Raw genomic sequence first — 288,358 nt, forward strand, 5'->3', positions numbered from 1 at the left:
TTTTACACCTGTTGAAGAATCTCACCAAAACAACTTAATAAATGTAGTCAATGGCGATGGATGTGAATGAAGGGAGGGACAATTTACTCTCTCCACTGCTGCTTAATCCATTCACAGTCCCATGTGATAGGGATTGTTTTAAAAGTTTCCAAATTCTGGGGAGGAGGGGAATGCCGGATTCTCATCAGGTGTAAATCAGCACAGCTCTGCTAAAGCCGACAGAGCTGCACCAATTCATACCACCTGAGAACCTGGCCAGTTATGTTAAGTAAGTTTGATAGTTTTAATATTCTTTGTCTTGAAGTGAGGTTCATGGCCACTTTGTGATATAAAGTATAGATTGAAGTTTGCTCAGCTGCACACTATAAATCTCATGCAATGACAGTGCTGTCGAGCTGCACTATTGTCTTTTACTGCACACATCAGGCGAGGGATTACTGTAAGTAATTTGTTTTGGAAGGCTGGCAACCCTAATGGGGCATGCCTGATAGTGTTCAAAGGTTCTGATTAGGCACAGTCCACAGAGATATTCTTTCAACTTGAATCTCCAAAGAAAAAGACTTAATTTTTAACAAATCGCTTTCTTCACAGCTTCATCAATTTGGTTTCTTTGAAACTCAGTAGTGAGATGTATCAAAGGAACAGATTGTTTGCCCAAAGCCTATCAAAAAATGCTTTTTGCCTGAACTGAATATACCTAATCTATTTTCACAACTCATTTAGAAATGATCCTGTAAGGACTATTATTCCTATAATGGTTTGTGAAGCTGGAGCCCTAAGAAGCCAGCAAGGTGCCTCTGTGCAGCTGAAATGATATGAGCGCATCCTGGTCGGCTCTTCCAGAAGGACTAAGTGGCAGGAGGGCTCCGGCTCTCCCCACCGCGCTGGCGAGGTGAGCCCAGGCTGCTCCCTGCTGGCAAGGAGAAAGTGGTGGCGAGCCTGCTGGAGAGGATAAGCTTTTCTGTGATGCCATTGACTTTCTGTCAGCTGCATAGTCATCTCCCCCCATAATAATCCGGAAAGTTGCAGCTACCCAGCTCTTCACCTGAACAAATAAAAGCATTGAGATTGCCTCTTGTCTGGTTTCACAGCATGGACAAAGCATTAGAGGACATTAACCGTACCAGATCGAAATAAGGTGGACCTTTCTGTTGTTAAATCTGTCATTAATCTCCCCAATACTTCCAACTCCCAGAGAGCCAAATCAGGAGAGACGACGGTTGGAAATAGCTTTGAAAGGATATTATCTCATTGATTTTCGAAAGAGAGAGCTCCTTTAACAAGAATATTGTTCTTTCAGTGTGCTTGGTCTCCATCTTTAATGTTTATTCATTTGGCTGCTTCACAGGGGAATGCAAATCACAGAAATGTAGGAACTGTACAGTAGAGTGCAAAATGAGTACCACGAGGGATTCAGGGCTTCATCTTTTCCTATCCAAGCTTCTGAGGCAGAGAGCTTTGTGTGCTGAGGATCTTGGGAACAAAAAGCAACATAAAGCAGGATTATAATATCCCCTTTTCATGGAGAAGTTGAAATTCATGTGATTACCTGGAATTTATGTTTGAACCACTGCTGTGCATATGTTGGTTTGTGAGAGAATCTGGCAAAATAATTTATTTATAGTCACTTTGTGGGCTTCTGTAAGGCAATACCTTTTACCTTTCTGTTGCTTGTTTTTGAGGCATAGGCACTTGTAAGGCAAGTCTCTAAACCTTGGACTTCAATTTAAACCTCTAGTCTTTTGTTAGAGGTGTCTTAAACATTCCTTGGTAAACATAGTGAAGAAGCAGTCTTAGGAAAGAGCCAAGATTAGGCATTTGCAAGCTGCGAAATCAGTGATCTAGAAGTTATTTGTAGAATTGTTCATCTAGAGACAACTACAAACTGCACCACAACTGGGGGATTTGTCCCTCTCAGCATCAGCTGCCTCAAAATGAGACTTCTGGTCCATGAAGAAGATTGGCACCATAGGAGGCATTTCCTTCCCTCTGAGGGCGGGTTATTGAGGCAGATTGAATATAACATCCTCTTGAGGTAGATCAACCTAGGTGAGGCAAGTCCCTCCCAAAATGCAGGCTCCAGTGCCAGTCCTTCAACACATGTATTTCACAAGCCTGTACACTTAACAGAGTGTAAAGAAGTTTCAGCGCGCTCTCAGTCTCCACCGCTATTAACTTCCATCTGCCAGTTCAGCTTATAGAATAACTGAACAAGTTCCAGAAAAGAGATTTTATCTGCAAAATGATGAAGCCCTTGGTTATTAAGCCAAGCACAATAAACTCATGGTAGTTGTATGGTCAAGTAGATAACTGAGTAAATAGGTAATTATTATGTATTAAAAATTTTTGTTATTTACTGTATTCTTAGCACAATAGTGCAAAAGGCTTAAACAAGTTAACCAGAGGCAATAGGAAAAGCAAGACATTTTCAAGAGAAGTTTGAAGGAGCAAGGAAATGACTCACTGTTTTGGCCAGATAGAGCTAACTGCAACATGTGGTTGATGCATTTATCCTTACTCTGTGCCAGCTGAGGAGATATAGGAGAGAGATCCACTAAGCATTATACATTCCTCTCCACTCTCCCTCCTTGGACCCACATACAGTAGAGGTGGCTGTGGTAGTGTCTGCTCCTGCTAGTTTTATGTCGGTTGGGGATTTCCTCATACCCAAGGGATCCTCTGCTCAGTGTTTGTGGATGGAGTTCATTCTAGTCCACATACTCGAGTGGCAGATCTGGGCTAAAACCCAAAGTCAAAGCCTACAGTGATTTTACCTGGGGGAAAAAAAAATTAACATAGATGCATATTTTGTTACTAGGTCAAAAGAATGTCTAAGGGATTTAAACGAAACACCACATGTATAACAGTCTATGAAGTCAAACCTGGTCAGTGGAAGGACCTGGGGTACCAAAGGACTCATATTGGCTCTGGGTTTATTCAGTATTTTCATTACTCATGTGAAATAAGAAGGTGGAGGATGTGTTAATTAAACTTGCAATTGACACTTCACTAGGAGGTGTCAGAAACACCGAAGAGGACAAAAAAAAAAATACAAAAGGACTTGAAGAAGCTAGAGAACATGAAACAGGATTTAGCTTAGAAAAAGTATGTGCTAATGGCTGAAGGAAAAAGTAATCAAATCTAAAAGGAATGATGCCAAAATAGGCCTATTATTATGGTGCTAGAGAGCGCTGTGGCTATAACCTCAGAGAGTAGCGTATTTCAAGTGGAAAATAGCCATTTGAGGGAGCTAATTGAGTTGGGCTCTACATACAAAGGGCTTTACAATAATTTCATAAATTAGAGAAGAATCTATTTCAAAATGAACAAAAGCATGTCTCAGATGCAGTCTTCATTTTTAAAGGCAAGCTGGTTTAAAAATGAGATTTATATTAGTAGAATTACTCTCAAAGATGCGCACGCGAGGGCTTTTTTTAAATTACCTGATGACTAAAATGCTGTCCTACATGGCTGGAGAGTTTATCTTTATTCCCCTGCCTGTCACTGAACTTGGATACGTATTTGTAAGAAGGGGACACCAGCAGACAGTAAGGCCGCAGCACGGCGGGGTTTCTCAGCCCTTCTAGGCGGGACCTGTGTGTTCAAGCATACTAACAGACACAGAGAGGAGACACATGGGTCTTGCTACTCTAATTTGTGAGGTGGTGGTGGATGAAAGACGTTCTAGGAAGCTTTCTGTGGTACCCATCTGTTGACTGTGTTTGTGGAGGACTGGACTTGATAAACCCAACAGCATTTATGTTGGTATTTGCCAGACACTACAGCAGCAGGGTGGTTTCTCTGTGCCTTCATTGCTGTAGCATCCTTAGCACAAAAACAAAAGCACCAAGAACACACAAGGCTGGTTAGCCTGCTTTCATAACTCAACATCCAGTAGCAGATGAATATCACTTAATTAGTATTTAATTACAGGAGTTAAATTGTCAAAGGCTTTACTTAATAGAGCTAATCCCTTTTACTTTGTATTCTCCTGCTTGGCCTCCCAAAGTTGGTGGCATTTACCACAGAGCAGGAAGGGACCACCACCAGGAGCTGAGTGAGGTGAGCTACAGAGACCTATGGGCCAAGGTGGGCAGCTAATAGCCACCATTTATATGCATATTTCTCCTGGTCCAAGTGAGATGGGTGATTACCACATGCTACAGGGAAATTAGTGCTGTGGATGGGACCCAGACAAGCTGGTGAGCATGGGAGGGTCAACAACACCTGACCTACCCCTCAGGAACTGCAGAGTTCAGGGATGTCTCAACTTTTTCCAGTTTTTAGCTGCCCCTGTCAGCTGTACTGGGAGGTGTTTTCTTTCTCCTGGAGATACCTAACTTAGACCTCCGCTGCAAGTGTGCACGTGAATGCCTCCATTCCAAGACAAACCAAGGTGACCCTCTTTCAGATGCCTTCATTTCAAACATTTCCTTTGGAGTTTCAGTCCCTCCATCTCCTAAATCCTCCAGTCACCAGGTAATACAGGAAGGCAGGCAGGGAGCTGGTCCATGCTATATAAGAGAATGAAAGAACCAGACAGGAAACAAAAGGAAATGGGGTTCAGTAGCCTCATGATTGCTAGGTCCAGTAGCCTCGTGATTACTGGGTCATTGCCTCACCTCCAAGGCCCCACTCCAACAGTGATTTACTCTCCCTATTAAATAGCTGCCTAACAAAACTCATAGCTTGAAAAAAGCAGAAACATGCTGGGCAAAAATGCATCTTCTGGCTTGTTCCTGGGTGGGAGCAGCTATTATCTGGTATTTGCTCAGGGCAGGGTGTAAAGCAACTCTCTAGTCTTTGACAACAAAATGCCTTATGCATATTCCTACCTGGTTTTAAGATTCTCTGTGGGCCAACTTTTAAGGTTTTTTCTCTTGCTTTGTACACCCAATAACACATTTGGCAGAAAAAAACGTGTTGAGATGAAGAGATTTGGGATTTTCTTCTAAACTGTATGGAAACTAATGTGAATTATAAAATTTCTTCAGTAAGGAATTATTGCATTATGATACTGCAAAATTACTGAAACACCTCATAGCAACTGAAAAAATTCTACCAAGCTCCCATGTACAGGGAAGACTGTGTTTATGAAGTATGCAAGCGTATGGGTAATTCTGTAGGAAACTCACAAATCTTGGCATGGTGTTACATCTTATTTTAAAAGCAAATAAAGAAAAATAACAAGGCTGTTATCTGTCTTTTAATTCAGGATTTGCTTATATTTGTGTATGAAAGACATTCTCTCTTCCTTTGAGAATGGTTTTCCCACTGCTTTGAAGGGGCAAGGAAAAATTTCACAAAGACTATTTTTCTTGAATTAATATTTTGCCTAAAAATAGTGAAATCCAAAGTCACATAGTTATTTCCTGATGATTTCACATTCAAATACTGAGCATTATGACAATGCTCAGCCAGACTCAAGATGATCAGTACTGAACAGTTCTTTCATTAATCAGAAAATCTCTTTAGGTCCAGTTGCTACCCAGCAAGTTTTATTTGAGTTTCATCAGGGCCCCTTTACATTATGCTGCTGATGTAACACAATATGAAAGTTAATATACATTACGGTTATGGCTTTTTACACTACAAAAGAGGCCTAAAGGGGAGCGTGCTATGATACAAAGAAGTCGTTCATATTTTGAACCGCGTCCCAGTTCCAGTCCTGCCATCTGCTATTAACTGGAGCGATGTATACCGAAGTAAATAAGTAGTTCCTTTGCCTTCAAAAGCCTGTTCACTTGCCCAGAAATTATGTAGAATAGTTGTCACCCAAGGCCACAGAAGTCAGGCATCTCCTTTTGCGAGGGCTATGGATTTCATTTATCCCCAAGTTCTGGAAACTGTGAGAGTGGCATCATTATTACATAATTTTTTTAAAGACGCTATATGTAAGCACTCCTCTTCAGTGCGAATACAAGTGTCTGCAGCACATGGGTCCTCTAAGTAGTCAATAGTTTAAAAAGGTGTCAGAGAGCGAACATGCAGACACTGCATTATCAAGACCTTCAACAAAAGGCATTTCCTTTCCTCTTCTGGTGTAATCTGTCCCTGCTGGGTGCTGCAATCTGTGGGGTTATCCTGTTTCCAACCTCAGACGGGCCACAATGGCAATGTCTCATATTCTGACATCCCCTTGGAGTTTAGGATTTAGCGTTCACAAATATCTGTATATATTTACATATGTTTGTATGGGTTTTTTTGCTTTCATCTTCATGATGAATGGCTTTTGCATTAAGGACCTTTCAGCAACGAGATGTTTCCTCCCATGAAATTTCTCCAAGAAACAAATGTCCTGCCCGGATCCTGCAATTTTAGGAATGTCCTGCCCATGCAATTTTAGGAATGGTGCATAGGAGTGTGGATACTCAGTGTGGGATCCACTTCTTTCTAGCTTTTTTTTTTTAAAAAAAAACCAAACAAACACAAGTGTCTGTGTTTCCAAGACAGTTTCAGTCATTTCTGGCTGCTCTCTTTTTAATAATTCTATACCAAATTGCAGTGCAGACTTGGAAACCTCTCATGTAAGGTGAATCTTTCTAACCTTGCATTCTCGGTAAAACTATGACCCCATGCCCTTCAGGAATTGAAGCCAAATCTATATGACTTCAGATCTGGAAGTAAATATCCAGAGAAACCATTTAGCAGCTTCATTGTTGCATTTATACAGTAAGTTGCTCTGGGGTAATGTTTTGTCGTTCGTTTTTACACTTGACAAATTTTAATGATTATATTGCCAGGATGGGTGTATTGTAAGATGTCATTAAACTCCTACCAGGTTTCCTGTTTGAAAACTGCCTTGTTAGGTCTATTTAACTTATAGCACATTTAACTATTAACAGGACACAATCAGCATTTTGATTTACAGTTGGGGGAGGAGAGGAAGAAAAAAAATGTCTTGCATCTTGGGATTTAAGGATGTTTTCCTCCTTTGTCTTGATGGTTACTGAGATTTTGTGCATGGTTAATGTAAAATGGATGTCAGTTGTACATACATGCATTCACACACATACACACACAAATGACTTAGACATAACCACAAGGGGCACTGAATAAAGCAAGTAATTCACATTCTGAGGCTGGTCTTGCTGGCTTTTATCACTGTTCTCATATCAGGACTACTAGTTTCAGCCCACTTGTAAGACTCTCATTAATCTTAATTCATCCTCCATCTACCTTAAAACATGCCTTGAAGTCATTTTTTTCCCAGCCCTTTTAAACCATGCTCAATCTCCCAGGCTAAAGACAAATTTATCAACCTCGTACAGCAACATCCAGTGTCTAGGAATATTTCAGCTTTTTGAGAAAATCTCTTTGGATCTTCACATTGCTCCTTCTTCAGTGTTGTGTTTCTAACATTCCCCCCAAAAGCCAAGACTGTTTCATTAATTACCAGTGTTGCCATCATTGCAATATAAATCTCCAGCCATGAGGGCTAAGTACAATTGTTTTAGAAAAGATGACTTGTCTCTGCACAGACTATGTCACTTCCTCATTCATCACCCTCAAGTGATCACAACTGAATTACTCCCTGCCACTGCCACTCATTTTTCAGGCCTCTTGCTAATTCATGGAGGCTTTTTTAAATGCTGCAAGCAAAGGTGCCCTTCTGATCTTTCCAAACATTCACTAAATGGTTTGAATTTATTCATTGGACTGAGCTCATCCTGGGTCATGTCTCTTTTTTGTGTGTGTCTCATTGACTTTTAAATTTTCATTAAAGCTGCAGCATCTTCTTTTGTTTGAAGCCAGATCTGCTGAAGAAAGTTACTGCTTAGAAGGGAAAGGGGTAGAAAAAATCTGCATGAAACAACCACAGCCACAGCAGAAACAAAACACAACAAACAAGCAATTAGCTTTGCACAGAGCCATCAGGAGCTTGGACTAGCAGGAGTTTGAATTTGGTCTTAGAAGCATTTAGGGAGCAGCTGGTTCCCCTTGAAAGCAAAGGGGATGTTGCTAGAGAAAGGGTTCCAATAGCAAGTCCTGCCTCTTTAACTTGACCTGCATTTTTAATTCAACCCAAATAGCATTTCCAGAAGAATGACAAAAATAAAACCATTGCTCATGATGTGTCGCAAAGCTCCCACCTGACAGCACCTGATTAACTTAGGCTTCCAAGCTTTCTTGCATTCCTGTTTCTCGTATATTGAATTTCAGAGCTGCGAGACTGAGGAGAGTCAGAGGAGGAAATGAAGAGGTCTCACAAGTCAATACAGGTTAGGGCAAATGCCAGCCTGAGTGAAGGACTGACAGTGCCTGCCTCCACCCTCGTAAAGATGGGACTTGCAAAACCAATGAAATAAAGCAAACACTGTAAGGAACAAGCTTCTCCTTTCCCTGACCTTGTCACGCACTCTGCCTGTCATGGCGATGTTGGGAGCTGTAATATTTAATCATCTGTCCCAGAAATCCATGCAGTGGGGAAAATTCATTTCTCAGATGAGAGAGAAAGCTTTCTCAGCCTCAGTGTTGCTCTGACAGGCTTTCCTCATCCTGCAGTGGCTGCTTGGAAATGATGAGTATCTGCGCGGCCATCAAGGGCCATAAGCAACGAGGGCAGCAGGCAGAAAACAGCATCCAAAGAGCTGTTCTCCTAGGTGTTCTCAGTACCTCAGGACTGAGCGAGATTTGTGGCTTCCTTTTGCGTGCAGCTGCTCCACTTCTATGGTGGCTTCCACGCAGGCACTGCCCATCCCCAGGCAGAGTCCAGGGGACCAGGGGGGAAGCGGGCTGTGCTCCCCCCCACCTCACCTGTCTCCAGCCAGCAGCACTTCAGGGAGCATAGGCACAGTATAGTTATTCCTCCCTTGTGTTTGGGCACCAAAATCCAGCTTAATACTGAAAGGCCTTCAGCCAGCTTTGGTATGATGTGTCCAACATGTCTGTCCCTCTGTCCCTATGGAGAGCACTAGGAGACAGGTTACTAGCCCTCATAAGGCGATTTATCTGTTTCTTCATGGACAAAATTCAGATTCCATTTCCACATACTCTGCAACAGAATGCCATTAAGGGGACTTTCATACAGCATGGTAATGCTGGTGTCTCTTCCTAGCACATCATTCCACACAGCTGAGCCTCAGAAAGTATCTGGCCATTGAGTCGCACTACAGCCATTGAACATAGTTTTTCCCTTCAGATACTAGCTCTTCCTTTACAATAAAAGCAACAAGAAGACATTTTAAATAATTGTAATAGCTATGTCTAAGATAATTACTCAGAATAGCTAAGCACCTCTTTCGGAAATGATATTGTGGGCTTTTTTGTTTTTTCACATAGATGTCTTCTGTTCAACTGATTTTTCCCCCTACAGGCCAATATCCTTGTTTTTCAAAATAGTTGATGTTTTGGGCATTTTGCTGATCTTTCAAAGTAAAACAAAATAAAACCCCATTCTCAACAATTTCTGTTAATGACTGAGCCTTTCTTGGTTAAGGGGAAAACATTTGTAGCAAGTATTCGCATGCCATAGTGCCAGGCAAAAGACTTATATGCCTGATGAACGCATTTCTAATTGAGTTGTTCAGATGCAATTGTTTTCTAAGGGTCGAATTTGTTATCTGAAGCCAAAATTGCCGGGGTATGAACATTGCAACTCCCCTTGAAGTCGCACCCCACCACATCAGTGGGGTAAGAAGACATGTCAGGGTGCGCGTGTTGTGGTACCCAGCTCCTCCCAGACAATCTCAGCGATGGACCGCAGAGCCATGCCTGGGGATCTCGTGGCATCTGCTCTTCAGAAAGCAGATCGATCTGGCTTTGAACATGGTCCCATCCTTCTCAGGCACAGTAAGCACTGTTAGAGATGAAAGGATTATGGCAATGTCCCTATGAACTATGGAGTAGCTTCTTTTCACCCCATGCTAAATCCAAGCCCCGACTGGGATATGAGGGAATAGAGGAGGAAATAATACCCCACAGTGTATTAGGCTCTGGGAAAGTTGTTGTTGTTGAGCACCTAGAAATCTGGTCCTAAATAAAGTGGGAAACTGGCATCTTCTGTAAGTCTGGTGTCAAAACTTCTCTTCAAACAAAAAGTTTCAAATCCTGTTGCCTGCTATAAATAACAATAAGGTCTGCTGCACCAACTCAAGTACTCTGAGCCTTGGCTAACCAGCAAACCCTTCTCAGGAATGGCACTGACTTGGAAGCACTCAAATAATTAAACCACTGACATTTCAAATGCACAAAGCCAGAGTGATTTTCCAATTTCCAGTGTGTCCCTCTCTAATTCAATATTTATTTAGGCGATACTCAACTGAGTTAAGCAAGATGACTCCTTTAGGATCCCTTCTCTTCCCCAGGGTAAAAAAAGTCAAGACCTGCTCTAACCTTTTTGAACATTCATGGAGTGTTTATAGTATGTAAACACACCTTTATTCCATTATTTGGCACTAGCAGTGTTTCCACAGCTCATTATTTCCTGCATGAAATAATGCTTAATTAGTGCTGAATTACAAGGGAATTGCTGTGGAACTGCATAAGCCATCCTTGCAAATCCCCTAATGAATTCAATGTGATTGCTGCTATTGCATTGAATTCTAAATGGATTCATAATGATTAGAAACCTAAGGCATACCTGCCTCTTATTGATCAGTGTGTGACAACAGGATTTCTTTATAAAGAGTCATGCAGACAATATGTTGATAGCAGTATCTGAAGATTTTTAGTGCCTCTTGGGAGAAAGCTGGTGACTGTGGCATTTAAATCCAAGGCTACAATGATAAATGAATCAAATCTTATTATTTTTTCCCAGGCCTATTGGGGTTGCAAAGTTACCAACCCTGCTGAGTGCACAGATAAATTGAATTTAGGTTTTTGTACTGAAAAGAGGGATGATCCTGAATTTAATCAGAGGTACACAACACTCAGGTTCTTAGCTCAGGTACAGTGCATATGTTCACCAGACTGTCTCTCCATGATTCTCTTTCATCTGCCATTGTAGTCACATAGAAAGTTTCTCTCTGGTTTTGCTGGATGATGGATTGGATCCCAAGTTCACAAAGTTGCTCTGTAGAGGTGACTCCATCCCTGAGATGGGAACAGCTCTGCACCTCCCCATTGCAACCCTAAACTAGAATGTGAGGAACAGGGATGTCTGTATCGACACACCATCCAGCCCCAGCTTTCACCTCTGCGCTGTGAAGTTCTACAAGCCTGGTGATGCGTGGAGAAACACCACTAATCCCACAGTTAGGGCATCTGCCTTTGGTGTAAACTGGGAAGAAACTTTGCCTGCTGTTTCAATACTCTCATTCATTATTTGTCCAGTCGTGCTTATGATCTTGGGGGAAGCATGTTGGGTCTCAGCTCAATACTTCTTTCACTGATGGGTTATCAACTTTCCCTTTTTAAAATTCCTGTTATCATAGTCTCCCATGCACTGAATCCTGCAACCCTTGAAGCCAATGCCAAAACTGCTACTGATTTCAACAGGAATACTTTCAGGCACATTGGGGTTTTTTTTCCCTCTCTTGCAACAGATCTTCCCAGTTTGTAGTATCCTTCAGGCTTTGACATTTGGAACAGGTTAGGCTGACACGAACGCTTCACTTTAATACCCACTATGTAAGATTTATTCCCACAGACTTATATTGGTCTGTGTTCAAATTAGCAGTGGTTCCAGGCAGTCTGCTTCCTTGGACTATGCTGGCATAAATCTACTGACTTTGGGGGAGTTACTTCTGATTTTTGCTGATAAATGCAAGAAAGGACTCAGCACTCTCCACCTAAAAGGCTTAGATTAGATTCCTCCTGGCCCCTTTAGTATTGCCACTGGTATTCTTTCTGCATTTCTTTTGCTGTGCATGTCAGTAAGCGCTTTCTCCCCGCCTTTTAAAATTCCTTTAACTTTTAAGATAACGGAAACTCCTTTCCTTAAAGATTTCCTAACTGATCTCTCAGTCTGAAATACAGTTGAATGCACTTTGGAAAAAACCCTCTCTCCCTGAACTACATAAAGGGCTACAGATTTAGAGAGGACAATCTGGGTCATTGAGTCTCATCCCTCGTAATCTCAGCAAAACATGTAATGGATGCTTAGTCCAGACTGGTCTACAGAACATCACCTCCCCACAGACCACAAACCACAAGGTGGTTCTCCTCTACTCAAAAATGAACTCAGGATCATTCATGAACCACTTATCTCCACAAAGTAAAAGCTACCTGAATTATAATAAACATCAGAGGAGACAGTGAGACACAGATTGTACTTACAAGATACTGTACTTTAGTGGGACAGCACTGAAGGGATTGGGCCCAGAGGAGGATGTTTAACACATCTGAAAGCAACCACCAGTGCATGCTAATGTGGTGCAACATCAGAGGCAGTGTAGTAATGGCATTGTCATCAGTCACAGGGACAGGTAAGAGAGAGGGGGGAAGAATGGATAGGAAGTTCCTACAACTCGGCTATCACCCTTACATGAGGTATTTGCTATGGGATCTCAAGCAAAGAAAACTTCCACACACCTCCTGGCTGTAAAGTTGGAACTGGGCCTTGAATTTCAATGCTGTAGGACTATCTCTGTTTATAATCACGCTCCCAATTACAGGCTGTGTTTGCACAGGTTGGCCCTGGCAAGATGCAGATAGCAATCTTTTCGGGTTCAAATGGGAACTTGCATCTGACTTGCAATTGTGAGAGCCAATAGTTGGGTAAAGAATCCTTTCCATGTGCTTAAACCAGGTCAAGACGTAGACATGCTGTGTGTTGCTACAGGCAAATGTTGAGGCAATTATACTCCCATATAACTTCTGGCAGAGTTGATCTATTCCTAAGTCTCATTAAAATGGTTTGCTTCTGACATGTTCTGGTTTGCACTAAGCGTTCAGTACTTTAAAAGTAATAACATGGTGGAATATCCTTCCCACAAGCTATTCTGCTCTCCTTCCAAGAGATGTAATCTGAGGCTGAGATCAGGAAGTATTCATGCCTTCTGAGCACCCTCCTGTTCAGTCCACATGCCCAGCAGCTATGTAGACAAGGCCTGGTAATCACACACATCTTAGAGATAAGTGTGTGAAGACATCAAAAAATGTGCACATCGCTAGTCTGATACGAGCATTTCCTACAGAGCGCTGTCACTCTCTTGCTGTCTGGCGTGGGTGCTGCTGGTCCCTCTCTGACAGCACTGCATGTTTGACCCTTCCCAAATGGCTGTGCACATTTGACCCTCCCATGAAAGGTGAAGAAGGTTGAATGCAAGTCTAATCCCTAATTGTGCAATATGGAAGATAAAGAGTCTCAGCAATGGCAGGCAGTGACTTTAAGTGGTATGCATGCAAAATATGCAGCTACATTAAGCAGTCAGGCAAGGAAGCAGAGACATTTCCTGAGGTGGGAAACATATTGAAATGCTAATAGACCCTGGCAGGTATTGTTGGTCCTTTGAGGAAAGATACCTAGGAGGAACTTCTTAATTGTATGTTCACCAGATCCTTTCAGCAGATCAAAAGAGAGTACTGATACGAGCAAATAAACTTTGATATGTGCCTTTCACTACTGGTACTAATTGGAAGGAAATTCCCTGGCCTGTGGACCAACGCACTTAATTTAAAAACATTGGAAATGTTAATTGAATAAGGGGGGAGGGTTGATTAGAAGCATGACCTCATGTCTAAAATGATAATGAGGGCTCTTGACACCCGAACAACAAAAGGTCATGAGAGTATAAACAATGAGATGAGAAAGAACCATCAGCTAAAGCCCAGACAGTGACATATGAGACTCATGTGGGAAAGGGTGTTGGGCAGAGAGGAAACTGCCAGCTTCAGAGTTGAGACAGTCAAGCACACTCTAAAATGGAAGACCCGTATTCTGTGGTCACGTATTCCTATTCACCTTCATTAGAGTTTCAGGGCTACAACTGATGCAGAGTTTTGCCTTAAATGCTTAGTTTTCTGCTCATCAAGAACCATTGGGTCCTTTCTTGTGCAATCTTGTACCTGAGTTACTCAACAATGTACAGGTCATAGAAGATTACCCCCATGATGAGGAGTTAGGGAGGCTGACAGATAACCCTCGATCCGGCTGGAAGGGGTATGCAGAGATATGCAATCTTCTACTTAGAAAAGGTCATTCCCTTGCCTTTAGCAAGGAGAGTCTCATAATTAGGTCAATAGCTGGATTTCTGCTGTTGGGAGAACAGGACTTGGGGGTATATCTCATCTCCTTGACAGAATGGAGTTTATATCTTGTACACAGACATGCAGCTGGAGCAAAGCAGAAGAGGAGGCACCATATGTATTTGTTCTGAACTTCATTTGGGGCAATAATTCCCTACATAAAAACTGTGTTTGCAAACTGCTGAACTTCTATATCAAGTGTATATTCTTTCTAGATTTCCTTTTATCTCTCCTCAGACATCTCTGTTACAATATTTACAGAGGATATTTGCAACATATAAAAAGAGATAATGAGGAAAGATGCTTTTTTTTGGCCCAGAAAACAGTTCCAAGACCAGGGAAGGGCTGTTTTTCCACATTGGTCTCATCATTGCTCATGCTGGGCTGCATCTTAAATTCCAAGATTTGAACTCAACTCACTTTGTTGGTCATATGAAAGCACACTGAGTGTCCTTTAGAGCTTTGGCTAGTGCAAAATCATTTGAGGATGGGTTTGGGCTTTGGGCTTTGCTTTTTTTTTTTTTCTTTGCCTGTTGGGACATGTATAAATAACAGTAGAAACCCAAACAGGGTCAAAGTAGAGAAAGGGGTATACCTCATAGCTCAAAATCTTTCCACCTGGAGAGTCTGTCTGTGAGATGACAAGTTTGTATGAACTGTTCAATATCCCTGGACTTCACAACCTCATTTTCAGTACTGAAGCAGCAGTACAGTGTGGTGGGAGAAGAGTTCACTGAGTGGAGACATGATGTGTGGACGTGCTTTGAGAATTTGTGTTTGGTTAGTAATTTCCCACACAGACATTATGTTTGCAAACTGCTGAACCTCTATTGAGTATATATTCCCTCTAGAGTTTCACTCTACCTCTCTTCTGAAGTCTCTGTTATTATATTCTCAATCTTGTTTGCAGTCTTCAGAATCCATTTACAAATTCTTCCAGCCTTCTTCCTCCTTTATTCCCAAACCCTATTAATATCTGACCTAAAGTGCGTTCAAATCTCACTTTTCCCTTCATACATACTTTACCATCACTGCCTTTCACTCTAATGGCAATGCAAGAAAGATTTATCTGCCTTGCTCTTCTTTATGCAGTTAATCAAACTTATCCTCCTGATAATTCCTATTTACTGTTATATTAAGTTAAAATGATTTGTAGGGGGTTTTTTGTCTCCATTTTGATGACCCATAGTCCTGCATTGCCAAAACCTCTCCTATTTCTTGCCAGGTTACTATGCATATTGAACTAATTTCATGAAATACACTGTATTCCCCTGATTTTTCGCAAAAAGCAAAAAGAGAGAGGAAGGAGTGAGGAAAAATAGTAGGAAATTGATTAAATGGGACAGCAGATACACTTACAGTAATCAGCCTATGAAGCTTAGTACAACTGTCCCTCTTTCCTTAGCTTAGAAGTCAGGTACACTTTAACAGTTCCCCAGGAATGAAGCTGTTCATGCGTAGATTCTATACTTTTAGGCTATGCCACGGGGGTATGTTATTTTAAGCTAAAAAAAAGGTATTTCACTTCTGCATCTCCTATGGAATCCCAGAGAACTTTACACTTTCACAATTCAGAACGTGCTGAAGAAAAGCATTACTCGGGGTGGCTCCATGACTCATTTTCAAGTTGAACCCATGCTGGTTTATACTTGGCCCCCAAAGCTACCGCAGCCAGCTAAAGCAGAGTCATATCTGAGCCCTTAAAGTGGGTATTGTCGGTAGGAAGCCTGTCACTCACATATCAGAGCTGAGGGGGCCAGGAAACGCACTCCAGACATTGGCAGCCAACTCACGCAGCTGCCCAGCAGTCCCCCATGTGAATCTGGATTCTCTGGGAAAATGAAGGGAATGAGCAAAATGGAGCAGAATAAGCAGTGACAGCAACAGAAGACAATTAGTATTGTCAATATATCTCCATGCCAGTGTGGTTCCTAATTGATTGCCCATGTCTTAAAAATGTAATTACTGAGTGTACTTGTACTATGAATGCATGTTTAAACTATTGTACTTGACAAAGATGTTAGCAATAAGCTGTTCATGTAGCCACTGGAAACAACCCTAATATGATGAGCTGGGACTGGGAACAATAATGCTGTGAAAGCAGACATCATGTCACTGAACCTCTCTTCTTGTGGGTCTGGATTCTTTTGTTATGGTATATTTCAAAAGATCCCAAATGCCAGAACGATGGGTTTATTTTGAAAACCTTGAGTGGCGGAGGGCTCCAGACCTTATTCTTTATAATAATAAATTCTAATAAAAGAAGCATTGCCAAATGGGGAAAAAGCTGTCTTAGAAGAGGGATGATTTGTTTGAACTAAAAGCTAGAAGTAGGCTGGGTTTCCTTGAGCTGTGGAATGGCATTTTGTTCTTCACCCACCCCTGCAATCTCATGCCATACTGCCCTGCTGCAAAAACTAGATACCAAATCTGATACTGGACAGGAAACAACTTCAAGTTTAACCGGTTGAGGTTGTGGATGCCCAGTTCAGAGCTCAGATGAAATGATGGAGAAACATGAGGCTGCAACACCCTTGAAAAGACGATCTCAGCTCCTACGTTTGTTTCAATGCATTTTGTGAAGTTCTTGGGGGGGGGGGGAGGGGAGGAGAGCAAAAAAAAAAAAAGCATGTTTAATTTAAAGACTGGCCTGGACAGTTCCAGCCAGTGTTTTTCTTCCAAACTCATGATGCCAGTAATTTCTCTATAAGATCTTGCTAATAATAATCATTGAATACTGCCAGTCTAAATTAACAGACTCTTCTTCTCATGACCCCTCAATGCATCTACAGTAGTCAGCCACAGTAGGAGGTGAGGTTGCCCTCCTTAACATGTCCCAAAACCAACAGCAGCGGCTACCTGATCCCCTACCAAGCTGCTTCTGCTCTCCTCTTCCCTTGCCACTGTAAATCTGAACTTTCATTGGAGAAATAACAGTGCTGGGTTCTCTTTTCAGCTGCTGAAATAGCTCAGTCACCACTCAACCCTTCAAACAGTGGAGACGACCCTCCTGATATACCCCAGAGCACTTTGCGAGGATCCCGAGAGGAGCCCCATTTGCACAGGCTGCTCCCCCTCCAGTGATGCTGCTGATGCTATCGTCCCCTTCCTCCCCTCAGCGTTTACCGCAAATCTGGTCTTTGTACTCCTTAGCCTGGCCCTGATAGTAGGCTGACATTTTTACAAGAAAAATTTTCTGATGATTGTTGTGGAAAAGTCCTGTTTTGTCTGAGGCACTGTCTCCGGGGAGAGTGGTAAGAACCCCATTGGTGGGATGTTTAAAATTAGACAATAAGCTGTTCAATGTACAAATAAGGAGTAATCTTGCCCCAACATGGAAATGGGTTAAATTATGGAAATTCTTCTGCCTGTAACTGCTCTGAATCTGCCTAGTGCTTTGTTCCCCTAGGCTGTGCATCCTCCCGGATGGTCATCTGAGACGAAGATGACAACAGCTGCAAAATGGATTAACTGAGGTCTTAAGTTATTTTTGTCTCTCAGATTACTCACTGCTTTGTAAAAGACTTTGTGGGGAATGACACTGAATGCTTGAGTAATCCAGCCTCTTCCAGAATGTTTTATGGGGTAAAAGCATTTGCAAATAACTGTGAACACCAAAAAAAAAAAAAGTTATGGTTTTGGGGAAGTCCCAAATATATTCCTTTTGCCCCCATGATCTACATCCTCTTCACATCACTTTGTTCTGGTTTTCCTTTCAGTGCTTTCCAGGATCTCTGCACTGACGTGCCCTGTGGCAGAGAAGGAAGGCACAGTGCAGTGAAAGGTAGCATTGCTAAAGAGCCTACGTAATCGTTATGGGCTTGCTCTTCAGCAGGACTGTGTCTTCAAAGGGTAATGACATTATTGCAGTTACGCTGCTTATATCCAAAAGTAGAAAAGTTCCTGAATGGCAAACAGCAGCTTTTTGCTTTGTTTAAATAAATTGCTTTGGCTTAATGACCTCTAAAAATGTCACTGAACTCTTTCAAGTATTTTCCTTCAAAGGAGAAATAAGTTCTGTTAGGAAATTAGCCCGGGTGCCAATCACACAATATTTCTTGTTTACATGGTTGTGTCTAGTTTCATCTTTATTTAACCAGTCTTTGGTGACTTATCATTGGTTAAATCCTATGAGATCACCTTAGGAATTCGTTGCAATTCAGCAGAGGAATCTAGCCCCATATACTGCAGGGCTATTTCTACCTTACCTGCATTTTAATGGCTCTTCCAGTCCATCATGCCTTAGACTCTGCAGCCCTTCCCACCAGACATTAGCACATTTTTACCTCAATTTGAGAGGAAACAAAGTGCTGCAAATGACTTTTCCATGACTAAAGCACCAGATAAGGTTTTACAAATGGAAAAGTGAGATGCAGAACACCATCTAAGTTACACCCTCTGTTTAAAAAAAAAAAAAAAGAAACAGCCAGCTACTGTAGGCTGTCCCACCCTTCTGACGTTGCTTTGCAGGATTCACTTTCTTCCAGAAGTAACCATTAAAAATTACCACTCAATCTTCTAAAATGAAGAGGTTAAAAAAAGCAGCTGGTATGTTGCAGAGGATATTCCCAGCAGAGCCGTCAGGCAGGTTTTCTGCATACTTGTGCACCTATTCCTTCATACATGACCACTAGATTGCAGCCCTCCAAAACTCACAGGTTGCCTATTACTAGACACAAAAAAAACATGATAAGCATCATTCCTCCTGCAGTTTTTGCCACTGACTCGGTGCAGAGGCTGAGCACAGAAGCAGCAGCATTTTGTTATTGGTGGCACAGTTTTGGAGGCTGTATTTATAACTGAAGAGACTTGACAATTTGTATGGACATTTACATTCACATCAAATCCCAAGATATTCCCAGGAGGAGCGATGGTTAACTCCAGTGTCCTTGACAAATACAAGCAACAGCATGTTTGTGCCAGGGTAAATTTCTCCCTGTGGCATTCTCTGCTTCCAGTCCTTAAGTGTTGTGCAGTCTGGCTTGTTTGCTATTAAAAGTGGAGCCAGGCAGGAAATTCAGAACTTCTTGAAATTTTTACTATTTTTCCTCTTTGTTAACTGAGATATTTGGAAATTTTCTGTGGAAAACAAAAGAGTGAAAATAGCCCCTGCCACAGTGCTTTGTTCTTATTCACATTTTGGTTTTAATCTAAGATCTCGTTTAGCATCTCACTTATTTTGACTGCAAGTCCATGTGCTCCTGAAAAACTTTCAAAAGGAAAATTTCATCAAATCTTGTATGTGCCTGTGAAAAGAAGCTTCAGTCAGTTTGTATTTTCAGCAGAGGCACCCTTCAACTAGAAGTAAAAAGGTATTCCATTGTGTTTTTTTAAACTTGTAGAGCGATTATACATATTTTGGATTTATGATATTTTCAAAAATCTAAAGTCCCATTCTGTTATGGTTTCTAGGTGATAAGCACAAGAGAACAAACTCAAGGGCTACTCTACTTGCTTGTCAGCTGTAGGAAGCCCTTCGCTATAAGCAAATCACATTTACTGTGTTCTTAGTATTAATATCCAATCAAATGTCAATGTAAGTTAAATTGCTGTTCTACAGAGATTTTTTTCTCTTAAATTTCAAGAATAAAAATCAAGTTCAGATGATGCAAAGGTCAGTTGGCTTAAGTTTTTGTTAAAAACCAAGACAAGACTGGATAAGGATCACTGGATTCAAGTGAATGTGGGCTGGCTTCTCTCACAGCTGACAATCTCTCCATAGTTTGGCTTTTGATTTGCAGTTCTCTGCTAAAGCAAGATTGAAGAAACCCCCAGGCCCACATTGCTCACTATTGTTCTCCCAAGCCAGCAAAGAAAGCAAAACTTCAAAGCCTTATAAATCTGTTATTAGTTATGAAGATAATGATAATTATGCATATTACAGAAGTGCCTGTGGGATAACTACGACGTGGCCTCTTACTGCTGCGAGGTAGCAGATGGCCATAGCCTTGGAAAGTCTGTAACCCAAGTGGGCAGCGGAAAACCACATTGTTATGCTAAGCTTTCTTCAGAGATGTGTCTCTGAGTTAAGAAGTAAATCAATCATTGCAGAAGCTCCTTCTGAACAAGGAGACTGGCACAGACAGCCACAAATGGATCCAGATTTTTACAGATAAAATCCGAGTTTTGTTGGAAAACTTTAGTTTCTTGAGACAACATGGATTAGCAAAACTTGCTGGGTTTGATGAACTTCGGTCAAGTCCCGTGCAAGGGACCTGGCAGCCTGTCGTTTTTGCATCCATTGCAGAACAGAGAACCAAATGCTCCAGATTACCTGCTCCATGTTGTCTGCTGGTGGATCAGCATGCAACGCTACAGGCTTGGGGAAGAGTGGCTGGAAAGCTGCCCAGAGGAAAAGGACCTGGGGGTGCTGGTTGACAGCCGGCTGAACATGAGCCAACAGTGTGCCCAGGTGGCCAAGAAGGCCAACAGCATCATGGCCTGTATCAGAAATAGTGTGGCCAGCAGGAGCAGGGAGGTGATCGTGCCCCTGTACTCGGCACTGGTGAGGCCGCACCTCGAATCCTGTGTTCAGTTTTGGGCCTCTCACTACAAGAAGGACATGGAGGTGCTGGAGCGTGTCCAGAGAAGGGCAACGAAGCTGGTGAAGGGTCTGGAGCACAAGTCTTGTGAGGAGCGGCTGAGGGAACTGGGACTGTTTAGCCTGGAGAAGAGGAGGCTGAGGGGAGACCTCATTGCACTCTACAACTACCTGAAAGGAGGTTGTAGCGAGGTGGGTGTTGGTCTCTTCTCCCAAGTAACAAGCTATAGGACGAGAGGACATGGCCTCAAGTTGCACCAAGGGAGGTTTAAATTGGACATTAGGAAAAACTTCTTTACTGAAAGAGTGGTCAGGCCTTGGAACAGGCTGCCCAGGGAAGTGGTTGAGTCACCATGCCTGGAAGTATTTAAAAGACGTGTAGATGAGGCGCTTAGGGACATGGTTTAGTGGGCATGGTGGTGTTGGGTTGATGGTTGGACTTGATGATCTTAGAGGTATTTTCCAACTTTAATGATTCTATGATTCTATCACAGTCACACTGGAGACATGGATGATCTCTCTGTATCGGATCAGTGAAGCTGCCCTTACCAATCTTGTTTTGGTGCTTCAGGGCTCATGAGTGATTTTTATTTGATTTTTTTAACTTCGGTCTGATTCAAAATGCAAAGAGGAAGCATTGGTTTTCCACCCATCCTAACTATGAACTTTGGTGAAGAGGTTGAGGGAGCAGTCACCTCTTGCTGGCCCCAATGCAAAAAAATGTTCCTGTAATGGCAACACTTCAGCCAATGTTTACTCACCATCGTGAATCAAAATGAACATGAGAATATGTTGTGATTCTTCGTGAACAAAGCCATTCTTATAAAAGAACCTAGAAATCAAAAAATCCACAGTATTGGTATTTGCAATTCACATCTAGAGCCAAATCCAGTGCTTGGTCTCTGGCTCACCTGTAATTTATCCATAATAGGCTAAAGCGGTTCTCTTCATTTGAAATACACGAGGATGTTTTTCTCTGGCTATAAGAGAGTTGAGGTACCTGGGTTAGAATAAAGATTATCTTGGCCAGGAAAAAGGAGGAGTTGTGACAACAGGGGACTGAAGATGAACAGGACTGTGCTGTCTCTCCTGGTTTGTTTACAAGTCTTGCTATCAGTCAGCAGTGCCTGAAGCTAGAGGAAGTGTGGGTTTCAACCAGCTCTTTAAAGTGTAGATTGAGTTACTCCCGTTGTTGATGTTCGATGTGGATCATTTAATTCATTCTGCAGAAAATGTGAAAATCATGTGGCTACAGCAAGTTAGCCCAGCAGCAAGTTGTCTTGAGAGCTTAGTTTTCTCTCTTTTATTAGGAAGCACTGGAACATATCCCAGTGGCTACATAAGTGGCTCCACTAATGTTTCTGGCAGAAAAGGAGTAACCAGTGCTTCATGCTGCAGGGGTTTCAGATGGTATATTCAGTAGTTCCAGATGACACACAGATGATACCAAGCCTGTCTGTGAAAATGCTTAGAGCCACTCAATGTCAAATAAAAATTAATGTTCATCACTGTTTTTCCCTGTAGATTAAGAAATTTAACCATTCAGACTAGAGATCAGGTTTACAGCTAGTATTGCCTGATATGGCTTGAATGACTTAAGTAAATGTGTCATAGATTAATTTGCAGATCTTCTGTTATAACAGTTCCATCTCCTCTCCCCCAAACCCAGTTAAAAACCCAGTGAAAACAATGAGTTTGAATTATAATAACAACAAGCATGCTTTTTATCAGAAGAAACAAAGAGATTTTACACTTCTTCCTCTCCTTCGTTTAGATGCCACAGTACTGGCATCATTTGTGTTCCCAATTCATCTGTCCAAAGAGTTTCAGCACAGTGATGGAGGTACAACCAGGGTCACCTCTGCAGCAAAGGAATGAGAGGAGATGGGGCTAAGCGGGAAGTTAAAGCCTCTTCTATGGCTATTGCAGGGAACACGACATGGGTCTAGTCACTGCAGGGGAACAAGGAGTCACATGGCAGGTCTTCTGTATGTGCCTGTACTAATGTTTTGGAGAAGGACAAGGAGATGAAAAAAGATATGTAACCCTGACCCCCAATGGGGAGTTCAATACTCTCAGCACAATCTTCTGATATGTCACATATGGTACACACTTTACCAAATTTCAGGTAGGTTCTCATTCAGATTTATTTTTCTGCCCCAGTGCAAAGGTCAGTCTGAGCTACAGAGGTCCTGGAGTTCTCACCTCCGCATGTTTGAGATCTGCTTGTCAATACTGGTTAGTCTAAGAAAATGTACTGTCCAGAACTAGGGGGAACAAATAAGAGGGTTCCAGCACTACTGTCTAATAAGTTCCCAGATGCTCAAAAATAGTAGAAAAATCCTTGTTTTGTACTGTGGTTTCCATTTTCTGGTGGAAAATCACATTAAATAATCATTTGCATGGAACATGGAAAATTCCACCTGCAGTACATGTGCTGTATTATTGCAGACGAGGGAAATCCCAGATATTGTTTACAGAGACAGACAGCTTGTTTATTCAGCATTGGCTAGAGCTGGCCAACCAGCCTTAAAATAAAACTGTATGTGAAATGCTTGCGGGAACCAAAATGATTTACTATCAGAAATATCCGTTCATTCAATAAATTCATCTAAACCTTCCAAATACAGCCTGCAGTTTGATTAATGGAAGAAGCTAGAGAGCTGTGCTTTGGCTGGGATTCAGGATATTGCTGATCACTTATTTTTGATGGATGGGAGGGATGGGATGCCTCTTTCACAGGAGGAGAAGGCAAAGCATCCTCTTTGGTAGTTCCATAAAAGAACATTCCAGGGCAAGAGAACAGACAGGGTCATTTCTGGTGTGACACTAAGTACTCTCTGAGAGTTGTAGCTTTCAACTAACTTTTTACCTGGTGGGAAGTAGGGGGTAACATTTATTTGATATTACAGCTATGCCAGAACTCTGCCATCAAGTTATAGAAACTGACAACCAGGGCGTATGAACTCTTATGGACTCTGCTGGAGTCACTCACTTAAGATTTCATCTCACAAGACATTTAGCTTTTTCTTTATGACTGTCCCATAAAACACTCCTAGGTAGGAGTTTTCCTCTCACCTTGATTATTCAAACCTCTTCTTCTTGTTGCTTGTTTTAATATCCTCTTCATTCTCCTTTCATCCATTCAAAACTTTTAGCTGTAAATGTCCTTCGGTGGCCCGCTTCACTTGGCCACATACCTTTAATTTTGTGTTTCAAGACCACATGAAAGGGAGGTTATCTCACCTTTTTATTTATTTACTTACCATTTTTTGAGAAAAAAAGAACACTAAAAGCTCAAGGTGTTAGAGCATTTTTCAGATTAAATCATAATGTAACCTAAATATGCTGCAGAGGTCAGGACCAGAGCAAGCTAGTCTTGAAATCCCCAGTACCCTGGTCCAGCATTCGTAATCTGGACTAAAAATGCCTTGAAAAAAGAAATCAAGGTTGACGGGGACCATTATTTGTGAGGTTTGGAAAGACAAAGTTCACAAAATTCAGCTTGCTCAACCCCTGCACTTAAGGACAATCCTGTTGGAAGCACATTTACTCCTCATGATCATCACCTTTGAGAGGGAGACCGAAGAGGTTATGAACCTGTGAAGTACTGCAGATTCACAGCAAGATGAGTTTTTTTTCTTTCTGCCTGACCTAGTGAAAATTACTCTAGTGAATTTTCCCCTTGATGCTTCCCTGTTGGAAGCAGCCAATTGAGGAGCTTTCCACAGAGTCCATTTACAAATGGCACAGTGTCTTGCAACACTCTTCATTAAAAAATGTTCTGCCATGTATTTGGCATGCAGAAGGGGGCACCTCAGCAATTGTATGTACGTTGGCTCTCTGTGACAAATCTTTCACGCAACCATGCAGGCTACACACAAACCACCCACCCAAAATACATGTCTCATGCCACAGGTTTGTGTTCTCCATTTTTGACAGCTCAGAAAGAATCAGCCCCCTGGCATGCCTGTCCATATACCACAGCTGGGTTCAAAGCGGCTGAAGTCTCATATTTTGGGGGCTAGAGACAATTTTTGGTCTTATTACGAGGTATTTGCAGCAGCTAGGATTTTCATCAGCAGCCAGTCAAGCGCAGAGCAGGTCCCCTGAGTGGCAGCCGAGACAGCATGAACTCAAAAACCTTGTCATTGCCATTTTTCCTACATTTCCCTCTGCGTGCCTGTGCTTTAAGTCTTGCTGAAGTTTCACCTTCCCCTTTCTAGGCTGTTGATGGGCTTCTAGCCTGATGCAAAGCCCAATCATTGCCAAGGACCAGCAGCTCAGGAAGGTAGAGCCAGCTCAGGTCACATGCAGATCATTCTGTGCCTCAAAACAGTCAGTTTGGTCTATGCCAGGCTGGTTGCTCCTTGTTGCTGAGGGCGAGGACCTGGGTTGTGCTGGAGTGGAGGATACTCTGGGAGGGAAAGCAGTGCCCAGCCACTTCATGTCCCACTCCTGCTCATAAAAGCAAGCTCTCCTCCCAGCTCCACCTCAGCCTTCCCTGTAGCCAAAGCACCTCTTGGAGCAGAAAAACTCAGCTTTGCCTCCACCCCTGAAAAGCTGAGGTCAAGTTTTGCCCTGAGGCTACCAAAGGGAGCAAGGCAGGCACCTACTGAAGTTGAATTGCAGGTCAAGGCACTATCTGGCAGTCATTCTCCCAGCACTGATTTCAGTCAACGTGATTAACTCTGGGCAATTCTGTTTGTACACACAAGTCAGTCAGTTGTAGCTGCAGAAGGAGGTTATCTTTGTGCAATTGCTTTCAAGGTCCAGCAACAGAATCAGCTGGTGCTGAGTCATTGATCACCCTAAATCAGCAGTGACCAGAATGGTCTGAGTCCTACACATGATCCATCCATGTTTAACTAATTACACGTTCCTTATTATCTGCTGGCAGCTGATAATTCATTCCTAACATGTCTGTCTCTGAAAGATCATTGTAATAGTTACAGTGCCAAGCTGCAGTCCAGATGCAGAAAGGACAAAGCAGCTGAGCTCCGAATATTTATCCTGTGAAAACTACCTTTTCAGGTTTGTGAAACAAACAGTATTTCCACCTGGAAGTCAAAATGCTGGATTTTTCTTTGTAAGTGAAGATGTTCGATATTTAGGAAGGTTAAAGAGATGAAGGACAGAGTATATGTCTCTATGAAATATCACACAAAGAACCTATGCCTGCAACTAGTTTACTGTAAGAGCCAAATGGCAAGGCTTTATACTGTGTGGTTTTTCTCCTTGACTGTGTTATAAGCAGCATGTGAGGGGTAAATACTTGGGGTATGACTCTGTGCTCCGTACTCAGCTGAAAGTCCATCAGAGGCAGCAGGAACGCTGCCTTAGCTAAGAATTTCAGATTGAATTTCAAAAAATTGAGCTTGCTGCTGCTAACTGATTGTGCAGTATCAACTCTGCAGTTCTCCCTGTGAAAAAAGAGAAGCACTGAGACCCTCATTTCACAGGCACGAAAGAATGACAGAAAGCAAGTTTCTCTGTGGTCTCCGTTGCTATAGAAAACACACTTTTATATTGTGCTGGGTGCTGGTGCAAGCCAGGTCTCAAAATCCAGTCTAAGCCCCGCCAGGCCCACCCTTGGAGGATCTGTCTGGAAAGGGACAAGCCAGTAACACTACAAACCCTCATGCAAGTCCCATTCTGGGAAGAATGGGCACTGGCAGGATCACACCATCTTCAACAACAGGGGTTAATATAAAAGCATACAGTAGAGCCGTCTTTTCAAATTAGTATTTCATTCCTAAGTGCCCTTTAGCACACTACATCACAGAACAGAGATGACATTTCTATCCTTGCAAATGTGCTGCACTCTTCTAATCAGGATGTGTTGTGTCGCAGTTGCTGGCTGGTAATACACCCGGCCTACTGCAGCGATCTCATTTATAATATCTTGCCATCCCAATGGTGAGCCGTAGCGCTTTTTAAACAGGGCGGTATTGATAAGGAAGGACTGTCTGGTAAATGTGTCATGTTTCAAGCACAGCTGAAATATGAAATGTAGCAGGAATTAGGAGCAGCTTGATACTAGGACAATATACTATTTACATGTACAGACAAAACTCCTTGTGTTGATTGATAGTCTCATTCATCCTATGCAGCACCAAGGGTGATGTAGCAGATTACTGCATTCCCCTACCATCCTGCACGCTTTAGTTTAGAATTTCCTTCACCATGCTGGGTTTTGGAGCAGTATGCTAAAGCACACAAGTGACGTTGGTTGACTTGGACCCTGCTCTGATGCTGATGCCAGAAGAAAATTGTTTTAGTGTCTCCAGTTATCCCAGCTGAGTGTAATAAGAAAGGAATCACCCACTATGTTTAGACCACAACCCAAGGAACATTTTAGTGGTTTGCATTAGGATCTGGAAACAGCCTGGGAACTGGGTTAGCACAGGGTGAGGCGAGGCCTGTGCGCTAGCTGGATTTGCATGAAGATTAGTGGACCCATATTGGACTGTTTGGGTTTTTGCTCATCAGTTGGAGTTACTCCCAGCTTCAGCACTGTATTGAACTCCAGGCAGAAGGTCAAGGATGACTGCAAACAAGAAGATACTTAGCATATGTGGTAAAATTGTTTTAAGGCATCATGTATCTGCTGCATCTAAGCATGTTTTCACGAGCTGGAGGTAGACAAGGAGGCTTAGAGCTTTCCGATATGTAAATACCTCAAATTTTGATGTTTCAGATGGATTATGAGTTTCTTGAATAACCTGCCTGAACACGTTCAGCTCTTTGAGACTGGATAGAAGGTGCTACATAACAGTGAATCATTGGTGGGAAAATCCATCAGGGGCTATTAAATGCAAATAAAGAGCTGACCCAGTCCTTCCCCTTTGCTAGTCCACAACTGTGAGTGCTGCAGACAGCAGACAGCCCCTCGCGCTCTCTCTAGGTAACATCTCTTACCACCATTGCCTGTATTATGAAGCTGACACTCGGCCCTATGGAAACCTCACAACCCTCTCCAGAAAAGAAAGACCTAGCAGGAGAAACAAAGAAGCCAAATGATGCCAGGAGGCAAAAAAAAAAAAAAGAAAAAAAAAAGGTATATGGGTCACATGTCTGAAAAATAAAAACAGGAAACCAGCAGGATACACAGATCAGAGTGACCCCAGTATTTCCCTCCATCCCTGCACATGTCCAGGGAGCTGGTGGACGCTGAGCTCGGTGGAGCTTTGGCCTGACCTTCTGTAGCCTTTCTTGTACTCTTTTTGGTAAGTAAGGGGATGTAAAAATCAGATAAACTGGTATGTTAAGAATGGCTGATTTCCTGCAAGCATCATTAATACCTAGGTCAAAAGGAAAGTCTGAGACTCGCTTCAGATCTTCAGGGAACTCTACCTACAGCAACTGGTCTTCAACACTGAGACCTTGTCCTCCCTCTCTCTTCTCCAGAGGATGATATATTATGCATGTGAGTGGGTGGGAGGGGTTACAAAGAAAACTATTAACCCTAAAATAGAAGTCAAAATGCAACATTAAAGGAAAAATATGCAGCATTCAAAATAATGGTTTTTATTATTGAAATGAAAGATAATTTTACAGAGCCAAAGATGGTAAAAAGAACAAGGCACGGTTTGGAGTCACCAATTTCTAGTTAGCGTTTCTATATCGTTCCCATATGTGTGCCATCTGCAACACTGCTGTTTGGCAGCAAATACACTAAACAGAACTAGGGACCACAGCATGCTTTTTGAAACATGACAGAGGTACCCAAGAGACCAGTGACTTTAGGTTACAAGTCATACCAGTGCAAACCCATCTCAGTACTGAAAGGTATACTTAGGCTTAAGTGAGGCTTCCTCTTGCAGCCATTTAGACTGTCTCAGACCCCCTGTGATTGCCTTGGAGATCTCCTCCAGCAGCCTACAGTGCTGACAGGGAATTTGAGCTTGTGCAACTGACACTTTTGAAGGCTGACAGGGAATATAATAGTAAATGATTGGCCATTCTCACATGAATTTACTTGCCAGAGAGCTAGTATTACATCAGCTCAGGCTCTCTGGAAAGTCTACTGGGGACAGACTCTCCTTCAGTCTAACGTAAATGTGCTACATGGGGGAATTCAAAACCTTGGTATACTCAGATTTTTATTGAAAATTGGCTCCATCTGTATTCAAAATTTTGGATTTGGAGCCTCCTACATGTTTTTAATGAAGTGGCCCTGAAATCAATGAGGCAGTATAGCAAGTTCTTGGGTTTTGAATTGAATCCCTCTTATGAAATACAAAAACCTAGTGTTTATTGCTATTCAGAAACAGATCTTGGTTAAGAGTTGACACCCATTCATGTGCATCCCAATCTTAAAATATCCAGATGGAAGTGCTCCTAGGGTGAGACCATAAGCTGGGTCACTAGAGCAATATTTTATAAACATTTTGGAACAGTACAAAGACCATTTCCTCATTGCAGAGAGGACAAGAGGGGTGGATGTCTGATCCAGTGGTGAGTGCATTTGAGTGAGACTCAAAAGATCTGGACTGCACTTAAGATCCCTTTGGTAAGTCATTACACTTCTTCATATTTTGTTTTTTTCACTTTATAGTATTACACAAATGTCCTTTTCATACGTACCTTAATAACCTCACTTGAAAACAGCAAAAAGAACATCTCCGTAACAAAAGGGAACTTCAGCAAGAAATCAGTAGCTCCAATCTTCCTGTAGGGCAACACACTGGGCTGCTGTTTAGCAGTAGCTTATAGTGTTATTTAGGAACTGACCCCAAAGCCTGTGTTTGCTCACTTTGTCAGAACAGAGATTTATAGTGCATATTCTTCCACTAGAGTGAAAGAGTCAAGACTTTCCTACAGAAACTGGATTTCCCTTGAGGGTTTTGAATCCAAGTACATCCTGACCTTACTCGCTGTCTGACAAAAATACTGCTTGTGGTGCTTTGTTTCTATGACATGTCTTGAGAAATGCTGTTATATACTCAACATTTCAGGCTGTGTGGATTGCTAAACCTGTTAATTTTTGGATTATAGCAATTGGAAGAGTTCTTTGTACTCCACTTGCCTTCTTCCATGAATAGCCAGAATCCTGAAAGCTGTTGTATTTTTCATGAACAAAGAAATTATTTTATTCAAACTCACACCTGATGTTTTGTCAACTGGTCTTTCTGGAGGGTTAGCCCACTCAACTGCAATAGTAGAGTGGATATGCGATACCTTGCCAGTCCAGAAGGTCTATACCTAGGTTACAGGAGCACACAAGAGGGTTCTTGCCTTGAGCAGACTGCCATGAATACATGGCAACAGATTTGTTCTAGTGTGAATTTTCTTGAGGGTAGTTTTTCATCCATCATTGTTGCAGTTTGCAGCCATTTTTTTTCTAAATTCCAAGTCTTCTGTTTAAAGCATAACACTTTGCCTGACCCTTCCTTATTGTAAACATATTTCTAAAAATGTTGAAGAAAATGGTGAGCTTACTCTGAAGCAACTGAATAAATGCCAGGTCTGAGGACAGTTTCCAGTCTGTGCGGAGCCCTGATCCGACCAGTCATGGCAATTCCAATGCATGCTGTAGGAGGACAGTAGACACCAAAGCTAAGTACTGTATTGTGCTGAAATAATATTCATTCATATCTTCTTTGCTTAGATGTGACATGTTGGCGTGGGTTCTTCATTCTGGACAGTATTAGTGAAATTCCACCGTCAGTGTCAAAACACCCTCTGATTTCAGCAGGGCCAAGATTTTGTGCATCGTCTTGTGTGGGACATGGACCATATATCTTTGATGGAAATGAAAATATCAGTAGAGTTGCAGGCACATTCTTCCACCTGGGGCAAAGGTACAAAGAATTTCCTTGCCATAGATTATTCCAGGAAGTTTTATAAGTAGTTCACAAGTCTCTGAAAGTGCTGATGGGCTTCCTGCTTTCAACAATCAAGCCTCAGGTCATTAGACTCAGGTTAGTCTTATACTGTAAAGGAAAAAAATCCTTAACCCCCAGCAGGGACTTACTAAATCAATGAGAAAGTTACTTCTTGGCAGTATACACATCACTTTTCCACCCTAGGAATGAGTGCTATGTCTTCCACAATCTGCTTCACTTTCAGGCTAAATTCTGTTTCCATCTCATCAGGATAAAGCTGGCGTAACTCCGGTGAAGACAATGAAGCAATTCCACATTTACCAGGATGCCACGGAGAGCAGATTCTGGTCCTCCGGTTTTATAGTTGAGACAAACGAGGCCACAGACAGTGTGTTCATCATTGAAGGGAAAACTGGAGTCTAATACTTATTGGTCGTTAAATGCTTGGCCTCCTCCTGAAACAGCAAATAGAGGGAAGCTGTATGAGAATTATGTAAAATGAATCAATGACTTGGTACTTGATAGCTCCCTCCTAAATCAAGAGTCATCTGTTCATCCCACTCAGGCTAGCTAAACCCCCTCCCACTTGTGACTTATTTCTTATTGACACTAAGAAGTGCTGAGAGACACCAACCACAATAAGAGACTGCTGAGGACATCAACAGGGGACACAGAACAAATTAGGAGTAGTTTAAAACTTTGGGTGGAGGGGAGGGAGAAAACAAGAAGCTTGTGCTTGCCCTAGGAAAAGCGTAAAAAAGGAAAATGGCACTGGAAAAATAGAGACAGTAGAAAAGGGAGAGAAAAAGCCCTCAAAAGCAAATAAAGAGACTGATGAAAGAAAATCAAAAGAAGGGAAAATCCTATTTGGGCCTATTTTGCCTGCTGAACATTTCTTTCAACAGCAAGTATATGAGGCAATCCATATTCTTAAGTAAAAAAGAAAATCATTCCACTGCAATCTAGATAATTTCCCACTCCATTTGATGATATAATGCACTAAGAGCAAAAAGCTCTAAATCATCTAGAATAACCTACCAGTCTCACTTTTCAGCAAAAAGGAATAAACTTTATTCTAAACTGTTTCACTCTCAGAGCTAATGCCTTTTACAGCCCCTATTAGGTATTCTGTACGTACTGCATTCCTCCCATGTGGAGGTGCTGAGTAAGTTCTTCACACAGGTGTAGCTGGTCTAACAGGGCCCTGCCCATACGTACCACAAAGCAGTTTCTGCTTTCCGGAGGCCTCCCCAAGACCGTTTCAATCATGATGGGCATAAGCAAATAAAAGGAAACAGAGATCATATTAAATGCCTCTCGCTGTGCTAAGCAATTGTTTTTAACATCATTCTGCCCTTCTCCTGCAGAAGCAAGCTGCTGTTGTGTTTTTTTCTCCCCCTTTGCAGAGTGCTAAATCCAGCCAGAAAGCTGTTATGAAAAAATACCCAGGGGAAGTGTGATGGAGAGTTTCTCTTCACTGATTTCTCTTCTAACATTGTTTCCTTCCTTCCTCCCCTCTCCACCCTGTGGACTCGATCCTCAGCCCATTGATGTCAAAGGAAAAACCCACACTGACCTCATGCGGCTTTGGATCACGCTTCCATTCCTGGGCCATTTGTTTTTATAACTGAGCCTAACACAAGCGCTAAAAAATCCTGTCAGTGGAGCTCTGAACATGTCATCCACTGCCCTAACGGCTGGTGTGAGTTTTCAATGGAACTGCGTCGTTTGAATCCAGGATAATATTTTACCTTCAATATACCACCATTATGAATTCATTTGACATTCAATGTACAGTAATAACAATGAATTTGCTGGATATTGAATGTCACATACTTTCACAAGTACAGCATTTCATTGTAATGCACAGTAGCATTAGTTTAACGATACCACGTTTTTTCCAGAATCCTCTCTTTATGTCCCCCCCTTTCTGCAGGAGAACAATAAATACTCCTTAACAATGCCTAAGAAAAATAAAATCATATTTTGCTTTTGGAAAGAAATATGATCTATATGCAGTCCTCTAGCAAGCTGAACAACGATGCTTCCTGGGACACTATGAGCATGAATTTGTGTGCAGAGGCTTTTTCTAACCATAAAATGGATGGCCTGGAATATTAATCAGGGGTTTGTTTTGGTTTGCTTTGCTTTGCTTTGTGTTTGGTTTTTTTTACCTTAATTGATTCCAGAATGCAAAAGGAAATAACCTTGCTTCAAACCATCCTGCAGTAACAAATAAAAAAGGTATAAAGATGTTAATCTGAAGGATGGTCAGAAGATCAGTTTGAAAACATTATAGAGTTGCGTGTTGAGTATTTCAAGCAGTGAGGAGCAACATGGAGTTGTTCTTTGCAAAGCAAGATGTGAAATTCAGGGCCAAATCCTATCTGTTTCTTACATGGGTTATCCATGGGAGATGAACAGGCCACACTGCAAAAGAATCCCACCGCTGGTGGAGTGAGGGGTTGGGAAGCGAGGGAGGAGTGGGTTCCCCCAGTGCCAGAACAAGGGGAGGCATGGGGTTTTCATCCAGTGTTAGGGAGAGGCAGTGACATGGAGGGGCTACAGCCTTCTTAGACCTCTGGCCAAACCTGCACCTTTGTGAGGAGGATGTCACCCTTGAAGTATCTGTGCCAGACTTCACCCCATTACTCAAACTCGAGTGATCAGTTGGATATCTCAGTCCAGAGAAATTCATAACTGTGCACCCAGCTGGTTTTTATAGTGAGGATGAACTCATGCAAGTGCTTCGCTGGATGGGTGAACCTGTGCTACATATCTGCTATTTTTGTGAGATGGTCTGCTGGCCATCAGCTGGTCCCATTTCTGCACAGTGGTGCTGAAACCTTGTCATCCACTGTCACAACATCTGTGAGGAAATACCCAGGGTGGCAGCCTGGTACCCCACCCTCCTCAGGAGACAAAAATGAGTTGTGTGCAGAATGGGTTTCCTGGCTGCCTGCTGGTTTTACCTTTTAAAAAAAAAAAGAAAAGAAAAAAAGAAAAAAAGAGAGACACACATGCAAGTCATCTTTTATTGTAGAAGGAATGGTCACCATGCAAATGGATTTTTTTTTTCTAACTTGTCTTTGTGCTAAACGCTTGGATACATAGCATCTGTAAACGTCCATGATGAAACCCAGATAAACCTTCTTTGATTAACGAATTTGTTTTCTGAAACATTATTTTTTGTAATTTTAAGGGGAAAATTAGTAATATTTCTGATGACAAAGCAAACACTGACATCAACTGTACTGCTAGTAGTGCAGAGTCCCTCAAGAATTTTGTTATACGAGGACTTTGATTAATTCCTAATGTTTTGCTGAACTCTACTGAATCACAGACAAATCTATTGTTTCTATAAATGGTCCTTCAGCAAGATGAAAATAAATATTGAGTGACCAAATATGACAAGGCTTGATTGAGAAAGACCCTTTGATGGACATGTGGAAGTCCAAGGCATAAGAGTAGTCTGCAATTAGCGTGTGATATGTGGTTTACTATAACATGGGTGTGCCAGTCCTTTCTTCAATTTAAAAGGTCTTGGAGCTGCAATTTTGAAGCTGTCTCTTCAGCTTTATGTTTGCTTGCATGTATTCTAGTTTTCATCTGAGAGCACAGAGGCTGTTTCCAAGGCAAGGTGCCCTTCAGTTTAAAATACAGAAGCATGGTGAATATATTAAACAGCAAAATTAATAAGACAGCAACTGCAACTATTGCAGCTAATGCTACATCACCCAGCCTTGCACAGAAAGAGTTGAATCTACACAATTTTTTGCAATGAATATGCTCCAGAAGACCAATCAGCGTTTTGAATGACAGAGAACCTGGGGGAAAAATTGCTCATCTCAGATAAAATAATGAAGGCAATAATCAGTGGGATAAGGCAAAACGGATGGCAAGACCCACTTGTTAAATATTAGCTCTTCAGACTTGTACAACAACAGAAAAGAACTGCATCCTAAATGAGATACTGTTATGTCACCTGTCATGGATGTTTAATCATGTCTGGACATCATTTTTTCCCACTTATCTCCTTAGTGCCAATATTTTATCCCCAGTACTGTATGTGGGCTTTCAGGCAGCTGTCTACTATGGTAGTTTTGGAGAAGGCTGGGTTAGGAATAAGAAAGTCTGAAATCTGGGTTCTAGTACTTAATAACCAATGTGACATTTCTATATCCAGCTCTCGCACCACAGAATGGCCAAGAAAAAATTTCACCATAATTAGATCCTGTTGATGAAATGCTGCAGACAAAAGTTCTCTGTGTGGAGATGAAATGGGCTTGCCTCAGATATTCATATGCCACTTATTTAATGAGACATTGGTTGATAACTTACCAATCTCTGCATTGCTTTTTGTAGTGCAAATACATCAGTATGTTCAGATATATAAACAGATAAAAGGCAAATAGAAGAGGCAATGAACAATCCAAACAGACGTGTGTTTTAATGAAGAATTACAAATAGGTAAGTTATTCCAGACAATACACAAAAGGCAAAGGTTTAGATCAAACTATCCGAATAAGCGGTGACTTGAAAGAGTTCAAAGCATAGGGATGTCCCAGGAGGGTGTATGTGTTTTACCTGTCGATTCATACAATTGCCTATTAGATCAAATCAAATATTTCACTCATAGAGTCCATGCAGTGATAGAGCACAGACAGTTTTTGATGTGTCAGCATGTCAGTGGTGACACACCAGACACATGATGTTGCATTCGTGATGAGCTTTGTTTCATGTGCTTTGCTTCTCGGGCAGCAGTGAAATAGTAGCAGAACCGCTCGGATACGCTACCCAGCTAATATAATTACCAGCTTTGAATCAACCGAGCCTATGAGCAAGATGAGCGCAAAACCAAAGATACAAATTGCAATGATACCTCAGTTGTGTGTAACACTTTTCCTCCCCAAAGTACTTAATAAAGCAAGAGCAGGGACTGTTTCATGCACCGCTTAAAGGAACATGATTGCTTAACAGCACATGGCAACTCTGCCCGAGAGCTTTGGATCAGAAAAGAAGACAACTAGCCCACCTAATTGAAAGTGTAAGGCAGTCAAATAGGCAGTAATCTTTCAATATGCAATGCGAAGAGGATTTCTATCCTTACTCTCTCATGAAAAGTGAAGTTTAATGCTTTGTGAAGACTGGTTACTGTGACTTGAGTTTTACATTTTGCTGATGGCAATCCAAGAAAGTCTAACCTGTTAACTCCATGATGGAGAGGATGCTTAATTTTATTTTAGAGGAAAAAAGAGTAATGCTTACTGAATTAGCTATATCACTTCTTCTAGCAATTTAGAAGTCTTATGGACTCTGAGTTTTTAGTTATGAGATGTGACATGATAACAGCTTCAACGGAGGCAGCTGTTCCTTATAATCAGATGCGATCTGATCATTAATCTAAAATGCCCAGCTATATTTACTGCTTCTTTTAATAAAAATATGGATTTCATACATATTCTATCTTGATATGTTCATGAGCTGCCTGAACATACAAAACCAGACATCTTTCATTTTCATCAAATGCTATGTTATGTTGTGACACTTTAACTCTACAGTTAAGCTCTTTTAGTTTCCTAGAAAGAAAATCCATCATAAGCTATGTGTCATCATTTCAACACTTTACTTCCTGTCCTTTAACATAACTCTTACTCTAGCAATCTGCATTTCAAAAAGGCATGTTTGGCCACATGGAGCCTCCAACTTCAGAAGCTGTCTAGAGAAAATGCTTGGGAAGGGAGGTATAACATTTGGGTTGCGCTTTTCTCTTACAGAAGCTGGAAGGAACCTAAAGACACAAGAAGCCAGATTGTTAGGAGATAAATGAAAACAGTTTTTGTTACTGAAATGTTTGAATATTTTCCTGGACTTTGTCCTGTACAATTAAACAAGGTATTTAAGCACATACCTAAATTAAAATCTCTCTAGCTTAGCCTCATTTCCTCCCACAGAGTTTATTTCTACAATCTTGCCTGTGCACACTTCCTTTCGTTCTCTTCCTCACCGTTCCTTTTCCTTTCAGGAGCCTTGTTTCAAAAAAACTCGCAGTGTGCTCACTCAACCTGTAATTCAGTTCCTGAAGCACACTGGAAACTTTTAAATTGCTTTCATAGAGACAGTCTGATTAAGTGCTGTGACATCACTCTAGCATTAATGTTAAATCCCAAATTAAATCTTTGGTGGTTTTGGTTTTGTGTGTGTATGTTTTCTTTCAGCAGCTAAAGACAAGGCTTGGAATTTCTGAAACATGCCTCCCTTTCTCCACCCCAGTCACATCCCAAATAAACAACCCACCCATAAGTGGGTTGCACTTATTCTGCATTGGATCCAGTTTTGCTACATCCATACCTGAATTTGGTACCTCTTATATGCTATTACTGATATGATTATCCAGGTACTGCTGGACTTACAAGATTTAACTCACTCCAAAATCTCCAGTACTCCTCCTCATTTTTTTTTGTGAAGTTCAGCTGTTTCTCACATAGCTTCTCCTTAATCACCTGTGCAATACAGCCATCCTCCATGGAGCTGTCTGTAACTTTTGTTGGCTTCTCACATTGCTATCTGTCACATCCAGCAATTTCTCATGTCATGTCCAGCAGTTTTCCACATCCTATTCAGTTAGCTAAACCTGAGCTCAGCCAGCACCCCATCATCTGCCTGCTGCCCTAACGCTTTCCTTGCAAGAACTGCAGCAGCCAAAGATCTGTCTTCTGAATTCCTGTTACCTCTGTCACTGTGCACGGGGCTCGGTGAAACGGTCTGTGTTTGCACACAGCTGCCTAGTTCTTTCTTCATGATCTTTTGTCACAGTGATGTTTTCTTTTAAAAAAAAAACCCTTGTTTTGATAGATCAACCATCCTAATCTGTTAGCAAAAAAACAAACTCATTTGCCATACTGATTTCCCTACTGTATGGACAACTTGATTTAAAACCTAATAAAACAGAATGCCTTTCAGTTCTTGTTCCCTGTTGCACACTGATTTTCAGTTATTCATTTTCACTTCAGGATGCTGTATTATTTTTGCCTTCAAGCCTCATTTTGGTAGGATGAGGAAAACGAAAGGGATTCAGTTTGGTTTCATCATCATTTCAGTTTTCTCTAATTCTGGGTTTACTCACAATGGAGCAGTCTACTGCACAAAGGCAACAGTTTTTTAACCACCAAACTCCTTCTGCTTATACCTAATGTCACATAAAATATGCAACATTTGCTGCAGAAAAATGCAGGCTATGCTATCAATGCTGGATATATTCTGCCTTGCATCGACTCGCTGCTGGCCCCAACGTGCACCGGGCACTGCCACCGGACTCCTTCACCCCAGCCTTGCTCCAAATGGCACTCTTACCCCAACTTTCTTGTCCTCACTGTTCTTGTTTTCTTCCTGTCCTTCCACCTACAAAACCTCCTCCCAAAATCCAGGCATAGCACAAATGGCTGAAGGCAAGTGGCAGGGCACAGCTCACAGAGTAAACACCCCCAAAAAAGGATGACATCATACAAAAGCTGGTGATGTCTATGGTCCATGCTCTATCCATGCCCAGGACTGGTATGTACAGACCAAATCCATGCCAGGCAGCACACTAATGACTAAATAAGGAAAAATACCATGTGCTCAGGTGTAGCTGTATAGATCAGGGACTCTGATCAGGGATCAGAATCATCTTTCATTTTTTCAGCTCTTTTCTTTGATCATATATCAGATCTGAATAGATCATATTCTTATAGTTTGGTACAGACTGGTTTGGTTCATTTCTCTGCAAAGCAGGTCCTTGGTAGTAAGAGGTGGCAATATTAACAGAAAACCTAGAGAAAAGCAAGTGGATTGCACCACATCACTAGTGAGGATATGGAAAAAATTGGCAAAGGAAAATGACGTAGCTTAGTAAACATGTTGTTTTACCAGTGGTGATCACAGCTAGAAAACCACTTAGTAAATGAGGGAAAAAAAAGGGGACAAATGGGGGTGGGGGAAAACCGGGGAAAATGAAATGGAAGTAAGCAGTAGCTTGTCAATTCTATGTACACATGCTGAGGTAGTGAACAGCTCCCATCACCTACCGTGAGCTATCATAGACTATTTGATATTCTGCTCTAAGTATTTTTTTGTCAGCAGCTGACCAGTCACCGTGAAAATTTCTCAATTTTATACCAAGTATTTTTATCAGTTCAATATTATAGTACATTTTTTCTGAGCTTAACAGCATCAGCAAAATAAAGAATGCAAATAATGTTCCTGATCTAGCAACAGCAGCAGCCAGATAGATCACTGTCTCTTTCCATTTAAACTGAATATTTATGTGTTGAATTTTAAATATCATTTTCCTATCACTTTTCAATAAATTCATTTCTTTTTCTCACTCAAAATGTCTTCAGCTGTGACCGCACAATGTTGGTGTTACAGGCACTGTCTTATTTCCAGCCACAGATTATTTAAGAATGGCCCAATCACGTCATGCAAACTTCAGCTGGCCAAAGAAGACATCATTTTGTCAAAAGATAATAACGTTGACACTAATCTGTTTGCCAACTGACCTCTGTTTATCATTGTGTACCCGTTAAGACCTAAGCTGAAGGAATATGTCTGGGGGCAAGCTTGAAAATCAGCTCAGAACCCCAGACCCTGCGGTACACTAAAATCAGCAGTAAGACTTAGGTGAAAACTTTAACATTGCCTTGGTGCAATTGGAGAGAGCAGGGTCTACAAATAATGTGATCCAGGTTCTTGCCAATATCCCATCCACTGGACTGATCTTACACCCACAGGGATTTTCTGGAGATTTAAATCCATGCCGTCATGAAACGTGAGCACTGAAGTGGTCTGTAAGCCACCAGCAAGTACGTGTCCAGTTCGTGTGCATGACGACTGGATGATCTACTTGAGACACTTCTTCTCTTTTCCTTTTATGTTCCTCCCTTGCCATTTGTATATTGCTTATTACAGTACTGGTATTAAGATCAGAATGACCATAGTTTCTCCTGTCACTGTTTTTTTTCCATTTAATTTCAAGTAATTAAAATAAAGCAGCAAGACTCAGGAAAAAAAAAACACCATTCAAAATTGTACCTACCCTGGAAGGCTCTTTTGTTGTTGTTTGTCCCTAGGAAACTGGAAGAAGGCAGCCAAGTTATCCAGAAGGGCATTGCCAATAGAGCCGGACACCACTGATGTGTTCATGGGAGCTGGGAGAAGACGAGGGAGTGTATCTTGGCAGGTGGTGTGGGCGCAGTCCTCGACGTCTGGCAGAAGATACAGAATTCACTGAATGATGACTGAGCCAGGCTGAAATGTAAAGGTTACAATGCGGTGACTCTTAGCACACGGAGGGCATGTTTCCTTTGCAGTCAAAGGTGTGATTAAGGCATTAATAGCAGTAATAGCCATTGTACTATTTCTGAGGGTTCCACAAAGGATGATGCAGGAAAAACTCACTCATTTTTGCTTCCTCTGCCAGAAAATTTTCAGGGCTCTGGGCATCAAAAGGGATGGGAAGTTATTGAATGAAGTCATCTCTGGCAAGAAAGCATGCTGGCACGTTGCAGACTTGTAGGAGACTCTGTGAACTTCCTTAGTCAATGCTCAAGCCACTGCCACCTAGTTTTCACTCCTGCGGTACCTGAGGTACCTGCAAGATGGAGCTAACTCCAAAAGGCCTACTGGTGCAATCACTTGTCTCCACTGGCAAACATAACCTTGTCTTCCTAAGGAAAGAGATGGGCATGTTCTCAGTTGATATAAATTGACATAAATACATGCTGTTACAGAAATTTATATCAGCCATGACGTTGCTCCAGGATTCCCATGTGTTTGATTGTACAATCATATTCTTTTATAGTGCAGGTTGCAAATGAATCTGTGGCTCCTTCAAATTAATCCGTAAAAAAAGGTTACTTGAGATGCATTTGGGGAGTGGTACTTAGGTGTGATCCTGGAATCTGAGGCAAAGCTGAGCACTGGCTTTGGTGGAAGTTCTTGCCAGAATGGAGGTCAAAGCAACTGTCTTTTTATGTTGATTTTAAACCAACATTTTGAAATGTTAAAGTCTTTGAATCCCAGGCACAATAATAAATATGTGGTTTGAATAACTTTAAAGAGATTATTTCCATGGAACCTAATAAAATCTTACATAGTTTACAAAACAAAACGCAGGTTAGTTGGAGGCAGGAAAATTCATTCTGGTTACATTTCCAAGAGATTAAGTTTAGCAGGATTAAAATTACTACACTGGAATCATTCAAAGGGAATTTTTTGGCTTTGCAACAAAGTTGCCTTATCTTTATTTAACTTCCCTGTTGTATCAGCTGTGTCCTGTTTTCTGCTTCATTGACAACTCTGTTCACACCTAATCAGATAACATTAAATTCTGGATTGGAGGTTCATCCAACAAAAGCTTACATGTGGGGGACTCTGCTTTGCACCATTAACATTTTTTCAGCATTCACATGCCATTTTATAGTTAGAAGAAATTTTACAATTTTACTTTTCTTTTTAAAAAATCCCCCTCCGTACTGTCAGCTATGTACAGCATCTGGCAAAGTGTTTTTTGAAACAGTGAAATTCAGGCTGCTGAGTTTATTATGTGTTCCACCAAAAAGATGCATGTCTAAAATGAGTAGAAGACGTTTCAAAAGGGCAGTAGGTCACATTTAGAAATCAAAGGTTTCATAGATGCCACAAAAGTGGAATGTAGGCTAATCTTGCACATTTAGAGACTTCTAAACTGGAAATAAATCTTTCCAGATATTTGTCCCATAAAATGCATCCCCATGGAATATCACCGAATTGCACGCACTTGAATAATTTCTTTAATTAGTCACATGGGAAGAAATTTATTTCTAAAAATGAGTGCTTTCTTTTCCAGTTATACAAAGGAAACCACAAATGTTTACATGTGGAAATTAGAAATCTACCTTTTCACTGAGGATATTCTGTAAATTTCACCACAGCTTTTACTACTGTAAACTTCTACAGCTGCTTGATTCTCTCATACACCTTACAGCATTTCCAAGCCCAGTGTCACCAGGAGTGCAGGACAGTGAAATATGGTTACAAAGCCCACGTTCCGTATCCAGCACACATGGTTTGAGGAAATTTAGAGCAAGTGAAACACATAATTGCTTGATCTAAAACCTAATGAAATCAATGGAAAAAAATTCATTAACTAGGGAGCTCCTAGGTAGATGCTAGGATCCCACTCTGTTTTCCCTGAGACAGCCCTGATAAGAATTTCTCTCCCTCTCCCTCTTCCACCCTCATATCTCATTGCCAGTAGTCTGCAAAGATTGTTCTCCATTAACTTTGACTGTCTTAACATAAACCAGGTACCCCAACTTGGCCACCTAGGAGTTTCTTCTGTATGGAAAGAGAGAAGGAGATCCTATTCAAAAAAGATGCCTGAGATCATTGGGAAAAAAATCTTTCTGGATGTATGTCCCTCTTTTGGTAAGTTCTTTAGACTAGACACTGAACTTTCCAATAGCTATTTAGATAAGAGGAGTTCACCTAGGTCAGACTATCCCCTACAGGAAGAAAAATTGGTTATTTTAGCTGTTCAGAGGACAGCAAAAAAAATAGAATCAAAATGTAACAAAACTTGGGTGGAAAAGGAAGAAAACATGGCCATCTCCCTGAGAAAGGAGAATCTCCCACAATAAGTCACCCTTGCATCTCTCAAGGAGGTTCCTTAACAGCAGCTTCAAAGCGTCATGCCGTCAGCAGGAGCTGTCAGGTGAGCTCTGCTGCTCAGCTCTGGATGGAAGCAGTGGATGCCTGCCTTCTCTTAAATGCAGAATTGTGGGTTTCCTTAAGTGAATATATTTGAAATAGGACTCATACAGTATATTTGGAAATGGTTTTCCTTCCCCTAGACTACTTCTAAGAGCCCATGGATTCAGGGTTGATATAATAAAGCATAAACCTGGTTGCTACATAATTAACTCAAAATTTAATGAGCAATAAAAGTACAATTATGCTCTTGTAATGCATTAAGCTTATACTCCTGCTTAATCCATTTAAAAGGGCTCTCTAGGTGTTCACTTGGCAAATAACAAAATAAGGCAAGTCAGAAATTATGCTTATTAAATGTAAATGTGTATCTTTAGCAATTGATATCTAACGTCATAGGACAAACTTGCCAAACTTAATTAAATTAATAAATGCGATTATGCACTTAATATCTCCTTAATTACAAGGCTGAATTATCTTTTACATACCGCGCTGTCAGCTCGATGGTTGCCTGTTTTACGTCACCAAAACAGCAGCAGTGAGCACCGAGCTCTTGGCGGTGCTGGGCTGCTGGTGCAGTTGGAATTCTCTGCACAAACTTAAACTTCACACGCAATTACTACTTTCTTAACCAGCTACCAGTCTTATTGCAGTAGCATGCAAAAGTTTTGTTGAAATTTGACTATGTAATGGAGGAGAAAATAAATGTTTCTTTTCAATACTGTAGACTATACCATGAGGTCAATCAGCTTTTGGAATTATTGTTCTTTGTACTGTATTTTCACATAGTGGAGGACTACAGGAATTTTTACCAATGGATGCTGAGCAATTCTGTCCAGCTCCACCTACCAGTATGTCTGGGTGGTGTTACAAGTGTCCTTTCAGCAGGAAGACATTTTTCAGCTCTAGATCCTTCTCTTTAAGACCACCATGACCTACATGTCCCTTGATAGTCCCAAGCTGCAGCTGCTTCACAGAAGGACTATAGGACAGGCAAGCTCTCTCTCCAAAATGCCAGAGATGTTACAGCCAGTAAGGCTCCAGGCAAACCTCATCCAGGGCCAAGGTGTGGGCTGGCATGAGAGACCGTGCTCTAGGGACCATGACTCATCATGTGAGACCCTACAGAAATGCACAGGGCTGAAGAAGAGTTTCTCCTCCTTTTCTGAATGGGGAAATGAAATATTGCAAGATTACATCTTTTGCCACAGTCACATCAGAAACCAACAGCAGATCCAAAACCCAAACTCAATTCACGTAAATTTTAGTTTACTACTTTACTTCTAAAACAAAGTAATACCGAAAGAAACATCTCACCTGTTGTAAGGATATCAGCTAGCTCAAAAGAAGACTTCACCTTAGATAAGTGTTTCATTTACAATTTTCAATGTTTTACTTTTGTCTTTATCACATCCCAGTCATAAGCTACAAATAACCCATAAGGTTCACAGGATTTTTATAAAATGCATTTCCAGATTGCTAGAACTGATTCCCCCCACCCCCCCTGCCCTGCCCTGCCCCAATAAAACACACTTGATGGGAATTTACCAGTGGTGTTCACTTTCTAAGTAACCAGGTCAGAGTCCTTTACTTTAATGATTATTGTGCTTCACTATTCCAGCCATATCAATCTCTTTTATCCAAATCAATTATTGAAGTCTAAATGAAGTGTTTCAACCTTCTCTAAACAAACTATCTCAATGAAGCATTTTGATAGCTCCAAACTGAAGTTTTTAAGAAATGTCATTTTTTGTGCAAAATTTTGCAATTTTCATTCCTTGACTTAGGACAAAAGAAATGTCAAAATATTGCAGTTTCTCCTGTAAAAGCAATTCCAAATTTTGACCAGCCCTATAAATTACACTAGCCCTCAACTCCATTTTGAATGCACAATAGGTAAATGGCACTGAGAATCTGAAGTGCACTTTTAAGGAAAACTCTGCAACATTTTGCTCTCGTCATCATCGTGACTCACAGTATAATGAGGACAGCTCTGAACTTTCAAAACCCATCCAGAAAAACTGTTGTGCTCTTTTTTAAAAAAAACACATTTTTCAGTATATTTTACAAGTGCCTGGGAACCACCAAAAGCCCTTCATGCCCATATTTTAATATGACTACTGCAAATGATATGTTATCATTTTCTCTATTTTTCCAGGAATCTTTAGAAATTCCCATCCTACCAAGCAGGCTGTTTTATCTTACATTAAAGGCAAAAGAATCAAAACACAAAACAGAGAAGGTTGCCCATTTATTGAACTGCAGTGCATCAGAGATTTGCAGAATAGTTAACAGAAGCCAAAAGGATTAGCAACAAATGCAAGCTCCTTTCAGGAGATTCTTTTTGAAATGCTTTATTCATTAAAGAAAAAGGAAAATTTGTGTGTGTGTCTTGTGAGTGATATTATGCAGCAGAATTCGGGGATTTTTTTAAAACCAGAAATTCATACAGTGTGCTTTCATACAGCTAAAGGTTGCATTTGGATTCTAAAAGATTTCTTCTTAAAGAAGAATCCTTGAAAAACTGCCACAAAACATCATTAAAACCTACCAAGTCTGATCATATTTTACACTGGGCATTTTATATTGCTTTAACAGTGTATAAGGGACCTACCAGCAGAGGTAAATTACCTTTGCACTTGTTTCAAGTGTTATAAATGTGAATGTTCCGTGTGGATTTTTAGAAATTTTGAAGTCAGGTTGAGTGTTAATACTAGTGGCATTATATTCAAAACACACTGCGGTGTCAGTGAGTTAGGTCAATGCATCTTCACAGTTATTTAGCTACTGCACCATTGAAACGAGAAAGATTTAGACAGGTTGTAATTCTGGATAGAATTTGGCTCTCAGAAGGAGAAGAGTAGTCAATTGAAACTAAATCCTGACCATTTAAATGACGTTCACCTCTGAAAACTCTGCTTAAGATGGTGAGAGCTTTGGCTTGGGGATCCCACTATGCGTGAAGGAAAATACATGGCACTCAGCTTCTCTGCTATGCTTCCTCAAATATTAAGTCCTCCGCATATTTAAACGCCTTTTCTGTTATTCTGTAGTGTGCCCTTCAGCTGAGGTTCTTGTCATACATTTTTGTTCTACCTTTGGGTGTTGGTATGCTGTGCTCTGCAAGCAAATATCCATATGCACTGAAAGAAACATTCCTATTGCCCTTACACTTCAGCTGAATTCAGTGAGGTTTTACTAGGAGGAAAAGCTGGCCAAGGATCAAAATCAGGCACAGCCTTTTGGATCTCCGACAGGTTCCTCCTAAACCCTGTGCTATGGAGAAGGGTGCCCAGCAGGGAAGGCTGAGGATGGCATCACGGGTGGTGCCCGGGACCCTTTCCCAAACTGCCTTCAGAGAGCTAATCAGACCCCAGGGAAATACAGTCATTGCTTCCCATCCCCATAGCTCTCACTGTCATTGCCTAGCCACTGCTCCACTTTAGCTTTCTCAGCCACGGGGTATTTGTTTTAGAGGTCCTGGCCATATAAAGGTTTTAATATGTGGCTTGGAATGGAGAGGATTCATAGGTCCTGATAAATCTGCCCCAGCATATACCCTCAGACATCCCTCACCCCAAGCGCTTAAGGACCCTCTGCTCCCCCTTGGCTCTCTCAAACACCTTAGAGTTATTCCTGTCACACACAAATACGCGCTCCCAAACCAGTGTATGAAAAAGAAATAAAATTTCATGTTGACAAGCACAGCATTTGCAAAGTGAGCTGACTTGTGAATTATAAAGAGGCTGTAGAGATATCTCTGTCCTATTCCCTACTTCCCTTCTCGGATTTATGCCTTATGCTTTCTCTCTATTTAAAGCTGCAGAAAGGTCTTTGTGAACCCCAGAAAGTGGCTTGTGCTGGATTAATTTTCCATAGCAGGGCCACAACATCTCAGGATCCATCAAATACTTTTAAGAGATTTATGGAAGGTAGCTAAGAACAATGGACTTAAGGGGGCTTAAATTTACTTTGCAGAAATCCGCGTATCTATTGAACAATTATTAAGACTTCCACAAATTGAAGCAAAGCTGATGTTCTCTAGTGTGATAGCTATGGATATTACCTATGGTTTGACAGTAGAAGGATGTTCAGGAGATGACTGGGGTCTCAAGATGCATGAGTTTAATTCTAACCTCATCTGCAAGTGAGGCATCCTAGTGCCTCAGTTTACCATTTAAAAAATGAAAATTGTACATCTTTTCCCCAAAATGACATTCGGAAGATAATTTCACTGATGTTATGAAATGCTTATGTATTAGTTTAATGAAAATCCTGGAATATAAACATATCCCCAAGCTATGGTCAAAACTAAACAAAAAGAAACATTATTAGGAAAAAATTACCCTACTTGGAAATGATCAGTGATTTCATTTTTTACACATGACCCATCTATGCAAGACAGAGGAATTCTCTATTGAAACAGAAATATATCAGGTGAAATTTTAATCAAGCTGTCAGGCTTCATTCTAATTCTCAGGCAGTCTGCATGGAGGAGAGAAAGGGAGAGGAAACATTAAAACTGATTCTCATAAATAGATGGAGAGACAGAGAGCAACAAACTGTGCTGATATATTAATTATCTATTTATAATATGTAATCTTTTCAACTTCTGTCATGTTAAAATCAACAAAGAATTTAGCTGAAGACAGCCATAAAATGAACTGATTACAGCTTGCGTACAACAGCGATGAAAGAGCAAATACACACAGCTATGCAAATGTGAAATATAACACGACAGAAAGCACAGCCACGGTGATAACAGCAGGTAATTGCTGGGCTCTGTAGCTCTCCCGCCAAACCCACTCTGTGATATATCCTTTGTTCTGTAACTGGCACATTTTGGCACATGGGAGGGAGGGGGAGGAAGCAAGCTGGGGCTGAACTCCTTGTGAAAGCTGCTGCAAATGTGCAGAGTGCCAGAGCAGTGGGAGGGCAGGGTTGCGCAGAGCTGCGCCTTCAAGGTACCACCGTGTCCAGCAACTGGGAGGAATCATGTCCAATAACCGTACACAGCCAAAGGTTAAAGGCTGACGTTTGTCCTTTTAATTCCTCCACAAAATCTCCATGAAGGCAACATGTTGAAGGCCTGATCCAGCCCACTGGAGTTAATGGCAAGATCCCTTACCCCCACGAAACGGCTCGGGGTCAGGACCGAGTCTGAAAGCTCACTGGGTAGCAAATAAGACAGAGCATTTCATGCATATATTTGCATGCATAGCAACTTAATGGTGCTTCTCCTGGAACTAGAAACAAGTCTGAGCTGTGAACTGAAAAGTCAGATTTTGTGGAGTCGGCATGTTGTATCTGGGAGCTGTACTTAATCACGGTCACGTCGTGAGGAGCACAGCTTGAAGCACGTGTCTAGCTGTCTTCCTCCTCTTCTGTTGATACATGCCAGAATTAAAAGTAGCCATTGCACTGGGGTAAGACCCAGTTTTAACAGTTTTCTAGTTCTGATTCCTACTATTTCGGGTTGCATTTTTGTAAGCATTCGGGTGGTTTTGTGCAGGCTTGTGTTTGGGGATCCACACAGACATAAGCCCGGACGGCATCAGATACACCCTGCCCAGACGCAGGCCATACTAGCGTGGACTCAGAACCAACCTGATGCAAGCAACAGATTTTCTGTGCTGGAGCTGTGTGAGGCAGATTGGGCTCATCTACTTCAGTATCCATCTGTGCAAAACTCCACATGAACCCTACTCCCATTTTCAGAAGTGACTTTGGCAGTTGCACGTCAGCAGTTTCATGAAAGTCCACAGTAGACTTAGGGTAGTGGTGCTAGTCACTTTGGAAAACAAGGTGCCTGAATCCACAAGGCAAGCTTCAAAGGTATTACCCCCCTCTCTGTTTTGTGCTTTTTCTCAAGCCCTACAACTACACCTGTAACAGCGCTTTGCTATTATTTCATTCAGGAGTAGCTAGAAACTGGCTTTCCTGTGCAAGACTGGGGTCTTGTCAGCGATGTATTGCCTTCCTTCACCAGCCCCTCTTACCCGCTTCATGCCATGGGATCTGGTCCCAGATCCACACTCCCCATTTGTCATGCTGTTCCCTTCCCAAGAGGTAGTCCTTTGGGGTGCCTTTGCAGGCATGAGTGACTATCAAACACGACAATATGGGCTGGAGCCCAGGGCAGAACCCAGAAGAGTCCATCTCCATCATTTCTAAAGGGAAAACATTTAAAGTTCTGCTCTACAAACTATGTGGAGTTGCAACACATCCCTGTTTGCACCAGACCTAACTTCTGCCTTTGATTAGTCACCAGATCCCCTCACCCTTCTGTGTTCAGTGTTAAGCAACTGCACATCATGGGAATTGATGGGAGTGTAACGAAATACTGGTTTGATACCACAACACAGTTGATCCCTAACTTAGCCCTGTTTAATTAAAATTTGTTACTGCGACAGTAACCTCATTGTGTAAAGCTAGACCCAGCATAAATTATCAGTGATTTGCCACTTTGATAAATAAACATTAAATGTGTGTCAGGGCCTCTTGCTATCAAGCATGAAGTAATTCCTGCAATAAAAAAGTAAAAATCTTTAATTATAAAATTCATTAGAATCTATCTAAAACAAAATGCTTTGCGTTTCTAATGTTAAAATGATAAAAGTACTCAATGAACCAATACTAAACAACCAGAATGAAATCTCTGAAAGAGCTGACACTTGAAAAAGAACAGTTTAATTTACAAAACAAATACTGCACTTAATAGAAAGAGGATCAGATTGCAAACCATAGGCTCATGACTGTGTTTCTAACTCCTCAAAGTTCACCATTCTTCAGTGCTTGAGTCTTGATTTATTTATGGTGAGGTGTCTATTATACAATGTAGGCATGAGACTGTTCCAAACTTTGTTCAGTATTCACATTTTGGTGTATATTTTTAAGATTTCAGGTTTAGGTCAGGGATTGCTTATCTTTTGCCTCTTCCATTTTCCAGTGGTTCCACTGTAGCCACGCATTTCTGCATATGCTAAGCTTTTAGAACATCAGCTAACCCACTGCAGTCAATGGGGATAGCCTCATGCTCAAAGCTGAGATTCACTCAACGCAATTAGTCACAGATTTCACTCTATGTAGCCAAAAGAAGCCGGTTTACTTTGGTAGAACTCAGTCCTCCTCCAGCACAAAGTTGAGCATGTACCTCGTGCTTTGGCAGATGGGAAATTTTAGAGGTTTGTTCAGTATGGGAAGGTTGTTCATTTGGGGGATGAATGGTACTCTTGCAGATTTGGGGAATAAAATTTCCAAAATGAAAGGGTATATTATTAATTTTTTGATATTCAGAAATCTCTGGGATTTTTTTGAAAAGTAGATTTGAGACAAAAAGTTCTGTAGGACAAGGGTAGAGGTTCTGTTTCTTTGGGACCATCCTGAATAAAAGTAGGAGTTGTGTGTTTCTGCTGCTATACCTTGTACCCCATCTGCCAAAGTCCATGTTATGTCTGTGCCTGATCTTTCACTTGATCAGACATTGTCACCCTGACATCAAGCATTTCCAAAAAGGCCAAACTCAGACTGTCTTTGATTTCAGTGGGAGATATATTCCTAAGATTACATCGCAAGGGAAGAAAATAGCCTTTAGCAGAGGAAGCAGATCTATAACTTAAATAGATGGTATTTCCCAGAAACATAAGGCACAGAATTTCAAGTCTGTTAGAGAAGGGATTTGAGCTGAGGTCTTGCATGACCGGGGTAGATGCAGTAATCTCTGCACTACAGACAAGTGATGGATGATGCATGGACTGGTTTTAGGTGATCCTTCTTCATGCCAAACTGCATTTCTGGATCTTAAAAATCTTTTTTATGTACACTTCACTTAAGCAGATATATTTTTAAGAAATTTTCTGGTGAATAAACACTCTTTGCCAGAAAAATTTTTTTGTCATAATGTTCCCAGGAAATTTCAGTGAGATCTAAGAGTTTTGGATCATATAGTTATCTTTTTGCAAGTGTTGAAAGCACCCCAATGTATTTTCTGGATTTGGTAGTATGTAAATATGTATGTAACACCTTGTTTGTTTCTTTGGTTTCTTTTTTCTAAATGAATTCAAACATCCATGTTCCTGAAAGTGGAAAGGCAGCCCAAGGAATTCTATGTTCCTTTGCCATAACCAGAAAGAAGAAAACAATTCCTAGTTTCCTTTATTTCAGGAAAAAAATCTCTTCCCTGAAAAGATTATTTCTTTCCCACCCAAAACCTATGTTTTCCCAGCATTTCTACTCTAAACAGATTAAAACAGGCCTCTCGCTGCTGACAGAGGCATCTGCTAGAGGGTTACACTTGGGGTCCAGAACTCGGCTGTTCTGAAATGAAACATCAACCCGGTGGACAACCTGTAATTGCCTTGCTTTATTTCAGCTGGAAACTTTTATGTCACAATGCCGTCTTCCTATTAGTCTACTACAAATAACCCTTCGTTACACAAACTACAAATTAAGCTAATGTGAAGGAAACTAATCAATATCTTTCTGCTTAGCTTGCTTTGGTTTAAAGGCTATTCTTCTAAACCTTTTCAGACATCACGAGTCACTCTAACCAGTATCTGTTGAGAACAGCATTTTACCAAACTTGGCTGATCTGACCATTTAATTTTAAAGCAGTCACCTGCAAGCTAGCTCCCACCATGCAGAGACGGACCAGTACAACATGAGAGTTAATCTTGCATTAACAGATGTCCACTGATGGTGCTACCCAGAGAAGGGAGACTGGAAGAGTGCACATCACTGCAGACTATCAGTGTGGTGGTGCAGGGCTCTAAATGTCTGGGGCCAAGGTTGCTAAGGCCTCTTATGTTCAGCCTACTTCCAAATTCACATACCTTCCCGCATGTTTCACATGCTGTTGTTTAACTTTCTTCCTTCAGGGAGGATTTTTCTAGTGCATAGTTTGCAGATGCTTTTCCCTTTCCAAACTCCTTACATGTGTAGGTTTTTGTTTTTTCTCAATACTGACATTTCCATGCTTTCAGAGCTGGTAATACAAGATTTGCAACGTGGGATCAGATGAATTACCAGTCTTATCAGCACCCTGTCTCCTGAAGGAATGAGGTGCACTGGGCAGAAACTCAATAATCTTCTCAAAGAAGAAGAGCTGGGTGTTTTGTTCTTTGGGGTGGAAAGGAGGGGAGCAGTAAATCCTAATCTCCTCCTGATAGTGATTGACAAACTAGATTCACATGGATTACATTGATTTTTATCTAATGTAACTTTTTGGTTTTATACAAACATATATCTTTTCTGACACTTTTTTTTTTCACTTTTAACAAAATGAAACACAGAGAAGGGGCACAAACAGATGTGTCCTTGTAGATCTGAAAGCTATTTAAACTAATCTGGCTGACTTTGCACTGTTAACAAGGCTCAGCTGTGAAGGCAATAGCAAGTAAACAGAAAGCAGTAACATCTTGAATCACTATCCAGTGTGAAAGTGTTTGTATCATGGTGAACCAAGCATCTACCACACGAACTCCTTACATTCATCCACTTCTTCATCCTGATGTGAGTACTCTAATGCCGAAGGCTTTTTCCAGTCTTTAGTGCTCCTCGATTTCCAGATTTGTTTAAAAGCTACTTCTATAAATAGACTTTCTGCTTCTCATTTTGTTATAAAAAATGAAAATAAGCATAGACTTTTGAGACATGAGTAAACTATTATTATATGTAAGTGGAAAACAAGTAGGTTGTTGTAATAACTGCTTACCGACAGCAGATTGCCTAAGTATGCAATGAGAAATGATATGAAAGATAACAAGATTGTTTGATTGCAAGTGACTTCCAAGATGACATCTGAAGAAGAGAGACAGTTCATCAACATACATGATAACCAAATCATGCCTTCATTCCTTCATTTTCAAGTGCCTATCAGCCTATTAAGTCACCATGGGAAGGATAGAGATTGCAAAGTTACCATGAAACTTCACAATATTTTTGACCATTTTTCCTAAATTAGGGAATTAGCATTTTATGGGATTCCAGTATATATGACTTCTTCTGTTAAAAGACTTAGGGTCATAGGTTGAAATCTAGAAAAGTGCCTGAAACAGTGCCTAGGAAAAGTAGACACATTTAGAAAAACAGAAACATATAGAAAAGTGCCTGAAACATAGAATTTGGCTTCTGACACCAAACTCAGATTCTAGGGAAAAAAATCTGCTTTAAGTAGTGAGAAAACTCACAGAGTTACCTGAATAGTACAGTCTTCAGAAAGAAGACTGCCTCATTTACCTTCATGTAGGTGTGTTGAGAGAGGGTATATAATCCCTTTTGTATACTAGGTTAATGGCTAAAGCACTCACCCAGGAAATGGGAGATGAGCATTTTAAACCCTCCCATTTCATCTTCTTCCCAGAAAGATGCCACGAGCACCAGACTCGTCATAGGCAGGGGTATGATTTCTCCAGTTCAAGCAGAGCAATAGGGTAAGTGTCAAGTCTGCAAGTTGTGGAAAAAGAAAAGAGACTGGCAAGAAATAGCCTTATTTTGTACTTTAGTGTTTAGGAAAAGACAAAAAAAACAGGTTTCTGGTTCACGTTTTGGTTTCCCTTTCCCAGCTGCGCATCTTAACCATGAGCAGATTCCTCCTTCTTTGTTCTCAAAGCCAGGAAAGGCTTTCCAAGATAAAAGCAAGCAATCAATGGGATTGGTGCCATGCTCCAAGTCACGAACACAGGAGGATGATCTGGAGCATACTGAAGTCAGCCCATACCCTGCAGGGTCGGCTCAGGTAGGTCTCCCCCAGCTCCCCAGGCTCGCCGAGTGCAAGTCCTGAGTGACTGTCACAAGCTGCCCTGGCTTCAGCTGGGAGAGACTAAGATAACCCAGATCTGAATGTACCCTGCAGGCACCATTCCTCTTCATTTTGTTATTCCTTATACTTTTAAGTGTATATCATTAAACAGCTAGTCTCCAGAGAGCTGTAGTTAGTCTTTTTATTTTTTTCTTTAAATCAAATTATCTCCTAACTGCTGTATCATGAAATTGCGCAGCACCACAAAATAGAGAGCGAGTTTGTGGGATGCACTTTTTTAAGAAAAAATACTAAGAAAGAAGTAGAGCTGTAACCGTTTCCAGTCTACCTAACTAATGATGGTGTTGTCCTTTCCCAAGGGCCCTTGTCACCTGTTCTAATCCGCTGACTCTGACACTTTGCGTGCAACCACAAACAACAAAAATCAATGGGAAATGGAAATGTCCTGACAAGGCCAAATTGAGCCCACCTAGGATGTCAATGACTTCTTCGCCCTTATTAATGCTGTGTGAATCTTCCTGGGTGTACAATGTTAAATGAAACAAAAGCAGGGCAATACAGAGGGATGCAATGCCTAGCTCGGATGTGCTTAGTCTCTGGAGCCGCACCCTGGAGTTAGACACCCACAGGGGAGCTATGGACCTGAGAGTGGGATCTAGACCAACCTACACATTGACTGCAGAGCTGTCTTGCTAGTCAATAGGTGAACACTGAAGACAAGGGTGTACCTTACACCCTACTTTGGAATAACCAGCTAACCTCCGTCTTTGCACCCTACTCCAAATGTTCATTTGAAGCTACTTTAACTTTTCATTGTAGTCCTTTGATGTACTGACACGCATGGAGGGTTTTTATGAGGATCCACAACAGAAACATCACTTTTCATTTTATTTAGGTAAGACTCAAGCCCTGTGATATACAGTCATTTAGGAAGGTAAACCTTGGGTCTTCTCTTTATTGTGCCACATGGCATCTCCATATTCATATTTTGGAAAATTTAAAACTTATTAATTTGCCTTTCAAATTTTTCCTTATTAAAAATTAATATGTTTTAAAAATCAGTTCTTTTACACTTCTCTAATTAAATTTCCACAGGATATTTTTTGGTGGGAGAATTCAATTAGGTTTTAATTCTAGTAATCAAAAAAGCACTGGTGCTTTGAGTATTTGATTTTTAATTTAAAAATTTGACATGGCATTCCAATTAAAATGTTCAACAGTTGCATTCTAGCATAAAAAGTCTATTACATCTGGTAATCAGGAGAATCCAATGACCATAAAAAATGCAAACAGTATTTCAAGAACCCTCAGGTAATAACCATATTTAGCAAACACTAAACACTTCAATTACAGCTGCCTATAGCAGCTCTGATCACTCAGAATCTATGGCAGCAAGTGGAAAAAACTCTTTACCTATCTCACCTTTAGATAAGGCTGTGCCTTGAAAATGTCATCTAAACTCAGGTTCCAGAAATATAACCAAGCCTGCCAGAGGCAATATCGAAAAGGAACTGTTGACTCTGCTTCCCTATTCATGCAAGCTCCTTTCTCTCGCCTTTTAAGCTAACTCAAATAGTATCTTCTTTATAAATGATAGTCTGTAGCTTAAAAATCTTTCTTATCTTCTTTTGCTGCTTGCCTACAGATTTGAGTCAGCAAAGAAGTAAATATCTCAGAAAGGTCCTGAGCACCCCTTTTGGAAGAAGAAGATACACTGCTTCCATTTTGCACAATTGAGCATCTGACTCCCTTCCCCCCCAAAAAAACCCTTCCCATTCTAATAAGAAAGCACTTTTTCAGAATTAAAACCCCTACATATAAATTTTTTAATCCCACTTATGATCTTGCATCAAGAGGTACACAACCTTTCACACAAATTGAAAAGCGGGACCTTGCATGTGCCAAATCCACAGAACGAAGAAAAATGAATCATGTATAGTCAAAGTAAATTAACAATACAAAAAAATTGTTTCAGTTTTCAGCTGGTAGATCATATATATAACATATACCAGTACCTTACCAGTGTCCAGCACAAGCTCGCCTCCTGGTACTTGTATACAAAGCAACCCAAAGACTATTTTGGTCCCTAAGGGCTTAGTCATTGTCATAATGGACCACAATTGGCTCCATCTAGTCTACTGACCTGCCTCTGACACTGACAAATGCTACTGAAAGATTCCAATATTGTCATTGCTTCCAACAAATTGTATGACATTTCAGAAGAATTGTATCTGCCTGTCTCGGCTTTCATATGTCCTCTATTGCTAAATAACGTAATATTCCTGTGTTAAATTTTTCCATTTTCCTGTAAATGTCAATTTCGCCATGTATTGCTCATCAATCACGTGATTATTACACATTATTTTTGGAGCTCCTTTGATACACATGACATTGCATGGTACAGACAGCAAGGCACAAGGTCAGGTGCACCTGCGTACTTAAATGTGTGCTATGTTGCAGTGGGGAAAAAACATAGGCGAAAAATTTGTCAGGATGGTCCATTTTTTGTATAAAGAGTGGTATCATGCGCTGAGAGACAAACTATGCTTCAAACCATGATGACAGGTGAATTCAGAATCCAACCCTGTACCAGACCAGGATGATGTTTGAGTGATGCCTGGTGTGGGTGTGTATGGCTTTGCTGAAGATGGAGCTGAGGAAGGGAGTTAGATTGGCTCATTGGTGGTTAATAGAGGGAATTCAAAAGATAAAAAATGAAATAGAGAGGAATTAAGATGAAAACAAGAGAAAAATGAACACAGGGCCCAGTGGAACATCTTCTTTGCAATTCTCTTCCAAAGAGCGAACACCACAGGGGCAGGCTTGGGGAAGCTGGAGAGAAGCAGTGCTGGCAAGAAGGCAAACATTACTTTTGTCAGATCTAAAAACTATTTTAAATGAAGAGGGGAAGGGGCTTCACAAAAGCCAATACGACCAAGGACTGCTAAGATATGAGACAAGTAAGACAACAAAACAGAATAAATGGAATTTTAATTAAAATAAGTATGTCATCAAACTAAACAGGCCCTGATGAAGTAGTCAGCCAAGGACAAGCAGGCTTAATGTTTGCCTGAGAGTGCTCTAAGATTGGGATAGTTTCTCTGCAGTCAGCACAGTTATACCAAGGTAAAGCCATTTATTGGGAATGAGAGTCCTTGCCCCTTCGCACTACACCGTACTGCTGCTCAGTAGGGATGGGAAGCCAAGACAAACATGCTGCAAAACCAACGTGTGATGAGAGCACAGGAGCCCCCCAGCCTTAGCTCAGGTATCTGCAGCCCAGATGACACAGAGCAAGCACTTCAGCACACACGATAGCAACCGTAACTACAGGTCACCAGCAAGTACCCCAAAGTGTAGATCCACTAGAGATGCCAATGGGGACGTGTGGAGGGAATGAGAGCTGAAAGAAAATGTCCAGGTTCAAAACCTGCCTTGAAATAGCTCCTGTAGGGTTGCTAGAGTGATGCACACCTTGGCGTAACCCCACCACTTACCTGAACAGAGGTTTCATACACTAGCGCCTGTTTCTGCTTATTATGATGACACATCGAATGGCAGCCGCTGCGGGGGGGTGAAAGGCTAAAGTCCACCCAGCCCCTGCTCTTGGCATCTGAGAAAGCTAGACCAAAATTAGCAATCTGCAGCATGCTGGAGGAGCAGCTCCATTTCTCTGTGCTCACACAGTCTCTGTAGAAGACAGAGAAAAAGAGCAGCTGGCATTTTAAGGAATGAATATGAAAAGGGATAAACTTAAAAGTCTAACTCAAAATTTAATAACAAACAAGAAAAAAGCCACCAAGAAGATTAAACAAAAGTTGAAAACAGGCTTAAAAATAAAGGAGCAAGCAAAGGAATCATTTACAAACCAAATGAAGGGGGGAATAGATAAGATAAACTCTGAATATTAATGAGCAATCAGAAGAAGGGAAAAAAAGAAGCTAAAATAGGTCTATTTTACCACAGGCAAAATAATGTACAATGTTTCAATCTCCCCAGTTAAATTACAGAATAAAAAAGAACCTTAATAAAATATCAGCGTGTAAATCTCTCTCCAAACCACCCACATGCTGACTGCTGCTGGAGACAAATAGGTACAATAACAGGTAGAAGGCAAAATGCCACTGCCACAAATGCAGTCAGGTTGATTTTTCTTCTGTGGACAGCAAAGAAGATATTTCAATAAGCACAAAACAGGAAAATTAGAGCAGCTGAACTGACCAGCAGGACAATTTTAAAGAAAGTGAGAATACATTGTGCACCAGCTGAACCCTGTCTGAGGGGTTGAATGTGTAGGAAAGATGCTAAATAATCTTGCCGAAGTGTTTTGATATTTCCAGTCAGGAAGCTCTGACTTTGCTGATGACACTGAAAGGTGGTTGCTGCATTCAGGGTTCAGCCTAAAAAGTCCCACTTTCCTGCACAAATGTGGCAGGGAATCTCTAAGATGGAATGTGACTTTGCGAGAAAAAAAAATCATTTTCACCCCTTTCATTATTTTGTTTGGGTTGGGTTACATTATTTAAGGGTATCCTGGGGGCTGTGGGGCTCCTGAGAGTTGCCCCTGTTTGAAACAATGGTCTCTCTCGTTTATTGTGGGGCTGGAGCAAACCTTCAGCTTCACATCTAAACTGCTCGTGAGGCATTCTGCAGTTCTGTTTGTTATGTCCTCAGGGCACCATATACACTAATAAGACAGAGCAAGAAAAGAACCTACGTGGAAAGCCTTTGATGTCTTGTGCTGAGACTCCATGTACAATCTGATATGGTAATCGTGGCATTGGAAAGGAGGAAAAAAAATCATTTTTACTATAATGAACATTTAGTTTCCTGGAAGTTATTGCACAATGCTGGCTCTTTTCCTGGCTCACTCAGTCCTATCGGTGCCACGCTGCTGTAATTTGTTTCACTGGGCAGTCTACTTATTCCTCACCGTGGGAAAGCAGATCTCTCCTTCTTCTGCTGGCAGAACAGCACTCTGAAATAGGGTGTTGTCAGAGACTGCTGGCATCTTCTATTCAAAGATCCTCCCAGTGCAAAAAACACACGCTTTCTCATTGCCAGCATATCCTTTTGTATTGCCCTGCAACCTGTCAGAGACCAGTGCAAAGCTCTGAAGTTCAGTCTTCCTCTCATGAACACAAGTGCTGCAGTCTGAACTGAATGAGAGATGACACTGGCTCTGCTTTTTTTTGTTGTTGTTGCTTTCCAGAGATAATTCTCATGAAGGGAGAACATCTAGGAAAAAATACTGGCTAGATCTGCAGTGGAATTTCCCCAGCTTTTGAGAGCCGAGGTCTGACCTTGGTGATCTCTGGTGTCCCCCCAATTCTGCACAGCCATGAGACTTACCAGTGATGCAAGGGTATCCCTGTACTCCCACCAAGAGGTTTAGTCATTTTTCTCTGGGATCCTTTTAGCTAGCATCAGAGACAGGATAATAAGAACTCATGCAGACATCATCCAGGGCCTGGAAGTTCACACACTCAGATGAGTTCCCCCTAAATATTGAGGAGCATCCTATATTAATTTCTTTTAGACTGAGAAATACAAGATAAGTAATGCAGAAGATAATCCTGCAGAGGATAAGGGAGCAATCACCATATATTGCATAGTGAAAAAGAAATACTTTCACTCTTTTTATCATCTTGAAATCATCTTATGAGGACTCTAGCTCCAATGAGAGACTGCCTTCTTGCTCAAGGGAATTTCAAATTAGCGAAGTCAGTTAAACTCTACGAGCTGTTTCTCCTGGGAATAAACATTTGTTTTGTTTATCTCCAGCCAACAGCTAATAGCACAATAATGATCCAATCCCCAGATCCCTTTGGCTGGAAACTGATATCTTAATCTCTGCAGTGCAAGTCTTATCAGTCTTCGCTCCTATGCAGTTTGAACATTTCCTTTATATCCTCAGTACCCCCTGCAATGAAAGACTGTCGCAGATTCTGGTTATCTTTGCCATGAATTACCTTTCCCTGACCCCATTCACTCCTTTTTCACAAATATCTCCTTTGAACTATTTTCTTCTGGCTCCTGTATGACTGTTACTGAAGCCCAATGTTATTGTCTTAATTTTGCTTAACTTTCTCCATTGTTCAGTATCCTGTGGAATGGCATTACGTTTGATTCAGTGATCAAGACAAAAAAGTCCTGCTGCTACCCTGCCTTTACCCAATGGTAATCAACAGAGATGTGTAAAGCAAGCACAAAGTGGACATTTCTTTTGAATCTCAAACTGCATCGAACTTCTCCATGCTATCAATTAGATCCAGTAGTACTTCCATGAAAGGGAAAATTAAAACTCCCAGGGGTGATCTTGGGGCATCCCCAGGTGGTACCATTTCTTTAGATTAGTAGTCCAGACATATTGGGTAAGGACCAGGTTCTAGTCACATTTAGGGTATCTTTAGCAGAACTGAATCAAAACTAAGCTTTCTGTCAAGGTTTACTCATCACATACATCAAAGCATAGAAATCATTTTGTGAAACAGTGAAAGCTCAGGCACAACACAAGGAAAGCCACTATTAAAAATGAATGCACTCAGAAATAAGAGTCAGGAGCACAGAGACTGCCAACCTGATGCAAAACTTATGCCAGATTTCCTTAAAATGCAAAACAAGCCTCAGCATACCTGACCAGGTAAATGCCATTTCTAATTGCATGTTTACCATTTTTATGGTAGTCAGAAGACCGTTAAGGTTAGGATTTTTGGACCAAATATTTTCTCTTGTTGGAGGAGAAAGAAAGTGCCGGGGGAGAACACGACAAGCTTTTTTTTGTACCATGGAAAAGTAAATCTACTACACTCTCTTTAGTATAATTGGTTGCACATCAGTTTGCCTGAGGAGAAGCAGCTCTGTCAGAGCGTATGGAGTTTACCAGTGCTGTTTGGCATTTTTAATTATTTTCCTCTGCCTTGTGGAGAAAAAAAATCATCAAAGTGTGCTGCTAGAAATCATTTTGGCCCAAAATCTGGCTCCAAACAACCCTTTGAAAAATAGAGATAAAACAGGAATAGTTTGGGAATTTTAACATTCCCCACTCTCCCTTTCTTCTCCTCCTTGTTTTTCCCTTCATCATTTATAGCCCAGTTATTGCTGATTCGAGCCCAGGAGCCTAGCAAAGTACCCTGACTAGAAACCAATGCTGAATCAAAGTGAACCTGACTGGTTTATTTCTACAGCCCAGCCTGAGAGAATTGCAAAGAATATAGAGCAACCCAGCTAATGGAAAATAAATCAGTCATTTAAAGTCCTTTCTGTTTTAGTAACTGCAAGTGTTACCGATCAGTGGCATGGATGAGGGCTTTCTTCCTAATTGTACTACGTCCTTGCAGCAATTTGGCAAACGCAGAGATGATGCTGGCCTGGCTCCTTTGCCACGCTCTGTGGCTTTCTGTCCTTCACTCCTGCTGCAACTGGTGTAAACTGGTGTAAAAATGCCACCAGCTTCAATTTCAAGTAGGGAGCAATCCAAACTCGCTCACACACAGGAGAAGAGGGTGTAATGAAGACTTGCCTTACATTTGTATTTTAGCCAGCTCAGGATGCTTGGCCTTGGTGGGCTTGCTCAAGCCTGTAATGGGATTAAGCTCCTATTTACTCTGCACACTGCAGTGAGCCTGTGGATATCTGAGCTGGCTTTAAACGAGCTGCCCGAGGAACCGGGATCAGGCTGAGAGGAAGGGGAGAGCAGCCACCGATGCATGGCCACCAGCTCAGCCCGGCTGTTCCCGAGACTTCTGCGCAGCTCTGCCCCGCAGTGTGGGTATGCACAGGGACCCCGCTCCCCGCAGAGAGCTGGCTTGTCATCCGCAGGGATCTGTCTGGGAGAGAACAGCTTAAATAGGGCTGGCCTTGAGTCAGACAGCGGGTCAGTGCAAAAGCCAAACAGCAGATTTCCTGCCGAGTGCCTTATCCACATGCCTTTCCTCTCGTAGAACCCGTACAGCTCCATGTTGAAGACATTTTTGCTGAAATGCTTTGCACCATCCAAATAAGCACAGCTTGACACATGTTTGATGGGGGTGTGGGCAGGGAGAGACTTTCGGAAGGGAAACAGTGGGTGGTGGAGGAAATGGAAAAACAAGGCAACGCCGGGAGGATTTGAGGGCATAAACATGACACCAGACAGGGTCTGCCGGGCAGGGTGCGAGGTGTGGTGGATCCCGAGGGGTCACAGGAGTCGCGCTGATTTGCTTGACATGCTTGTCCCGTGGCTCAGCGGCACCTGCCGGGACAACACAGCTTTGATCAGGAGGATGCTGCACCGGCAGAGGAACACGGAGACATGGGTTGGACCCTGCACTGCTGCCCTTCCATGGAGTACTGTGCTGCTCTGACGGTGCTTCTCACTTCTTGGTGACTGAGAAATTAAAATGTGGTCTACCACATGCACTGCAAAATGCTCACATAGGAAAATGAAGAGTCACAGGAGAGCGGTAGCCCTCAGTTCCCCTTGAACCACCTGGGCAAGGCCTGGATGGGACTTTATGTCAGTGAAAGCTGGTGTAGGAGTATGGAAGCAGAGGGGTTAAAATGCCTCACTCCAAAGTTAAAGTACTGAATTCAAGCCTTGCCTTGGACTAGTGCAGAGTTTCTTAGTGAACTCAGCTGTATACATGTCCCTGATCATTCAGCCAGGGGAAGCAGAGGTCTCTGAAAGTCCACTGTGACTTAATTATAGACATTGGTGTGCCTGAACCATGATAGTTCAATGGGCTATCTTGTCTCAGTGACTATGGGCTCCATAAGGGCTCCTCACAGCAGTACAGCCAGCCGGGAAGCAGCCAAGAGGCCAGTTTCTTTGCTGATAGACCTGAACAAGGTCCCAGCATGGAGAGAGGAGGTGGAGTGCAGGGGAATACCTTTGTTTTAAGGAAAGTGAATGAATTAAGAGTACTCTTCCCTAAAGCCGGGGGGATTTTCCCCTGAGCTCATTGGAGGTTGCATCTGCATTGCACAAAGGACAGCAGAAGGTTCTTGTGCTCTGCAGGCAGGAGCTGCCCTGTTTCTGCGGTGTGTCTATCTGCAGAATAAAACCCGCCTGAGATGATTTATCAGCAAGGTTTTTACATTTGTTGCTTGGGCATACAGGAAACCATGCCTCTGACTCCTTGAACAAGGGGGACACAGAGGGTCAGATGGCAACTGAAGTGTCTGGACCACATTCCTGCCCTGTTTCTGAGACAGCGCAGCCGCTCTGGCTGTCCGGCCCTGACATTGACGATATCTTGCAATTCCACCCCAGCTGTATGTTTCTATTCCTGGCAAATGTCATCATTTTTTTCTGTCAGAACTTAAAAACAAAAGTTATCTGTCCATCACTCTGCAGAATCAAACTCAAGACATGAGTTTCTGGAGCATCTTCCCCAAATGTGTAGTCCTCCCTCGTTGACACAGCCCCCACTAACTCAGTCAAGCAATTTAGTTGTAAATTAAAGATTTCTGCAAGCTTCCAAACTGCATCTGCTGGATCAATGTCCTGTGGGAGAAGAATGTCAATAACTAGCATTAAGGTTAGATTTGTAAACACAGTTTTAAAGCTGGTTGAAAAATGGGCTTTTGCTGGAATTCCTAAATCTTTCCCCCATAACTTGCTCCCCAACCTCAGACTTTAATTCAAGCACTGAACATTTTCAGGGAAGACTGTTCCGCTCTGGGAATGTGGTCCTCCTGCCTTCTTGTTTAAACATGACTTTCCCTATATTTCATACGCCATAATGTAATCCCTCCCCTCTAGAAGAAAGGTGGCAATAAAGTTGGACAGAAGCAGAAGTCATTTGGATGGGAACTCCAGCCTGAGGTGGCTATTTGATTTGGATATTTTCCTCCACTGTTCTGCTTTCCTGTTGGACAGCATGGTTTGTGATATACCCAAGTCTTTTCTCTCAGGGAAGAAAAGTGATGCATTATGGGGTGCATACTTTAATTAAGAAACATAGCTCAGAGACACAAACGGATCACCAAATAACTGATAAATTTAATGGTATAAGAAAGTAATAATTTCCAAGTAGCCAAATTATTTTGGGGCTTTGGATACTTAGCTTTTCAAGAACACTTCAAAAATTTTCATGGCAAATAGAAAACTTTTCATATTATTACATGGAAATGTAAGCCTAATTTCTGTCAGAGAAGAGTTTTAGAAAAAGAAAAGAAAAGAGAAGAGAAGAAAAGAGAAGAGAAGAAAAGAGAAGAAAAGAAAAGAGAAGAGAAGAAAAGAGAAAAGAAAAGAAAAGAAAAGAAAAGAAAGAAAAGAAAAGAAAAGAAAAGAAAAGAAAAGAAAAGAAAAGAAAAGAAAAGAAAAGAAAAGAAAAGAGAATAAAAGAAAAGAAAAGAAAAGAAAAGAAAAAAAAAGAAAAAAAAAGGAAAAAAAAAGAAAAGAAAAGATAAGATGCTGGCAGTCTTAATAGTTTCCATAGGTGGCACATCAAGAAATATCTAACTTCTACAGGGGTGAATTGGAAGCATTTTGTGAAAAGACTTTATTGAAATGATAATGTTAGTGATACAATGAAACTGTTGCCTACTTCAAAACAGAATCTGGCATGTGCAGTTGATAAAAGGGATTATACACTATAGTTATAAATACGGCCTGTATCACAGATATTTGCCCGTAGTAGAGGAATGAACTGATACATTGAAATATAGTAATACAGGTCCGAAATGAAATCAGCTTATCCCTCCTGATGGAGTAAGCAAAAATGTGGACTTTCTTTATAGAAGGGAAAAAGAACCAGAATTACTCACAGAGCATCTTCCATTTCTGCTCTGGGAATGGTGCCAGATCAGATTGGGGCCCTCTCGTGTATTCGCTCGTTCCTTTACAACCCGGCACAGGGAGCCTGCCCAGCAGCAGGGTGCTGATAGCGTGTCAGACACAGAGTGTATTGAGCAAAGTGTAATAGCTACAGATTTTATAAGCGGAGAGTGAATTGGAGGCAGGGTGAAAGTAATAGGTTTAGAGCCCTGATTAGCAAATCTTTCTAAAAGTTAGTACAAGGGGTTTTTAACCAATTGAAAGTCAGACATGACCGAAATTTTTTTTTATAACAATGAAAATTTTGGATTAAAATAAACAGTCTAGCAATTTCTTTAACTCTTAATGGAAGTGATCTTTGTTAATGTCTCTTTGTGGCAACTATAGCTGGAGATTTCAAGTATTGGGCTGACAGACAAGAACCTCCGAGTGAAATTTATTAGGATCAGGCTGTAAACAGAAGCGAGACAGACTAATTATTTTCATTTCCCAAACAGAGAAACACCAAACTGTGGTCATCTGGCAGAGCAAGTGGAAAGTAATGGAAATGGAAAGCACATTTGAGTTGTAATTGAATAACTCATTATCTATATCACTGGAAAATAAACTCGGTGTTTGGGGGCTGTTTTCATTTTTTAACATATGTTTAAAACTGACAACATCCCCTGAAAGATCAAAACTACCATTGTGTTCAATCCCAGGTGCAGTTCAGCAGCAGGGACTCTGCAAAACACAGATGTGTTTCACTGAAGCAAAGTCAATGACTTAAGTGCTTTGCTGAACTGAAGCGATAACTGGACCTGAGTCAGAGACCCATCAGCCTCACACCCTGGAGCACTTCCACAGCTCATAGAAATCCCCTTTCCCAGCTGTAACATTACCTGTCCTGGCAGAGGGGTATGCGAGTCCTGCAAGGACCTCAAATAAAGGTGTTTCCACAGAGGGGTTTTTTCCCCATTTGTGCTGATTGTGCATGAAGCTGATGTTACATTGCTTGCATGCTCTTGCTTCTTTGTGATCTTTATAACTTGTGAATAAATTATTTGTTTTATGGAGCTGTAGCATATGGCAGCAAAGAATCACTCTGTTATGAGGAACTCCCAGGTGACAAAAATCCCTTCAGCATTAATACTTTAATACATGGAACATGAGTAGGAAAACAGGATCTTCTACTTAAGAGCTGCTCATTCCCTCACCTGAACCTCTGATCACTGAAGTATGACTTGATAACGCTTTCCCCAGCAATCAACTGTGATGTCACAGGAAGAGGATTATAACCTCAAGTGAGAATCAGTAGCAAGAAAAGAAAAAAATCTTAAAGCAAAAAATGCTTCTTTATGCAAATAGCATCCAGTAATAAAAGTGAGGAGAAAATATGTTCCAGTTGGTAATCTGCACCTTTGATCTTACTCTATTCCCATGGTCTCTTAATATTTGTTAAGTCCTTTCCTCATTAACAGAATGGAAGTAATTGCCCTTGTTGGAATGGGATCATAAAAACATGAGAATCTTGAGAATTCACATTCATAAATCTAAGTATTGGTATGGAAATATTTAAAAGCAAATATTTACTTAATCGGCACTGTAAAGTCTCCTCTTCATATAAATATCAGTCATCTACAATGTTTGCTCAAAAGATGTACTGCAGAATCCACACCTAACAGTCCCTCACAGGAGGTAAGTTTATTAAACGGGCAAAGTGTGGTATTCACCTTAACACACCCCTTGAATATCCTCTTAGATGAGGCCCAAACCTAGTGTTGGAGACATGGGCTTCAGACCCTGCTCAGCCCGTGTTTTCCTTTAAATTTGTCTCTGAATTCCAGCTCAGTCTCACTTCCCTGTCTGTAAAAAGGTCGATTTTCCCATCTGCAAATTCTGTAATGAGTTTTATTCCATGACCACCTGTGGGAGGTGGAAAACTGTCTGCTCCGTTGGTACAGTCAGCCACGGAGCTGTGTGCCAGAGAAGCTAAGCTGAATCCGAGGGGAGGTGGTTCCTCCTCTGATGTGCCTTTTCTTGGAAAAATAAAGATTTAGAACTTCTGCTGAGAAGAGCACGAAAAAGGGGAAAACGCTTGCTTTGCCAATAGCTGTGAGAGTCCTTTCTGCTTCAGAAGGAGAAAACTCATTACTTAAGAGGACAGTGCGAATAGGGGACTACAGAGCAGACTCCCAGCCTGGAAAGAGTTTACCAGGTCAGGGCTTCAGTTTCTCAGGAAAAGTTTCTACAGAATATGAAGAAGCACCTTGAGACCTGCCTCATTTTTGGATGCCAGCATAGCTTTCATGTTCACCAAATCTTAGAAGGTTGGTGTTGACCAGGAATTTCTTCAGCTCTCAGATCAAAATCATGAGCTGAGTTTCCTTTCAGACTTTATAAACCTAACATCCATTCTAAAACTAAGCTGAAGCTTAGTCTGAAATAGCATACAAAAATAACAGGGTTTGGTTAAGAAATTTTCATAGAACTTTACACAAACTTCAGGGAAGGTCATTTTTCGTGGAGCTCCTGTTAGTGCTTTGTAATTTAAATTGACATACTCCTCAGGGGCTCTTAGCAGTGAAAAATAATTTAACTGACAGAATTGCAATGGTAGAAGTGTTGTAACCATGATGGTCCAAGCATGTACTATTCTCAACCTATGTTTCATTCTCTTCAGACATAAAATAAGGCTCAAGTGCCTGAAAAAGCTGTTGCGGTTTTTTTCCAGCAAGCTAATACCTGTGCTTACCAACCTTGGCCTGGCTATTTGACATTCTCACCATAGTGTGCAGGGACAGCAACAGCCGGCTGTCCCCAGTATAAAGCAGCCAGATTTAGTGACCACAAAGGTTGGACCTGTGCTCCCATGACCAACTTCACTACAGTTCCTGTACTGCAGCGGTTTCCCAGTTCTTTCTGCTCTCTTTCCCTTTGCATTAGCCATATAAGCCTCTGACCCTGGAGATCATAAGCACATCGCAAAGGTTTCCAGTGCTCAGACCTAATCGCTGCTGTCACAAACATTCAGGACAAGCCTCAGGCTATTGCTATCCAATACACTGATCAGCAGAAGATAACTCAAAGTGTGGTTTTAGTCAACCTACAAATTGAGGGGGGATTTTTTTTTAGCCTCAGTGCTATGCATTCCTCTCTAAAAATGATTTTTAAAATGGCATTTGCAGTAGCCTAGGTTTAAGAAGTGACAGGACAAATCCATGGAAGAAAAGAACCTGGTTTGTGTTATTAGCTACATCCCTTCTGCCTTGGGGAGGCCCTTGGCCACAGACCGCTGGGAGGATATTCTGGAGGAGTGTCACTAGGTACTTGCTTCAGACTTACATTACTCATTAGGCATCTGCTTGCTTTTGGACACTGTGTAATACAGGATACAGAGCCGGGCTGTCCACAGTGCCTGGTCCTGTGCTTCTGTATAAGGGGGAAAAAACAACTCGCAACATCAGTAGGGTAGAAGTATTCCTGGTAGAGAAAAAAAAAACCAAACCAACAACAAGAAAAGGAATAGGATTATATCTTTTGTAAAGAGAGTAAAATCTGCAAAGGCTTTATGAATGTAGTTTGAACACAAACTCTTGAAGAAATATTAAAACAAAAAGAAGAATCAGCAAAGTAGAAAAATGCAGGCCTATGAAAGATTGCCATGATCATTCCTAGTGAAAACTATTAGAATATGGTTTGTGCAGATACTGAATAACCCCATGCTGGTTGTTCTGAGATATCTGAAGATTGAATTCTGTCAGATCAATATAAGAAATGTGCTTTCAATACAATGTCAACACTTACTGTAATAGGCAGCAAAATGCTGCATCCGTGTCTAACTCTGTATTGCCATTTCGGATTTGAGTTCAAATATGTAAGACATTTTATGACATGCCACAGGAGAGGGATATAGTTTCTGCAGCAGAGAGTATTTTCTCCCTTAGACATAATGCAACCTACTACCCCGCATTTGCATTTTATGTGCATTTAAGTTTGAAAACCAAAGAAAACAGAAAAATTTAAGGCCTTATTCTTCCTGTCTTCCATGTAGGGGTTTTCAAAAACCAGAACCTGAACTCCTGTAACCCAGTGATGCCAGAAGCAGGCACAGCAAGCCTGGGAAAAAAGGAGTCCCTGCCTGCACGGTGAGTTTGTTCTGACAGAAATGAATGTCTCCTCTCTTCAAACTCAGAATGATAGAAATACTGCCGAAAGAAAGCAAAGATGAACCAAATGAATTTTAAGCTCTGACATTTACAAAGCTATTTTCAAGACAAAAAATGAATAGGCTTCATGTGTTGAAAGACTTGCCATCACCTGTGTCAAGTTTAAAAGTCCATGTCACATCCCTCTCAGGTGCCTTTCTTCTTAACAAAGATGCCTGATTCTAAGACCTAGCTTGATCTCACCAGTCCACAAATACAGAGAAGCCCTTATAAGACAGGTTCTTCTTACTCTGAAAAATAAAAACAGAATGTCAGCAGTTTTTATTATTATAGCTCTAGGGAACTAAATTGGAATTTTTTAAGGTAAAGGCATCAGACCATTAAAGCGTATCTGTTTATGGTTATAGAAAATGGAATAGAAGATCTTTAACGTATACTGTATTCATAGTGTCATCAAAATGTTCATTTCAGGTCTGGAAGGTTTATTAAGTTGCCTTTATGGGTTGAGGGTGCAGGCACAGGTTTCAGAAACAAGGTCATTTCAGAAACCAAACTGCCCTGTAACAGAATGGACATACTCCAAAGTCAGTTTTTAACATGATATTTAATTGCCCTTAATGTTTCTCTTGCCACATATCAGTGACTCAGAGAGATGTCTTTTTTCATGGATATAAATTCACACTGTACTCCCAAATACAGTTAGCACTTTTCAGCAAATCTCTGCTTTATTCAATAGGGAGCTCATTTATCTTCCTATTCAAAAGGATGAAGTAAGGGGATCTCATTTTCCCTTTTTTTCTTTTGTTTGAGCCTTCATATTCTGCATTGGAGAGCAGGGAATTATTAGGTCAGGAAATGGAGTCAGAGCTACAGATTAATCAATCATGCCTCATGTCCTGATATTGCAACACACAGACTGATGTCATTGGGAATTGATGAATGCCACATCTGCATGTAAAACTCACAGGCAATGTCGGGAACTCATTCCACAGCTATTTTGTGGTTACCTTCAACTCTGATTGATACCATCTCCTCACTGCTTCCTTCTGTAGTCCCTTGTGCTCTGTGAAAGAAGGGAACTTATTTCTGACACTCCACTCTCACTAAGAGATGGGGATTCCAGCTTTTTCTTGCACGGTCCTTCGAAGCTGGGTCCAAGAGATAAAAAAGTTGACATTTAAGATCTAAATTTTGCTCAAACTCAGCAGTGTCTGCTCGTACACTTTTGTTCTGACACATTTCTCCTTTGCTCAGGGTACCTAAGAGCTTGTCAGGGTCCACATACCACAGGAGGTGATTAATGCTCTGCTTGCTTTGTCTGAATATTGAATGCTTGCTCATCCAATATGAGCAAATCAAGAACAAAGGACCACACGCATTAAATTGCTAGACATACTCCTAGAAAAGAGCCCACTGAAAAAATTTACCACATTCAGATGAGGGATGGGGAAAACGCAAAAAAAGAAAACCAGTTTAGTTAAAATAACATTCAATCTGAAGCCATGCCAGAAATTAAAATTAAAGGAAAAGACTTGGAAAAAAAAATCTAACTAATAATTTTTATTTTCCCTTAACACAATGAAATTTTCTGTCATTTGGGATGAGAAAGGATCAAATGCTGAAAAAAAAACTTTCATCATCTCATAAATATCCTATTCTCTTCTGTTGATAAGTGCTACAAGTAGTGACCTGAGCACAGAGATGCTGAGAACAGTTAGACCACGATCCTCGTTCTTCTAGCCAGGCCATGCAGCCTTCCAGGAGAGAGCTTGGTACCTTTGCACTCCAGATAGGAGATCTTCATCTAGTCATCCAGCCGAACACGTACATTAAAATGTAAATTTAAAAATTGTATTTAAAAATGTAAAATGAAGCCATCTTCATCATATGGTGGATTCAGTTGTGTTCACGTGGTGAGGCTCTGAGTGCAAGTCAGTTCATGTCATCAGAAGCTACTTATCTATCCAGTCACTGGGGAGAGCCGCAGCACATGACAAATGCTTTCCATAGCACTGTGAGGAAATTAGGGTACAAAAGGCAGGCCATGAGCTCGCAGGACAATTAATCCGGCAAGCAGTGCATTCATTACATGTATCCAATGGGCTCTTAGGGAAAATGGCAATCAGGAACGTGTTCAGAAGTATTAATGAGAACAGTACCGAATCTCTAAAGTCCAAACATTTGCTACTCACCAGCATGATGTGTTTTGGAATCAAGAGTAGCTTTGGATATGATACCCAAGTCTACAACAAAATTAATATATGTGCTTTGAAAGACAGGGAGAGGGGAATCACTCCTGGGAATTGAGCACTGTGACATGTCTGTGGTTCTGATCTTACTGAATTTTATGAGAAATAACTAATTTTAATTACTGCTTTTCCAAACTAATTTTAAACATTTCTCCAAAATACACAGGCTGCTACAGAGACTCATGTGCATAATGAACATCTGTAGTAAAACTGCTTTATTATGGGTTGTTTGATGCTGTTTATTGCATGCCCATTGGTTTTTGGAATGGCATTAAGTGAGCAGCATTTTGAAGACGGATGCTAAATTTTGCTGTGGCAAATTAGTGTCAACCAAGAACATATTAGCAAATAAAAGAGTGCATCTGCTCCAAACAATGGTTTTTCTTTGTATCATGATGATGATTGAAAGACTGTAATAAAGAAATGATACATATACTGTACCCCCCAAACTACATTAAAAAGCTGTTGCAAGTAATCAGTAATGCAGCAGGATAGACAACTGCGTTGCATGTAAGCAGGGTTTGGTGGCAGGACCCCAAGCAGTTTTTCTTGTGTTTATGAGGAGAACACCATGCTCAGTACCCAAATGCAGTTCAGTGGAAAGCATTCACTCTCTCCTCTGCCAATACTTTTTTGTTTCAGTTATCTCCCATCTGTCCCTATTTCCTGGATATCTCTTTGTCTGAGTTTGTCCCCCTTTCCTCCCTTCTAGATTAATATCAATTCCAGGCCAGGGCATGTAAACTCCCTTGATGATCATTACAGTAAAACTTCAGGAAAAATCTTTCTGAAATATGGATAGCAACATATGGGGACAGTTTGCTTTATGTCTCATTTTTCATACTAATGTGGTTATTTTATAGGGCTGCATCTCATCTCCTGTCTGACTAATGCCTGAGTTGTGCCTCATTCAAATGAGAGGTTCCTCAGGTTCACTAAAGCAGAGGAGGTTTAAAGCTTTATCATGCATCCGATGTTGCGGTGAATATTTGCTTAACATTGCTCAGTAGTGAATAAGCTCCTCTTTTCAACCTCCTGGATTTTGCCATCTTGTAGGCAGTTCAGTTAAAACTGAAATGCCATGATACATACATGAATTTCTGTTTTTCTTAGGCAGGAGGAAATCGTCGTTCAAATCGCTCATGTGGTTTAGGTTTTCCTACGGCTGGAATGACAGTCTAATGCATGATGCTCACAGTCACTTGGCAGACTCCTTGTGGGTGTCAAAAATGTTCTTGGCTTGAACTAAATGTCTGTGCAAGTACATTTCCTTGAGGGCAGTGCTAGACACAGCAAAAATGTCATCCAGTGCAACTACTAAGGAGAGATAAAGTTTTTAAATGGGGGCTTTGCAATGAAATTTCTGTTTCTAATTACTGGAGCAGAGGGAATCGTGGGGGATGAGGATGAAGGGAGAGGAGTTGTCCATTAGGAATTTGGAAAACAAAGGGTTCTTTTTTCTTTAAAATTCTCACTTAAATGCATTTTCAAACGCAAGCTCATTTTTAAGAAAAAAAAACTGTCAAAAAGATGAGTTAGAAATTCAGGTGAAATATCTCAAAGCCATTCATGTGAAATGTTTTGATGAGTCACATCTGTGTTTGGGGACGCGATTTCAGGTTAAGCACATTTGCAAGATTTCCACTTTGTCTTGCCTTGGGTTTGGAAATTTTTTTTTAATCTTAAATTTTGTTGGAAGGGGAAACTGGGTTTGTGCTCACATTTATGTCCGAGAAACAACTCATATTACAAATATTTTCATGCCCGTAAGAAGTGCAGCTTTGCCAGAAAAGTATATCCAGGAAAACTGAATGCTGGAATGAACTTCCTGATGAATGTCAGGGGGATTACAAGTGTAATTAATGAAGGTCAAAACTTCATATATTAGTTAATGTATTTTGAAGCCCTTCCTCTTACAAATTTTGCAATACTACTCCAACAGCCCGCATGCTAAGGGAATTACAGTCAGGAATTTTTACATCTTGACTGCCAGCTCTGATCACAAAGATGAAGTCTCCTCAGCTGCGGAAAGCTGGTGGCTGGCTGGTTCAGCATGAGCACTCGTACCACAAAAGCTGCCCACCCGCGGTCGTATCCTGCCACCTCTGAGTCACCACGACATGGCTGGCTGAACCAGGGTTTCCCTGGCAAGTGAGACACTCCAGGATTCAGGCTCTGGTCCATGATGAGACTTCAGCGCTCTTAGCAAAACTTAAGTAGGATTTAGCTGCCAAAAAGGACAGTACGCAAAAGTCCTGCCTAGCCCCCACCCCGTGCAAAGAGTTATTCACCCTTAACTCTTTCCTGATGCCTCTCCAAAGACCTTTTTGGGGGGAAATACATGCACATCACTGGAGCAGAGACCAGGTCCAACCTCCCATCTGTATGCCCCAATCTCACTTTTTTCCTTCTGGCTTCCTGGCTTACTCCTTAACTTTGTGCTGTACCGTAAGTCACAGTACAGTCAGCAAAAAGGAGGACAATGATGCTCCCCCACCTCCTCTCTCTTACAGATTTATTAGTAAGGGGAAAGGCTGGATCTCTGTCACAGCTACCTATAGTGTGGTGTTTTGGGCACTTCATCGAGACAGGAGAAGTGGTTTTGAATCCCATACTCAAAAAATGTCTGAAAAAGACAAAGATCCTGTATGCCTGAAGAAGACAAAGCATGTGAGTGTCCCACTTTCTGGCAACTCCTATAGCAGAAGTCTTTAACATAAAGAGTTAAATATAACCTCCTCTTTCTCTGGCAGTGCTTTAAAAGAGTCAGCCATTCACCCAAAACAATCAAGTTGGCACCTAAATGAGGAAGGGACTGTTATACATCCCAGCTTTACATAGATATTGAATTCATGACTAGTTGCAGACATCCAAATCCTGGAGAAACATTGGATTTCAGACATTTTCTATTGGTTAGTAAGGACACCTAGAACCTCATGATAGGTAAGGAGAAGGTGAGTAGGGAAAAAAAGAAAAACCAAATGAAATTACCACACGGACAGGCTCAGTACAGACAGATGGAGGTCCTTTGCCACCCATGGAAAACACCATGATACTCATTAACACAGGCTGTCGTAGCTGACAAAAGTTTTTATGGATTTAAAATGTAGAAAGACCAGTTCACAGAATTAAATCAACCAGGAGGTACTGAGCAAAGAGATACCACCTCTGATCCGATGGCAGTGTTGCACCAGGAACATGCCACTGCGTACTTGCTTTATTCTTACATGCTTCTCTAAGCATCTGCTACAGTTCACTGAGAGAAACAGGAGTTTAGTCTAAGCGGACCTTTGACTTGCTGATTTCCCAGCTTGCCTGCTCTTCTGGATCCTATCTTAAAATGCCTCTTACTTGACTTTAAAAATCATCTTTTCTCACAGACTTTGCCGTTCCTGAGCACTGTCGGCTGTGCGCAACTAGGACATCAGCTCTTGGACTCAGGAAGATGAAAATTTGGTGTGTTATGAGGCAGGCTTCACTGTCTGAGTGGAACAAAAAACAGACGATTGAGTTTTATTCTTTCTTTTGAATCCAAATTAACTCATAAAATGACTTGTTCAAGACCTGCTAGTGATTTTAATGGTAAAAATCACTGCCAATCCTAAATCACACTAGTCCTTGATCTCTGTGTTTTACACAGTCAGCTATAAATTACAATAGAAATAATTCCTTTTTCTCATGCTTCATATTTCTCCTATTTTAAAAATAAAAGCTTCTTAGAGTAGATTCTTTATGTTCCTATATGTGTGAACCTGGCATTAGGTACAATACAAACATGAATAATACAAATGCTAGCTAGAACGTGGAAGCAGCCACCCAGCTGCCGATTCTTCGTGGTGTGCTGAGTGGTCCCTGACGTGGGATAAGCTGCACAGCAGACAGCTATTTATCTCCCATGGATAAAGACCTCATTTTCAGATCTTCTCCGGTGAAGCGCCCAGCTCATATTTTCTCATTCCTCTCTTTCTTTTTAACCCAGGGAGAGATTGGGAGCCAAGGTATCATATTTTCATTAGCTGAGTGAAGCTGCCGCATAGCTAGTGAAGGGTTAAAGAAAAACAAACACCCCCTCAAGATGTTCCTGAAAAACCCGTGCAGATAAGCACATGGGAAGCTCAGACAGCCGGCCTTCTGTTAAGTATGTGACAGAAATTTCCCATCTCGAGGTAAGGAAGATAGAGGCACTGTTAAATTATGTTTCCCGTGAGTGTTGCTAAGGCATACTTACACATATTATATGAGGTAGAAAATTAGTACTTTGAATTGTTATGGTTACATTTGCAGTAAAGTGTAAGTGTTTGCAGTTTTTCAGAAGTTTGCCTATGGTTTGTCATGCAGTTCACCCACTGAGAAGAAAATTTACTTGCTGTAAAATAGCGAAACAGATCGACGGCTACAAGGGAACGATTGCAAACTCTACCCAGAGTCCTGTTTCCGGAAGAGATGATTATTCTGGAGATGAAAAGACTTAAATGGCAGCTCCAGGCTTCACATTTATCCACTATTTACCTTTAGAAAGATTTAGGCCTGATCCTCATTGCACACTCAGCAACGATAATGGAGGGCTCGCACACATCGGCATCAGTCTCTGCCTCTCAGGGGGTGAGGAGAATCTGTGAATCTGCTTGTGAATCGAGGCTCGATGTTACAACACACCTGAAATAAGGTTAGGGTTTCTTTGAATATGACAAGTGGCTCTAGCAATGGTAGAAAAGATGTGATACCCAGGTCTCAGAATTTTTTTATATATATGTATGTAACTATATATATATACACTTAAGTATTTTATTTATGTGTGTGCATCTATACGCATATGTATATATAATGTACCGAGGCTGTATACTTAAATTAGGTAGCCCCACTACTGGAAGAAGTGTGAAGAAGGCTGAGCTCTGGCAGCCCTGACCAGTGATGATATGAATTACTCCCCTTTCTCTCTCTGGGACATAGATAACTAAGGCAGGCACCTACTGTAGACAGGCTGAGCACAGCCCGATAGCATTGCAAGGGATTTTGAATTGGATAATCAACTCTCATGCATGCAATAAATTACATGCTTTTTCTGTATCTACACAGCACACATGTCAGGAAGGAAAAAAAAAAAAAAAGAAAAAAAAGAAATCAAATCAAAAACTCTGAGGGATAGTGTTTCCTAACTGTTAGTCCACATCTCAAAGCCTGGTATCCCCATCCTCACCCTGACATTCATGTGACCAGGGGACTGATTCAGGGGGACTAAATTTCTCCTAAAGTCTTGACACTTCTCTTAGCACTGAAGAAGCTACAGCACTGCAAACCCCTTTCAATCCCTACTCTCTTTTCTAGGTCCCCTCTTTCCTGCCAAGGAAGAAAACAAGCATAGAAGCTGTCTGGGACTTATGTACCACTGGTACTGCTCAGTCCCTTACCTAAGTGCTGACCAGTCATGAATGCTGTATCATCACACTATAAACTAAGAAAAAGTCCAAGAATGGTAAATTAATGTTTCTAAGGCCACACTGAAAGTCTGGATCACAGCAGAGAACTGAATGTATGTCACCCTAAAGACCACTGATACATTCTTCCCCTATTTGCACTCCTAAGCAAAAGCACTTCAATGTCATGGGGTGTCAGCTAACGTGTGCACTTGGTGTGCACGTGTGTGTGAGAATTGCCATCAAAATCCCACATAATTTTCCGTGCCATCACTGTGTGGATGAAGTTTGGCAGCACTGTACGGAAGTATATCAAAACTATTCAATGGCCAGAAAGACAAAGCAAGAGCTTTTAACTTCAAATTCTGAAGTCAGTCAGAATGAAAGCAGAGATCCCAACCCTCAGCTCAATCAGTCAGTGTAACTTTGCTGGCTTTACCGGCTGTGGTTTTATCCCTGATGAAGATGCTGACTATCCATTTCAACTAAGCGTTCAGTAAATGATTCTTCCCTTCCTGTTGCAATATCCTCTGCAAAGTTACATGCAATTGCTTCAAAGGGAAATTTCTTTTCAGTGCCCTTGTCACAGGAACTGGTTCCTTAAAAGCTGTAAGTACTGTTGTTTGTACGGAACATCTCCATCTAGATCCAGTGGTTATTTGCTCTTTGACGATGCTCTGCACTGAAGATCCAGTGGCAGGACAAGCTGAGCAACACGGACTAAACAGACAGAGAAAAATCACAAAAAGCAACATTTAATTTTTCTCAATGACTCATTTGTTAAGGGTCTTTGACTTTTATTTTGTAGGTGTAGAGTGAAGGTGGAAGTGCTGAATTTGTCTGATTTCTGTTAAACACTAAGCATTCTTTACTGAGTATCATAAGAACCCATGTATCCCCCATCAAATACTGAAAACACTGAGCACAGGATGCTCTATGGGGTAAAGTCATTCGTAGGAAGAGCAAGGTGAGAAGTCAGTACCTTATATCCATATAAAAAAAAATAAATAAAAGAAAGTCTGGAAATGTGTGGGAAAATGTGTTAAAGAGATAACAATGTCTGGGGAGGCGAGAGGTGGCTTGAGGATAAGAAGAGGGGGTATTGAGTTCCACTGTTACTAACTATGCAGCAGAAAATGGCCCAAGATTGAACACATCCTTCTATGGCAGTTGTAAGACAGCAAATCCATCACAGGTAAAAGGAACAGAGATGAGGGGAACTGATTTAGTGTGAAGCAGTTTTGCTCTCCTGGGTTTCTGAGCAAGCTACTTGTTCACCTCTAAACCCATCACCTACCACCACAAATGGTCACCTCGTTAGGACTTGTACAATAAACACTGATGCTTAAATTTAATCAGAAGTTTTAAAAATGACAAGGGCAGTTGGCTGGGTTGCCACGCACAGCACGTTGAGGCTGTGCCATTAGTTAAAAACAAAGGTCACCATTTTCTCTTTGTTGTCTGCTAATATGATTTTGAATATTACTGCTTTCCAGCTATTACTATTTACACTGGGTGATTGGCTAGACTCATTAAAGTGAATGAATGCCAGGAGATGACATCATTTACATTTAATTGTCTTGTTTATCAGAAAGGCTATACAGTTGTTTTAATAAAGGGCAGGGGAAGATAAAGGCTACATTTGCATTCTCTAAGGAGCCTTTGACAAGGGTCTAGGATGCTGTTGACATTTATTGTTTGCAAATGAGATAATCAAATAACGTTTTGTTTTGCAATTGTTGCTCTTTTTTTTCCAGTAAGTTACAGTTTTTCATTACTGTTATTATTCCTGGATGCTAATGAACAGATACTCAGTTTCAACTTTCTAGCAGACTCTTTCCAGGGTTCAGAATAACTGACACGTGTTCAGCTTGCTCAGATTCCTCATAAGACGAAGCCCTAATGCACCAACTTTACTGTAACTAGAACAAGAGTATAAACATAGGCATAAGCTATGGGCTTTTGTGAATCAGGGCATTCCATCTTCAGAAATCAGATGGTCAATATTTTCCGGGGGGGGTCCCTTTTTCTTTCTAAGATTTCCAGACAATACAAATTAAGCATGCAACACATTGCTAATTTTACACCTCTTTTTTTTTTCATCCTGTATGTGATTAAAATACAAAAGGTTTGATGGGCTCATATGTGCAGACACCATAATCCTTCCTCATGTGACCTCACAGCAGAACTATGTCAGCTCTTGGCTGCCAAATCTCCTGCTCCAAATCTTCCCCGTTATGTCTCAGTCGCAGTTCATCTTTTTTCCTTATTTTCTACCCTCATGCTCCCTTGAGGGTGCAGCTGTGCTAACTGCTTTTTGCATTTGCACATTCAGCCCGTAGTGCTAACTTTATCCACGATAAAGCCAAGTGTGCCACTGCCATCTATGGAGCCTACTCCTTATTTGATTTGTAATTCTGTCTTCAAGGAGTTGTTCTGTGGTCAAAGATATGTCAGCCTATTTCCCTTTCCGTAGTGAGGAGGGAAGTGCCTGGCCTTCTCCAGAGCAGGTCTGTGGAGTGTTTTGCTTTTTGGTTCACTGTGTGTCCCAACTACCTGTCGTGTACCCACTCGGATGTTGCTGTTTGGTGAGGGAAGCTGGTATTAAATGCATGCAAGGGAAAAAAGAAAATGAAAGCATGTAAGTTCCTAAATTAGAGAACAGCACCTAAGGCAGACTCTGGGTTTATGTGATGTTTACACTCAAGATAGTGACAAAGGATGGAGACTGCCTATTTAACCCCAAGCTTTCAGGAGTGGGGAGGTGGGTGTTGGACCTCAGTTTGGGAGAGGTCCCTGTGAGGTGATTGCAACCCCTCCTTCTCACCATCAACTGTGTAATGAGCTGGAGTCCAGAAACCAGTCTGAACTGCTCGTGGCTGTCTTGGACTTAGGTGTGCCAAGAGATATCCAGGTCCATCTTAGGCTTCCACAGTGGGTGTTTTGGATAAAACCAGTAAATCCTTTGCATCCTTTCCAAACTTCTCAAGGATTTTCTTTTAACTTCTGATATAAAGGAGGAACAGTTTTCTTTCATCTTGGAAAAAAAGTGAAATGGATCTGTGTGCTCGGGAGTGAAAATCTAAGTCTTATCTTGTCTCTGAAAGGGATCGGTCCATGACCGTTTTGTGCACTTCAGTCTACAGGCTTCACCTGTTTCACTGAGAAGCCCAAGGCAGCAGTAGAACTACAGCTGCTGGTTAGATCCATGCCTGTATTTAATGTAGGTAAGAATGTACTGGTTAGAAGCACTGCTCATGCCAGGAGTATAGGTGACATTTTCTATTCAATTGCCAGTAAGCACTTTGGACTTGATTCTCTGCTCCAATTTTACACTGGTGTAGCTTCAGTGGAATTACGCTGACTTAGAGTCCATGTGACACAGCAAAAATCAATTATTTCATTTGCAACAGGACCTAAATTCAATTACAGGTATATATTTGTATAATTTTTCTTTCCTGTTAAACAAAAAGTATTGTGTTGTTTGTACCTAGTGAGTAAACCCAATTGCCAGAATACCTATAGAGCTACTCCCAGTGGGTCCCTATATTTGGGGTGATCTTAAAATAACCCATCATTTCTTTTCGGGTATTATGAAACAGTAGCAAGAAAAATAAGCAGAGTACTGCTTCACTTTTGTCTAATTACTCTGGCAGACAAAGGTGTGAAATGATTAGCCAGTAACATATGGGCTTGAGCTTGGAGAAGTTCCCAGTGAGAATTCTTTTTATTCCAGGCATATTTTATCATTTAATTTAAGGGCGTTAATCCATGGGTGAGCCTCTGCCTGCCGCGCTCTCACTTGCTTTCTCGCACCTATCAAACATATTCCTAATCTTAATCATGCTTTCTTCTGCTTACTTGCAAACAGTGTAAATAACCCCCTGGCCTGATGCTGATGACACTGGTGGGTGGGGAGTCGTATTGTGATGTGGAGCCTGATCTTCACATGACAGCCATAAAACTGAGAATTTACTGTTTGGGTACAATAAGGGGGCTTAACAATGCTGATCATATCTATCAGTCCCGTAATGAAAAGAAGGTGTCCTTTGCCTCCTGTCAGAAACACATTTTTTGGTGCTGTGAAGGGGGTTGTATCACTACTGTTTTTACTTGAACACTGAAGCAGCATTTCAGCTTGCTAAATATAGGCAGCGTAGGAAGGCACACCCACGCAAACACCATTTTTCCACTTCTACTTTAGTCACAACATTCGCCAGTTAGTTATATTTAGCTTGTATTTGAGGTGCCTAAAATACTTGCATTAAAACAAGCAAGTGTATATTCTCTTCTTCCAGCTAGCCACGACCGCAAACAAGAATTACATCACTCGGTGTAACAATGCACAACTTTTTGCCTGTGTTCAGTCATTTAATCCCCTAGTACCCTGCTTGTGCTTACTGAAGCTCTGTATCCAGCAGATAACAATGTGTAAAGAGACAGGGTTTCAGTTTTCAAACATGGGCAACTTAATCCCTAATCTGGATGCTCCAAATTGCCACTTAGACATGTAAATGTCTATTTTATGCACCTAAGTGCCAATTTGAGTGTCCAAATGCATGACTTGGACATCACATTAAGGCACCCATTGGGTAATATCGTTTGTTTTATCTATCTGAGTGCACATTATGCGCTGTAAGCAATTATGCTCTGCTCCATACAAGTAAATCAATCCATTCAAGTAGCTTTCCAGAAGAAAGTGATTTCAGCACGGCAGAAAATATTAAAAACAAGTAGCTGGTCATGTGTCAGTGTCACACTCACCTAGGTGCCCCTCCATTCCCCATCAGCACCACGTAAATTGCCGGTGCCTGAGAGGCTCCATTTACTGTAATTTCTAAAAAGTATCTTAATCTGAGCACGGCCATTTGGGAACCCTGTTCCTGCTGCTGCATTGCAGTTCACCTGCTGTGATTCCTGAGCTCAGCGGATTATTTGGGGTGCTCGGAGCCGAGCCGTGCCGTGCCTCGGACAGCCAGGAACCCCGAGGTGTCAGGGAATCCAGGCTTTGCTCGTTCCACACATTCCAGGGCACTAATGGACATCTTAAAATAGGATTCTGGGTGTCGTTGTGTCCATTCCCCACTTCAAAACAGTGTCTAAGTGGCCTTGAGAAAATGTTTTTCCCCGAGATGCCTTAAAATGCTGTAGGCAGAGAGGCGCAGGCAGAGGCCACTTTAACCTCAGCCTTTTCTGAACAACAATGTCTAATATCTCTTTCACATCACAGCAGAGATTGTAAAATGAGGTGTAATTTGCAGCTTTAAGAGGGTGCGGAAAAGAGCAGCCAAAAACTGGCAGCGTGTTCTCTTCCCGGCAAGAACTGTACAGTGTGTTACCTGTTTATTTTCTTCACTCTTTGCCTGACCGAAATGACCGTTTCAAAATTTCCAAGGAAAGAAAAGAAGCACCTGGAAATTACCCCCGAGACAAGCCCATACTGTTTGTCTGGGGATTTACTTGAGTTTTAATAGGCATTTTCTTTGTCTTGTAGACAAGGCATTTTCTTTGTCTTCTGTAGACATGCCATTGTTAAAGCCCCGTTCACACAGGCACCCTCACAAAGAGAGTCAACATGGCAAATGAGAAATATTACCCAGTAGATGCAAGGCTGCTTTCAGTGGCAGGGATGCTTCTTTCAGTGCTGCAAACCCTTACAGCTTTGCAAGGAAACTGCCTCAGCTCCTGCACCTATGGGGCACGAATGTCCTTAGCACAGGCAATATACCTTACGTCCTCTTCATGGGCAGGTAGGGTTTGGGAAGGCTTGAAACTAGGAGATCCCAGCCCACTGTTAACATCTCCTGAGCTCCCATAGATGCTTTGAACCCCAAACCACATGTGGGCTGAAAGTGCTTCGTTCTTGGAGTTCACCATGCTTAAACACAGCTTGCTCCTCCTCTCGTAAAGTAGACCTAGCCAAAATTCACCCTCATTTCCTATTGCATTGTGACTGTGGGTCTGACCCTGGCAAAGCACTATGTATACTGTAAAGTTACTCTTGTCCTGAACGGAGTGAGAAAATGAGCCAGACATGAGGCTGACTGGACTCCCTTGCAGTGAAGCCAGCACAGAGGCAAGCAATTTGTGTCCACAGCGATGAAAGAAAACTGCAGCCTGCCGAATGCAGTAATGATCTCGGTATGTTTTTGGCGAGGGGAACCGTGACGATTAGCATCTCTTCATAATGTAGTTCCCAGGATCCTTCAGCAAAGTCCAGCCAAAGACAAGCCCATACATTACAGAATTATAGCTGCACATGCTTGTGTGGTTACTTGTTATGTGCAAGGGATATAAGGGAATATTTTTTATACATATATTATATAAGGGAATATAAGGGAATCAAATTTCATGTAAATGCTAGTCAGCCAATAAGTCTTTGCATCACCTAATTTTCATTTCCTCTTATACAAACCAAAAAGGAAAAGATAACAAATGAGCTACCATTCCCAAGCCCTGCTTTACTTCCTATTCTTCCTCAGAGATTCAGGGCCTTGGCTCATTAAAGATATTTTCCTTGCCTGAGTTCTTCCAATCCACATATGGAATCAATACAATACAAATTATGAGACCTATCAGAACAAACAGTTCAAACTCTCATTATCAGACATTTGTGGCAACCAATCTTTAGGTCGATGTTCAGTGAAAGAATACTTGCAAAACACTATACTAAAAAGTTACAGATATTTTCATTTTCTTATGGAAACTTCTTATAAATATAGAGAGAATATATTTATCTAGGCGCCTAGATATTCTCTACTCAACATTCACACTAACTTCTAATATAAAACTGTAGACAGTTTCTTCACTGCAAGTAAAAATGAGATGATTCATATGCACTGAAATTACAATGGCAAAACACACTGTGCCTTGAGTTCCTCCTACTGTCTTATTCACAGGAAGCATTAGAGAAGTAGAGCCCAGTTTCTAGAATAACCCTACCGAGGTATTCTGCATAACACAAAAAAAAAAATCAGAAGTCTGCTGCTGCTGGGGTGGGGAAAGGGGTTCTCCTTCTCTTCCCGCAGCTATTTTGTGTTCAGATGCAGATGACCAGATGGGGCAGGTTAGCAAAGGAAGTCGGGAAAAGAACATGCCTCTTTTGTCAGCCACGCAAAGTGTCGGCTTTCTGCAAAGTGTAAATCATCTTTTTCTAGAAATTTGTTTCATTTTGAGGGGATAGTGCAGTAAGAAATCATGCTTCTTCCCATGCAGCACTTCAAAGGCTTAGTGCAACCCATGGAAGTTGTCCGCTACTGTCTGTTTGTCAAAATAAGGTTTGGATTAGACACCAGTCTCAGGAGTCTTGAACTCTAAAGCAAATGGCCATAATTCCTCAGAGAGACTTTTCCACAAAGTTTTATTACTCTCAGATTAACTCTGATCACTTACAAATAGAGGTCTGAATATCTACAAATTTAACTTAGCGGTTCAGGCTTAACTAACAAGGTTCATTTTGGCACTTCATGAAGCAATTTAAGAATGTGACATTGTCTGACAGATTTATTTAAGCATTGCAGAGAATTTGGTAGTTCCTGTTATTTCTGCAAGGCTTGGCTGGGGAAACAATGAACACCAATAAGAAGTTATAACACAAAATAGATATTATAATGTTTTCCAATAATCTTGAGCTAAACAGGCAGCCAGAGTTTTAGAAGTAAATGTATAGAATAGTATGAAATTATAATGGAACATACATGCAGAGACTTTTGAACATACAAATGAATGTCTGTCCATGTCTCAGGGGCTAGAGCCACTTTTCCCTTTGGAAAAACCGGACTACTCATTAACTTGTTCAAGGCCAAAAATTCGTCATTGGGTAAATTAAATTAAACTCACTTGAAATGGAATTAAAATGATGGAAAACTGCTGAATACAGTTTTTGTAACAATTAGAGTTGCTCTACGAAAATTAATGAAAAGCTCCATCTTAATCAAGTCATAGTCCTGTCAGCATCCCTCTTTGTCATTCTCTATTGTCATTTAAATAGCTAATCTTCCTCTTTTCCTTGCCACAGTTTCTACCCTTCATATCAGCTAGCGCTGGTTTGCCTCCAAGTTCCATGATAGTTAATTAAACAGTTAGGAAAACCAGCTGATTTGGGCTTCCTGTGGCTGAAAGAAAGCAGATACACTCATCAGGAACAGAAAACATATAAATGAGTTCACATGCTATTTTTATAAAACTGTGGAAGGTAGAGATCAAAACAACCTCTTAGGTCAACTAGTTCATCTCTCCACTAGGGCAGAATCATTTCTAATAGGAATAGTTTTTATGGTTTTAACTAATCTGGTTTTAACTAATCTAGTTTTAAGAATCCCAAGTAATGAGGCTTTCATAATGTTGCCAATTTATTCTGATTACTCCTTTCATAAACCGTATCCACAAACTCTTCTCCTTTTTGCTATTTTTTCTTTGTGCTGTTGTTGGAAATAGTATAAATAAAAATTACTATTTTAGATACCATGGAACAAGCTGTGTGAAATATAAACATTGTGTTGGGTGAAAACATGCTTTCAAATGTGAGCATAGGAGATTTCTGAGACATCCATCAACATATGTCACACCTCATAGATTCTTTAGCTTTGCCCTCAATGAATGCCATTAACATGTTCAGAGGCAGCTTTATCAAAAGAGAAGAACCAATTGCATGAATGATCCAATTAACTTGAATCTCTCCAGGCTTCTATAGGAAACTAATCTGTACTGACCTGCTATATAGATGCATGGATAAAAGTAAAGCTACACCCATGTTGACAGCATATTGTCCAAGTTATATTTATCCCCAAGCTAGTAAGTCGGTATTCTCTTTTCAGATACTAGAGTAAAGGAAGGATGCTGGAAGGAGAGACTGAGTCTTCCCAATAATGGGAATAGATGCTCTTTAATCTTTTTCCCAAAATTTCAAGAAGAAAAATGTTTTAATTCTTAGTTGAAATTTAATTAAAAATACACTTGCAAAAATATACATAATGCAGCAGCTTTAGAAGATATTTTGATGCTTTCCTGGCAGAGGAGCAGAGCAGAGGATGGGATAGGTCAGTCTCTCAATTGGGCCCCTGAAAAGGGCTCCTTAATCCCACCAGAAAGTGCACCAGATGGGCAGCCTTTGTTATATTCACATATAACCTTATATATTTATCTAGTAAACATAGCCGGAAGTAAAAAGAGACAGAGGGATTGGAGGTGAGATAACTGCATAGTGAGTACAGCCAGCCTGTGTGTGCCCAGCACACTCCTACCCAGGCTGCTCTTTAAGCACAGCAATAGCTGCTGGAGGGTTCAATGACCATTTAGAGAAATACTGCCTTTTTTTCTGTAAGCAACACAAGTTTTGCTCTTAAAGTATGTGAACAGTTAGCTGCCATAAATCAGGAGTGCTCGCAGGGATGAATGGACAGCTAGATAGTTCTTTTGCTCAGAAATATCATGAGAACTATATCCTGAGAAAGATGCCCAGATATTGTTACAGTGATTGTGATTACAGGGAATCACAACACAGTAATGCAGTAAAACCCACCAAATGACACCTGCCTACATCCCCCTCATTAGGCAGTATTGATATGACAACCCTTTCTCTTATTTGTCACCTGTTTTGTTTATTTAAACTTGGAGCAGAGACTGTTCTTTGCATACAGCTTAGATTTACTATGTTTGTGGACGGACCTAGGCAGGACTCCCTAGACGTTGTTCTCATACAGCTAAAAGATAATGGCAAAACCAAGCAAATATTGCAACCGCCATACACCACAAATAAAAAAACCAGCCCTTTCACTGTCCTTACGGTTTGTCAGAATTGCGATGTAAGCATGAAGTCCAGAAGGTCTTTCCTTCTTACGAAACAATATTTTTATTCAGCAATGAAAGTGATAAAAACCTGGCTTCAGGGAAGTCACAGAGTCTCTCCCAGTGAAGATAACGGCTGCACAGTACTCAAAATTTAAAAGAACCGAGTAGTTCATTCACACTACTCCTACTCCCTCCATCCCAGAGACACAGAGATCATTCAACAGAAAGTCTGAGAAGTGATTTTCCTTAATGAGGACTATGTGCCTTTAGGCAGATGACCCAGGTCTTTGAAAGTCACAGGATAGGGCCAATTAGGACATTATAGTTATTATACATTATACTTTTCTAAACCAGAGGATGCAACAGATGTGTTAAAGAGCATTCATTATTGCAATGTCATAAAGGCTCCATTTTTCAGCCAGGCACAGTCTTGCTTTTTGCAGCCATGATTTTTCACCTTCAGACACTATGCCTGCAATTTGGTGCCAATAGAAATAGCAAATTAATGCCTGTTTGCTTTGTAGATACGAACGATCAATCAGGACAGCTGGAGACCAACCCTATGGAATTATTTTGCTTATTTTCAGTGTGGATTCCAAGAAATGCTTGAACTCAGGCCCATACTTAGTTATTTCCATCTTTCCCAACACCATGATATCTCTGTTGTCTTTCCCTATTCTCTTTCAATTTTTCCTTCAAGCTCTTGCTTCTCTTTTTTATTTGCCTTCTGGCTAAGAAACTTTTTTCCCTTTCAGGGGCTATCTTATTGAGCATTTGGTCAGAAAAAGTTAAAACACAGCTAGTTTTCCACCACAGAGGCACGATGGTCCCAAGAACAGACATGATGTATTATTGTCTGTCTTAAACGTAACTCAGAATCTGAAAACTTTTACATTGGCTTTCATGTTTTGTTCCAATGTATCCTTGTGATTTTTTCCCCTAGAAGTCTTTTATGTATCAAAGCAATTTGTTATACTTCAAAGATATGATTACAAATCCCTGAAAACTAACCAGTCAATATCAGTAATTTGAATCTATGAAGCACATCAGTCAATACATTCACTCTGAAACCCGTGACATGCTCGTAACAATGCTTCATTTTTACCAGCTTCTTTCCAGATCAATATTTATAGTATCATTCAAACATTTATTATCATAGAACAGTAATGCTCCAGAACCAAAAAAAAGGAAAGAGAAAGCATTAAATGCAGAGCACACTTTTAATCGTCTGCAGACCTCAGTGAGTGTTCACTCGTTTGCTTTGCTTAGTGATCAAACTGGAAGGCTGTCGTCCTTTCAACACAAGGCAACAGAAGAGCTTCCTGAATCAAGGTACAAACTCTTTCCTGATAATTTCAATCATCACGTTCAGGCTGGGCTCCTCCCTGGTGCTGATGGGAAAGGAGAGGCTGCACGACCGCCCAGCTCTTCCTCACCACGTCTGTATTACGTGTGCCTCTGCTATGGCACACTCCTAGCACCCCTTCCCCTCTGCCCCCACGTATTCCCTCCTTCCCTGCATCTCCTACATCTTAGGATCTCAAAGCCATTTTTAACCATTAAACTACTCATCCTAATGACAGTCTTTCTAGACACCACAAAAATGAGGGCATTAAGGAGCACGGCACACTATGGGACATGCTTCAGTCCTCCCCATCTCTCCTTACAGCCACAGCTGCACGCTGCTTTGTCGCAACCTCATCGCTCCTGCTCCCTGCCCGCCGCAGAGCTCCGGCTCCAGTACAAAGGGCAAAGCTGTACCTTTGTAAGTGCTGCTCTAAATTCACATCCAGAGACTCCTTTTTTTTCATGCCGTCTGTATGTGAAACTCCTGGCCTGGGAAATTTCAGGAGGAAAGATTAAACATTGGCAAAGTTGTGAGTATCTGAAAACAGGATCTAACAAGAGGAAGTGCCAGGCAACCTTAATGGGCTGTGCTACCAACTTCGCCTATAACATATCTCTCTATTTACTGAGTAAGTAATGTATAATTATGATGAGTGATTCAGTCTGCTAACTAGCCAGAGCTGTCAGAACTTGGCTGTCTGCACAGTTGACGGAAAGAGGATCATAATAATTTCTAAATGTGACTGATAATGTGGTTTACATTTTTCACATTGTTAGCTCATGCACATTGGGATTTCTGGCTGGTAGGGAATAGATAACATTTCTATTACTTTTGCCTAGTTTTATCTCAGTTCTTAACAGTTGGTTTGCTTTGGACGAGTGGTATTAGCAGCATCCTGGCATTCTTTACATGTCTGGCACTTTTCTGTTTTTATTCCTGGACAGTACACCAAGGAAATATATTCTGGCACGTGGTCTTTACCTTTCTCCTGAGCCAAGTTAACCCATCAAAGTATGTCTAAATAAAGACACTTGCAATATCCATAGCTGTTACTGCTAAAGAACCAAAGTAGATGCCAATGTTCAGAGAGTTTACAGTTACAGAGGCGGTGGAAAGAATCCCTTTTATTTGACTTCTGATGTGCACACAACTGCAAACAAACATCTCCAAACTCTTCAATTGCTCATGGAGTCCATGGACCCCATTTTATTTGCCTTCTATGGGGAAAGATTAAGTGCTGCAACACAATTCCCCTATTTTAAGGGAGCTTCCTGGTCTTCAGAGGAGTTAGAAGAGTTTCTCAGGGGAATTAGAAGAGTTTCAAAGCTGCTTTAGCTTATGGCATACTCTTCTCTCTTAACAGAGAAGAGGGACTAGATTTATCTCAGGAAGCCTGTGTTCATTGCTTCTTCTAGCTATATGAAGACAGCAGGAACTTGGAGAAGAGGCACCATTCAGCTGACATATGTATTCTCCCCTTGCTCTGTCCAAGATATATTTTGAAGAGACTGATCTTTCAAGACCCTTTTTCCTACGAAAAACTTGGAAGCAGACCCAGTTCTTTGCATAAAATAATTTCCAAGGCAAGCATTTTCTTGATTGGTGGCATTAAATATGGTATTCCTGAAGGATGACACCTAGAAAGCAATACCTTATTTTTATACACAGACCCTGGCGGAGCACAGAAAGACAGGCACACCAGACTGAAAGGGTCCTCAGGGACCTAGCCCCCACCTATGACACATCACGTGCTCCCTTTCAAAACCATGCCAAGCCCGACCATAGGTTTTCTCTCTCCACTGTCTGTAATCAGGAGATTGTTTCAGAATCTAGTTGCTGAGTTGGTCAGATGCTGTCTACTGATCCCAAAATAAATATGGCTTATACCAAGAAGGTCCTTCCCATTGAAAAGATATTTTCCCTCTTAATGCTGAGCCCATAAATGCATCTACACAGCAGTCATCACCATTCTTTGTGTCACTAAGCTAAACAATCCAAGTTTTCTGGTCTCCTCTTATAAAGTAGGTCCTGCTTTTCCCAGCCCTGCTGTTTGTCCTTCTCTGTGCCTATTGCAGTCAGAAATCATGTCTCCTTATGGTGGCCATACAATGTACTCAGGCAAGGCACAAGAGCTTTGCACAGCTCTTGTGCTACCCTCTTGCTCCTAGAAACACTTCTGCCCTTACATCTTGGGAGTGGATTTGACCACCCTACTGCTGCATTATGGCAATCTTCTGAAGTCTTTCTTTTTTCCTTACAGTGATTTCCAAATGATGAGCTTCTAATGTATAGCAGAATTATTATTTCCTTGTGCACAACCTTGATTTCAAGCTTTTGAACGTAATTCTCAGGTCAGACCAGTTTTTGTGTGCCAGTCCACTCCTTCTCTCCATTAACGGTGCCTCCCAGTACCTTGTCATCAGTAAGTTGCATTTATATTAGTTAATTTCCTAATAGTCTTGCCAAGCTCATTAATGAAAATAGTGAATAGAATCAGTGCCAGACCTTATCCTTGAGGAACTCTGTTAATGACCTCTTTTCAGCCTAATATTTCCCCTTTAACCCTATCTGTTGCCATCTCCTTGAAAGCTGGGTCCTTACCTACCTGAGGTTTTCTCTGTGAATCCCCATCATGTCCATTTTATTCGGAGTTCCACATGATGGTGCAACTGATATCTTCCCTGATTCCGGATAGACAGGATCTATAGCATTCCTATAATATCATTATCTTACAAGAGAAAGTCATTGGCTAGTCTGATATGAACTACTTTTTATGATAAAATCAAGGTGCATTATAATCCCATTTTTCTTTAACATCTTCCTTTTAGATTCTTTCAAAGTCTGTTTCAAAATTATGACCCAGTATTCAGTTTAGATTTACCCAGGTCATTTTCCATTCTCTCTCTCTCCCTAATATAAGCACTATAGGTGCTGGTAGTGGTCACCTGGTGCCATCCCACATCTGCCAGGTTTGTTCAGGTTACTTGCGCCCAGACAGGAATGCCACATGTAAGGTTTATTTGTTTCTACTTTTCTGCTGTACAGCCAGACTTTCTTTGTCTGCTCTGATCGTGTCCATGCATCCTCCCAAGGCCAGAAGTACAAACAGTTTATGTTTCACTATTAGGAACCTCCTCTGCCTACAGTCTCATTTCTGATCCCGGAAGGTCTGATGGTATCACTCAGAATATTTCAGATAAATTCAGGATTGAGAACTGTGAAAAGAAGAACGTATATAATGGTAGACTTGTTTTAAATGTTCGGTCTGTATGAAATTGTAAGCAGTCAGAAATGCTGGAAGGGATTGCTACAGATGAAAGACTGACAGGTTTCCTGCACCTTCCCTAGTTGTAGGAAGAGGCCAAGTGAGCTGGAGGTATCTCAGTGCCGGAGGTGGCAAAGCAGCCACGGGGCCAGGCTGCCCCTAAGTGTGGGGCAGCCGCTGCTCCAAGAGGCAAGAGGCAATAATCACCAGCTCCTCTCCTCACTCTCTCAACACACACAAAAGCACCAATACCCTTAGATAAATATCATCAGAGGTTCTCCATAGCCCTCCATCACTGCTTCACCTCTTTAACTTCCCAATTTCTCCCTTGGCAGAAGAGGCAAGATCCTCTGCTCCAACCTAAAGTTGCAAATTCAATTTTTCATATGCTGTTGGGAAGCCTTCAGCTCTGCAGTCATTCTGCTTCCAAGCTGTCATATAAATGCAGTATAAGAAGTAAGGAGCATCCTGATAATCAATATGCATATACATATGGGTAAAGAAATATAACACTCATTTTTCATGCATAATTACACAGGCACATACAGAGATACATATATATATATATGTGGCATTTCAGCTAGTAAAATGGACTGCTGTAAATTTACATTAATACAACTTATTTAAGCCTCTCTTAAGCCCTGTATCCTCACTATGTTTCTAACCATTTCAGAACTTTTTTTTGGTTGTTTTTTAATTAGGAAAAATATCCTAGTAAACACTAATTGGTGACACCTGTCTTATCAGGAATGAAATAGTCCTATCGGGGAATAATTATTCTTCAAGAAGTTTTTTATTGTCAGACTAGTAAAAATGAGTTAAATCTAATTTTGACTCATCCATAATAATCTGTTTATAGCTATGATGGTTATTTCTGTTTTCTACAGAAGCAATCACTTGCTAGATAGAATGGTACCGTAATCTTAATTTATCACATACATTTTTTTTGCTAGCAGCCAGCTGACTGCAGTAAATATCCCAGTCGGAACAAAGGTGCAAATAATCAATACATCTGTTCCATTTACACCAATAATGGCACATAGTAAGATTTATAGGCCTCAGTATAAAGGAGGTGCACTACTCAGTGGATTACTCTTCAATAGCTGACATGCATTTGAGTTTCACTTGTCTGTAAATATGACAAGAGACTAACTATGCATGGAAAATGATTGAATGTACCACCAATACCCTCTCATACAGAGTTTTTCCCTCCTGTTTTTTTTTAATGACATTCTTTTTGGGAAAAAATACCTTGCTTCCCTTCCATGAGAAGGGATTTCAATTAGCTGCTGCCTACATTCCCACGCCACACCAAAGACAGGCCTCATTTTAATTCAAACCCAGATGTATTGTTTGCTACAGAAAGGAATCATAGCTCATGACGGCAAAATTTGCCTCAGCTGTCTAAAATTGCTAAGAACATTAAGGGCTTTATTATCTAAATGCTGATTTGATTATCAATACTTTAATCGGAGAAAAAGAAATACTGTCGCTGCTTGGAAGCTGAGTAGGCTGGATGGAGAAAATTTATGATGAAGAGAGCCCCAAGAACAGGGACCTGCTGAAAGGGAAGAGAATTAAGTGTTTGTTAATGAAGCAACTTTTTATATACTCTCTTTTGACATCAGGTGCTACATTAAAAACATATCACAGTCTCTAAAAATTAGGTCAGTAAGAGTCCAAGGCACGCTTTTTAGGAATGGAGAGCTTGTTCTCCATCTTTGCATGTACTGTTTGTTTAAGGTGTCAGGTCCAGGAACATTCTCCTTTTGCCACAGAAAGGTAAAGTGCAGTAAGATGAACAGTCATTCTGGGATGACAGGCTGACAAGAAACCACTGAACATTATGTGTTTGCATATGCTTTTATTTTGCTAGCAGCTGACAAACTGCAGTAAATAACTGCTGGGACAAGGGTGAAAATGACCAGTAGATCCATTCTGTTTAAATCAATAAAATCATTTCTTATACATCAGGAATGACTGGATGCACATTGACGAGGTACTCATGGTGCTTCTCGCTTCTTCTAAGTGTAACCCTTCTACTCAGCATTTTCTGAGGCAAGTTCCTCTTTATAGTTTCTCCACACTTTTAAACCCCAAATTAAGGCACATTATCATTAGTTAGCTTTGGAAATCTTGGCCCAAGACTCTCCACTGATCCCTGGTGCTGAAAGATAAAATTACATTATGGTCTGTAGTGGTAGTAGTGACAAAGTGTGGGAGAAGAGGAGACGGTGCTTTGGGCGAAGCGTGATGCCCTGCCCCAACGGCAGAGCCGCGCAGTGTGCGGTCTGGCTGCCAGCCCTTTCTGGGCTGAGAAAAAAATGGAGGAAAGAAATTGATGATTTTGTATTATCTTCCCATAACTTTATTATCTAAAGTCTGCAAATAAGACTTCCAGGTCTCTTCCCACTGCTCCCCGCCCAGCACACACAGCTCACGAGATGGGTAGGAGGGAAATAAATGAACAGCACAGAGTGCAGGCGGATGTTTAAACAGGTAGATACACTCCAGCAACAAGTGCAGTCAATTCATATCCATGCTCTCATCAGCAAAACCCCACCATGTGACATGATATGGCTTGGTTATGGCTTGGTTACAGACTCACTGCAACTCGTGCATCTGCAGTAATCAGCTTGTTTCATCTAACAGTCCACTGAGTAGGAGGCAGGTGCCCAAATTTTCATCTCATCCAAGCTGTGGCACGCCTAGGTGTGCACAGTAACAGAACTATAGGAGGCTGAAAACTTTTTTTGCCAGAATTCTCAGAAATCATATGCCCAAGCAAATTGGTTGGGGATTTTGGTGGAGGAAAGGGAGGTGGGGGGCTGTTTTGAATTGTGTCCTGAATCCCAGTTCCACAGAGGTGTCTCACCATAGCCCAAAGTCCAGCAAAAGGGGAGACTGGTGGTCCTGCAAGTAGGAATAAGGGGTTGAGTCCACCCAGCTAAGTTTATCAGTCTTCCTGTGTTTCTTTTACACTCGACAGAGAAAAAGAGACTTATCCAGACCTTACTTCATTAGCTCACTATATTCACATTGTTACCAGTGGTATTCTTCCATTGCTTAAAAAAGCTGGAACAACTATGTAGAGTGGCATATACCCAGAAAGAAAGGGCTAAAGAAAACTAATTTAGATGGTACTCAAACATTAAGAAATATCAGATTTCTGCTCACCCACAATTTTTCCTTCTGAATGAAAAAGTCCTATTGAAAATCTTTATCATCTAAAAAAGATTAACAACAAGCATGAGGTTAAAGCCGGAGGGACAACTGGAAGATATGTCTTCACTTAAATTTGCAAGCCTTTGATTTTGCAACTTAAAAACTGTTCTTTTCAAATGGGCATTTTTGTTCAATTTTTATGATGGTTCCTATGGCTCCTTTATACATTTCCTGTCATGTACCGTCAGGGGGGGTTCGAGCCTTTGCCTCCAGCACAGGCTGCTTATATTTGCAACTGCTAAGAGGAAAGTGCTGTTTTTCCAAAAGTGGGATGGACAGGTCCAGGTGCCCTGTCCAGGTGTGAGGCCGAGCAATGGGTTGAAGCAAGAAGTCCACCTCAGCCAAGCTCTTTCTCTCCTCCTTTGGTACCTGTAGGTGCATTGTCATGAAAGAGTGACAGGAACGGGCAAGAGGATTTGAAAGTGAGGGTCTGGTGAGATGACAAAAGCATCTTGTGCTCTTCCCTCCTCCAGAAAAAAATGGGCAGTGCCCTGTCAGGACAGGGTGCTTAAAAACTGCTTTGGAGGCTTGACAGGGAACTCCTCTATCCCTGCTGAATCTGAGCCCTATTAGCAGGGTATGTTCTGAGCAAGCATGCACACACACATGCACACACACGCTCACAGCATGAGACTTCGCAGGAAACTTGTATTTTAAAAGCTGCAATCTAGAACTCAGATTTTTTTTTAAATCCATATCTCCCTGTTTTCAACTCTAAGAAGATCCTGCTTGTGTAAACGCCGCTATGCTGTGTATCAAAAGCAAATAAGAATACTTGCATGAAAAGTTTGAAAAACACTTCACCTATAGGTATAAATTGAAACAGAGCCGGTTCATCACTTTCCTGGTTCTTTACAGCAGCAAGCAATACTGGCCATCAGAGTATTACAACGGAAGAAAATAATCCTGTGACATTGGGAAGCCAGAAGCACAGAATTAGCTCAGTCTCTATCTGCCACGCTTTTGCCAGAGAGAGATCAGCCTGCCTCTGATTGCCTTTTGGATTAACCAGCTCCCACTACAGATGTAACAGGCACCAATTGGGCCACAGCAAATTATTTTCTGTGAAGTTACGCCACAGTTCAGCTACAGGTCCGGCTTGCACTGCCAGGGCACTTAGACCTCCTCAGAGAAGACCAAGGCCTGAGCCTAACGTGATCTGTGCTGCCTGTGGGATTGTAAACCGAATTTCTCCAGGAAGACACATCAGATGATTGCCATCTGCAGAGTCACGCGCTGGCGAGACTGATTAATATGAATGTAGTGGCATAGAGGAAGAGCCTTCCAACCTGTGAATATATTTATTCCTGAGTGAAGCAGCATGGCTGACAAGAGCTCTCAGAAATGTAAAGGTGTATTGCCTCATAATGGAATAAAAGGATTAATTTAACATAGGTCTGTAGCCACTTATAAAATATTTCATTTTAATAATTTATACTAATGGAATATATGATCTAGGGAGGGTCACATGGGTTGCTCCTGGGCAGTTGTTGACAAGGCAAATGTGGCTGGGGAGACCTGCGCTGGACACAGATTTGCTTGTCCCTGGTGGACTTGTAGGATGTTAAAATGAGAGAGTAAGAACAAGCAGCAGACAAAGCCTTTAATTCATCTACTCCTCATGTCGCTGCACAGCACTCATCAGATGGCAGAGCTGATCAGCTCAGCAGGTTCCTAAAACATGCACAAGGAGAAAAAACTTAAGCTTTTATCTCTGTAATAAGTAATGAATCCTAATTTCCCTTTCTAACATAAAAAAAAAAAAATTAAAAATTAGCCTTCCTGTGTGAGCACAGAAGAGCTCAGTAACAGCAACGATCTCAGCTCCAAGAAGTGTGCAGAGATTTAGGGGTCACAGACGCTGTTGTGGGTCTGAGCCTTAGAGCTGTGGCTGAAGCAAAAGCTAGATGCAGTAGGCAGGAATTATGCAGTCTGTACAGAAATAGGGTTGTATCTCTTTCCACACATGTGCTGTAAGTCTGTTATCTGCCTTTATCCATCTGAACTGTGTTTGTGATGGATATTGCTGATGCTCAGTCCTGTCCAAAATCCGAGAAAGGCCTTTGGGAGCTCAGCATTGCCCAGGGACTCTTAACTGAGAGATTTGCAGAAATTCTTCAGTTCTGTTTCATCTGTGTCTTGTTTTATAAATGTCTCTGCGCTCTGACAGTATCACGCAGAGTCCAACGTCTCAGCAAGGCATTTCCTTCTATATGACCACTAAGTCCCTGTAAGAAAAGGCATCTCATAAATATTTTTCAGCTGTTTCTGTCGGCATCAATAAATCAGAATCAACAGAACTTGTCCTCACTTCTGTCCTTATTGAAAAAAAATGTTATACAGAAATCCCTGATTGTTTGGTTCTGTTTCATCTGACAGTGTAGAAAAACACAGGACTTTGTTCTACCTCTGCCTTATTTTTAAACATTAAAACCTGACCTCTGCTTACTGCCTACTTCCCCAGCTTTGCTTTTGTTAAGCTGCAAACATTTTTCTTTCATAACAATTTACATATGTAATTACTACAAGTACTTCAGGAATTGTTTGCTAAAGGCTCTATGTAAATACTAATTATCAGTAATTAAAAATCCACAGCTATTAGGAAGATAGTGATAGGGAGAAAATACTGCTTAGGAAGCAACTAACATTTGTCTAGGCAAAATTAAACATCAAATAGCTTTCTATCTATGTAATTACATAATGTGACTCATCATCTGCTGCATAAATGAAAGTGCAAATGGGAGAAAGGTGTCCCCCCACACACATGCACACACCCCCCAGCCGGCTCACGAAATCTGCATCTTCAATATTGCGAACTCGTTTCATGTTGGGAGCAAAGAACATTTAGAGGTCTCACGTTACAGTTGCAGAGACGTAACAGCTGCATTGAATATTTTCTATGGCATGCTAAAATCGGGTGCTTCCAGGCTGATGATATGCAAACTTAACTCTCCAGGTCGTAAAATGCACTGGGATTCTTTCCTGTGCCAAGTAAGCGAGAAAATGTCCTGTGTAAAGAGTAGAAATAAAATGCAGGAACAAATGACATCTGCTTCATATTTTTACAAAATCTCTACAGTGGGGTTTCACCCTCCTTGATGTATTTTTTAACTGCTAATGAATTTGTTCCCTTATTAACTGTGGTTCAGCATCCAATGTACTTGAAGTGGAATTTTGGCCCATCTACAGATGTCAAAGGGCATTTTGCCACTGTTGTATGTGGAATTATATTTTCATTTTAGTGATTTATTACAGATTTCAGCAGGCTTTGAATCAGCCTTAGTCCATCTAAAATTAATCAACTTTCTGAGCCTGGTGGGAAAAGCAAACAGGTAATCTCTGTGCATTATACAGCAATCCCAAAGTTTGCTCTCTGCTGTACCTGCTCCTGATGGTAGGGGAGAAAAGCTATTAAGCAAGCAGACAGGCAAAGGGGGCAGCAATTTTACAAGGGGCACAAAATAGATTTCTGCTCTCAGAGCACAGGCTCCATCTCACTCACGCCTGTCGCTGCAACGGGGTGGCGTGAACGCGCCTGGAGCACAAAGCCGCTGCTGATGCTCACCTCTGACAAGAAAACGATGCAGCTTGGAGAAAGCCGCTCTTCCCATAATAATGCTCAGCCTCGGCGCCTGCAGCCGCATTGTCAACAGGAGCGAAAAGGCGCTGGTCGCACAAAGGCAGCCAGGCTGAGCCTGCCTCCAGAATTCATTTTCAAGTATGTTTTTATTCACTTCTGTGGAGTTTATTTTTCCTTTTCTGGTTCTGCCATTTTAGGCTCAGATTCAATACAGGGAAACACTTCAATTATCTCTGGATCAGGCCCTCGGATTGTATTATGGCTGAGGCTTTCAAAATTGCTGTTATCAAAACTATTAGCCGACTTGCCTGTGCTATTTTGAGCTGGACTGAAAAGGGCTTGATGGGACATTGAGTCACTCACAAACCGCAAGTCAGGCAGGAATAACAGGAGTTTCGCTGTCAGGTTTTGACTTTCAGCTTTCAAAAGGTTTCTCGGCAAACAGCCATCCCGTTCCCTCCCGGTGAGCTGCCAGACCCAAACTCCCCCGAGCCTAAGGCCAAGGTGTGGCAGAAAAGGGCAGTTGTTTGGGCAAAGTCTTACCTTGCCTTGGCTTGGTTTGCTCCTAGCACCAGGATAACACCAGCCTGGTGCTGGGGGCTTTTCCTTCCTGGGACGTGAGGTTCCCACCACACCAACTCACGGGGCAGCTCCAGTAAACCTATCGCTGGTCTATCTGCCACCAACAGGTGAGGAGAGCCAAAAAAAATGAGTGCAACCTCTGTGGCTCTGCATTTACTTCTCGCAATCCCTCGCCTTGAGCCCATCCTGCCTTTGGTACTCACCAAGCATGGGAACTCCCTGACAAGCTTAGCTGTCATGCAGCTCCCAAAAAGATAGTTTTCTAGCCTATAAGTAGTACTGGCCTCCTCAAGTCTGCCAGTAACTAATGTTTTGGATCAATATTTTGTTAATTTACAGCATTTCCTCAGTCTTAACTCGGCATTTTCGTTCTTCGCCCTCCTGCTTTCACTTCTTTTTTTTTCTCTTTTGCTTCAACAAAGCATGAAATCATTGTTTGTCAAAAGATAATCTGCTCGCTGCTGTATCTGGTTGTAACTAATGATATTTTCTCCAGTCTTCTAGATTGCTGGGGAGACATGTGACTGTACTTTAAATAATTTGAGATCAGTCAACCCAACCGCTATGCTTGCAGGTTACAATTAGGAACATGCCAATCAGACCCTCTTGGTCTGATTTTGTTTGGCTTCATTTACCAAAAAGGGTAAGTGCAACAGTCCTGGACAGAGAGCGAGACCCCCTCCCTGCCACCAGTCCCTCTCCTCCCCCAGCACAGTCTGGTGTGCTATGGACGAGGAACTGGACAAAACACAGCGGCAAACAAGGCACATTTAAGCATTTAGTCACCTACCCAATTCACTTTCTTCATCTAGATCTCCTCACAAAATGGACAAGGAGATTCAGACGCTGAAGAAGAGGACTACAAAAGGGAGCATGTTGCAAGGGGTGGAGGGGATTCATCTGTGGGGACCAGAAAGAAATGTTTGGGGCAGGAATGGAAAGGAAACACCCTTTGGAGGGATCTTGGCTTGGTTCTGGATGGAAAGCTTGCATCCATGCACAGCACTCACCCTCAACACTCCCTGCAGGAAGGTCCTTCCCAAACATGACCAGGTCTTTCTCTTAGTTGAGAAGAAGTCCCATCCTCCTCTTGCTCTCCAACTCACAGGCTAAAACCCCAGGTGAAACACAAGATAGAGGAGACGAGTTCAAAGCTCTCTCCTGTCTGAGGGTACCAGAACCCGTGGCGTCCAGCTACAGGGGGGCCACCAGGATGAGGGGAATTTGAAGAAGGGAGGAAGAGCAGTTTTTTATCACCCCTACTGAAGCAATTTGGCTTTTCATGGAACACAAAAACATTCATTACATATGTAAACAACGTATAACTCTGTGTGTTATCTGTTAGCAACAGCACCAACAAGAGAAGATCTGGCACCCCACTTCAGTGAATACAGTGCCATGGAGTGTTACGAGTGACTTAAGGGGAAAAATAAAAGCACCATTTTTCCAACAACAAGAGTGTGATGAAAGTGCTTGTCATCCTCTGGTGAGCGGTATGTCATAGTAATGGCTTCCGAAAAAAATCACCGCTGAGCTCTGCATGATAGTGTATCACTCAGGATGGCAGAAGGGTGGAGTACACAGAAAGAAAGGAAAAAGAAAAGGTAGCAAGCTATCAAAGTTTTATAGTGGTATCGGTCACACACACTACAGGAGCTGTAACTATGTTTGATGAAAAGTTATCACCAAAGCATCCCTCAGTAAGTGGTCAAGTCCAGAGGGGACTGAATGCTTGTCAACAGGCCAGATACCAGCATGCCCAGGGTGAGGGTCTCTCCTCCAGCACCAAATGTGGGGCCACCTGCTCTTGGCAGGGCAGGACACGGACCCGGGCTGCGGGTGCTCTTCCCTTCCACCTGCTTTCATTTCCTTCACCTGATCCCTTCAGCTCATTCAGACATATCCACAGCCCTCCTCCAACTCACTTCTATTTTCTTTTTCTGTGCTCTAATGTGGAAAGAAAACAGATTTTGAAACCTCAAGAATTGCTGGTTGTCCTCTGATCAGCTTGAGCTGGGATGCCAAAGTGCATCATTTACAACAGTGGGAAGATCAAAAAAGCACCCCAAAATGTGGACTATTTATTCCAGGGCTGACATTCAGCTCTCTAAAGATTGCTAAAACTAAGCTGGAAGCACAACTAAACCAGGTTTTCAGACAAGATTGTCCCTATTTCCAGCTTCTTGCTGGACTGTAAAAACATGAGCTCAGCCTTTCCTGTGGCTTCAGGTCATCTGTGTCCGGGTCTGCCAGAGACCGGTAAATCCGAATAAGCAAGGGGACAGGATTAATGAAGGTAAAACTGTTTTGAGTCTGATTTTATATTCAACTTAGGACCAGCTTCCCTTGTTTTGGCAAGAAGTGGAGTGTGTGTTTGTGTATACTTAAGTGTGTTTACCTCGTGGTGGTTTCACTGGTGGTGGGAATTGCAAATGTGCTTGCTCATTCCTCATGGTTTCACTGTACAAGGCAAATACAATTGATTTAGAAGGAAGGAGCCTTGCCAAGGACAGTAGTAATGGCTTTGTGCTAAGTAAATTTAATGCAATATACTTTGGCCAACAGCTGTAGCTTTGGAAAGAAGCAATTCACCTTCTCCCCAAAATAACCATGAAATGCTAAGTAACTGGCTGAGAAACTAGTTTATGCACAAAAAGATTCAAAGGCCTGCAGTGGTAGCTAATAAAATCAAACAGCTATCAAAAATCATGACCAGCTGAGCTGGTGAGTCCCAGGAGGGAGGAGGAGAAAGGGGGAGAGATAAAAATTCCTAAGAGTGGTTTTCTGTGTAGATTGAATATATACACTTTTATTCTGGGAAAGATAAAATGGAATAAAAGTGTCAGAGACTGCCAGTTTTAGGTATTAAAATATTTAAAGAAATAATCATTATGATATTAGTCCAGAAAGTATTATTCCATCTAGCAGAGGTTAATACATTTCATAGATTCCAGGGCCAAAAAAGGCTATTAGGATCACCTAGTTTAGGTTTAATATAATTCAGATTCAGTAATAGATGCAGAGACCTGTTCTGCCAGGCAGACAGCAAAGGATAAGGTTGTTCCCAAAGTCCTTAAGAGAAAGGGGAGAAAGCCAGACATAGATCTGCCAACAAATCCTCCAACAGAAGCGAGCGGAGTTTGTCTGGAGACATGACGTTATTTTATGATCAGGTCCAACAGCTTCCCTGAAGCAGCAAGGTCTGCTCTGCAAGACTGTCCTGACCCTGGCGTGGGGAGGACCAGAGGGATCACCTTCCCTCGCAGACGAGAGCCGTGCTTTGCTACGGAAGCACAGCACCTCATCAAATCTCAGCTCACCTCTTGCAGCATGCAGGAGTCTCCTCTCCTCTCTCCCACCCAGGTCCGGGCTGGTTTTTGGACCAGTTACTGCTGAGCAGAGCCCGCTGCTGCCCTGGGCCAGCTGCTATCATTGTCCCATGCAGACCATGCGATTTCTTCTCCCCATTGACCTCTCCAGCGGGCCGGCTGTGGGGGACTGGAGAGCAGCTGGGCTGGCTCTTCTCACAGCTCTTTCAAGCAGCCGCGTGATAACCAAGTGCGATAGCGCTGGTGGGTGGTCTGGCTGCAACCGGCGGCTCCTCGCAGGGAGCACGGAGCAGGTTAAGTGCTTCAAAAGGCGGTTGTGTAGGAAGCTGCCTCAGACGCTACCCGCTGCAGAGATGGGTAGATAGGACGCGAGCTCTTCCCTCCCCTGGGCTCCGGCACCTCCCCTGGGACTGCAGAGACGCACCGGGTATTTGTATTTCCACACCAAACTTACGCTGTTCACCTCAGGCTTAAACAGCAGAGCGTGAATGTCTTTCAAATTTACTTTTTGGGTTGTTTGTTTGTTTTCTAAACCTGCCCCTGTTTTGGAGGAAAAGAAAAAGGCTTTTAAAAAAGTAGCAGCTGGGAAATTTGCTCTGGATTATAAGTGGAAAAAAGTAAATATAGAAACAAAAAGAATCACTTTTATTTTCACCACAAAAGACGTTTCACCATTTTTCCCCCCCATCAAATCATTGCATTTACTATAAAGCCCTCTTTTTTTCCAAGAGTGACAAAGGGTTTCTTTGAAAAGCTTTTGTTCGGTGCTGGCACCCGGGAGTGCAAAACCTGGACCTGGCCCCGAGCTGCAGGTACTGCCCCTCTCCGCTGCGCTTTCCCTCCTTTCACCTCCTTTGCGGCACAGAAAGAGCAAAGGAACAAGTGAGGCCACTTCTGAGCCTCATGTGTTTGCATCTCGCCTGTGTAAGAGAGCTCAGGTGACTTCGTTCTCCAGCTTCGTTTGTATGCTTGGAGCCAACCCTGCCATGGATCTAAAAAACAATCGTTCCTATTGATTTCATTGTGAATTTGCCATGTGGATCAACAGTCAGAAGAAAAGGTTGCCTTGTAGCTATAAGCAGGAAAAAACAAAACCCAAAAAGCCCCCACCAAAAAAACAGCAGTAAAAAAGGAACCCAGAACTCTCCTTTGCACTAGATAAACATCTTGGCATGTTAAAATCACCCCTGAGCACCTCCCACTGAAAATTAAAAGAAAGTCTCAGTTTTGTCACCGAAGCTGAAAAATGTTATTATTTAACAACTGGTTGTGGGCATTGTTGATGTTATAATATATCTCATTTCAAATCATAACAGATGAGTGATCTCTAAATTGTTGGTTCAAATGAGATAATACTCCACCATGCTTTCTTTTGCGACACAAATCCACATAACTAGCACAGTATAAATACAATCACTGGCTGGTATAAAAGCTTCAAATACTATTTTAAATCCTGCAAGTATGGCTGGTGCTCAAATTGACAGCTCAATGCTCTGACAGTTCCCACTGCCAATCTCATTATGGAAGTAAACGGTTCTATCTTATTTTATCCTGTTCTATACATGATGCACTTAAAAGGACTTAAAAAAATCTAGTAAATGGAAATATATGGTACAATGAACAGTTAAAAATGTCAATTGAATTAGTGGTTGTGTGATATCTTTTCAGCATACAATGTGAACACAGATGCTGCCTTTTATAGAGGTTTATGCATACGAGGAACATGAAGTGGAACAAATGAGATTTGAATTTTATTATTCTTTTATAGCATTGCATTGCAGATAGCTTTTTTTAATTAGCTCTTATCTCAACACCTATGGCAAGTCTAAATAATTCAGAGAATCTTGTCTGTTATTGTTGTTGCTGTTGTGGTGGTTTCTTTCTCAGAGAAGTAGCCCTTGCGAATGGCAGGAAGTTTATCTATCACCTAGTTTAAAAATGATTCTCCAATTAAACAATTAAACTCACAGGGAGCGCGCTATGGTCCACTCAGAGTCTTAAACCAGCTTAAATCAGCTACCAGATGCATAGTGACAAACCTATCCCAAGCCTTAGAGGTGCCAGGAGTGCTAAAAGTTTGCTTCCCTTTTCATGAGATTTCCTACACACTCCACAGGGTGGAAAAGTCTGTAGAAGTCAGTTTGATGGAGCGGGGCTCAGGGAGCCGGATCCCCACCAGCCCCTCAGCTCCCCTAAGGAGGGACAGGAGGGACTCAGTGCCACCGCGCAGCTTCAGGAACCTGTTACTGCCTCCTGGCCTGGCATTACACCCTTGGCAATAAAACGAGAGCTGGATATAAAATAGGCACGAAACCCATCACTCCCAAGACTTCAAAGCAACAGGCGGTATTTTATGTCAAAATAAATAAACAAATGCATGTAGACAGAAGTTGATGTTTATGCTACATTGCGCGGTGCGGGGAGGGGGTGGTCCCACCAGCTCTGTTTCTAGACAGCACATCTTTGCACAACTTCTTTGTTGAAAAACTTCAGGGACACGGTGTCTCATAAGGATTCCCTCGGGCTCCCAGCCTCTCCCTCGCTTCACAATGTGTGGGCAGGATACAGCTGTTCAGCTTCACTGCGTGGTCTCCTCATCCAAACTGTTCACATAATGCAAAAACTACGTCCCTCAAGGCACTATGGAAATTCACATCCTAGCACAGTTTCAAATGCCTATTTATTTCACAGCCTAGTGCAAATAGTACGCCTGCTCCAGAGTCCACTGTTTCAAACGATACCGCAGTGCCCCAGATTAAGTCTGTGGGATTTCTTTTGTACCTAAAAAGGACAAGGAATTTCTTATTCTTTGCAGAACAACGGAAAATAATTATTTAGTTTTAAAAAAAATCACAGTGACGTATTTCCCCTCCTCCCCCTCCCCGGTTTCTTTCAAGGCAAATACAAACTTCAGAAAATTTGTGAACTGCATAAAAGGTCATTCCGGGGGTTTAGCCCAGCTCAACAGAAAGGAGTACTTTAGATTAAGTATTGCACTATAGCCTGTTCACCTACTCCAGCTAGGTACTCCCCATTCACAGGAGAAACAAAAAGGATTGCTGCTGCTGTATGTGATATAAATGCAACATGATATGAAATGTTTATAGACATGGATTTGAGAAATGTCTAACTCAAGCTTTCAGCAACGACATTAGTCTGAAAAAGTAGTCCTTATGTTTTTGGCATCCCTGGGAAGCAAGCACAGAAGAATGAGCTCAGCTCAGGGGGTCTGGGGAACCTCTGTCCAATATCAGCCCTGACCCGGATCCTTGTGCGGCCTGGCAGAATCATATAAGGCCACATCCAGAAACGAAGGGGCTCACATACACTCCCACTGAACGCAGATCCTGGTCCCACCACCACACTGCGTCAGGGAGGGTTTACAGTAAAAAACATCGTTTACTGCCACGTACGTTCTTGCCCGTCTCTCTTGCACACGTCCCTCAACTCTGTTTTCACTTCACCCCCAGAAATATTGTTCATATGTGTCCTTTAGCTCAGTTGTAGAAGAAAAAGACATTTGCCAGGTTATGCAATAGGGAGTTTGGTAAAAAATGCGATTGCAAACCCAAGCTGCATGAAATGGTCAAAGAGAGCCCTGGCACGGGCTCCCTGTGTTAAGCCCCAAATTTAATTCAATCCACCAGAAAAACAAAAGGAAAGAGGAAAGAGGATAAGAGGCTGACATTTTGGCAGCATCTGCCTCTTCAGAAGACAGCAGGTGCTGCCAAAATATGAGGCGCTCTCATTTGTTTTCCTCATTATTTTTGTGATGGGGGGGAATTAAATGCTACAGTTGCAATTGATCTAACACGCCAAGGCTCCTTCCTGATAATTAATGATTTTCTTGATCTCCTCTTTTTGACACGGCCTGTCCCCAGATGCCCATTGTCCCTCCAAATCTCTCTGTGGCCCCTAAGCCTTAATTAGATCTTGCAGGTTCTGTTTCTGTGGTGCTTTTGCTGCTGCAGGTTTCATTTCCACTCCAGGTCTGACTTTTCTTCAGGCTCCAGCTGTAGTTCAAAGATGCTCTGCTGTTCTTTGCCATCGGCTGCTCACCTGACCTACCTTTTCATAGCAGTTGTTGTAGCTGCTGCCCCAGTCCTCTGTGAACGGCACTCATGAAGAGGGATTGACGGCAAAGAGCGAGTATGAAACAGTAACTTTGGGTTAAACCTAAGAAAGAAACTTAGGCTTCGTGATACAATGAAGAATTCAGGTATCTGTTTCAGGAACGGAGCAGAAAAATCTAATTTACATCTTTACACTGTGTTACACGTTATGCACTGAGAAATGGGATTTACAGGAAAACAGCGCATTGCCATTAGCAAGCCCAGCTGAGGGGTGTGTAAGGCATTGCATTTCTCCCAGGCAGAAGTACCTAGCCCACAGCTGAGGTTTGGACGTCTCTACGACTTAAATCTCCACCCTGTTTAAATGCCCAAGTCATGCATTTAGGGGCACAGTAAGCAGCATGGGTATTTCACACTATTGCCTACTTCGTGGTTAAGCCATTAAGATTAAGGCACAGGAGGACAAGCCAGAGGAAAACCTAAGCCCAGCACCTAGGGCTACGGTAACCAGTTAGAAGAGGGGGAGCTCCTGCTCCCTAAATTTGCTGGAGACTTTCTGATGTAAAGGACAAGGGCCAAGGCAGAAGTCTTTCCTCTCCCATATGACAACCTTACTCACTTGCTCAGAGTTGCATTCTCTTTAGCTTGCTCTTGAGGTAGCTCCGTAACTGTTTCCTACCTGGCTGGAAAGTTTCCTAGCATCAGCATATTGTGCAAAAGGTGGTTTTGAATGAAGTCAGCTCTCTGTAGCAGAGTGGTAGGTGTGTTTTGGGCATGTTTAGTGAACTAAGGCCTGCAGGGCAGGGGATTTTGAAACAAAGAAGCGTATATTTTTGTAAATCCAAACAAGCATAGGTAGGAGGTAGACACCCTCCTCTTGGCCAAGATGGCAGTACTCCTACTCTGGAGTATAACAGAACTAACATATAAAAGACTTTGCAAGAACATTTACACTCTTTTAGGGCATCTCAGGTTCTGAGCTGCTTAGGTAGAGATCTGCTGGCTCATTGGGTTTGAGTGAGGATCTAGAAAAGGTCTTATTCCAGACTACACAGAACATCAGACATGGTACACACTTGTGAGGAGGGAGGAAAGGGGGCTCTAGGCCGACATCTCCATGGGAAGACTGAAAAAAAGGTGGCACATTGTGAGGAGGGTACTGCTTAAAGCAAGCCAAACTAGACATTAGCCACAAAACTCCCCTGCCCTGCAAGTCACCAGCCACTTACTAACATCATAAAATATAGTTTGACATTTGCTTTTCTGCTCCAACCCCCCGCAAGGAGAGCAGTTTGTCTGCTGGCTGAGAGCTCCTTTGGAAATGCTGGCAGCTTCTCTTTTGACTTCCTTTCCCTGGTGTACCCTGCCCTGTGGTTTTTGGCAGCAGAAGTGGTGACTTCAAAGCAAGCAGTGGGAATGAACTTTTAAAAGGTGGGCACTCAGTAGCAGCCATATTAGCAGCTGATTATTTCAGAGAACTTATTAAAAGAGAGGGGCCTTAGTAGCAAGGGATATATTAACAGCTACAGGGTACTTACAGTGCGGAGTGAACAGCAGCCTGTTCTTTATTTATCAGCTGCCACGCTGGTAACTAGCTTTGGCAGGGCGGCAGACTAAGTCAGGAGTCCAGGGAACAAAAGAGGCAGATTGCTTTCTGCAGTGTTTAGCTAAAGACACAAAGAGAAGAGAGACATTATGGCTGTGATAATCTACATAGCAATGCAAGGTTTAGGGAAGCCAGATTCCAGTTCACCTGGGAGAGGGCAGGCGATACCAGAGGGTGTTGGGATAGCAAATACAGTGCCAGTTTTTAATGGAAGCACACAGGGCATAGAGAGGCTATGAATCGTACAGTAGTTACACGTACTTTGGAGGGGATGGCACAGGAGTATCACAGTGGCAGACTTTAACAGCTCTGGGTGCTCTGGGCACACCTGCCTTTTCTAAACCCATTCAGCATAGCTCCTAACACAATTATCATAGCCACATTTTCAAGCCAACGTTATGTCAGAAGCACTCAGTATATGGAGCTCTTTGGAAAATTGGCTCCTACTTCTTGGCAGTAATTGAAATCTGAGCTCTTAGGAAAATGGGAGCTTTAAATGCTTGGATGACATTTCTCAACTTTGCTCACAAATAGGAAAACCTGTAAGCTACAAAGGCAATGCCATCAGCCATCTTTTAAGGATATCACCATCAGACAGACTATTATTACATTTGCTCTTCTATTTCAACCTCATGAGAACTATAAGACAAAGTTAACAATAGCAGAGTGACAGACCACTACAGCATTAGGTTCAAATATCCCCTATTTTAATACACAGCTATATCTAAACAGAAACAGCACTGATGTGCGTGTGGGTAACAGTATGTGTAGTGCATGCCTGTTCCTTTAAATGAAAGAAAACGCCAGGCAGTTATCTCCATCAGATTTTATTATGTGACATAGGATGAACAATTACATACTGTGCAATAAGCTAAGTGAGGTTTTAATCGCTGCCGCATTTATGGATGGTTTATCCTGACCTTTCATAGCCTTAAAAACTAATAACTGAGGCAAAACGAAGTTTACCAGCTCCTCTCAGAAACTAGCCATGTGAGCATAATCAAATCCCAGGCATTAGTAAAGCCTGGATTCCTGAACTGGTGAGGAACTGAGTCACCTCCCATGTCAGATGGTGCTGGACAAGCAATGTCTTTTTTTTTTTTGACCAAATTAGAAAAAAGGGTATGGGGTTTACAGCTAAAGCCAAATCATCACCTGAAGTAAATTACACCAAATTTGCAGCCTTCATTGTCTGCATACTTCATTTATAAGACAGTAACAACTGTTGTGATATCTTTAATGAAGAATACTTATTGTAAGACGTGATGTATCTAAGAATAGTTATATAGAAATTATGCTAGATAAATGTCATACTAAAAAGGGAGAGCTCTGTCTTACAGAGATACCAATTCTATGGAAAGATTCTCTTAGGCAAAGAGATTTGATGAAGTCCATGTGTAGGTTAGTTGCAGAGCTATGAAAACCTGAAGTCTCACCTTTTCTCTCTCTTCATTATACCACCATGGCTTTCCGGAGAGGTGAATGAGATGACAAGAAATGAGAGATGGTATTTAACACAGTTTTCATATTAACATTTTTCTGCTGGTCCCCTGAAAACTCACAGCTCTTATTAGGACTCTAATCCAGAATTCTCTCCGTTCCAGAAACCTTGGAATAAGAGTTGCTTCCCCTTCATGTGTCCTTTGCATGCCATTGATTTATGGACTTCCATGCCTCTTGCAATCAAGTGATGCCTTGCAACCCTAATGCATCCAGGAGGCAATCATTTGAAGTAAAAGTCTTGAAGAAACACTACCATGAAGCTAACTCTAATGATTATCTCCTTTTTACCGCAGCTATGTTTGTAAACACAGGAACGCAAAGCTGCCCTATCTCAGCTTATTTCAGACATGAAGGAAACAAGACACTGTGATTCTCTCTTTTTTCTTTTTCCTTTTCCAAATGGGAAGGCACGTTTGCAGGGCCTGCCTGCAGCAAGCCCTGTCTACCTGTGGTCTACTTCAGAAGAGTGGCTTTTCAAGGCCTCTCGCAGGCTGCCTCATTCTAGGCTTGGTGACAAGATTGCCTACAGCAATACTTAGCCATTTTAGTTGCCACCCTCAGCTGCAAATGCAAAGGAGCAGACACGCCTCAGATTAAACTCACCACAAACATTCAGAGAAGTTAATTGTTGTGATCCGACCCACAAAAGAGAGAGAAAATGCACATATCCGATGAGTTTGCAGGCATCGCTCCTTGCAGCTGTGCAGCTGTCCTTCACACATGAAAGAAACAGGTCCGGCTACCAAACATCTCTTCCAGCTTTTCCTTCTGTACAGCTATGTTCAGGTTTCTCCAAACCACAGCTCTGCACAACATTACAGCTGCCTGGGCCAGATCCTCGGCAGTTGTAACCCAACCTGGCTCCATGGATTTCAAACGCCTTTTCCACCCACTGGAGAATCTGTCTGCAAGTTGAAAGTACTTCCCTCTCCTCCTTCCCCGCCTGCCACGCAAACATACACACATGCATCCACATACATGGTAAATGGAATGAGTCCAAAATGTTTTTCTCAACTCTGGTAGCATTATTATTTTTTTTTTTTCACACTAACTTGGAAGGAAAACTTTGAAAGCTTTCCAGTGCAAATGTTCCTGGGGCAAGAGGGCTGAATGTAAACAATAGCTAGGGCTTGGTTCTGCAAGAACTTTTAACGTGGAGTCCTAAGTCAAACATCCTTTCCTCCTCCCCTTCTTTCCCTCCTACAGCTGATGTGTACTGTACACACTTGTGCATCGCTCCATCAGACACTCCTCATGGCTGCCAGGTCACTGAGTACGTGGCAGCTTCTGCCAGGGAAGTAGAAATGTGCTGGTCTGACATTTTTGATAATGACTTTCCCCCAGCGAGTCGGGGAAGATAGCCGTTTTCCCTAGTTCGTGTGGTTCACTGAGGAACAGGCAAGGCACACCAGAGAAGCATCTCCTGCTTGGCTATGTGGATGTGAAAACTGCTGGGAAAACCAGAGAGAAAGGATCCTATTTTGCGGTAATTAGGGCAAGGGGGAAAAAAGGGGGGAGATGGAGAAGGTGGAACCTTTTGTCCCTGTTTCATAGTTTCTTTGAGCCTTGAAGTGGTTAAATCAAAGAGCTTCTGACTTTCAGAATTGTACAATGGCAGCCCTCTCAGATCAGACAACATCATTAAAGTGGGAATGATCACATGATAGGATGCTGGGAAAAGGGGTCAAAAGATAACAAAGGCTTTTGTTTTGATTTGCAAAAGAAAAGGTAATCACCAGAGTGGGATTTGATGAAGTCAAGTTGGATAGACCTACCTTTACTCTGGAAATAGTTCAACTTTCCACTAGAGAAACTCCAGTTGGGCTGGGTGAAGCGAACATGCCACGAAGAGGTCAGGCAAAGACCACAAACTTTGGCCACTCCATCGTCTACTGCAAATTCAGAGCATCTCTGAGCATTTAGTGAGCTCTGTCTGACTCCCTGATAACCGTCCAGGTACGAGCACATACAGAGCCATTTTCTGAGTTTAGACAGCTCTGGGGACCAGGATGATCCCGTTCTGACACATTAACAATGTTCAGCAGATGGAGCCTCTCAGTGCCTTTGCAATACAAACCACAGTAAGACTATTAATGAAGCACTATCTTTTAAATTAATCTCTCCAGTATAAAGTTGACAGTGGTGGGCTATTAATGTATTTCAGATAACCATATTATCTGAGCATCTTCTGGGTAAATCAAACTCATGCAAAGTTTTTAGCTGATTTCATCATCCCACTGTCTCTTTTCCCTTTGCAAGGCTTTAACACTTCTTGGCATATAGGCTGATGTTGTTGCAAAAATTTTGTTGCATTAATTATTTTTAATTGGTTGATCAATTGGATTTGAAAGATGCAAGGCTGATGGAGGAAAAAAATGCTCATTTGACTAGATCTAGTTGTGAAATACACTACTAATCCCCAAAGATACTTGGATGAATCCTAAATTCATATATGGGGTTGTTGATGTTGATTTTTTAACTTCTAGATTCATAATGCCCTTCATGCAATGGATAAATGTAACCGTACTTGTGGAAAAGAAGATGGCCTGTTGGAAACTCCAGCCATCTGCAAGGCTGGCTTTATATATGGCTGTTTCCTTTCTTTCATAAGCAACACAGGGATTTCCAGATTCAGCAACTCAGCATCTTCCTTTAAAGCATGCACCAAATTTGTAACATACCATAGGCTGGCTTTATTAGATTAATTAAAGAAACCTATTAATTTCCAAGTAAATGAAGAATATTTTTAATCATTGCCTGTGAACCACTTAGCACATTAACTTGTCCCTCTGAAGTCATTTACTTAAGTGTGCCCTCAGTTTGCTTAATCCATAACTGGTCAATAGTATATTAATATTACAGTCTCATTTCGGATCTAAGCATGTCTGAGCCTATTAAACTGTCACCCTGGATTTACTTGCAGGGAAAAATTATCTGCATTCAGAGATAGAGGGGAAAAAGTATTAAAGTGAATCGAGCACTAATGAAATTAATCATAATCATCGTAAGTACTTTCAACTGCTATCACCCAGTGGGAGATGCTGCTACAGGAAAGGCTTCCTGCTCTATTGTTTTTATGGCTGAGCTGTGGAGCATACTTTAGCTTTTGTTTGTTCCGAAGAGACCGATAACGTGCTGGTGATTGTTTGGAATCATTCCTTTTTTTTTTTTTTAAACTAAGAATCAACCTTAGAGACATCCTTGAAATACAAACCACTTCATGCAAAGCTTGTTCTACTGAACTAGTTTAATGTAGGTCAGACCTACTGTAGTTTGTGTTATAATTCATTCAAACTGTGAGACTCCATCTCTTGCTGTTTACTTTTACTGCACTGCTTGTGAACCTAATATATATAATTTACAGGTCCAAGGCAATAGAAAAGAGCAAGTCAGGAGGAAAATGATGTATGTCCCTGCAGTGTAAGATACATTTAGACATACAGTGCCAGATCCTGAGCTGTGTAAATCAGAATAGGTACATGATGCATTAAAGCCAATAAAGCTATGCAGATTTATATTAGTGCTGTAAGATTATCCTTTACAGCACTCCTTTAATTTATAATTAATTATAAATAAAAATTTTATAATCCTTTAATAATACTTGAATTTTAATATTTTTTTTTCCTTCCAACTGCTGGGGTCTATAGTGGCAAGACACTAATCTGTATCCTGTTTAATACTCCATGAAACTTTTGAAGGGTTCCCCCACATATCTTCTTTGAATTCTTCAGTTGTCTAGAAACTCTGGTGTTGTATGGATTAAACAGTTGAAGGAAACCTCTGATGAAGAGGAACATGACAATGGGAAAGACAAAAAATAACAGCAGATCAAAAGCAGTTATCTCTAAAAACAAATTCGGTGCTATCCACAATTAAGAAACATTTGACATTTAAAAAATATTTGATCAGTGTTTTGGCTTACAGAACTGCTTAAGGGGCACTGTGATGTGTAAATTAAATTCAAATGAAGGTTAAATATAGTTCTTTGGGAAAGACTGCACAGTTTAAATTACCTAATTATTTGGACAAAATCTGTTCTCCTGTAATTAAATGTATACAAAAGAATGTGTCTTTTTACTAAGTACATTTGGAGAGGAGATGTTTATCGGCAAATGGTTACTTCCTCTTGATGATCGTAAAGATACTGTCATCACTCAGAACTGTGTAAGAAGGAGGAAAGTTAGTTTACACATTTATCAGAGCTCTGCTGAGGTTGAATGGAAGTTAGACAGAGCGCTCCTGTATTTTGCTGTGTGCAGCCCTCCAGGTCCTGATCCTGCAAAGCCCTTTAATATATGCTTTGCTTTAAGTCTTTCCCTAGAGTCCATACCTATGCAGGAAGGTATATACCAAGGCGATGTGCCCAGGCAGTGCTCTGGTGATGAAAAGAGCCAATAATTCATCTAATCCATGTCTGCTACAACGCAGGATCACTGTTTGCGGTACCCGGGACCAGATTTCTGCCTTGCATTCAGCTCAGACCCTCTGGTTCTGCAAGTGTTCCCAGGCTTCAGAAGGACGACTGCTGGAGTGAGTTACGGCCCCATGTGAATAAGGGGATGAGAGTCTGGATCACTGGGGTTTGTTTAGTCTATTTTTAAATGTGTTGAGTGAGGGGATTTCACCATCTTTCTGAGGGAGACTCCTCCTGAGCCTAGCAGATGTCAACAGCAGGATATCTTTTGCATGATATTGGGCATGAACTTTCTCTTTGCCTTGTCCATTCCTCTTCATTATGTTCTTTTTCACTTAACTGTACCAATATTCACACCCTTCAGTATTTCTGTTTCATTCACATCCTTCAGTGTTTGTTTCTTTTGCCAGAGCCATTGCTCACACTCATAAACTGTAGCCTTTTCATTCTACCGTTGCTGTCACTGCATCCACCTCCTTTCTGCTCTGGGAGGCCACCCTTTTCACCCTTTTCTGCCTCCCTCCAGTTGACCAATTCAGTTCAAATCTGCTGTGTGTGGCTGACAGACAGAAATGTCAGCCTTGCTTAGGGCTCAGAGCTCTATGCCATCAATTTAATATTGCAATACAGGCATTAGATTGTTCAATTCCTGCTCATTAACCAAAGTCTTGCTCTCCAAAGGGCTGGAAATTAAGTCTGCACAGTGTGCCTAAGCTTCACAATGCCTTGCACTGCAGCAGATCTGTGATATGGAACAGAGCCTTGGAAAAGAAAATAAAAAGCAAGGTTGTATTGCTTAAATTTCTGAAATTTCCAATATGTACCTGGAATTATGCAAATATCTGTGGTTTCCCAGGTTGGAAGAGTAGCATGGCTCTGCATGTCTGGTCCCCAGTCGTAGTATCTGTCATAATTATATCAGAGAAGAAATTGCATGCTCATTAGAAAAAGTGCATTGGTGCACAAAACTTGTGTCTGGTGGGCCCAGAGCATCTGAACTGCATGTGGGAGGAACATTTGAGTTTCACACATGTGTCAAGGAGGGATTTTTCAAAGTGAGTGGGAAATTAAAGGCAGCTCATCAAACTTTCCCACAAGTTATTTTATAATCTACTCTCTTTACTCACATTCATTCTGCAGAACACTTGAAGGAAAAGGAAGAGAAAAAGAGAAGGAAAAAAAAAGGATTTATTGCTAATAGTCTTAAAGGGAAACCATAAATCTACTGGGGCCATGCAGTGAGTCTAATAGTGAGTAAGAACACATGTAATCAATATGAATGTATTCATTTTTATTTTCTCTCAGCCACAATCAATATGCATGGTATCTTACTGTTGAATAGGAAGGCACAGCTTTTGCCCCAGTGAGTTTACAATAATTCAGCAAAACTCCTGCTGAGTTTTGATTGAATAATAAGTTTGGCTCTAGCTAGGCAAAAAGCGCAGGCAGGCAGTAAGCTGACAAGGAGCAAAACTGGGAGCCAGCAGTTCTAGAAAAGAGGCGGGTCCAGGAAGGCAAGGGAAGAACGGAGCACTAAGGGGTGCCTTTGAGGAAGAAAGACAAACGCGCTGCGGTTTTTTCTCTGGGAGGTGAATAAGATTGCAGAGCAGAAGGAAGCTGTCCCCAACCTTTCGTGCAGCATGAAAAAGATTCAAAGGTGATCTTCACAGCACTGCAGGAAGGAGTTGCTAACACGCAAGGAGCTGACCTCCGCAGAGCTTCGACCTTCATGTGGCTTCCTCCAAATACTCATTTACAGTGTCATTCTTAACTGTCTTCAGAGCCCCTGTCCCATGGTAACATGCACCCAAAGGGCATAAAACAGCACTGGTGGAGTTGCCAACAGCAGAGAAGGAGGAGACGCAGGCACCGAGGAAATCTGGAAGTGGACTGGCACCCGCTATCACACCCTGGGCAAACGTCTTTGTAAAGAGCAGGCACGGACGGTGCAGAGGAAGCCTCCGCTCTGCTCCCCGTCGCTAACACTGCTGAGAAAGCAGCCTGTTGCATTCTCTACTGACTTTAATTTGCAAACAGCCTTAAAGCATTGCAGAAAACAGCATGGGAATTTTTTTTTAATGATGCTAACAAAGGCTTGGCTGCATAATGCCTGTAATGTAATCATTGAACAACCAAAGAGTACACAAGGTGTCACGCAGAAACAAAGAAAGAGGTCATCCTGACCAGAGCAGGGAATGAAATCAGAGAGAAACATTCATATTCATTGAATCAAGCTTCTGCACTATCATATCTGGACATTGAACCTACCTGGGGCACCAATAAAAATCCAAACAAATAAATATAACTGCCTCACGTGCTCTTGAACTTACCTGCCAGAGCAGTGGCTGTGTCCCTCAATCCCCCCAAGCAGGCAGCCTGAAAACAGTTTGAAGATCAGTTAGGTATCTAACTTTCACTGAAATTCAGGAGTGCTGGCAATTTAGCTGCTCTTTGAAGACACACACACACAAGCATGCACTGCTCTGTGTCAGACAGTATGTTTCCCAATGGCCTCTTTCTTTTCCTGGGGAGAAGCTCCAGAAAAATTCCCCTGGATGAGCTCTCCAGGACTAATCACTGTACACTGCTTACCTATTCACTTCCCAGGCTGGTGATATTCTAGTTATTACACTGTGTCCTGTCACGCCTTCAGTTTGTTAGCCTCCTAAATGAAAAGACCTAATTCCTTCCCTGACTGGTTGGGAGGCTTGGCTAATGGTGCTGTGTAAATGAAGACGACAGTTATTACTATGATTATGAGTGTTACATTAGTAATAACAAGGAACTGTGGTCAGGTAAGTCAGATATACAGAAGATGAGAGAAAATACCTACTTAAAAAGAAGGTTAAAGAAATAACTGCTTTTCATGAACTGAGGAGAGACATTTGCATGTGAAAAAGAAAACGATGAGCTCAGCAAAAAAATTCCTACTAGCATTAACTCTAATTTAAAACCGATTTAATTTTGCCATGCATTTTAGCCCAGGGAACACTGGATTCCTGCAAGTATGCAGGCGAGCTCGTGAACTGCTCACGGAAATACCTGCAGGAAGGGAAGGCTGAGCTTATATATTTGGTGATTCATATCCAGTGAGAACTACACTACCCCGAGCGAGTAGAGGATTCAAGGAAAGAGCTCCACTTCTGTGCCAGAGAGGCTAATGACTAAGGAAGCAAGTAAAAGACTAGACAAGTTAAGGATGGTCTTTTCCTACTGCATCTTCACAGCTTTTGGCAGTCAGTAGGTTTTCGTCTCCCTGAAGAGGCCCAGATGGCACCTGGACACAATAGCGTTGACAACCCCATCAAAGGATCTGTCTCACATTTTTGTTTGCTCTTGAGCTATGGCGTACCAGTGCATCGGGGCCAGATGCAAACATATTTCAGACAGCAGAGTAAGAGTGGTGTAAATCCCACCTGTATTCCTGAGTACAATCCTCCAAGGCAGAGATACCAGCTTAGCTGTCAGGTGGAGTTAGGTCCTGTTTAACTGGACAAGGAGAGCTCTAGATAATAGTGATCCGGTTATCTCCTCACAAGTGATCTGCAGGCCACAAGTATTTAAAACGTGACACAGCAAATACTTTCAAATAGCGACCTGCTCACAGCAGCTTGCTTTCAAAGTAAGAGGCATTCTCCAGGGAACGATTCCTTGCAGCTCGTGCACCAAGCCCTAAGCCAAAAAATCCCACTTATGCATGGAAAATCTCTTACCAACTGCAAGGGGCTATTTGTAAAGTCCTTTCCAAATAGCAATCTATAACGAAATCAGTGCATACCAAAGACTGATCCAGACATTACTCCATTCCTTCAAATGCCCAACACAGCAGCAAGATATGAGTCAGAGAAGTGGTGCTCTGTCCCACTTAAACATGGATGGAGAAACCAAACATAACAGCAAACATGTCAAATCGACCATCTATTGTATTGGTCTGATTCTGACGTTCATCCAAAACTCTCATTGCAACCTATCTATGCCCTAAACACTGTGTGACATATTTTTCCAGAGAAAACCAGGAAGCTCATTAGCTTTCTTTAGAAGATACAAATCTGCAGCTCAACATAAACTTCAAGAAAATATATTTGGTTTCTTCTATTGGAAGGTAATTTTTGCAAAACTAACAGCAGAGTATTTGATACATCTCCAAGATTCTTGTTTGCTCACAGTCTGTTCATGGGACACCTCAGATATCTGAGCATGGAAGTTGTTCTACTTCATGTCATCTGCAAAGCCTTGGAAGAAAAAAATTAGGGGAAGTGGAGGAATAGGAGTAGCAAAAACAGCACAGAAATTATTTCAATTAAACAGACAAATTAAAAAAAACAATTAAATGGATGCAGTTTCTTCTTATTTTTACAGCTGGCTAAAGATTTAATAGTAGCAATTCAGTGCTGGTACAATGGCATCTGCACAAACAGCTGTAGTTCCCTTGTGTAAAACGTACGGGGTACAGCAGCGAATTTGCTTGAACTTGCTTTCACAGGCAGCACGGTCTAACAAAGGAACGGTTAATGATTTCTGCTAAATAACAGAAAGCTTCAGATACATGGCAGTGTAGGATGCTCCTTACTCTCCCTTTGTCTAGGTGCACATCTTAAACCTTGCACAATCTAATTTGGGGGGAGAGTTTGGGGAGTGTAAGGGAGAGGCGGTGAAGAGAAATCTTCATTCACTTTGCCTAGCTGTGGAGTAGACCACATGGATTATCTTTTTATTTATGTTTATTCTTCTCTGATTATTTGTGTTTAAAAGGCCTAATATGCCCTATCAAAAAGGATTATGTGTAATTGGCTTGATGCTCATCTCCTTGAAATTGATGCTGGGAGGCATACCAGTGTATTCAATTTAGAAGTTTGTGTATAGGGCAGCACCCAATAAAAGTCCCTGAAAAAAAATAAAGTTGTGTATTATACAATTTCTCTGTTGCCCTTCTTAATTTTTTTTTCTTTGTGCAGAGAAAAAGTAGAACATTTCTGTACTTGATTAAGACCAGTTAGTGGAGATTTATTGGCAAGGGTTGCACTGTGTTTTTAGTATTAACCTCTTAGATCACAGCAAGTGGCTTTTGAAGTTGGCTGGGGGCTGGAGGAAAGTTCTTCGTCAAGGGATGTACCATGCCTGCCTCCTTCCAAGGGGAGGCTGAGGGCAGAGGGGGGAGCGGGAGGGTCACCCTATTCTGCCTGCCACATCGTGCAATAAATATTAACTGGAGAAGGTTATTGAATGCAAAGAAATAAATAACAAAGAGTTCTTACAAGCCTTACAGCTTGTATGTATCTTGTTAGCTGATTAAAGAAAAGCAGGGTTAGGAAAGAATGACTCTACCAGACGAAATCTCATATGTTTTATTCCTAGCTGGGCTGCAAAGAAAGTGAAATGATTTAGGGCTTTATATGCCCTTCCTTCTCCCTCCCCTTCTGATTCCTCCTGACCCCTTCCAGCAGTAACCGTAGCCCTGTTCCTGGAACCATGCTGCCAGGTCCCCCACCGGCAGCGACAGGTTTTTCTCCCTGCTGGTTAGCGCACACAGAGCATCAGCACTTTCCCCGTGGGAGTGTGCAGCAAGGCCACTTCTGCCAGCAGTGGAGAGCAGAGCAAGTCCTCTCAGTCCCACCAGCCAGGTGAAGGGCGACTTGCACACTCTGCCCCGCAGGGCAAAACCTGGCTGCTACAGCTGGACCTGAAAGAGAAAATTAAGCCTGTGGAGTTTCAATTTCCCTGATTAAATTTCCCTATTAAAACAAAAAGAGAAAGAAAAAGAGAAATGTGTCCCATAGAAGAGGTTGGAATCAGACCATGGACTTCATCCCAGAGCACAGTCTTTCCAAGCAAGGAGCAAATAGATCTGCAGCTTTATTTCTACCATTATTAGGACAAGGACAAATCGACAAAATTCACATCTTAGTGCAGTTTCAGGTAATGAATGTGCCACAAGATGCAGAAAGAAGATGTTTAATTGACAACTATTGTAATCGTATTACTTTGAATACTGGAACAAATAATCAAAGAAACTATTTGTAAGCATCTAGAAGCTAACAAGGAGATGAGTTAGGGCCAGCATGGATTTGTCAAGAACAAATTATGTCACACTAATGTAATTTCTTTCCCCCACAGGATAATAGACCTTGCGGACATGGAAGAAGCAGTAGATGTCATATATCTTGAGTCTAGGAAGTTTTCTGACACTCTCTCATATAACATTCTGATAAATAAGAGAAGAAAATGTGGACTAGGGGAAACCTACTAGAGAGTGAGTGCAAAACTGGTTAGAAAGCCATATTGAAGAGAATAATTATCAATGGTTCACTGTCAAAGGCTGCATCAAGTGGATTCCACAGAGGTCTCTTTTGGCCTGATACTATTCATTGCTAATGAACTGGATGATAGAAGATATTGTGGTGCTATTAAATTGCACATTGCCTGTTACTGGGAGAGGTTCCACATCTGCTGCAGAAAGGACTAGTGTTCCAGGGGATCTTGACCATTTTGAAATAGTCTCAAAAAATGGGATGCAAGTCAAGCAAAGTGACTGTTACATTATAAAATGACCCAGCAGTAGTCTGCTACTTAAACTAAAAATTAAGAATAATTGACTTGGTACTAGAGTTTTGTAGATAAGGATCTATGTGTTACAGTTGGTCAGAAGACGAACACAAAAACTTAAGAATAAATTTTTTTTTCCCTTTACTCGACACTTGTAAGACCTCAGGACATTGCATCCAGACTAGGTTTTGGCCAACTAACTTTAAGATCAACAAGGTCCAAGGGAGAGCAACAACCAAAAATCTGGGCACCTAGGAGAAAGAGCTGGGCCTGCATAGTCTAGAGAGAAAAAGACTGATGCAAAACACAGCAGTGATCTTTGAATCTGTCAGATATGTTGTAAAGAGAAAGCAGACAGTTTCTTCTCTGTGATCATGGTGAACAGGACAAGAAAAAATGGTTTATCATTTAGGAAGAGAGTTTAAGTTTAGGCATTAGGAAAAAATTTCCAGCGTTACAGACAGTTGAACAATGGAATAGACTCTTTAGGGATGCTGTGGAATCTCCGTCACTTAGAGAAAATCCATGTACAACTTGATGTTGTGCTGGAGTGGGGAATGGACTAGATGACCTCGAGAGACTGCCTTCCAATCCACTTTTCTATAATCCCATGAATTCTATGAATACCACAATCTAGCTATGTTTAATAAATTAAACTGTAAGGGAGAAAAATAATCCCCTAGACCCAGAGCTAGGTCTGAAAACACTAAACATGTTCTAGTAATAGGCCATAAATTTGCTTTCACTCCCTAAGGAGATTTTATTGCCACAAAGGCTAACATACCAGAAGCCTCCTCTAATAGTTAAGTAACTCCAACAAACTGGCAGGTTCTTTGATTCATATTCTGGAAGAAGTAGTTTATGTTTATAGAAACAAATTGGTTGCATCAGAAATACAGGTTAGGTCAATCTTTTGAGCTCTATATGTCTCCAAAACGCCTCTTTGTAAATCCTCATATGTCATGAACAGCAAAAACACAACTCCAGACCATTATTAAAGGGCACTTTGAATTATTTTCATCCTATTCCTATACTCACTGCTTCTCACTATAACATTCAAATACCCTACTACCAGAATGAAGACAAAGACAATGCAGACAAGATGCAGTATGGCTTCAATAGCTAATCAGAAAACAACACAGAAGTGTGCTGTTCTTCAGTGTCAGACATTCATATTTTATGCAACCCAGAAAGCACTTTACCTATAAGTTGATGGAAGGGACCCTGAGGGATTTCCTTTCGATACCATGAGTACAACAGAGAGAAAGAGAAACTTTCTAATTAAAATCTTCCTAAGAAAGTGTGGTTTCACAGAAAGGAATAATTATTTCTGTAAAATGTCATGCCAGTAAAGCAATCCAAGTTATCAACCAGGGGTTTAATTTTCTTTTTGCATCACCAAGCAGATTCCATAATATTTTCATATAAATGCCTAGGTTTTATTCTTTTGCACTTGGGTTCACTATGGCCTTACTGGGGAATGATGCCTCTTTCTCATTTTGATGAGCAAAACCTGGTGGAGGGAAGCAAAAGCCACCAACTACTTTCTGTCTGGAGTGAAACTAAACAATTCACTCAATGAGTTTGAGCTTCAGAGAAAATCAAGTCAGAATGAACCGCCCTTGTAAAAGCCTGTCCCCCAGCACCTCACGGGGTTCACACAAGCTACATTTGTTCAAAGCAGTCCCAAGAGGACAATGCAAGCCCTGTTTTACTACCACAGGATATAAGGTGGTATCAAATAATGAATCCAAGTATTTCCCTTCTGAACTCAGCCCAAAGCACTTTTAAAGTTTTCTAATATAAAATAATATACCATGAAGTGGAAATCTTTCTGATATTTTGTCATTTTAAGCTGTGGTAATATATTTTCCCTTGGAAAATACAACTCTGCCCTCATTGTGTGCTTTTTTGTTTTCTGTTTAATCTGTGATGCATATCTGAATGGAATTTTTGCCTGTAATTCTATAAAATTTACTCTGAACTGCTGCTTATGCTCTACTGATCACAACTCTGTTTTAAGGATTGGCTCTTATTTTTCAATCTTCTCTTCACTGCCCTTTTGCTGTATTAGAATATGAGGAGTAAGAGGGAAACAATTTTTGCACATTTAACACTTTGTTTTCCTGGACTTCTGTCTAGGGCTATGGGGATCTTGCTACCTCAGATGAGCAAACCAGGAAATCATACTGCTGGAATGACAGACTTAGTAAAACTGATAGACACACACGCGTGCATTGACTGATATTTTTGCTCGCCAAAGTTTTTTAGAGTTATCTACTATGTTTCAGCTGCGACAGTTATGGCAAATGCTATAAAAGAAGGAGGATAGATCCTCAGCTGGTGTACATCTACTTAACTGTGAAATCCTGAGTTATGGTTTACATACCTGTATGTCAGGCCAGATTTAATCATGGCTTTAGACCATAACCTCTGGCCATTGCCCTCCAACGGTCACTGGTTCTAATGAGCGCTTAAAAATGACGCTGAGTGAAGAAGTCCCACGTGATTTAATTCAGGTTCTGGAGGAAATGGCTTGATTTGTTTTCAGTCCAAATGAAACCTAAAATCACTTCCGAAAGTGATTTAAAACCAAAAAATATGACAACTACACCAAGGCTAAATTGGACCCTGCACTTACAATCACTTAGCAGCTTCCCAGGTGCTAAAGTATAGTATTTGATTAGCTGCTAAGAAGATGGTATTCCTTGTGCAAGTTTACAGTCTGTTGAAACTGCCTCAATTGGGACATTTAAAAAGCTCAGGGAAAGTCCATGCTTCGTCCATGCTTGAATAAGGTAAACCTTTCATCATCACAGGTGGAGAAGCGATGTTCAAAGGATGCCACAGAAGAAGTGATTGGATTTCTAGCTCCTCTGTGTCTAAGCACAGAGCCACTGCACAGGCTGCAGTCCTTGTCAGGTGCAGCACAAGTGAAGAAAGACCGATCACTAACAGGAAAGAGAGTGAGTAAGGTAAGGATAATCCAGGAAAGCAATCTCAGAAAGAGGTGTGAGCTTCAAGCAGGTCATTCAGTGGTCTGAGTTAATGCCTGGCTCCTCTGTACACTGGACGAGAGCAAACCAGATGTCTGAAGTAGCCTGCCAGAAGTAAACTAAGAATGTCTGAAGTCCCTCTGCCTTTGAAGTAAACATGACTTTAAACATGAATACATAAAACAGAGCACAGCTATTTATGGGAAATCAAATGTAAATGAAACGGGATGAGCTTCCATGAAAAAGCAAGAAAACAAAGACGACAAAGCAAACAAACAGGCATGTAAGGAAAACATAGTCAGCATTTGTAATACGATCATTAACCATGCTTTGTACTTCTGAATGCCCTTTATTTGCTGGCCTCAGAGTCTGCAAACATTAAGCATTTGTCTACAGAAAGGTTGTGGTAGTAGATGATTTATTTATTCTGCTGCCACTTTTGTCTCTGGTTACCCTTCTGCTGTGTCAAGTCTATTTACACTCCTTATGGATATAGTGTGATGTACTGTGTGTGTATATATGTGGAACCAAACAAGGACTGTCCCAGAGCATGCCCATTCATAAGCAAACATGTCTATCTGTGCAACGCACACAAGGCACCTCCAGACCCAGCACTGGCATACAGTGCAAACCCCGCAGACTGAGTAATGACAAATTCCAGTTACTGATCATCACCAGCACCAACTCCTGCTTCACCCAGGTTTTCCTTGAGACCATTCCTCATGAGCATCCATCAAGCTGCATGGGGAACCTGGGAAGATCTGCTCAAAACCCTCCCACTGGGAGCTACCAAGTTCTGCAAATCTGCAAGTCCTGTGTTTGGGTCTTTTGATAAGTCTGGGCTCAGTGCCTGACAATGTGGCTCTGATATAGTTGGGGTACGTACCCGGGGAGCTCTTCTAGCCTTTACCTCCCCATTCATAAAGAGAGACCCTATTTATAACCTCCTGAGCATTAGGACCAATTGTGAGGATTACCTGTACACAGTATTGATCTAGAAAAGAACATTTCTAAGCGATACCAGAAGGAAATGCCTTCTTTTATTTGTGTTGGCATTTTTTTTCTCTTTTTGTGGTGAGTTTAGTGCCTGTGAGAAGCGCTCAGAAATCCTGTTTTCTTAAAAAGCAGCTCGAGGACATAAAGTATTGTTGTCATGGAACAGTCAATCCCAACAAGTTGCAAAAGCCTTGTCACTTTACGTTACACACCCTGATGAGATACAGGCTGAGAGATCTGTATCTAAATGGTTTCATGAGTGGTGAGAGGGTCACACATGAAAGTAGCCCCTCTCCCTGCAAGGTAGCAGGTTCTCCCAGGAGATAATCAGGATTTTCTTCCTGAAACAGTTAGTGGATCTCTCCAGTTAACAGCCCATCACACATAGGAAAAGCCAGGGACACATTTTTTGGATTTGATTATTGTGAGCGCTCAGAGAAAATTGTGGGGAGTAGGAGACTGGGTACATGGGAATCTATACTTTGATGTTCTATTCTGCCATTACCTTTATATTTGTGCTTTCTCTCCAAAACTGATGGATTCATTATGCTGCACCCCCTGCTTTAGGCATTCTGCAGCTGCCACAGTAGAAAATGGACAGATATTACATTGTCACTGAATTAACTGAGCTATCGCTTACTGTTTCCTCCCTACAAAGGGGAAGACGATAGACCTGTTTCCCCCAGCACATTTCTTACATAGAGATGGTGCTTTGTTAATAAGCCAAGCCCAGTATTTTAACAACTGCAAGGTGAAGGGTTGAAGCAGTAATATGCCTTAAGGTCATGTGGCACACGGTCATATTTTAATTACCACTGCCTGAGGCTATCTCCACAGGTATGTTTCCTTCCTGCATAAAACATGAATCTGGGAGTGATTTCAAAACACACTGTCAAATAGTCTGTGACTCCAACAGGATGTACACAGTATCAGACTTTAATCCAAGGGCAAATTTTATTTCAGTATTTCATCTTGTAGGCTCAGAGGGGCGAGAGAAAGAAACACTTTTCTGTTGGTAAACTAATAATGTTTAGCAACACAAGGTGTATCATATGTTCTAGAGATCTTTCATTTCCTTAATAAATACCCAAGCATAGCAAGCTCTCAACACCAATATCTTTTCAATAAAAGGTAACCTTATATGGTCACTACACGATACATGATTTATAAGATGTCATGTTAAAGTAAACTCAAACTCACCAAACACACTGAAGGAAGGAAATGGTTGTCTGGCTCCATATGGTGTTTTCATGTTTCTATTAAAACCAGACTATTCAAACACTGTGGACACCAGCACAGGTTTTAGCTGTAAAGGAAGGATAAAGAGAGTCTTATCCATACCATCTGTATCAATAGAATAAAAATTGCTGGCAACACATTAATGTGGTTAAAACACTTAGGGTCATCTTACTGTTGGGGATTAAAAAGACATTGCTCCCGCAGACTGGTTTGCTCAAAGAACTATCATGAAAGTGGATCACTGAAACCCTTTGCTAGCCAAATATCATGCAAAAAGGAATAGGGATAGTTGAACTGTAACGACCAACTCCTTTGAGACAACCTCCTTTAAAGTAGGATACAGCATTGCAGAAGTTGAAACCTAATCTTCACTATCATGCTTAAATTCAAGGTCCAGATTTTTGTGAAGTCACGCTATTCCGATATTATACTGCTTTTGCAAACATCTTCAATCTACGAAATTATCGTGCACCTTAAATAAACAAAAAGTTGCTTATTTATTATGGATGTCAATAAAAAAAAATCAAGGGCATTGAAATAATTTTTCCCTGCCTGTTCCCTCTGTTGTCACTGCCTGGCGGATCCTGGGAGGCATGCTCCTACAACAGGCTACTTCAGGGACTCCCAAGCTCAGTCCCTGCCAGGCCCCACCCAGACGTCAGCAGAAGAAACCCACTGTAAACAGAAGGTGGCTGAATTATATTTTTCCTTCCCTATAGGGGGCAACCCTTCACCACTTCAGTGATCGAGGGGCCACCACATGTCTCTGTTCAGGTCCAGGAACTCGCTGCATCACCGCAGCGTAATCGAAGAGGGGAACAGATTTCAACGCACGTCACAGCAGGTCAGTGTGTTTGCTTGGTAGTGTGCTGCACAAAGCTCACATAGTTGCTTTTTAAATTATTTTTAAACCCGCTGCCAAACTATGTTGTTGTAAAGCCCAGCTGCGCTGAGAACCTGCAAATAAACTCAGTGAAGTACAAGATCTCCTAGATTTTGTAGGGGAGGACTCATCCCACATATTTTCAAGGTGCCCTTTCACTGCACCTTAAGTTACACTAACGCTTTCAAGCATTCCACTTCACTTGGAGATTAATGTATTTACCATGTACTTTTGACTCTACAGGAGTTTTGGTTCATTCACTTCAACGAACAGACAGTGGTCATTAGCCTTATGCATCTACCACTACTTCTACTTTATTAACACAAGTACCTTCAAGAACTTCTGCTAATGAGAACGACAAAAACCCAGGAAATGCTCTCAATTCTTTGAACCTCACTCACATCACATTACAAGGCTAATAGTGTCACTACTCCATTAAAATTTTTAAGTATTACAACCTGTAGAGCCAGTAGTACTTAATGACTTAAATACCTCCTCCTCCCACCTTTTCTTCCTACATTAAACACTACAGCATGCAGCAGCTTTTCTTTCAGCAGCAAACACCATCCATGGTTCTTGTGTGTAATGGTCCAAATGGTTTACGTTTAACTTTCCATGTACAGGACACATTCCTTGCTCAGTCAGAGCTACCAGTGGAGCCCAGAGGGCAAAACATCTTCTTTCTCACTGCCGTCTACAGCACACAGGCAGGGAAGCTGGATCAATATATAGGGACCTGAGGAACGTCTTACTGGCTGCAGCAGGCACAGCATTCCCAGCTGCTTTCTTATCAGGTCAAGGGACTTTCCAGCTTTTTGGTTCCTCCACCTTCCTATGGCTCTTCAGAGTTTCAGAAAGATAGGCTGTCCATGGAATTAGGGCACTTACCTGGGAACTAGGACACCAAATATTCAGACTCCTCGGAAGACCACACTTGACCACAGACTCTAGAAAAATCTTCCTGTTGCAGATGGGCCATCAAGCACAGTGTAGGATTCCTGGGCTAAAAGAGCACAAACAAGAGGGCCCTGGGCTGTAATTTTGGGGTTACAGGTGGGAAGCTCTGATCTTTGCTGCCATGCTGGATTTTATCACAGGGAGAAGGCCCAGGCTTCTTCCTGCCAGAGCAGTATCCTAACCACGAAGCTCACCCTCCCTTTCAGGCTGCCCAATAATACCTGTTCCCACATCACGGCAATGCTACCTGCTGTCCTTGTGCTGGAGCTGAAGCTGTTGGCTTGCTTGGATCTCAGCCTTCATCAGCTAAAGGCTGAAGAATTCCTATTCCCTGCATCATTCCTCTGGTACAGTGCCAACCAGGCAGATCTAATCCACAGAGCAAGGCAACAGCATGATATCCAGAGGCCTTCAGCCTCATGTGAGAGGAGGAAGAGGCTTGCTCACATCACACTCACGCTGTGGGTGTTAGAGAAGAGGAGCATGGGGATTTGGGGGTGACTCCAGCGGTAGAGGCAGAGTGAGAAAGGGAGAAATCTGCAAGGAGATCCTTTCTGCAAGAAGCAACCTGAGAACAAACTGAGAAACCAGGAAACTCTTTTTCTGCTCTTTCTCTTCAGCGTGATGCTCCGTCAGCCCAACAGCCAACACCTGCCCTGGCCTCACGCAAGTGGTGGAAATTTGCTGCTAGTGAAGATGGGGCCCGGAGTTTTCCTGACAGTGTTTTTGTGAAAGGAGGTACCAGGAATGAGGGGACGCACTGCCCCGTCAACACTGAAACCTCTACAGCTGGGTGAACACAGGCCTGCCTCAAGCATGATTTCTCAGTCAGTTATTCTGTGGCCTGACTAACAGGGATGGTCATTTTAGGTGGGCATTGGTTTTTCAGGCTAATTGCTATGGTTTGTTGCTGCTTTGGAGTGGTTTTGTCTATAGGCTGTTTGTGCAAGCACACATGGCAGAGGGGGCTCATTTCAACCAAGTGGCATAAGTGAGGCAACAAAAATTTCTGCTACTACTGCTGACGTGGTCCTCTTTATCGTTTGTTCCTGACAGGACCTGAGGGTGCTGTGAGCTACACTTGCAACTGCTCTCACCCACCCAGGATTTAAGTTACACTAATACATTTCAGCACAAATGAGTATGTTCTTCTGAACTTCAGGCCAATTTCATTGCAGTGACACAGAAATAAAGTGACAGAAGTGTCTGCCAGCAGTCTGAAGCACAGGGCAACAGTGTGCACAAGCATTTGAAAGAGTTTTAAAGAATAGTATTCTTCCTTAGCTTATTATCTTGCTGTTTACTATGTTGGAACCAAGATTAAAATGCTTTAGTGTTTACTGAAGCAGCATATATGGTATCTAACAGCATGTTATTTTGTGCACACTGTTTAACATTCTTTATTGCTCCGACTCATAAGGTTTATTTGAAATCAGTGGAGGAATTCATCCCATCCACCATTTACTCAGCTATTATCAGCTACTGCAAAAGTGCCGTGTGGAGAATAAACACCACTTATTTATGAGCTTTCGCAAGCATGCAAACTCCTGATAGAAAATTACATTTTTAAGATCCATTATTATTTATGGCATGTGTGTGTCACTGTATGCAGTTGCATTCTGTATATAGGTGGCTCCAGAGGTAACCCTGAAAAGAACCTTAGCTACCTGGTTTTACTTGGCATTTCAATTGTTTTATGCTTGATTCCAGCCTCCTTATTCTCTCCCTCTCACTCCCCTGCCCAAGCAAAAGTTCTTCTTCTTTTGCTGGTAGCTACAATGAACATGGAGCTGATGGAGGATTAAACTCTACCTACTGTTTTGATCAAATATTAGCCAAGTCAATGGGAAGCCTTCCTGTCAGAGAGGAAGACTGATCATGGAATACTTCTCCCAAATGCCAAGAAATTTCCACCACGGAAGATCAATAAAATATTAGGCGGACATTGGTCAGGAATAATTTAGATCTCATTTACACAGATGTGATCAGAGAGAGGAGAGGTTCCCGCTCAGTGGAACATGAGCCACTTCACATGGGGGACATCATTTCACTCGATCTGAGCCATGGACCAATGCTCACTTACCGGCAACTCCTGACTGTCAGCTCACTGAAGGAAACTCTTCTAAATTCTCCAGCTAAATATGGGGGAGTGTTGTATGGTTCTCCAATATTTCCACTTACTCCATCTGGCTTTTTAAGTTTGGTGCATTAATACAGTTTCTGTTCTCCTCCTCCACCTTTGTGAAATTTTTCCTGGATTTGCTACCCAGCTAGAAACAAGGGTGTATATAATAGCTGGTGATTGCTTCAGATGAGCAATTTGAGTGGAAATGTTTAGTGCAGTTTCATGTCTCATCTTCCCAGAACCTTGGTCCATCTCATCCGGAATACATGGTTTGCATCACATCTCTGTATGTGTATTCCCAGGTTTGATTATGTGAGCTCTCAGAGGAAATAAATGCCAAGAGCTATGTACCTTTGCTAACTAGCATTCTTATGCTGGTTTTGCATAATCAAGCAGCACTTTTCATCCAATAATATATTTAAAATATCTTTTAGACAAAGCCCAATTTGATGAGGCTGACTCCGCAGCAGCAGGGAGCATGCATGGTACATTGGGCTTTAGAATAATGGTTTAGATCTCTCTACAGCATGTAGCACACATAAGCTTTGAAGCATAAAAATCATAAATGATTAACCTACTTGATTTCACATAAATGATAGAAATATGCTCTTCATGGTTTATTTTATTGTCTAAAAACAAAGGCATTATGTCATCATGTGATGGGGTCTTTTTATGGTCTTCATCAATGCTAGTCCATTTTGTTTTAATTGCCAATTTTTCACTGTATTAATTGCTAATTATTATATATTTGTATACGTGACACCTCAATTATCATCATGTGATCATAACTGTTTGGATTGAATATTTCTTATCTCCATGAGCTATTTCAAATAGAAGCTAGGCAGCCTTGGAAAAAATTGCATCCAAACATTTTTCTTTTTCTTTATTAAAAAGACTTTTCAAATAAGAAAGAAACTTACTAAAACATCCAGTTGGCAAGAAAACATGAAGGGCCTTTGTAAGAAAAACTAAATCAGCGTTTGTTAACTTTTCAATAAAGCAATGTTTCAAGTCAAAATTTGGGGGAAGACATGATACTACTGAAAATAAAGTTAATGCACACCAATATAGACATTTCCAACAGCAATTAAAAAAAAACCAAACAACACTTCCCAAAAACTTCTCCAAGATGTACAAGTATCTTAAGAAAACAGTATGAATTTTTATATTTACCTGTTTTAAAAGTGCTCCAGAAACCTCCTTTAGATTTTCAGGTAATGTTTGAAAAGAGGAACAGTCTTATGGATTGCTATTTTTCACAGGAGCTACTGGCTGCTTGCTCTGTCTTTTTAATAAGATAACCCTTCAGGACAGCATAACCCATGCCTGGTTAAAATTAGCAAAGTCACACAATTTGCAAGACATGTCAGAAGCACACTTCAGGTTGGGCTCATGTAGGAAACGGAGAATTTGGGTTTTTTTGAACTTGGCCACTTCGTCCTCACAGTGTAATGAAATTATTTTCAGAGAACAATGAAATTCCTGAGGAATTTTTGAAGCTTTACGCCAATTGATCCTAATCCCAATTGTAAATTGGCTACAGTGACTACAGGAATAATGAAGCTGAACTGACTATTTAAGCTCTAGTTTTAAACATCCTATGTATGGTTCATTAGCTCATCTCCTTGCCAGGTCAGAAAACAGGTGGAACCCGCTTGAAGACAGCTGAGGCAACCAAGAGACTCTGGAGACAACCCAAAATGTGTCCCAGTGTCACATACACACGAGCTTACCCAGAGAAATTACAGCAGTGTCACCTACAAAACACGTTCAGTCATATATTGGTATACCTGAGCCTCATCTGGAGGCATGATCTAAAATATGCATCTCTCCTGCAAAGATAAATTCCCCCACTTTGTTTGAAATGCTGTTGTTCTTGACCTTTGGGATACAGAAAGATTTATATAAATAGAATTTCTATTTCTGCTTGCTTCCCTGTCCTGGAGAAATATGTATAAATATGAGATCAAAGATCCTGTACAAACATTCAACATAAAGCTGACAGGCTGCAAAAGCAGAGCTTCTTCCTCAGTGTCTCGGAGAACAGCGACTTAGTAAGCTCCAGGGACTTTGCAGAGCTGCTTCCTCCACTAGACTATACCCTGTGAGAGAGGCCTTTTTTAATTTCATTTTCATTTCAGCGGTGCCTTGGAAAATATAAATATGTCAGAATGATTAGGTGGCAAATGGCTTACATTAGCTGCTGCAAGATATTTTTGCAGCCTGTTCGGAATCACACGGTGCTGTCTGTGGCCTGATCTTGTCATCTTTCGAGCGGCTGCCAAATTCCCATGCGGCAGAGAAGACGGAGGACTTGCAAACTTTGGCTTCAGCTAGCCCGTCAAAAGCCCCAACAAACTTTTTATTTTTTTGTTGGTTTTTCAGTTAAGATTCTAGCAGGCAACATGGCATTTCCTGGTTTATCTTTATTTTGTGTTGTTTGAATGTCTCATCAGTTACCTCCCGATATCCCAGCCAGCTGCAGATTCAGCTGAGCAAATAAGGTCCAGTAGGAAGTTATTGATGGCTTTATCAGTATGAAATACTCACAATGCATCACCTGCATGCTTAGGAGTGTAATGCTGACAATAAATATGATAATAGTTGTCACACATCAGTGAGAGAAATGTTGAGCTTCCAAAGCACTGAATAAATTGCATTTCCCTTTATTTATTCAGTGCAATAGATGGCACAAAGATGGTAGAACCAACCAACCATTTTGACATGTTTACAAGGCTTTTAAATCATGAAATGGATTATTGCAGTGCTGGAAGTATTTGGCAAATGCATTTTATGCACAGCACATTCTGCTTGAAGAGGCAGGCTTTTTAATTTACATTTGTTAGAAGCACCTATGATGAAGAAGGATTGTATGTCAAGGAAGCTACACCTTTGGTACCAAACACAGTAACCTGCACTGTTGCATCCAAGCTGCTTCACACACAACCACACAACCAGACAGAGAGGAGGCATGAGAGTCAGAAGAAACATGCAGACGCCCATGAATCACTTTGCTGGCTGTAGCCTGATGTAAGCTGAATCCACAATAAGGTCCAAGCATGGCCAAGCTCTTTCTCTTGAGTGGGTTCACAAACACACCTGATGGTGAGTTTGGATCCATAGATCTTAATTAACAAACTTTCTTTATTGGTCCTTCGCCACTTCAAGAATTTGTGTTTAATATAACAAATATATAACCATTTAAGCCTGCTGTAACAAAGTGCTTAATATGTCCTGCAACGTGTACCAGACTTGTTTCATTTCCCACTGAGTCTCACAAATAACCGGTAAGAATAAAATCAGACTTCCATGACTTCGTGACTGAGAACGGGTAGCAAACGTCTTGATGGACCAGGCCCATCTTACATACAGCACACATTTTATCTCACCTAACTTGAGCTGTCTAAAACTGAAGCATTGCTAAACAGATCATCTGTGCTCCTTGTAATAAAAGAAAACAGGTGTATGCAGGAGGTGACTCAATCCGTTTATCTCATTCACCTATCCTCCTGGATATGCTTGTCTGTCTCTCTCCACTGGCCATGGTTAGACTGGGACAACTAGCTCAGCCTAGAGCGGGATTCAAGTGCCCTGGCTGTAGAGTGCTGCTAAGACTCCCTTGAGTATCAAAGCTACCCAGGACAGCTAACCCACATCACATAGCACCCTTCTGGGGTGGTCGCTGCAAGGCAGGATGCCACAGGCACCTACGATAACACCACATGTTTTTGTCTGGTCAACAGTCCCATTCTGGATGTCTAAGTTTTAGATAGCCAGGTACAGGTTAAGTAAGTCCCTATACAGTATCATCTGCCCAGTACTCAGGATATTATCCCTTACAGCACAGCAGTTTTTTAAAAGGATCCTCCTAAAAACTCACCACATCCCAGTGGTGCTACTTACGCCAAAATCTGATGAGCAGTCTCTGAAGAAAACAGTTTTCCTTCAACCATTTCTTTTTTCCCTTCCATTTCTGGATCCAATAAACCAAACCTTCAGCAGCTGTAAGCCAAACCTATTTCAGCTCTGCTGGTTTGAGCAGCTGATGGTCTGATCAAAGCTTCTAAATCAGCATTTTGGCTTCAATTAATCTTTGCTGTCCTAAATACGGTGTTCAAACATGGGAGCAGTTAACATAAATGTGAATTGTTTGAGGAATTAAGAAGCAGAAAACAAAGCCAGTGAGAAACAAAGGGTACATTGTAAGCTGTTGGAAGACTTGGGGTTTATTTGGGTTGTAGTTACAGGCTAAATAACCGTGGCATTCTGCCAACAGTAAAGCTGTGGGTTTACAGAAGTGCCTTTGTTTTATTTAGAACAAAACCCCCAAAATATCAGAGCACCTTACAACAGGGGGAAATAATAAGTTCAATATGAAATGGAATAAAGAAGGACTGAAATCCCTAAAACTCAGATAAAATGAACCAAGAGAGATGGAATATTAGGGATAGATCAAAAAAATAGAAAAATAGCTAGTTCTTTGTTCCCATAAACCAGAAATTAATAACATGCACATATTTAATGTTCTCCAAGTTTACACATGGTACTGTTCCCATTGCATTAGGCATGTATACATTATTAACACATATCAAACTACATTAAAGTAACATGAATGGTTTGATTTAAAATCCACAAATGCCTGGCAGTAACGTATCTTCACATCAAGGAAAGAAGTGAGTAGAAACCTTTCCACAAGTTTCTAGTTCCGCTGCATAGTGTTACATCCTTCACAGGATTTCAGGGCACACTGAAATGAATTTCTCCTCTAAATATCTGTGGGATTTTGTGTATTTGCTTGGCCTTGAGCTTTAAGGAAAGGGGAAACAGTACCAGCAGAAGTATTTGGGGCAATCTTAGAAACCACAGGCCATTGGCAGGACAGAGAATAACGGCTCTGAGCAGTGCCAGTGGCTGCTGAAGACCTTTCTTCCACTGACTCTTGATGCAGCAGAGCAGTGCTCATTTAAAAAAAAAATAATGCTGTGTGCAGTCTGTGTACTCTGCTGCCTGTGCACAGCAGGCCCTTATGCTAAATGGTCTCGAGAGAGTATTATTTGTGTGTGTATTGTGTATCCATTCAAGTTTGAGATTTACTGGGCTTTATGAAGGCACATGGAGAAATTGTCTTCTCCCCCCTTTTCTCCACGTATACCCCATGTTAGCACCACTTGCTACACACTCCATTTCACAGCAGAAGAGACTGCGCTCTTCATGGCTGTACCCTATTCAAGAGCTATTTCATAAATTATTCTACAGTACCCTTTTTTTTATATTGTGGAACACACATACATGTACACACATTCTGTTACGGGACCCCTCCTCACCATTGGCTTAGTTGCATTTGGTACAAGTCAGATACCAGCTTGCACAGCCCTATGCGCTAGGCTGCAGACTGGGCTTCACTAACTTTCTATAGTCTATTCAGTTACTGATCCACAACCAGAAGAACTTATTTCCATTACAGGAAAAATTTGCAGGAGTGTTCTGATAAGGACAGATTTTTTTCATCTCTAATGCAGTGTGTGACAGTGAAGTTCAAGGAACACTGCAAAAAAATCTTTTAAAACAGAGATGTGGTAAAAAACAGAGTGAAATCAGAGATTTGTTTTCACCGTTTCTTTGTAAGAATGAAGGCTTATTTAATTATGTCACTGCATGTGTGTGCATGAAATTGTCTATCTTTCCCCGCATTGAACCTACCAGACATCTTCAAGCAAATTTGCCGAAGGGGTAGGGACCTCAAAGATATGCTTCTATAGGTATGATGACCAAAGGTAGCCAGGTAAAGAAAGATCCCCTTTATGCTTCCACTGAAGAAATGACAGAAATATGAATTAAACTCTTACCAAACAATAGAGAATCAATCCTCAAGTGAAAAAGGCTTTAGGTGTTTTCCTATAACAAAAGATGTTTCTCTAGGTGATCATCTGGAAAAACACTGGAGAATCCAGCATAAAACTGCAGGAAACCATACTTTATCAATTCTTCTCAAGGAACTGCTTTTTGTCTACTCAGAGAAATGTCAGAAATAAAGGTTTCCAGCAAAAATATTAAATTTCTTAAACTAATTTAGAATATTGCACAAGGGAATTATTTTGCAAGTTTCCATCTACTGAAACAAAAGCACACTCTTGGAAAACACAAAAACCACAATCTGCTATTCACAAACTGGTCTTTAGATTTAGTGTTGGCTTACAGTATCCAGATGTAAAGCTTACCATAGTCCCTCTTGGTGTAAACTAGCATAACTTCAAGAAAATGGATGTAACTCCACTTGTCTGCATTAAGCAAGGCCTTTAGTTTGAGATATTTGGCAAGAAACCCATGAAACAGTATGAGCAAAAGGTCCTTGACCTGCTGCAGCTCAGTATTAAAGACTTCTTTTGCTTTAAAAATCACAATTAAAAAAAAAAAAACACAACAACAAAAAACCCCACCCTAAAAATGGAAAAAAAAAATCAAATAAGAGCAACTGACATTGCTGCAAAAGTGTATAGAAAATATTTTCCATTCTGCCTCTCCTAGCATCTTCCCCTGAGGGTAAAGGTGACGGCTGTCCTAAACCCTAGTTTCTTCTCAACAGCTTCTTGCAGCACCAGAGAATCAACTCCTTATGTGCAGTTTCTTCAAGTTTTGATTCAATACAGATGCCTGGTTTTCCATTGTTTTAAAATCTTCTTCCCCCTTGGACACATTTTTCTTTTTCTTGCCTTCTATGGTATATCTTGAAGAATCTTCTCTTCTTTTTTTTTTCAGTGGCTTTATCCTGTTGTTTAATTCATTTTTTTTTTCAAGGCTCATTAAACTTTCCCTTCAGCTGCCTACCCAGGCTCTGAGAGACGAGATGGCAAGAAGCACCTGAGGGAGTCTGGATGCGTCGGGTGCTGCCTCAGGCAGAGAGTTGGAGAAGATGTCTTGAGGTTCCTTCCAGCTTTTCATTTCTATCATTTCCACTATCTTTCTTCCCTGGCCCTGATTTGTTTTATTTGGCCATAGATTACATTATTCCAAATTCAGCAAAGCTCTTAAGTATACGACAGTTCATCCTGTCTAGAAAAGGAGTCAGGAGTGAACTTGGATCCCCCTGGAATGACTTCTTGAGAATCTCAGTAAAGCCTTTCCTCCCAGTTCCCCCTTCTCCTCCTGTTCCTTCAGTGTCTCATCCTCATATCAGTTTGCATGTCAGACCTTCCAGCTGATATTATCACTCTCTAGTTCCTCCTTTTCCTCAGACCTCCTCTCTTCATCCTCTACATCCCAGGATTATTTATTCGTACCCTGAACAGCTCCACCTATGTTCTCACTATCCAGATCCTGTTGTTCCCATAGTCAGAGCCTACTGGTAAGGGAGCATTGGGGATTAATGCAGCTTCAGCTGTGCAGCCTCTATCAAGCTGCCCTTCCAGCTGCCTCCCTCTTCCACTGCTCCTAACAACAGGTCTGGTTACTGGCGCCCAAGAAGGGAAAGGAACTGCAGAGGTCTTCAACCCAAATGTAAGCAAAGACTAGGAAGGCCAGGAAAGGGACAGTAAAAGACTGAGGACCAAAAACTGAGGACAGTGATATAGGTTCCCCTGTACAAATGCAGTGAAATAGGGAGCAGCAACCAGCTCTGGAGTTATCTCCCTCTGTCTCCAGCAATGTGTGGCAACGATTCAAATAAACATAAGGACCAAATTGACAATTGCACAATTCAAAGACTTCTGAGCAGGATATATACCAAGAAAACAGGCAGGTTCTTTTGAGGAAGATCTTGACAGATATTTTTTGTTTTGTTTTGTTTTTTTCCAAAAATTTAATATGATAGGAACCCAAATCTAGTAACAGTAAATAATATTCTTGTCCTAAGACATTACATAGTAAGTACGTCACCCCAGAATAAGTTTTTGTGGTTCATTATGAGATGCCTGGAAATAAGATTTATGTTTAAAAAGGTAGGGAGGGGAAGGGCACTATTGATCATTGTTATAATAATGAGGCTTGTGCTTGAAGGTTATATCTGTGCCAGGCAACAAAGACTTTCTGAAGAAGAACCTATATCTCTGGCATAAATACAAGGACATTAGACTGGCTCCAGGAAAGACTGAAATCTGGAAATAATTTTCAAAATTTGTGGGTTGATTTTGCTGCATCTGTGGGTTTAAGCTTTCAGTTTTAAATTGTGGTCATTAGATTCTTTTATTGTGTGGTGTGGTTTATTTATATGAGAAGAACAATTAGTGATCCTTCTATCTAGCAAAAATAGGCTCCTAATAGCGAAATATCAGGAAGATGATAACGTGTTATACTAAGTGACTGATTTACCCTTCTTCATGCGGGCCAATTTATCGTAATTAAAGATTGCCACTTCAGCAGAGAGGTCAAAGACTAGGGCTTGTACAATCATTTTCTAAAGAAATTCTGAAGAGGCAGAAGAATGGGCTCTCTGCACCCTCCATCATTTTGTTCTGCCTCTGCATTGTTAGCAAAGCTTGTTGCTAAAATGCATAATTTGCACGCACACAAGGAGCTTAATTTTGATCTCAGATCTTCTTATTCCAACCCAGAATGAATAAAAACTGCTTTATGTAACCAAAGATTAAACTAAGCCCTTGAGGGCCAGTCCTGCAAGACCTTCCTTGTGTGCATTTAAATTCAGTTGACCTTTTTGCAAGGAAGTATAGACCAGATCATATAGAATTGGCTGCACAATTGGTACAAAAGTGGCAAGCATTCTGCTTGGGTTCAGTCCTTACCTGCAGGGGTAACTACCTTACCTACAGGGAAACTACCTCCGAGGCATGGCTCACACCATCGTGGCTTTTTTATCGCTTAGTTGGGTCAACGTTATTTGCTAAATAGGCAAAGAGATACACAGAGATCTCCCAAACATACAAATGGCTCTACCTTGGGTCTGGGAATTAGAGGCAGTAGAAAACAATAATGCTGACAAGCATTCATGGTGCTGGTGAAGAAAATGGGGATGGAAGGAGTAGCAAAAGCAGGAGTGAGACCCGCGGAAGGGAAAGACATGGATGAGATCTGATGCTGTAGGAGGAAAGAGAGAGGTTATTTGCAAATGTTTTGTATGTCCAAAAATGAATCTACTTTGTAGGATGAAGTCAAGAGTGCCAAATAGGAAGGATGCTTCCTGATTGACCTTGTGTATTACAAAATTTAGGGTTTGTTGTGGTGAACTCTTTGCCCGTAGTATCATTTTGTGCTGGGCCTCTGGTACTTGTACTCTGATACACATTTGTAATTGTTCTCTTGATACACATTTTCTTACTCTGAGGTTGTCTTCAGCACTTCTTAGCTTTGCCCAAGAAACAATTTAGCACCAAATTATAAAAGAAACGAAATACACTAAACACCAGACAACCATCAGGTGGGCAGGGGCAGTACTTTCTCCTCTGGAAATAACAAAAGTGCATAAAGGCGCATGAATAACTGTAAGATACAATTCAATTTAAATTAATGGACAGCTAAACCAAATAAGGCTGCCAAGTTCTTATTTTCCAAAGGGTTAACACTGTGGAAAAAAGGGAAAGAGTGACTGAAACTAATTAAACAGGCAGGCTCAGGAATTTGCAGGCTGAGGGAACATATAAAAGGTGCAAAAGCTACCTGGAATAGGCAATCAAAGCAGAGAGGAAAAAATGTATAGATGTATTCAGGCCTGATTGATCCAATTTAACTGGATGAATCAGTTTAAGATTAATCTTCAAAATCTTCAGCTCAGTGTGCAGCAGCAGCCAAAAATACCAAGCAAACCTTGGGCATCATGAAACAAGTTATTGAGAACAAGGCAAAGGGAGTTATTTTGCTGCTACAGAAACCCGTGGTGAGCCCTTATACTGAATACCAGGTGCTACAACTGGTGTATCCTGTGTCTCCAGAAGGCTGTCATGGAGTTAGGGAAAGGGTAACAACAGGCAAGTAAATGGTCAAGGAAGAGATGAAAAAGGCTAGGACAATGGGTTTGTGGAGGGGAAGGCTGAGGGGGACATAATCAAGGATGTCAAAGTCATGAAGGTGGTGGATAACCTGAATGCAGAGCCCGTTCACCCATACCTGCAGTATGAGGGCGAGGGGACATTCAGTGAAACTAGCAGGGTATCAGTATAAACGAGATGAAAGACAATGAGTCTTTGCGCTGGGGCGGTGAACTCATCAAACCTGCTACACAGGAGGTTGTGGACACAGAGGTGTCAGCAGGGTCAGAGGGATTAGGAGAATTCATGGACTATAGACAGGTCCACGAGTGAATGCAAAAATCTCTAGGCAAGGACACATCTTCTAACACACCTAATAGAATAAATCTGGAAGAGGGGGAGCAGAGGGCAGACTGCAGAATATGGCAGGTTCCAGTGCTCACCTTAAACAGCATCTCCAACCTCCACCGCTGGAGACACAGCCTCGGGTGAGATGAACTGCAGCTCAGATCTACTTTTTATGTACTTAAAAATAAACTCAAAAGGCATAAGAACACTAGTCTGTGGTGTTGATTTCACAGAATCATAGAATGGTTTGGGTTGGAAGGGACCTTAAAGATCAGGTAGTTCCAACGCCCCTGCCATGGACAGGACACCTAGACCAGGTTGCTTAAAGCCCCATCCAACCTGGCCTTCAACACTTCCAGGGATGGGGCATCCACAACTTCTCTGGGCAACCTGTTCCAGTGCCTCACCACCCTCATAGGGAAGAATTTCTTCCTTATATATAATCTAAATCTACGCTTTTTCAGTTTAAAGCCATTAACCCCTTGTCCTATCACTACATGCCCTTGTAAAAAGTCCCTCTCCAGCTTTCTTGCAGGCCCCCTTCAGGTACTGGGAGGCTGCTACAAGATGTCTTCTTCTCTTCTCCAGGCTGAACAATCCCAATTCTCTCAGCCTGTCTTCATAGGAGAGGTTCTCCAGCCCTCTGATCATCTTCGTGGCCCTCCTCTGGGGCCAACATGTCCATGTCCTTCTTATGTTGGGTGTCCCAGAGCTGAACACAGCACTCCAGGTGGGGTCTCGCAAGAGCAGAGTAGAGGGGGAGAATCACCTCCCTTGACCTGCTGGCCACACTTCTTTTGATGCAGCCCAGGATACAATTGGCTTTCTGGGCTGCAAGCACACACTGCCGGGTCATGTTGAGCTTCTAATCAACCAACACCCCCAAGTCCTTCTCCTCAGGGCTGCTCTCAATCCATCCTCCTCCCAGCCTGTATTTGTGCTTGGGATTGCCCCAACTCATGTCCAGGACTTTGCATTTGGCCCTGTTGAACTCCGTGAGGTTCGCAAGGGCCCACCTCTCAAGCCTGTCAAGGTCCCTCTGGATGGCATCCCTTCCCTCCAACGTGTTGACCGCACCACACAGCTTGGTGTCATTGGCAAACTTGCTGAGGGTGCACTCAATCCCACTGTCCATGTCACCGACAAAGATGTTGAACAGCGCTGGTCCCAATACTGACCCCTGAGGAACACCACTCATCACTTGGACATCGAGCCATTGACCACAACTCTTTGAGTGCAACCATCCAGCAAATTCCTTATCCACCAAGCAGTCCATCCATCAAATCCACGTCTCTCCAATTTAGAGACAAGGATCTCATGCGGGACAGTGTCTAATGTTTTGCACAAGTCCAGGTAGATGATGTCAGTTGCTCTTCCTTTATCCACCAATGCAGTAACCCCATCATAGAAGGCCACCAAATTTGTCAGGCATGATTTGCCCTTAGTGAAGCTATGTTGGCTGTCACCAATGACCTCCTTATATTCCATGTACCTTAGCACAGTTTCCAGGAGGATCTACTCCATGATCTTCCCAGGCAGAGGTGAGAATGACTGGCCTGTAGTTCCCCGGCTCTTCCTTTTTTCCCTTTTTAAAAATGGCGGTTATGTTTCCCCTTTTCCAGTCAGTGGGAACTTCACCGGACTGCCACGACTTCTCAAATATGATGGATAGTGGCTTAGCAACTTTATCCACCAGTTCCCTCGGGACCCGCAGATGCACTATAGAGGAAGTGATCCCACTATAGAGGAAGTCATAACTGCCAAAATCAGTCTGAGTCAGAGCTAGAAATGCAAAGGAAAACAAACTATTCTTGTTATTCCTGACAACAAAGAAACAAAATAGAAGTTAAGAATGCAGCAGCTGGGACTGAGGATTACTATATCAGCCACAAATGTGGTAGGGCATATGAAGCCCCATATAGAGCACAATATTTCCAGAAGATGCTGTACTACCATGTGAAGCACTGGTGAGACCTAGATACAGCTCTCCTCAATCTCAGTCAAAAAAAGTAACTGAAATGGGTATACCAGGGAACGGAGAGTCTAAATTAGGAGGTGAAACTAAAAAAGTATGTGTTGGTCAGCCCAGCCAAAGAAAGCCTGAAAGGAGAGATAATTTGTTCTCTATAAACATATTAGTGAGGTAAATGTCAGAGGAGGAAGATGAGGTAATTAAGCTAAAGGAAAATGTTGTCACAAGAACTAATGAGAGACTAACCAGGAATGTCCTCAGGCTGGACTTGCTAATCTTCAGAAGAGTTCGATTCTGGAAGAGCTTTCTGTTTGGAGCAGGAGGAGGAAAACAAGTAGTTTTAAGCTGGTCCTTGATCAGCCTGTGAAAGGAATAACACAAGGAGGAGATCTGCAATAGCAAAGGACCAGACTTGATGACTGAAGAGACCCCTTCCTTTGCCGTGTCCCTTACTCTCAGTGTCCCTTAATGGTTGAGCACGGACATCAAATAAGAGTGGCGAGTCCTGTGGGATTTCCCGTGTCAGGGACCTTGAGGAAGGGGAGGAGCAGCTGCCTATTATTTTGTACGGCCACACCATCAGGTCAGCAGTACCTCATGATCTGTAGTGTCAAAGGCAACTGACTAATCAAGCATGAGGCTTTGAATGGCTCTACATATTGCACCCTAAAATGGGGCTCATTAGCAGGCGCCTGCAGCACATGGTGTTGATGGGGGTTGTCAAAGGCACTGGACATCGCATTGTATGCCTTTTCTAGACCCAAGGTCACAAGTATGTTTACTGAAAACCTGTATTGTATTTTCCTCTGGCCATTTCACTGTTGTCCTTTCTACTGTTTTGGGGGTTTCTTCACTCAAAGCCAGCTTTCTATTCAGTGTTTTTGCTTTTCCTTTTTCTCTATTCTCTTTTGCCTGAAACAGTCCCACCCCGCTTTTTATCCCTACTGCTTCTGCATCCAGAGGTAAGCAGAGATGCACTAAAGCAACCTAACACCACATCCAGCTTTCATCCGAAGCATTCCTATTTACAAGTCAAGAAACAGAGGGAAAGAAACAGGTGGAGAATCTACTGGGGAGCTTCTTTAAGCTTGCACTGCTGAAGAAGAAAGCACAATATATTGAATATTGGCTATATTTCTAAATGATGGTAATAAAAACTTCACTGCTGTCTCCTGTGTTACCTGGAATATTGAATAATACCACCAGGGTTTCAAGCTTTTGCCATTAAAGCTGATTGTTAGTTATTTTCAACACCCTCAAGGCAGTAGTTTAACATTGTCTCTCCCCTTTCTTCCCCCATGAAGTTTTCATATTTCCAAGCCACTGAACACAGTCCCATGATTACTGCTGTTTAAGTATATTCTAATGCAGAGCATTTAAAATCTACAGGACCATAATCAACTCAACCCACACAATAGTGCTTTGAACACCAGAGTGCTAGGAATAATGGAAAGGCCACACATATATATCTAATTAGCTAATTTTAGGAGCCTAAGAAATCTGTTTAATATTATAGCCAAAGGCCTAGAAAGCCAAATTTTCACTGCTGATGTGTCAGCTTTTCCAATATTCGTGTGACCTGTGCTGTTACAGTCCCAAGAATGACATCTGTACAAGTCTGCCTAGGGTGTCACTTGAAACAGAAGATGTGCAGAAGATATTCCAGCTGACTATTAGCCGTTCCTCTGCAGTCCTATCTGCTCCGCTCCTCCCGGGCAGGAAATGAACAGCCTAAAGAATGATGTAATGTATCTATCACTGATGCAACCTGTCAAAACAAATGGAGGGCTGAAAGTTTGCATCTGGTGCCATGGTTTCTATTCAGGCTGGGTGCACGTGGTCAGAAAAGAAATGAAGCAGATATTGACATGTAAGCGTTGCAAGTCCCTCCAAACTCTAATAAAAAATGGTATTAGCAAAGGTGTTGTTAGATGTATGGATCTAAAAAAGGAAAAACCTTTTACAGTCAGCAAGTAAAGCAGATACTGGTAAATTACCAACAGGGTAGAAAGCCTGACTTCATAGAGGAACAGATCTGTGATGCAGCTGTTTTCAGCTCTCTGTCAAACTGCAAACCCAAAGTTGTCATACCTTTAAGGATAAAGAGAATAACAGTCTTTTAAACTCTACTCAAAGTGTCAGGGCCTCACCCCCCACAGCCACCCCACCTTTAAATCAACAGTAAAGGGTTCACTGATTTCCAGGGTAATAGGAATTTGCTCGTATTTGAATGTGACATTAACATGGATATACTGTTCTCAGGAGAACTGACTGCTATGGGCCAGAGCTGAACATTGATTTCACACCAAATTCCCCATTGATCAAGCATGGTAGGAAGTCTATTCATTGAATTGATAGCAGGATATAGCTATACAGTATTTGTTTTCCTTTTAATATACAGCTTCAACAGCAAGCCATGCATGAATTTAATAAAAGAAGATAATAATCTATCCATTCTAGGAGCTATAGACTGAACCTGGGTGGTTATCAGACCTGCCCTCACTGCTATAAATCATGTCAAATAGGAGACTCATTTTAGCTTTACCAATGAAAAGAATTCTCCCGTTTTAAATATACAGAACCTGTGCTTTCTCGTTACTCACATTCGGTAAATGGGTAATTGTATTCAGTTATGGTTTATCAATGTAAAACCGTCAACAGAAGAGAGTCAGACCTATTGCACTGTTAGAAACCAAACATTTGAAGGCAACAAAATAGCTCTAAACAGTGAATTAAAGTATTTGTAGTATCTGTTGCAATGATCCTTAGTTGTTCAGCATGCTCTTTCAGCTGTTGCTTCCTATTTAGGATTGGAAGTTTTGTTAAGGTTATCTTACAAAACAATAAAAGGAGCTGCTTTGAATATGCTAATGCCTTCTATTGCAGGAGAGCTAACACTGGGAGTAGAGAAAACGGGCTGATGTAAAAGTCATTGACAACTATAAGGGAAACTGAATGGGTGGTACAATTGTTAGCAGAGTGCTGTGTCTGCAGCTCAATCTGGGAATAGATCCTTAGCAATCATTTTTTGCTAGACACTTGCTTGTAAATGATGGAAGTTAGGCAAGAGGAATTACACCCATAATGCTTTTCAAGAAGAAAAGATCTGTACTTTTAAAACATAGGTTGAAAGTTACTTTCTAGATGCAGATGTGGCTCAAATTCAGCTTTTACTCTTCATACAGGGAGTATCAATAAAGCCAAGAAAGGGACTCTGGGTGCAGACTGGCATAAATAAGATCCAAAGTTGGGCTGGCATGTGTGAAGAGTGTTGCCTAGCAGACAGTGTTCTCATTTCATAGCACAACAGGATGGCACGGCTGTTCTTATTAGCATAATTAAACATCAGAGTTTCAGTAAATTATGTCATCTCTTCTTCCTCCTTTACCAGCTCATGTGGAAAGAATTAAAGGTTTGCTTTCTACCTTACCTGACCTAGCAAATGCGATGTGGTTTTGTGTAATGAGCCTCTCAGAACGGTGCAGAATGATATCAGATAGTTGCTAACATTAGGACAAGGATAGTTGCTGACATTAGGAGAAATTTCTTTACTGAAAGAGTGGTCAGGTCTTGGAACAGGCTGCCCAGGGAAGTGGCTGAGTCTCCACCCCTGGAAGTATTTAAAAGATGTGTAGACGAGGCGCTTAGGGACATGGTGTAGTGGGCATGGTGGTGTTGGGTTGACAGTTGGACTCGATGATCTTAGAGGTCTTTTCCAACCTTAATGATTCTATGATTCTATGATTCTAAAAGAACTGTGGAGCCTAAAGGCTGCTTGCTTTTATCCCAGGGCATGGCACTCCAGCAACTCTACAGTAACAAAAGTAGCATAGAAACCTGATTGAGGTAATGAGCTCTGCTGAGCTATCTAAAGTAACAGATGAACAAGGTAAAGGAAAAAAAAAATCATCTAACTTTCTCTTAATCATGGCATTCTAGTAATCCTTCACAGTTATTTTAGTGATTTCAAACCAAGTAATATAATAAGAAATAGAAATGTTTGGGAAAGAAATTCAAACTCACTCATGTACTCATTTATTCCCCCGTGTTTAGGTGATGAGAAAAAAAGAGACTGCTGTTGATTACGTGCAATTCATTTCCCCAGTCAGCAAAGAGCATAGAAGGCGGTAACAGCCTAAAAAGAAGCAATGGCAAGTGAACAGAAATGATGCGGGATGGCAGGGCACAGAAACTGGGGCAAACTTACCGATTTTAGCGCTGTTCATCCTTACCTGGGGTAACTCCAGGAATAGCTGAGACTTTGGGAAACGTGAGGTAGGGCTCTGGGGTTTGCCCCATGCTTAATGAAACATCCACAAGTTTTGTTAAGACACCTTTGGATAACATGCAATTGAAGGAAACAGTGAAGGCAGCCTCTGAAAGTCCCACCACCGATCCAGCGGTGGCTGGGTAGAGCAGAGAACAGATCAGCAGCATCATGGGCGATGGGAGCACAACTCAGAGCATCAGGGAGATCAGAAGACAGTGAGGTGAAATCCTCTAAGTGAAACACAAGACAGATAAAACCTAGGAAATAAAGAAAAAAAAACAAAAGCTTTGTTTTCATTGTGCAGAATACATAAACCGTTGCTGTACCGATATAAATGCTTGTTTCAGACCAATATGCGGCAGCAGTGTCTCCTGTTACCAGTGTTAGTAAGACACAATCAAAAGACAGTTGTAAACCTAGCTGTGTCCTAACCTATGTAGGAGCTTTCAACTGCACAGCTCAAAGTGCTTTTTTTTCCAAGACTCACAGTGTTTGAGGCTGGAAAGGATCATTACATGGCTTGACCATCCCTGCCATTAAATTTTATCCAGTTACTAAACAAAACACCTAGTGATTGTCTAAGAAATAACTTATATTCAGCTAAAACAGAGATTCTCAAAAGATCTTTTACCTTGGACCGAAAATCTTGGGAAATGGAGAATTTGTCTGTCTCGGGAGCATATTCCAACGTTCAATCATACTGATAGTTAAAAAATATTAATTTTAATCTAAATTCATCTGGCTTCAGTTTCCAGGAATTGATTCTTCTCAGGCTTTTCTTAGATTGGTTAAAGAGTTCTTTAGTACCTTCATTTTCTCCTTGTGATGGTACTTATACACTGCAATGAAGTCATCTTTATCCTACTCTGATAAGATTCAGCTCTTGAAGATCTATTATTATTAGTAGGGCTGACTGGAAGCAAGACCTGTGTTTTGTTAGGTCTTCAGAATTCAGGTATTTTTTTCCTACTATAAAATAAAATGGAATTTCTGTAACCCACAATGCTAAAAGCAAGATTTTTCCTATTTACTCTCAAATTATGGGTGAAGAGTTTGATAGCATGAGACTTACCAGCAATGTCTACATCCCTAAAAACCTCCATTTATCATACCTTCCCTTTGATGACTGTCATGGAAGATGAGCTGCCTGTGCACTAAATTGACACCATTTTTAGCTATGCAAAAAACCGTAACACACTCTCCATTTTCCAAATAAAGAGATTGAGGTACAATGTGATAATGCAACAGTGGCACGAATTTAATAGTAATCCTCCTATCCATTTGGCCTCTTGCAACACATTAACTTTGCTGGTTGGTCCAAATCTCTTCCTTGTTAGTATTCTCACTTTCTCTCTTTCCGTTTTGTACCCTAATCTGTGCCATCTTTTCTTTACCTATGTTTTCCTATGGAATAGTTGTAAAATTGTTATAGTTAGGGACAAGTTGTAAGGGAACAAAGGAACAATGATTAATTAAGATTAATACAAAAATCTGGAATTTAGGTATGTCTCTTCTATGAACATCAGTATGAATGTAAGGAGATAGTTGAAATATCCTGTATTTCCAGTTTTCAGTGTTTTTTTTTTCCCCCCAAGAATATGATATTGCCTGAAAAAGAATTCTAGCATTATTTAAAAGGAGCTAGGAGTGTAGAATATTAGATTGTTTCAGCAGCTCATGAGTTCCTTACTGTTTTTGAAATATTTAGAAGGTTGATTTTGTTAAATCCTGATAAGCTCACAAAATAGTTTGAAAAAGTCCCACCAGTGTATTTTCTGAATTTTCAGAATGCTCCAAAAGTTCCTTCTGCCACTCAAAATCCAACAGGGAAGCATAAAAGAAAACAAAACAAAAAAAAAAAAACAAAAACAAAAAACAAAAACCAAAATCCTGTTCTGAAATCGACCAAGAACCAAATTTTTTTTTCTCATAGTTTTCAACAACTTCAAACTTCTAATCATTTTTGTCAAATTAAAGTACCAAAAAATTAGGATGACTAAATCTCAAATGACTTCATCATTGACCTTTAAACTACAGTGCAGAATGGGAAATAATACTACACAATGGGAACTGACATATATATCAAAATGTCTTTTTAAAGAAAGAGACATTATTGCTGTTGATAATTGAGGTGACTTATTACATGATCTGAACAAAAAACAAGCTAGTGCCTAAAAGCTTTTCCTACTCACTTGGCAAAATAATCCTGAATAATAAACAAATCACAACATTTTCATTGCTGTGGCACTTCAAAGGGAAAAAAAAATGTTAAGTGTATCAATAGCCATATTTTATATCTAGTGAAAAATTCAGCCAGATGTAGGCAGGAGAAAAGCTCTTAATTTTACATTCAGATCCATACCTAAATGTGTCAAGAAATTTATTCTCTAGACGTTGGTTCCAAATCATCATTCTTAAAAGTAAAACAAACGAATCATATCTAAACCATATAGGCAAAATCATCCCAAAACCCATCTCCCCCCAATACTCAGCCACAGAAATTAGCACTGCTAGAAACCACAGTAGCTAGTGACATTAAAGATGTAGACAGAAAAAAAGTTTATAGGAAGAAGATACACAAGATCCTCCAAAGGCAGGGAACAGAAGATGAGAAGCAGTTGCACCATGCAAAAACACAAGACCCTGAGAGTCAAAAGCTATTTTCAGGGGTATGATGGAGAACGAGCTGAGAGCAATGTATTTTGCTGTTGGGTATTTGGGTTCTCCCTGCACTACAAACTAGGATAAACTTTTATGAGTCATTAAAAACCACAGGAATTACGTGATTGAAGCTTGAATGTTGCTTTTTACTACTAGCCTTTCTCCATCCAGGAGGTGGAGATTAATCCAGGAGGTTTAATCTGGTTGTGATTAAACCAGGAGGGTACAGTTCTGGATCCACGCTCTTCTTTACTTCAGTTGGTGCAGAGCCTAATTCAAAAAGTCAGATTTGTAGTAGTTCTTAGGAGCCCAAATAAAGCACATCAGTATTTAGCACCTACCATACTCAACAGGAGTTTGGTACCTGGCTGCTTCTGAATATCATCCTTGGAATTTATCTATATCTTTGCATTTCTAAATGTCTTTTAAAACCCTGGTCCAATAAAAAAAAAGGAGGGATTAAATGATACCTCAAAATGAATGTTCAGAGGAGTTTATAATCCTGGCACACATTCATTACATACAGTTCTCCATATCCTGGGCCACGATAGCTAAACACAAGCAGGTCTTCTGCTGCCTGACAAGGGTCTTCTGTCCTGAAAACTCTCCCTCCCTTGAGTTGCCTGGGCCTCAGAGACTAGTTGTGTTTGTGGCGGTTTATCAGCTCCTTTTTTTTTAAAATATAACCTTTTGACAATTATTTATGTTCCCCAGGAACACAAGAAGAATCTCATGTCTCATGTTTCTCATGAAAAAAACCTCAAAGTGCAGCTTTGTCACAAAGGGCTATGAAGAACTATGCCTTGTATCAGTATATAGAGAGCTCTGCCACTCCACTTAAAAATCAGAAACTCTACTCTAGCTCCTGTGACTTGTAGCTCTTCTACACTAGCAGAGTGGAGTTCATTCCAGCAGGAGTGATTAAAGAGTTGATATAAAACAGAATCATGAGATCCCTTAAAATAAGGGTAATATATGTTTCCCACTGTGTAGCTTTTTTCCTTATGGAAAACATCAATTTTATCAAAATAATTGTCAGATAATACCAACCAGTGACCACATTTCATAGTTCATGGTATTTGAACTGAACCTGATTATTCCGTCATCTCAGGGGAGCACCTTATTCATCTTCTACTTCTTGTGTGTTGGTCCATTTTGATGATTGATACACCTCATTCCTCAAAATTTCTGTATTTTACAAAACCTTACACTCCAGCTCCCTGCTTTCTTCCCGAGAAATTAGTACATCATACACTTCTTTGAAAGGACAGCCAACATACCTTTTAAATGTCACTGAGGACGGAGTTCAGATTTTGCACCATTAGACCTATAGGATTACAGCTGGACACATCAAAATCTCATGCAGTTTTCAGAAATGCTGACTGCAGAGAATGCAAGTAGGCAGGTAGCAGGGTACTCAGCTTGTGTGAAAATCATGCCAAACAATGGAGGTGCTCAAAAACTTCTCTAAAAGTCTTATGTCTCAACAGCTACAGTTTATGAACATCTCCCACTGTACAAATATCTTATGTGAAAACAGGAACATCACTTTTCCAAGTGACCACCATGCAAAACAAGCTCACAGTCTACCAAGTCTGTTTCTCAGCAAAAATGTCCTGGTTAGACTACATTAATTTAACTGCTAATGAAGGTAGCGGTCAGTGGATCAGCATGTGCTGAGAAAGGAGAAGAAATGGAGAAAATAAATGAAAAACACTTGAAGAAGGAACTTGTTAAGGAGTGTATATTTTTTAGAGTGCCTCCTTTTAATTATTCTTACAGAAAGCAATCAGGTTTGGACTCATCTTTTGTACTCAACCTATATTAAGTCTTTCATTTTCCTCACTGACTTAAAGCAATGTTCTTTATTCTTCCCACTTCAAATGAAATATCCACATCATTTGTTAATGCAGGTTGTTGGTTGTCAAAGCTTGTAAGGGTCCTTCAGTTTTGGGCAACTCACTTACAGAGCCTTAGGCTTCAATCCATGAGATGTAATAAGGCAAACTGTAATATACAAGCCATGAACAGACTCATATCTATGGAAAAAAGGTTTCACTTTCTGATGCTCGTATAGCTCAGGGTAAATTCAACTAAAATCCCGTCTGACTCTGACATAGCATGAAAGTCATTCTTATTCATTGGAAATTAGATGGTAGCAGAAAAAAAAAATCTTTATTTTATATAAATATAAGAATTTCCTCTAAAGTGGTTTTCACTCTTGTCCTGGGGGAAAGGAGGGAAAGAAGTTACAGAAGGATCTTATTCCATGTTTTGTTCTTTGTGTGTTCATGTTCCTATTTTTTCTTCTGTAATTTAGGGAGGGGGGAAATTGTTCCATAACAACACTTTAACTAACTTTACCACCCTGATCTCAAAGGATAAACTAGGTTTTCATAGCTTACCATTCCTGCTTCTACTTTCATGTTACAAATCTAAGGAAAGAGATTTCATGAACACTGAATATCCCATACATCCTGACAAACATTCAGCCCTAAAATAATTTCTATGTCATTATTTTTGTATGCTTTTTTACCTGTTGTTCAAAGAAAGACTAAACTTGTACCAGTCATCAGTGCTAATGTGCAAATTCAACTCCAGTTCCTCTTACCCGAGTTGAAAAAAGGCAATTTCCCACTGTCTTTTTTCACAACAAATTATAGTAATAATTTGTCATGAAAAAAAATTGATCGTTTAATAGCCATGTTGTTAAGTCTTCCTACTATTCCTTATTTCTCATCTCATATCACTCTGCCCCTTAGATGTCCCAAGCCCTCATGAAGGCTTGCCTTGTTGTTCAACAAGAAAAGGGATTTCCCTGAGAACCAGTTCTTCCCAGATGTCTTGGAAGTATGGTGCCACCCCATGTTGCATCCAGCATGGGTAAAAGACATGCAATCCCTTATAGTACAGCACATATGGTAAGACATGGGTTTCTAAAATCAGACAAAAATCTAAGCTAGTTTAAAAGCCTTCAAGCTTTGAACTATCTAGGCAAAAATATGCCAACGCTTAAATGCTGTTGAACTGGGAAAAGAATCGGGCTTTAAGGAACTAGTTTCAAAGTGTACAGCAAGTAGCAAAACTGGTTGAAAGAAATATTTGCTACTACATTTCCAGAAAAACTGCCATTTGTTGGAAATGAACCAGTTTTGATCACATTTTCTTGCTTCTAACTGAAATTCTCTGGCAAGAGAGTCCTGTCAAAACTAGGATAGCCCAGCCAGTCAAGAATTAACAGAACGATATAGATGGCAACATCCCTGGGTTAGGAGTGTGACTGCGCCAAGCGGAGCAGTCAGCCTCCCGAGATTTTGCTGGAGCCAGTCCACTTCGTCACACATCTCAATATTCAGCAGTCCACAGCCAGCAGCTGCCTCCCCTGCCTTGCCGTGACAGCACTGACCTGGGCCGGCAGAGATGCACGTTTGACTTTACTCCAAACACAGAAGAGCAGAGATCTGATCCTGCCCCTTCAGCACTATTTGAAAGACCATTAGCACCATCTGAAGACATGATACAAAGTCAGGTTTTGATGTAGAAAATAATTTTTTAACAAATAACAGCATCTTCTGGCCAGCAAACTGAACTCACAGTCAAGAAGTACATGGAGAAATATGTCTGTGCGCTCAGAGAATGCTCCTCAGTAGTAAGGCACACACGAATCTGTGAAACACTGTGAATATTCCCCAAAATCGAGTGCTACAGCACTGAGAGAGTGGGCTACAGCCTGCTGAGTTCATTCACATGAATAATCCCAGGGATTTCCATCAGAATGTTTGTGTCAATAAGGCAAACAAGTTTTTGCCTGTCCTGAATATTGTTCATTACAGATTGCAACAGAGCAGATGTAATTATGTAAGTGAGAGAAAGGCAGCAGGAGCAATTCCTAAAGGCAGGACATCATTAAGATTTCACAACAGGCACATTTTCCCAAGGGATCCAGAGGAAACGAGAGCCATGGATTTCCTGAGGCCAGACTCTATGTTTGGCTTCATACATCCAAGTGCATTCTTAATTGCAGCATTCACTTGAAAGGCATAAAGTTCCTCGGGAAGTGAACAAGATTTGAAACAAGTCCTAAAAAAATGTCCAGTCCCTCATCTTACACAATGTGGAACATGTGCTGGAAAATAAAACCCCAGAATGGTCAGCTTTGGAGATTTACCACGTGCAATTTTCTTAGAATAATAGAGAAATAAATGTGTGCGTTGCAAGGGGAAGCAGTTGCTGCGTGCTTTCATGATCAGGGCATTGTCAATGAGAAGAACCAAGTCTGTAGAACAACTCTGAAACAAGTCAAGAGGCATTGAGAGTGAAAGCAATCAAAGCTGGCCGATGAGCTTAACACTTCCAACAGGAATGAAAAGAGTACTGGCTGGGCTTGGATTCGTATTCATTATAGGATCAAGAATCAAGAAAATACTTTGCCTTGCCTTAACATTACAGCAAATTCTTTATTACAGGTTGGAAATGGCGCTCAAAGCTAGCTAGTCACACCTTTGGGTGAGGAAAGTCAACACATACACTCAGTCCAGGTTTGTTTGAGGTTTTTTAATCTAGTGAAAACTGAATAGGCATTAAGAAAAATGACATGTAGACTGGTTTTAATTAAAGGGGAATGCTTCAGAAATAACTCCTTGAAGCAGGATATTTTCTGCTGGAAATAAACCTTGAGACAATTGCCCCTTTACATATTTTTGTTGGGCTAACTAAAATCGTTCATATATCATAACACCACCACACTGCCACCTGAGCTGCTTTGCAATGGGGAAAATCAATGTTGTAGCTGCATATGAAACTGTGCTATATAGTTTTATAAACACACACACACATATACCACACATATAGGTAAGACAAATAAGAAGGTCCCAGGAACTAGAGCCAAATTCTGATCTGATAAAGAGGGAGCATCTCTATTGGGTTTAATGTGGCAGAACCCCCGTGTGTGAATCTTGCTTAGCTCTGTTAGGTGGCAGTACTATTTCTGAATTGCTCCACTTCAAATTTTAATCAAATCCACTCCTTTGTGACTATAATACACTGCTTCATAATAATGAAGCTTAATGAACAGAATTAAAAGTTGATTAATTGTAAGCACAGTTAAACACAGAAATGCTTTGCTGCTTTGCCATAAAATCTGTCTACTGTTAAAAACTTGTCACTTTCGGTCCTCTCTGTCTTTGGATTTTTAAACAGCTTTTATGGGCTTTTCAATTCCTGCCTGCAATTCAGGTCCGCTTTCTGTTTTGTCCTATTTGGCCCTTCATCCTCCTGCACCTCCACTTTCCCTTATCTAAAGGCAGAAAGCCACATTAGGTTTAGACAATCTGTGATACATATCTGACATTGCCACAACCTTTTTTATATAGCTTAACAGAACCCACGGTGTAATACCACCTCACAGTGTAACGACACAGGATGGTATTGTCCTGTATCCTTGCAGAGATTCACACAGAGCCACTCTGTTCACTAGCCATTAGCTCATCTTGTAAGAGTATGGCGCTGCCTTACGTCTGAGGAGATCTCAGTTCAATTCTCGGCATATTTCCAAGCTCTAAACAAGAGAAAATGAAAAGAAGGTTTTCTACATCACAAGGAGCAAGGAGATAAATAGCTGAGGGAGATAAAATATTGAAAAGAGAAGATAAAGATTGACTTTGCCAGGGGAAAACAATGTTGGAAAAATCATGTTGGATGTTTTATGCAGCGTTATGTACATATGGTTTTGTCTGATTTTGTCTTCCTTGAGTGGCCTTACCTGGATCATGTTCCTCTCATAGTCTTATAAATGCCAATGCAGCCAAGGTTTCCACAGAAGCGTATTGAGCAGACATATCCTCAAAAATAGCTGCTGTGAGACATCCCAATGTACTTACATGCCTGTAGGCAGAAGAGTTAAAGTTAGGCAAATACTAACTGAGCACTCTTAAACCCTTTGAAACTCTTCATCTGGAATATACTACCTGTTGAATGCTAAGTAAATTTGACTGATTTTAAATTATATTTTAAGCTCCTAAGTCACTTGGCCAATCAGGAAAAGGGCTATTTTTTCCTTTATACACAGAAATCAGCAACTATATGTTCTACTGTCTTTTTTTCCAGGAAGGAAACATGATTTTTCAAATAATTTTGGTGTCCAGACATCTAAAGGAGAAGTATTAATTCTATGTAAACTATTTTAATTTGCTTCTTACCAGATCTTCATACATATGCCAAGATTCAAAAAGACCTAAAAAGTTAATCAGAACATTGAAATATTTTAAGTTTAAAATAATATATGAAAAAATATAGATTCCTGAGATATTATGTATCTCATTTATGTATTTCCCAAAGCTCTAGAAAATAGGCAGATGATACAAAGTGTTATAAAAAATATAAATGCAGTGTGTCAAGTAAAAAATAATAGTGATTAGCTTAACAGCATCTTGGGTATGTATCTTTTATAATACATGATGTATTGGGAGTGTGCTTTACTCAGGTTACAGAATTAAACCAGTAGGAGGTCTAATTTGAATTAATATAAAGGTTCACTGGGAAATATTGATAGGTTTAAGTATGATTCCTTGTAATATGCTGTTGTGTACATCTACAGTTTGGTCGATGGGGAAAATTAGCTGCGTAGACTAAAATTATACAGTATTCTTGAAACACATTTAAAAGAAGTTTTGAAAAAAGCACAACACAACAATTACTTTCATAAATCCAGACCCCAGTTCATGTGGCGCATGAAATTGCTGTGATTTTCCTTACTGTGCACTGTATCTTTAAAAGTCTAGGGGGTGCCTGCCATTTTTCAAGACAGACTCGATGATATGTGCTGTGTTGTCTACTGCAAATTTGCCTTTACTGTTGTTTTGTTGCTTTTGTCTCTGATACACATTATGCATTTCCCAGAATAGGGGGCTTTCAGGGCAGCAAGGACAAGCAGACCACACTGGTGGCAAAGCTAAGGCTATCCAACTAGTAGCTCCCATGCCAGGGACGAGGGTGTCCACCCTGTCCACCATATGGATTTCTGGGTAACCTGAATCCCTCTGGGATGAAACAAACCTACAGAGACCGTGAAGGCTGCTACACCGCTCATCATTGACCCTCAACCACCATGGAGGAGCCCATGCACCATGGGAGTAGACCCCAGTCAAGTCATTGGTGTCTCTTTCCTGAAACCTCTGTCCAGACCTCCCCTTTCCCTTTCCTCTCTGATCTCTGTAACACACATTTTGTACCTATGAGCCTTCAGAGGATTTCGGTATGCAGCTCTGAACCCTTACTTCTGAGGGTTGGTTACTTTGCCATGACAGTGCTGAAACCCTTTCTTTCCATCCCAGAGATCACATTCCTTTCACAGTTCAAATACAGGGTATTAGTACACACCCACTTCTTGGTGTTGAATACCAAAAGGGCTTAAAAATCAGACTCCTAAAGTGAGACGGCAACAGAAGTAGCCCTTACCCTGTAAAACACTTTTAATCTTCTAACTACTGGGAACAACGGATAGCAATGAGCTCTCGGTGGCTCCAGAGTACCAGGTGACTACACCAAGTTGTAGTCAATCTGCAGCTATAGAGAAATACTGCAAATTTGCTCCAGCAAAATGTCCTGCTTGACATTAGACAGCTTGGCTGAGTGTTTCCTGGTAGCTCTTTATGCTTGTGAGTGCCATTGTTATTTGGTGAAAAAAATGAAACCATGTTAAGTGCACAAGTAAAACGGACAAGCATCTTACTGTCCTCTAAAAACCCTCCCTGATTGCATGTCACTCACTTTAAATTCTGATTAAAAGAGGGCATTGAGAATCTCAGCTGGGAATGCAAAAGGATAAATGGACTTATCATCAGCTAAATTTTGCACAAACTACCAGGCTGGGTAGCATTCATTTCAGAGCAAACTAGTAGGGACCGCCACTACCCAGATGTTATCATATGGTCTCACTTTACATCATTTACAGTAAAGCATTGCAAAATTGTTTTTCTAAGAAAAACCACCTCTTGTGCAAATGGAAGTCCTCTATGTAAAACTAAGGGTAGTATTGACATAGAGCAGTAAGGACAGCTATACTTATACCTTGGAGATGGGGAAATAACAAAATACACGGGAAACTGAGAAGTGTAGTCAGTACCGAGAGGCTAAAATCAGGAAAACATGGCAAGTCCTGCCTTGGCATGACTTCAAAAATACCTTGTTAGAGCTTAGACTTAGAGGCTAAAGCAGAGTGGAGGGACAAAACAGACTAAGGTAGGACATGGTCATGGTAATAATCAGTGTGAATGGACTATCTGCCCATTTTTCATTTTCAGATGGTTTTCATCGATTATCTGCAGAGACAGAAGAGCAAGTCTTCCGTGTGGTGAAAGCCAACATGGGAAGATTCATCAGCCAATATGAGCTGGGACAAAAAGTAAAAATAAGCAAGAAGTATTGGTGATCACTGGGGTGCAGGATAAGAAAAGTAAATACTGAATGCCTACACAGGGTCTTGAAGGTAAGAAGAAATGCAGATTGTCTTCTTAAATGTTCAGAACTTGCAACAAGGCTTAAGTGTTTTATTAGTCAAGGGTAGAATAAGGCTCTCCAGGATGCCATTAATTGTTTAGAATATCCTGGAGCTAGTGCTTCTGCATATTCACTTGATCTCAATCTCTTTCTATGCATTATGTTACTACACTAACACCCCAGCTGTATTTGGTGTTCATTGTCATTTTCTGGTAGTGAGCTAATGACACTGCTATAAAACAATGAGCAGCTGGTGGCACAAGCACAAATAAGTATTATTCAACATGAATTATGAATGGCATGGAAGCACTAAAGAAAACTTTTCAAAATCCATGTGGTGATGTGTCCCAACTTTTCTCCCATTCCCAGCTGCTGACTCATCCCTGAACACTGCCTAAGTGAGGGAAGGGGCCAGCAAAGAGCTCTGGTTTGGTTACGATGCCTCACCACAGGGTGTATACGTGGCAGTTGAGCAGTTCACTAGCTTGACAATACATCGCACCAAAAGACTGATATTTCTCATTCTAATTAGCCTGCGTGCCACCGGAGCTTTTTGTTAGTATCACACCCACTTGTGGCTGGGAGTAGGTAGAAGTGGTACGGAACATCTGGACCTAAAACTGTGGAATCCCCAGACTATTCTGCAGTAACAAGTAAAGGAACCATTTGGGGTTGCCCTATACAAACTGGCCTAGCAGGGAAACGCTGGCAGAATTTGAAGCGCTGGTCTTGGAGAAGGATGAAAAGAGAAATCTAAAGCCACCGGCACCATGGAACAGGCATGGGAGATGACAAGCAGGTTGCAGTATAGTCACAATCCATCTCTGAGACTGTGGTTTCAATAGAGGTTTGGGATTCACTGGAATGCACTAAGCTTGACATTCAGCTGTGAAAATGGTGGTGCAAAGAGGGGGAGAGGACTGTTTGCTTTTGTGTTGGCAACTGCCACAGGGAGGAGACAAGAAATCCTTGTCTCTATAAGTTGTTGAAATAAGGATGTATTTAATTTCTGTAGCTACCAATGATATAACTAAATATACTAGGACTAAATATATAGGACTGCATCTACCTATTTGTAGCATGCTGTAAGGCCAATGCACCTGGTGATTTCTTTGAAAGGTCTTAGATTTCCATTTTGCAAACAAATACATAAATAAATAAAGATCTCAAGGAATGTATGGTTTGTTCCTGGACAATGGGCTTTTCAAGATGCATAGAGCTGTTTGTTTGTTTTTTAAATGAAATTCTGTTTTAGAAAGATGGTGAGAATTCAGTGGAAAAGCACTGTATTGATACAATCAGAATACAGTCTCAGTTAAGTCTTCGAAAAATGGAGCCTTTAAGTTACACACTGAGGCCTTCAGCCTGCAAGGACTTCATGTATATACTTGCCTTTATGCGTTGCAGTTAGTCCCACTGATGTCAATGCAATTACTTTCATGGATAAAGTTATATTCCATGTGTCTCAATAGATCATAGCCTGCACATGTGCACAAATACTGCATCACAATATCATTTATATATACAAATGGTAAAGTGATTCCCTGTTCACACGTTTAGATAGGCAACTCAGACAAGCAAATACTCGACGCAAGAGAAGTTTAGTGCGAATGGAGTCTTTTACTAGTGCACATCGTCAAAAAATCAACTTATTTATAATTGAAGTTGAAAAAGGACTGCTATTTGATTTCGTAGCACATAAATGGTTTCCTAGGAGAAAAGCGGGTGGGTTGTTTTCATATAACCAGGTATAAAATTACCTCCTGAAACAGCTCTCTTCAACAGAGATCCAGCATGGAGCTGTAGAGGAGGATGCTACCTTCATCTGTAGATGCAGAAGCTTTCTGAAGGCAGAACAAAGTATGGGTGCCCTCCGTTCCACAAGAGACATCAGTATGAGCTCAGAAACTTTCATAAAACAAGGCAGAGCTTGATTACCCTGTAGATAGCACCAGGCTCCCACTAACTCTAGCATAATTTTTGTTATTATTATTGGACCACTGGGGTACCCAGCAGTCAGGGAATTTCAATACCCACACATCCTCATTGAATATTAATGCCAGAACCATAACAATAGTGGCTAATAATGCAGCTTTTCGCTGCCATGTGAATTACACATCAATATTAATGAAGCCTTTGTTAACATTCAGTGTTCTTTCCTTTCTGTGTCTCTGCCAGGATTTTGGACTGGTTTATGCCAACAACACAGACTTAGATGTCAAACCCTGAGCAGGTCCTAGACATTTCAGGAAGGGATTGTTTCGCAAATGTACATTTAAATTAAGAAGTATGCCATATCAAGGTTGCTTTAAATTGATGGCTGTTCAGTTCTTTCCCCCTACACAGGACAGATGTGGCTTTATATGTTTGCATAACCTAAAAGCAACACACAGAGGACTGTCTTTTATTTCAAAATGTTATTGCAACAGCCTTTGTATATAAACTCTAACACAATCATTCACAATTATATATGGTTCTCCTTCTTCCCAGAATCAGACATATCAAGAAAAAGCAATGGTTCTATGATGAGAAACGGAGGCAAGTAGTATCTAGTTCTATAAGGAGCCCATGGTACAGATCACTAAGCAAGTTCACCCTGAATTCTGCTATTCTAAACAGGAAATTGTTCCAGTGCTTTGAACCTTCATATGAAATTTAAATGTAATTGCCAGAAGCATTACCTTATTAATAAAAGTAGAAAAGCATCATTACTAATTATCGTGAGCTTCATTTGCATTTTCTAAACATTTACATTATCTAATCTAACTGTGTAACAGATGCTTGCATGATTTCCAACTCAGCTCTTTTCCAAAACGAATACCCAACACCAGTAAATAATAAGTGTTGCTTTGGACTTCTCCTGTCAGATGTAGTGTCTTACTCAAAAAGGAATTTCATCATCCACAGAAGCAATACATTTTTTTAATGAATACCAAACCACTTCATTTCAGTACAGCTGATCAACCTTGTTGAATGCTCTATCAACTGATCCCATTTCAATAGTAGATCCTGCAAGATATCTGCAACAAATTACCTCTTTGAAAGAGATATTCAATTGATTTGCACTAATCTAATTTAGAGGAGGCCAGAATAAAATCATACTGGGACTTAATCTCATCTGAATACAAACAGTACCAAAATGCTGCTGATAAGTAGCTGATGTAATGCTCTAACACATCAGGGGGCTGATGTACCAATCCCGCTCCCATTGAGGAGAGCACTCTGCAATTCCCAATGGTGCCTCTCGGATTAAGACTTGAAATTGCATGTTTAGCATAGAATATCTGGAACTCAATATCACAAGATTAAAAAAAAAAAAAAAAAAGAAAAAGAAAAAGCAGGCTATTCTTTGCAACAGTTGTCATGAAATGGAAATGACCAACTCCTAGCTAGATCCGCTGTGCACAGCACCAGGCCCCTGGTGAGATAACACCCAGAAAGGAATCAATGTTTTACTTCTCACAGCAGCAAAGGAGCAATAAGGAGTGCAAGGAAGCCAACACAGACCCAAACCTGACCAAATCACAGGGTAGTTCTTCTCAGAAGGATTGTATTGTTTTGAGCTTAAGGTGAGGGTGGTCTGATGTCGTTGCTAGTAATCATCAAAAGAAAATGTTGCTTTTTGTTGCACTAGTATTGCTTTTCCTTCCTCCAAAACAAGTCCTCCAGATTTCGGTGGACAGTCAGGCAGCTGACTTCCAGCAAACCCATCATTTTGACCTGGGCCATCAAGTCCACTGCAGCAAAGAACGGAACCAATTTAGAGCGTCCAGGACAGGATGCTCTAAAAGCCTGTATCTAGAGTAACTGGACTTTGAGTCAACACGTATCATTTATAGACATTTATTTGCTTATTTGCTGATTTACTGTGTAGATTTAGGATAATCCAGCCCTCTATCTTACTGCGTCTGTAAAATGGTGACAACAATCCCTGCTCTATGGGAAGCTCGAGGTTAAACTTACTAATGTTTGCAAAACACTCTCAGGTGCTGCAATTCAGGCAGTAATATGAATGTAAAATGTCACTGTACTATGGCTATTATCTTTAAATTCATCAGCTTCACCTGGAAATGTGTTTTTTCTAAGGGGAAATACAAGAATTATTCCTTATTCTATACTACAGAAATAACTATGTGAGTATGTAGGGAGTAATTTTAAATTAAAATAATTGTAATTTAAACTTGGAGAACTTAGACGTTGCAATATATTCTGATCATCTGGGACAGGAAACAAAAATAAATGGATGAAAAGACAAATAGGTACAGAGATGCACAGATGAATACAATTAGGGAAGTAGAAAGGATCTTTGGATCATAACCTCCAACCTTACAAAACTGTTTTGTTTGCGATTGACTTGCTGGTTGTTCACAGTTCTGTTACCTTCACAGAATACACCAAGAACACAAAATTAAGAAGAGGTTAACACTCTGAGAACCGAGTGTATGAAACCATTACCCACTAAAATCCTCTTCAGTCTCTGAGCATCCTTATTCCTTCACACCGTTGCAAATAAATGTCTCGGCTATCATAAGAGTATTTTCATGTTTGGATTCCTTTGTCTCTAAATTAATGTAAAGTTTCCTGGATGCTTTGAAATTTTATGCCATGTTTCACATCAAATCCCTGGAATGAAGCAAAACGGTAGGTCAGCTTTCTATATAGCCAACAGGCAAAATGGAAACAAACCCCCTCATCTCTATAGTTCAAAAATGAAAAGCTATAACATTTGTCATTTCTGTGGTGGCAATTTAGTGAGTTTCCCTGAGTGTGAAGAGAACATGGTTTCTGACAACAGGCACTGTTTTGGCATTAACAGCTGTCCGAAACCACTTCCAGTTATAAACTCTTTATAAATGTCTGTCTTCTGGGAGTACTCACGTTTGAAACCTGTATTTTACCTTCAACTTGATTTTAGTAGCTGTCTGGAAGTATACACCCCGCAGACTGATTTCCTGCTTTATTCTGTATTCACATATTTTAAAATGGAGAGAAAAGTATTCATGGATTAAAGTATTTACCCTATTTTCATTTTCTATTTTCATGACCTCAAACAGAAAGCAGAATTTCATGATAAACAAACCCAACATGGGCTAAAACAATGCCCACTTATTATTCACAGCAGAGGTAAAGCAGAATTTCAAAGGCTAGAAGATGCCCTCAATTTGCATCCTGCTTCATTTGTCAGTAAAGCTGTTTGCTGTTGGGAAGGCGTTTGCCATTCTGTTCTATTAGTCATTCAGTTAAAGCCAGACTTGTAATTAACACTTGTGATAATTAGGCGTTGGTTTGGTTTGGTTTGGAATCAACCTCTATGTTTTAATTAAATCTCAGGAATTGACAAAAACGGATATGAGTTTTTGTTTAGCCAAATGATTAAGCCGTATTTTTTATCATCTTTTTGTAGAAGCCATGCTATTTTCTACCCCAAGCAAGAAGGAATGTTTTGTTGTGGATTTAAATGAACAGTTTACAAATAATTACTATTTCTCTATTTAATGTTAATAGGAAACTCATTCTAAAAACAAATCACTGACCTCACACAGAATGCTTCTCTCAATGGACATATTATCTTTATGACAACACTAGGTCAGCCAACAGCACCGTATATTACACATGACTTATTCTTTATTGGAAGATGGGGAAAAAATATCCTCGCACTGAGCTCAACCTATCCCAGTAAACCTGTTACACAAACATTTTGTCCACCAGCAAACAGACAAGCCAACCTGCCATGACAGATTCCAATTACAAGAAAAATATATCTTAAACAAATGAAACCCTTGTGTACCTAATGGCGCAATACAATAATTGCAAAGACGATTGGACCATCTGTGCATCAAATTTACGGCCTTATCATGTATAGTCAGACCTTCCTAAAGTAGCTTGTCAAAGGAGTAGAACTTAAAAGGAAAGAGCTGAATGAGTGCGTGCCTACATCTTTAAGTAACTTCCAAAAAAAAATGAAGACACTTTTCTGCTGATCAGTTTTCACCAGGTGAAAATTACAGGTCAAAATTAATATGAAATTAAGACTCTGGTAATGAAGCCATGTTTTTGTCTGGCAAATGCCTGGTGGTGAAAGATGAATGGCCGGGAGGAAGGGCACAGCCGGGAGTTTCTTTGAGAATATCCTACGGGGCAGCACTGGGCTCCAAGCATTGCCTCTCCTGTGGGTGCGGACGCTGGGGAAACTACCATCATAGGGGGGATTTGAAGGAGGCAGAGAAAGGAAGAAAATAGTTGATTTGGTGGTGGTGGAGGTATCATTGAGGAGGACAGAAGAAGGGGAGTTTAGGAAAATCCCAAACACCTCTGATCACTGACTGTGCAAGAGAGGAGCTGGCTATAGGTGACTTACAATAAGGAATGAGCAAAACATCCGGCAAGGGGTGGCTTGAACAAAATAATCACATGCTGCAGTGATTGCCTAGGACCCAGTCCAAGGCTTCCTTCTCAAACAGAACGTTCTTGGGAGCTGCAGAGTCAGCAGACACAATTAAAACTCTTAAAATACATTTTTAAAGAAACACCAAGCTTTTCATTTTAAATTCCAGAGGAGCCAGAATATTCACTACTTTAAAACAAAAACATTACAAAGGAATGTGCTGAAAAAAGTGATATATGGCAAGGTCCTTTCCTAGAGATAGATCTTTCCCAAGCAGCAGCTAGTTTGGAAATCTGTATATTCTAAAACCAGCCAGTGCCTCACAGTAGAAAGCCAGAGCAGCAGAGCCAGTCAAGCTTTTACAGAAATTTCACACTCCAGGATTCATTACAGAGCCATTAAATAGCATTGTGGTGGAGATATGAAGCCCAAATAGAAAGCTGAGGAAAAGATGTTCGTCGTTCAGAGAGACTATCCTGCAATGTCAGGGAGGAGTCCGTTCACTTCCCTCACCTCCTCCCCCAAAAAGAGAGATTAAATGGTGTTGTTTCATACATGCTCAACTGTTTTTTGACAAATAATTTTAACTCAGAAGTTATAAATATGCCAGTGGATTAAAGGACACACAGGGGACAGTAGAACAATAACACAACAAGCTAATCTGTGCACAGAGAAATGAATAAAGACCATTTAAACTCATTGGAAAAAGATAAAGCAAGCAAAGAATTGTCCCAGCCTCCACAATACAGATGCATAATGAGCATAACTATTACAGTGAAACAAGTTCTTAGAAAAACTCGGCTGAGTTTGATGTAAACTCTTTTTACTTCTCTCAGTACAGTTATTGATGAAATCGAGCTTTGAAAGAGAAGGAAAAGAGAAGAGACTTGATAAAACTAGGGGCAGAGGAAAAAAGCTAAAACTGAAAAATAAAATAGAAGTAGGGAAAATACAGGAAAGTCAAAATACTGAGAAAATGTACAGAAAAATAGATACAATAAATTGGAGATAAGAAGAATGAGCGAACAGAACTCAGAATCAGAGATGAAGCACTAAGGAGGGAGAAGAAGGAAGAAAATTGGGTTTGAATACGATAGGAGAAGACATAGAGTGCAAAGCACTGGGGCTGACGACACTCCCACCCCCAAAAGAATTCAACATTAAAAATCTTGAAATCAGTGGGGAAAAAAAAAAAAGACAGCTAGCAAGTTTTAAAAAGGAATAGAAGTCAAGTTACAAGCAGCATACATAGAAAATACCGTCTTTCTCCAGCATGCAAGTCCTGAGCTAAGGGAAGTAAGAACATTATTCATGTTGTTTTTCATTGGCAAACTGGGGCATCAGGCAGCGAGAAGACTTGCCAGTGTCTTGCAGTAGTGAGAAAAATGAAACTTTTTGCTAGCACGTCCCAGTCCAGCTGCCGCCAGCATGCCTTTGGCTGGGACTCACCAAGAGCGTATCATTCTTACACAAACTCTTATCTGAAAGGGAGAGGGACAACCACCAGCCACTCTATGTGAAAATGATTCCACCCAAAGGTGGAAATGACTTAATGCTTTCTAGCTTCAGGCTGGTTATGAGCTAAGCCTTAGTCCCACTCAAGAAAAAAAAAATAAAGAAAAATACCAATACTGTGGAATGAGTGGAATCTAAGTCTGCCTTCTCGCTTGCCCTCTCCAGCAATGGAGAATGCCTGAATTCCAGGCATTTAACTTTGGGCACAGGTATTTCTCATTCGTCTTTGCTTCACTCAAGGGCTCAATGCTGGGGACAGAGGGGTTTTTCCAACTATTCCTTACTGTCACAGAGCTAGTCGGGATTTCTGAGCTTCCCCCCCCGAATTAGACAGCCGTAGTCCTCTTCACGGATTAGGTCATTTTTTTAATCATTTTTTTCTCCCTAAAGGACAAGCCTGTTTTATTATGTATGAGAAAATGAAGAAGCCTTCAAAAACTGTAGGAGGCTGACAGGAGTGGGTGGCATTTATATTAGATGAAGTCCCACATACAAAATAAACCTCCCACTGGCTGCATCAGGAGCAAGATTTCAGCTAAGGTTCATCTCTGGTTTGCCTTTTCTACCTCCCACTTTCTCCTTCTTACTTTCTGTTTGATACTCAGATGCCCAGTTCAACTAAACCTCAAATGAAATCATTGCTCTAAAGATGCATCAAGATATGTACACAGAGAAACAGAAGAAAAAGACCTATACACATTAGCGGAATTTTATATATCTTGTATAAGAACTTGTGCATGGTATCCCCAAGGTCCTGTCCAAAAGGCAATGAATTCAATAAGACTTTTTCTCTCGCCTTTAAAGCACTTTTGGAGGAGGCCTTAGAAGAGCTGTAACACTGTCAGCTCTGCATGTCCAGTGTAGCTACAGCAAAAGACTTTTCAGTCTCTGAGTGTGTCTTAGGTTTCATACAATGAGGAGAGGAAGCGATTGTGATCATAAAAACAGAGTGCCACACATGCCACATGTGCCACTGTTTGGGTCTTGGCAAACAGAGGCGTGTGAGGATGGATGGTGGCTGAAATCCTGTCCCTCTATTTAACATTTTCAGCTTCAGCGCAAAGCAAAATGTATTAGGGTATGGAGTTTAGTCTTAGAATTAATGTTGCAAAATCTAGCCATTTTATCTTAACTGCTGCAATGTTTTGGGGGTGTTTTCTTCTCATAATCACACTCCTACACATTCAGTAAGAATGTGAAATGCTTTAAATAACTTCTTCACGCTCCCAATTGGAAAGAAACTTTTGGAAACAGCTAACCAGGGCATGCATTTCCAGAAAGCAAAAACACTCTTGAAATGACTGATATTTTAATAGCTCCTTTGTTTCAAGTCAGCTGCAAGATTCTTTGTGGCTATAATACTAAACAATACTACAGAGGAATAAAAGCCCTTTTCACCTTTCTCTTCTTATAGGTTCCAGACCACAGCTTGTCACCACACAGGCTGCTCCCTCGCCTTTAGAGACCACTGGGACAGAAGGATGCTGGGGGTATAAGAAACAAGAAGAGCCTTGGCTCCAGCCCTCAGCTGTGCCCAATGGCACTGACTGGAAGGAGAACAGAGTGGTTGGGGGAGACTCCTCCTGCAGGGACCAAGGAGGAAAGAGTGGTGAAACCGAGCTAGAGACGTTGCCCTCAGTACCTCCCCGCCTGCTGCAGCACCGGAGCTGACACTGCTTTTGCTCTGGGTTCTGTCACAATCAAGCCCTATGTGTTTGTGCTAATCCCTTCTGACTGAATTTTCCCTCTGTCTAGCTGCCAGACCTTCTGAAATATCTTTTTCTACCTGTAGTTGCTTGAACCTAAAGGAACAAGCCCATAGTTCATGGTGCTTTGTTACTTGAAGACCGACTGGAAGGCAGTACCACGTTCTGGCTAAGGCTGAAGTGACACCCATCACCTCACCTGTCAGAAACAAGCTGAAATTTCTAGATGGACATGTGGATACTGTGGGGGAGGACGGGGGGAGGAGAATTTCCCCACCCTGGGGAAAAGTTTTACACAAAAAGAATCATAAAGCAGAGCAAATTGAAAATTCAGATAAAAAATATCAAAGTATGTCCAAGGATTTGGTCTTTGGATCATCTTGTAATTGCCTTTTTTTCAGGGTTGCTACACCTACTTCAGACCAACTGGGCAGATTAGCTGTTTTCTTCAACTATGTAAGTTGGTCTAACAAAAGATATTCACTCTTTTTATGTATTTTGTCTCACCACAATGATCAGAGCATCCTCTTTTTTGGCATTTTTTAAACTTTTGCAGTACGCTGACTTAAATATTTTTAAAAAATACTATGTTAGATTTATATATCAAAGCAAAAAGTTATTTCGAAGTAAAATCATGAACGTTTTCTTTTCAAAAATTGTCATACTAGAGTAATTTTGCAAATTTGGAAAATTTATGCCAAAATACTTTTAAAATAGGATGCTTTCTAGAGCCACTGCTTTCCAATAAGCAATGAACTGACATTCAAAACAATCAAACATAAAAAACCCCACATCAATACAGGGATTTTTGCCAGAACAGAAGAGGCAGTAAAGAAAGATGGAAAGAACCCCTGCATCATCTTGGGAAGTAACAAAAAGAAAGGAAGGAAAAGAGGGAGGAGGAATCTCCGAAACTTGTCCAAATAATGGATTCCAAGGGAAAAGCAAGTAAAACATGTTAATGCATAACCAAATATTTCCAAAGCCAGGAGATCTCCTCTTCCCCTCAGCCAATTTCAGACTAGAGTGAACTCGCCTTCTTGCTCCCAGTTCCTTGGTACACACTGCATACTCAGATGCTTTCTATGTGCCTCCTGCAATGCTTATTAAAACCGAGGAAAGTCTTTGCACCATTTGGTTTGGGAGCAGTCTCCAAGCATAGCTATGCTGTGGTTAATGTAATGCTTTGGTTTGCTCTGAGACGTGACACCACATTTTCCATTACAATAAGCTTTCCTTTCTTGTGGCCATTTTAATTACATACAGAATAAACTGTTCTTCTAGCTATTGAGCCAATGTTCAGAAGATTTAAACAGAATCCTGTATTCAGTCAGTTACTTTTCCAAATTCATGTCAGAGATTAATCAAACGATCGCCCTACCATTTTGATTTTGCTTAACTATTGACTTTGGTGAGCCTGCCCGTGAAAGTATACCTACCAGCCTTCAGATCAGAGTCTCCATTTATAGTGAGACAGCAGTCTGAGGAATTAGCATTTCCTCATCTTCTTCGAACGTTCAGCAGACAAGATGCGTCTGTAGTATAACATGTCAGAGAACTACAAAGTCCCTTTGGACAAGCTTCTGTGAGAATTAGATCCTTAGGATCATTTGACAAGTGTTGTTTCTTTTTCTTTTGTTCCTCTTGTTGTCCTCTATGGCAGGTAGAAAATGAGCAATTAAAAGGATCTTATGTCTTCCTGTATTCAATAAAAAGAGATGTGTAAGAGCCTGTCATTGTGTCAACCCATTTCTTCATCACTGCCTTAAAGACATGCTTTCTCATCTCCCACCCCAGTCATTAAAGGGGCAGAAACTAATTTCCTCTACAATTTCTTCGGCCAGGCCTAAGCGGCTTAAAGAGCAGTCCTGCGAATGCGCTCAGAAAGAAGTTCCACAGCTTCTGCTGGGAAAGGAGTTCAAATAAATTAAAGCTCGTTGAGCATTATTACAGCTTGTTGCCTATGGTATTTCCTCCCCCCAGGGTAAAGGAAATAATCTTGATTAATGACACCCAAAAAAATCATTTTTTTCTTTAATACACTAATTGGTTAATCTTTTATGACATCAAAGAAGGCTGCAGCATTAGCAAAAAATGGTCAATGCAAAAGCCAGATTTCCTGTGCATTTTCCATGTGTGCTTTGTTTCCTGATGTAATTTCTAACCGAAAAGGAATGAAAAATTGAAATCTCCAGTTTACATGAGAAATGGCAGTTTTGCGCTCTCTATCAGACACCTCATTTTCTCTACATTAGTCACAATCAGACAGACAAGGCTCTGTCTTGTTGAGCTACATTTAGCAGTCTGTCTGAACTGCAAATTTAGATGACATCCAAATTACACAGACTCAGCTAGTAGGTTACACTAATGCAAACTAGGAGAAAAAGAATCGAGACTATTGATTTTTTTTGGTCCTTTCTTTGTCATATTCCCTTAAAGGCATTTACCAAGGCTTTTAAGATCTTCAGCATTTTCACAAAGGAACAAATTATGTGCAAATAAGACTGCCCTAATCTATTCTTCCCTGCTTAGATTGTTCCTTCTGTACAGTCATTATGTGTTTTTTACGCTGCTGCTGCAGTTTACTTGATCCACTTTCATGCATCATGTGGTCAATATATATGTTGAAGAGTAACTGTGGAAAAGCACATCTCTTGCACCTGCCTATGATAATCAAAACCTTGTTTGTTAATTCCCTACAATCCAAATACATCACACATCCCTCTGCTCTTTCTTGCAGCTGTTTCAGCAATTTAGTGTCATATTCTGCAGAAAGCGCTTCTGATCACATTTCCATTTTCAGACAACGTGAGTTTTGCAATGAATATTTACAGGAGGTTCACAACAATCTCACTAATGTGAAAAGCAAAGACCACAGATTCTAATGACAAATAGAGCTGATTTCCAAAGTACTGAACCTTCACAACTCTGTCAAGGACTAACATCCCTGTCCCTTCTGACTCACGCTAATGTGACTCCACTGAAGCCACGAGTAGCTCTACTGAACTCATACAGCCAGATAATTGGCTGGTGTGAATTTCTAAACTCCACTGAAGGTAACGAAGGTATATATTAATTTTTGCCTACCAGTCTCTGCAGTGGAGCTACAGCCAATATCCAGCCCAATAGTACGTTACTGAGAAGGAAACTCTCAGAAAACGCACTCCTTGGAGCAGTCTGTCATTCCAGTGCAGGTACAACACCTAGCACAACGGGCCAAAGACTCAAGTTTCTAGATGCTACGGCAAGTAATAAAAATAATAACAACTTCAGAGATTTTAAGTGCTTCCCTCTTTGAACCAGCTACCCACCAAGAGAATTGGGAGGAGCTTTTTCTAGCTGATCTCACTAAGCAGCTGTATAAGCTTTTTTAGGCATAGTTAGCAAACTACAAACTCATTAACCACTACATATGGTACTGTCACTTTCCATGAAATCTGAAACTCACATACTTTCATTTTAGGCTGTGCACATGCTTCCCATTGGAGTCTAACGTACGTGCCATCAGGCGGTAATATGCCCCTTATGCATTACCATTTGTGTTTGTTTGATTTTATTTTTCATAGGCTCCTAGGCTTCTGACATTTCAGCCTCCAAACTTACATGCCCTGTTTTTTTTCCTGCACCTACAAAAAGGAATCTATTCATTTGGCCTTTTTTTTTACATGCCCACTAGGACTCCATCGTCCATTTTCTGTTCCCTCTCGCATGTTATTAATTCAGACAGAAACTGAGGTTCATGCTGGCTTTTGGTGTTTTTTTTTTCTCCTGCCAATTGCAGCGTTTGGGGTAAGTGAGTTTCTCACAGGCGAGTAAAGCTGGCCAAATGCTTTCTTAGTCCTTTTTTCCCCACTAGGAAGGCAGATCTCTTTGCAAATCACTAAGAAAGGTCTCAGTTATCATTCCAAGCCAGGTTAGCATGTTTTTCTCCCCCTTGTAAAACACAGAGACATTTCCACTCTTCAGACTTACATTTTCCCGATCACTGATTTCTTTTTTCTGACCTTTTTGAACTATAATTTTACTTCTGGCCTATCCCTTTGCTGACCCTGATGGAATAGAATTGAAGCAAAGCCTCAAAATTCCTTGAAGTTTATTTCTCTTCCTTCTTTCTTTTGCTTCTAGCTCTGACAATCTTTTAACAATTTTCCATTCCCACTGATTTTTTTTCTTCTAGAGCTCATTCAAATCACAGAAATAGCCTGTTTAAGATATCTGCAAATTGTGCTGGTTTCCTATGTTCCTTTTTAATCAAAACTTCAAGTTTATACAATTGCTATAGGCTCATGTCATCTCAGAGTCACTGCAAGATAATACAAAGATTGAGTTGAATTTGAATAAGCCCTAAAAATTAATTTGAATTACAGAAGCATGCATGGTTGTCCTCTGAACATTTCTCTTTCCCAATCAGTTTAGTCTATGTATTTCCATTAAAAGAGAATTTGTGTAGCTGGAGAAGACAGATGAAGAGAACAGAGATGTTTTAGTGTCTAGAAATGGAATAAAATGTGGCACCTCCAAGAGATTTGTCAGGGAGGGGGAAATACAAAAAAACAAAATTAAAAAAAAGTTTGTCTGCCTTCAGTATTCAGAGTATTCAGAGGACTACAGTAAGGCCAGTAGGTTAAGATCTATTCTTGAGTTAAAACATAACGTACAGTGCTATCACTTGCTACCACCACACTGGTAATGACTTAAGAGATTGGAAACAATGCTGCCACAGTGAAAAGCAAATCAGCTAGCAACAGGACAGCCTTCATGGAAGCGAGCATTTTGGAGACGCAGTTTGCCACCCTATGGAGAGATTAGAAGTAAACCTTGCTTGGCTCAGTTGCACATAGTGGATCCCCCACCACTTGCCATGGAGACAGCAAGCGTCACAAATGGAAAAAGAAGGGATTTAATGAGCTGCTGTTAAGGATGAGAGTAGAGAGAGGATAAGCCTCTGAGAGGATGGTCAGCAAATGCATTTCACTTCCAGCTTAACACACTGCTAGCCATCACTGGCACAGATGGCTACTGCATGGGACTTTGATTCTACCCATATCTGCTTGGCGCCAAAATCAGTGATAAACCTCTGCTTTCAATAGCAGAAGGCCACACTTTAACTCCTGCTGAATCATTAAAAAATGCCTAAATTCTTCTTTTTTTTATAATAGCTCTTCAGCACTCACAGAATATCCCATTTTATACTTTCAAAACTCTTTGGGAAAAATAGGTGTATACTGATATGCATGTTCTCTAGAGACAATTAAATGTTATTATCCTCCTTTTACCAGTGGAGATAGCACGACACAGAAAGGTGAAACGATTTTCTATGTGCCAGAAGTTTCAAAGAGAAAATCACAGCTGAAGATCCCAGGTTCCTGAAAAACTAGTTTAACTGTGTATAACACACCTCCTGCCACAAAAAATGTGGTCTTTCTGAATTTTGTGGGGCATTTTCAGGAAAAGGGTTGGCCAGAAGCAATATTTTACAAATTACTTCTTGCAAATTGTAGAGAACACATGCAGAACTTGGTGCTGGAGCACACAGCACAAGTCTTACTCACCATTCTCCATATGCAAAGTCAATTATCATGCCGTGAAAGAATGGGAGCGGGGAGTACGATGGAAACCCATGAATTATATTTTAGATGTCCAAATGTGAAAACTAAGTCCTCTGATGACACTAAATGGTTGGCCACAGATCTGTACAAGAGACTTCTATTTCATGGGGGACACCAAGTCTGTGACTGGAATCAGTCAGCAATTAAAGGGCGGGCTCAAAAAAAAGTGATATGGCTGATATTATATATACTATGGTATCTTCTGTGCTTCACAAAAATAATAGTTATTTGTATTAACTTTGGGGAAAAAACACACTCTTTTCTTTTTGTAAGGTAAAATAAAATCTGTTGCTAAGTAAATATTCACATTTACACTTGGTAGATGACCTTTAGTATTAAGAAGAGGTCACCTGAATCACATCATCCATATTTGAATGGTTATATAGGACTTATTTTACACAGAGGTCCCTAGGGTAATTATTTCATATCAGAGCTAGGAAAGTTTAGTATCTGTATGCAGTATGTATTTACACTTCATGCCAATGCATTAAATAAAATTCTATCACATTCTGTCTTTGTCTCTGTATTTTTTTCTTTTCAAAGACATACAGAACATGATCGGATTACAAATTCCCTCATAGTCTGAAAGGCTCTCTCCTGCTATTGTTAAAACAGCTAAGAAAGATTTGGCAAAAACAGGAAAAAAAGTCAACAAAAAAGCTGAAATTGTTTTAGAAGAGTTCTTTGACAACTACCAGGCAAAAAAGTAAAGGAAATGCATTTTTATACCACTAATGGACACACATACTTACATGCACATGAAAAATAGAAGAACATAAAACTTTAATGAAAACCTTAGTTAAGAGAAACAGCTGAGAACTGTTTAGTTAAAGGCCAAGTTCAAAACCCTTGAAAGCCGACGGATATTCTTCAAAATAGTTTATGCAACACTCTGAGATGTGCTCAGCACAAAAAGAGGAGGACACACAAATTGAATGGCCTGAAAATAGGATTTTAAAGTCCTGTTAAAGGGATTTAAATTCCATAGTTAGAGCCAAAACCAAAAGGCCTAAGAACGACCTTGAATCTGGAGCGTTTGAAATCTAGGTTTGGATGCATCTGACTTCTGTGGCCAGTGTGTACTCAGACTTGTTACTTGAGCTAGTTGAAACTCAACACAATTTATAAGGAGGTTGACCTAAGTGTCTTTTCAAATTCTTCATACCTGAAAATCCTGAAGCCACACAGCAAACTGTTTAGAACAAAAGTACAGCTGGTTAAAATATAAGAATCTCCTTCTGTGAGAAATGTTGACATAAATATAACATTTTCACATTTTCCAAATACTTTCTACATTTCTTCCAGGCAGGAAGTAGTAAAACAGTGGTTAGGAGGTTCTCTCTCCCTTCTCTCTTCTCCATTTTTCTCACCAGTTTTCAGAAGTGTCCATATGGAAATAGCTTTTTAATAAAGCAAGATTTTTTTCAGAGCTTTTATCTCCTTTTTCCAAAGGAAACTAAAGAGGAAAATAGGAAAGGAAAAAAAAAGAAAAAAAGAAGGAATGGAAAAAAGACCAACTCTGTTCAAAACAACATACTTTTCCTGTTCACAAAAAGTCACTGAGCTTTGCATGGTTGCCATGCATTTACACAAATCAGCTTCAATCCCCTCAAAATTTGGCTAGTGTTCAGCAATTGGGTCACAGTTCTTAGCCACGCTAGTCTGGAGGGAAAGGGGCGGCGGGTCTGGATGCCCTGCAGGGCCTGACACAGCCGAGCTGTTCAGAGGGGCAGGGAACAGGCTGCTGCTGCAGCGTCCTCTCTGTCCCCCCACCGTACGATGCAGCACCCACCGCCCTAACGGAGAGGGAAATGCAAACACTCCTTTGATTAAAAAACCCCAAGCACAAGTTTCCTTTCGTATGGCAGTAGAGTTGGGGTCCATATCGCATTCCTACTTTCCATCTGCTCGGGAGGTCCCTTCCAGAATAACAGCATAGGCAGGACGCCTCAGCTCCTAAGTCAGGTTCATACTGCAAAATCCAGGCGGTAATGTGTAAAACACACACAGTCCTTGTAAAACACAATTCACCTGAAGAAAGGTCATACTCCAAAATCCAGCTGCTTCCACCGGACAGTAGCAGAAGCAAAGCATCCCAGGCTTTTGAGACCAAATGTGCTTTCCCACTTCATTCCAGCTGCTGCATACTTTGGAAAAAACAGGAGTCCATTTGGCACAGGGCTGGCAGGATCTGTTCCAGAACGATGGGAAATGGGAATAGAAAAGGTGCTGCAGGTCAGGATGGAGGTACGCTTGCGATGTTGATGTTTGCACAGTGCTTGCCAGCACTATGCCTGTTTTAAGCCAATACCATTAATCATTCACTAAACTCACTTGAAAAAATTACAAATAAAAATAATTAAATAGTGCCAAGGCTTTGTATTTTTATACCACAAGCTTTGACCTTCAAGTGCATATTACATGCAGACCATGCCTGCTTAAATAAAGTTCTGTAGCAGACAGAACATCTGTTAGGTCTATTTTATATTCATGTTTAAGATGGGATTAGTCTCTAGGCTTTGTCAAATAATGAAGAAAAACAAAAGGGGAGAAAGAAATTAAAATCTTAATTCCCCTTTGATTTTGTGAAACAATTTGAATTTAACATAATTAGTACAAATGCTTATAGGAAATTCTGTAGGATCCTTGCCTGAAATCTTCCAACCTTTCAGAGATTAACAGTGCATCTATAGCATAAAACCTTTTTGAAATGCAGCACGTGTACGACTCTGAAGAATTATGAGAAAAGTTACTTTTAAGTCCAAGTGCTTATGTAGTGTTAACTGCTACAGCTATGTTGGAGGCAACCTTGTTAGACTCCTCTTACACCAGACTAGGAGCTGTCATGGGCTAAAATGTTTTCTGTGTTTTCCTCTGGTGTGCAGAAAGCATTATTTTCCAAAAGTCACTGTGATCAGCAGTGATGCCAGGCTAGAGCCCTCCTCGTTTTAAAGTAATAGCCTCTCCACTGTCAACACTTCAAAATGCTACTCGGTGCCCGAACATCCCCCTTTGAAGGCTTCACATGACTGAAGACCTTCAGCAGAAGAGTATCTGATCTCTCAGTGGGTGTTTCAGCCCAGCGAACACTTCAAAGCTGGTTGTAGGAAAACTGAGCGGCAGCTGAGTCACTGAGCATCACTCGGAGCCCACCCACAGGTGACCGAAGCTTGGGTCAGAACTGAGAAGCTCAGGCACTAGGTAAACGGCACAGGCACCACGGAGTGTGTGTCTGTAGCAGGACTGGGAGGGAGGGCAGTATGTGTTGGCAATGTTGAGTTAAAAGGTAGCCCAAGCGAATACTGACAATTTGCCAGGAAAGACACTAAATATCAAAAGCATGAGACTGGAAAAAAGGCCGCAGAGAGAGAGACGTAGGTAAGAACAACTGCACCCAGCTGAGTGGGGAGCTCGTCAAGGAGCCCGGAGTCAACCCAGAGAGCTGGAAGGACAGGAGTGAGCCATCCACAAGCCATAGATGAATGAAAGGGTGAAGTATGGCTTGAATAGTGGTTATCCATCATCCCCTGTGTGACTCCTTTTCCTATCAAACCGGGAACCATCTCCATTTCAGCTCTGCAGGCTAGGCAGGGTTGCTGTGCGAGGTTCCTAGTTTGCTAAGCTATAGGATATTGAGAAAAGAGCACAAAACGGGAATGAAAAGAAAGATATTATCTAAAACCACAGGCAAACGATACAGGCATCCACCGTACTACGCCCCGAGAAGCGGTGCTAGTTCCTGGACAAGCACAGATCTATGAATCAGAAAATATTTTCACTCGCATAATATTTTGCAAGGCAGGACTTACCGCTTCTGCTGCACACAGAGCACCTGAGTCAAGATCTTTTCCAAGATCTCCTCTCCCTACTGAAAACCAGACTGGATATTGCCCAGTAATGGCTTTTACAGCAAGCATATGACAGCCAATTTGGAGGGGTCACTTCACTAGTGGGGAAACAGATGGGAGTGAGCAATCACGAACAGAGAAATGCTGCACGTAGATAAATATCAACTGATAGGATGACACCAGCAGAGCTCTCGTAAGAGTTAATTGTGCCCCTTCGCCTTCTAGAATGTGTTGCAAAGGTTCATAAAATAATGGGTAAAGGGGATACGGTGGGTGTAAATTATTTGCAATTTCAAAGGGCTTTTGACAGAGTCTCTTACCGGAGATTATCAAAGGGAACAAATAACCATAGGATAAAGAGCAATGTCGTGTTAAGGATTAAATCCCAGTTAAATAATAGGAAATAAGGAGTTATAACTAATGGGTTTTTCTCAGAATAAAGAGAAGTTAATAACAGGACACCCCACAAAGCATTACAAAAACTATTACAGTTCAATTATTCTTACGAATAAAGGAGGAACAGGTCACAGCATATACCTGGGACAAGAATAACCTGGGACCTTTTCTGCTGTCTTTTTTTATCCTCCCAAAGCCCCCTGTGAAACCAACGGGAAAGTGTGATCATGGTTCATAAAAACCAGCTCCCACTCTCAGACCTCTGCAAATAGCTAGTCATACTGGGACAGGCTGTAAATCAGTAAAAGGAGCTCCTGAACATTGCTGCTCTAATAGCTAACAGCTTATGTGTATTTCAAAATATCTCTGGCTAGATAGTGATAAATGGGGTGCCATGGGTGCTTGGAAAAGCATAGCTGAGATGTTATAAACCACAGCGTGAACTTTACGTCAACACACATGATGCAATAATTGGACGCAACTAACTTTGATCAATGATTAAACTTAACATAAGAAAAGTTAGAGCTTGGGGGGTTTTGTTTGTTTGCTTTTCGATGCATGAGGAATTGATTATTTAAATCGCAAAGAATTGTTTGTTTCTCTTTTCTGATCCCACTGACAATGGCAAGGCAGCGCTCTGCAGGGCTTTTGTAACCAGATACTTCACAGTGATTCTTGTCTAGCACTTTAGGCAATTGATTTTTTACTTTTCTTTCACATACCTAAAGCTCCTTTGAAGGCACCAGCCTCCCTTATTCCCTCCTCCTGCTATTCCCAACCTTCTGCCCTACAGAGACTGAAAAGCTAGAACAGCTGCTTGCCACAAATAAGTTTTCATGTACACTAATTTTAGTGTAGAAAAAGCAAAGTAGCTGGGTAAGACAAGCTGGGCACGACCTCAGATGTCACAGGCCCTGTCAAGAATAACACCAAAGAAATGTGGTTGCTTCTGCACATCCACTCCTACACGTACAATCGCAGACGCAAGAGCAGCAAAAGGAAGAATTCAACTCACAATCAGTCTGAAAACTAATCTAAATTAGAAGCAGGGAAATATATCAGTTTATAACCAAGAGAAAACCCAGAAGCGGGTCACAGCCTTCTGATTTCATCGGCAAAAGGAAACGAAAGAATTTTAACAGGAGGATTCCCAGAAGCACTTACTGGTGCCTAATTCCTGTTTACATCAGTGATAAAAACATCAGCTCCCACCAACCATTTCTAATATCTTGCCCTTGGGATATCATTTATAATGTCCTTGTTATTTAGAAACAACCCTTCCTAGAGAAAATACAGCCCACTTAAACCCACAAGTCTGGGTCAACAGTCAGTGTAAATCATCATTGCTTCACTACAGCTCTAACACACAGCATCTGAAAATGGTGAAAAATTAATGGTTTTGAAGCATTTTTTCTGTTATTCTATAAAACTAGGTCTAATTCAAGTCTAATCAAATCAAGAAATGAATATTTGTAAAGTTTAACTATATGATTCAGAATAATACGGATAGCAATATATTCCTATACATGCCTGTCTTGGCTTTAGTGTATTTTTTTGATTACACTACTTTTGACAATTATTAATTTTGAATAGAGATGGCTTTAGCTTGAAGTGCCTAGAAATGACTGCTTATAGTTTTCTGTTGATTTTTTTTATTATTATTTGAACAGCTACAGAGGAAAAGGAATGATGATAGTTTGAATTCTGGAATGCTAGCCAGGGATTATATTTTTAACTGTGCAAATAGGCTTATGATACTTAAACAGTATCACTACAAAAAGAAAAAAGTTGTTCTCTTTGCAAAATCTTTTAATGTACAGCACCAAAGGTGAAATCAACTTTAATTGACTCTTACATCTTTGCTTTCCAACCAACTGTTGGAAATAAGTTAGATTGAAAAAAAAAGATATTCCTTAGAAACTAGAGATTCTGGGAATCGTATGATAAGATTCTTTTTTTAACCTTTCATCAGAAAGTTGTAAGAGCAAAGCTTTCCTTTCCATGTCATACTATATGTTGCTGCTGCTGCTAGCCTCAGTTAGTCCAATTACAAATGTTGGGCTGTTGTACTAAATAAGAATCTGGCCTTCATATTAATAATTTATTCACATCGCTTCACTAACCAGGCAACCATTACATATACACAAATCAGCAGAAGGGTCATGCAGAATTAAGAAATGTTTTCTATTGATCAAAACAAAGCAAGCCAAGGTAATTCCAGAATAAATTACCAAGAATGTGATGTGTTCTCCACAAGCACTGATCTTCACCTCTATTTGGAAAAGTTGAAAGGTTCATTCCTTCAGTTTACTTAGAATATTTTAAACATGAAAGACTCTGCAAGATGTTAGCAAAGAAAAGCTCCTTTCTGTGGGGGTGGATTTAAGTAACTACTATTTCACGAGCAGTTAAATTGAAATGGGAAGCTGAAAATGTCTAAAGAAGCAGTTGCAATAGCCCAGGAATATAAAACTGAAATAGCTATTGGAAAGACAGAAGAAATTTAGGAACTGGAGTTGGAGGCATTAAAAATTCATAGGCTCCAGCACTTTAACTCTGATGCATTTGAAGCACTGAAACAGTTAAGGTATTTCACCAAGGCACAAAATAACCTCATTATCATTTCTAATACAGATCAATACACAACACTGCCCTTTGAAAAACACAGCGCTTGCTGGTTCCCGCATTTATTGTGATCTTTGCATTAGCTCACTAACGTTAAAGCTTTCACATAAGCCCTTTGCTAGCTTCTGAAACGTGCCTCTTCCCCCCCATTTGATCAGCATATTCCTGTATCAAACTGTAAGGAAAAAAATTATGCAAATCACTATCTAAAGTATCAATTTTTTTTTTTCTTTTTTCCTTGTGACATTTTGTCAGGTGGGTTTCTCTGCTCCTTGGGGCTGCCTGGTGGCATTAAAGGGCTGCTCCAGTCAAGACTAATGGCACAGGCTCCGTCCCAGGTGGACGCCGGGTATTGTTTGAAGTAACTGATTGGTGTGAGAGCCCTCTAGCCCCCTCTCCCCAGCATGTGGTCCAAAGCACAACATATGCTTCCTGCTTGCTAGATTTGTCTCCAATAATAAAAACAGGATTTCTTTTCAATTTTAGTCTTGTGCCCAATTTATCAAGCAAAATAACATCAGGCTTCAAAAGGCTTCGTTGGTAATCTGGTTCTGCATTGGATTAGTGGGAAGAGGTGTAACACAGTGAATAGAGAATTACCAAGATAATATCTTCTGCTGCACCATGAAAGAAAAAAAATATGTGTACGTGTATATGGGGTGGGTGTGCGTGTGAATTCTGACCTGTTATTAGGGCTTCTCCTGCACAGAGCTGGGAATTGCAACGTGCAGCTCTCTAAAATGAGTTAAAGAAATAATAATGCAGGGGGAAGAGAATTGAAGCCACAGTAATACTGAGATTCTGATATTTGTTCTTTTCATTGTAAATGCTGATAAAATACGTTAGCTCCCTGGGGACTGGGGAGATGCAATTGTTTGGTGATGTTTCATTCATGCTGCTATAGGTCTTTAAACAGGGAACGGGAAGGAAAAGGGGCCCAGCTTTCTTGCCGATTTGTTGGTTTTTGTTTGTTGCTTTTTTTTTTCTTTAGAAGATTGAACCATGAGAATAAATCCCCACCCTCTCAATTAACACAACAGCACAATTTAAAGAATTTTGTCATTGTTTGCTAAAACGGTAATGAACAGTTCTACAGATAAATTTAGTGCTCCTCCTGACAGTACATCATAATAAATAAGATAAGGTAATAATGGAAACAGCCAACTTAATCACATTAGAATATAGCATGCAAAATATTTAACTAAGATTTTCTTGTGAAAAACAGATTAGACATATTAAAAGCCATTGTTTGGTATAAGCAGTTAAGATTTACATAACTAACACAAGATGTATTCCTTTTCAACATAGATTTTGATTTGTCTAGAAATCTCTCTAAATAGTTTGTATTTAGATCAGAAAAAAAAAAATTGTCTTTATTGATAGAATAAATCTGGGACCAATTAGACTTCTTTTTCTTCTAGTAGAGCATGCAATTAAATGTGTTGCTTTAGGGGAAGTTTTAATGCTGGTTGCACATTAGGTGAGGTAATGCCAAGCCGAACACTTTACAAGCTGCTCCAGGAGCAGGCTGACTTCACAGCCACTCGGCTGCAAGAATATCTCAGTCTTCCCATGCAGCCGCTTTTGACAGACTGAAACCTGGAACCGGCCCTAGACATTCAGTAAGCTCAATTTTAGCATGCAAAGATACCAGACATAACTCCTGCAGAGTATCAGGATATTCAGTGATTTATGCTGTCTTTCACCATATGATCTGTCTCTGTTTGAATGTTTAATTTAGTCTGTATCAATCATCTTGTGTGATAAAACTTTGCCTTCCCTATTGTTCTTACAAAAAGAACTGATCCATGCATGCCCATGCTGAACATACTTTCAAAATGGCTCCATTTAAATGGAGATTTGGACTTTCTGCACAAAAGGACTTGGAAAGTCTTTGCTAAGAAATACTAATACAGGATTATATTCTACTTCATACTTTTCTCTCACAGATGAGAGGTTTTCCTTGTTTTTCTTAAGGATTTTCTCGACCGCATCTGATAAAGAAATGACTGCCAGGTAAGTGGGGTAAGTCTTAACTTTGAGCCCACCCATTTTCTGTCAAGTGAGCACAAATACCTGAAAGCTCCAGGATTAACGTTCCTCTCAAGAAATACTTCATCTTATTGTAAGGCTGAGGATAAACACTAGGCTGATTGAGAAACTATGGTGATGCTATTGCTAAGTTTCAGAAAACATCCAGAAAAAGCCCAAAGTCTGGATGCCTCGGAGCTAATTTCCCAATTTAGCAGCAGGGGATTCCAAAGGAGGAGCTTCTCCTGAACACAGCACTAAGCAAAGCAACATACAGCTACTGTGGGGTAACACGGAGGTACAGGTGGATAGGAATGGGGTTGCAATTGCAAAAGGCTCACTATTGTGTAGCCCGATATGCATCTTGCAAAGTGAAATAATGTGATTACATTTCTGTGCCATATAAAAATAGCTGCAGTTCATCCCAACATATCTTCTGGGAAAGGCAGGCAAAAAGTACAAATTTGCAGATGCACAATCAGATGGGAATACTACACACTGAATACAAATATTCTGCTTTGTCTGCTTTGTTTACATTTAAAAAAGAAACACAGTGTAAACATTACAGCGGCTGAGTTTTGATCACACCATGTGATCTATATACGAGTTATGCTCAGGGAAAGGATGTTTATTGCATTCATCTCAAATGCAATAGAGCAATATCCAGTAACACATCCCAGTCTAAGGCAAGAGGAGCGCTCTTGGGCTTTTATGTCTCTTCAATTCATACATGCAACATGCAGAATCATGCATCAGAGATAGGGTCAGAGAGAAATTTTATGGGGGCAACATGATTTAGTTCTTCATTTACCATGAAATCTAGACTATTATGTTAAAACCTATGGGATATAGCAACTCCACTGGAAACAATTACCACTGCATGATATGCGATATGCATTACATTTAGTTAATGTAATTATTTGTTCGTGAGCATCACCAAGGAGAGACAGAATGATCCCTGCATGAAGGAATTTATGGTACAACAGCTACTTTCTAAGATTCTCAGGCACATAAAGTTCCCACTGAGGACTATGTCTGATAATGTTTTACGTAGTTAGGATGCACTTAGGGATTAAACATGGTTTTATTACAGGCTGTAATTCTAGGAATAAGAGTACTTTTGTGAAGTCTTACAGGCACTACAGGTTTATATTACTGAATATTCAGAATATTCCTGTGATAAATGGGCAAGAGTCTATTTATTCTATAGCTTCGTAAAAGCATGGTTTAATCACAAGAAAAACATATTAATTGCTCTGTTTGCATGTCCACACCTTCCTCTTTGTACCACAGGAGCTGCAGAAATTATAAAACTCAGCTTGTAGAATGAAAAATGTCAACAAAGTGGAAAAAAACAAAAATATTTAAAGCAATAAATAAATAAAATCTGTGGACTGAGGGAGCTAAGGGAAGAATGGGTGGTGTTCTAAGTTTGTTCTGGTCACTCTTACACTGTGATAATTCACAATAATCCACTATCTTTTGTAATGGATAGGCCATCCTGAAGAAAAGTAAAGATGTGTACATACTATGTGATAAGAAAGGAAATAATTTTTGCTATTCCACTTTTTCAGGCAGGTGCGTTTGCTTGTACATTGTATGAATCTTGCTTTAGAACAGTTAATCTGTCAGTGGATGTCATTCTATAGATGAAGGTTAATAAAGATAATCCCCCAAATCCTTTAACATTTGATGATACTTCTTTAAAATAAAAGAAAAAATTTCTCTCCAAGTACCAAGATTAACTCTCTCTCACCCTCTCCAAAAATTTTTTTAAAACATTAGGAAATATGTGATTTATTACATATACAAATCTTCGGCTACATCACAGAATTCATTAAGCACTAAGACAAAAGTATTCTTTCCACCATTTCAAATACTAATAAGCTTTCCTTAATTTCTCTAAGATAATATTAGTCAAAAAAATGGAATATAAATGTTAATAAGACAACTGATGTCTCCAAAGCTTTGTTAAACACAATAGCATGGGAAATTATAATTTATTTTAGATTTGATGAATCTGGTGAACACAAGCACACTAGGGAGAACTTGCAGTCTTTAACTTGCAAGCCACATGGCAATATTTTGAGTCTGCCTCATCCTTTAAAGGCACAGATGCATGTCCCTCGTTATGTACAGTGGAAATATTTCCCCAAAGCTTTGCTAATCACAAGAAACATTGAAATTACTGATTTAAATGGTCTAAAGAAAGGCTGTCATTGCATAAGTGAGACAGTTCAGCAAGTCTTCCTCCATTATCGTATCTGCTCTGTTACTGCTTCAGGACTAGGTTATGTGACTCAAGCCAGGCAGTCAGGAGAGGGCTTGGCACCAGCCTGGAAAAAAAATGAGAGCAAGGAGATTCCTCCTCATCTCTGAGAAGGGGAATATATCTCAATGGCAGTTTTTCAGCTATTCTTAATTTGAAGAGATATTTTGCTGAGACAGACAAAAATATTTCTTCCTGCCCTCCACAAACGCAAAATCTGAAATCACTGATTCAAAGCATCACTTTTCTAGAGCCTATGTTTTTAAGATATCTGTAATGTTTTACAAGGCTACCAGCAAAGGGAGTAGATCTACTAATGGGAGGGGGAAAAAAAAAAAAAAAAAAGAAAAAAAACAACAAACAGGCCCCTTTAATAACTGATTACTCTTCCAGCTCTGCCTACAGGATGGCTAGGGTCTTCTCTTTCCTACAGTGGGCAAAGTGCATCTGGGACTGGTTTGAGAATGGGTAACAGGAATTATAATCAAGTGCAGGTCTTTAATGGATGCCACTTGTTTCCAGCTCTAAGGGAGTCAGAAGATTCGGTGTTAGGGCTCCATCTGCATTCGATATTTTGGGGGTTTTGGATGCCTGGTACAACAATATCATGCCAAAGGATCCTGGCACCACTATCTTGCCTTCTTCAAAACCCATGGACCATAACAATCTGTATGAAATTATGAAACGAATGTGGAAATCAGTTATCCCCATCATACAAAAAGCTCTGTTTCTATGCACTGTAGCACAAAGAAGTAGGGTATAGTGGAGATTTGGGCCACCAGAAGTCCCCTAAACCTTGGACTTTAGTATAAATTAGGCACTAATGTTTCTGTGCCTGTGTGCATAAGCATTTGAATTCTGGACTACAGATTTCCATGCATATCTAAACACAGGTATTTTCATGCATTGGGAAATAAAACTAGATCCAAGCAGCTAGATGCTTTAGTTTAGCCTCATAAGCAACACAATTCAGAGATAAAGTAGGGACATGAGTAGATAAACCTTTGGAAGGTCCTGATCCATTGGGCATGCTTAGACCACACGTAGCAAACATTGGCACTGCTGTGTTCAACACAAAGCTCTGCATCTCAACACTGATTACGTTTTTTCTTTTTTTTCTCAGGAGACTCTTTATATACAAAATGCGTGAGCAGGCTCAGGTGCTATGGCTGGAAAACATGACTTCTTTTCCTGAACCCTCTCCCAAAATGCCCTCAAAAACTGCCTACGGAAACGGATTCTCTTGCTTCCTCTCACTCTTGAACTCTTTTCTGCACAGTTTCAAAAGGATGGGCAGACGTTGGCCACCTCACAGCCAGGTCTATAAAGTGGCAAATGGAGTCCTCTCTGTGGAGGGGAGGCCCTTTTCATGCTAGCAAATGAACTACACGAGGCCTCCACTTCCGAGTAACTGCGTTGAACACCAGGCTGCCTGCAAAGGTTGTTTGTACTTTTGACAGTAGAAGGATCATCAAATGCCTAAAACTAGCTCCAAAATTTTCTTCCTAGGGAGAGGGAGGTCAGAGAGGAGTCTGTCTGTCTGGTAATTTTCCACTGAAAGAGTCATGGTGATTGTCCCTTGAATATCACAATTTGATTTCTGCAAGTGGGCATGACACAGGCTGGTCTAAAGCCTGAAGAAATGTGGCTGGCACCAATCAATTCACCATCCTTTAATCAGATATGATTTGTTTCTCCAAAAAGGAGCATTTATTTTAAGTAATGATGCATGGATGCATCCATGGAGGTGTATAATCAAAGCAAAGCCTGAGTTAGCTAGTCCACCTCACAGGATCTGCAGTAAACCTGTCAGTCATAAGATGCACCACCTATAGCTACTAGGGATAACAAATGTGAATTAACAGCCAAATGCTTCAGCTCACTGGTATGGTGCCAAAGTATGATCCACAGCTAATTCCACGGGTTTTTCAAAGTTAATATATGAGGGAAAGGTTGTGGACTGGGACGTAGGGGCATTTGAAAGCGATTGAGAGATCCATTGGAATTTCGCTGAGTCCTGATCAGAGAGGCTGTGCCAACACTTTATGTCAAAATTACAGAGGACAAAATAGATTTGGGGCTGTGCTGAAGGAACGTCATTGATGAGCGCAAATATGAGAAGCTAGAATAACACAGTGAGGTCAGTGGAAGTCTTTGCAATGACTCCAGTGAGGCCTGGATCAGTTAGCAACTATAAAGTTGTGTCCACCACAGTGCTAATCAACAGTTGTTTATTTTTATCTACATCTAAAGTCTCAATTTATATTAAAAAAATGCCACTTAAAACTACACTGAAAATAGAGAGAAGCCAAAGGAACTAAAAAAATACAGTGCAGATGAATATGCCAAATTAATTCCAGGTGGAGTTGATGCATCCTTTGATACATGACAAGAAAAGTTATCATTACTAGGCAGAGAAAAATAGAAAAGTAGATGTTGAAGACCTTGGGATCTTCCCAGAATAAAGTACAATCAAAGGAAGGAACATGTTGGAGCAGAAATCAGAATGGAGCTGTGTGAAATTATTAATAGCATAAGCAAACCTACAACATTATTGTCTGTGAACCCTGACCGAGAGCAAGGCTCTACCTTTTCAGAATTGTACAAAAAGACCATGATCCTATCCCAGTAGTCTGTCATTCAGTTAGACAAAGCAAAAGGAGAAAGGAAAGAAAATCTCATTTTGAAAATGAGAACTCTCTAGTATTTCTTCAGTTTTGCCATAGATGACAAAGGAAGTTCGCAGAGAAGCTGGGATTTAACCCCTTTTACATTCCTCACTTTCTCACAGAGCATTCCTCCTTCTCAGATATGTGTTCAAAATCAGAGTTCTGGTGGAAACTGAGAATTATAGGAATGGAAAAGATCACAGAAGGATTACAGAATATTTTTGTTAGATGCACATCCTCCTCATAAGCTTGTTACAATACTCATAGTATTACTGTTCAGAAGTTGTTTCTAATGTGTAGCCTGAATTTTTCTTACTTACTTCAGTTCAAGAGCATCAGTTCTTGTTTATTGCTATCAAACAAGGAGAAAAGATTATTTACTTCCTCCCTCCAGCAAAAGGGATTTTATGTATTTGAAGACTATTAGCCTATTCCCGTTAGACTTTTCTTCTATAGACTAAACAATCCCTATTCATTCAATTTTTCATCATACCATCTAGATTGCTAATTGCTGGTCTCTGGACTTCTTCCAGTTTATCCCCTTCTTGCTTGCAGCACAGAGCACAAAACTGAACAAAGTACTCAAGCTAATGCCAGCCGAGCGCATCTCCAGGCGACAAACAAAACCACTCAGTTCCCTTTCATAGCACGGGAAGCTGCACCATGTTCTTGCTCTTAAAGAAAGTTAGGAAACAAGCTAGTCTTTTAAGGTCAGCTTTTCTTGCTCAGCTTGCCTGCCTTCGGCACAGGTCAAAGAGCAACTTGCAACAAGCTAGATTTAAAGCCAGCCCCGACAGCTTCACTAAGAGGTAAAGCTTAGTACATTGGAGAGCCACCAACATAGCCATGTTCCTTCCAGCACCCTGAAATAGCTGCATGGTAGCCCATTGTGCTATGTAAAGTTGCCAGCACTTTGGAGTTGGTCTAGGATCTCTGCACTACACTTCTGTTTATGAGCTTTAGTAAACCCAAGCTGACACACGACTGATGGAGAGAGGGGAAAGTGAACAAGAGGCAAAACCTTATGCTGGGTTCAGGGAGAAGCTGCAACACTCAAGCATATGGCTTTAATGTCTCTGGTAACTCCCAAGCCTCGTTTGTCATATGTTAAATATTGTATGTTAAATATTGCTCATTTTCAAGAAACAAAACAACATTAATGGACCAGCACAACTTCAAAGCTCGTAGAATCTATTAGCACATGTTCATGTCCCCCTAAGAATGCATGCATGGAAAATATGAATATGTTTTATTTCATTGAAATTTTATTACATTTTAAAATTGTTGAGCAATGAAATGCACAGAGGCTGTGTAATCTACATGGAGTCTCTGAGTATTTAAAATGTCTGTCCGTAAGTACTGCAGGGCCCAATTTTGCTGTTTTCTACTCACCCTAGGATCACAGACTAATTTGACAAGAGACCTTTGGAGGTTACCTGACCCAACCAGAGCAGGGCCAGCTTGGATCAGGTTGCTCAAGGGATCATCCAGTCAATTTTTTTAGTATCTCCAAGGATCGGGATTCCACAATCCCTCTTGCTTATTTAAAATTATTCCTGTTGGTTTCAGAGGGTCTTGCTGGCTAAAATATTACTCAATATCCACAGCAGAATCTGAACACAACCCTGATATATTACAACCAGTGTCCTAGTCTGCAGCTGTGTCTCTCTGTGAATAACACAAGTTCACCTTTATTTTTAAGGGCCAGATGATGAACTCTCTGCTCCCACAGCAGACATTTTAATGCAGTCATTGGATCTCTTCTGATGAGCATCTGGCTTTTAACAGCAGCAAAACAGTCACACTTTGGCTCCTAATGGTTAAAGGAAAAAATACAATGTGTGATGTAGCATATGGAAAAACCCAAAGAATTAGTAAAACTGTCCCTTTCATTGTCATTTTAGAGATAGTAAAAAGATGGCAAGCAAAGGATCAAAGAAAAGCCAGGTGAAACATACCTAGGCCACAATTAATAACAGTAATCTTGGAGAAGTACAATAATTCATAGTCCAAGTAATTTCAGAAATTGCACCAACTTTACTAGACTTCTTTTTCTAATTTCTTCTATACTCAATGCCTGAAATCCTCATTGTTATCCCATTCCATACAGCAATTTTCATCAGCAGAGCTCAAAATATCTTATAAAAGTGCTCATTAGCATGAGAGTTCCTCATTCAAAATCCACCAAGATCAATGAAAAGTACCTCTACTGATGTCTCCCAGCTTGTTTCAGTTCTGCTAACTAGCAAGGGATCTATTCTATCTAGCATCTGGAGGGTGTTAAATAGTCACCCATTGGTCAAGCACTAGAAAACTTACAGTTTGCCATGTAATCTGGCTAATGGTATACAAGTATGAAGATACTGTATCTTCAAGACTAAGTCTAAAGGACAAGGCCAGGTCCGTTATTTAAGAATTAATCACCTGAATTGTATCATACTTCCAAAGGATTCATTAACTGAACAGCCCTGCTTTGACCCAGGAAAAACTGTACAGTGTTCACTAAATTTGACAGAAAGGGCCAACAGTCCCTGTAATGTAGAGGGGACATCAGAGGTCTCTAGTATCACCTGGCATTTTGACTAGTTACAGAGCTTGCCACCAGCCTCAGCTGTGCACAGCTCTGAGCTTTTCTGTAACTTTCATCTTCTAAGCACTGTTCTCTGCTCTGCAGCAAACTTTACGGGCAATAAATGGCCAAGGTTTCCATTACCGGGGATTTGGTTCAATATTTAGAGATTCAGCCAGAAAGGCAGAAATATGAAGGGAAACTGTTGAAAAAAAAGCCAAGCGGATCAGTTCATTAAACCAGTCTCAGCCAGCCTCCAGGCAGAGCTCTAGCAGAAAAGGTATTATTCTTAGTCAATGGTCATCCCTTCCTGATCCTAGTTAAAAATGCCTTCTCAGGTTCACACACTGAGCAAAAAGCAAATAACTGCATGGATTACTAAGATAAACAGAAATCATGGATTTCTGTGTAACACTAACTGATTTGGTCAATTAGCACAAAATTTAATTTGCACTAATCAGTCTGAGGCGAGGGGTGCATGAAATTAAGCTGACTTTAATTTTATGTTTTGTGGTGTTTCTTTTTTTTCCATTTTTTCCCCTTCTAGATGAAAGCAGATATCTAAATATCCTGAGTATTGTCAGCATTTTCAAACGCTTTGCATGAATATAAAGTTCAGAAATGGAAAATTTCTAAAAGATAGGTCTGCATGTATGCGTAACACTATTATGTTCAATGAGCACTATGTTAACTAGCTGGCCTAAACAAAGATGGCTAGAAAATAGGTTTATTAAGGTGAACTTTTTATTGGAAAACAAAATCAGGTACTTTTTAAACAAAAAGGTCTAGCAAATTAATCAATGAGAAAATTAATCTAGAGTTGAAATTATATTTTTACCACAGTGGTACAGAAAGGTGAAACATTTCCATTTTCCCGGGTTTGGGTTTTTTCTTCACCAAGCATTGCAAAGCTAAAGCAATACTTTTGTCCTTGTCTGCTGCATATCTCTGCTTAAAACAAAGTAGTGGTTCACAATACAAATACATGGCTCAAAGCCTAAATGGCTCTTGTGGGCTTAAACAGAGCTTACAGATAGCTCAGTCCTCTGTATGGAGCAATGGGTAACAAAGCCAATGATGGAAGAAAACAAAATAGTGGAAATACTGTGTTTTCCCAGAAGGCACCATTTCCCTGGATTTCTCTTTTCTTCCTGTACCAGGCCATTACAAAAGGCTGTGTATCAATGCCACCAACCTGTAGCCAGTTCTCTGGACAATATAGGGAAAAGAACGATCCCCAGTTTATTTCTAGATTTTCCCAATCTACTTGAACATTAACTTAAGCATCTCTTGACTGTGTTTTAGCCCAAAAACCAGTCTGGGCTCTACCGCTCTGTGTGAGTACTTATAAAACATTCACCCTCCTTGTTCTTCCCCAGTAATCCTGGGAAGATGCAGTGAAAACCTTCTGTATCTTCTTCCTTGACTCCGAACACGAATTCTCTCCAGCCCTGTTCATGTTGTTATTTTGTATTTACCTCCACAAACATTACAGCCACTGCATTTTACAAACTCATGAAAACCAAGCTGACTGCGTGCCATCATTCATCAGCTCAGTACTGACTATGAACGGAATAAGATAACGCAACATGCAATGCTATTTGTAGGAACCTATTTTCAATTTGCACATGCAAGAATCCACACTGGTTGTGACATTGTCCAGTCCAACAAAGGCAACAACACTATGTGATCTATGTGACAAGTCATCTCTCTCTAATGAAGTAGAAGTGCGAATCTGTCCTACCAACAGAACCAGATCTGTGTGATGCAGCTCCGACATCACGTCTATAATCATTTTCTGTCATCAGCCTAAGTGATTATGTTCAAATAATGAGCATTGTTCAAGGAAATTGCTTTCTTCTTTTTGATATTTTTGAGGCAGAAAAGTGAGACTAGATTTATTGAACAGATGATTCCTGCCTGGTGCATTATTTGTAGTACCTGAGTGCTACCTTTTTTCTAATTAAATAGGTAGAATCTCAACTTGTCTGCAGTCTTCTGGCATCTAGCTAGGAATCATAATTTGATTCCTCTATAAACGTAACTATTTTTAATATCTATATCCTTTTCTTATAGCACATTTTAAAACTACACCTGTTTTTATTTCTTCAGAGGCAGAGGAATAACTCAAGGGTTTTCTTCAGGCAAACCGCAGGAACCTCTCCTTCAGCTCTTCTGAGCCCCCACGTTCATCAAAGAACTTTAAAGTCTCAATCAAGCAGATCGAACAATACTCTGATCACTGGATGGAAACTGCCTTTTGTCTATTGCACAAAACATGGATCTTCACAAGATCCACCATCCTGGAATTCATTCTCATTGTAGACAGTTCAGAGGAGTTACTCCTGATTTACACCTCGGTAAGTGAGATCAGAGCCAGGCCTTTTCCTCCAAGCTTTTTGTATTTAAGTAAATGTTGATTCAGGGATAAATTTTTTAAAAGTATACATTTTTAAGTACGCAGAAGTGAAAGGAATTCTCTGAGCACATACCCACTTTTGAATAGCGGCGCATGCTTCTTAAGGGGGAAGGTCTGTATGTATCTGTGCCGTCGATGGCGATACCGCATTTAGAATCAACTCCCATTTTCCCCTTAATTGTTCTGTCAACCTGTTTGGGATCTCATCTACCTTCCTCATTACGGCCTTCAGAGGGAGGGCTCCTACCACACTGAGAGTCAAGAGCAGATCATGTCCCTCATTTAGACCCAACACATCTTTCCACATCCCACTAATTGCATGGCAGCTCAGGCTCATTTGTCTTCCTGGATCGTTAAAATTCATCACCATGCTCTGTGAGTGCTCATTCCTGCCCTTGGATGGGCAGCTGTAGATTATTTAGCCAGACCAATCCCTAATGTTTTTAACTAGGAACTGACCCCAGCACCTGAGCACCTGCTGGGCTCTTAGTCTCTGTCATGTTAAAAGAGTGCACAGAAGGACCCGAGCCATCAAAAGCATCCTGCTGCATTACATTAAATATTGATAAAAAATATGCAAATTGTTTATTGATCTTCTCCAGGAAGGGCTGAGATAATGAGAGAGGGACTGTTTGAGATGATGCTTGGGATTTTTAACTTTTTTTTTTCCCCTTACATTAGCCTGTTGTTGATAGCTGAAGTTAATGAGGTCTTTCGGTTCACTCAGTATTTCAGACCTTACCACTGGTTTGAAGATAAAAGAGATCAATGCACCTTTATTGTGCATCACTGCCAGCAAGTGCCCTGAAAAGGGCAGGAGTATTTGTACAGGTGCAGTGCCAGCACTCCTTACTAACCTTACCCGGACTGCCCTGGTTAATATTACACTACTCTAAATTGTCTTATCCTTCATTGTATTTGTTTTCCAAGGCTGGTATATATCAGAAGTTGTTGCTCACACTGTCTCCGACTTATTAGCAGCTCAGTATATAATTAATACCCAGAGACCGGTTGTTTTTTCTTTCCCCTTTGTTCAGAGCATTAACTGCATTGCATATGCTTCCTACCCTTTATGTGATTGACACATGACAGCTTTTAGCTGTCTTTCTGTGCCTTCATCCTCATGGTGGAAATTTCTTCACATTCACATGCTTGTCTTTTTTTTTTTTTTTTTTTCTGTTCTATCTCTTCCTCAATTTTTTGGGTGCTCTCTGATGCCTCGGGGAGTAAGCAACAATAAACCCAAAGCAGCTGGACCAGAGAGCATTGTTGCCCCCACATCAACCATCCATTTGAAACCATAAATCTGTCACACCTGCTTTACCTGCAGGATGTTGCTTCTGCACCTCCATCAAGCCTAATTCCAGACAAAAACACTGTGGATGTGGCCGCAAGAAGTCTCCCTCTGCAATTGGGCCCCCGTTAAACAAATTCCTGGAGTGTCTGCATCTTGTCTAGGAAACAGCGAGAGGCAGGTCATGAGGATTTGCCAACGCAGAGTCCAGGCTGCAATGACTCTCATTCCAGACCGGTACTGATTTGAAACAGAGCCTCCATTCCCAAAGCAGCCAAAGAATAAGCTTCAAATTCTCAAATTATTTAATTTATTTAATTTTCCTTAGGATTTGGATGAGCCCGTCTAGGTGGAGATTGGTACTGTGTTTGGAGCTGCACAAAACCATATTAAGCTGCATCTTTGCCCCAAAAAGCTTACTGTTCTTACATGAACAGTGCAGATACGATGTGATCTGAATGTGAGAGAGTGACTGTTTGGTAGCAGGGAAAGATCTCAGTTTCTCCTTTGGCACATGGTCCAACCATGTACCACCATGGGCAGTGCCCAGGAGACAGGGAGGAACAGGGCTACAACTTCTTTGCCTTTCTCTTCTTTCCTCTTAATAACCTGCAGCTGACAACACAGAAACAGAATGAGAAAGCAAGTAAAGGCACGGAAAAGTAGGAAGACTTGCTGCAAATTACAAGTGATTAGTGGCAAGATTGCAAGCACGACCCAAATCTCATGGGTTCCAGTCTGCTGTTGTTGTCCCTGGGCCACCAGTGTCCCCGTGGACAGTTATGCAGGTGCCTACAACAGGGGACGCCATCCTGACCTGTACTTCTAAAAGCAACAGTCTGTTTTGTTAATGTTACCAATTGGTTTTGTCACAAAAAGGTATGTCCTAGGAAAGGTATTTCCCACACAAGCAGACAGCAATGAATGGAGGTGGACAAATACCGTCAGTAAAATACCAGAGAGGGGACAACACCTAGGGATGATGCACCTAAATGGGATGGCCAGATAAAATCTTGGTTCTGTCATGCCCAAGTTCAGGTTTCGACTGTGTCAGTTTAAGAGTAATCTGGAATTAAAAACTTGGTTGTAGCTTAGTCCAGGGGCCTAATCCTGGATCTACTTGTGTTCTCAGCACTCTCGCCGCATGCAAACACAATTTTACAAACGCTACCTGACAATCTGCAATGTGAAAACAAATACTTCAACACCATCATATTTTTATTTATATCTTCTAAAGATTTGGATATAGCAAATCTTAACTATAAAATCTCAAGTATGCTATTCCTAGAAACAGTTACATCCCAGCACTGTTAGGAAAAAATCTAGGAGCCATTACTAAAGATATTCTAATTCATCCACTGAATATATTCTGAGATTTTGTATTGCTCTATATCAACTAAAACTATGGCAGAAAAGATTTTACTTGAGCTATGCTTTCTCGAGCAAAAATACTCTGCTGAGAGCTTGAAAAAGTTGGTTTTCAAGAGCAAATCAGAAAAATAGAAATAAACAATTATTCAAAATTGGATGGCAGAACAAAGTGATTGATAGACTATACTTCCCTGTGTACAATTTCAAGATTGATGCCATACTATTGTGTATGTCAGGTTACAACAGGCCTGAATTATTAATTGCTCTATGATTCCCATTCTCTGAATGATACACTCCCTCAGTGCTTCTCTGGATGTATATTCTGTACGTGTAAAACAAGAGCTGCATTCCCAGATAAACAGAAGCATTTTTAGGTTTAACTGTATTTCACTGCCCCACCAACAGAAAGAACCAACCAATTTAAAATTGCTAAGCAGCAGGGAAAACATTTTTTCCTCTTCTCTTTCACACCAGAGTATTTAATTATGAATTTATGCAAACAAAAATTTCAGAGCTCTCACTGCTCCAACAGTCTCTTGCCCGAGGTGCTTTCAAGCCCGCAACTGCAAAACAGAGGGGGCGGAGTAGAGCCCCAGCATTTCAGACAATCAGCTTTGAAAGCATGTTGCAGCCTGTTTAGTTGCAGGGCCTTATTCATTTTCTATGTTTCAAACGAGTCATTTGCTTGAACACTGCTTGCTTTTTTTTTTTCCCCTTAAAAGTCCATTTATTCAAAGAAACAAAAACATATGAAAACAAGAACAAAATCTGAATGCAAGTGGAAGACAAAAGAAGGAAGCTGTTAAATGTGACCAAGGAAATTGTATTTTTTTCTCTATTGGCTGTATCGGAACTGAAAACACAGAGAAAGGACCTCTCGGTTACACTTCTGTAGACTGAGAATAAAGCCACTGAAGTCATGGTGCCTTCATCTGTTAATGAACCCAGAACAGGCCCAAGGTGTCTTTGTGTTTCTTTACCATACTAAATGTATTTGCAGTTCAAAATCCTGATTCTCATTTAAACAAAGGCCACTGTAAACATTTCTGGTGATGCAAACAGACATCAAGATAGGAGCAAACTATATTTACATCTACTGAACGACCGCTTTGAACAGTGAGAGTGGCATAAAGTAGCCTTCGTGTCAATAGAAATAAGATCTTAAGTTCTGAAAGCAGAAAAATGCAATGACTACACTAATATGTAGTAATGACCAATTTGTAAAACCAGATGGTTTTAAATAAAATCTTCCAGATAATCTTCCAGTTTGTAGTTTAGCTCTACAGGAGGTTTAGGTTTTTCAGGTGCTGGTCATACAGCAAGCAACAGGCTCTACAGGAAAAAAGGAGCACACCAGCTTCACTTCTACGTCTGTTTGGGCAGAGGTGACTCCATTTAAAAGAGGGTTTCATCTCAGTTCGGAACAAAACCTTCAAACCTTCTAGAAGATAACAAGCTCCAAATGGGTAATCCAAGTCGGGCAGTCCCACCAGCTGCCCAAATACCACTGACTCCAGCAGCGGTGGGAGCACTTCTCTGGCTACGCAAGAGCCGCAGACCCGATGGACCCCAGACTATCTGCGTGGTTGGCAGTCACATGCTGGGAGCCCTGCACCAGCACCAGAGGTCCTGCAACCACTGGGAACCTCTATTCTGAGACCGTCTCTGAGGGAAGCCAATTCAAAACTTGGAGCCACATGAAGCCTAGGAAATGCAAATTACGGCAATCTGTCTAAAAAGCCAATAAGATCTATGAACTTGGGAGATTCCCAGAGCCTTAACGATTTCTTAACTAGAAACAAGACAGCCTGAAAGGAGGCTGGAAGCCCAGCTGCACCAGGGGCTACAGGATCAGTAGCTAGCAGTCTGGGCTTTCAGGCTCCCAAATCTTTTAGGAGCCTCTCTCAGAGACAGACACGATCTGCTATCGGTTAAGTATGGGAGCTGAGGAGCTGGCTCCCACAGCCGCCTCAGCACCCACTGGGCAGGCAAGCTAGCAGGAAAGGCAAAGTCATCAAAACTCTTCCTGTGCTCCTCCATCTCCATAGATTATTTTGGATTTGACAAACAGGAATTTTCTGGGAGGAAAGGATCCTCTTGGAAAACACCCAGTTGAGCCCAAATTCCATTCACCTCAAGACACGCAGCTATCTCCCACAAACACATAGCATCAGATACACCTGAAAACAGGAATACACGCTACTGAAAATGCATTTCTTTCACAGGATTCCCACACTGCTAGAGAATTAGTGAGAAAACAAACCATATCTGACAGGTATTAATCACATCACTTAATACACAAGCACCAGGTGTGCTGGAGATGAGATGGCAGAAGAATTGATACAGAATAAAATTAATTGTTTTCAACTGTGTTTTTCACACAAGAAAACCCTCTAGCATGTCTCCCTGATTTTTTTTATGATTATTAGTCGTTCTTTCATCAGTGAATTGTAAGTTTATATTCTGAAGTCAGTCATTTGGAAAGGACTGTTCAGGTATACCTTTTGGAAAGGTATGTTCAGGAATGACAAAATGCTGCTCAAAGAAGAGCAGTAACACCACACATGCAATCTGCTTTGAAAAATTGCCTAAAGCCCACAATTAAAGCTCTTGAGAACATGGCTAGCATCACCTTTAATAGCACTCCCATATCAAACACTTTCTCATCTCACCATAGCAGCCAAAAAGGAGCATTATCAGTGTTGACCCATATCTTTAGGCTGTGTTTGGGTTACCAACAAGCGTGTCAGAAGCCGCAGCACAGGATCCAGGATGTCACACATTAGCCCCCAAAAGCAGAAGATGCTTCACAGTTGGTTTTCCAGCACTCCAGTCTAAACAACTTAGCACAAATTAAAAAAAAAAAAAAATTAAAAAAGGGTTACTGTGTGAACATTCCTCCCCGCAAAGAGACCTTCCTTGACTCCCTGGCTGAGCACCAGCCCATCTGTTTGTTTTTGTATTTGCAGATAAGCATGGCAACAGCCAGAGTGAGGTCACTGAAGAAACGTTTAGGTTAATGTAATCATTTCATCCCTTTGAAATACAGCATGTCTTGCCAGCAAGGCCGCACACCGGAGAGACAAGATATTTGTTTAAGAGCAAGAGACCTCGCTCTTCTCTTCATTTCTGCTTGTTTTGCACTAACGTAGCTCAGCTGATTTCTCTGGCATTGTTTGAAGGAAATGTCTAGAGACAGACAGGAGCCCAGTGATGCCAAGACCCAATAAAATCTATACCATCATTACTGGTGATTGAAGAAGTGTGTCCAGGAGAAAGAAGGCTCCACCACCTTCCCCAATCACAGCTGCCAAGAGGAAGAAGCATCTGGTTGATCCAATCCCTGACCTCCAACAGCTCCAGATCAGCATCAGTTATACCACCCATGGTCACAAAGATAGGGTTGGCCTTTCCTGCCTTGGTCTCCAGCACCCACGCTGCACTGGAAGACGCTACCGCAGCACTGCCAGACCAAGCTTTATGCCTCTGCAGTGCCAGGGTAGCACCCGCTGCTCCAGGGCAGCCTCCTGCCTGCAGGTCCTCTACCACCCGCCGTTCCCTGGCACGGGGAATTAGAAGAGATCTTTGTAGGACAGAGGAACTGATTCAGATGGGACCTTCTAGGAGCAGCAAGATATGTGATCCCAGAGCTCTCTGAGCTAAACTTGATCTCTTTAAAGACAGGTACAACTCTCACTGACACCAACAGGAGAAGGACTCACAGACTATGCAGGAAAACGGTGGATCCTACACTTCTTACCTGGATTTCTGCTGTGCCCTTTGTCAGAGAGAAAGGCACATATACCTACACTTCTATCACAGCGTTAGCCGGCTGTTTCAGCACTGACAACAATGAAAGTAATGTACACAGCCTTCGTTGTACTGTCCAGAAGAAACATGTTATTTATTGACTGGAAAATGGAAAGCTGAAGCATACCAGCCCTCTTAATACAGCAAGGACCTGATTCAATATCCACTGGTTTTTTTCATTGTCTTTAATAAGCTTTAATAATCCAGGTTCATAGAATTACATCTTTATTAAACCAATGACAGAACTACAAGCTATTTTGCAATAGGACCGGTAGTGCTATTTACTCAGGATACATATTTACTGCTAACCACTTTCTTTTTCTCTCTTCCTCCTCTTATTTTTATATTTATTTTCAATAGATCTTTTTTGTGCCTATAACTCTGGAATTCAACAAGTGAAAACACTAATTAGAATCAGATGCCGAGGTTGTAATGATAAGCATATTTCCTGTTTAATAAAAAGTAGATGAGACTTAATTTGAAAAAAGTAAAATACAAATCACATTAAAGGTCAAATCCTGACACAAACACCCCCTTCATTACAACCACTGATAAAGCCACCCGTGATTTTCAGTGGCATCCAGATTTAGGTCTAATGATCAAGCTGATAACCACACAAGAGAGGAGAATCAGGATCTGGAAATTCAAGCTGACACTCTGACCTTAACTCATGCTGTGGTGCTTCTTGAAAGGGAGGGGAAGGAGTAGCTTTCTTCTCAACAGCATGAGTTCAGACAGAGGTGTCATCACATATTTTCCTGTCCTTCTTTACATAGTTTTATTAAACATTGCTTGAATATGTTCCAAGGTGGTTAAATATTTTAAAAGGGGCAATTCCTTGCATTAGGCAGAGTGTAATCAAAAGGCAGAGTGCAATCAAAATTATTCCATTTCAGAGGGACAATGCTTTTTATCCATGCAAAGTCTGCAAAGACTTGTTTTATAGTGAGAACTCAATGCTTTTAAAGCAAAAAAAAAAAAAAAGAAAAAAAAAAGGAAAAAACCAGCTTGTATTGCCTGTTGGTTTATTTCCAGTGATCCTTAAAATAACAGAAAATGTCTTTTTTAAATGCTCAATTTCCACCAGAAACTAACCTTGCCAATGTGAAAAACAAAACATGAGCTCCTAATCTTGCAAGATCTGGAGATCTTGAATATGTTTTATTCTGATATTTCCATGAGTTGCTTAAATGCATAATGCTGATGAGATTGTTTGTCTGATTTTAATGCGGGTAATGTACTCTGAGCTCAGTGATCCAAGAGAAAATTTCCCAGCAGGCCATACTTGACAAGCAGGTGTCACTCAATCATGCACGTTTTCACCTCCCTGAGAGGACAGATGGTCCCAGCCTACTTAGCAATTCCATCCTCTGTTGGCAGCCCCCTCTCCAATGCAGTGCCGTAATAAAGATGCTCTGAGATTTGTGTTAATCTGTGGTCTTTGGGGTAAACTGTAAACAAAGTGTGTAGAGTTATCGTTTCTCATTATGAGCTGGACCTCTTATCTTCTCCTCTGCCTATAGCATATAGATATCTTTAATAGCCTATACCCCTGGACTCAGCTTTCATGGAGATTAGTTCCTATCATTTTAAGCACCACAGAATTACTTTGTCTGCAGAGACTTGACCTAATCTGTTTGAGGCTTTTACTATAAAGACAGTAAGACAGCCTTTTTTCTCCAAATTAGGAGAACAATGGTTTAAATTGGCAATAGCTCCTGTTGCTGAATTTTATGCATATGCATGTATTATACTTGCTGATTTCCTGCTCTGAGTTAGAAGAGGTAGTGTTATTCCTCTCGTCATCGTTCAGAAACAAGAACAGCAAGGACTGGGAGGGGAGGGAATAAAAAATCCTTACATCTGAACACCATGTTGAGGGGGGTTATTTGTCGATACTTTTTTCACTGCTGTGATACATTTCCACTGCATTCAATTTCCCCTGTGTAAAATGAAGATTATCTTCTCCTCACAATCTGACAAGTGCAGTAGGGAAAAAAAGCTGAGGGAGAGAAGCAGCGTGTGCGAGAGTTCCCAGAGTCAAGTCTGGTGCCTCCTATAATTTGTGCCGTTAGGGAATTTTCCAAGACTCTCTACATGCAGAAAGGAAAAAGAAGGTCAAAGGTTTAGAGTCCTCATAACACTACTCAAAACAAAGCCAGAGCTGCTTCCAGCACCAGCATGTGCCACAGAAGGAGGTTGGAAGGATATCACATCATTAAAATAAATTATCCAAATTCATGCCTCTATCACAATTTTAAGTCCCTTAATCTCATCTTTCAGGTGTAACAGAGATTACATGAAAACCAGGGAGCATCACACTTTGGTTTTGGCTTGTGCCAGTCTCATAAAGGGGGTCTATGAAAGATTCACAGTGATTTTAAAGGGCTATGGATCCAATCAGAGTGCTTGGATGGACAGAGCTCAACTGATGTAAAAGGGAAGTTTATCTCTGAGAAGGAGGAGGAAAATTTTCACCTGTTGAAGCTGATGGAAAGAACTAAACAAGATTTAAATGTGTCATTTCAGAAGTTCTTGGGTTTCTCATTCTTAGTCACAAATCTTGGAATTCTTACCCAGTCCTGGAAAAGAGGAATACTTTTACATTATTTTGTCAAAAGCAACAATAAATACCAAACAGGAGTTCATAAGAATCAGCTGACACAGAGTGGAGCTGATTAGATGACAGGGGAGACATCATGTCACCACAGGTCTCCAGAAAACATATTTTCTTGCTTTCTTAGTACCTACATAAGCACTACATTCCTCACGAGGTAACAGACACTTGTAGACCTTGTGCAGACTAGTCCTCACTGACCAACCGCACGAGAGTGCTGGAAACAGCTACGAGGCAACCACTTAACCGACTTCATCTTCGTCACTGACTCCAAGCCATCAAAAGACTATCAAGTAAGACAGGGATGGAAATGGAAGATATAAAAAAAAATCGGATTAGAAGTCTTTCATTAAAGTTTGACTCAGTCACACCATTAAAGTGGTCAGTAGGACATTGTACACTCCAGTGCCTATCTTAGGAATTGAAAATCTCTGAAAGGCCTTTCCAGTGTAGTGTAATACTTTATTTGCACGTAAACACAGTGACTGAGCCAATGAATCCTTCTCCGTGTGAACAAATTGCCCGGTTGTTACCTGTATTACAATAGTGCCCAGAGGCTTTAGAGGAGGTTGGGGATTCGAGAGCTTCAGTGTCCTGAGTGTCACACTGGGCTGAGGGCACGTTGACATGAGCGCATCCAGCAGTTGCAGCCTAGCTCTGCCTGACTGGTAGGGCATAACCCAGATCAGGTCCCGAAGCCATGCAGGAGCTTTAATCCCCATGCTAAAATATCCCGCTTTCCCAGACTTGCCCATTAGTCTGGGCTCAACGATAGCTGCAGGGCTGTACAACCAGAGCTGGCTCACCCTCAGCTAGTGGGAGGGGAGGAGAAAGGGCAACAGAGTTTACCTTTCCACAGCTGGCTGTGGAGATGTGCCTTGAGACTGAAGACATTGAGGTTTCTTTTCTAATTTCACTACTGGTCTCCTGGGTCACTCAGTAGACCATTGGCAAGTCATTTCGCCTCCTCCTTCACAAGCAGCAATGACAGGGACTTCCTACGGACAAATTACACTCTCTACCCTGGGATGCTCACCAAAGGTAAAGGAAGAATAAGAAATAGCACCAGAGTAGTGAGATATCAAGCATGCTGAGTATCAAGTCTCTTGCCTCTCAGCTCAGTACCCTGTAGTCACAAATCTGGTAGAGCAGTTCCCACATGAACACTCACAGAGCTGCTGTGCCTGGTCCCTCCAGTGCCCATCCGCTTTGCCCACGCAGCTCAGTGGTCTCTGGCTCTCAGGAGCTGCAGCACTATTTCCACAGACTGCTTGGGCATATGTTCCTTTCTTATTTTTCTTTCCTAGAAATGGAGCCTTGCTCTCTTACTGCCTTAAACATCTGAGTCCACAAAGCATCCCTGTACTTTGCAAACTCCAGCCGTGTGAGTAATCTGTGAGTATATTTTGGATAAATCACTTGAGTTTTCTCCTTCCCATCATTAGGAGAGCTCATAGGAAATGAGAAGTGAAGGACTCACAAGCCTAAACCACTTTAAGTCATTGCCGAATATGTCTTTTGCTGAAAAGAGGAAATGATTATAGGATTATTTCCTGTAAATTCAAACCACTGTCAAATGAAATATGAACACAAGAGTGGCTACACTGGGTCACGCCAAAGGTATGCCTAGACATACTCTGTTTCCAGCAGTAGCTGTAAGCAGATGCCCAAGTAAGAATAAGAACAAGACAAGTGGATGGGACACTCCTTTCTAAGAGTCTCCCACCTTCAGCTATTTCAGTTCAGGGACTTCCAAAACTGGAAGAACAGAACACAGAAGATGAAAACTGAAGCAAACCATAAATCCTAAAACCAACAGATTCATCCTAATAAGATGAAACAGACTAATAAGACTTTCAGACATATTTGAAAGGATATTCAGAGCTTAAAATTAGCAAAAGAGCTAGCATCCACTCACAGTCTGTCCAAGCCATGATTTTCTCTATTTTATTTTATATTATTCAGTACTAACAATAAAATCCGGTGACTTTTAAAAAACGTTGTAAGGGGAATATAGCTGCATTTGAGAGGAAAAGACCATTTCTTTGTTCTGTATCTAGCAGTGCTCACAACTATAGAGCACCACAAGTGGGAAAGAATAACACAGTTTCAAAAGAAACATGAATGAAGCACGTCAGCAATAATGTACACACAGCACTATACCTTCTGGCTCTGACCTAGAAGCTGTATGTGCACATGCTCACACATGTACGTTTTCCTTGCGCAAAACCACTTTCCATCACTGACAGAGGAAGGGCAAATATATCAAATATACCCCTTTTGCAGAGCAGCATTTTCTTTTCATCCATACACCCGAGGAACAGGGTACATCCCAGAGCAGTTATTTCCCTCCCCAAATATCAGTCCTTGTTTCCATTCTGACCAGTGTTTGATTCACTGAAGCATCCACTCACAGTAAAACCCAACTGTCTATGCTCTGGCTGTGGCAGAAGCAGAAGGAAGGAAGCAGTGCATGCAGTACGTTACTCAGTCGCATATGCTCTCTGTAGCTTGCACACAGCCCTCCTCCCCAAACCTCTCCTCAGGTCGTACCATGGCAGTGAGGAACCGGGCTGCCATCTAACACAGCTGGATTCAGTGACCACTGTGGAAGTGAAAAACATGTTTTTCTTCTCAAACTTACAACCTCCCACTGCTTACTGGGAAAGAAACAGCTAAATTCTTCCACATGTTGGTGTTAAATACCCCCTTACACCTCTGGAAGGAGTCACCTGAGGACCATAATCTGGCCTATAAAACAGGCACAATGAAACCTATCAATTTAGGAGAAATAAGAATCCTACAAGATGTTATTATCTTTAGGTCTGGAATAGGACAATGCAAGCAAGCAAGAAGAACATGGCTACTGCTGCTTAAGGTCTGGAAGGGAAAAGAAAATCTAGATTAGAAAAACATTAGACAGTCAAGCAGAACTGCATGTACACTGCTAAATCTTCCAGGGACAAGTTGACCGGTTACTGCTAGTAGAAAGGATCAAGGTGAATAAGGGAGGCTTTAAGACACAAACTGAATAGCTGATACAGAAATCTGCTAGATCAGAGGGAGATAAGAGACTCAGCTGTTGAATTTATTTGTGAAAAGTCATAGACATTGGAGATGATGTGTCCACAAAAGCGAAAGGCAATGCACTACGTATTAAAGTCTCAGTCTAAAGGGAGAGTCTGGCAACAACCAGCCTCTGGCTGTTACAAACACTCGTGGGCTCTCCAACCCCCGTACAGCCTTGGAGGGGTGAATCTGTAAGTCTCAGAGATACCAAAACAGCCCCAAATCTAAGTTTTGTCCCTTACAAAGGAATGAAACAATTATGGGACAATTCTTAATAGAACAAATGCAACACTATATGTAGAGCTAGGTTTTGTTGGCTTTACAGTTCTGTCGAAGTAGCAGTAAAAACGCCATACTGCTGGTTAGTGAAGGAAACACATAATCCCCCTGCTTGCTGATCTCTTTTAAGACAAAAGTTACATTACTTGGGGGTACTCATGATTACTCATGAATACTGGGAGTCCCTGAGCCTCAGCATAACTCCATCGTTCGTCGGGTGGCAGAAAAGTGAGTTTCTGAGGCAGTCCTGCCTGCAAGGGACAGGATCCTTCATGCAAGCGATTCCAGCGGTAGCTTCTTCCTCAGAGACCTCAGCCATCCTCACTGCCTTGACCAAGGATAGCACAGTGTTCTCAGGTGGTGCTGAGCTTATTGACCAGATTCCTCACGTACATGTGAATAACGATTGTGTATGGTACAACTGGCTGATGTTTTTCTTTTCCTTATTCTTTTAATGCAAACTGATTCTCACCCAGCAGGGCTTTTTTTTCAGTGAGAAGGTATGTTATTTGTGTAATTTCTTTTTGCAACTTTTTTCTAAAAGATCTCATTTAGTTTTTACTAAGGGAAATCACATTGTCATTCTCTTTTTATATTTTTTCCTAGTCTTGTTTTTCCCTCAGTACAGAAGGTTTTCTTTGTGAGCATATTATCAAAAATTTCTAACAAAATATAAGGCTTTCTTTTCTACAAATTACAATAGAATATAACTGTTAAAATGAGGAAAAGCATTGAAATTATTGATAAAACTAATTTAAAACATTTTCCTTCAGCTAGCCCTGAGAACTTGTGAAGTTCTCTCAGATTTAAGATCATTTGGGATTCAGTTAAATACAGTAATTGGTCGTAAGTCCAGCCCATCTATGCTAAAAGCATTGCTAGAAACTCCTCGTGTATTTGAAAGGAAGAACTGAAAGTCAGAGAAAGAATAATTTAGTACGTAGCTCAGAGGTATCATTAGTGGCGACAGCATGATGTTAACAACAGGGAAATTTAGGTTAAACAGCAGGAGAGAAGGCTGAGCGCCGTCCCGGGAGTGATGAAGGGCGAGAGCCAGCTCCCATCGCGTGACCCCAGGCACGTCACTACCAGAAAGCTCTCCCAATGCTCAGCTCTTCATCCCCTTTTTCTCTAAGGAAAACTTCCTGACAGTGTTAAATTACAGGACAGCCCCCCAAACAATTTTTAAAACTAGATGGCTCAGAAGATGAGAAGTCGTCCTGCTACACTGAAAATCCATAGACTTGACAAAAGACTGTAAGAGGCAACTTTTCTCTTGCTGCTGCCCCTCTACCATGACCACACCTCCGTGTTGACAGGTCCTTGTGGATATCACAGCTGTCTCCTACCTCTAACCAAAGGGTCTCAGGTTTTTTCAAGCTCATCTGCCAGCCCTTGCACCTTCTCCCCACACAGAGCAGATTTTGAACCTTTCTAACTGTATTAGCTTCATATATTTTAAGACATCACTTTAACACCAGACACTGAGACAAAAAAAAAAAAAAAAAAGAGTAGCAGAATTATCTTTCTTACTTTAAAATTTTTGCACTTTATTATAGGTAAAATAATATTTCACTGTTGGGTCTTTTTTAGGAAAAAAAAATATTTAAACGCATCAATCTGACATCCACAAAACCTGCTACAAGCAGAGCAGGATTTAAGCACTGCATAATCTTTCCCAGAGACTTTTTCAAACAAAGATGCTGTGGTTTTATTTGGTTTCTATTTAACTCTCCTGAGAGGTGTCTCTTTAAATCCAGGCATGAAAAATACATTCTCAGTCCAGACACAGAGATTTTAGAAAAGAGAAATGCAATGAGACAGCATTTCATTTGCAAGTCTTTTAGATTTTAACAGTGTCTATTGCTTTCCACTCGGCAAACATTACTGAAACTGCTGCTCCCTACAATAAATTTTCTTTAAAATTGTAATATTTTAAATAGCGTACATATAGTATATATGCAATATCAACAGCTTTAGCATATCTGCAAATGTGGGCATATAAGGTGCATGTATTTGTGTCTGTGCACAGTATGTGTAAGCAGACTATACACGATATATACTGTGTATTCATATGTGTGTATAATGTCCCTCTGGTTCTAAATATAATGTACATAATTTCAAATAACAATGTTGAGAAAATGAACAGCCAAATCTAGTCAGCAAACACTACTGAATAGATATTTGGGAAAAGTAGGGGAAAAAAAGTTAAGAGAAAAAATCAGCTTAGAGCTGACTTCTTATACATGAGGAAGAGAGACAGATTTTAGTCATCATAAAAAGAATTCAAGTTTTTCTGGTGTTTAGTCATATTATTCAGGTTCTAAGAAAGGAAGGGAAATTGAATAGAAATGACTAGGATTTGTTTGCATATTTTGGTGAGCTTTTCCATAACAATAAATGTAGCCTTTTTAAGCCAAGTAATTGTGTCTGGGAGTTCTGTTTTAAATATGCTCTGGGGCATCTCATTGTTCCCACTGAGTGTAAAGTAGATTGTTTCTATGCTTAAGGAACTACAGTGTGGGGGATTAAATAATACACTTAATGAAGAGGCTAAAATGACTGCATTCTTGCTATTTCAAAGGGATTCCAGGAAAGAAAACCACCCAGGATCAGTGAAAACAGACTTTTACCATCTCATATTTTATTAATACACATTTTGTAGTGTACCCTACTTAAAACTGCACTTAAGGAGTATCTAGCTATGATATTACACCATCACTGACTTCCTCAGCATAAATCTGAACGTCTCATCTTTCAACTTATTTATCCTTCCAACGCACCCAGGACCAGTGCTGGCCAGATGAGTACTTCAGGATGGAGAGGCTGAGTCACATGCTAGTGATCTATGAAAGGGAAGAAAAGTGAATCTATGTCTCTAAATCCTGGACTATTAACCTAATCACTTAGGGCTACTGTAGTGAGAGACTCCTGTCTCAAACTAGATCATGGGTTTTGGCATGGCAAGCAAAACTCAAACCTTTCCGAAATCCCAGACATGTGATGTCTCCCACAGTCCCATGGATGAGCACGTACTGCCGTCCATAGCTGTAACCAGGGTGCTGCACTTAGTCTTCTGCATCTTTTGGATAGGGATAGTTGCCACCCATACCCTTTGCACAACAGGGGCATGTGGGACAGCCCCCAGGGCTGAAGGTGGGAGGCAGCCTGGAAGACCTGCACCTGGCCAATGCTTCCCCCAAGCACAAGGGAACCGCAGTGAAAGCTATTTGACCAGCACTGCACTACCACCCAATGTCATGAACACACTGGTTTGTGGGGATATAGCAGCACATTAGTTGATTCCTGCAAGCCATTTAGGAGACCCTGTTAGCCTGCACTAATAGATGAATCAATGCTGAGGTAACAGCCAAGTGATGGTTGAGTTTGGTCTATGAAACCCTAAATGGCCTGGCTCCTGACAACTCCAATTCATTGTCCCATCTTAGCTTTGCTGCCCCTTTGGATTTGATATCTCTCATCAAAGGGGAATTAACTGCTATGTCATGCCTATTTCAGACACATTCCCAATTTCTCTTACCATCATCTTCCAATGATCCTCTAACATATTTTCCTATCTTCCTGCACAGTGTTAGCTTAGGAGAACTCCTCTCTTCGTAGTTCATAAAGTACCAACTCTATTTTAAACCAAGGGAATCAGAGTTCCTTCCCTGCCATGCTTGGCTCCAGTTGGAGAAGAAAAGGACCTGGATAAGCAGCTGTAACACCTGGGAGAAGGAGGCATTTGCCCTAGGTCAGGCATATGCTTCTCAGTGGTGTTTACTCTTGGAAAACCTGAGAGGATAAAAGCCAGCTCTTGAATCTCTTCTTGTCACTTCATGGCATGTAGCACTGTTTGTTCAAGCTTTTTATGACTGGGCATGTGCCACGTGCTTTGCATACCCCCTGTGCATGCCCCCACTGGCATTTGCCATGTTTTGCAGATGGATCAGCAGTGGCACACACACACACGTGCCTGTTTGGAACACAGGTGCTTAATGCTGTCTTTGCTACTAAGCTAGCCAGAACCTTTAATTTTTTTTGGAAAGGGTAGGGGCAGCTATGAGAAAAGAGAAGCTGCCAAAAAACTCTACCACTGGTATTGGCACTTCTCTTCCTTGCTAAAGCACACAAGGGCTCAAGCCAAAGCCATTTAGCCTTTCTGCCTGTCTCTGACTTTTACCCTCTATTGGGTCATATAGACAGTGTGTTCAAAAAACAGCTCTAATGATCTCAATTCTAAAGCTTAATGCCTTTTGGAATTTAATCCAAAATACAGACATCTGATCTTTATGTCCTTCTCAGTATGTATACAGAAGTAGAAGTTTTATTTATGAAATTCCACTTTTAAAGCATTTGTGTGGAAAAATATTCAAGCTCCCTCCTCAGCATTTGCGGATAGCCTCTGTAATTTGTCTCTGAAGGCCAAAGCTGTTGCAATTAGCAAAATCAGACAATAGGATGGAGCCAACAGAAATGAAACATTATCTTCTGCTGCCAATGCTTGCATCATCCCACTGAGCTCATCTTATAAAATACCTAAAAGGTGAGCCAGTTGCTTGGAATCATAAATTGTGCACTTGCCTCCCATACCAGCTACCAAAGTGCACTGTGGACGTTGCCCTGCCTCTGTTACTGTAGCTCTTACTCATTCTTTTTCTTTTTTTCTGTTTTCCCAGGGGGCAGCCTTGGAATTCTTGTGCTTCTCTCGCTGCAACACATCCTCTGCTCTGTGCATGGTCACCGCCCATAATCTGTGGCAATGGAAGCAAGAACTTTTGAAAAAAATTTTTCTGCCACATTTCATCATGCTGCAAGGACTGCTCAGACCAGAAGAAAAAAGGAAGTTGAGCATGAAGAAAAGGTTCCTACATTCCTGCCTCTGTGCTCACATCTGGGACTGACCCTGCAGAATTTTGCATGAAACTTCATATTCACAGGGAAACTATAACTTCATACAAGTCTACCTAGACTTCAAACAAACAAACAAACAAACAAAACCCAAAGAAAAAACAAATCTCTACTTGCAACTCAGCAGGCTGGTGAGCGCATGATGATCTGTTGCTCTCTTGCTTCCACATCACCCTTCCTCATAGAGCCTACGCCAACATGTGATGGCTGGCACAAGAGCTGGCTCAAATGGCTCTGTACCAACCGAGAGCCACCTGCTCTAGAGGAATTCAATGCTAGTTCCTTACAGCCAGATGCTAAACTCCTTGTGCTTCCTGAGCCAAACAAAGAAAAAACACACATGCTCACATGAAGCCACTGAGAGGGTCGTTCTTACAATTAGAGGCAGCACTAGTTTCGTTTGGTTTTTTAGGTTAAAATATCAGAAATCAGTGCAATAGAATATAATTCAATAATCTCCACTATAAACAAATATATTCATCCTCTAAAGGAGTTATGGATCCTGACAGCTTTAACTATGGACTTCATGTACCACTCTAACATTAAATTGAGACATTCAGTGAAAGAAAACTCCAGTCTTAATAGTTTCAGAAAGCTGAAACTTTGTGTGATCTACCATCACACTGACTAAACCTTGTCTTCTCTGACCACCATACTATCTGTCACTCTAAAGCTACTATGGATGTATTGCACCAGCTTATCTGTTCCCTTAAAGCTTGGGGATTCATGGACTGCAAAGTCTATCTGTAAAAGCTACAGTAGTTTGAGTGTGAATTTGTCACAATAAATTTTGTTTTCAACACCCTAGGATTTTCCTGCTACTGATTTGACACATCCTGGATGACTTCGGTGAAATGCAGTCCCATAATATTTGTCCAGAAGTGGGAAGATGACAAATATGCGATACCTGACTAGCGAGAGTCATAATGTCACACAACTCCTCTCTAAAGATTATCACCTGGCTCCAGGAAGATGTTGGGTTCTCCCAACCACAGGACCTTACCTGTACAGACTTGGTACAACTAGAATAACATCAATTGGTACAGAAGAGAAATAGGCTACTTAGCAGATGTGATTTTCAGTTCCTGGCACCTGATTTTTTTTGTGTTTACTCCGATATGTCATCTTTATTTACAGGTCTAGCAGTGTTTTCCTCTGGGTGGGACAACTGAGTGTGTCCATTGTTCCTCTTAAACACCCTCAGTAAATGTGCATCATTGTATGGACTTCAGGTCCTTTTTCAACTGATAGGGCTGTTAGGTGCTCTGGTGTCTTCACGGAAAATGAGCACGTAGGGAAGGACCTGGTGAGGAGGTAAAGCAGAGGGTATTGGGAAGCAGATGTTGTCTAAGGGTGACAGCAAAGCACTAGAGGAAAGAAACAGAAGCCAAGTCTCTGTAGAAGCATTTCTTATGTGGTTATTATGACGAATATTTGAACTCTTTCATGAATATTTGAACTGAAACTGCTGAAGGTGCTTATGAAGTAGGTACTCCAGATAGAAAATGGGTTTAAACATGGATTCTTTATGCAGAACACCGAATCAACTCTGTCTGCACATGGGGAGAGAGATGACTGGAGTGGTCAGTAACACACAACCTGCCCTGCCACAGGGATACCATCCACCTCTACAAACTGCAGTTTTCCCTCTGAAAAAAAAGACCTCTTGACCTGTATCTGAAGAAACTGCTCCCCTATTTCTCAAGTCCTTTCATTCCTTTCAACCTGTATTGCCAAAGCTGCGCCTGCTTTGGCAGGGGTTTTTCAATAGGAGGTCACACAACCGAATGATAAGCTGCAGGCAGGTAGTAGCAATGGAGAACATTTGTCTCTTCCTGAAGTGATGAATGAGAAATGAATTAATCTGGATGCAGGTCTGGCTGAAAACAGCACTGCTTCAGGTGCATCTGCTTCTGGCTCTGCTGTGACTGTCCTCCTTTCTTCACCCTCATCAGCAGGAGGTTAAAGCCACTTTCCGCAGCTCTTCTCCCCAGTGCTAGCTCCCCCAGAACTGCCTTTTTCCAGGTTTGAGGCAGGAAAAGGGAACAGAACTATGCAAGAGAGAAGGACAGCATAATAAAACAAGTGGGGAGAGACAGAGGTTTCATTAGCTGGGGTGCCAGCTTTGAACTGCAGCCTTTTAACAAGGCAAACTCCAGGCTTGGTCATCTCCTGTCATTACCTCAGAGCAGGAGCCACGCAGGCCTCTGCATGTGTTCATATGGATACAGCAGGGCGGCATGGGAAACCTATAATAATTAAGTTCAAGTACATTCCTGTTTAATCCTGAATACACTGTTTAAAAGCACTCATTTTTGCAAAGCTGCTGAACCCCAATCCGTGCCTTTTGTTGCCCCGACTCCTGGGCAGACCCCGGCACCTCCGGGCTGGCTTCCCCCCTTGCCGAGCCCGCTGGCTCTCCCAGCTCCCCTGCCTCCTCCTCCTCTTCCTCCTCCGCAGCAGATTTCCACCTTCACTGAGCTGTGGCAGTTCTCTCTTCTTCCCATTTTAAGTCATCTCAGTCACAACTGCTGCCACCACAGACAAGTGCACGTTATTATTAATGCATTATTAAATTTTATCTCACATTTAGAGCCTTGTCGATGGTGCTCACTTATAGACACTGTGGTGATAAGCACTATAGGAATGGCTATAAATAATGAATACTATCCCTCTCATGTCTCTCCCAGCCTCCTAACCCAGCAGGTTTTCACTGCAAGCCAAATGCAGATCAACCCCATTTTATTTTTACTGATTAAAAGTATCATCAGGGTGGCTAGTTGCCACAAGGTAGGCAAAAGACTGCAGCTACTGTGGGAGGCAGCCCAAGATATTTGAGCAGCTTCTGTTCCCATCAGGGTACCTTTCTCTAAAAGCAAAGCACTAACTCTAATTTGCCTGCTACCTTCCTGCTCCTTGCAGGGCTCCAGAAATCAAGAGAGAGGGTGCAAAGATAAAGAAAGGGTCCAAATTCTCCTGGTGTTTGCTTTTTACAGCTCAACTGCACAACACAATTTTTAATTGGGGAATGCATCATCTCCAGCATTTGCCTGCCATCCAACAAAGTTCAGACACCCACTGGTTCAAAATCAGAGCCTAAAATCAGTGCCAGTGCCATCTCAACTGCAGCCTGTCCTACCTCATTAATGTTTGCTATTCATTTTTTTCCTTCCCTTCCTCTGTAGCTCCTGCAAATTAAGTCTTTGAACACTGTTAACACTTCTGTGCATCTACAGTTCTTGATCACTTAGCCACTGAAATATGTAGGGGATCTTTGCTATTACCTGAGTATCTATAGAAGCTTAGAGAGGAAAATTTGGAAAAGAAAAGGCTTCAGGAGAATACTGATAGGTTTTAAAAGAAGTGACGCAAACCCTTTAGTTTTGGTCTCAGAGATGCCCAAACAAAAATCTAGATTAATGCTCTGGAATAAGACACCTTAATCTCTTCATAGCTTTGTAATGGACAAAAGTTCACCATTCAAAGGGAATTCTGGAATCAGAATAGATACCAAAATCAGGCTGGACTCTAAGTATCACTAAAGTTAGGACTGTTTGGAATTACTGATTAAATTTGGCTCATGAAGCACATTTTCAGCTGGTAGTTCAGGTAAGATGCCAGACCTAAACTTGAAATGGGCAGAAAATGGCGTTTTAACTTGCAAAAATATCTGAGATACCATATTTTTTGTTCAAATGTATTTAAAATGTCAAAAGCAAAGTCATTTGCTTAAGTAAAAGTCCAGATTAAAAAAAATCAGTTTGGGTCAGTTACAGCATTTTCTTCTGTTAATGTTGTAATGTTTAATTTTTATTTTGACCTGTTTTTCAGCTGTGTATAATTAGCTTATATTTAACAATAAAATGTTCTTTAGGCAAGGAAATGTTTGGGTTTTTTTTTTTTAATGCTGAAAATGTCCCAACATTTTCTCAAATGAACAAATATACTGGGGTGAAAAAACTTTTTCCAGGTAGAAGAAAGTCGCATTTTAGCACATCTTTGGCTTTTGTGTATCAGAAACACAACTCTATGAAGAAATTATCATCTGCTCCATCTCAGATACAAACCCTGAAAGCCAATCATCTCCCCTGATATTCAGATTAAAGTTACCCCTGACTTCATCGGGGCAGGACTAGACCTTATCACAGACTCCTTTAGTCTTCCCACATGAATTCTGAAAGAATCCAAAATTACCACAGAAAAAACTTTTCCGGCACTTGAGACTTCTGACTTCACTCCAACCTAGACTCATGTTTGCCAAGCATTTGACCTAGGGTCCCAAAAGTTTTTTACTTAATACCCTTGGCTTGAGCTACTTCAAAACTTGACGTGGGCTTGCTTAAAGCTCATGTTCCCCATTGCTGTGCTCTTTCCTGAAAGATGAGCTGAATTTTATAACATTATCATAATGAATGGATCTATCTCAGCAACCATACTTTGTACTACATGGCTGTCTCGCAACACACAAAGAAAATGTCCCACGCTGATAGGTTAAATCACCAGGGTACATTATATCACCACTAAGGGTGTATCCTTCTGTAAAGCTGGGTTTAGATCTAACATGGTTGCACAACTTTTGGTTGGCTTTGAGAGTGAAAAAACCCTCAAGCAGACAGGAACAGTTATCACTCAGCACTCCCAAGATCTGATTCAGGGTTACTATCAGCTACCCTAGAGTTCCTCCAACACCACAAAGTACTAACTCATCTGACAGAAGGAGAAAAAAAAAAAAAGTAGTAGCAGCTGGGCTCAGTGAAATAACGCTGTCAAGATCCCTCTCCTAAAATGGAGATGGCAATCAGTCCACTCCAATATTTACTTTATTACCTACCCATCACAACAAACAATAATTAGATTACCATGGGTCAGGTTTTTTCTAGAGAGGTCACGCAACCGTGTAAGATGCTGTCTTGACAAGACAATCCCAGCATTTTCCTTTCAGATTAGAAGCATTTTCCACTACAGCTTTACCAAAAGTTTCACCATCTATAATTACAATACAGTCATTACACCACATACAAACCAGGGCACACAACACAGGGCCATAAATTATGAAAATGAAGGCATAAAATATCAAGTCTTACACACCTAACTCAGTGCATAAAGCAGGAATGGCAAATTTATTTTTCAACCCAAAAGGGGAATGGCAAACTTCTCAAAGGGTCCAATAACCCTCCCCAGCCACCTCTTGTTTGTCAGAAATTTCCCTACACCTATACAGTGTTTCTCAGGATTAAATAACTCCTTCCATAAAGGTTTTCACCAGCTCGCGCATGTCAGAAGGCCTCAGAAATCGTATCATAAGCTGTAAATGGTGATGCTCCCAGTGCTGTACTTTTGGGAGGCAAGCTTGCCCGAGATAAATGTTGCTTGGAATACAAGCTGTTTCTCCTCTTATCAAGGAAAAATTTTGTATCCTGAGGATTCCCCCGTAAATTAGCCAAGCCCCACTGCTACACCCACTGCTTCCCTACAGCAACACAAAGAATATGGTAACACTCATTAGAGCGCACCACCAGGGAAAAGTCTAATTGCTGGATTTACATTTTGTAGGCAACGTGTATTTATACTAATAATTCTATTTTGTGCTGCTTTACTAGTCAGAGAAGAAAAGAGCATATTGTATTATGCTCCAGCCCCCAAGCACTGAAATAACACTAACAGATCTAGAGAGACGGGCTTTCATATAATTGGCATCTACCCATAGTATGCAGTTGATGATGAAGCATGTTTCCAGCAGTTCACAAGAAGGGCATGTGATTCCCTGAGGATTTTCAACCTTTAATATTCGCCTATCTTTGGGAGCATCTACTCATCTCATCATTACAGCAGTGCTAGTCACTTCGCTGATTGAAGTAGAACTGGAAAAATCAGCACTTTAACCTTGCCCATTTGGATCTTAAGCATTATTGCCCTCAGTGGTCACCTCCAGGCTCCCACAGATCCTGCAGAAAAAAATGTCCTACCCACTGTTTATTGAGAAATTAAGTTTAAGAAGGAATAAGAAGCTCAAAATTAGTCATGAAACCAGAAACAGTACCAGAACCTGAGACATCTAAATATTTCTTTTAAAGAGAGCTATATATTTTTTGTTCATTTTACAACGTCCTCAATTCTTGGAGGACACAAAAAAATAACCCTTCTTCACAGCATCCCAGTGTCTCTGCGTCCAGCTCCAGCTGAAGTGAGGAGGTGCTAAGCTGTTGGCAAACCTGACTTTTTTTTTCTTGTAATGAGTTTGTCGAAAATTTTTGCAACCTGCAACACTGCTCAGATTTGATTCAAGATTTCCACAGGCTCTTATTTTATCTGAACAAATTCAACCAGTCTTAATATTTTCTTTTCCTTTAATACTACAAAAGTGGGAGTTCTAGACACCATCAAACTGATGAAGGATAAGACAAAACTTAAAGCCAGTATGAACTTTTCTAAAGATCAAAGTTGTTAGATGCAGGGGTTTGGCTTAGGACTGTCTTGACAACTGCTAATAAAAAAAGTTAAAAGCAAACAAAGAAAGAAATACTTGTCTTACTCATAATAGCTTCACATAAACTTAAATATTCATAAAATGTAATTAAAGGCTTCTTCTAAAAGGAGCTGGAAGCCATGGTGTTATGTCTCCCTTCATACTTTTTTTATCTGATTGAGCAATCTCAGAAAACCTATTTTACACATCTTTCTAAGACATGGTTGCTTCACATTATCTCACGTAGCTATTTTACCAGAGCACTGCACATCCTGCTTCTGGCCTCTTTACCTGGAAACACATTCCCACAAATTAACACTCTGCTATTAATATTTTTCTATTTGATATTCTCTTCACCTTCATTTTACGTAGCATTGCCGAACATAAAGCATCTATTTGCATGGTTCTATTTGCAAATCGACCTGTTCCCCTTTCCAACCCACTCAGCTTCTGCGTGGGAGAACTTGTAAATGAAAAGAGGCGTTGAACTTCCCACGTAGTGACACACCGCTGGAAGGTGGGCAGCCCAGTCTGTTGGAGACTGGTTGGCCCTTTCACGAGCAGGACATCAGCCTTAACTCCTCTTCCAACCCACCCTGAGCTGCCCAGCCACGAGCCTTCTGAAAGCAGGCTTTTTTCCTGAAAAAAAGGACAGAGTTGCGGATACCATGTTGAGCCATGGATGCGCAATAGCACGACTGCCGGTGAAATAGGTACGCACACCGGAGGGGTTCAGGAAACAAGGTTACATGAATTGCAGGCAGCGTTGGAGGAGAAAAGCCATTGCCAAGCAAATGCTGTTTGCTGTCAGACGCTGCATGACCTTTTCACTAGGTACAAGACAGGAAGACAGTGGAGCATGTACTGATTAGGTGTATGGCTCCAAAAATACCATTTGGAAAAAGAAAATCCTTCATTACAGTGTAATAGGAAATATGCTAGAACATAAGAAAGCCAAGAATAACTCAGTTTCTAAAAGTCCTTATCCTTCCTTTTTTATTCCTCATTTAAATACTCTTTAAAGCAGTCAGTCTGGTGTAGAGAAAAGAAAGGGAGAGCGAAAAAGTTCAATCTTTTTTCCCAGCTTCTGCTGGAGCGATGACTGCTAACAGCATCTCCCCTGGTGCTGTGCTCCTGTGCCGCGTAGCGCGCACACGGCCATCAGAGGCAACGATGCACCGTAAAACAAGCCCAGCAGACGAAGCAGACACTGTGGATATTTTTGCTGATACTGTTTGGGGTGGGATGGGGCAGAAGTTTTACACCCTTATTTGATTTTTGAGGCAGACAATCCTACACAGACTTAATTATTTCCTCACTTGTAAAATAACTTATTTCCCAAAGACCCTCTCAGGCACCCTGCATCTAACGGGGATTACTATTTCGTGTTTTAAAGGAGGAAAATATCGGTAGTTCATTGTAGACTGTTGTACACAGTGGGAGAAGACTGATGAAATCCTTACTTGACCTCCCGAATTGTGCATAAGGCCAGCACGCAACCGCCAGCCCACATCCCCCCTTAATCCAACCCTGCCAGTCCTGCACACCAAGCCCAAGGCAAGGGCCATTTGCAGGGCAGTGGCATGACCTCACTCCTGGGAAGTCCTAGGAAGGTAGAGACTACTATGCTGGATTAAATCCTTCCTAATTGAGTGTATGACTCCTAACAGTGCCCCACATCCAAAGAGGTTTCATTCCAGAGTCACAGGCTCACACCATGGCCCCTGCCCAAGACCTGGTCCCAGACAAAGACCCATGGCTGTAATGTAACCCACTCCCTGACATGTTTTCATGTCAGTTCTTATGCATTAAGACAACAGTAGGTTGAGGGGTCTGCCCAAGTCCTGGGCTTGCTGTTGATCCTTGGCCTGTTCCCCTGGCTGGCCACTGACTTAATTAGGATCCTATTGCTCTCAGCATTAGTGGATACCAGAGGGTTCCTAATGGGGCAGCACACCATTTTTCATATTTCAAAATTAAGTGAATTATTTTTGTTAACAAGAAGAAATTTCATCAGAGTAGAGGAAATAAAAACACAACTCCTTTCCAAAAGTTTCCTGACCATCATCTTTTATTCTGTTAAAAATAATTAAGACCGGGTGCTCCTCAGCGAAAAAACCTCATTTGTGTTTGTCCATAAGGAGCTCTGAATAGCTAGTCAGTATAAATACTGCATAAAAAATAAAAGTAACAAAGGGAGGGTTTTTTTCTTCGTTTGTTATTTTTGGGGAGAAAAACCAGCCATCTGTGTTCCAAATGTGTTGCTTTTCAATGATCCACAAGCTGTTTCTATGGTTTTAAATTATTTGACTTTGCTCTTCTTTCGAATGGTCGCCCTCCCCATATTAAAATACAGTGCCTCATCCTGCTGAGTGCTGTGTTATTTGCCTGGCTGCTCTGCTAGATAAGCATTGTAGAGGTCTGGAAATGATAACCTATGCAAGAGGGCAGTTTAGTTTTCACTGCAATAGTGCAGGAAGGAAGAAAGCAAAGCAAAGTTCACATTGCTTTGGTGAAGATTTTACCCGAAGAGCAATTTTATATATTTTTGGTGACAGGGAAACTGTTTTAGTTCCTATCTGCAGCCATCATGAATACAGTTTCTCACTCTTCCTAAGCTACCTCTAAAATGCCTAGAAATCAGGCATTTCTTAATTGGAAAAAAATGGGAAAAAAAAAGGAAAAAAAAAAATAGGCATGTATTAAAAAAAAAAATCTTCCTGCATGTATAAAAAAAATCTTCCGTATACATTGCTTGTACAGAAAGCATTTTATTTTGATTGAGAGCAGATTGTTCACTCCTATCCCAAATCTGAGATTGGGCGGATCACACTGTGTGCCCGCTTTCAAAATATAATGATCTTTATGTACACACAGATGTACATACAAAGACATACACATGGCATTTTTGTAAATTTAGCACTTTTAATTATTTTGATGTTCAGATCTATACTTATTAGTTAGCCCAGCACACATTTATTATTAAGAACATTGTGGATCCAGCAGTTATTTATTAAAAGTAGAGATGTAAATGAAAAAATATTTACATAAATATCTGCAAACACTATGCATCCTTCTCTTTGTCTTCAGGAACACAGCCACATGCCAGGTCTTTTGTATATTAAATGACCAAACACACACTTAAATCAAATAGCTCTTCCATTCACTCTATGCTTTCCACAAGTCGTTAGACATGCTATGTTGAAAGGAGTGACTTCGTGCACGCTCAGCTTTTTCAAAGAAACATCTGTGATTTAATGACCAGATCTAAGCCATACAGAAGTCTGAACTCTGGGAAACTTGCAGCCTGACTGCCATCGACCCAGGAAACTCCCGCTATAAAGGAGTCTATAAAGATGCCATTCACACAGTCAGGCACTGGGGCCCTGGTGCATAACAAACCTAAAAAACTTTTACTGAGGTCTGTCCTAGAGAAACTCAAACCATTCCGAGTATGGGAGCCACCGCAACTGCTGAAAACACAAAGAAGCACTTCCTCTGAGACAGGCATCTCTTAATGAGAGCAAACATTCCCCTCTCTGAAGAAGGCAGCAGGAGACGGATGTGTGCAAGGACCAAGCTCTGCCTGTCTATTGTACTTCCATGGTTCCCATTACCGCAGCACTTCAGAGCCTCACAGCTTAAATGCATTTCTCCCCAAGATACCCCAATGAGGGACGGAAGCGCTATCATCATTTGGGACAATAATTCTCTCCACAACAGGAAACCAAACATAAAATCATCCGAGCCATTCAGGTCAGACTAGGAAAATATAGATGACCCTTCCGCTTTTAAGTTTCTCTTTAACACCTTAAATTTACATTGAATATTTGTCAATGTTTAAGAACATTCAAATTTAATTCCAGAAACATAAGCATAACAGAGATCACGTACAGATTCTCAAGTATTAAAAGACATGCCAAAAATGTTTTATTCTTCTCCCCACACCACACCCCCTCTTCCAAAGCCCTTCTTTCCCGCCCTGAGTTATTTGCGTTCTTACCCACACAGACAAAAAGGGCTCAGATTCACTTAAGTCAGAAGTGCTGAAAACATTGAGTTTTACAGAATCTTATCAAAACTATCTAAACAAACTGAATCTGTAAAAATGGACAGGAAATCTCACCAAAGCAACCGTACATCCTTCTGCTCCTTGTGGTACATCAGATTTTCCTACAGTATTTTAGCTCAAGAATGGAAATGAGAGAAATTGTGCTTCGTGTCCTGCAGAGACTTACACACGTGCCTGGCTTAACACCCTCAGGGGAGCAGGGGTGTTCCAATAGACCCCTCATTTAGGTGCACTGGCTGGCGCTCTCCGGACATACCTCTTCTCCTAGAAACTATACTGAGACCTCAGCACACAAACCTTTTTCCCCCAGTTGCAGTACCAGCTGTCTCCTGCCTCTAGGTTGCTCTCAGTTGTGCCAGCTCAGCTTCCTACAAGGAAACGCTGTGAACTGCATCAGGAACTGATCCAGCTGAAATATAACCTATTCTTTCATCATTTTTCCTTTTAGTTTTTGCAAAGTTATCTTTCAACTGAATCAGTGCCCTGATGCATTTCACTGCACAGCCACACAAACGCTGTGCTGGCACAATAGAGCGGAGAGGCACTGGGCAGAGACCGCTAAAACCAGCTTACACAGCACTGCTGTCTAATATTTAACCACAATCATAAGCTCCTAACTCTGGTCCTCTGAACTGCAACTAAATTAGATACAGGAAGCAAAGCAAACAGTGCAATCTCCTGCATCTCAGCCCAGGGTTTTCATCATCAGTCACCAAAACCAGTTGGAAATATTTCACAGGTTTCATGGTTTGTTCATATTCCTTGTTCCATTTTTGCAAGTTAGAAATGTTGATAGAAAGTGTCAACAACAACAAAAAAAACCTTGAGAAGTTTGACTATCTCTACCTGAGCTGCTGCCTAAATCCTGAAAGATTATCAAAGCAGACATATGTCTCAAAAACAGGTTTAATCCACTGAAGTCAGTTGCAAAGCTTTCAATAATCTGTGTACAGTCATACAAATATTTATTTCCAAATACATACAAGCAGATACACATTTGCCTCGAGTTACAGAGATGAGAATCCTATCATCTCTGATTTGTGGTTAATAGAAATGTGACTCCAGAAGAATGTGTTGGAACCTGGCACCTCAGTAGTCTTCTAAACGTATGTTCCAAGAAGAATTAAGTAATTTCATGACCAGATTTTGAAGGTTTAAATCCTTCAGAAAAAGGCATGAAATACAATTTCTTACCTTTACTTAACTTTTGCAGTTTTGCAAAAGATTTATCATCACAGTGAGTATTTGTGTTATAATGATAAATACTATTTCCATTGTCCTTGTATATGCTTTGCCAAATGGTCTTGACTCTTGGCCTATGGTTTGCACAAGGATTATAGCAGCAAATCAATTTGCCTCAAATACTGTAATAACACCACGCACCACTTCAAGCTCACAATAAGGCTGATAGTGCATCAAAAAATACATACCACTGAGCTGCTACGCAAAAACATAGTTTTCAATTCCCAAGCAGTATACAACAAAATAACAAATAAAAAATTATCTTTGCAAATGGGACTGCTTCTGTGTTTCAGGAAACCTCAGTCCAGGGCAGGTGACTATTTCTGTCCTGAGCTCTCGGGAAGCCTCTGTTACTGTAGTCTCCCCTGGCCCTCCGGTCCATTCATCCCTTCTCCATAGAAGGAAGCCTAAAATACTACAACTATGCTGTTTCCTGTGTAAAGTCTTATGCATCTCCCATTTTTTTCCTCAGCTAATCTGTACTGCATTTATGACCTTTATATGCCACTGGAAGACAGTATGAAAAATCAGCATTGGCCTCTGCGCTGAAATATGATACATTGTTTGAAGTAAAGACAATGGTTTCTAGCAGATTACATATTAAGGGCAAGTAATATTGTTCCTTCGAAGGACTGGATGAGAGAACTGACAAGGACAGCCTGGTCCTTTAGAGCTAACTTTCCCTAGAAGTCCTCCACTGAAATCACAGGAAGACACGGAGTAAAAATTTCCGAGACTATCAAGAGCAGACTCAAAACAGCAGTTCTTCTGCTTGTGAATAAGCAGAAGTAGAGATTTGCCAGATCTCTCTGCTTTGGGCCCCTCTGTGCAGCCATAAATGACAGCATCCACTTCTTTCTCGAGAGGTCTGATGCTCCTGCCAACTTAGGCATCCAAGATCAAAAAAAAAAACTGGTCTCAGGGATACACTTAAGGTCGTAAAACCTATTCCCACTTTCAGTTCATTGCTAATTCTTCAAAAATCGCTTGGTAGCAAACCACAGCTGATCTCTTTCCCACTAAGTCTTACTTTTATTGGATGATCTCCACAGGCAGCAAATCCCTTTTATGAAATCAAGAGAACTTTAATGGTGAATGATAGCTCAAGAGCTAATAATGCCACCCTGGATCTTCTTTCCCTCTGATCAGGAAAGGAATCTCCAGAGTTCAGTGAAGCTCTAAGAAGTTACAGTACTAATTTTACAGCAACAGCTGTACCTAGATTTTAAGAGCAGATGTCTTTGTCTTTCAGTAGCCTTCAGTGATGAGACATCACTTGTGTTGCCGAAATTTAAAAAAAAAAAAGAAAAAAAAAAAGAAAGAGCGGTTGGTGCAGGAAACCTAAGTGTATTCATTTTTACTGTCACTTGCAAAAGGAAGAGGATCTTTTCTTTCCCTTTACTGAACGGCAAAGCGCAGCCCTTGATTTCAGTGCTGATGCTCCCTGGGAGCATTACTGGGATTCAGCTGTCTACAACGGGAGAGGTAGTTTGAGGGAGTAGGTCCTTGTTTAAACATAAAATTCCTTCAAGAATTAGCAGAAATGACAAGCAATATATAGTGGAAATAAAAGTCTTGTGTTTGATTCTTTGCTGTAATATGGGAACGCTTCTTTCATAAGATTTCTGTCTTTCTTAGTTGAAGCATTATTTATTTTTTATTGTAACAAATGTTTCAGAAATCAATTTGCTCTCCAGAAGGGACCCTCAATCACCATAAAACCAAACGCGAAGAGTGTTTCCCTAAAATGCAGAGGGTTTATTTCCTTAATCTGTCAAGTTTAACAGGGAAGAATTTGACTGGGGTAACAAGCAGTTTCCATTCTCTTTAGTTGGGCAGGAGCCACTCCATTTCAGCAAATGTCAAGGTGTGAAAGCCTGGGGTTTCACCATAAAATGCACAAATCACACTGGACCTTCAAAAACCAGCTATGGCTCATGCTGCCTTGCTATCCAGAGCTCACCTCCTATCACTTCTCATTCCCTATTACACCTGATATCACCAGGCAGGTATTTCTTAGGAGAGGGTGGGAGGCAAAAAAGCTTTAACACACTCCCCATGGCTCCATCCACTCACTATAGCACAACTGCCTGGGATTTCTGGAGATCTCACTACCTCCACCCAGGACCTCTTTCAGGCAGCTGCATGTATCCACCCTTCCCCATAGAAAAAGCCCTCACCTCCTACAGCAACCACCAGTCACTCTCCTGGTGCAAATGCATAACACAATCAAGACCAGCACGGTTTGCACAGTTAACAGCCCCAAAAAATCAAAAGTATTTTTCTTTATCTTTTCCTTCTCTCAAAAATCAGATGCCAACATGACTCCCTGAGCTTGGAGTCACAGTAAAAAATAGTGATGTGTACAGATGATCCAAAGAATATTTTACTGTTTAACTCATCGTGTCATAAAACTGAAGTAGGACCTAACTCATAAAACAGAAATTTCCCAGATTCCGTATGCACTCAAGATAATTTTAAAAGCCCTGCTACACAGGACATCCCTTTCAGCACAGGAAAGCATTTTTGTTTAAAGCAGCTAAGGCAGGGAGTAAAGATGGGGCGGTGGGAACTGTGTGAAAGAATGCCAGCCCTGCACAGAGAAGGCTCTCAGTGATCTTTCTGCCTAGGATTGATGATGACATAGAGTAAATAACAGCTACTGCATGTTCAAAGTTTCTGGGTCAAAATCTCAGCCAACATAAATCATCAAAGCTTTTTCTCTGTCCCTCTGATTTTATGAGGGGAGCTCTTCTTATTCTCTATGAACTGCAGCGATCACATCATCCCAGACAGAGCCGGTCAGAGAACTGCGTGTTACTCAGACTATGCAACTCCAGCAAAAAATGAAATACTAGAGTTTTACTTTGAAAGAAGGTCAGAAGCAAGATTGCAACCCAGGTAAAAGAAAAGACACAATGTATTGGAAGGACACTTTTAGGGGTTTCATGCCATTGTCTATTGAAGGATGCACTATATATTATTACTTACACTTTAAAAATTATGCATCTTTATATATAGTGAAAATGAAATGAAGTATCATCTCTGTGGAAGGTAAGTTTTCTATCTATCTGAATGAGAGGTATTTTTTCCCCCAGAATGTTTTTCTGTAGAAAAGGTTGATTAATTTGGTTTTTCAGTCTTTACTACAATTGATCACAAAAGCAGGTTTCATCGTTTCAAAGTCCATTGCAAACCGACTTCCCATTTTGCAGTTATCTGTGGTCATGACAGTTCCTTTTACAAAAGAAAGGTAAATCAAGATTTAGGAGTATAATCTCCCCTTGCAGGTCCATCAGCCAACAAGAATATTCTTGCTGTTTGTACTGGATGCTTAATATAACAGAGTCCTCAAACTGCCCTCGAGGAACCACAAGAATGACTGTCTATCTAAATACACAAGAATAAACAATTTTCACCTTCTTTATTTTTTAAAAAATAGGTTTTATAGCTTCTTCCTTCCCTTCTATTGCTCCATCTATCCCACATTCTCTTTTTTCTCTCTACTCTTTTGGCTTTTTCTCTCTCTCCAGTTCTACTTTGGTAACATCATAAATCACACCAGCTTTGACTTTTCTGACCATATATTTGCTGACTATTCCTGCTTCTCTCCTTCCTCTTAGGATTGCTCCTCAGAGTGTAATTTCTTACTCCAAAAGGAGATGAATGTTTTCAAAAAGCCTGTTTCAACCCCAAGAGTGAAAGGGAAGTAGTGCAGGGAGAGATATTTGTGAAGAACAGTTAGTTCTTCTAAACTGAGAAACTCTAAAACTATGCAGGAAAAACATAGCTTGCAGGAGGGCTGCTGTAAATCTGTTAAACCTTAATTTAGGGTAAGATGGCAGAATCTGTCCCTAAAGGAAGATCTTGCATGGATTGATTAATTTTCAATGATGACACCTCAAGATTTGACCACAATTCCCAAGACCTCAGTGAAAGTTGTGCGACTACATCCAGAATACACACTGCTCCGTAATTCTGGATGCCTCCAATTCAGGTGTACATGGAGCAGCGTGTATTCGGGATGGACAGGGATGTGGTCGCATCTTGAAGTGTCATCATTAAAAAGCAAAGGAGTCCTTATCAGTAACACCTGTTAGCTAACCATCACCACATTTGTTATTGGCTCCAGCTTGTTCCTGGACCCCTATTCAATATATTGTCCACATCCACGAAGTGAGGTGGGTTCTGCTGCTCCTCCTGAGGAGCTCACAGCCAGCAGATAGACAGGAGCAGAAGACAGATGTACTCTGACTGCCATAAGAAGTGAGGTGCAGAGAAATTAAAGGGGGCATTTTCAAAGGAGTCCACACAAACCCCTCCCTTCACTAGCTGCCTTTGAAAATCAAAGACTAAATGCCTTGCTCAAAGTTACGCAGGAATTATATAGCAAGGCCAGATATTAAATTCCAGTTTTTGTGAATTCTTCCTCCTCATGGGAAGGAGTCAAGACTCATGTCTGCAGCAGTCTCCCCAGAAAAACAGCCTTCCCGGTCTGTCTGTTCTACTCTTACTGGATTTTTCCTTACAAAAGCCAAAAGCCACCATGTTTGTCCTTTTCTGGCATTGCAGCCAACCACCCATATAACAGCTGAAATAAGTTTCACAATTTTTTTACTTTACGTAGTTTTTCAAGATTCCTGCAGACATCTGTTTTTGTCCTCTATATCAGCAATAAGTATATGCTGAACAGAGAGCTTTAAAACTGCTTTACTTTCATGAATAGATTTCAGGATAATTTTCTAAATGCTTCTGGGATACTCCCACCCATGCTGCCCAGCCCCAAGTCCCATGAGTTGAGCCCAGTCTGCCTGGGATCTTTTCCCCTTATATTAAAGTAATCTTGCCATCCTGCTTGCTTCACCACTTTCTTTGAAAGCCTATAACAAACATATCATAACAGTTTTATATCTTCTACTTAACCTTTGGAGCTGTTTAAGCTTCTCTGAGATGGAGACTCTGATTTATACTCTAATGCCTTCCAGTATAAACTAACGTAATTCTTTCTAAAATGCCCAAGTTTAAATTATGAATCACAGTGTGCAGAATGCTGCTGCAAAACCTCTCACTGAGCTTGGCTCAAGCTCACTGAACTCTTTTTCCCATGTTGCACTCATTAAATTGCATTCATTTTTTTGTCCAGTTTTAAATTCTGCTTGTGATATTTAAACATCTTTATAACTTTCATTTTCCTGACAAATTTGATCAGGAAAAGAAAACCTCTGGGTTTGCCCTGTTCCCTCAAATGCTTTGTCAAGCAAGTTTGTTTGTTCCAAGACACCACTGAAAAAAATTTCAAGGTAAATGAATAGACTTTTTTTTTAAAAAAAGTCAAATTCTGCATTCATGGAAACAACAGTCTTGACAAATGGGAAAGCTAGCATCCTGGCTTAGGCACACTATTAAAAACACCAGAAAAAGAAAATAGACATTCTCCAGATCAATACCTCTCCTAGGACCTATCATAGTGTGAGAGGTATGGTCATCATTAAGGCTATGATGGTAATACGCAGTCCTTTGACTTCTATACTACAGTTATCATTGCAGACGTTATCGAAATCCATTGGCAATGGACATTTTCACAAGAACTGAGACCAATAGATCACTTTAGAGAAACCACAAAAGAGTCACCAACCAGTGGTAATAGCTTTCAAACTCTCCACGCCCTGGATTCAAAGAGAAGGTCTAGATGTAAAAGGCTAAAAGTCTCATTACACTGCAAATCTATCACCAGGCACTATCCAGTTTCCCATGATAGCTTGTACTCAAACCTCCATTTCATTGCCATTTTAAAACATCTTTTAATCCATTGCAAAAATGTCTGTGAAGTACCTGTCAAAGGAGTTGCATCATACAGATGCCTGAGATTTGAGATTAGGTAATTTCAGATAAAGTCAGTCAGAAAGGAATCTGGAACTTTTCACAATTTAAAGAAAGCCCTATTGGAAGGTTCATCTGTGTTACACACTTAAAATTATTGAAGGTGTCCAATTCTATGTCAAATTGAATGAAACACAGCATATAATCCTGCAGAGGAGGCTGTAAAAAAAGATTCTTGCTCCAGCTATAAACTGATGACTTAATATCCATGGCCCATTTCTGCAGTGTGCTCCAGGTAAGTAGCCAACCTCTCTGACCTCAATAGGCACAGCAGGCTGCACACACAGAGTTGATTGCAGAACCAGGGCCCGCTGTATGATACCACATGGGAAAAAAAGAAGCATCCTGTCAAGCAGAAAGCAGATTTAAAAAAAAAAAAAAAAATCCTATCAAAAGAGAAGAATATGAAAATTTACTAGACAAAATCATCATGCATTTTGTCCCCACATATTTTGTGGTTTTAGCACAAGCTTTACCTATCAAAAACTTTGATGGAGGAAGAAAAAAGAGAGAAAAGAGAAGAGTTAGACCCATCCCTGTAGAATTAATTAGTTGTGGGGAGTTTTCCCCCTATAAAAAATTCAAATAAATTGGTTCTGTTAGCCCATATACAGGCCCCGGATGTAATTAGTGTGATAATCAATATATCTGTAGGAAACAGCTATTTAAGTGCACCCAGTGCAGTTATAGATTTAGGACAAGTGAAAGGGGCGTACTCAACAACAGCAGGGAAGAGTATAAATGCAAATGAGCTCATAAAAAAGAGTGAGTGGTTCTGGCTGTGCAAGCTGCTCAAAATTCATCTAGGTTTTTTTTGAAACAGAAAAAAGAACAGGCTGCTGTGAACTACCCATATTTGGCTAACAAACGTCAATATGTACCATAGGCCTTCACTTGTTTTCCCACTTACTTGAAGACTTGTTAAGAAGTGCTGCTAACTTTCTTCTCTCCACTACTGCACAACAAAAAAAAGTTCTAATAAAATGTGCACCTGTCGCACTCACATTTTTAGTGTTAAAAATACTCCCTGTTGTGTACAAAGAACCAGCTGTGCCAGCAGCTTCAGTGCATGACTGACATGCTCTGAGGCATCGATGGCTGAAGGTAGCTTGCCTCAGATTTGGCTCTGATATTCTCTCCTTACAATGGAACTTCAAAAAATGCAAGTTAAACACTGATATGGTGAAAAATCCCTGAAGGAATGACATCTCAGAGCCGCATTTTCTTTTTCCTTTGAATATTTAAATATTTCAATACAAAGGAGAGAGCTGGGATTTCTTCTAGAAAACTAGAAACAGGTTTCCAGAATAACCCTACATAACAGTTGTTTTACTGCTTTCCCTCAGGGGAAAGAAATAAATCAAGAACACCTAATGAACGAAGTGGAGGTACAGGTTTTGTAGAGTTTGGGTCCTGACTGTTTTTCTTCAGCGAGTGAATCATGGGACACCATTTGGCAATGTATTTGTGAAGTCACAGCAAATGTCACCCCACCATCTGCTAAATACAGGAATAATATAAATACAATGAACTGAAAACAGCACTAGGTGTTCTATATTATTCTTTAGGCCATGATAATCCTTTAAGGACAGAGGCATCTGACTCCTGAGACTTTGCCCGCCGCCAAAAGCAAGGGGAAGATGGACTTTGGGCATGAGGATGAGGTGACAGAAATAAAGATGGCTGTGGTAGAGATTCATGTTCATTGCCCCACTTGTAACTCATGATCCTCTGAGCTATGTACAAACTAAAAAAGGGGAAGATATGACTGAAGTAGAGAATAACTGATTGGGATCAGATTATCCATTTCTCTGTGAGGAAGCACAAAGGCCCACATTTTACTTAACTCACTGGCATTGAATAGTTTCTACAGACTTGGTCCTTAATCAGATGTAGAAGAATCTTAAACAAGCTGAGTGCTCTGATCAACCACGCTCATCAGACCTTGAGTCAGGGATGTGCTTCACACAAACCTTCAGATAGCAGTAAAAGCAGGAAAATACCTGAATTGTTTGATCTCATCCTCTAAAAGTCCAGTAGCTTCTTGGCTTTCAATGTCCTACAATTATTCGTCTAAAAAGTTGTTCTGTATTTCCTCTATGTGGAATTATTTTCAATTCCGTGTTTCTCTTGGATGATGGATTTAGTATCACTTCGGTTTCAATCCCACCTCGGTAGGAATTTCAACATTCATCTTTCACAGCAGTCATTATCATTAAGACAGAGTTTGAAGTGAACAATTTGGTGTCAGAACTCACAGTGAGATTTACAGGAATACCTCCACAGCTTCACAAGTCAGGGTCTACCTTAACAAAACCTTTAAGCATATGCTTAATTTTTGGTCTGTGAGAAAATGCTACAAATAAAATCAAATTAATACAACTAAGCTACCAGACTCATCCATACCTTCTGGCTTAATGAAATGAGGGGCAGAGCCTAGCTCAAGCAATCTGCAACCAAAGAGCTGGTACCAGGCTGCAAGATTCACGAGGCACTTATCAACCCCAAAGTGCCTCAGACACCCTCTCTTCTATCAATGCGTTATTCATAGCAACACAGAAGGGAAGGTCAGAGATGCAAAGCAGAGCTGCTGTTGTTTAGAGCATTCTACCTGTGAATTTCCATATTTTCTAAAGTTTAAGAAAGGTCTTCCCTAAGAATCCAGGATTTTTAATACACAGCTTTTTCGAAGAGAATGCATACGTTCTTTTAAATATTCTTTACCCCGCAGTTACTGATAAAGCGTTATCACCTCATGCGAAGCTGAATTATGTTTTTGCCTGGAAATACATGCATCCACTGGAGAGAAACAGACGGTGTGTATTCATATATTTCAAAACAGAGGACTTAACCTCTGAAAAGAGATATCAAAGTGGCACCAAAGCATGGACCTGCATTCAACACTTTCACATTTGGTTCACAAATACCCAATTAGGTTTCTATCTGAATCACAGTACCTCAAATTTATAATTAATCATCTGTCAAAGTTACAAGGGCAACAGAGTACCGTGTTATTTTGAAGAGTGGTAAAAAAAAGATGTTGAGGTCTTATAAGAGAGCTTCTTAGCTCTGAGCAGCAATATCAGGCTCTTCTTCAGTGAAGAGTTAATAAAGACCAATACAATATCTCCATAGCTAACTCAGCAGCGTGTTTTAGCTCAAAATAAAGACAGAAGGGACACACAATATTTAGTGTAAACTCAAAATGGATTTCTGTAAATGATAACTCATTTTGTAAAAAGTAAATGATTACGAATCAACCCACATTTCTTATCCAATTCCAATACTAAGATTGATTCCTTAAAAGATCTAATATCTTTTGAAAAATATTTTTTCCATTTATTAATTGCAAGAGGCTAATGAGCCCTCTTTGTTTGTCTGGGAATGTGAGAGCCTGTAGTAAATTTTAACAATGTTAATTAACACCTCCATGTAAAGGAACAAATGTTTATAACTGTTAAGGATGCAGAAACCCTACCAAACTAAACTAAAACTCTTTTGTCCTAATTGGGGATATAATTGGAATGAATCCCCTAGGAATTTTGCTGTTCCTTCTACATAAAACCCTATTACTGGTTGATCCCAGAACAAAGATACTTTCCTAGAGATTCCCATAACCCTAATCCGTACAGTTCTGTCCCTAGCGGGTACACAGGTGCTCGTAAAAAGTGGAAGTCCCCATCTTTTTAAAGAAGCTTTAATTGATAAGACCCAGACAGACTGCAGACAAACACAGCAACACAGTAGGAAAATGACCTCTTTCCCACTTTTCCAATGGGAAAAAGATAGAGGTTATTTGGCTCAAAGAGTAGCTGTAAGGTTAATTTCAGAAAATGGGATTTGACTGAAGGCTGAAATGATACTCTCTCGGTATCAGCAGCCACATACTGCTATAATTTGGGACCATATTCTACTCGCTATGTATTCTCTTAAATAGATCCACTGTACACAAGGATGATTGCCAGGATTTATCCCCTGATGTTATCTGCCTGTCCTATTTCCAGTAATTCTATAAATGCAGCCGCCTTTTTCTTTACAGCATTGGGCAAGTCTAACACAGAGCTCAGTTTTACACTGAGCTTACATGGGAGCAATCCCATTGAAAGAAATAGAGGCACAGCAAGGAGGAGGAAAAGCTGCAATGGGAAAGAGAACAGAATCTAGCCCTCAGAACCAAAACCTTATTTGGCATAAAAATTCAGAGAACCACCAAAATCAAACTCACTTTTCGGCAACGCAAAACATCTCAGAACTAGTCCAAAAGCCTCCCTGTAAAAAGGCATGCACTTTTAACGCTTCTTGTGCACGAAGTAATCACCTCTTAGCCCAGTCTAATATTTTATACTGTAGCCACATTCAGTAGGACACTGGAAGGGGCAATCATCGAACCAGTTACCACCTGCAGCTCTTGCATTCAATTGCTTTCTATGCACAGGGAGAAAACGCATCCCAGCTTCGGGCCAGCTTACACTGGCTGGGACTCTCCCTCGCCAGAAGTCTCAAATCCAGCTGCAGCCCAGTTTAAGATGGTGTTTTGGCCTCATTTTGGGGACAGAAGAGCAAATTGCAAGGATGACGTCTACCAAGCTGTTGGGGCAGCAACACAACTACACTGTGGTTCAGACTGGGTTTTTTTAATTGGATTGGGAATATTCAGTCTTTAAAACACACTGACAGTGGCAACAATTACCAGAAATAGGATGTAAGCGTACCCCATTAATACTCACAAAACTCCCCTGACCACACACATAGGCAGACAGGAGCGCACAGACAAAAGGTTTCTTAATTAGTTCATTGTTTTATGACTCTCTCAAGCTATGAAACACAATTTGTTTTACAATGCATCATTAAAAATGCACTCTCCAAGGATTTCAAATTGTTTGAATAATATAATTATCAGTGTTAACACTTCCTTTTATTGTTTTGACAGTCTCAATTCTGCTGCCATCTCATTTGAGCATCCTCCAGCCAATAAAAGAATGAGCATTTCTCACCCGCTCTGCTTCCTCAAATTAGGTGCATAATTTACAGAGATACAACTTAAAGTTTCAGGCACTTTTAAAATACTGAAATTTTTTAAAAAATCTTAAATCATAAGGATAAAAAAGGGAAAACAGCAAAATGAAGGGTTCAGGTGAGGCTGTTTCCATTCAGGCCCCTTATACAGCTTAAATCATACAGGCTCATATTACAAAGCCCGTTTTTGACACGGAGCATTTTCTACGGAAATAAGGCAAAGCAGGACAATCTTAAATTTCTCAGGCAGTTTGCTATCAACTGCTAGAAGAGCTGTATGAAAGAGTGCCCCTGTGAATGAGCTCGCTTGGATACCTTGTGCCAAACCCTCGGCTGGTATAGCGCAGATGCTCCCCTGGCACCGTTCTGCTGACATCAGCGAAATCACACAAGCGAATGCCCACGGAGCAGTAACATTTTCTCATCAGTTTAGACTCTCCCCTCCTCGGGCCACTCTTCACCTACTCTTAGGTTAAGTCACATGAGGAGATGAAACAGAAACCGGCATTTGCAAATGCAATGTTCCCCTCTATTTTCCTACTGTGTATTTGGTTATTACATACTAAGCATCAACAACGTGTGCACCTGTGAATGAGAAATGAGAGTCTTGTTTGCTCAGTGCCACAGGCCTCTCTCCTACCTGCACAACCATCCTTCCCCCATGATCAGTCATGTCAGGGCTGTACATGTTTCCCTCAGCCACAAGGCTATGCCTGAGATCATTCATACCGGGTGCCCTCACAGCATTTTTTTTTCTATCTGTATACAGCTTTGCTGTACAAGTCCAATCTAGGATGGGCTTCTCAGACCAATGAACCTTCAAAGCAGTGGGAAAGCACAACTTGCACAGTATACAAGAGAAATGGGAGGTTCAGACAAATCTTTTACAGTTATACACAAAAAGATAAAGCTGTCTTTCAGCTCATCATTTTTCAGACTCAGATAACAGCACAGAATCCATACAATATCCCTGCGGGGGGACGGGATGTGAGGTTTCTGAGCTAACCAGCCACATAAAAATACAAGGAATCAGCCGGGAAATGAGAACTAGTGGATTTACACTCAAATGAAAGGAGTTTGGGAAGAATTAGGCCCAAAGTCTGCAGCAGAGCTACGTACAGACCCAGCCTCTTAACTCCCAGCCTTGTGCCTGATCCATGAGCATGGTCTTCCTCCCCATTGTGCTCTGCTGCCAGCCTTTCATCAAGTGGGGTCTGAAACAGTTAAATGAAACAGAGATTAGTAACCTGGCACTAAATTATACTTGGAGGACTTATTGAATGGAGGATATTATCAATATCACATCTGTCACAGATGAAAAACTACATATATGGATGAGTACTGTATAATCCATTCATTGTTTTATAGACCTGGAATTCCCCAGAGAAGAGCACGAAATCCACGTGACGTCCCCGAGCGTGGAATTTTACATTCAGATGTCCGAGCTGGCTAGATGTGTAAAATCACAGCTAGGCAGCCAGCTCCCAAGGGACCACACCTCTGAGGAGGCTCCTCTGCCTTGTTTATTCCAACAAGGATGTGGAGCATCTTGCACTCATAACACAGGTCACAACAACACTTGTCTGCAGTGGCACTTCTACGCACTACTGACATGCAGGACAGAAAGCTTCCACCTTGAGGGAAATCAAGTCCTTTCAGGATATCTGAACAACAGACACGTTAGACCCTTGGATCCAGCCATGGCTTTCAGAGCTGATGAAGCTATGCACAAGCTGCTCCCCTTTTCAAGGATAAATGCATGCAGAACCAAGCCCTGAAGTATTTACATACACGGGGGCTCTTGGCACATTAGGTGGCCAGCATTTCCCCTGGGAGCATGCTCCGTTGAAAGGCTCCAGCTGGCAACTTGCTAACACTGGTGTTATAATTTGCTGGGTCTGGGGTTCGCTTCCTTGCTTTCAGCCATGCAAAACTGCTTCTGCCTCCTCTCTGCATTTCTCCAAAGGAAAACAAAGATTTGTAAATAAATAAATGGAAATTTGGCCCTAGGCAGTGTCTTACACTTTTGGACAATAAAGAAATACAAGAGCCAGGTTGTATCTTCTACTACTTTAGCTAGTATATAGGTTATTATGCTGCTATTTGGCCCTGTGTAAATAAGGTTCTCTTTCACATGCAGAAAGCTAAATAGTCAAGGTGATACTATCCAAAGTCCCTGTCTTAACTATCACAGAGATATGCCATGCAAGCTTCCAGGGGCAAGGACTTAATCTGAGTGCTGGAAAATGAAAAATGTCTCCTAATACCAAAATAACATCTCAGAGCTGCGTGTTTCTTGATCCTTTCTAATAAGTTCATTCAGTCCGGGTCCCCCACTGATTTGCTATACCATAAGTACCCGTCCACCTCCAGCCAAGAGCTAAACGAGCTCTGATAGAGACTCCTGAGATCCTGGAACGACTCCGCCAAGCAACTGCCTCCTCAGCTCCTGAGAGCCACTCAGATGTAGTTCACAGATGCCAGTAATGGAGAAAAGTGCAAGGAACTGAAAGCTACAGCCACCACAAAACAGTAAAACAACTTTTCTGAAGACAGATCTTCTGTTTTAGCTGAAATATTTCCATTCCAAAAAAGTTATTCAGAGGTTTGAGGGTGGTTGTGCTTGGGTTTGGGGTTTTTTTTGATGGTTGGTTGTTTTTTAAATTTTCTGACAGTAAATTGAAATTCTTCATAGAAAAAGTTGAAGTTATATTTCATTATTGTTGATGTTTTGGATGGAAAAATAAATCCACTTTCTCCAGCCAGTTCTAATTTTTCCCATATGACCAGTTTCTTCAGAATGCTCACTGCTTTTTGTTTTCCCCTTATTAAATTTCTATGGTCCAAAACTACCTTGGTGTGAGGCACAGACCACTCTCAAAACAAGCAGATCCACTCAGAAATACTTGCCCAGTATTCATGTTTACCACTATCTACTTGGTCCTCCTGGATACCGCCAGCTAGCTCACTTTTCACAAAGGGCATGGACTCACTCCAATTCATGTTACTACTACTGTGGTCATTTTTATTATTCAACATATAATTTCAGTTTCATTCCTGCTGACTACAGACTTGATTCCTGGAGACATTTGAGACTGCAGAAAGAGGAAAGAAATTTATCTTTAAAAGCCCTTCAGTCCTTCCCTTTTTAACTTTCCTATAGTTCAGATGCATGTGTTCTGTTCCCACACATGAAGAGAATTCCTAAATGAAATACATTGATAATACGATATGATCTGGCATTTTCTTAATGCTGCAAAGAGAGGACACTTCCATGAAAAATAACTCATAGCACATAACTGATGAGGGGTTTTTTCATAGTTTTTTTAGAGAAAAAGACCTTTGAAAACCATTTAAACCCTTATATGTGCACATTGCTAAATCTAGCTAATCTAAAATGCAACTGTGAAATAACTGGTGTATGAAGGTCTGTTTTGTTCTAACAATTTATCATCTCTTAATATTTATAACAGCCTAACAAACGAAGTTTCTTTTAAAGTAATTTGTTTCTAATTATCAGAAGGAAAAACTTCCTATGTAACTGTAATAACTGCAGCCTAAGTGCAAATTCTGAAGCACTGCAGAGGATAATGTCAAGGGGTTCGCTATTATTTTTTTAAAAGCAGCAATAGTTAGACACCGTTCAATTCAAAGGTAAGTTTTACATATTTATCTTTAGCTTACAGGCATGTTTCAGATAGGATTAGGAAGGGAAGCTGTTCTATGAAATATAAATGGAGAAAATTTAACAGAATACAAAAATATGAGTTTGAGATAAAATTTTAGTTAATGAATTCTGGATGGGTTCTTTTTTGCATCTATCGCAAAGGCAAGAAAGAAAGATTTCACAGTACAAAAGTTAATGTGCTCAAAGATTTCTCAATATGCTTTTTCAATTCGCTCATCAGAATAACTTGTGGCTATTCAAAAAACACTGGGATAAAAAGGATAGGGGGAATGGATTAATAAAGAAAAGAAGACCAAAGCTGGTTACCTCAGCCCCAGTTATATTACCACACAATTATTACTTCATTGATTCCCCAGTAAAATTCACTTAACTAGTTTTCTGGGGTTTATAGCTAAATAAATTGCTTAATCTATTTCAGAGGAAAAACCTTATGCTGATGAGTTTATGTTAAAGATGTCATAACCCCTTGGGTGTCGCTCACTAACCGCTCGTTCACGACTTCTCTCCCTTGAGACCACAGTACAGACATCAAAGGCACAGCTGGATAAACTGTATAGATTGGATCCAGCGCAAGAATTATCATAAACACTATGAAGCCACAAAGTATGTGGAAGGAATGATCATTTAGATCCAGAGAGTTATTAAAATTCTTTCAGTCCATCTGCTTATGGAGGTATGCGACATTAACCATCAACTGCATTATCACTTGGAAGTTCAAAAACTGCTTGGGAGAGAGCGATTTCGCAACAGCCATTCCACAACAAGAAGAGGCCGGACTCAACGCTGACTTAGTTCTCATGAAATTTCGCAGTCCTAAGTGGGATTTCATGACATGTACAATCACAACATAATCACTGTGACTGAATAAATCTGGTCTTTCAAAGATCTGATGGAAAACTGACCCTTTATTATTCACCCTACCACATTTACCACGGATGGACTGCTTATTACTCACAGATTTCATTAGAGTCCCTAGGGAATTTCCCAAACCTAGGCCAAAAGAGAAAAACATTTCTTGTGAATATTCTTGCAATATAAGACATCCACTTTTCCTGGTTTCCCATCAGCTCTAACAGCAATTCTCTTGAAGCAAAAGCAGAGCAAGCTGTATTAATGAGAATGTTCTTAATGACTCTTACGGGAGTTAATAGCATGTAAAATAAAACAACTTTTCAGTGAGTATCTCTGTTTATCAGGAATGACACTAAGTTTTTAGAAAAATTGCTTACGTCCAGAACAAAATTTTCCTCTTCTATTAAAAAATACTAATGGAATGATTAAAAATCTGCTATTTTTTATCACTTTCTATCACTGTTACCTCCTTGCAGCAAGTTAAATGTTAATTTTTCGAAGCTGTTTAATAAAAGAGTAAAAATCCTTTCGGTTCCATACATAAGAACACTGATTAACCTTGACTAGACTAAAACCAGCTTTCATTATTCATTCTAATTATGTAAGCAATATGAGCTGAATTAAGTCTTTTCCAGTGTACAGAAACTATAAAATACTAGTTTTCTTGCATACTAATGTATATTAATGACCAGCCCCTTCTCTCTGCACTCACATTGTGCTCCACGTAAAATGAGATACTGTTAATAAAACGATTTTCAACCTCTCCTCTGTGGGCCTTTGGGAACTAGCCTGTGGGCTATTTCTAAGAATTCTTGTGAAAGGTACCCAGAGAAAGCGAGTTCAAGCTTGTGCTAGAGTAATCCACGTACAGGAAAATACTAAACCTTCCCTGGAAGAAAGTTAGGTACCCACAAATCAAAACCGGTTGGAAAAAATATTTGCAAAAGCATAGCAAAACCTAGCACTACACAGAGATTTTTAGATTATCCACTAGGTGATACATGTAGAAGAGAATAAATGACAAAGAAAGACCTGATTATGTCAACTTGGAAAACAATCCAAACTAATAGATTACCAGGGAAAAAGGGCACTTTAACCTTTTGTAGGACAAAGATGTACAGTCAGGATGGAATGGTTCCCTTTCTCCTCATACTTAACCACCAAAATGAAAAGGAAGCAGAAATACTATGATATCACCAACAGCAAGAATATTGATCTTTGCATTTATTAAACAATAGGTACCAAACACCATAATTGTGTTTAAAGTCTATGAAAATGAAATCTCTACTGTCAAAACAGAAAAGCTTCTATACCACATAGAAAAGAAGGACTTACAAAGCTGTACGCTACTGTTTAGGAAGGCACTTTAAAAAAATACCTCCAGTTCTCTGCTCACTAGAAAAAGACCCATGGGAATGCCACGAGTGCCCGTCTGTCTGCTCCTCTCCAGACAAGACTGCCAGCCAACCGGCTATGGAAATGACTTTGTTTCTAAGCTCCAAAAGGTCCACGAATATGCTTGGGAACATGCTGAGACAAAACATACAAATGTTCCAAACAGATTAAACATTAATTAATCTCAAGATGGGAGCACCCACCTCTCTTAGATAAAGACACCACCCTATTTTGTTGGTCTTAGCCACTAACGTCCAATGTTACTTATCTCACCCAAGTAGGAAGGAACTGTGAGGAAAGGGTGTATCGCTGGATTGTTCAACAGGATTACCACCTCTCCCATTTCCCCCTCAGTCAATGCCTGCTCTTTTCCCTTCAAATACTTGGAAAGAGGAATTTCTTGTTTTCAGACCATTGCAGCTTCCAAAGATCATTCCTGAAACCTGAAGAAGTGTGGTCTCACGGTCCTCGAGAGACCTCCTAAGGCAACTCAGTTCCTCATTACTCTCTTCCTCTTTCTCTTGACAAGAGGGTAGAACAGAGATATCTGTGTATTTTATTTATTTACCGTTCTTGGAGAAAAAAAATAGACTTTTCTAGAAAAACAAGGATCTTTCTTTTCTAACAGCTAAAAGGGTTTGTGAATTTGAGCCAAATTTAGATCATGGCTTGGGATTCTTTCAAACAACATTTTCCGGTGACTCTACCACTTGCCAAAAGAAATTCTCTGTGATTTGGCTCCTGTTTTCCAAGTTAGAGCTGGTAGCCATCAGTCAAATACATCTGTAGAGTAGAAAACTATTCACTGAAAGAGCTTGACATTTTAATATTCTTCTTGACATACAGCGTTGGAAAAATGGTAAGACTTTTTACTAACACAGAGATTACTCAATAACATTTTCAAAAGAGCTGATTCGTACGAGTTTCCTATTTGATTTAGGCACTAAAATTCCAGTTTCATTTTTGACTAAAACTCCTAAATAGCTCAGGGCTTTTAAATTCCCTTTCCGCTACTGAGGCTATAATGGACTATTTTTCCTCAGTGCTGTTAATATGGCTATACACTGTCATACTTGTATTGGTTCGTGGAATTTGGGCCAACCATTTCAGAAACTGGAGCCAACAGTTACACTTCCTAAATCCATACGTGATTACCTGAATAAGTGCTTTGCTTTCCAAAAGCCAGAAGCACCAGAACAGCTACCATTCATTTCCAAGGCAGCTGCTGGATGCCCAGTGCTTTGGCATATCACTCCAACTACTCCAAAGCTGTAAACAAAACCTGCAAAACTTGGCCTTTAGGTGATTATCTATATATAGCACCAAGCTCAACTCATTCTCTCCCTTCCTCTGAGATTGAGTTGAAGGCGGGGGGGGAGGAGGGGAAGAGAGTTTAAGATAATTGAAATACATAAATGATAAAAAAGCCATTTGTGATAAAGAACCCTGTGTGTAAAAGATGTTGATGCTGTAGGGAGCAGCAGTGGGCTGGTCTGCCTGGGGACATCTGTTTGTATTTGCGAGGGTCAGGATGCCAGAGGCTTCCACGCTGTAACGAGAAGGAAGTTAATATCACACAAGCATGCAAGCTGCCTGCCACGTGCCAATACAAGCAGAAACCCCCCTTTTCTTCTGTCCCCCCTCCCCACCCCTAATGCTTGTTTCCCATCTGACATCCTCTTTTCCCTGCAGCCACAGCAGTTTTGTTTTCTTCAGTGATAGTCTCCATTCATCTCAAGCCATCTTTGCTGAACAATAGATCCCAAGCTACCGGAGGCAGAGCAGAAAGGCTGGAGTAGCCAGGAAAGTAGCTCTTGAAATTGGGGGCATATGAAGCACAGCATTTGCTACAGTGCTAATAGAGGAGAGAAAACATGTATACACTGACCCATTTCTACCACGTTGCCTAGGGACTATTGCTGAAAACAGCTAGGTAGCACACTGGTGGAAACTGCAGTTAACCAAGTGTATTTTGTTGCTTATTTACTCCCTGTAATTTGTTTTAAAAGATCAAATCCATCAACTTAAAACTACCTAGGCACTCTACACGATGATGTATTGTTAGACCTCCCTCCTCCCACCACACGGTTTCACCTCACCTTTAAACTGGCCTTCGACCCACAGGAAAAACGGCCAAAAAGAGGCAAAAATCAGAGCCTCAAGGAGGCCCTGATTTCAGCAGGGCTCTCAAAGAGGCAGGGATTCAACCAAAAACCTCTCGGAGGCAAGACTAAAGGAAGCTAAGCTCTTCGCATGTTTTTCTTGCTGTTCTGTAGCATTTGTCTGACAAGCATGAGCAGGCGGACCAGGCGCTTGCCTGTCCTCTGAAGCCAGTGATTTACACACCAAGCTCCAGGACAAAGCAGACACACCTGAACCCAAGGCCAGCAGCCTTCTAGCTGGGGTGCTTCTCAATTTCAGCTCCATTAACATGTTGGGAGCTCCAAGCCATGGCAGCTGGACTGCTCTGCAGATCTCAGCTGACACAGAAATTAGCCATATATACTTATATCAAGCCTGGCGCCATAGATCCTTCTCCAAAGCCAGGCATTTGCACCCTGATGTAATAATAGCACGATATTTGCATTATTCCCTCTGTATTGGAGATTCCTATTGTATTACAAGACGGTGTTCTGACAACCACGCATTATGTTGGACTGTCAGATGGTCTCTCAGATTTCCCTTAGTAACCACCAAGTGGCTTTGCTTCAAACCTGTTATGCACTAGGTCCCTGATCCAGCATGAACAGACCCATTACCTCCAGTGGGAATATCTATAAGCCTTAAATGAAGGAGGCATTTTTCTGAGTTGTAGCTTAAACCGCCAGCCTATGAAGCTGCTTAACACGTGCTACTTCTAGCTATCAATAGCATCATTAACTTCTCTCTTTCTCAAAGCAGCTTTCTGACAGTGAAGATACTTCTGTTCTTTTAAAGACCTCGATTTCCACTTTTACTAAATGTAATTGGAAAGAAATTGTCACACTGTATATGATATTTCCAGTTTACAGCTTATGTGGTACATTTCAATCAAGCCTCATACTAGGTTTTGGCATTCAGATGCCGTATATACCCCTGCAGGTGTATGTCAACCCATTTTCCTTTAGTCTGTATCATGCGTTCAAATGATCTTTATGTTATTGATGACGCTTCTTTAGATCAATGGAGTACTCAAAATAATCCCTCTTCTTATTTTTCTGGCAAGCCAGGTGTTATTCTGGATCTTCATACTTTTAGTGTTTGCCTCTAGGTGTTGCATCTATCAGGTTCTTTTTATAACTCAAATCTAGCTTTTATTTTAAGGGGAAATATAATCACTAAACCTAGTCACTATTGCCTGAAGAACATCAGTAACAATGTTTAGACTACAAGAATGTTTCCATGTGAGAAAGAAATTTTGGAGGCCCTGGCTCTTTCTAAACTGAAAAGGCTAAATGATGTTGATTTAGTCCTTTTCTGCATTAATTACAGTTTCCCACATGTACTTATTTGGGGCTTTTTAGTAATAACAGTTGTCTCTTTCCCAAAGTAATAATTTTGTCTAATATAATTTCGAAGCTACCTCTGACTGAGGTTTCGGGCTGTAATACATTTTTATCAAGCTCACTGTTTATTATCAGCTCTAGAAGCTATTGAGGCTGTGACCCACTACATTCTTTCTATGATTCTTATGCATATTTTTATGATGACCTCATGGGATTACAGCAATTGATTATTTATGAAACTCCCAGCCACTTCCCTCTAGCTACTGCAGATTCTACAATCTCAAGCATCAGAAAGCTTACTGGAGTTAGACTCTCCCAGCTCTTCTGCTTACAACCCTTTTTTTTGGCTCATAGTGAAGAAAATTAACTTTAAGGCTTTGTGTAGGCTTGCTACTTTACACCAAAGAGAACTCCTTAATTTACACCTCTGGAGGTGAGCTACAACGATTCAAATGCGAAGGACTGTTGACTGCCTCTCTAATATCAGCTATATCGTTTTGTTTCAGAATTGGGATTCCTTCTTTACCTGTTATTTATCTCTGTTGAAGGGCAGACAGCCTGTCACTTACACTCAAACTATGAACTGTATTGGTTTCATGTGATGATGCAAATCCAGTACACAGGCATCATACTTTGCTTCCTTCCCCAAATCCCATCTTCTGAGTGAGGAAACCAGTTTTCCACACACAGGCGATGGCCAAGCAACGATCACATGGAAACCTTAAGAGGCCTATATTTAAAAATCCACCTTCTAAACTCTATTAATCACAGTCTCTATCAGAAATAACGTTTTTCTTAAAGGATAAGATCCTATTAAAATATCAGTGTTTTAAAACCAAACACCAACTGCATTTCAAGCACAAGCAATAAAAGGCTCTGCATCACTAGCACCTATACCTGAACTCTTATTTTTTTGTGGTATTTCAATAGCACCTAGAACACAAGGTGAGGGACAATTCCCAGTGTCATGGTCACTATGCACACATAACTCCCTATCAGTCAAGCAGGACATATGCATGGACTTGCTGGACATCATCTAGAGCCATTTGGGTATGGTGGTAGCTTGACAGCCATACGTAAAGCTAGACGACTTCACGTGCATAAAGACTGTAAACCACCATCAGAGTACTTTGGGACCAGACACAAACATTCTGGATCCAGCCCCTGGAGCACCAGCTGGACGTCCCTGATCTGAATAAGGTTGTCCATCTGTAACCTAGCTCTCTCTATACCTACCCTAACCCTAATTGCCTACCCACAAAAAGTCTCCCAGTAAGAGTTTCCACATCTGTCCTTGATACTCTTTACCGAAGTTGAGCCCATTGTCTAAAATGCACAACCAAGCCAACCCACAGCATTCTTACAATTCACAGCTCCTCATTATCCTATAGATATTGTTGGATCTAGAAAGTTTTCAGGTTTGAGACCATCTTTGGGATGACAATCCCTCCTTTGCCTTGCATTTATACACGTGGCAAAACAGAGCTCCATTCCCAGGTGTGAAGCTATCATTGTAAGTGATAGTAATCAAGAATATCCCAGGGCTACCAAAAGCAGATACACCAAGCTGTGGGGTGATCACCCCTTGTGCTCATCTCTCTCTGTGAGATGCCTCATTCCAAAGCAGCCTGCCCCTCATGCCAGCTCAAGCAAGAGGCACCATCTCCGCGCAGGTGGATTTGCAGCCCTCGGTATGCTTGAGCAACCCTTTGAGCGCTGCAGAGCCCTCAGTGGCTTGCAAAACCGCAGGCGGGTGACGGGCAAACGCCACCCCGGAGCTGACACCTGAGCAGTGGAGGTTTGCGAAACGCCTGACACCTTGGGGGACTGTGACTTTTTTTTCCTTTCAACTCCTCAATCAACCTGACAGGAGCTCGCTTTGAGTTTTCAGTTTTGGCAGCGCCAATAAATTCCCCTCGCGCTGTGAGATTTCAGGCTCTCTTCCTGCTCATTCTCGACTGCTGCCTTTGTGGCACTGCTCCACACCAGGGCAATTACCGGGGCTGTGTGGGACGCATTATATTCCTCGTCAAGGAGTGTCTGGTAATATCACTGCTGCTGCTGCTGCTGCAGCCACCTCTGCATCTTCTCCGTAACAGAAGATGCTCTGGGGCCTTGAGCTCATTTCATTCCTACTTTTTAATTAGTTCAGACATTTTCCAGGGGGTGATTTTCATGTTGTTTTAGGGACATCTTTCTAACCAGTTCATGTTGCCTTCTGTTAGAGAAAGAGCAGACCCGGGAAAAGTGTCAGAAATGTGACAGTATTTGCAGACCTCTCTTTACCAGTACGTCTCCCTCTCCTCCCAGTATTTTCACTGGATATTAATGAGCCAGTGTATGAATTCACCTGAGTGAATGGTATTATACAGTAGACATGCAATGTATGTTTTAACCTACAATGAAACCTGTTTTATCAGTTGAGGCCAACAAGACTTGATTTCTAGGATGTCAGGGAAATACAGTTTCTCCTGAATTAAAGGGATTGATCCACCCTCTTCCAAGAAGGAAAGAGGAGGAAAGCTACCTTTGCTAAATGATGAAATCTGAGTTTTCTGAAGCTTGTGTTTACTGTTGCACCTCGTCTGGGTTACCTCTACCTTGAGTCTCAGTCATGATTATTTTGCATTAATATATCGGTCAGCAGTGGCATGCTTCGTGCTGTGGCCACAGGGTATTTGTTTTAAATAGTAATATTGTGCTTCCTTGTATTTTCACTTCCTTAGTTCCTTCTCTTTTCTTCCCTGAGAATAACCAGATTTAGCTGTCACTGCCAGTTCCTACCAGCAACTCAGGTGCTCTCATCAGCTCTGCCTGTCTGCCAAGAAACCCACAAATTGCCACGGGCAGCCTCCAACAACCACCTCAGACCGTGCTTTTCTCTACACTCGATGTGCACTGCCCTCAGGATTTCTCTTCTGAATTCACTTCAGCAAAGAGAAATATCTTTCGCTGTCATAATGAGACATGCTGGTGCATCAGCATTTCAGGGTTAATATGAGAGAAAAAAAAAAGAATAAAGAACAGTGACATTTAAAACACTGGTAGGAAAAGCAAATATCAGTCTCATCATTTGCTTAACTGTTATTTGCTTGATGGCATGGATCTATTGCTTTCCCTACCAGAGGGAAACTGTAATTTGATCATTTCTCCTTTCTTCTTTTTTTTTTTTTTTTGACCCTTCATTGAGCTTTTCCTCACATTCATTTCCTAATGCTCCTAATTTAAAGTCATTGTCTCATAGCAGGCTCTCTGCCTACCTATTAATAAAAACCTTCACCTTCTAAAAATACAGCGGGCAGCATTTCAGCCCAGGGTGAGGAAGCAGTTATGCACTAAAAAACAAAAAACAAAAAAACAAACAAATAAAACACACCAAAAAAACCCACACCACCAACCAAAAACAAGAAACTGAAAACTTAGCAGAATCATAGCTCTAATTTCTAGTAATTGCTTGTAATGTATGTATATACAGAAAAATAAGTGCATGGCCTCATCCCTACCTGTTATAACTGACCTTAACTCCATACAGATCTAAAGAACCATGCTCTCCCTACAGCAGACAAAGGTCTGTCCCAAACACGACAGAGACATTGAGTCTCGTCTTGTGAGACAATAATGTGCAATGATAATTCAGAAAGGAGTCTGACAAAAATATGTAAGTCAGACATATTGACTTGAAGAAGTGAATTAATTGCTTTGTACTGGGTTTTGAAATCCTACAGCCTCAAATTGTTATGATAACCTCCTTCCATCTTTTATTAAATAACATCAGGCTTTCAGGACATAAGGTTTCCCCATGCCACCTGAATCTTTCTAAAAAGAAGTACACGACTTCAAGTGCAATACATCATCTGAGGAGAGGGGAATGTTCATTCATCCTTTCTCCCTTTCACCACGTGAAAATACAGGAAAGACAGGGAGCATCAACCCAAGCAGCTCCAGGCTCATCAGGTTTGTGTAGATTTTTAAAATTCTCTCTACTGCCTTCCCCAAAAAGATTTGTTTACCCCTCACCATCTGTGCAGTTCTGGCAGCAAGATTTCCTTAGCTCTTTCTGTGGCAGCTATTCCCTCCCAGAGCATGCATTTTACACTTGCACTGAGGGGAGGAGAGACGGTGCTTCTCCCATTGCTTGGTCGCTTGGTTCTGCTCCGAGTCAAACATTTCCCCTATCAGAAATCAGGTGAGCACTCATTGTCTGAGCCTTTCTCTCCATTTCAAGGCAGAACACTTATTTTAATTTGTTTAGATACGATCAGACTAAGTCCTGAAATTACATGCCAGAATTTGCCTGCTTGCTTATTTTGCTGAACCATACCACTTGCAACCTTTATTTACCCCCCTTTATTATTTTAATATTCTGTAAGGTAAACATTCTCCTAAGGAAGTACTATGAACATCACTTTGCTAACACAGATCCACAAAAGCCACCACAGATAGCTACGTTCTGGGAAAGAAAAAAGGGCTCGTCTGTTTTTAAACACTCGCCCCCACATTCACCCTCCTCCAGCTCTGCAGCTCTGGGGTTCCCAGCCGGGATCCTGGCTGGACCGGTCTGCCTGCAGGCACGGAGCGCAGCTCTGCGGCGCGTGGCTCCAGGCACGTAGTACGAAGTGCAGCGCTGGAGCCTCACCGGCACAACCATGCAGGAAGAGCAAGGGAGTTTTCAAAGTGCCACTGGTCTGATTTCAGGATATTTAAAGTTAAACTCATAGATATTCACAATAATAGGCACACAGTTGCTTTTCCAGGGCAGCACCCATCTGCCAAATGATGACTAAACTCCACAATTCTAATTTCGTTTGCTTGATATTTCCCCATCACTAACACAGACTTTAAAAAAAAAAATACTGTGGGGAAAAATATTTTCATTCTAAAATTGATATATTTACAGGCATTGAGGAACCATGAAAAGGACACTGTAGGACCACTGAAGTCAGTAAGAGTCTTTCTCTTGACGTCAATGAGGTTTTGGATCAGGTTCTAATTTATTGGGTAGATTATTTGTTGACAAGTCTTCATTCATCTTTAACAGGAACAGACCATGACACAAATAAGAATCTGGGCAGAGAAAACGTATTTGTATAAAAGCATTAGGCCAAATGTTCAGACCAAATAAATTGGATCTGCAGGGTGAAATGTGACACTTCCGCGGACAGAGACATATGGCTTTTCATATAGGAAGGACTGAAGAAAGGCCCACATGAAAAGATGTGATTTTAGCACTTCCTGTGACATCTACAGCACATAACGTTATGGCATGGGGGAAAAAAAAAAGGGATGCTATCAGCACGAGCGTGGAGTGACTCACTCATAGTTCTCACTGCGGTCAATGATTTGACAGAACTTTTTCTTTTGCTATGCGGCTGCCAGTCCCAAGCAGCGGTACGTGCAGAGCCACCTGAAGCACAGCAATCAACAGGTTAACCTGCAGCAAGGTGGCTCTCAAAGACTGAAGACGATTGTATGTCCCTGTCTAGAAGGTTACAGCAATCTTACTCTCTAGGAGTAAGATTTAACTCCTGGCTCAGCTGTCTGATTTTCAGTGGAATGACTCCTCTAGTCTCCTGGAGACACTCAGATGTAAACAAAATGATAAAGGACAGCAGAATCCGATTCTTTGACAGCCCTGGAATAGTATGTCGTGTAATGTAACCTATCTCGGTGCAATGTATATGAGCATGTGTGTGTAATACTGTTATATCTCTATGAAAGTATGTAGGTGCCCGTAAACATAACTTTTTGAGATCTCAAGGCTGTAAATGGGAAATGGCTGCTTTGAAGTGAATGGAGTAACTCAAGTGCTAAATCTTTAGTTACTAGCAGCAAGCAGGTCACCTTTTTATCAGTCAGAACTCCTTCACTTTTATTACTAGTATTTGATTAAGGCAAGAGATTTCTGAGTCAAAAAAACTGTTTAAAATAAGAGTTACATACACCAAGCATCCTGCTTTTCTTTTCTGCAAAGAACTTAATGGGTAGCAACGTCATCAGAGAGTCCCTTTTTTACAAAAACTGTCCCCTCCACACATATAAAAGTTTCAGTTTTCTACTTGGAGCTGCAGATCATTTCCCTTCTTTCTCTCCATGGGACAGAGGCAAGCTCAGTATTTGAATCCTTGCACATTTCTTCCCACTCATGAGAGATCAGAAGACTTTTCCAAAAATTAAGGAGAGAGGAGTAGGGCATATCGGTCAAACTCTGTCTTTCTCAGCAAGTCTTGTTACCAATGGAAATTTGCTGGGAATGCAAGTTTACTGCTCATAGAATTGCTATGAACACCAGGAAGTAATGAGCCTAGCCTTGCTCCAGACCCTTCTCACTAACTCCCTGGCATATGTCTTCCACTTAAATAGTTTGAGTTTTAGCTCAGCTGTCTGCTTGAGGACATTTAAAGAACAGTTAGAGTACACAGCAGACTTTTTCTTTTTTAAATAGAGAGGCATTAGGCTACTCTTTTTTTAAAACCAGAAGTAATTCATGCCATTCTTAGAAAAGGAAGTGATAAATTCTAATGTACACAGTAAACTTAAAAGTAAATCCAAGCAGAAGACAGGTATGACTTTTAAAATCAAAACCCAACAAGCAAGCCACTACGTTGGTTACTAAAGCCCAACATGCAATTTACTAGGCAGGACTTCTCAGTTGATGGCTAGACTTTCATCAGAATCTTCCCACTTGAAAATCAAGACAATGAATTGTATCAGAGTTTGTCTTCTCCAGGGAACATACACCAATAACTTACTGGGGTTAGTGCCAATGAGCCTATGGATTTAGCCCTTATCCGCACTACTTCAAACAAAAATGAGTGACTAAAGATGGAGCAAATCAAAACCAGCTACACCGTGTTATTTACAGAATTAGCTGCCATCCTCCTGTAATAATCAACTGTGTTTCCAGTAGCTGCAAGTTCACAGGGACTGTTTCTTGTTTCCCACTCAATTCTAGTCTTTACAGTTACAGAGTCAGCTGAGTCTAAACACTGGTTGATGAAATCAAAGCATGCGGCTTGCAGGATATCAGTCATATCTGTACGTGATCTGTGGGAAGATAAAAATGACCCAACCACATACGCTTTGGTGTGTCAGCACCTATGCGAATTCAAATCTGCACAATTAGCACAGCTGAAGCCTTTCCACATCACAGCTGTTCACACCTGGGCAGTGTCTCCTCCCAGGCTGGTTTCAAGTACTCCCAAAGTTAGGTTGGAAACAGGATAGTGCCGGAGGCACTTGAATAGACTAGCCATGGCCACAACAGCATACCCCCAGTTAGGCGAAAAGGAAGATCCCCTCCAGCAGCTCCCCATGCCTTGACATAGAAGGGGCAGAGCTACGCTTATCCTGCTCACCTGGCACATGGCAATCCTCTTCATGTCCTCTCTTCAGTCACTGCTCACTGCAAAACAAGATTCATCTGGAAGGGAAGAGCTCATCTGCTCTAATTTAGACATCTGAAAGGCAGTTGCCTCCGTAAGAGATGAGTCTATTCCTATAGTGATTCATCTCATCCTGAAATAATGGCTTTGATATTCTGCGCACTAATTCCTCACCCATCTATCCACTCAGATCTAGGTCTCTGTGTGCTCAGAGCACGCAAAGGCTCCTGCCGGGTACATCTGCTTGCCATCGCTTAGGTGGAACCAGGAAAGGGCTGGTGCTTGCCTGGGTCCTACCCCAGTGTGGGTCAAGATGTGGCTGAGGTGCTTCAGGACTTGGGAAATGCTTCCACATGAGACAGTACAGGCAGAGCCTAAGACAGAGGGAATAAGACATCCTGTAGTGATGCCTTCATCTTGCCAGTTAGGTAAGATGATTGTGTGTGTATCAGCATATAGAAAAATCCAACACTACATTACCTTTGCAGTGATTTCCCAGAAAAATCGCAGAGGGAAAGCACAGTTGCTATTTTTGTTCTTTTCCCTCTAGGAATTTCCTTATCATGAATCAGGAGCAGTGGGAGCCAATTCAATGGTGTTTTTTCTTATCATTAACATTTCACAATATGTCCCAGCATGAATTCATCTTGTTAACTATAACACCCTTCATATTAGCTAGAATACGGGCAGCAACAACATCAGTTTTCTTTGCTGATAACTTTTCCCGACACAAGAGGACATTGGTCCAGACAGAGTATTTCAGTGCGACACTGGCACACTAATATTGTGTGCTTTATGGATACTATATCTATAAAGAAAAACTTGGGTGCTTGGGTTGCTTTCTCTTCATACAGCACTTGGGCATGTGAGTCAGGCACATATGCCTTCTGTGATTCAAAGAAGAAAAATCCTCATTAAGTTACATGTGTAATGGCCTCACAAGGTACGTGACTAATAGACATGAAACCTGTTCAGATATGCTGGCACAATCATTTTTTTTCTTCCTACAGCATGCTTTGCCCCGCCTCACAATGGTTTATTCAAAATATCCATTAACTCAGAGGAAAGAATCATGAGTGCAATGAAAACTGAAAAGCCTAAAATCCCTCTGGTGCTAACAAAGCCAAAGCACAAGGAAGCAAACCCTGCATTACCTATATGGCCAACCACCATCAGGGAGCTAAAAAAGTTTAAGTAAAAAGGATTTGATCAAAATGCCATAGGTTCCTCTTCACAAGCGTCCAACGGGACGTTTGCTTAACTTCACAGCGAAATAAGGACTGGACAGCAGCAGAATCTCAGATGCTCATTTCAAGTATCAGTTCATGCTCAAGTTAATTCCCCCTAGCTCAAATCTCTACAAAGGGCACACCATGCTACACAAAAGACAGAGGAGGATGCCAGCAAAGCCTTTGACTCTTACCTCTCACAGATGAAAGCGTGGGGTGGAGGAGGGGGAGATAACCTGTCCTGCACTGTATTCATGTTTTTCTTTGTGAAAGCTGTGACATTATTGCTCGACAAGCACAATACAGAGTAACACGGACACTAAAAGCAAGATTCTCATCCAGCAGCTCGAAAACAGTAGAACAATCGGGGTCCGATTTTATGAACAGCAGCTCACCAGCAAAACGCAGCAGGAGAAGCCTGAATTTGTAAGTAGTCAGGGCAGCAGATTTGGATGCTTTCTATTCCTAAGGAGTATCCAAACATAAAGACAATAGCACAGACAAGTGCACATAATAAGAGCAACAGTGAGTTTTATTTTCTTCCAAGAGTAACTCCAAGCACTGCGCAAGGCAAAGTGATATTTTGTGTTTGGGCTACATGTTTTAACGCACGGGTACTGAACCACAAAATGATCTGATTTAATGGGGAATGAAATCAATACAAGCTTTTGCATTTAAACTTTTAAGGTTACTATTACCTGCAGATCCATTATTTACTCAGACTTTGCAAGACAGTGTGAGCAGCAGTAGCAACCCTTCAAAATGATGACAACAAAGCGTTTCATTTTTAAGAGGCTGAAAAGCAGTGAAAGAAATAAACAGGAACTCTCTTCCCAGATGGAATTAAATGCTCAACTCCTTGTTCTATCATATGAAATGGATCATGCTAAAAGAAGGAATGAAGAACAATTACCCTTTCCTATGCTGGCACCAGAATACTTAAAAACAACACAATTTTCTGCTCCACAGTCTGATTTGTGTTTTGGAATCACTGATCTTCTCCAAATAAAATAAAATAAAACAAAACAAAACAAAATAAAATAAAACTACTAAGCTCTCTAAGGTAAGTTTACAATTCCCTGCTATTTTGCACAGCTTTTTTTTTTTAAAAAAAAAAGTTTTTCTAGCTCTTGAGCTGTACTATTACCGTATATTGAATTTCTCTCAATTTAGCAGAACATGCCAGTTAGACCCTTACTTCTCAAAACTATCACCACGATTTGTAAATGAAACAAGGACTCATAGTGCACAAATGCTAAAATCAAAGTGACAACACATATTCCAAATTTTCCCTAGCTCATAGTGTTGGCACTTCTTCTGCACAAGCACTTCTGTACTCAGTGGAATCTTCAGTGAAGACATGGATCTATATATGCTCCACGGTGCCTCAGTGTGTTTTGTTCTTCTGTTTTCAAAAGACAGTTTAGTTGCATCCAGTCTGTTAGCTAAGTACACCACACAGTATCCCTAGATACTCCCAGCAGAAACTTTCCACATATGATTAAATGTAACCCAACTGTGCCTTCACAGCTATGACAAGGTTCTCCTAAAATCCATGCATTTCAAAAAACCTGTTTTGTGATCAGTATCTAAACTTTGTGTGACCCAGGTACTGCCCAAAGCAACCACACACAAAACACAAACTTGTCATGTGGGGGAGCAATCCTTCTCCTTGCTTGAAGGAGTAGAGTCCAGAGTTACAAACTGTCCTTTCCACTCGAAAATCTCCGTCTACAGGAGCTGAATGACTTTTCAAATGTGAAACAAAACTCATTTAGGAAACGGGGAGATTTCCAGAGGAACTGTCAGGAGGTGACAAGGACGTGTGTCACACAGACAGAAGTGCAACCATCGCACTACAGAGAGGAAAACTCCCTGAATCCCACCAAGGAGCTACTTTATTCATCAGATCTTACCAGTCAACTGTAAAACAGACCAATTGTTACCAATTTAATTACAATCCTTGTTGCTAATAGCACCATTTTCAGCTGAAAATTATTTTGCAATTATTTTATCACCAGAAAGCACTGCATGCAAGCCCCCTCGTTTTGCTAATGAGAAGGCACTGAGTAACTCTGTATATGACAATGACAGAATTTGTTTCTTTTGTAAATGAGAAGATTTCTACCTCCCAGGTGATTCATCTTTGCAAACAAAGAATCTGACACACATTCAGTTGCAAGGGGGTTATATATATTACTATTAATGTTATGAAAATAACTGTGCATCAGAGCCTGATAATTTTAGCTGAAAATAGTCAATAAATTATTTAGTTCACAAAATGTCATTATGTGTGGGGTTTACTTAATTGAATAGAATAATTTATGGTAAAACCTAGAAAAAAGATCAATGCAGATGGCTTGTGAGAATGATTGAGTTTCAGTGAAGGCAATTTGATTTTTATCCCTCATTATAATAATGTTAAAGGGAAAGCATCAACTTTGGTAAAAATCAATATTTGATGAGTGCCTAGGCCATGAATTTTAACTAGAGGTAGAACTGAGGTAGGAATAGGTGTAAATAATTAATAACTTCCATACCCTGAACAAATAACTGTTTTGTTTTGGAACAAATGCCTATTATCCAGAGATCCTTCTGTTCTCATAAAAGATAATTTAGTAATGAGTGTTTGGTTTTTAAAATTCTTTTTTTAAATTGACAAATGATCTTTAAAGGACTCTTGCAATATATTTAATAAAAGGTTTTTACAGGCAACAGAAGGCTAAAAAATATAAACATCTTAATTTTCTGAGTGAAGTAACACACTTCTCATTTTTCTGTTTCTCTTTATACTAGAAGAATATTTTCCACTTTGCCATCAACAGCTATGATGGCTAGAGATGGAACGAATAAAAAAAAGTACACATTTCATGAAAAAATAAAATTGTAAATTAAATCTGTACACTACCTTGTACATGGACTTGCAGTTGTCAGAGCTGTGCTATAAAAGCAACCTGTAAAATCTATTTAAAGAGTAATCTTGCTGTGAAACACTAGCCATGCAAATTATGTATTTGTGGTTTTTTAAAGGAAAGCATGATTGAGTTGGTGTGAATGTAGTTTATATCTTTATTTTTACTGTGTAAAATATTTCCCCCCTCAACCAGAAGCCAAAAAAAACCATCTCAGACTTTTCTAATGAATACTTTTTATCACTGGAGTGTCCAAGAAAAGATAGCCTGGGGTCACATCTTGGTCCCCTTCTCCCCAGTATATTGGGAAACCTCCTCTCCCACTGACACTGCACAGCACTTCTGCACCTACATGGATTCTCTTACACCATTAGCTCACATGAATAAAATGGCTCATCATGGCAGGCAAGCATACATGTACCATCGTAAAGGAGAAAAATGTCAAATTAGTCCCTATTAACAATGCAAGGCTCTTCACTTTCTTTTTTATAGAGACAGAGGTGCAGGGCAGAAACTGAACACCCAATTCGTGCCTTAAGTGGTTAGAGCCTCTCAGGTGGTACCACAAGTGACGAACACCTCTACACTCATGAAACAGTAAAGAAAAACCATGCAGAATGACAGCTGGTGGAAAAAAGACCTCTAAGAAGGGAGCATCAGGTTCAAACAGATTCAAATTCCCACTTGGTTTACTGAGTTACACAGAGATTGCTTTTTTTTTTTTAAACTACAGTAGACCACACCGTTTGACAGATCTCTACATACATGCACGTGTAATTTCATGGGTCATACACCACTGATATTCATTAGACTCATTGTACCCTCCATTGGATCCAGGGCTAGAGACTGTCATGAAGAAAACTGACGTCCTTCAATAGTATTCCAGCAAAGTAACAATTTACTTGACCTAAGGATTCAACATGTCACTGATTTTTTTCCATAAAATCTTTGGTTCAGGCTGAAAACACTGACTGCACTTTTCAAAATGTCATATTAACATTAATTTGTTTATGTTTAACAGATTACAGAACGTAAAGACACTGAGAGATAATAAAAGATGGAAACCCTTCACTCTAGAAACGAGGTTGGGAGGCATACTGCTGTCTTTGCTCCAGAATTTATGTAAGACTCTGCTATTTAATGTACTTTGGAAATGTTTATAGTCAACCTGTTAAAGTTTCCTCTTATCACAGAGAAACATCCCATACATGGGCTTGAAAGGAAGCATTCCTCACAGCAGGGATCATAAGTTAGAATAATAAAGCAACTTCCTGCAAGGCTTGTGACGCTTCTGTTCCACGCTTTGAGCCTCATGGTTATCATCTACTTTTAACATTTACTTTTAACATGCGATCCCTTTTAACATTCATTCCTCAGCTCAAACTTCTTTGGCATTTGTAGCAAGATCCAATATGGGATTAATGCAGGTACCACGATATTTAGAAGTATAAATCAATTAAGCACAGGTCTTGCTATGCAGGTGATATGACACAGACAATAACTCTGGTAAACTCTATGTTATGTCTTCAACTAATTTTCTTTGTTTGTTCCCAGCATCCTCCTGGCTGCAAGTACTGTCACTCCATTTAAAGCAGCGTTTTCTTGTGCTGAACAGTTTCTTACCCTGTAAGCAGAGCTCTGCAGGCCACCGGTTGAGGAAAGGTGCAAACTCCAGGCAAGGTAACTCTATCAGCCAAAGCATGCACTCATTTACATGAGATTATGCCCTAAGCCACTCCACAGAAATCAATTCACACCTCTGTTACTCGCCATAGAGTTGCATCAAGAAGTGACAAAATTAAAGTGATGGGAAACCAAAGCTAAAACTCATCCCTGAATTTATACTTCTCTTGATTCAGGCCAGGTCCAAAGCCAAGTTTCCTAGAAATATGTCCATTTCTTTTTAGTGACATTGAATAGAAATGTTTTGGACAGGGTAGGCTACAGATAGATACATTAACACTTGCCAGATTTAGCTCAAGAATTCAGTTACTGTAAATCAGCTGGGACACCACGAAGTTTATTCTTTGTCTTATCTAAAGCTGGTAGCATCATCTAAACAACAAGAATAATCCTGAGTGTGTGGAGGGAAGGAGTATATTTTGAAACTAAAAACATTCTAGTATTTATGCTTTTTTTGGAAAGAGCAAAGCTCAGCAAGCTCAGGAGGGCCTCTGCCTCCCCCCTCGACTGCTGCCGTGCCCCTGGGTGCATCCTTCCTCGCGCCCTGCCAATCTGGCATGCTGGAGCTTTTCTTCTGCAGCTCTGAGTCTGTGGGGAAGCAGGAATACAGGTGTGCCTTGACTCATACGGCACTTCTACTTTGTTTTCTTGCCAAAAATATTGAGGAAATCGGTTGTACAGAACGGCCTGCAGAAACCTACCTAGGAAGTTTCCTTGCTCCTTCATGATTTTACACCCTCTGTAACTTTTTGATCCTTAAAGACAGTAACACCTGTTGTAACTCCACTGTAACAAAGTAGAAAATAAGTCTTTCTTGACCAGTTTTCCTCCAAGTCTCAAACTTTTGCAGACTTTCTCTGGCAAAAATGACAGCAAGAAGCCCTGCACTAGAGGAATCCCAAGGCAGCAGAATATTGACCCCACGAATTGTAACACTTCACCTCTGAGTAGCACAAGCGGAGAGAAGGACACACTGTGTTCAAAGCATAAAATTCAGTCATCACTCTGTCCTAGAAATGTTCAGGTTGCCTGAAATACCCAGCATTGGGTGCAGCCGTGAGCAGAAGGGTAAACAAGCCCACAGAGCAATGTGCTTTCTCACCAAGACTTGAGATAACTCTTCCAGAGTTTAATCATGTGGTGCTACAACACTGCAAAGTTTAGATTTAGGTTCTAAAGCAACCACCTGAAGTAAACCCTAACTCATGCCAGGGCCATTTTCAGATCTGGAATGTCTGAGGGCTATGTAAGCCGCTTATCACCAGCCCTGAGTCAAGCACAGGTCAGCCAGAGCAGAGCATCCAACTGCTGAACGTGCTGCCTTGGACTGGCTTGTGAAGCCCAAATAGTAAGCCAGACTTGGAAAAAAAGGATTGCTTCTCAAGATTTTGGACCAGCATGACACAAGTCTGAAAGCTGTGAACAGGTTTGAGCCTGAATTTATTGTTAGAGAAACGAGTGGAGCTTGAATCTCAGTCGAAAAACTTCCTTATGACATTAAACACCTCTAATCGCTCTTGCACGTGCATAATCTCTCTCACTCCGAGCATGTTAGACATTTCATCTGTGCCAATCACCCCAGTACATGTGTCAATCACACAAATATTAACAGGTTTCTTAGCTAACAAAAAATATATTATAAACTGTCACTTATTTCTAAAAGGTGGAAAGACTAAATCTGTATCTATTTTTACTTAAGAATAGGACTAGAAAACAAAATGTTAGTTCAGTTCATCTTTTTCTTAACAATTGAGAGACAAGGACCATATAGCCACAGTTAGGACAAAAGGTAGCTTTTCCTGCAAGGGAGTCAAAGAATTGCACTCTCCTCTATTTTGCTGCATGACTACAATGCTGATAATGAAACATGCAGCATTTTAACAGGAGGTCATGTATTATAAAGCAGTTTCACAAGCAGGCCTTCACCTTAGGCTTCCTCTAGTGGAAGGTGTACTCCACCATATCCATTGCAACCTTTCAGGAGACTGAAGAGCTAAAGCGTTCCTAATTCATTCTGAAGTCAGAATTCCCTTTTGTTGTTACCAGAAGAATTAGACCTCAATTATTCAAAAACACTAATTGAAGCCAAGGAAGACTCTTGAAGACTGTGATTCAGTTTCTTCTTGGAAAGGTCTCCAAGAAGCATTTCTTTTTCTCTATGGACTACAGAAGGGAGCCTAAGACAGGAAGTTCTGGACAACATTGCCTTTTATGGATATATTACCAATTCCACAGAGACAGGACTTTTGAAATTCCCATTAGTGCCCATATAGCTTTAGAAATATGTCCAAAAAACATTTTCTCAACCTGTTGTCCAACACACATTTTTAGTGCATTGGCTTGGTGTGCCATTATTAATTAACTCACCACTCTGTTTGGAAGCCCTCCAAGCAATCTGAAATGGGGCTACAAATTCTGATCTGCCTAAGTCCTCAAACTTCAAGTCTCAGAAGGATTTAACTGCCATGATTTTAGTAATCTTATTAATAACCCATGGTGAATTTATGCCCATTAATCCAAAAGTTGCAGGAAGTACAATTAAAAATTCTGATCATATAATACAACCTGAATATATTATTCAAGCACCCATTCCCATCACTGGCCGTAGTATAAATCACATAACATGAAAAATATATCATAAACAACTTTAAAAGATTCAAATATCCAGAAAAAAAAAAATCCCTCAGAAAAAGCCTCAGGAGATAGTTTATTGTACAAATAAAACTGCTGGTTTTCTACTAAACATCAAACCTTAATCAGTGTATGATTTCTAATTTTTACATTAAAGTTTGCATAGATTTCTTACCAAGAAACTTTCTGAGGAAGGGGCACAACCTCACACCTTTCCCATTTCTGTTTTTCTCCATAGTGAATTTTTAAATGGATTTATATTCCTTATCGATGATATAAGGGTACATCACCTTTTTTTTTTTTTCTTCCTTATTTTCTTTTATCAACTCCATATAATGTTCCTTGCAACTAATCTAGAAAAAAGTCTGGGCATAACCCAAGAAATAATCTGAATCACAGATCTCTTAAGAGTAATACCATACTTTACCTCAAGCAATACCACATGCAAAAGTGGACATCTGATTGACAACCATATTAATTTTTAATGCCAGTATTTGCAGTTTTAGCTCCTGCACAAGACATTTTGATTATAATATACTGTTCAGTAAAGGCACTTGTCACTCAAAAGGACAGAAAAACACACAAAAAAGATGGAGTAGGTATACTGAGAATACAAAGAAGTGAAAAGTGTCGGTACCAACATTTCATCTCCCACAGTATGGATCACCACAGAGGCCAAGCTGTGGAACTGAGCTGGCAAAACAAATACAGTTTCAGGGAACAACAATGCCTATTTGTTCAAATAAAAACCAAAGACACGAGAAGAGAACTATGCAGGAATGTAGTGGTGACAATGGTACCCAGCCCTTTTTCTTTAAGATTTGTTTTTTAATTAATGGCAATTTGAACAGGCTGTAATGTTCTATGAAGTACATTTCACATTGTATAGACTGTATTTTATGTAGTATAGACTGCATAGACTGAACACACACTCACACATACTCACACACTATTCACATATTTGACAATTTTATGCTTTGAGATAGCTTTACATAATGATCTTGGCTGAGATTTTCAAAGGCAGCTTGAAGATCACAGTCTTAATATGCTGCCGTGATTTACTTTCTGGTTCTCCTCAGGGTATATTTTATATAAAAAAATGTGGAAAGCCTTACCAGCTCATATGTTGCAAGGTCAAGAAACACTTAAGTATGCAAGTGCGGGAAGCAATAATGCCCTCAGCTCATTTCCCTACAAATATTAATTAAGGAATTTTTTTGTTTCTGCCAGAGAATTTGCAAAACCTTATTGAACAAATACAAATTAAAGAAGCAAAAACAGTTCTCACTCATCCCCTCTACACCTGCATTACATTGTACTATAGACTAAAGCACTATAGCTCTACTCACTACATTCAGATTGCTTGCAGCCAATGACTCACTTAAAGCATTTTTACACTATTGCTTTTAGAATAATTCCTCCCAAATTAGACCTGTTCTGCTGCAGATAGGCTTTTGTGTTGAAAGGCATTTTCTGAAGTAGTATTTATCAAAACCCAAACAAATGATAGAACAATCTAATCAAAACACTGAAATGACTGCCTGATTGTATTTTAAAAATCATAACCTAATTAGAACCGAATTGATTTTTCCGTTAGCATGAAATTAAAACTAATTTCCCTGCACAATATTTACTCTAATATTCCCCAGATGCAAATACAGTCTCATAAAACATTTCATAAAAAAGGTTTTATAATTGTTTCCTGATTTTTTTTTCATTACATCATCAATTGTATTTATCTTTCTAAACTATCCTTGTTGTTGTCTCTCTGGAAAATGCATTAACGAAGGGAGAGATGATGAAACATCACTGAAATTCTTTAACTGCTCAGATACCAAGGGTAGATAAAGAGGTATTTTTCAGAGGATCTAGTCTTTCATTTCCTTTCCTAGCCAAACCTGCTCCTGAGATGACTTCTCCTAGATTAATGTTACACTCAGGCTGATAGACAGCAAAAGGTGGCAGACGCTCCCTGTTCAATTTCTTTTAAAGAAATGGGCTGGAAAAGTAGATTTGTCGCCAAAAGAAATTCCTCTGTCATCCTTCAACATATTCACAGTTTTCTCATTCAGTGTCACGTCTACTGCCCTAGGCTCTTCCTTTCTCTTTGCCACAGAAAAAGTTCCTGAATTCCTGCAGCGTATGGCAGTTTGTACATTGGGAAAATTGAACAGTGAGACACTACCTCACTCAAGCACAGACACAATCAGATTTATAGGACTATAATTTCATTTGCTATGATGGCTGCCTTAATGAGGAATGCATGTTTCTATCCAGCCAGGACTATTCTTAACATAATATACTCTTGACCTTGAATGTTTATTGGGTCTATCTGACCAATGGCCAATACTAGGGAGTCCAATCTCTTTAAAGCCAAGATAATGAACAAAACCAGCTGTATAAATATCAAGAAAATTATCTAATTGCCTAAAGAAGAAAATTAATTCTAGAATAGCCACCTCACAACTTTTTCAAATTTACATACTATGTATGGAAGCACATTAATTTTTGCAAATAAAAAGGGGCTTCCCAAGCAAGTGACTCTAATGCAACACTATCGCTGAATGTTAAATATCTTCCCTGTTCCTCTCTATTTCAATGGAATATGCAGCGTTCAAAAGAAAAGTTAATTCCCAGAAAACTCTGGATTACTCTCTTTTCAGGACATATCTTTTCTTTTACTGTTCAAGAAAAGCAGATGCCTTCCTTTATATGTATAAACCATTGATTTGTGAATGGAGGTTTTCTCAACTTAAAGGAGATAATATTGTTTCATTTGCTCTAACACACAAAATAAAAATGCTCTTTCTGATTAGGAGAGTTCATGCATCCTTATAAAACTGCAATGGCAGCATCTCCCAAGGCAGGCCTGACGAGACAGTCAAATAAAAGAAAGGCAACGACCTTGTGGTAGAGACTTTTCTGTACCTGGACTACAGGGTCTCTGGACAGGACCTAGTAAGATTTTTACTGTGCAAGCATACAGTTCATCAAGCAGAGAATGTCCTTGGTCCTTGAGACAGACATGCCTATTTGCTGCAATACAAATAAGTAATAAACGGAGTCGAGGGCTTGGAAACTTTGATTTCAGTTCACACCTCTGCCACAGACCTTAGGGAAATCATTTCTTTCCTCTTTGACTCAGCTCCCTGAATGTAAAATGAGGTTAATGATATTTTTATCATATCCTTTGTCTGATTCATCTACTCAGAATTCAAGTTGGGGGGGGGGGCATAATTCTACAGTAGCCACTGTAACAAGGACAAAAGTCTATTAGGGTGTCTGTTCTCCTCTGCCATCCATATAAATATGATAAATCATCTACTATTAATCATCAAGGCTAAAAAAATTATCACCTCATGAAATGGTGATAACACAAAATGATTCCAGCAATATCCCTGCCATTTATCAAAAAACAAGTCAAGACTTTGTTGGTGGAGGAACACATAAGCTGACTGATCCAAGAAAAAACTTCCATCAGCAAAATATGAATCCAGAAGAGTGGGTAAGTTCCCAAATGCTTTGCTTTTGCATTTGTTCTCTACACTTTCTTGAAGGAATTGATAAAAGATTACAATTTACTATGGAATTATTCTCCCAGATATATTTTTGCTATTATTTTCTCCTTTGAAGGGGGTTCTGCAGGCTATAAACACAAGGAGGCTTGTGCAGAGAAGTAAAAAAGCTAGAATGCCTGGAACGGCAACAAAGTTTTAAGCACAAAACAGACATAAACTTGTTTTTAAAATAATGACCATGCAATGAATGAATTTGAAAATGCATATCTCCCATTTAAGCACTTGCTGTAGTGAGGAAATCTCCCTCTTGAACCAAGCTATGCTGAGTGAATAAATTGAGGGAGCAAGGTCCTTCCCCCTCCTTCTCTTCTACAGGACAGTAACCTAGTGGTTAGATTTCTTTAATAATGATAGTAGATGCTACTGTCTAGCCTATCCTGCTTTTAAAAAAAAAAGACTAAAATGCAGTAATGGTAATAAGTATGCAAGTCTGCTCACCTGCTTTGGAAACTCAGTGGTACATGTGTATTTCACTGCAAAACACCACTTAGTTATGTGTTTCTAGTATTCAGCCAGCGAAGTGCTATACACTTTTATTTATATTTATTATTTATTTATAATGCACAAATTCTCTCATGTTGATGGCACTGTTTGGCAGGCCATTAGCTGAGCCTTGTTTATAATCTTCTTTGCATTTATAGAATGATGCACATAAACCTATGTGTATTTTCCCAGGTCTTTGCCTTTAACACCAACTTACCACCCAGCACTGAAACCTGCAGCAAATTCTCTTTGTGAATGGACTGAGCTGAATCTCTCACAGGTCCCTGCAAGAAGCACTTCCAGTGAAAGCAGTCACGAGGAAACAGGTTGTCGGTTTTAAAACATGTATTGCAATCCAGCACCACAAAATAACATTGCCATCTTGGGTAAATACACCATCATTTAAAATCCTTTGACTATATTTCCAGCTAATCACACACTCTGGTCCAGCTTTGTATTACATTAAACCCATCGCACTGTCTGTGTTTACTCACAGTGACTATCATAAAGACACTCTTTTTTCATGAAATATATCATTAAAAGAAACACCAGAAAACAAGCATTTGAAATTCATCTATGCCTAGAAGACATAGGCTAAAATAACACAGTAGAAAGTTATTACAACAGCTTTTGTCTTCTTAAACAGGCAAATATATGTAAAAAGAAGCAAAGTTGGTTCTGGCAGCAAGCCCACAGAGTGCTATGTCTGTGCACAAAGAAGGAAGAAGAGGAGGGAAGAAGCAACGGGAAGAGGAGGCGGCTGTGATTCATGAAAGCTCAGATAACACACAAGCTCGGTGCATCTTCTCTCCAAAAAGAAAAAGTGCTGGTGGGTAACACTGATCCAGAAGGCAAAGTTGGACCTTCTTCTGTGTTTGCATCTTGCTCCTCTGATGAAGCATTTAAAAACAGGAAAAAAGGAAAAGGGGCTGTCCCAGTGCTTCCAGCTAATAGTTCTGTCCTACTGACTGTGGTAAGGCACTCGAGAACATGAAACCGTGAGCACCAGTTCACATGAAAACTTAAATATCAAGCTTTGCCCTCTTTAGTAAACCTTTAAAAATTATAATAAATGTGGTTTTGTCACTGCCATCTCTCAACAATTTTGAAGTGTTTATTATATACCAGATGTCATGTGAAGGATTTGGGTTTCAAAGTGACATGAGAGACTTTGGAACAGCGTGAATTCTAGGACAACATATTGTGTGTGTCTGTCTCTATCTGTCATGGAAATGATAAGAAAGGGCAAGAACGCAGACACACTTGCTCCTCTCCAAATATAATCACCGTGCTCAGAAATTCCTAAATAACAGCCTCGAATCACTTGTTGCGGTGAACAGAAATGGTAATCCTTGACTGGCCTAAATTAGCTCAAGACCACCACATAGGAAACCTGTCAGGGAGAAAGCTGACAGCTCCAGACTGCGAGGCTGTGTGTCTCATCTTACATATTCATCACCCGAGGTACCGTTCAACATCCCAAGCAACAACTGCGCAGAAGGACCAGCAGCGCACGTCGGAGCCCGCCACTCACAAGCGGTAAAGAACTCAGGGCAGTTGTTGCATGAGGAGAAGGACTTTCAGAGAAGGACAAGCAGTGTGAAATTAAGAAATTAAGGAACTCAATGAGCAGGGGAAGAAAACACTTTAATCTAGAGATTTTTCAGGAAATCCAGGTGAATTGTTTAATTTGCACAAGTTAATACTTTCAGAGGCTAAGGATACCATAAAATAAATGAATGCACACTGCTTGGGGTCTCCCTCTTGGAAAACAATGAAGATCAAAGACTCCTTGCCTATTTTCGCTCTGAAAAATTGAAAATTAATTGCCTGAATTCACATACCAGTTTATTCAACTCCTGCCTTTTCCAGTCATAAAATTTGCATTGACTGACAGGTACTTTTAGAACACTAACATAAATAGCTGGCCTAATACTCCATGTCAGGGTATATTTTAATTGGTAAAAAAGCAATCATCATCATCTTTGTTGCAGTAGGGTCATTTTCTGAATGTCAGATATCAAATTAACAAAAAAGGATAAGGTCCCTATCAAAAAAGTTGTGTATCCATAGCCTGTGAGATATAAGGTAGAGAATAAAATTTATCAAAATTGAAGGGCAAACTGAATTCGTAATGAGAACAATGATATCCAAAGTGTGCCTGATCGGTCTTAAAATTTAAAAAAAAAAAAAAGGCAAGAAAAGGCTAGGATTAAAGCTATAGAACTGAGATCGCAACATGTATACTGTACGTATACAGATGTTCATGGCTCCACCTATGCTGCAAAAGCTGAGCATTTGACAGTAACCCTAATTAGTCATGGCTATGGCTGTCAACAGTAGAGGCAAACTCAAACAACTCTGGGTGGTCTCTAGGTTGGCTGCCCGCCCCTCACACATTCATATCAATTAGTCACCCACCTGTATTACAACGTGCAAAATTTTATTACTTTTTGAAAGGCGAGTGTGAAATATGAAGCCTGGGGGTGTTGCCATTCATTCCCTTCAAACAATAAAAAAAAGCCTGTGCAAAAGCTGTGTGTACCTATTCTCTAGTTGCCCTGTGACTAGTTAATTAAGTTCATGAATATGTAAATTCTAAACATTGCAGTGGATTCTTTGACTTTCAGTTCAGCACTGCACTAATAGACCTGGGTCTGCAAAAGTGAAAGGTACAATGCCTCTGTATTTTAGGATGACGAATAATGCCCATATAGCACTGATCTGGCTGCAAGGGGGGGCAGTTTGTGCCTGTCAGCATCCTGCCTTCGTTACCATCCTTCACCGTTTACCTGCAGCAAAGTCATGTCTAGGGCTCTAGACCAGAGTCTAACTTGCCTGTGAAAACCAGAGGTGGGTGACTGAGCTGCAGCCCCCGCTTTGTCGTACAAAATCTAGTCTCTACCTCAGACCAAGATTCAAAGCTTCGGAGTCAGAAGTCACGTACTCCACTCCCAGGAGTAACTACCTTTAACGGCTCCATGGCTAGAAGTTACAGAAGGTGTCCTGGAGCCCGAGGGTTAAAACACTGGATGTTCTTGTTGCCCATAAATATCCAATCAGTCGAAAGTCTGGCTGCCACTGTGTGAATAATGGATTTTTGTTCAGCTCAAGAACTTAAAGGAAAAAAACCCGATGCTTCAAGGTGACCTTAAGCCATTTTTTTTTCCTCCTGCTTTATTTCCAAAAATTTATATAGTCCCAAATTTGACTTACTAGCCCTGAAGAATTCTATGTAGGCAAAACAGAACCAAAATTTTTCCCTTTAAAAGTGTTGAAACTACGCATTTTTATTCTCCTCCTTTCTTCTTGTATCTACCTAAGCAATTTGTTTAAATTTGGCCCGTGTTTGAGCTGCTCTTCTCAGTGAATTTACTCTTCAAAGTTTTTTTGCCTATCCCTAATCCTAAAAGATTCTCGATTCCATGATATTTAATCTTCCAAGTTCATGTGGTAAGTATAAGCTATTTTTCTGCTGTTTCAGAAAAAAGAGCTCCTTTTTAAAGTTCCCACTACATACTAGACATATATTTTTCTGCCTGTCTACCAGATCAACTTCTCATTATTCTGTTCTGCTTAGGACATAGTGAACACTGCTGCCAGGAGACAAGGTTGTTAAACAAATTACAGTAGATGCTTATGGATTATACCCATGTACATGGTGTTGTTTAAAAAAATAATAATAGTAATAGATAATGCTAAGAAACAGAGTGTAATTTCTGACCAATTTCAAAATGTCATCTTTATCAAAATTCTACCTACAGAGTATGAAATCAATATATGGATGTTGCTATAAAATTAATGAGCTCTTCAATAGTCTGTTTTGAGATTTTTTTTTTTATTGTGAACCCTCTCTGATTTTTCTTTTCCTAAATTGCATAGACACATACATTGGTTGACTAATGCTGCACCATAGCACAAGAAAAATCTGCAGGAGGATTTGTCCCCTGTAATGATCTCCACCAGGCATATATTCTTCTTTCTCTGCACAGATAGACATCAAAATTAAGTACATTGGCTTAATTCAGTTGCCATTGTAAGCTCAAATGGGATACAAAGTGAAATCAATATTAGTGAAATAGATCAGACTAGAATTGGAAGGTAATATAATTAGGTTGACTTTGCTATACTTTGTACTGCTTATCTGTAGTATTTTACCAAATAGAATATGGGTATCTATCTTCTGAAACTGTAGGAGGTTTTCAATGTTGTATTGTCCTTATTTATTTCACTTTGAGGGAGCACTTCAGAAAGACCTGTCTTTCTCTGTCCATCTCTGTGGGATTTAGGGCTGCCATATCTCACTGAGTGATCTGGATTCCATGCATACAAGGGAGATTTGCTTCTTAAGCAACAGCATTAAGAATTGTGTTAATAGCATGATACAGAGAAAGCATTATGTGTTCTGGCCATAGGAAATGTGCTCTTTAGCTCTGAATACAAAGCATTTCACTGTGCGACAGTCTCAGAACACAGAAATAAAGGACACAGGATCTTGTGTTTCTGCTTCTCAGACTTTACCCCAGCCCCATCAAAATGTCCTCCATCAGCTGGAGAGCTTTACCGTGCATCAGTGAGATGGGGGATGCAATGCAGGCTAGCATCTCTCCAGGGCTCTCAGGAGACTAAGCAGTCCTCCCGCACCTTTTCTTTGCTCCATTCTTCTTAGGCTGAGCTGAGGTGCAGGGCCAAGCCTCAGCTCCTGAACAGAAGTTTTCTCCAATTAAGAAAGTCATTTCTGAGCAATCAAATGCAAATCATGGGCTCCTTCCAATGCCTCTGATGAACAGATCTTCCCCCAAAGAAAGGGGAATTTATTCCTGAAAACCAAAGTATATTTCAAGGATGACTAAAGCTACTTAATAATTTAATTAGCTTGGAACACTAAAGATTTAGTGGAGGTAAAATTCCTTCTAAAGATGATATTAAGAGGCTTGTCATGGTTTAACCCCAGCCAGCAGCTAAGCACTACGCAGCCGCTCGCTCACTCACCCCTGGTGGGATGGGGGAGAGAATCAGAAGGGTACAAGTGAGAAAACTCGTGGGCTGAGATAAAGACAGTTTAATAGGTAAAGCAAAAGCCGCGCACGCAAGCAAAGCAAAACAAGGAATTCATTCACTGCTTCCCATCGGCAGGCAGGTGTTCAGCCATCTCCAGGAAAGCAGGGCTCCATCACGTGGAACAGTTACTTGGGAGGACAAACACCATCACTCCGAACAACCCCCCTTCCTTCTTCTTCCTCCAGCTTTATGTGCTGAGCATGACGTCATATGGTACGGAATATCCCTTTGGTCAGTTGGGGTCGGCTATCCCAGCCGTGTCCCTTCCCAGCTTCTTGTGCCCCCCCAGCCTCCTCGCTGGTGGGGTGGGGTGGGAGGCAGAGAAGGCCTTGACTCTGTGTCAGCACTGCTCAGCAATACAAAAACATCCCTCTGTTATCAGCCCTGTTTTCAGCACAAATCCAAAACACAGCCCCATGCTAGCTACTGTGAAGAGAATTAACTCTATTCCAGCCAAAACCAGCACAAGGCTACATAAATTGTGGCTATACAACCTTTTGATTGATAGAAAAGATGCTCGAGGTTTTATTAAGAGAAACTTGAAGAATACACAGATTTTGTCTAAACATGAAGTTTGATCCTCCCCAAAAGACCTGCTGGATACGCAATGAGCGCTCTACCTTGCCAAGATGGAAGCATGTCACATCGGGACACGACTCCTGTAGCACGGTAGAGAAACATACCACCCTTAGGTCATACCAGGCAATGAATTCCCACTATTCTCACATGTCTTGCCCAGGGTGACACAAGAGCCAGTGACAGTTAGAAATGGCCTTGCAAAGACACTGCCCTAATCATTGAGGAGCCTTCCTCTAATGAGGAGCAGGCTGAGGAAGGAAGCACTCCTGCTCTTCAGCAAAGCTACTTCGGAAATTAATGATTAAGCCCCAAGGTTTTTCCTCAGAATTCCCCTTCATGGATTCAGCATTCACTCTCTCAAATCCCGGTATTTTATCCTCTCACTGGCTTGCCAGTGGCAGAACTAGTATTTCTGATGCAAAAATAAATTTTTTTTTTAATTAATCCTTATCACTAACAGAAGGAAAAAGGGGATAGGTTATTTTCTGTGCCCCTCTCTCTTCAAGGCTAGCTTTAATGATTTTTATCCCTTTGGGCTAAAACTTGTGATCCCAGAACCTGGTTTAGTGACATAGCACAAAGTAAGGAGGTGTGCAAGAGGCCAGGGAACAAACACATCTAGTGAGCTGCTATGGAGCTACTACCTCCTGAAGCTACTTCAGTCCAACTGCTCTCCTGCTGAATCTGCTGTGAGGAGATTTGACGGTGCACAGCATCCATGTGTGGATTTACTGGGAGAAGACTGCATCGACCTCTCCTGGCATGCACACTCCCAATGGAGGCAGGGCTGCACCACTGCCGTACAGCAAGGAGGAGCAACCCCTCAGCAGCAGCCCCACACAACCGAAACATCGCTGGCAAGTCCATGCCATATGCACACCACTTGTGTGATTCCCCGAGGCCTCAGAAATAAAGAAGAACGCAATAAGCACTCTCAAGGAAGGGGAAAGGGAAGCAGGTTTGACACAAGGCACAAAACCACTGTGAAACGGATTACAAGGAGCTCTCAAAAGGCTGGCATTTGCGGTTAATAACCCATGCAGAAAAACTTGGAACCATAAAAGCAAATCTGGCAGCAAATGACAAAACCTGTTTTCCCTGTTCTTAACTCAGCCCTTGTGGGGCAAGTAGGAATGACCTTGTTCAGTGGGTGAAGCAGCACAACCCAGGAGCAATAACCAGAAATGGAAGGGCAGTACCACAGGGACACCGCTGCTATCACACTGGCACACAAGGACAAAAGAACTAGGAGGACATGGGGAAATTAGTATATGAAAATAAAAGAAGGGAAATAACTTGAAATCAGATTTTGACCTCATTTAGGGTTGCCTGTTCATTTTTCTATTCTGCTACCCGCTTCCACAGGTAACATAAATCAGAAATCAAAATTATAATAACGCCTCACAGATTTATCATAATTCTAACGTTCACGTCTGATTGAGGGAATGCTACAAATTTCAGTGTATGTCAAGGACCTCATTTGTAGAGATATATCATAGACTATGAGGAAAAATAAGATTTCCTGTTTTTTAAGTCAATTAAATAGGGTAAATCACATAAAGTAAAGCATCAATAACATGTATATTCTCATATTTTAATTATTGGTAAACAGGCTCAGATGCACAATATATGCCACACCTGTCATACATCCTACCAGACCTGGACAGAGATCTGTATTGCGTACCAACTCTTGAATTTTGCTTTAGCGCAGGATTATTTCTTGAAATGCAGCAAGATATTGGATATTACAGTAAGAAGCTCACATAAACCCACAGGAAAGTGCTGAATGGTGATGAGCGTGAGAGGTCTTTAAGGTGAAATGAAGCTAATACTGAAGTTTCTACCATCATCCAAGCCTACTTAAATGGTAGTCCACACAGATGTGGTGCAAAATCTGATCATTTTGACTAGAACTTTTCAAATACTGTATGAAATCCATGTTATTCTGGGAAATACCTTTTTATTTTTTCTCCCAGTGTTTTGGATAGCTGTTGTGCTTTCTGCTATCCAACATGATAGTACCTGCAGCATGTGACCATCCCAACAGCACTATATCTGGCAAACTTCTTCCAGCTGAACAGACTGATAGAAATTACTGGACCTCAGTCAAATTAATCAGCGGACTCTGCAGAAATGAATGAATGGAGGTGCTTTGCTATGAATAAGAAAATATTGTCAAAAATGCGCACAAGTTTCTGCCTCCAAAGAGAAAGCTCCACCACTGGATTTACAACCATTTTGAAGTCTGTTAAGTGGCATAAGGCTACAGATCTGTCTGGATGAACCATGGGCCTCTGGAAATGGCTGCACCCCAAGCCAGCTTCTACCCCAAAAATTCTGTAAAACTAGTGACGGGGAACTTGGAAATGGCATAGCTGAGAATCCAAGGCTGCTTTACTGTGCTACACCTCTTTTCTGAGGGCATCACCTCCCACTCTATATGTGCATTTTTAGCTGAAAGAAAGAGATTATAAACATTGTATATTGAGTTAGCACATCTGTACCTGTGGGAGTCCCATCCTACATGAGATTCCCTGCTGATTAATCACAGGCAGTTTCCAGTAGTTTGTACATTTTCAGTGACATAAGCAGGTGAGTAAATAAGGGCGATTCAGTTGCTATCAACTATATCATATTTTTCATTTGAGGTAGTTTGACCAACTTTTGCTGAATTTCTTTCCGGATCACAAAGAAAAGCACTAACTGAAAATTTCGCTGGAATAGACAGTTCTTAAAACACAAGACAAAATGAAAAAAAGAAAGAAAAAAATTAAAAAATTCTCATAAAACTAGTCAATAAAAGTGCCAACAAGAGAATAAGCTTACGAAGTATCATTCACCATGGTATATAACACTGTACTAATGGAAGTGTAAAAGTACTAAGCTAAACGTAACACCATTTAACATTTACGTATTTACTTTAAAAAGAAAAGGTTGAAAAAAAATAAACACAAAAATGTTAATATTTGCAAGTAGCCTCATGCAGTGAGAAACAATAATTAAACTTCTATTGCTTTATTATTTTAAAAATATTGCATACCATGAGAGAAAAAGAAATGTAGAACTGCCTGCCCAGGACCAAGACAGTCACTCAGATCATGAAAAACCCTCATGCTTGTTTTTAGCTTGCAAGATTTTTCCATTTGTTTGACCTAAGAGCCAATCTAGACTCAAGAAACTATCCCGATGAAAGTTTTGCAGAAACAAGACATTTTATAGTACTGTTACTTGCCAAAAGAAGATAACGACCATCAAACATGTCCACCCAGGGCTCGTGCAGATCTCAGGTTCTTCCCAGGACCCAACAAGTTCCCCCACAGTTCAGAAGAAATGCCTTACAAAGCTGCTTACCTTACTGAGCAAGAGCCCTGGGACATACCCTCAGCCTCTTCCTAGCCGCAAGCAGGAGAGTACTGAGGGAAAATAGATTATAATATAGAAAGAATCTCATTCTCCTCCATTTTAAAAGGATAAAAGGCTTTCCCTCCCCTTGCTGCTCTGTTCAGCAGAGTGATCCAGAACCACACTATTTTGATTGTCACAGACCTACTTTCCACCCTAAAATGTTCTTCTCCATTCCAGGTGCCGTGCCTGATGTTATCATAGATAGCAAAGATCTACTAACCCAGATTTCTACTAACCCAACCTTAGTTGGTAGGCTAAGCAATGCCTACGGTAAAATGCTTCATCCCCCTTGAACAACCTAGTAGCCCTTCCTGGCAGCTGTTGCAGATTGAATTAATCTTCTTTGCCCCTGTTTTTGTCCTTAATGTCATCTTCTCCAGTCTAACTAGTGGTCCCCATGTGGCATTGTACTATTCAAACTGTTCACTGTTACAGTGAAAAATATCGCATTGTTTTTATCTAGAAATTGTCTGTTTAGCCAAGAAACATCATTATGTTAGTCTGGTAAAAATCTATCTTTGATAAACCAATGATACATTTTATGCCATTTCCTATTTACCTTCAGGTATTCAAATATTTTTGCCTTCAACTTGTAGTATACTACAATCTGCCACCATTTCTTCAGTGTAGGTATCAGATTTGGTATTATCTTCTCACTCTTAGATTGCTTCAGTAGAAATCTTTGCTGCCAAAATTTCCAATTTATAAAGCAATCTCTCCCAACAGCTGAGGTGGAGATCATCTAGGTCCTCAGACTTGAGGATATTAAACCCTGCAACTGCCTTCAATGTAGATATCATTTCCACTTTCTTGATTACTTACCTTTGAGTCCATGGTCAGTACTGTCATCCTTCCTGAAATAATGATGCCAAGTATACATTTAGTTCGAGGGCCATCCCTAAATCTTTTCTTTCTAGCATTCTCACTGCATAGATGCCTTCTGCCTTTCCTTATTCTTTTTTGTTTAGATGGCTCCTACATTTCTCTTGATGGAAAAATCCTCTACCTCCACTTAGTGTCCTCTGCGAGTCAGATGTTACAAACTTTTGTTCCATAAATGTAGATAGCTTCCTTTCTCATTACCCAGATGCCTTGAAGACTAGACCTTGTACTTCTCTAATGTTAAGGAATCCAGGCGTGAAGTTGTGAAATGTCACTAGCAGATGACTAACCTAGTTTCAGAGCCATTTGATATATCAGGGGTTTTTTGAGGGCATAAGGTTGCTTTGGCATCCAGTTTTTCACATAGTGTTTTCATCTAACAGCCAAAACAAAGGAATCAATTTGTCTTTTGTACTAATTACTATTTTTAAATAAACTTGCCTTACACAGAAGTTTGATCTGCAGTACTGCAAGAGAGTAGTTTAAATTGCACAGTTGCACATTACAATTTCATTATCACGGTAACATCCTATTCCAGTTCATATGTGAAAAACCATTAATAAATATTGCTTATTGTTGGATGCAAACTGCAAAGAGGATTTAAAATTGAATAAATATTATTAAAGAATGAATATGCGTAAAAATGCATCTTGGAAAACAGTGAAAGTTAGACATTGATTTCTGTCTGGTTATTATGCAAACTCAACTGAGCATGAAAATAGTAAGTATTTGGAGAAAAAAACATAGCTAAAATTTGACTCCCATCTTGAAGGAATCTCAGCTCAGCAAAAAAATCTGTATTTCGGCCCCTAAGAAGTATTCTGTTTTCATAGCTCTGACACCACTAGAACATGAGGGTACTGATCATCTCTGAAAGTAAAGCTGTTCTTTGTAATTATGTCTATTTAGACAGAGGCAACTAACTTTAAATCCTCCTCACTGAAATTCTTTTCCATGTGACAGTAGTGAAAAATAACATGCATTAATCATGTATGCACAAGCTTGAGTCAAAAATTAGAGCCCCGTTGAGTGAAGCCTTGTGCAAACATACTGAAAGACAAGTGATGGAATCATGGCATTTTAGAAATCAGTGTGGATTTGACCTGGATCAGGCTTTTTAGGATTACACTCATTCCTGACCACAATGTAAGAAGTCATTGCAAGATAAAGCCAGGATGTGGAAAAGGCAAAAAGTGTGGCAATAACAGCCCCATGAGCACTGAAATGAATGATGCTTTATTTTCAATTCATTTGTTCCTCATGGCTGACTGATTTTTTTTTAATTAATTTAACTAAGGTAACGGTCTGAGACCCCATCACTTCCATTTTACCACCAGAAGCTTATTTGTATTTAACTTCCCTTTTGGGCAAGAGATGGTTTGAGCTGCAGTCTGCCCCAAACTACACATACACTCCCTGACCAGGAGTCTAAGCATTGTTACCTCCCAAGTGATCAGCCGGACACCAGCAGTTTGTGACTGGACAGACCAAATGATTTACCATCTCTTAGTTGGTGGCAGGCTGAACTAACGATTTTGGAGGTTAAAAATTGTACTTGATTTTCATAAGAATTCAGTATTTTGCAGCTTCCTGTTACCCTGTTGTATTTTGTTTAAGTTATACAACAGGTTCAATCATTTATGGGACAATTGGGGAATACACATTTATATTCACAGGGTGATTTCAGACACCTCATTTCCATAGTTAAACTGGATAAAAATTGATTTACTTGCCCAAGTGGCCAAATGGAAGTTGCTAGAGCAATGCCGAGTCACTGGAACTGTGCAGACTTACCCTAGCTCAGGTTATGGTCTGCTTTGCACAAGAAAAATCCCAAGTAATTATGTGAAAATGGTAACTAGAGCAATAAACAATATTAGTAATGCCCATCACATCACAACATTGCCATCTCATTAAGAGTTGAGTGACTAAAATCACCCTAGCAGGAATAAGCTTAAAAAAAGCTGAATCTAAAGATACAAGTATCCCAAAAGAGAGGGCTGGACTTTTTAATTCTCATGCACAGCACACAGGGTGAGGATCAGCACCATTTTTCATGCAAGTCTCACAAAAATTAAGTGTAAATAAGACATATTTCTGAGTATATAATGTGCACATTAAAAATACTGTCTGAAGATATCAACTGTACAGAGCATGAATAATACACTGACAAGATCATGAAAGAGTGATGTTCTTTGAGCTCATCATTGCATACTTGAACAGGGTATGAATATTTTATATTTATGCTAACTGTCATACTGCAAGTTGAGCTGTTTGTACTAGAAAGGCACACACATAGCACTACTATTCACGTTTACATTTACCCTGCAAACGTCAGCAAAACGTTTCCTTCTTGTAAGCATCTCCTCTCCCTCCTTTGCTCTTTTTAATTCAGACATAAGGTTATTCAAAAGGACCACACAGCAGCAGGTTGAAAAAAGAAAGATAAAAGCGGCTTTGGATATCCAGCCTAGGGAGGAGGCAAACAGGACCTTACAATCCAACACCCACAGCACGCAGCAAGTTACCTACCTCTAACAACTGCTGGAAAAGGCCCTTGCTGGATGCGGACTGGGGGCGGGGGGGGAGGACAGGGGGAAGGAGCCAAATTACATACCCATCTAGACACCTCAGAAGAGTCCATCAGAATCTGCAGAAACTAATATGTAACGTGGAAATGACCCCCAGAGAAAGCAGTTGTATTAGCTTTTATCCCAAATGATCCCAGCATTATTTGATAGAAACATCTACCAAAGCTGACACATCAGGATTGCTAATGTTCTTTATTTGGCAACCCTTATCACTTGCTATCAAGAGAAAAAACAGAGAGGATTCAAAAGCAAGTAGCATTCAACTATATGTTAGCATCTATAAATTAGCAAGTAGCTAATTTATAAATGCTGGATGTTTTCCCTGGAGGGCACCAAAAACTTTTAAGGAAAGCAACTAAAAGCTTAAAACTTCCATGGCTTGCTTTCATGGCAAGCTGAAACCTCTCATGAAATAGCTGGCCACCTTTAAGATACCCCAAAGTACTGGGGGGCACCAGGTAGAAAGACCTAGTAACTGCTCCCAGCAACAGCAAAATGCCAACCCAAGTCTGCTGTCCTCCCATCAGCTCATTTGACATTAAGGGAAGGACAGAGGACTGTCTACTTCATGCAGCGAATCATCTGGTAGCAGCTTGTGCAGCACCCCTCTTTGCACAAAGATCATGTCATGTTTACCAGGACAATCAGAGAATGGTTTTTAGAAGAAACTGCTCCATAGCATTGCCACTAACCAGCTTCCCTTGCCAGTTTAAAAGATCAATGACACTCCCACCTCCACGGAATAAGGTCTTCACCACCACGGAATAAGGCTACACATTGCAAGTTTGCATGCACCTACCCACGATCATCAGTTTCTCCATACAGTCGCTGCATTCATGATCTCTAGAGAAGTATTTTGATGATTTTTTTTCTCTAGTAGCACACTTGGGCACAGTGTGACTTCATTATAGGCAAAACGAAACTGCTAATAATTCTTCTGGTCCTGAGCAAGAGTAAAACCATATGATGTAAAGTGTACCAGTCTTTCAACTCCTACTGTAGGGCTATGATTGGGCTTCTCTTGACATCTGCATAGAAACAGCTTCCAGTCTTAAAGTTTCAGAGACAGCACTGAAGACCCGCTATCTAGGAATCTGATTTGAACCTGCTGCATAATGAGTGACATTTTAAAACCAGGCTACTGCAGGGAAAAGATATCTTTTTAATGGTTCAGAAGAGGTCAAGCCATCAGATAAAGGAGGAACTACCAGAGCCTGGTGACAGTATGGCTTACAGTGAAATATGAAAAGCTAAATTTAGCCCCTGCATTGATGGCAGATTATTAAGCACTTTCTTACATGTGCATTCCTATACATAATGACATCTACTACTAAGGCTTAATCTCAGTGCTGAGATTTATTTTACTCTACTTAAATGAAAAAAGAAATAATTTATTTTCCCTTTATTCTTCAAATATATTTTTATACAGCATAAGCAGAACTCAAGCTATTTCAAATTATAGCAACTTGAACTACACCATCAGACTTCTCTATCCCTCTCATCAGGTCATATATATGAAAGAAGAAGAGGTTAATATCCTGCTCCCTTACGCTGAATTTACACAGGTGTTCTGGTCAATAAGAACTACTCAGTGAATTGATGCTCCTTTGGCCCAAGGTGTTCCCAAATGATTAAACAAGGACCCTGCATTTTTCAAAGTCTGTACAATTTGAAATCTGTAAAGATTACCACTGGTTTTAATACAAGAATCCTTCTTCCTAAAAGATTAGCATAATGGGTCTTTATTTTTTTTCCTAATCATGCTGCACAACATCTTTACTACGAGTCATCCTCATCACATTGCTTATAGACCAGCTTAGCAAAGTTAAACCTCAAGAAATCACATCGCACTTTATTTCTTCCCTTTCCCTCTCTTCCTCTCTCTTCGCCTGTGGTATTTTGGAAAGCACAAACAGATGATAAATTCATACCACGATTACTAAGCCAGTCAAGTTATCTAGAAGACCCAGTGGTTTCTTTTTTCCTGCCTCCTGTGGTGTCTGCAGTCATTAAAAGTGTGGGCAATAGTCTGAGATCCCCTAATCATGCTACAAGTTGTTACATCTCCATTTATGCAGGAGATAGCTGTAATTTCTGTAAGTTATTGAGATGCAGCTAAATTTAATCCAGTCTTGTCAAGATAAGGTAAGTCTTGGCACTACTTCTGTGGGATCAATGATAAGTCCCCGATTTGGACTATCAGAGGCTGCCAATGAGTCACAAGACCTTTGAGTTCCACCAGAAGAGTTGGGCATATGCCCAAAAGAGTTTCTAGATTACAAGCCTATAATGTGCTTCTTTCATGCTGATATACATAAGCTTCTTTCATGTCAATATGCATAAGCTTTCTTTTAAAATAATTATCAAAAAAGGTTGGTGAGTCTGTGTCTCAGCTTTCACCGGCCTACAGACTTGGATTCTTCCCCTGGATCTAGACGAACATTAACACAGAACAGATACAAGAAAAAAACTACCTACCAGGTACCACAGTGTACTGCCTGCAGATTTACAGGGCACAGAACAGTCTAGTACCACTCTCCCCATTGACTTCTACGACAAATAGGTCAGACCACTTTCTATTGCACGTGCTCCATTCGTCTTCACACAGTCCCCTGAAAGTCAATAAGCTACTCTATTTTCAGGGGTAACAGACCATATACTGTCCGCAAACACACACACTACCTTATAACAAGCCATGAATCTATAGGCCTCTTCTAGTGAGAGACTCAAAAAGGGAGGAGGGAGAGGGAGGAGGGCCCCTTTGACTGGTACCAATTATGCACTTCTCCAAGTCACAATAATATACCACTAATATTATCCAGAGGGAGTCCCTTTGGCTCCATTCTTAGCTGGTGTTTCTAACCCTCCTTTACAGAAGGATATTCAATAAATGAGGTATTTCTGTGACCTACAGCAAGCCTGCACACAACTGTTTGTATTATATATGGTTTCATTTTGCTCCCTGGCACTGCTCTTTGGTGGCTGTTACAGCCCATAAAGCCATCTGTTAGGAACACTCAGTCATAAAATTATTAATGCCTATAGCCTAAAACCAACCCTAAGTAAATAAACAGTACCAGAAGGCCCAGTGCAAAATTCTGGGATGTTAAATACACAGGAAATACACAGAACCATAAATCTTCTTAATAGTTCTACGTGCAATTATGTATTCACTTGAAATTCAAATAACACACAGAAAAACTAGACAGAAGTTGCTTCTAAAATAGCGCACTGCAGATTTGCCTCAGAGTTGAACCCCACATGAAAAAATCTGGGATACTATTGTGAATCCTTGTGACATTTAGAGCTAATAATAGAGAATTACGCAATTAGGAAAGAAAGTTCCTGACAAAGAAGCTCAGGACACACATAATCCTCAAGGCTCAAAACGCAGAGAACAAAAGAAGAGCATCCCAAGTTTGAATCATTCAAATTCTTAAGAGAGGAGGATAAAGGAAATTTATTTGTATTGGATATGTGGCATTTGCAAGCATGAAGAAAATATTAAGAAATTAAGTACAGCTGGATCTTTACCACCATAATGGCAAGTCTCTTGAGTAAAAGTCACAGGACTGCCACCTTAGTCACTTGGCACTGGCTCCTACCTTAATGTAAAGATGGAGCCTCTTCGCCCTCCATCACGGCTCCCTTCGACGGTACTTGCCAAGGGGGTCTCCAGAAGGCTGGCAGGGAGCCTGGCCTGTCAAGTCTCACGTACAGGATGCGAGACAGACAGTCGGCTCCGCTTCCCATCCCTCCCACAGCTAGGGCCATATTTCATGCATGCCCAGCACAGCAGAGCAGCCTGTTCCCCTAGTCTGGTAGCCACAGATATCAACAAATAACGTCAGCTGGAGATCCTAGGATCTAAGCATCTGCTAGAGCAGGAGAGAAGCTGCAGTGCTGCAGGCATTAAGCATATCTTTTAAAAAGGTCTGGACTTAATGAGGCACATCAGCTCCCTAGCTGCAGTTTAGCAACAACAGCAATACATCCAAGTGTTTGCAGGCTGGGCACATGAAGGAGTATCTGGTTTACAAATGCCAGCCCTGCAAAGAAGACCAAGACCTGGCTAAAGATGGACGAACACTCACTGCCTGGAAACAAGCTGGCCCCCTGGGAAGCTAGCACAGTCACAGCTCTCTCGTGATGGGGCAGAGGACGGGACACTTGCCTGTGTCAGTGGCTAAATCAATAAGGCTGCGCTACAGCCAGCACTAGGCATTAACAGCCCCCAGCTGACATAAATATGGTCAGTATGGTATGACCAAACCAGCCTACAGTATAACCATTCGACTTTAGACCTACACAAAAGTTGCTTCCACTTGCAGCACTGCCCATGGCAGCAGCCTGCCGCACCATAAGCCTGGGCTCTGCAGTGAACCTGGTTCTCAGGTCTCCACCTCCAGCCATCACTTCCCCTGCAAGAAGACCTCCTTGGGACACCTGTGGGATATGACGAGCCCCTGTGGGGGACATGCCACAGAACCTCCCATCCCCAGGGCAACTCCAGCAACAACAGAGTACTGGAACCAGTGCATGGTACAATACCACTCACTCCTACAGAAGAGGCGGTTGCTCTAAAGAACTCACCCATCTTAACCCTTAACCCCAACACCATCACCCTCTTAGGAGCTTACTGGAACATACAGCAGCATTGCTCAGTTTAGCTGGCTTGATATTAACTCTGAAGAAATTTGAAAGGAAATCTTCAGACGTGTCTCTCTTATTCTACAAAAAAGTAGAGTAAAACAGAGTAAAACTGTTACTGTAATAGAAAATAATTCCTACCTCCTAGGAGCCCTTGTTAAGTTTTAAAACTACAGTAATCCACCACAAACCAAGCAAGAAGTTACTTTATATTCTATTCTCTTAAATAAAGGTTTTAAAATCTTCAAATCTGAGTACAGCACTGCATTGAAGACAGGAGGCTTTTGTTCCAAACAGTTGCTTCTATTTGCTACAGTTCAAAACTGCAGTGCCCTTTCCACCTCATCTCACTTGGTTTGTATCCACAACTTGTGCACCTTTCACGTTTTAACTTAAGGTTTTTTTTTCTAAACTCCTTCCCTCTGTGATTAAGAGTTGTGCAAGTCACAGACACAGGGGTCTTTATTTATAATATGTTGCAGATCTGAGTTTTCTCTTAAACTGCCAACTTCTGTAAACTGGATTGTGATTTTTACTGTGAACCACATTTTGACACATCACATTAAAAAAAAAAAAAAACCAAACACCTTACATTTGCCTATCAGGGTTCTTTAAGACCTTGAATACCCTGGAAATATGTTTTTTATATCTCAGAGCTCTGTAGACTAGGAATTGAAGGGAAAAACCCAGACTGGACCTAGTAATGCAGGAAGTTTCATATGAAAAAGGAAATAGATTACAATAATCATAAATCATCCCCCACACGCAGACTGGGGCTGCAGTTCAATTTCCAAATTAAGACTCCTAAAATCTGAGTTCTGTTCCTAGCTCCAATGCAAATTTCCATTGCAACTTTTGATAAACGATTTCATTTCTCTGTGCTTCATGTCTGCCAAACAGAAATAGTTCCCTTCTTTTATCTATCCTGCCTATTTAGAAATTAAGATTTTCTGGAAAGGAAACTGAGAAGTGACAACACTAGTGGAAACTATTTCTTAGCTGGGTTCTTAAGTGTCCAATCTGATCAAGGCTTGGATTTCTGGATGTTATTGTAATATCAATGAACTTTCCCTAGGTCACAAAAAAAGAAAAAGTTGCTGCCAGAATATATTGCTAAGAGAAGAAAAACTTTAAGCAAACAGCAAACATCATCTTCAGTGACATCCTTTGATGCCTCACCTCACACTGTAATTGTAAACAGGATATCTTGATGTATTTTCTACTTTACTCACTAGGATATTATCATAATGCTCTTTTCCAGACCAGATGCATGCAGCAATCATTCTTATCCATCATGTGCCCCCCTGTGTTCCTCCACAACCATAGCTTTACACAAAGCAATATTTATACGTACCAACCACTAATTTCATCCATTTGCATGTCCTCTACATGCAGCCCACCTGACCACGGGAACTCTTCAGTGAATCCAGGTCAAACCCCCCACCCTCCCAGGAGAGCATTTTCCAGTTGTCTGCTATACAACAGGTTTCCTTCGAGAGCAGGGGGACTCAATAGATCCATATTTTCTAAGTTACATATGTCTGAAGATATTCTAGGCACTCTATAATTAGCCAGCAAGGAAAAGCATTTCTGATTCATTAGGTCAACTTTAATGGTTTCCTCATTAAAAGTTTTTGCTGTTAAGCTGACAGAAGCTAGAATTTAATAGTAGCTTCCAGCACTTGCTTTATTAGCCGATCTCTATTGAATCAGTCTTTATCACCTGAAGAGATATTTTAAATGGAAATTCCTCAGCCCTAAGCAACCTAGATTGACCAAAGGCCTAGAGATCGCTCTGTCCCTGCTTTAATAAACTGACTGTATATATTGCTGCAAAGGTCAGTCCTCATTAGTCAGTGATGGCTATGCAAGATTTAACACGTTATATTCCAGTACTAATTTGTCACTTGTTGATACTGACATATTCTTGTTGATATTAAATAGCTATTAGATGGAATTTATAAATATGAATCTCTGGGGACCTTTTACAAGAATTCTTCCCCTCTGTGCTGGTTTCAGCTGGGATAGAGTTCATTTTCTTCACAGTAGCTAGCATGGGGCTGTGTTTTGGATTTGTGCTGAAAACAGTGTTGATAACACAGGGATGTTTTTGTATTGCTGAGCAGTGCTGACACAGAGTCAAGGCCTTCTCTGCCTCCCACCCCACCCCACCAGTGAAGAGGCTGGGGGGGCACAAGAAGCTGGGAGGGGACACGGCTGGGACAGCTGACCCCAACTGACCAAAGGGATATTCCGTACCATATGACGTCATGCTCAGCACATAAAGCTGGGGGAAGAAGAAGGAAGGGGGGGACGTTCGGAGTGATGATGTTCGGAGTGATGGCGTTTGTCTTCCCAAGTAACCGTTACGCGTGATGGAGCCCTGCTTTCCTGGAGATGGCTGAACACCTGCCTGCCGATGGGAAGCAGTGAATGAATTCCTTGTTTTGCTTTGCTTGCGTGCACGGCTTTTGCTTTACCTATTAAACTGTCTTTACCTCAGCCCACGAGTTTTCTCACTTTTACCCTTCCAATTCTCTCCCCCATCCCACCGAGGGTGCTGCTTAGTTGCTGGCTGGGGTTAAACCGTGACACCCTCCCACCCAGTTCACAACAGTTGGATAGTTCTGTGGTCTGGACAAGTGAACTGCTGTTAATGTGGCAAAATATACAATTAAATTCCTTTCCTGTCCCTTCTGAATATAAATCGGCCAAAGAAAAGTGACAGATGAGTACTTTCACAGGCAGCTCATGGACACTTAAATTCCCCTTTGTCATGTTTCAACCAAAGCAAACCACATCTCATGCTAATATTCTTGGGTTTGCAGGGGAGAGGATTCGTTCTTTAAAAGGGCAAAACTGCATTTCTTCCATTTCTCATTAATGTCCCAGCTGCTAGACACTGAATTTTCACAGAAAGCAAGCCCACCCAGCTCTAGACACTAATAAGCTTATACAACTTGGTTATTTCAGAATATGCAAACTGCAAATACAGTAAAGAATTGGGCCCACTGAATCCAATCAAGATTGCTTTATGTTAATTAAAAACTATCCTCCTCAGGAGACTAACTTGATTTTTTTAATGGCTCCTTAATCGGTGTCTTGCTCCGAGTTTGCAAGTCACTTTAAAAAGCCAACTCCTATTCAAACTTCTACTTTCTGTGGGGAATTTAATTTGAGGAACTTACAGGGTATTTTAGGAGAAATGTTTGTCTAAGTAATGTGTTGTCCCAGGACTTGGGAGGTGAGGATTCAATCCATGCATCTCTCACTGAGGCTGCCTATGACCTTGAAGAAACTGTCTCTCAGGGCTTCAATTTCCGCAGATGCAAAATAAAGGTGGCATTTGCCTTCTCTTGCGTTTGGTCTATCTTGTCTGTCTGGATCATAAACTCTATGTTGGCAGGGACTCCCTCTCACAATTTGTTTGTAAAATGCCTAGTGTGGCACTTTACAAGCTGTAGCAGCCAGTCTAATACAAATTAAAAATAGTAATTCATATGTCAGCATACTAACTGATTTTTCCCATCATAAGCCTCCGTAGGTGCCTTAAGTAGAGGTGTTTCTTTTAAACGGTATCAGATGAGAGAACTGAGGAAGAGAGGTCACATGAGATGGGAAGACATTGCCAGAGGCAGTTCAGCTCCCCGCTTCTTCCATCTTATCAAGCTACCTCAAACACTAATTGCATTAATTTGGAATTTAGCAGATTATTAACTAGGGAACCTTGGTTCGACACTGAAAATGGCACAGAAGGGAGAGGACTTTAGTCTTGGCCAGAATGTTTGGCTTTGTGGAATTCCCTCATTTCAGTAGGAAAATTATAGGAATTCAGGAGCTCAGCTGGCAGTGGTATTTGTCCTGGTAATTTCCTCTTGAGGAAAACCAAAACTGGCACACTCAGCGTTAAGACGTGACTGTCCACAGCTGCAAAAGCTTGCTGGCACAGGAGTGACCTTGGCATCCTTTATCAGTGCCTTACGATGTTAATGGAGGATTAATGTAGGGAGGAGGAGACAGCAGCAAAATAGGGAATAGATGGGGAAATGTGTGGGCAGTAAAGTAGCAATGAGCTTTCAAAACCCCTCCATACTCACAGACCATAAAAAGTGGCCGAGAGGAGTATTTAAACAACCATTCTCTGGAACCAAGATGAAATAATTCAGCATGACAGCAGTTTAGAGACTCAGTGTAAAAAAAAAAAAAAAATTAATTATGGATGAGGAAAACAATAAGCACTATAGTAGCACCAGCAAGTGGACACCTTGAGCTCCTCATACAGTCGCTATTACTGTGGCTACTTCTGGCTGCCAAAACACCTCAACCTCCTTTGTTTACATTAGCATACATAGTGTTTTAAACAGACTCTTTGTGTTGCCATCAGCAGCATCAGAATGGAGGTCGAGGTTAGCTGTGAAGAATGACTGTAAAAGTGGCATCCAATCCCAGGCCCTCTTCCAGTTTTTGTTTTTTTGTTTGTTTTTTTTTTTTTTTTTTTTTTAAAAAACCCTTAGACAAGCTGCAGAGTGGCAGACTTCTTGCTGAACAGAGCAATCCTTAAAGTAGGAAATAACAGGAAGGCTTAGTGGCATATGGAACCCATTAGAAATGGCATGTTTGCAGGGACAGATTATAAATTGGATCAACTAGAAAAGCATCTGAAAAAAGCCTGCCTACAATTCCATCTTGTGTGAACTGTCTCAATCTAGCTGAAATGTGTTTCTAACCAGGGACTTCACTTTTCCATCATTTCTTTATTTTACCACATTTGGAAGATGCCCATAAGTGATGACAGCAGAAGCCCCACATACTGTAAGACCCACCCTGGAGCAGAGGGAAAGGGGAGAGGAACGAATGGCACACTCACGTAGGCACCACAACATACAACCATTACATCTCCAATGTTTGCCGTAACCAGAAAAGAACAATCTCAAAGGTTTCATGGGGCCATAATCCACGTTTGTGCAGATCCCAAAGGTCTTCACACGTGGATGTGATAGACATGCGGCTGCCGCTCTAGCCCAAAGTGACACGCACTGGGGTGCTCTCCTGCAGCCCCATTCTCGTTGGGAGTGTGGATTTCAACTCCTTGCCCCCCCTCTGCCTTGCAACCTCTGGAGTCTGACTGCTAACTTCCCTGTTTTATGCAGATGCAGTAGATTTCAACCTAAAAGAAAAACAACCAGTCATTCATTAACATCAGACATGCAAAACAAATTTAGCTAAGCTGATTACTGTAATGTAGTAGCCAAGAGCACTGTTCAAATTGACATGGGAGAAGAAACGCCTTTGATACTCTCAGTACAACGAGCTGTCTATTTTTGTGAAGTCTCATGTTTCCTAATTACCTTAATACTATCAGAATTAGGTAATACCAATGTACAATCACTCACACCAGGCTGGGTTCACAGCTTCCCATTCCACGGTTCTTACAGGGAATGCTAATCTGACACGCGAAGTCTGGCTGCGACAGAAACAGCGTCAGGCAGCTCCTTTGCAATAATCAGCTGCACCTCAGGATAAGAAAAACCCTAAAACGCCACAGGGCAGAATTCACAGTGGAGTAAAGGAAATGTTACAGGCATCCAGGCAGCTGCAAATACGTCTTCCTGAGTTGTGCCTTGTCCCCTGCCTTGATAAAACCCTTTTCAATGACAGCCACCCTATGGAGGACTGTCCCTTTATCCCAGAAAGTCCCTTCCCCATCCTACCACAGCCAAAAATGAAGATGAAGCGGTGCCTTCCCTCGAGTGCTGTGAAAGCAATTCTACTTTCCCAGCCGTGTGCGTGCCAGAAGATACATAACACACCCTCTCACCCCACACATCACCTCCATAATCTGTGCACGACACACATGGACTCTCAGTATGAACCTGGCACAGCAAAAAAGTGCAGCTATGGAGATGCCGGGACTTAACCTGAGAGGAAGGGAGCAGTTCCTGGAGAAGGTTAATTCTCCATTCACCCAGCCCTTTCCAGTAACAGTCAAATTTAGGCCTGAAGGAGCTGCATAGGTGATGTGGGATGTCAGGTATGAGATATGCTGCAATAGCTGAGCATGTCGGTGCTGGTAGACATGAAGCAGGACCTTCTGTGCTAACCCCATGGTGTGTGCTTCACACTCCAGTATTTTTCTCTGTGTTTATTTATGGGCAGGTTTTGAAAAAGAAAGCAAAGCGTCCTAAAATGGGAACAGATGGGGCCTGCCTATTATCCCAAATCATTCTATGACAGAGAATAAAACAAGCAAGGCTCATGTGTGGCAACCTGCAGTGCAAGACACTAAGCAGACCCCACTGACAAGCAGTATCTTATTGCTGAAGAGACCCAAGCTGGCGGAGTTACTTCTGCTTCGCAATAGTAAGAGTAAGGAAAGGAATCAGCCTTTGTGCGCCACAAACACAGCTGAGACTCAACTTTGGCTCTTGGGCATAAAGAAAACTGAAAGCCAAGTAGCTAGGAGCAGCGTTAAACTTTCCACAGCTACAAATTGCTCTTTCATGCATGATACATACAATTACAGCATGCTTAAATCCTGGATTATTGGGACAATAGGTTGTAGCAGCTTTAATCCAAGTCAGTCATTAAGCTGTGCCACTTCAGTAGGAATCTGCATACTTAAAAAGTGCCTGTGTATCGTACAGTTCCATCTGTGTAACACACAGTCCATACAGCCCAGCTCCAGTAATTAACTTAACTACACTTCCTCATGAACATATTGCTACCATGTGTATGCATTAGCATCTTGGCAATATTTTCTTTTTGTAAAAAGATTGAAAGTATTAGTGCCAATGTGGTAAATCTGTCTACGTCTGTCTGTATGTCTAAGCCTTACGGCTGTTCACAAGGATTGTCTCTCTCTCTCTCTCTCTCTCTCCGCCCGCCCCCCCCCCCCAATCTTGTGTTAGACTACCAACTGCTTTAGAAATTTCTTTTTCTATTTCAAATGCATTTTGTGCTTCCATATTGAGATAAAACCCCCAGGAGATGACTAGCAAGACTCTTGCATCTGAGGCAAGGCTAACAAAGGAGGTCTGTTAGCTGTTGATGATGAGCTGGGTTAGAAAGCTTACAGGGAAAAAGGCAGTTGCCATCCAGTGCAAACCAGGTTGTTGGACTGCACTCCATGGAGAGGCAACCATACAGGTCTGCTGGGAATCTTCAGTGGCTTATCAGCCCCATCATATAACCCGAGAAAGGGAAAAGGAACGTGTTACAGGGAAGCCTGCTAGTAGATTTAGGTTCACAGTTCAGGGACAGACTCCAAAACTTGAAGAAACTTGTCAAAACCAGACTGTTCCAAAGCCACTGACATAAACCCCAAAATGCTGAAGAGTAACAAAAAGAAAAGCTGAGGTGGGAAAATCTGCTCGACTTGTTTCTCTGATCTCTGCGAGTGCTTCTATACTGCGTAATGGATGAAGACTTCTGAAAGCCAGTAACCAACCTGAAGTCCACACATCACAGTACACTGAGATTTACCATCTCGGACAAGTCCTGCCCTGCAGGGCAGCCAGCTCAACTATCTCCAGCATATTGCTCACATGTTTCTGGGAGTAAACACAGCGAGAGCCAATGTGGGTATCCAAAATGTAGACAGGCTATTTCTTATGCTGTACAGAAGGACTGGTATCAGAGGCTTTGTAAAGCTTGTAGATGACCTGTTTCAATATCTAGTGTCCTAACTGCAACCCAAATAGTCCTCTGGAAAACATGCTTACTCTACTGGAGAGCCTAGAGAAAGTAAGACTAACCCAAGCTGTGGAAGACACTGTCTCAGTTGTAGGAGAAAGTCCTAAATAGAGGACTTGCACCTCCAGATAGCAGCCACAAAGGCGAGATGCAACTGCCTGGAGCCTGCTTCATCTCAGGAAGCCTGGCAGAGGCGAGTATGTGGAGCCCAGATACAGCAATGTGGTCTGGACCAGGCAGCAGGGGCTTTACCAAGGTTGTTACACCACTATCCTATACTTTAAAAAAAACCAATAAATATTACTTAGCCACAGATGTTTTGCCACAGAACTGCCAGAAAGCTTATAAAAACACAAAGGCAACAGTAGTCATGCTGTTTAGTTCTATAACTGTAAAGGATCACAAACAAATCTAAACAATATTTGCTACATCATTGGTCCCAAGCTGCAACTACACATGCCAAATTTTACCACCAGGAAATAAATGGGGAAAATGCATAGGGAAAATCCAAATAGACCCCGACTCTAAAGTTTTAGTAAGTTGTGCCAGAATTATGATTTGACATTACCTGCTGATCAGTGCTTTGAGAATTCCCTCCCTCATTCCTTGCAATATCTCTAAATGGAAAGATACACCTTAGGAAAAAAATTTTAATAAATGGAATGCTAATTAAAATTAAGCTTGTGACCTGAAGTAGTGATCTCAGATTTTTACGTGCTAACTAGGATTACTAGTAGGTAGCAGATTAAAAAATGATTTTTTTTATTTTGTGGACTCCCCAAAATGGGACAAAAAAGCCAAAATATAAAACTGTTTACGGAATGAAAATAACACACTCCCTCCACTCCCAAAATAAATTAAATGGGTCTGCATATTTATTTTTTGGAAGTCTGTCTCGATGGTGAGCCATATCCACCTAAGTGCCTTCTGGGAACTGCAATGTCAGAGCCTCAGGCTCTAATCCTCCTGACAAAACAGTGCCCAGCCCATCTCCACCTCCAATCTTGTACAGCAATCAGGGGATTCTACAAAGTCACAGTTGGCAGAAGTTCTTCATGCTACATCACAGGAGATAGAAAACAGCTAAGGAAAGGACCCCAGGAAAGAACAGCAAAATGAGATGCAAAAAGCCAAACTCCTACATGGGACCACGGAAGCTGAGCGGATGCAAATGCAAAGTGAACTGACATGACACATTCTGATGGGACCAACTACAGCAAAATATCTTAATTCTATTAAACCCAACATGAAATAGATTTTTTTTTTTTTTCCAATTTTACCTGGGAAAATTCAAAAGCTTTCTGCTTTCAGACTTACAGTATTCCTGCTGAAAAGTGTTTTGGCTTTGCTTTGATTTAGTGTTTCAGGAGGAAAGGAAAAACCACGCTACCGCTTAGACTTAGCAGTGTTTAAATCAGTAGAAGAACTCAGAAGAAGGAAGAATTCAAAAGAGATAGGATTGGCACCACTGCTTTTTAAAACTATTGCTAAGCACTGAGCACTGCTTACATCCCTGCACTCACTTGTGCCGTGCTAGGAGGTGAACCGAGAAAGCAGGGTGCTGCCCGCAGTACCTCTGAACCTCACTTTCCCAGGAAAGGAGGCAGATTCTGTCCTTAATAAAACAGCATGGGCTGCTGGAGGGTTCAGCCAGCTCTGCTCCCATGCACAGGCTTGAGTTATGGGCCTGTCTCCCACCATTCCCTCTCACACTAGTCTTGGAAAGGAGTACCGCAAATATAACTTTATTATTCCCATGCTCATAACACTCATCCCTGGGCAGTTAAGGAGGCTGAGATGTGGAGAGGAAGCAACAGCGGTTGACTCCCAAGCCCAGACATACAGAGAAAATGGCAGCAAGCTGAAGCCGTCACTGGGCTGAAGGCACAATAGCACTTTTTGTATTCCAGAGCCAGAAGACTTGAGGCATCTCACTACAAAGCCAAAGAAGCACATTTGCACTTCATTCTGGATTCATGCCAGAGGAAAGCTCTCATAGAAGCAGCTGTAAAGGAGAACCTGTATTGTCAGACTGGAGAAGAGAAGCCAGATGTGGGCCAGCAGCTGCCACGTGGCTTGGCCATGCTACCTAGGTGGGACAGACATCGGATTGTGATTGCCTGCAATTGAATTCAGAGCTTTTTGCCTCATTTTGCTTTGGATAATTTCAAACCTAAATATTTTGTCACGTTAGCATGTTTGCTGGAATATCTGGGGGTTTTGCATGAAAAAGCACTAAGGAATCTGAATTTCCTGTAGAAAAAAGCCAATTTTTTATTTTATAGATGACATTTGCTCTGAAAAACGGACTTTAGAAACAAAACCTCTTACCTATCTGAGCTCACAGGTCTGCAGTTTACAGCTGAATACATTTTCTTTCAAATACTGCCTTGAACTCTGACTTGTTCTGCTGTTAGCAGTGAGGTCACGCACTTTTCAAATCTTGAGCCTCTGAAATAAGGCACTCCTGACTATATTCACAAGAGACAGGATATATGTTGGTCATATTCAACCACAAGTATTTTGTATCTTTTAAGTGTGTTATCTGTAGTTTCTGTAGTCATCAGCAGTCTTAATTCCTTAATCAACAGTACAATACTCATCACATCGAAGTATGCCTGCATTTCCAGAAAGCAGCAACTAGTCCATGAGTCACTGCTGCACATCAGATTTGTAAGTAAAGATGAGCCAACAACACTGAGACCTCAATCTGAATACGTTCTTAAATAGATTAGTGAAATTCTCTGTAATCGTTGGGCAAACAATAATTTCTAAAATGAAAACAATTTAGTGTTTAATATTCACAAGAATTTAAAAAAGTTCACCTTGGCATAAAAGAATTAATATAAGAGGGGTTTGTTAATTTTCCTGAGTATCATAGTGAACATAAGACTGCAGTTGATAAAATAATCTGGGGTCCCTTTGAAAACCAGCACAGCTTCATTCTCTCTACAGCTTTAACAAACTCAGGGCAGATGGGTTTAGAAACAACACAGATGATGTGCTCAAAGTCTGTTTTCGCATGGACCCATTCACTAGCTATACATTTAAGATAAGAATAGCCTTCTTTCTCTAGACCATCCAGGCCAACATCACCACAAACAATTGCAAAACAATGACTGGGAGACAGTAAAAGCCATTGCTGACCTTGCCAAAGGTTTCTTGCCAGCTTATAACCCTAACATATGTTATTTCGTGGCTTTCAGGCACAGCATATTTATATGTCTATCTCATGACTCCACTGGTCACAATACTCATCGCTGCTGTTGATCCACCAACTCTAAGTTCCCTATTGGGCCTCAAATATTTGAAACACTACAATGGAGAGGCCACTTGAGTATCTGCATCATCACTCTCCACTGAACCAATATCTGTGTGTAATTACCGTCTCCACATTTATGGAGGTGAGGCAAAATCTTTGCACAGCCTACCATCTTTGGCAATGACCACTTAGCCTAGAGGACAGAAATAGAAAACTGTGCTGAAAAAAAATGACAAAGGAGGCATATTGCAAACATGCAAACAATTCTGGAATCCTGGTAGGAAAAGAAATAAAACAGTGAAGAATGAAGGGGACATGGTTAGACAAAGTCAACATCTTGGGAAGCAGTTGGTAAAGTGAGAGACAGATTTTAGCATAGTAAACGAGCTATAAAGTTCTCCACAGGAAGAGCAGACAAACCACCCTGGATTACTGCAATGTCTAAGCCACTTCTGCTTTGTGATGATTTTCTTAGACAAATCTTGGTTTTCTGCCTATTTGTTTACAGGGAGACATGTAAGTGGCCGTCTGTTTTGGAATGATACTTTGAAGTCAAATGCTGTAACTTGGCCTAGACACACTCTTCTCTTATGATGAACACACTTCCAACTTGTCGAAAGAAAACAAGGATTTTCAAACAAAGCAAAAAAGTATCTGGATGCTTTTTTTGTTTTTTAAAAATACAATTTTTCTATTTTGAGAATAGTTAAGTTCTATCACTCACTATTCCAAATGCAAAATTGGACAAGAACTTGATAGCAATTGAGTGTTAGAGCAGCAGGAAGGATAAATCCATAGAAACCCTGCTTTGTCAGTGCATTGCAAAAATTCCAGGATATTATGACAGGCATGTGATCTCCCAAAGCTGTATTTTGTACTCCACATTAATGGTGTGGCAGCAAGTGCTGGCTTTGTTACCTTCTGCTCTGGCTTCCTCACACAACAGTGTTGTGAGCTTCCCGTCCCCTCAGCCCTCATAGATGTGGTGTATCTGGAAAGCATGTATGCAGTAGACCAAACAAGTGAAATTTCTGTAGAGATTACAGTGAAGAAAGCCACCTGTACCCCATCCTAGCAGCTGCAGGAGGTCTGTGACAGCAGTATCAGAGTGGCTCCGTTGTGCAAAGGGCAATATTACCATTCACAGATTTGGACAAAAATAAGGTGTTTCTC

This window comes from Calonectris borealis, chromosome 5 (genome assembly GCF_964195595.1).
Source record: "Calonectris borealis chromosome 5, bCalBor7.hap1.2, whole genome shotgun sequence".
Taxonomy (NCBI): domain Eukaryota; kingdom Metazoa; phylum Chordata; class Aves; order Procellariiformes; family Procellariidae; genus Calonectris; species Calonectris borealis.